At 39.3% G+C, this 288,358-nt stretch overlaps 8 protein-coding genes and 1 long non-coding RNA gene across 16 annotated transcripts; 4 read left to right on the top strand and 5 right to left on the bottom strand.

Moving 5' to 3' along the window:
• Nucleotides 1–39,578: 39,578 nt before the first annotated feature.
• Nucleotides 39,579–41,071, bottom strand: LOC142385795 (uncharacterized). Of its 2 annotated transcripts, XR_012770230.1 has the most exons (3): nt 40,568–41,071; nt 40,197–40,316; nt 39,579–40,077 (listed from the first exon to the last, which is right to left on the bottom strand). It is a non-coding gene; the product is annotated as an uncharacterized LOC142385795 (long non-coding RNA). The 2 variants fall into 2 exon arrangements; XR_012770229.1 differs by having other exon boundaries at nt 40,197–41,071.
• An 8,300-nt stretch (nt 41,072–49,371) lies between these two features.
• On the bottom strand, nt 49,372–51,375 carry LOC142385924 (P2X purinoceptor 7-like). Its single transcript, XM_075472603.1, has 4 exons — nt 51,251–51,375; nt 50,345–50,414; nt 50,117–50,271; nt 49,372–49,873 (listed from the first exon to the last, which is right to left on the bottom strand). The coding sequence occupies exons 1-4, from the start codon at nt 51,373–51,375 to the stop codon at nt 49,711–49,713; spliced, it is 513 nt and encodes a 170-aa protein (XP_075328718.1). The 3' UTR covers nt 49,372–49,710.
• A 24,292-nt stretch (nt 51,376–75,667) lies between these two features.
• On the bottom strand, nt 75,668–104,622 carry st8sia1 (ST8 alpha-N-acetyl-neuraminide alpha-2,8-sialyltransferase 1). Its single transcript, XM_075471725.1, has 5 exons — nt 103,875–104,622; nt 103,062–103,206; nt 96,833–96,942; nt 82,175–82,267; nt 75,668–81,945 (listed from the first exon to the last, which is right to left on the bottom strand). Exons 1-5 carry the CDS (start codon nt 104,051–104,053, stop codon nt 81,447–81,449), a joined length of 1,026 nt encoding a protein of 341 aa, XP_075327840.1. The 5' UTR covers nt 104,054–104,622; the 3' UTR covers nt 75,668–81,446.
• A 7,335-nt stretch (nt 104,623–111,957) lies between these two features.
• On the top strand, nt 111,958–114,920 carry LOC142385321 (troponin I, slow skeletal muscle-like). The gene is made up of 8 exons (XM_075471740.1): nt 111,958–112,037; nt 112,609–112,635; nt 112,742–112,783; nt 113,254–113,295; nt 113,695–113,826; nt 113,918–114,007; nt 114,246–114,428; nt 114,583–114,920. The coding sequence occupies exons 3-8, from the start codon at nt 112,763–112,765 to the stop codon at nt 114,682–114,684; spliced, it is 570 nt and encodes a 189-aa protein (XP_075327855.1). The 5' UTR covers nt 111,958–112,037; nt 112,609–112,635; nt 112,742–112,762; the 3' UTR covers nt 114,685–114,920.
• Nucleotides 114,921–130,361: 15,441 nt separating this feature from the next.
• Nucleotides 130,362–233,043, top strand: iqsec3a (IQ motif and Sec7 domain ArfGEF 3a). Of its 7 annotated transcripts, none has more exons than XR_012770157.1 (14): nt 130,362–131,169; nt 149,444–149,524; nt 175,748–176,390; nt 184,777–186,062; nt 196,683–196,844; nt 204,764–204,886; nt 209,524–209,690; nt 213,213–213,352; nt 218,139–218,264; nt 220,327–220,426; nt 220,925–221,083; nt 222,951–223,043; nt 223,137–226,058; nt 229,590–229,644. XR_012770157.1 is itself a non-coding variant. In XM_075471726.1 (14 exons), exons 1-14 carry the CDS (start codon nt 130,550–130,552, stop codon nt 230,131–230,133), a joined length of 4,305 nt encoding a protein of 1,434 aa, XP_075327841.1. In that variant the 5' UTR covers nt 130,362–130,549; the 3' UTR covers nt 230,134–233,043. The 7 variants fall into 7 exon arrangements, 5 of the variants coding, with proteins under 5 accessions (XP_075327841.1, XP_075327842.1, XP_075327843.1 ...); XR_012770158.1 differs by having other exon boundaries at nt 229,573–229,628; XM_075471726.1 differs by having other exon boundaries at nt 226,015–226,058; nt 229,573–233,043.
• A 1,721-nt stretch (nt 233,044–234,764) lies between these two features.
• Nucleotides 234,765–243,543, bottom strand: LOC142385315 (sodium- and chloride-dependent GABA transporter 1-like). Its single transcript, XM_075471724.1, has 14 exons — nt 243,306–243,543; nt 242,134–242,265; nt 241,704–241,804; nt 240,056–240,165; nt 239,829–239,961; nt 238,769–238,903; nt 238,578–238,681; nt 238,371–238,495; nt 238,014–238,126; nt 237,551–237,682; nt 237,229–237,331; nt 236,960–237,060; nt 235,651–235,818; nt 234,765–235,169 (listed from the first exon to the last, which is right to left on the bottom strand). Exons 1-14 carry the CDS (start codon nt 243,541–243,543, stop codon nt 235,074–235,076), a joined length of 1,791 nt encoding a protein of 596 aa, XP_075327839.1. The 3' UTR covers nt 234,765–235,073.
• Nucleotides 243,544–263,812: 20,269 nt separating this feature from the next.
• Nucleotides 263,813–278,194, bottom strand: LOC142385314 (sodium- and chloride-dependent GABA transporter 2-like). Its single transcript, XM_075471723.1, has 16 exons — nt 278,094–278,194; nt 277,597–277,803; nt 277,057–277,191; nt 276,597–276,737; nt 276,330–276,447; nt 275,224–275,271; nt 273,504–273,633; nt 271,904–272,038; nt 269,565–269,668; nt 269,370–269,494; nt 268,494–268,606; nt 268,280–268,417; nt 267,915–268,017; nt 265,216–265,316; nt 264,741–264,881; nt 263,813–264,579 (listed from the first exon to the last, which is right to left on the bottom strand). Exons 2-16 carry the CDS (start codon nt 277,784–277,786, stop codon nt 264,418–264,420), a joined length of 1,884 nt encoding a protein of 627 aa, XP_075327838.1. The 5' UTR covers nt 277,787–277,803; nt 278,094–278,194; the 3' UTR covers nt 263,813–264,417.
• Nucleotides 278,195–278,567: 373 nt separating this feature from the next.
• LOC142385319 (protein mono-ADP-ribosyltransferase PARP11-like) lies at nt 278,568–283,583 on the top strand. Its single transcript, XM_075471737.1, has 8 exons — nt 278,568–278,898; nt 279,004–279,128; nt 279,482–279,602; nt 279,698–279,773; nt 279,881–279,953; nt 280,894–281,021; nt 281,398–281,549; nt 281,649–283,583. The coding sequence occupies exons 1-8, from the start codon at nt 278,856–278,858 to the stop codon at nt 281,963–281,965; spliced, it is 1,035 nt and encodes a 344-aa protein (XP_075327852.1). The 5' UTR covers nt 278,568–278,855; the 3' UTR covers nt 281,966–283,583.
• A 53-nt stretch (nt 283,584–283,636) lies between these two features.
• parp11 (poly(ADP-ribose) polymerase family member 11) lies at nt 283,637–286,319 on the top strand. Its single transcript, XM_075471738.1, has 7 exons — nt 283,637–283,854; nt 283,960–284,074; nt 284,172–284,241; nt 284,355–284,418; nt 285,101–285,234; nt 285,329–285,480; nt 285,578–286,319. Exons 1-7 carry the CDS (start codon nt 283,759–283,761, stop codon nt 285,868–285,870), a joined length of 924 nt encoding a protein of 307 aa, XP_075327853.1. The 5' UTR covers nt 283,637–283,758; the 3' UTR covers nt 285,871–286,319.
• Nucleotides 286,320–288,358: the final 2,039 nt, after the last annotated feature.

Genomic DNA, 288,358 nt, shown 5'->3' with positions numbered 1-288,358 from the left:
AGATATATTTTACTATTCTATATTCTATACTAACTGGCTTGGTTGTAGTTCTACCATTATGACACATTCACAGATTTACATTTTAATTAAATGATTCATCTATTTTAAAATAGCTTTTAATTTTTCTGTCAGCTTAATCAATCCCACAAAAATAGTTTCACCATTATACTCCATTTACTTATCATTTCACTTGACATCTGTCACTTACATATATTATACACTGTAGTTACCACCTGATTTGCAAATAAGAAATTAACATTCACAAGCAAACTAACATAATTTAATTAAATTCAATTATGTTATTTTTACAACAAAATAAGTATAAAAGACAATCAAGTGCAAGTTGTCTTTTACATTAGAATGCTACACAGACCTCAATGCATCAGGAATGCTTAAAAGAACATGACTTAGAATCTTCTGACAGAGCCAAAAGAGATTTCATATTTTGTTGAAAAACAAAATTTTTAGCTGTGCATGTCTGCTTTTAAATGCAGCCCTTTACAAACGTCTGCATAAGTCCTCTAAACTGAACAGCAGAAATGAAAGCAACAAAGCTTGCAGACCAAGAATATACTTGGCTGAATCTGCATTCATTCAGCAGCCTGAGGGAGAACAGTAATATTAGCAGATTATTTATAGCCTTCAAAATGCTACAAATAATATGACACATACAAACACATGCACACTGGGACTGTAATGTGTGTCTGGTTGCCTCGGGAAGATCTTTCGCATTAGCCATGAATAAAATGACCCTGAATAAACTGCCTTAAATAAAGAGAACACGTTTTAGACCTTGTTCAAACCATTTTCCTTTCAAACTCCGTAGGTGGGGTGCTACTCACGTGTAATGAACTAATTTACAGTAGCCTAAAAAACTAACAGAAAGTGCGTCAGCAGTGATGATGCAGACTAATCCTATTGGACGCTGAAGCTACAGCTAACATCCATCTAAATGGAATTCTTAAGCAGAGCTTTGCAGCATCATTATTGTGTGACTGCAAAGATATCGATGACCTTCCAAGATATAAAATGTATTGATCTGATCTCAAAACCAATTTCAGGCCAGATAGTCTGTAACAGTGCCCTCATAATGCAATATGAAATGCATGTCCCTCATTTGTTATGCTAACCAGACTTATGAGTTAAATATAGAGTCTTCCGGTTTAGCAGAGGAGGGTTTTAAGGTCTATTCTTAGCATTCAGAGCAGCACATGCTAGCTTCCCTCAGTGTCAAAGCAGATGATGACATTTCAGCAAATCTGGGTTTCTTTTTCTGCGAAATTCACAGAAATAAGACATCACACTGTATAATTCAATAAAGACAGATTCAATATTAACATTCAAATAGTTGATAAATGTATAACATTAGCATGTCAGTCATGTGTGGGAAGAAGCTAAAATTACTATCATGCCTTCAAATGTGATAAGCAAAGAATCAGTCTGAGGTTTGGTATTCAAAATAACGTAACAGCTTGATATTATAACTACTTTATTTAGTTAACTTTACAAATATATAACAAGGGATACATGCATAGAAGAACATTAGTCAGAGCTTAAGTTAATTTATCAAACACTGATAAAATAAACAAATATTCCAATGGAGATATCATCAGCACCACAACAAATTTATTTTAGTATGCATACATTACAGTTATAACATACTGGTGATTAGGATTAAATGAGGGAAGCAAGCTCTGAGTAAATATTCCTGTAAATGAAAATGTTACATATGTATATCTTAATTGCTACATTAAGCAGAATTTAGAGATGGACTTTGTTGGGAAGATGACCAGAGCGGCATAAGTGGGAGGCTGATTCATGGCAGTTTGTCCAAAAAATTTACATGTGCCTTCTGCTTCACGTGTAGCAAAAAAATATATATATATACAACAAAAAATATAACTGAACAGTTAACTTAGTTGAACTAAATAAAACTCAACTTAGAACTAAACAAAAAAAAGAAATTACATCAAGTGTAAATTGCTACACCCGATCAGCACTATGGTTGCACTCTGTCCTCCTCGACAGACAAAAGGCTCCTGCTTAAATAGCCTCACCTCACTGGGCACTGCCTCCTTGGTTGTACCAACAGAGGAGGTGACTCCACTGGCTTCCAACTTAACCATTTCACTGTTTCACACGTCACCAATCATACGAATTACAGTAAAACACTCTTGCCTGTTTTACCTTTTAATCTACATGTTAACCATTGATGAATTAAATACCAAATAAACCTAAATAATATCTAAACCTAATGTGTCTCACCTTCCTGATGTGGACTAGTCCTATGACCTCCCCCAATCATGTTCCCCAGAGTATAAAAGCAGAAATATTGCAGCACTTCCTCCCTTTCTCTCTGAGCACATGGTGGGTATGGTGAGTAGCACACTTAAATGTTAATTAAAATTAATCTAACAAAATATAATTCAATAGGTTATAACTGAATTTAACAATACTTGTCAGTGTTTCTTTAAACAAAAGACGTTGAACTATGAAATATAACCAAACATAATACAAAACACAAACAAACCCGGGATAGTCTGTATCTGTAAAATGATGATAACTGATAGTAAAATGATTGAAAACAAGCAAGTATGGTGAACTAAAGATGGTATTAATAAATGAGACAAATGGTCTCACCAACTTTGTCACAGACTTCCTCTAACTTGAGCTTGAGTTGATGAACCATTCATCAGTACATTAAAAGGGGCAGTGTGTGAGGTTTATGACATCTAGAGGCAAAGTTGCGAATGTAACGATGTGAATACAATTCATCTCAACTTCTTCACAGCGTGCCAGAAACAGACACACCAAAAGTTGAAGCCTATGTTTCAGCTGCGTTTTCTGGGACACTGTACAAATATGGTGGACTTCAGTCACAATTATTCCACATTAATGAGAACAACACTTCTTTTGCATAACAGCTGTGGTCGGCTTATTGGCAAAGAAAATCAAAAAATAATTCCAATCTCATTGGTACATGTGCGGTGGCTCTGCCCCGTATCAATCGGTGGTCAGTGCCAGAATGAGCCAAGTAAGGACTGCATTGTTGGTTAGAGTGGCGTGTTCCACAATGCCAGCTGGCCCTCAAACATAGCGATCATCTACTCCCCTTTCCTACTCAGATCAGCAGCAGGTCCACTTTGACCCCACCCCATGCTGCCCCTGTACTTTTACAAAGGACATTATGGTGCCAACAAAAGTGCATCAGTCCCAGATTAAAAGGCAAATGTTAAAAAGCCAATGGTTACAGTAACAGGGTAATAACCCATTTGTTTTCTCTCCCACTACTACCTTAGACCCTCTAAGTTACATTTTTTCACAAAGTAGTATAAACTAATGCTGTGATATGAAATGAAAAAAAATGAAAAAATGATTTTTAAGTTATTTAAAATAAAATGGATAAATAAATAAAAACCTGAAATGTAGTGATTGTATTTACTTTGCTAAATTAAGATCTACTACTGAAAATTACTTCCAGAAGTCCATTGATTATCCTTCTGTGATGTAAATTTCTGTCATATGATCTCAGTGTATACACACCATTTGTAAAAGCCTCAAGATTCTACAACTCTAGAAATCAAGGGGTATACAGCCAAGAAAACAGAACACTAAAGACAAAACAGCTCCAAAAACAGGTCAGGGATTAAGTTCTGGAGAAGTACAGATCAGGGTTGGGTTTTGAGAAAAAAATGTGAACTCAGAAAATCCCATGGAAAACCATGAAATCAATTCTAAAAAAATTGGAAAGAATATGGCACCAAAACAAACCTACCAAGGGAGGCCAGACAACTGAATCTCACAAACCAGGCAAAGAGAAGCTAAAGGTAACCTGAAAGTACTGTAATGCTCCACAGCATTAGACCACAACAAACCATTCACTGCACAAGTCAGAACTTTATGGAGGAGTGACAAGAAAAAGCCATCAAGACTCCCAAAGTGTGTAATAAAAATCGGACCTTGACTCCCATCAAGGAAAACGTCCCCAACTCCAGAATATTCAAAAATTGGAAACTGGGAAACTGGTTTTAGTCCTCCCGAGCACTCACTATAGCCGCATTCGGACAGAGCAGTTCTAAGAACGCCGTTCTAAGAACGGTTCTCCTCGAATTTTCATTCTGATAACTGTCCTTCCCCAGTGGAACTGTTTCAGTCTGCATTCGCACATGAGGCGGTACCTGATAGAGACTGATGGGACACAACCGTCTGCGACAGTGACGTGTTCCTTTAGCACCACATTCAACAACAAAACAAAACAAAACCCGTGAAAAAGTAAGGAGAGAAGAAAAAACACCACCAAGAAGCTAATATGGAGAGCAGGGAGGCCACCGTGTTCATGGGCTGCATGATGGTTATATTAATCATGGACGATCACACCGGGCATCAAACATCGAGGCTGGAAGAGCACACAGAGAGAGTCAGGATCGAGCGCAGGCGATACTTCTTCGTTTCATGAAGGAAGAAAGGAGAGCAGAGCGACGCAGACAAAGGAGACGACGTGTAAGTTTAACTTATTAAACAGGCGCCGGTTGTGTCCGTGTCGTATGAGTAAACATTTCAGCCGTGACAACATGACATGGGGCGTAGCTACCGACCACCAAACACCTCCATCAGATGTGTTCCTATAGAACCCAGAAAAGACCCAGCCTCGGAGAAGGAGCTGAAATGGTTTTAGGAACTGAGGGCCGTGGTCCCCAGTTTCTGTATGTGCGAATGCGGGAAAAAACGGCCCCCCTTTGCCATTAAAAAATAAATAAAAAAATCTTAACACGTGTAAGGATTTTTTTATAATTTTTTTTTTATCAACCCAGAACTGCAGCAGAAAGTAATGCATTGAAGTGATCCGAACAGTACCTGCAAACAGGCAGATTTCTACAGAGGAGTTCCAACACAATGAACTGACAGGACTAATGATCAATTAGAGTGAACCTGGTAAGAAATGGCAAGATCAACCATCAACATCCAGTGACAGGTGTTGTGGTGAGGAGATCACCCTTCAACATGCGAACCCACCTACACATGCACAAACACATTTATGCACACAAAAACAGTGGGGCTCAGGTGTTTCTGGAACTTGCTTACACACTTGCCATGTGCCATGTGTCTCGCTGTCTCCCCTGCCAACAGCAACACACATACAAAACAAAGCACAAAAGCACACGCTCATGCAGCCAGGAGGCAGGTTTAGAGCACATGCAAACCCATATGCACGCATGCAAACCTTACACACAGTGACACTATTATCCCGTGGCCTTGAAAGCCAAAATGAGTACAAGGAGTGCATGTGTGTGTGTGTGAGTGACTGAAGCATGTGTGTGTGTTGACAGATGATATGCTTTAAACTGACACCACCCACACTCTCCCAGTGACAGCAGGTTTCATCACCATGCCCAGACCTTTGTGAACTTGGACAGAGTGCAGTAGATTGGGAACAAAACAATTTGTCATGGTCACCTTTTCACACAAAGCCACAGCACAGCCACTGTAAAGGGAAATTATTTTTTCCATGTCATACATAAATGATCAACTGTACAATTATAGTTGTAATATTTCATGCAAACAGTTTAGAGATTTTATTTGGGGTTTGAACGACCGTTGCACAGGGAAAACAAACTTTCTGTAATGAGTTGTACTTTCTGCATGTTCTGCTGCCCTGTCATTAAGTCAGCAACAATTTATATGTGTACAGATTACTTCTAACAAAGCCAATCTTAACTTGATCAAATTTTAACCTAGTGGCTGCCATAAAGCCACGGTGTTGATAAATGAATGGCAGAGGATGCAGAACGATTACTATGTCTGCCCTGATTCAATCTGCATACTGAAATAAATAATAACTTAAATAAATGCTGAATAAAGCAGATTTGAGTCTTGACATTGGGCATCAAGCAGCAAAGCTTGCTTGCTGGACCCTGGATATATCACATCAAGAATCTCTCCAAGTCCACTGCCGGTGGAGTGTTGCAAATGGCCGTTTCCTCCTGGCTCCAATTTGGAGGCCCTCATTGTTCCACTAATGCCTCCCATACACTAGACAACTTTGAACGAAGAAAAACAGAAAATGCTTGACACCCTCTCATATCTAAAGACAATGTCACTGAATTTTAAGTCGCAGACTAAAGAGTTTGTATAGTCTCGAGATCTTGTCGGGTCACCATTTCCAAGACCACAACTAGATTTTTCTGAGATTATTTCCCACTTTGCACCTGGTGGAAATTCTTAACAGCAATTAAGTTGACCGATAAGCAGCTTTTAGCCACAGCTGCATTTTTAAGTGCAGTGTCGTGTGCTGCAAAAAAACCACAAAGAATAAACCACACTGTAAAATGTGGACACGAGTACCAAAGGAATTTCTTCCCATTTTTTATTCTCTTCCCCTATTCTGTCATAATACAAAGTAGATGAAAGGTCGTAGAGACATTCTTGCTGCTACCATAATGCAATTAGTTCCATCTCCTTTTGCCCGGTCCAGATGACCTATATGTTTTGTTTTTTACCTCATCATCATGGTCACTCTCAGCCACCCTGCTTCTTGTTTGGAGGCGACAACGGTGCATGTAATGGTTGAAAATGCAGAGCGCATCAATGAACAACATCATTTGCATAAAACAAGACCAGACTTCCAATAACATTAAATATATTAGATTCTTTGGTTACCCCAAGATGTAAGAAAGACAGCCTAAAAACAGCCTGGATCAAGTTTTTTTTTGACTGTCATACACCGAACAACAGAAATCACAGGAGTGAGACACAGCTCTCCTGAGATTTTCGTTCCGATATAATTCTTACACTATAAGACTGTCTTCAACTTAAAAATCATGTATTGCATAGCCAGCTGAAAGTTTTAAAAACAGTTTGACCCAAATGATTATCTTTACTATTGGTATCCACTGGAGAAGTTACTCATGAGTAGTCAAATCATGAGTAGACCCCATCACCGCAACAGTTGGAGTCAACTCTTTACACGATAATCTAACATCGGCTTTACATCGGGAACATGGCGAGTACTTTGAATTTCTGTGTTACAGATGCAACAGATTCGTGTGTCAACACCATGTCCTCTCTGTTGCATACGCAGTAAATGCCTGCACAATTGGTTTTAAAACACGTGGATGTCTCCTGTAATGACGATGAATACAGTTATACTGTTGCAGTTATACTGTGCAATCCATGCTTAAAATGACTTGTAAAATGAAAAGATAAAGACTGCCCAGCTCAAACTTGAGAGCAGTCACATGAAACTGCCAAAATTGACTGAAAATCATTCATAATCCCATACGAGAACCAGATTTTTTTTCTGGTTATTACAGCTGAGAAAGATTTCTCATATGACTGGCAAAACATTAACTAGTAAAACTTAAAAGAATGACCTTAAAGAATTCTCCCTTAATGCAAATTTCTGTCTTTCAAACCAACATTATCAATTAAAGGTAGACTGTCGTGAAAATATACATTTTTAATTAAACCAAACAGGGTCATGTCAATTCGTATTTATTTTTTTGGTTGAATATTAAGGCACCAGATATGCCCAATGTGCATGTGTGAGTGTATGTACGCAATGGCTTTAGCGGTGGATTAAATAATTTAGGGAATCAAAGCAGCATTATGAGTGTCCCCAGTTTGATTTGATGAAATTGCATTTCATAATCATGGGTGGCAAGATAATAAATTTGAATCAAAGCAGCAACGTGAGTCAATGACCCCCTTTTACCTTGCTGCTTTATTTGCAGTATTATTTCAGAGAGAGAGATAGAGTGCTTCCTGGTTCCCACACACATCTATTACAGTATTACATAAGACAATCACTTCAGCCTCTACTCTCACTATGTCAGGAATTGTGACAAAGAAAAGGATGAGTTTTGACTCAATTGAATATCAGTCCATGAGACTGAATTCAACTCTAAGCTGTGTCTGAATGAGTGAGAGAGCCAATATTTTTCTTTCACATGTGCATGCTGACAGCATGTGACATGTCTTGTGCATTGTTCTGCAATAAAGGCAGGGAGTCACATTAGCCAGGGCAGTTTCTGTAGATAGCTAGAGATCTGACATGTTGGTAATTAGTTTTCCTGGGCATACTGAAGGTAGGAAGGGAGGGGTGACTTCATGTTGACAATACCCACTGTCATGGTGCCAAGCACTTCAGCTTCCGCTCTGTTCCTATCCTCTTGGTTTGTGTGAACTCCCCTGAGACAACCCTTTCACCTCCTTTCACATCCCTTTTTCTCTCCACTTTTTCTTGAGACAGATTGTAAGGGTTAAAACAAATTTGGATGAGTTAAATATAGATATGCTGGACCAGTGATTCAAGATGTACACCAGACTAATATCAGACATCATGAGGACAATTTCAATTGAGTTTTTTTTATCCTTTCTTTAAATAACATTAAAAGACTTGTAATTTCTGTCTTTATAAAAGATAAAGGGTGCTTCTTAACTGTCAATTAACCTCAATTGACATTCTCAGGGCAGAACAATTCATTGAGAATCTTCATTCCTTATGTTTTCTTTGCATTGTGGTTTAAGTGAAGATGTTATTTGTATGTTATACACTCACTCAACTGTCATTGACAATATACAGTATAAAATAAATATATGTAGAGTATATCAAGGTGTAAAATGTATTCAAGCTCCCAATGCAAGTTTTTATACTGTCAACCATACTACAGTTGATTTACATATTGCCAATTTATGCAAGTCAGCTAATAGAGTCCAATTCATTATATTTCTATTGAATTTAGCATAACTTTGAGAAATCAATAAAATAGTATTTAGTAGTAATATCAAGTTTAGCAGAGTAAACATGCAAAATATTGTCAATCCGATGTAAACTAGGAGTTACCATTACGATGTTTTATCATTGATTTATTCCTCTCTTTTTGCTATTAAAGCAACAAAAATGGACTAAATATTTAATTTTGGGGGGGGACTATTAAAGCAGCATATCTAATTCATTCAGACAGGATGCATTTTATGCATTCGGCTCCCTTTGAGAGAGAGAGATTGTTTTAATCATCCTGCCCTAGCATGAGGGGTAAAACCACACAAAGTTAGATAGAAGTTAAATGTCTAAATCTCTGAAGTCTTTTTCACATTTTCACTCGATCCATCGATAGACCAAACGGTCTATCTCTCAGCAGAAAGAAATGCGACAACAGCCAATGTTTCCGGCCATCACGTCGAAATACATTGTACACACTGTTTTAGTTACCATTGGGGAAAAAATGACTAAATACATGTGGGGAAGAATAAATTAACTTGAAAGGAGCCACAAAAACAGGGTAAGACATTTTTGGGGTAATTATTTATTGAGTAATGTTTTAACTACCCAAAATAGCAATGTCATCTTTTGCTGGAGAGCTGCGCTCAGCGCATGTATTCATCCTGTCCTTATCCGTCTTTGGTGAGCAGCCCACACAGAATCTACCTACACTGGACGCTCCGCTCTATGTATATGCACAATTACACTGAATCAATAAGCATGGAAGCAAGACTTCCTGAGATACACTGCTACTTGAATACTTCCGTTAAAACATTTGAACCTTTCAAATGACTTTTTCAAATGAAAGTACCTGGTAAAAAATTAAAACTTCAGGCTAGCCGTTTCTGCTGCAGGTAGAGATAAGGAAGAGCTTGCGTCATTGAAAGCCTGCTTCAAACATGTATATGGAGAAATATTAAGTTGGTTTTACTAAATAAAAACAACTTAACTGTATGTAGAGGGACTTAGCAGTCTGGTAGCTGACAAGGACATTAATGTAAGTAAGACAGGAAATATAGGCAAAATGTTGCTCATTTATAATGTAAGTATGAAAATAATTGTAAATACATAGAAATATAGCTAGAAAAAATAAGTTATACACATATATTGACAGCATAATCAAATTCTATAGAGGTCAAGAGCGAGATCCAAAGAAAATATTGTGTAACATTTTTTATTATAATCATCCTGCCCTACTTGAAGCTGAGCTTGTCATAATTTCAGACACACATGAAAAAAAGACTTTCTTTTCTTTTGTAATATTGATACATTTTTTCCCCATTCTTCAGAGAATTAAAAATCTGCTTTGAGACCAGGCTAATGTTTTAGTGCGATTTCTTAATCTCATCTTTTGAGTGATGCTAAAAATAAGGAAGTAACATGTATTGGAATTTTACGTTTTACACAAATTTTCTGTGATTAGAGGAGCAAGAATATTTAAGTCTGAGCCTGCATATAAAAAGTGTCAAAGGAGAGTTCATTGTTCGCTTTGGTCTTTCTATTGAAGATCAGAAAAATGCTATCAGACTTGTCCTTTAAAGGCGACAGCCTATAAAATCCCGAGCAAAATGTTGAACATACAAGACATATACACGAAGAGTCAAATACAAGCATGGATCAGATGCATCAAGACAGGGACAAATTTACTGTAATGTTCCTTTCACTCCCTTCGATGTTATCCATACAGACATCGAATATTGCATCTAATCCAAAGAAGACACAAGACACACTGTTGCAACCTTTGATACAAATCTGCAATTCCACACAATCCCATCCAGCACAACGGTAATCCATCTTATTTTGGTAGCAAAAACACTGACAGTAAGACAGTGATATAGATACAGAATATAAATGGGAACGAAGAGGTAACGGGGAGAGAAAGACAAAAAGGTTGATCTATTTCAGGACTGATAATCTGTCTAGAACACACAACGTCAGTGACGCCACATGTGCCTTTACATGTCACCATGACACTGAAGGATATAGCTGTGCACTCAGTGGTGGGGATGAGCAAGAAAGAGAAATAGATTGGAGCAATCAATGGATGCAGGAGCTTTCATAGCATGGACTCACTACACACACCTGCAGCACAGATCATGCGGTGAATCAAGTGAGACCGAGTACATGCATTTGTGTAAAACAGGCACAGTATGTATGGCACACTGTAAGTGCAAATAGGCACACTGTATGCGTAATGGCACAGTTTCTCTGAACGCGTGGCCAAGTTGTATGTGTGGAACTGCCATGTCTTTCTGTACATTAGGAAATTTCAGATCCACTGACATTAAAGGAGAGGTAGGGGAAGGATGGTGGGTGGTCTGCGGTCGATATGTGTGACAGATGAACCATGAACCTTTGGTATTCTCACATCAAGAACATCATTGGTGGGGCCTACAGAGAATACATTCTAAGAATAAAATGTGGAGCAACTCCCCTGATGGATGGTCTGTGAAGAAAATAGAGCAAATGAACACAGACAGTGACATTCAACAGAGTGCAACTTTGATAGGGCTATGATCACCAGACCTCATCACTCCTCAAAAGCTCTCCTTTTACTGACTTGTTCTGAGTTTAGATACTGAAAATGTTCAAGCTAATTACAAACACAGTACAGAAACTAATTAAATGTATGGAAATGTCCTGCCTAGTTACTGAAGAAAGTGGCAGGAAACTGGGGTTACAGGTAAACTCTGATTTCATAGGGTCACTGAAAACGTAAGGGATGAGAAGCAGCCCCAGATGGTTACACAGTTCAGGCTTCACTGGCCTGAACAGACTCTTCCGTACTGTCTCCACACAAACACAAAATTTTGATGTTTGGCTTTACTAAAATGAACGACTCCATTTAAAGCTCTTAAGCAGCTTTCAAATATCTGGCAAAAAAACATGTAGTATATCAACAATGGATGTTTTGAAAGGTGTCCTGTCCTAACCCTTTCCCTCAGAATGGAATGAATTGACATTCAAGCCGAAATGCAGCTTTATCCAAATGTTTTCTGCAATTAAAATAAGAAAGATGATGAGCAACAGACGCACAAGTGCTATAACAATTAATCAACGGATTTATCAGACAATGATTGAGCAATAAATGATCTGAGATTAACCAAGCAAAAAACAGAAGAAAAACTAAACTTTTTTTCTTCCAGCATTTCAAAATTTGAAGATAAACTTAGCAAAAATATTCCTAAAAGAAAATAACACTGATACCAAAATAATCACTCTTAATCATGTCTCATGACCCAACATAAGCGTATAATGGTGCATTTCTCCCCAGAGACACAGTGCTCTGATTGTTTCGCCCTCCCTTTTCGTAAATTGCAGCCAAATGTGTGCGTATGCGTGGCATTGCCAGGGTCACCAAAACAGCCATCAGTTCAAGCTGTATCCTTCCTCCTCTATATTTTGTGCGAAACACACTTTTCATTGGCAGAAATCAGATCTTAACATAAAACTGTTTGATGCAACATATTATTGTAGGTTTGTTTGGAGGTCTTCAAGATCATTTTATTTACAAGAATTAAAGATCAGTTTTCCCAAGGTACAGCTTGCAATTTCATCTCATAGGACATTGTGTACTAAGTCGTTGAACGTACATTACCAGCTTGTGAAAATAAAATGCCATCCCCGTTATGACATGGGCTGTATTACACACAACATATGGCTACATTTCTGTCGAAATGGGCTAAGTGGGGTATTGATATAAAATAACTGGGTCGAAAGCTGTCCAGTTCTATTTAAGTATTTAAAGACAGAAAGTTGCACTGTTTTCAGACTTCTTTCCTAACACATTCCACAGTCTCTGTACCAACGAGAACGCTAAGTATATACATAAAGACACAAAATATAGTTTTCACAATTATATAAACATTTCCTTAAAATTATATTTTGATATAAGATTGGCAGCCAAAAGTTTGAATAACATCGTTTTATATATATATATATATATATATATATATATATATACACATATACATACACACACACACACACATATATATATATATATATATATATATATATATATATATATATATATATGATAAATTAGATCATTAATGTGAGTACCATGAATGTATCTTAAAATACTGTAGTCTGGCTCAGTGTGGTGGATCAAGCAACTAGAAACTGAAAATCATTTTCATCCAAAACTACTAAAACAAGTTTTTCCTGACAATGCTCCTCCTGGGCTGCACTGACTGGGTTTCACTTCAGTCAAATCTTTCTAAAATAGCCCAACCTTCAGCCACCACAGATGTTTATACATGTTTTTTATGTGCATTTGGTAATCAGGGGATGATTAAAAAGTAAAATTAGATGTACATGCCAGCAGTAAGATTTTGTCGTCTCCTATGAGTTGAAACTACTAATTTTTTGTTTTCTTAAATAAATGTGGATCTCTTTGGGGCGACAAACCACCAGACTGCAAGTGCAGTCTCAACAATTAGTACAACAGTGTGTGTGTGTGTGTGTGTGTATACGTACTTTATTTGTACCTGTACACAAGAGAAACAACAGAGGATGTTTTCTTTGAGAGGCATTTTTGCATCGCTTACTTAAAAAAATCCGGGTTACTGTAATTTTGAATTTTAGCCGAATGAATTAATAGGCAGCAGGTCTGTGGGCTGTCTGTGGTAGTAGCACGACGATGACGTCAGTAACACCCACTTTACGACAAAAATTCAAAATTACAGTAACCCGGATTTTTTTAAGTAAGCGACGCACCTCCACGTTATCAGTGCTAGTGTAATTAATAAATTATAAACAGCATAGTTTGTGCCTGTATAACGTTGCCCATAGGAAACCGTTTCATGGCCGAATATCTCAAGAGAGCAGCCAGACGCCTCTCGAATATCTTCGGAACAGCTCCAAATTACCAACAACAAGCAGGGGTGAGTAGAACATCATGTTATAATGTGAAATCAAGGGCCCAATGTCAAAAAAACGGTCTTGTCCTTTAAATGGATTTGGGAGCTGGCTGGTGAGAACACAATACTGGTTCCGTTTAGGCTGCAATGGGTTTTATGCCATAAAAATAAATGTTGGCATATTAGCACATGGAAAAAACTCAACTTCAAAAGTAAAGCTTTTCTGTCAAGTCCTCAGCCGGGCTGGACGAGTTTATAATTATATTCCTTAGGGCAACAATTTGGGCTCATGAGCTAAATACATTTTGTGTCTTTTGAAAGTACCATATGCTTGAATTTAGAGCAGTAAATCAAGCTAGATGCAATTCAAACCACGTTCTATCCTGACCCTGGCATTCAGAGGGTGAATAAAAGCTATTTTACTAATACAGATTGAGCTGCATATTATCCCTGACTCTCTGGAGGGCATTCTGCTTCTCTTTGATGAAAAGATACTACCTTGGCAAATAAAAAGTGAATTTCTTTTTTAGAATCTGCTGCCGTCACTCGATTATGCACTGGCTTTTCAATGGAGGTTTTTGTAAGGCTTCAGCTCAAATGCAACACATTCATCCTCCTCTGAAGAAAATACAGCGTTTGCATTTATTTAATAATCTTCCAGAGTGAACCTAGATGACCATTACCAATGTACAAACAAACCAGACTTGACTTCTTTCTCTTTCAAGGGCATTTAGTCAGCAAGTTTAAATGCGTTGCCTTTAGGAAGGATTTTTATAATGCATCTCCTATCAACAACATGAAGTGGATATGCTGAATGACATTAATTAGACATTAATGACACTGTGATAAAATATAGCTTTGAGGCCATCGAACTAGCGTGAGCAAAAAAATTACCACCCATAAAGTGTCAGCTATAATATTCTAAGATCATCTTGATTGATATTTTATAAGACATCGGTGAGTTTCCTTGCTGATAAAGAAAAAAAGGAAACTGCTCCCACTGCTCAAATATTCACAAGTCAATATATTTACGGCCATATAAGCTTAGATGTAACTACTGCTGCTGCCCGTTTCTCTGCTTGACAGCACGAGAACAAGATAAATGTAAATCCACAGTTTTGCCTGCAATGATAATAACAACGCAGATCCTTTAATACAGTATGTGAAAAATGTCTTTGAAATCTGCCAGAACTCTTGTTTTCTTAATTGCCAATTGTTGAATTATCAGCGAGTATTATGGAAAGGTTTCTTTTAAGCGCATTTGGTGACATCAACACTGACGCCATTGAAGATCAGATTCTAAGCAAAAAATTAAAATAGAAATATTGCATCAGAAGAAATTTCAGGAGAGGGCCATTCAAATAAGCATACTGTTTCCATGGTAACAGCACCACTCTCAGTGGCATGGCATGGCAATGACTGACAGCTGCACACTCCCGGGTATGTGACGAATTATCATTGAAGAAGCTATATTTTCAGCCTCTGTCTTACTTTCTAGTAAACACAATCTCATCACTGATTATATGCTGTCATTGTTTTCTGTCATCAAGCAAACAATGAATCAGACAAGCACACACAGCCACGTATGGCGGCTTGTTCTGCTCAGCATGCATGTATTGGTGGTTCTATCAATAGCAATGTGCCTCATGCTTTCACCTCGAAACACTCATTTAAGCCCTCATTCTTGAGCTAAGGCCCCACACAGAGAACTCATATGGACCATCAGCCCCCTACTGATGGCCACATGCCTGTCTGTTGTACCAATAAGTGCATTTAACTAAAGACTGCATCTAAAGAGCAAAGAGAATCTGGATGGTTTCTTTTAAATCACTAAATATTTCATTTGAGACAATGCAATGTGTTCTCAAAGTTGGAGAGCCCACAAAACAAGCTTTTGATGTTACTGCAAAAAATTTCCCAGATGTAAATAATATGGCCGATGCTTCGTCTTATCAAAGTTTAATACTCTGAGTCAGGTATTCAGAAATAAATATTGTATGCATGTATGTATTGTATGTTTATTCACAATACAATATAATTAAAAAGATATCAAACTAAGAAAATGATTTATTTCAATGAAAATATGACCACATCTTGAATTTAAAGACTGGAACCAGGATAACCAGAGGTTGGAAAATAAGTAGTACTAAAAAGAATTATGTTACAACGCATGGGCTCAGGAACAACCCCAGGATTAGGGTTAGGGTTTCATTTAATTTCATTTCATTGTCTGCTCTATAATGAAGGAGTCCAGGTGCTGCACTGGCCTGCGTGCAGTCCAGACTTTTCACCAACTGACAATATTTGAAGCATCGCGACACTCAGAAAAGTAACACTTATGTCTAGCAATTAGAATCCCATAATCAGACAAGAATGATACAGCATTCCTCCCCCAAGGGTATAGCACCTATCTCCTCATGTTTATAGACAGTTGTGTTAAAATTGCAGCCATTAAATTCTAGACGAGCTACAATTTTTCATGGAATAGTAAAATGTCTCACTTTCAACATTTGATACGTTTTCTTTGTTCTATTGTGAACAAAATACTGGTTCAGCAGATTTGCAAACCACTATATTCTGTTTTTATTGATATTTTCTGCAGTATCCCAAACCTTTTTGGAATCAGGGTTGTCGTTTGATTCAAGTTATTTTGAAGTCAAACTGCTTCAAATCCTGATGTTAATCCAAAAAAAATAAAATGTTGCTTTACTGTATCAGTTTAGTCACACAATCCCTACAAAAAGGGTAGAGAAAAACATGTGAGATTGTCGCAGTGCAATTGTAATGCATCAAAATATTCTTCATCTCAGGTCAACAGTGACCCTAACTGAAATGATTTGTGTTTATATACGATTAATTTGTGAGCCAATTGTTTTTCGCAGGTTATTTATCCTGAGGTTTGCTGGATGGGGAATGTACAGAGTGCAGAACCTTGACACCAATGACCACAGATTAGTGGTTCAACTGAGGCAACAAAGCATGTTGGCTAAGATTAAGAAAGCTAATTTGTTTGGGTTCAATGTCAGTTGTTAATATTTAACAATCTTTCCCTGACCTTAACCAAGTAGAGTGACCAGAGTGATCAAAATAACCATGCTTAACTTTCTACAGTTTGATACACTAGGAAGGCACAAGGGGACATACGACAGTAAACATTTTAGAGAACATTTAATAGATAAAAGGCAAAACTTTGTGTCATACTTGGTTTAGCATTGAGAAAAGCTGGCACACTAGATTTTTTTTCCCCCTTGTTATTTCTTAATGCATCTATAACAGCTCATATAATGACAATAAATCGTCACTTATCACAAAAAAGACTATGATGAGCCTGTTACGTAAAACATTTTTTACATTAAACCGATGAGATAAGCCTAAATCTTGAGTGTAGATGTGTCAAACATAAATAACAATGGGAGAGACTCATTGCTGGAAAAACAATGGGGAAATTCTGGCTGGTTTTGTTAGATGGAGACAGAGAGCTTATCCAGTGCGTTACATTGCCTTCTAATAGAGTTCTAATATTTCTTCATTTTGGCATCGTAGTTAAGAGGTAAACAAAGGTCTGTTTACACAAATTCCCATAATGGTATGCGAACTAAAGATAAAATCATATTATGAGGCAGCCAAGCTCAACCCCTTCGAGAGCTCAAGATTGAATAGCAAATTTGATAGAATTTGCAATAATATTTCCTATGTCTCTGCAGCTCTTCCGCAACATCGTTTGTATAGCTATCATGTTTTGTTTAAATGCATTGTTTAAACACTCACTCAACCTTTGGCTAACCTCAAACACTGAGGTTTTAACAACTGCTGATGCGACCTTTGAGCTTTTCGTCAACAAATGTAGATCTGAAGCGACATCATCTGGCTACACATTCATAGCTACAGGATACAACCAATGGTTATTTTGGACAAATGTCACCCTCCCCAGCAGCCAGCCATGTCAAACTTCTCCAAACAGTCAGCTAGTGCGAGTTCACTGTGAGGTACTCCCATCCCTTCGATTCTCTCCCTGAACCCTGAAGCTTCAAACACCTCACACCTAGCATGTTTAGCTTCACACCCAGTAAATGCAGTAAACTTTCAATTAACACACACACACACATATTCGTTTCCATATGAATATGTGGCGCTGACATCTACACTGACATCACCCACCCTCTTGATGCACCATCTTCAAATGTCATATGTGAAGTGCTTGCGTCCTGGGGACAATGAGAGGTATAGTGTTTCCTGGCAAGACTTAGCAGCACCCAAACTTAGAACTGACTCCCTCAGGATGCCGGTATGTGTGTGTCGGTCCGTTGATAGGAAGGAGATATATACTAGACAGTAAAACAAGCTCCATGCCAGCAGGCTGTGACAGTATGTTACAGTTATATCCTTCGTGTAACTTGGAGGTTAAAGCACCAGACCACTATTAACACAGACAATTCATCCACACTGCTTGTATTGACCTAGATTGATGCCATGTTAGATAACATTTCTTCTGTAAAGCTGTGCTTGTGTTTGAATCTCCCCTCTATATTCATATATGTGTATACAGCCCTGTTGCGAGAGTACAAAGCTGTCACTTTTAGTTTGTAAGCACTAGCAAATAAGCATGGGCACATGCTTTATTAACCAACAAACATAAAGAGATTCAAAACTTAGAGTTGACAGGACCCTCACAAAAGACACCCGAGGCATTTTCATTTTCATCTAAATTTACCCTGGACACCACAGCTACAGTCTCTGGTGAGTCCTGTGAGAGAACTCTGTTTTTTTCTTACTTTTGTTCTTACTGTCTGACCAGATTAAGGCATTACAACCGCTCTAAGATCACTGCTAGTGCTAAAAGATCATGGTCTGGATTAAAAGAAAACTTCTCGAAAACACTGTTCTTTGGAAAGAAATATAATCAAGATAAAGATCCAATTTCAGCATATTTAATGTTTCAAATAAAAAGTAGCAAGTATGGAAACAATATTCGTGCGCTGCCAACTTTGACATTCCAGGACACTGTTTAACACAAAGATAGGAAGAGCCAACCGCCCCTAAACATCAGCAAGATAAACTGTGGGTTTGTTGTATGTCAGCTGGTTAGCTCAGAGGGTTAGAATGGCAATTGCAGTTAGAGTTGAGAGATAAAGCACAGCTCCAATCTCATCTTATTCTTACATTCAACTACAGGGAAAAATATATATACGTCTTAAAAACGGCTGTTGCAAAACGTGTACATTTTGTCCATATTCTGTCTTCAATGGAGTATTTTCAATAGAAAACAAACAAAAAAAAAAGACGTTTTGGGCAAATAGACAATAAATAATAAATGCTAATATCTGAGGCATAATTATCACATAAAATACTAATAGAAATGATGAGATGCACATTGTATACAAATATTCTGCCTAAAAATATCCAGATATGATTCTTGGTTCATATAGCAAGTTCTTGCTCATACACGCAGCCTAGGGACAAGTGATGCAGTGCACCAACAGTCAATAACCTTCACACAATACTCGCATTATTGACAGTACGAGTGTGTGTTTGCAGTTTGATAAGTTAATTACCTGACGCCTGCAGCAACACTGCACAATACATCATCAATATCCCACCCACAATGTGGAAAAACAAACGGAGCTGCGCCAAGGCAAACAGGCATGCAGTCTAACAGAAAATAGCAGAGCTCTAAAACATTTCCTTTATCAATGCAGTTCTCCTGGTCCTGCGACTGCCTCTATAAGACCACTCTCTTACTCCAGCTCTTCACTTTTACCAGTTTCCTGTGCTTACCAGGCCAATAAATGCACCCCACTCAAGTGAAATACATAAAGAAAAATCTCTGCAAAGAAATGGTGTATTTAAAGGTTGTTCTCCCCTTCAAGCTGGTGAACGCTGACAAAATTATTCTAAAGCATTATTCCCTGAAAGTTTACAGCTCACAGCCTATTGCAGCCCTGCAGGTAAAGTGGCACTCCTGTGATAAAAGCTGCTCTTCAAAGCAATGTGGTATTCCATAAGAAGATGTTAAAAGCAAATCAGCTTAAATATAGCACACTTACAGTCACCATTATTGAAAACCAGCTGCACTCACCTGAGGCCTCTTCCCTCTCTCTTATCTCATCTGTCCCATTGTCCCGTTGGTTTTTCTGATCCTATAAATGAATGTAACAATGTGGGACCAATCCAGAAATGCAACATTTTATTTAGTTAACAAAGCTTCAATTTTTTTTTTTTTCCTGCTTGGTAATTGGATTACTAACCTGCTCGTGACAAAGCGGAGTCCTTCCTCCATGGAATAACATAAAAAGTGTTTGGACGCGGTTCTGTAACTCACCTTATGTAGTAAAACTTCATAACATTTCACATGCAAACTTGGTCAGGACACTGGCAGCGTCTGCTAACAAAGTTGATACTATATGGACTTTTAGATAATAAAGTCAATTTCAGATTGACTTCTTTCAGTTAAACGCTAAAATAGCAATAGCAGGCCAACTTAAGCAGTATTTAAATTAATTTACCACGTTTAAGTCATAATTGACCCTGTGACGGGTGCAAGCGAAGTTTCTGCATTGAAAGGTAAGCAGGCGATAGATGAGAGCCAATTAACTGACTGAGCCGTGGGGTCTCTCAACTTGGTAAATTAAACACCGTCAGAAGTCATATCTCTTTCACTCTTTCTTCAATTAAATGTAATACATGTACATGTTATTTTAAGCTGTGTTATTTTTTCCTCACTTTGTGTGGGGAAAATTTGTAATTTTGAGTTCCGAGTTCTAACTTCCAAAGCACATAGGCACATTTTCCATTCCATTTATCCTTCTTGCTGTGAGGCAAGATTAGCCTACTAACAAGTTGATAAATATATTTTACAGATTTAAAAACATTAAGAAGGTAAGGTGGTGACTGGATTTTAATTTGGCCATATTACTGTCTTTTCAACTAGAGTTCAGTGGTAGAATATAAGAACGAGTTTACCGTCTGTGCAATTTTGAGGTACCTTACTTATTCTAATCCATATATTTAAAAAAAAAAAACATGTTCAAATACACAAATATAGTTAGCCCACTGTGAAAAGAAACAACCCAGTAATTTGATGTAGCACAAATATTTAGCTCGACCTGCAATGATCGTCTGTAGTACAACAATGAAAAAAGTAATTATTTACAATAAGTTTACCAATGATGCATGAAAAGGTTACACAATTTAAAATATGATTCCAAAGCACTTTAACTAGAAATACTAGAAATCAACCTTTGGCTTGCTAGGAAAATGCAACAGCCAAACCTAATCTTTATGCTAATGCTAAAATATACCACAGAACACAATACCTTGCTCTTATTCTTTACTTATATTTCCTAAAAGTGGAAACATATATAAAATATCCCAGAGGTAATATATAGAAGTCTTATTATTTTTGTATTCCTTTTTCCATGAGTTGTGTTTTCTGTGTAGAGAATTTATTTAGGTAATGTGTGTGGGGCTACAAAGACAGTCCTGACCTGTTCCTCTGCACATTCTCCAGTGTTTGTATGTGAAATGAGTTTATGTGTTGCTGAGGAGCTAAAGCTCGATATGCAAAATGTCAATCAGAAAAAGCCAGGGCAGAACTTCAGCAATCTGCGGAAAACTACGAGGATAAATTGGTGACACATTCCACCACTGGCTTGCAAGGACATCTGAAGTATTTTGCGAAAATTCAAGATGAGCTCATGTTTTTTATCAAATAGTTAAATGTAACATAAATACAACATTCTATATGTTTTCTATGCTCTGCTGTGAATGCAATTTTGGTTTATCAAGATTTGTCTACATTTTACAAAGCCTGCCAAACCTTTTTGTAATTGGGATTGCCCACAAATGGTCTACAACTGAAATGAATATTGAAAGCGAAGGACAGTTTTTCTTTGTGCAGTACATAGACTTTGCAACAATGTATGCTATTTGCTCGTGCCTGAGCATGTAAAGTGAGCCAAAACGTCAATAAACCTGTGGGACAAGTTAAATTTAGCAATACTGAGTCCCCAGTTGAATGCAGCACAAGAATATACCGTATTGATCTGAAAGAGACATGTCTAGATACTGCTTCTTATTTACAATCTACAATAATATTGGGAAACATGACACAATAACAAAAAAAGAAACTTTGGGGGATTTTCAGCAGTCGGGTGCTTTACAAACCAGTCGATCAATACTATTCAAGGTGAGAAGATGCAGATATTACAGTGTGTGTGGATGAAAATAACAACTGAGCTCTAAAATCTGTTGAAGATTCAGGAAAAATCTCCTAGAAAGTGACTTCATATCTGGTAGCTGCACTGTGGGAGAACAGATCTGTTACAAGTCTGGGATTGATTAAACCTAATGGTCACTGTTCAATAGTAATGTTCACTATAATGAGGGGTGCTTTGGAAGACACACATATCAATATCCCTGGTGTGTGTGTGTGTGTGTGTGTGTGTGTGTGTGTGTGTGTGTGTGTGTGTGTGTGTGTGTGTGTGTGTGTGTGTGAGAAAGAACATGTGTGTCAACCAACAGAATGATGCAAAGATTTAGAAGTGGGAGAGTGATGAATTGATGTTCTTCTGAGTGCAAAAAAGAAAAAAAATATCAGAAAGCCATTTTGACAGACCACTGTCTTTCTCCATTGCTTTGTGCACACAGGCAGGGGTTGGGCAAAGAGTGTGCGACAGTGGCTAAAAATAGCCCTCTGTGTGTAGCTTATCCATGCGTAAATGTGTTTGTGTATAGAGTTTAATCAAAGCCAAGCTACACTTCTTCTGTTCTAACTGCGCACATACAGACAAATCCCACACACACAAATCTCCCATTTGAATACCCTTATTAGAATCTCCTGCCCCTGACACAGGCATGTGAGTGCTGTTCACACTGACTTTCCAATGGTTGCTGCCCATGTGTCTCGTCCACAGGGCATTTCACTGCGCTCTCTGGAACTAGAAGAGACAAGCCCCCATGTTCTGACTGGGGGCTGAGGCTTCCAGCTCAGACAGAATTAACCAGCTCTCGCTCTGGCTTCTTTTTCTCCCTCCGCCCCCATCCCTTCCCCTCCCTCAGTTTGGCTAAACCAAAATGTAATTCATTCTGCTCGGCGTTCAGATTAGAATAATCGCCCTGTATCAACTCATATGTTCGTATTAAGTGATTTTATATGTGTGTTCCTGCATGTGCTGTGGACCAGTGCAGCCAGGCCAGGCCACGATCCATGCCAGGAGCAACGCTGATAAAACATTTCCTCTCATAAACTACAACACAGCAACATGCCGTGGCAGATTGTGTGACACTCAGCCTCTGTCAACAGAGACGAGAAAACAGAGAGAAGCACAAGAGGACATGAGAGATAGTGGAAGAGGAGAGACATGTGGAAGAGGAGGCAATCAGGTGAGAACAGGAGTAAGTGTCAAAGACATGAAAGATGTTGAGTCAGAGCGCCACCATGTGGGCCATGTGGCCTGCCTCTAGGCACTGCAGAGGAAGGCAGAGAAGGAGACATGGCATTGATTTTCCATTCAGTCAACAAAATAATTTTGCCATGCACAACCTCCCTTAGTAATTTCTCCAAAATGCACACATGCACGCACACGCACAAAACCAAATCCCTGTGGAGCTCTACCTGGCAACTGCATGCTAACAGGTTTTTTGGTCCTTCTGTCTTACACAAAGCAGCATGCATGCCTGACTCAACACCCACAACAACACTGTGTCTATTTATGCCTACATACACAATGTGAAAAATTTAAAAAAATTAAAATACCTAAAAATGTAACCTGATAAATGCTGCTGTTCTGCCATTTAGCAAATCAGGAGTCATGTGGAGAGATGTGCAGATTAATCAGCATGAATAAAGTCAGACACTCTCCACAACCACGTTGAACCACAATTTTTAGAGATGCCACTTTTTTTTTTTTTTTCTTTTCAGCCGTAATCCATGTGTGGGTGGCTGTGCTGGCTAAAGGCGCCTATCGTGTGGCTGTGACGTCCTCAGTTTGATTCCAGAACAGGACCTTTGTCACATGTAATTTGCATCTCTCTTTTTCTGTATGGCTCAGTGCTGCTTAAAAATGAGGAAAGATTGACATGCCCAGCAATATGAAGATTATAATTTATACCCTATTCCTCACCACAGGGTCGAAGGGGTGTCTGAATTAATCCAAATTGTAAATGAAGTTCTGGGTTTTGTGTTTTTATTTAAGGTGAAGAGGCAAACCGAGGACACGGCTTGACAGACAAAAAAGAGCATTATGTTCGCATGTGGTTATCTGGATTACAATATCAAGAGTTCAAGCTATGAACCAGGAGCCTCAGATGATCCCACTATAAATGCACTATAAATGGGAAATGCCTCTACATTAATAGAACCTTGGGAGACACTGCATATTTTCAGCTACTTTACTTCATATTCACATCCTAACTTCAATTTAAATGTTATCACCAGCATACACATAATGCTAAAGCCAGTATGTGCAACTTAGGCTGATGAGAATTTGTATTTCGGAATTCAATTCAAAAGTGAGGAATGTTTGATATGCTGACAGTATCAAATGAAAAGTTAAGGGGAGTTCATAATAAGTGGGGGAGAATGTTTATTTTCAATTTATTCCCTATCAATCCAGCTGTTTCTGGACGTTTCAGACAGAACCACAAGGTAAGTCCCTCCCCTTCTGCTTCCATCACACCTCTCAAACAAATGCTCTTAATTAGATTTTGATTGGAGCAATGTAATGTCTCAGATTACTATAACCTAAAGCAAAGTCTGTTCATCGATGTAAGCCAAGCTCAACATGAGGACTGTTATGCCCCCTAATGGGTGACAGTGAGGTGTGTGTTTCTGAGTGTGTGTGCGTTTTGTAATTGCGGTGAGCGGGCCTCATTAGCATTTTAGCAGCAAGGCTGGCAGGGAGGCAGACTCACAAGATTGGCTAATGACAGAGATGAGACACTTTACAGAGAGGGTGAGGGCGAAGCTTATGCAATGTGTGTGAGATCTATGTTACTACATCTTCCCTGCTATCATACATGCTGCACACTGCAAGTTAAAACAGACATTACACGTAAAAATCAACTCAAGGTGTTTAAAGAGAATTTCAGATTATCTGTCTGTATATTTACATCAGTTTTAAAAATGGTTGGCTTTGTTATGAATTGTGTTTTAGGAAGTACACCCATTTTTCTCTTTCTTCCTGTATGTCTACTGGAAAAACTGGGAGCTGTGACTGACAAGGCAAAGACCAGTAAAGGAAAAGATGGCTGAAGAAGAATGTAGAGACAAAGTAAAACAGCAGAGAGAGGACTGAAAACACTTTCAAGGCCAGCTCTGCTGAGCGAGGTGTCCTTGCTGCAGCTTAGAAATGTTTCTAGACAACAAATTACATCAACTGAATATCAGTTGAAAAACTGAATGAAAGGAGTAATTACTGGATGAAATTTGAGTGAGTCACAGCTGTCTCTGCAGTGAGACAACAACTTATTTTCCCCACAAGACCAATTTGTTGAAGTTTACAGAGTTGTGGACCACAAATACTTTCATAAGGTGAAATTCAAAAGTATAAAACAACTGTAACAATTTTTGGCACCCTTCACTTATACTTCTTGTCACTGTCTCATAGCTTCTTGCTCCTGTTTGCGGCTAGTTTCTCTCCCTCCTTCAAGACTAATGATAAATGAAAATAAGAAGAAAAAGAAGACGATTTAGAAAAGCCCAAACAAAATAAAAGCAAAGGATTTTAGGGAGAAATTAAACAAAATGTATTAAAATTAAAATGTAAAGTGTACAAAGTAGATAAATATATTTGTCCCCTCCCCCTTGTCAGTGCTTAGCTAATGTGGTCGATCTAAAAATGACGTGACATCCAGTGTAGGACCAGCTTGGGGTGACAGATAACAGAGGACAAGAACCAAGCTGCAACTTTCACATCTCAACAATACAAGTACCAACCAACCCAGGGCAGAAGTCACTCACATGCCATGCTTTTTGTCTTTTTAGATATTCATTAATTTATTTCTATAACTGTGGCATTCTCTGAGCCGTAGTTGGTTCGGTGAGCAATGTCTCCGCATATGGTGTGAGCTGAAACCACCAGATGTAAGCCTGAAGCTTTTGAGACATCTTGGGATTTTTTGCTATTCTTATTGTTTATTCACTACCTGCACCAGCCTTCACAGACCTCTTTAACTGAGTCCTCTAAATTAAAGAACAGAGATTCCCAAAAAAACACGTTTTTTTGTGTGAAATAACAGAACATTTTAGTGATATTTTTCTCTTACTTCAGAAGTACTTCGTTAGTTTGCATTTTAGTGTGAAGACATCCAAAAAAAAAACGATATCCAAAATTTCTGTGCTAAAAATTCAGGGCTGGCTACAATTCTGACCAGTACTTTAACTGTGATAAATGCATGATCAGAAAGAATAACTGGTGTGAAACAGTTTGGGTGTGAACAACAGACTATTCAGAGCAAACTCCAACTCCAGAGTGTTCGAATGGTGTTCCTGAAGGACACTTTAACCACTGGCTCTTTGACAGTCTGCGGCAGCTCTTTTCTATTCCTGGAAAGAGGGCAATTACACTGACGGACGAATGAGGGAAAAATGGATGGAAAGAAAGGACTGTTTGTTCTGCTTGGAAATGGAAGTTTGGAGTGGAAAAAAACAGTTTGGGTGCTTGGTTGATATATTGTATTTGCACTGACGGACCAGAAATGACTTCACTTACAGATGCTACAGAAATAGATTCTTCCAGAGTGCAGGAATGACTGTGTAGGGGGGAAGAAAATGTCAATCTATTTGCAGTTCTGCCCATTTCTGGATGAGTAGGAGGCTTAAATTTGAATTACACATGAATGTGTTCTTGTGTGCAACCATATGCATTTAAGAACTGACCCTTTTTCAAATGTGGAAAAAGAAACTTGTGTTATGACATTTTTTCAGACACTCACGGTGTCTGACCTCAGACTGTAATCACAGCCACTTCAGATATACAAACATGGGGTAGTTAAATAAGGCTTGTTGTTTATGAGTATCTATTTAGCCCAGAGATTCATATCAAGTGCATAATTATGAACAGAGGATATGGTTGTCAAGGGAAACTGACAAGTGGGACGTGAGATTGCTGCAACACTGGGCTATGAAGAAAAAGGCATGATAGCAGTAGTGGGAAAATGCACTTAAATTGTATTCTAAACAGTACAGAAAAAAATGTAAACTAAATTCAAACCGAAAGATAAAAACTGCAAACTATCATCACATTTTTTTATAGGATTAGATTCCTGACTCAAGTAAATGGATTTAATAATTTTACACTTATAAGAAGTGTCCAAGCTCTCAATGTGGACTAAACTACTTGCTGATAAATGAACTGTCTGAACCTTGCAAATGGCAAAGGACAAAGAGTATGTTAACGGCTAGAATTCAGCCAACATAACTCAACCTACTGTCAGCTGAGTAAGCTGAGAGTAAGCTGCACCAACTGGTGCTGCATGGGATGTATGTAGTTTCCGGAGCGGTATGCTACTGCTCTGTGGCATGCTGATTGTATTGATCCACTTTCCACACGCAGGAGCCATTATATTACATCAGAATTGATCATTGGTATATTGAATTAATGTCATGAGCATAATCTAAAAAAAAGTATGTCATAAATATATATATAATTCATCTTTAATGCGCCGACATTTAGAAAACCTGATCCCCCCACTACTGACGTTTTCTATATGCTTTTGTTTAAGCATTACAGTGGCCATTCAGACCTCTAATAAAAACGTTGATGTCATTTTTGTAGCACTGACACTAATATATAATCTAATTTATAAGCAAGACTATTTATTAGTTATTTAGTCATATTCTCTGACTTTCAATCGGATTCATGTAAATTTCAAGTGTCATACCATTTAAATCCATTGTCAACTGTTTTGCTTAACCACATTGCCTAATCAAATTTAGGGGGGCTGGAGCCTGTCCTCGCTATCATTGGGCAAGAGGAAGGGTACACCCTACATAGGTTGCCAGTCCATCACAGGGCCACACTCACTCCAAGTGACAATTTAGAGTCACCAATCAACCTAACATGCATGTTTTTGGACAGTGGGAGGAAGCTAGAGTACCTGGGGGAACCCCATGCATACGGGGAGAACAGCCAGGAACTCCCATCCAGGAATCAAACCTGGAACCTGCTTGCTGTGAGGCGACGGGGCTAAACACACCACCACTGTGCAGCCCAATATTAAAATAATTAAAACGATTTTCAAGTTTTGTGTCAAACTGTGTTTGACTGTATTCTTAATGAGGCAAGAAATCCTCAAGAGAAATTTTGTCAACATATGATTTGGAAAATTAATTACCAGCCTAATCAAAACAATTATACATGTGAATAAGAAGGCAGCATAGCCAAAGAAACATGGAAACTTCTTCGGATCCAGTGCTTTAAACCCTGTTGCTAATAACTGAGGCTACTGCATGAATGCCTGCACTGATAATTAGACCCATGGGCCTCTTTACACAGAACTGGCTGTATCTGTTTGCTGCACATGCTAGAAACCCAGCATACATTGTCTTAAATCATAAACAACAAACTTGTTTTAAGCCTCTAGCGGCTCTAATGTCTCATCTCTTGAAATATATGTTTTAATATTTTCTGTCTGCGAGAATAGCTGAAAACAGAGAAGGAAAAAAAAAAGGTTATTTTGCTTCTGATGCTTAAATGACTTTTTGTAAGTCAAGTTGGACAGTGTTATGCTGCCTGAAGAAAGTACTATATGCACATGAAGTGTATGGTGGCAGGCTGTTTGCCATGTAGTGCCCCCTTAGTTTTTTTCTGTCATGTATTGTTGTTGACAGCTCTTCAGTATTATTCTTCTGTCTGACAGGGCTTGCAATTGGTTGGATACATAATGTAATGTCACAATCGTAGTGTGGCTGCAGAGGCTTTCATGACTGACTTTGAGGCAGATGTGCATCGACAACCTGACACATTTCTTCTGGGAGGGTTTAGAGAACCACAAAGGTCTCAGGATAGAACAGAACAAATTTAGATCCAGGCATGGAGGATGGTTTTTGACAACAGCAGTGCTGAGAGCAAAAGTAGCACCAGGGGCTAAGATGCTAATAAACAGATGCACTGCTCCTGATAGACAAAGCATGGATAAATGACCCTTTTTTTATTTTATGGCAGAAAATCTTTTCGGCGATGAAGGTCCCTCTTCATTCACAAAGTGCAGGAGAATTGCTTGGACGCTGTTGTTTTGTCACTTTCCAATGTTTTACTCACACATCTTCTTGAGGTGGTAAGACAGGGTGAGTCATCCTTTACCGCACAGAATTTACTAAATCAATTTCGCTCCATTTTTTTCTTGGCACTGGCGGGGTGGAGTAAGTATGATCGATTCCACAGCTTTTGTCCTCAAGGCTCGCATCTTCTTCCTCATGTGTTTTTTATTTGTTTGGACAGATGTTAGTGCTCACAAATTCATAAGCTCATATTGATCGCACGTGCTATCGATGGCATTTACTGTTCAGTTTGATTTATGAATCCAGATGCATGTTTATTCCATGTACCTGATACACGAGCAAACCGCAACGCTGTATGCACTTTAATACAAAAGTTAGCTGTGTAGAAGGGTTGCCAGGGACAGAGTGTGGGGGTGGGACTCTGTGTCTCTATGATTGCACCACTGTGTTGTGAGTGTGGGCACTGGGAGACAAATAGCTGACAGGCAGCATGCCCTGTAGCAGGTGATGGGTGGGGGGGGGGAGCAGGCTTATATCATCCCTGGCTTTCTCATCCTATCGATCCCCCTCCATCTTATTTAGCTGGTGCCAACACTCACAGCTCTGTATTGACTCAAGCTTATTACACCTCATTTCTACCCAGCTGCACAACAAAGTCAGAATAAAGTGGCTGCTGGCAGGAGGAATCAGTTCAAATGCCTCCTACAAGAAGTGTATTGATCAAAACGTATTTACTGATCTCAGTAGAATGCTTGGTGCAGTTTCTTTCTTTTCTTTTTAAAGCACTGTGAAGTTTTCGGGCACCCATAAATGCACCCCCTCAAAAAAAAAACTAAAAGCCTATTGTTATGTTGTTATAGAACAACAGGATTGAAGTTGCAACACCAGATAATATGCACAAGTAAATATGCTTTATTATTTTCAAGTTTATTCTATGTTGCTATAAAGTCTTTATTTTAGTCCATTTGTCCATACAGAACAGCTTCCACTCTAGGATGTTGGTCAGTTTCCTCATGTGAACTCCACCATGTGACATTAACTTAAACCTCTTTTACATATCACTTGTGCCTTATGGGCAAACAAAAGATGTCCTTGTTGACCCCCTGCTGTTCTTCCTCGTAATTCACACAAGCCAAACAGAGGAGGTCAGCCCTGCACTGCTGAGTGACGACAGCACCAATGGTTAGAGTGGCAAAGTCCATGTTGATAGCTGAATGATTGCAAGGACACATGAGGCAGGCCTTTTTGGCTTCTGTTACTACCTCCCTGGCCAGCTCAGACATGCATCAGAGGCGGTTAAACTTCAAGCCCCCATTCCAACCCACCCACTTTCACACATGGCACGATAATCAATGAAGATGCATCAGCCCTCGCTTGAAAAAGCATATGTGGAAGAGACTTTAGTTTTTCTTTCACCATTTTTATGTAGAATTACTTTTGCATTTTGGGTTTTTATCTTGCTTGACCCACTTTTTATTAAGATTTGAAGCAACGTTCTTCTTGAAGAGAAGTGACTTTCTCTTTCCAAACTGCCATGCATGCTATTGTTGTTCTGTATTTTCCTTACGATGGACTCATGAACACTAGCAATACATTTCTTTCTCTTCACAGACTATTGCGCATTATGTCTGCATGTGCACAAGCATGTGCGCAAGATCCAACTATGATGGAACTCTGTTCTCAGAAGAAAAAGAGCACCAAGTCACGCTTGATTGTCATAACATTGTTTAAAACATCTGACACTCTTTACATTTTTATTTTATTTTATGTGTCGTATTATGTCATATTTTGTAAAAAAAACTTTTTTTTTCATTTTAAGAATTTAGCTGTATTGATGATTTAAAAAAAAAAAAAGAAAATGCATTACCTTCTTCCCCTCAAGTCATACATTAAAATAGAACTCAGACGCTGAGGCTCATCCATTAGGGAATACCCTACCCTTACCTGTCAAACACTCGGTGCAGTTCACACCGGAGCTTCCAGCAATAGGTCCATGTTTTAGCTGCTTTGTCCGTTCTTACGTGCTAAAAAAATCTGTAATGTTATGGGCATACATCTGTGTCCATGGCACAGCATTGATGTTGAAAAGTTTAAATTATCATAAGCTGTGGAACTCAATCATTTTACATTTATCATCCATCAAAGAAAATAATATTCTTTATAAACCATACTATGGTGCCAGTGGCAAAAAGTCTAAGCACCAGGCTCCAGTGCAAGATTGTCAAAGCAGATCCTGCTCTTCATACTGCATCCAGATATTAAGTTTCGCGTTCAGCCTGCTCCCCTCTCCCCGCTTCCTGTGATACAACTCACACTCTGATTAATATTCTTTGATCAGATCAGTCTGTAAAATGTTGAGGCTCAAAATTAAGATAACATAAAGATAACTTCAGTAGAATTGAACTGAACAGAAGATTAGATGCAGTCTGTTGGTTTCCTAAAATAGGTAATCTTTTATGAATTAGCACTTTATGAATTAAACTGATCTGGATTTTAATCATTTGATTTATTTGAATTATAATTGGGTTACAATGAATTGGATTATAATTGGATTGAATTGGACCATATGTTTAAAGTCCCTTGAGATGACTTGTTGAGAATTGGCACTATTGAAATAAACCTGAATTTAATTGAAAACTGAATGATGTTTTGTTTTAATACTCCCAATAGTTTTGTCATCCTGTATGGATTTCTAACTCAATAAAGATATGTTAGGCAGCAACATCATTGTGGTTCCATTCAGTTATTATGACTGTTAAACTCACAAACTCACAAAAGTTTATAACAAACACATCACTATATGCATCACTGTTAGATATTATTGCTACACAGTATGTATAAATGAAAGCTTCACCGCTAAAAACATTTTCAAAATGCTCGATTTTTAGTAAGTTTGTGAGAGAGTTGCATGGTTGGAGGAGAAGCTTCTTGGCTACAGGATGGTTGATTTGAATATGGGTTGGATTTTTTTTCTTTTTTTTTTAATCCACCCACATGTGGATTACAACAACATGGCCGAAAGAATTGAATGTGGGCAGAGCTGGATGGTTCAGTGCAGTCGTTCGGTGTCGTCTGCTTCAGCGTGTGTCCGCTAGGTCAGTTTGGGCACAACCAATGAAGAGTTCACTGAGGTGTTCACTTCACAATTGGCAGCTAAGAAGTCCTTCTTTCACTTCAAAATGCATTGAAAATATTAACACTGTGCAGGAACGTGCCCATTTGAACACATTCATGCACAACACTGGCACCTGTAGAAAGTAAACTTTATGTAATTTGAGCATTTCGTAACTACTCAGCTCCAAGCACAGATTTTGCATTTTCGTTCTTTTAAAATGTGTTTCTGTCTCATTGGATGCAGCAAAGATTGGAAGAAAGAACAGAGAGGTTCAAGCAGGCCACATGAGACACAAACTTTAATCCTTACACCAACCTTCAGAATCATGATCCCTTTGAGAAGCCAAGGTTATTTCATAGAAATTCTTGGCTGCTCAGATAGAGACTGTATTTACTGTACGGGCTGGGCTGAATGCTGATTGGTTGAAGTTGACATGTTGCTCAGGTGCTAACTGGACCATCTGTTGGTTACATTCTGCTGCCACCAGAAATCTCTGACAAAGACACAGCTGTCCCTGCCTCTGCAGCGACTGAAAACGCAGAGGCTCGCTGAGCGCTGTCACTGATCTCCTCTGCACCACTCAAACTAATTAGAAGATTCCCTTAGAATTGTGACAGCACAGAATGTGAAGACTGTGAAGACTATGTGGAAGAAACCACAATGTTGCCATTTAGTCAGCACATTGCATTGTAAAAATCACATGTTTGAGACATATTCTGATTCATTTACTTGTCTTTGCTGTAAAAAAATAAATAAATCAAAACAGTTAAACTGAATTCATGAATTCAGTTACAGGACACAGTAGGTCAGTTTAGACACCTGTTGTGGTAGTTTGGTTTTATAGTGTGTTGACAAAGATTGGCAGCTGTTAACCTTTGCTACATTAGTTTTTATGGTCAGCGAGGGAAAGCCAAAGGAAAGGCATTTGTTACATACCTAAAACTCATGGTATTGGCTCATCTGACATTTATGTGAACCAAACGAAACAAATCTCAAATTAAGAATATTCTAAAAGAATTAAATGTAATAATTATACATGATGCCAGATAAAAAGCTAAATCTTATGAGTCGAAGCGTCAGACAGGAGCGATTTTGAGGAATGGCACATCAACTTAGGTGGGCAAACACTGTTTGATTAGGTGTAATTTGTGACTAAAAGGGGAAACTTAATACAATCAAGAATTTGCAACTTTAACACACTGCTGCTGTTAGATAAGTAGAACTTAATTCTCTGCTTTTAAATACGTTAATAAAAATTCATGAATAAGACTTTGAGCTATGAAGAGTGAAAACAATGCAATGAAAGACATTGAATGTAAGATTTAGGACATTCTGAGTTATATTTTGCACTGCTTGAACTCCATCAAACTCCTTACTCCTTGCTATCAGCTCCCATACTTGTTGACTTATTTATTTGCACACAAAACCTAACTCAAGTAGGCCTACCGCTCTTGTGACTTTTCGCTCACTGCATTGCATTGCACATCATTACAATGACTTGAAACTCCCTTTTGCTGTTGTGGTGGCCCATCAATCCTTGAGCTCCTTCCAGAATTTGGCACAAAATAGGCTCAGCAAATCCCGATATAGAGCCTGGTGCACACAGCGTATCTTGGTGAATCACGGAGTAAATTCTTGCAAGAGCCTGCGAGCCAGACAGGCAGAAAATGACAGCTGACATGGATGAAAGCATGGCTGAACTACCTCTAGATAAACTATATTATCACGCCTCTACATGTGTATGTATCAATTGTAATTAAACAGCAGCTGTGGCTGACAATGACTCTGACCTGGCAGCCTCCTGCAAAACGAGGTTGGAAATAACAATCCAGAACTTAGGCGACAAAGCAGCTGTCCGAGTATCGAACAAGATATTGTGTGCCTAAGTATGGGGATACATGATTCACTCCTGGAAATGATGTCGTGCTCAAAAAATGGACACAGGATTGAACAAATTGGGGAAAGATGGCGGTTATGTGAATTTAGAGAGGGAAATAAAGAGTTGTGTGAATCCTGCTCTCTGCCTTGTGTTTTTTTCCCTCCTCTGTACACTGCTCTGTCTACAAAGCAGCTTAATATTTACCAAATACCCATGAAGAGGGCAGAGCTCTGCTTGTGCAGCAAATAGCAAAAGCTTATTTACTTTTTAGAGCAATGTGCACTCACTCTGGAGCGTGTGTGCTTGTGTATTTACAGTATTATTGAATCAGGTCTCCTCTCACTCTGGCCTCACCACTTTTATCTGTTCCTGTCCTTGACACAGTTAGAGCCCTGCCACTGCATGCAGAAAATCCTACCCCTGGACACAGCTTCTGTGTCATGCACCCTCTACCTGTCTGTTTCCCTGAAACTGCTGGGTCAACTGCCATTAATGTCCTCTGCTCAGTCTCTGCAGAGAAGTGAAGCAAAGAGAGAGCTGAGGACGGAAATAGAAGTGGCACAAACATCCCTCAGTTCCTCGCCTCAGACCATTTTAACTAATGAGCCAGTATTGCAGAGGGGTTAATTCCCAATGGGTGCACAGCATAACTTCAGTGCCCCCTTATCCTTGCCCTATTTTTTTCTCTTTGCAAGTGGGTGCTTGTTTGAGTGTAATTCAGTGTGTGTGTGTGTGTCTGGCTTTGAAGTGTTCGCCCTGTGCTAGACAGTTTCTTTCTTTCCAGGTCACAATTCAAACCTCTAACTGACAGCAAAAAGTGGGTCTTGTAGCGGCTCACTGTCTCATTTTAATCCCAGGGAGACGGAAACCAGAATCTGGAAACATCAGCACAAAAGTCAAGCTGCTGGCTTTCAACCTCAAGGCACAAGCTTGTAACCACAGGAGCATCGGTTCAATCTCCAGGAAAAGGATACATCTAACACTGCTGATGTGCCTTTGAGCATGACCCTTAATCTCACAGTGCTTAATAAAGGCTGATCAGTGGAGCACTAATCACACGCAGGGTAAACTTTCTGTTTTCCAAGAAGGAGTGGGTGCCACCATGTGATTCCATTGTTATGTTCGTGGAAGTGAGCAGTCGTGCCAAACAAATTCCTACCCTGGACATGAAAAGGAAGAAAAACAAAAAGGAAAACTCAAGCTGAAAGTAGACAAGCCATCAACCATAAGCTGTCAGCTAATCATTAAGCTGGTCAACATGAAGTCATTTGAAGAGACACATTCTCCTGAGTGCGGCAGGCATTCAGTGCAGGGTTAAGCTAACATTAGCCATCATTAGCTGCTGATTGCTCCCCAGCTTCAGCCACATCATCCCCTCCTCTATTCTTACATGTGCCAAGGTCAGAGTATGTGATATGGTGGTGTGGAGGCTTTAGAGTTCTTTAAAGCACTTTGGACAGGGCTCAGCTGACTAACAAAAGCAACACCTAACAAGTAATGTAATTCATTTTTAAAAGCTGTCCAATGCAGGGCAAAACCTAACATAAACTAACAAAATGCTACACAATTAAAAAAACAAAACAAAGCACAACTTAGGAAAGCACTTTACAAAAAACACAACAAAACATTTTATTCTACTTAATTTTTTGTTTTTTGTTGCTATATTTTGTGAAATTTTGCTCGGCCTGATGTTTCGTTGTTGTATTCTGTGACATTGTGTGCTAACTGGCGGGATGTTTTGCTCTTAGAGCACATTTCCATACACATTTAAGTCAAGCTTCAGTCATATTTCGGCCTGGCCAGTAAACTGTGACTTCTCTTTTTTGTCCCGGTGAACATACACTTGATATATTAGCCAAACTTTTCACTCTGGACTATGTGAGAGGCCATTCAAAACTTCTGTTGTTTGTAACTTTCTCCGTGGGAGATTGTCGTACACGTATATATTGTGAAATAAGGATTTCATCAGAGCAGAGCGACAGTCATGAGAGCCCAGAGGCTGGACCCTGGACAGGTCACCAGTTTATCACACGTAGACACTCACTTCTAAGATTTGTTCAAAATCCAAAATTAACACGCATGTTTTTGGGTGGTGAATGGAAGCCATAGTTCTTGGAGAGAACCAACACATGCAGTAAAACATGCAAACTCCACCCAGAAAAGTCTAGATTTGAACCAGAATCCTTATTGCTGTGAAGGGGCAGTGCTAACTACCCAATCACCATGTAGCCCACAGTTCAGCTTCCACCAGCATTGTCCAGGCGTGTTAATGCACATCGGAGCAGCTCAATTTTGTATAATTTTGGTTGTAGTAACTCAAAAAAAGTGTCATTTATAAGCACTGACTGGATGTAAGAAATGTTGAATAAGTGAGTCACACATTAACACCGACTTTTGCACTGATTGTCCTCGAAGAGATTATTGAACAAAGCAGAGTCAATGATAATAATCATATAGTCATCATATCAGTATAACATTTAATTTATTTAAAGAAGACTTACTTGTTAAATGAGTTTTTTTTTTCATTTACTGTGACTAAAGACCAAGAATGTGCAAAGAAAAAGGGGAAAAGGGTAGGCATTCAAAATTTCTAGCAAGCCTTTTAAGCCCCTGCTCAACATCATCATAGGAAATATTAAATCTGAAAGTGACTGTTACTCAATGAATAATTCTCCTATGGCTCCAATATTTGGAGCATTTTCTTTATCTTTAACCAGAAAGGAAATTAACGATAGGAAAATTTGAAAAATGGTCTGAACTGACACAGAACAGCTCAGCGATTATGTACATTTTGAAACTCGTACACAGTTAAGACCGTATTAAGACCAGAGCAGATTTCCATACATCTAGAATCAAGTTTTATTTTCTTCCTAATGATTTAGCTGTTTTTTCTTCTTTAAATCAATGCGATGATTATTCTGTTTTGATGAAACTCATTCCTATTATGAAGGCCTTTTTAAAGTCCTGCGTGACTCACAACAGCTTATGAAAGCAGTGGGTTCTTACATAATAAAAAAATGGCTTCCGTCTCATTTTCTGTCTTTGGTACACTGACAAAGCATGGACCTGTACCTATTTTGAGTTTAATGGTACTAAATTATCAGACCCAGATATAATAGGAAAAGAAAAAACATGATTTCTTTGCCTGTTAACCACATTATGGCTTAGATGACAGCTCTTGTGCTGCCACCTATTGCAGAGTGAAATGTTTCAAACACTCAAGGGAATTTTAGTGCTTCCTAAAGGAGCTCTTGACTGTATTTAAAATGACTCTACAATAGGTTAAGCTGTTAGTTAAATGGCAGTCACCGTCCTGGGCAAAGCTAAAGATATTCTAATTAAGATGTTTAAGCCAGGGAGCAAAGCCTACTGACGCCCATTCTCACCCAAGTGCTTAAGAGACAAGGATATGCTGTTAATGCAGATCATTCAGCATTCTGATTACTCACCTACACCCACCCCCACCAGTTCCCAGATTCCAGTTTGAAAACTCTTTGAAGTACCAGCCATGGGTAGAAAAAACAGGGAAATGTTTACACTTGAGTCACTTCTCTCAGCAAAGGATCTGAGCCAGAATTCCTTCTCATGGGAGCTTAAATTACTGCCGCTTCCTTTGCTTTTATTCATGTGTGGAACTTTTCTAATCTGATTTCTCTTGGGTGCATCCTGAAGTTCTCACCAGAGCATACGTCAGCACATGCAGATACTCATCTGTGTGAGCTTTGACTTCTTTTAGGGGGGCAGAGGACTCACGGATGAAGATTACCTTTTAATTCCCTCCCCACATACTGTAGAATGACATTTATCCATGATGCATTTTCACACCATAAGTAGGGCTCAAACTCACAGACGCAGAAACACATTCGCTTGCACACCAGTCTTATAACACCTCCAATTAAAGTGAGACTGTGTCCAAAGTGCCGTCAGAGCCAAATCTTAACTCCTGGCTTTTCTTCAAGAGAAGCCACGAGTACCAAAATCCTCCCTGGAGTGAGTATTTCTGTTGAAGTGGGGATAAATGATGCCTGAAAATTACCCTTGTTGGGATGAACATAATAAAACACTTAATGATCTCTTTGGGAAGCTTTCCTTTTCATACAGACCAGAAGAGGTGGGAGAAATTCAATCACATTACGCAAGTGCTCCTCAACGTGGCGGACGCCTACAGATGTAAGGGCTTGATATAACCTCACCAACTGGAATTTTGAAACACTGAAATCCAAAGTGCCCCAAACACAGCTTACAGCAGAGTCTTTTCATAGCACTGCACCAGTCGCAAGTGGATCGATGCTGCGACAGCCGGCATTAATCAGCCAGCAGCAGCAGCTCTGTCCAAGTCTCTGCCCACACACAATGCACCTTCAGGTGTAGCTGCTGACCATCAAACTCCACCACGCTGAGCTGTTCTGACTGACAGCTTCTGAACCCAGGGCCCAGGTCAATGCGTCACTCCACAGCAACGACTGTGGCCGTTTCTCAGAGCTATCAGCCTCTGCATCAGACAGGCGGAGTCGAAATAACTGCACTGCAACCCTTTTCCAGATGAGTTTTCTCCCTTAAAAAGACATGGAACTTTTCGTGTGCCGTTTTAAAAGAGCTTCAAAAGACAACCGGAATAGTTTCTCCATTACACCCCCTCATATCTGATTTAGATCAACTTAGCGACATACAGCAAAACACAGCAATTACAGCAGGGATTGTTTTTGGACTATGGAAGATTTTAATCTCATTCGGCCTCCCAACAAGTAACCCGAGTCATTTGTCCCTGCCGGCCTGCCGCCATTAAGACTTCCATCTGAAACGTGTCGCAATGTGCCCTCACTGAAACAAACGCCATGTGATGCGATCTAAAAGCAGACCAGCAATAATCAACACCTCTTCTGGCATCAACTTTAAGTGACCTGCATGAGCTCTCCTTAGTCTGCACATTTGTTGTCCACTACTGCCATCATGTGTTAGCTTTAAAAGATAACCTCCTGCCACGAGCAACACTGCAGGACAGAGGTTATTTTTATCTGCATGTTTTGCAGGAATGTCTTAATTTTTATAGACACACAGTACAACATATTCTTTATCGGCTGTCTTCTACAGTACTACCCATGTAATGTGATTGGTAAACAAGGATTTTGCTATTTAGAAATGACCAAACATATGGAGGGGACAGTCGGCACTACAGTCCTGAAATCGTTACACATTTTAAGGCTCTTCTGCACAGTCGAGATGAATGGAAGGCTGCACGGAGTAGTGTCGATGCTCCATGCCTCATAATGACATGTTACGCTCAACTTTGAACACTGGTGCATTCTTTTGTTTTAAATAAATAATTACCAATAGATCTTAAGAGAGATTTAAGATTCCAGTTTGGGTTAAAATACTGATATTTTCTCAGGGCTAAAAGAACACATGAGCTGTTATATTGTGTGTGTGTATATATATATATAAAAAAAAATTAAAACAAAACCTTAAATACCCAGATTTCCAGGAACACCCCCAAAAAAAGAAGTTTGAACAACCTTTCTTATAAAATAAAAAAAAGCTACATTTGCAAATTTAGATTTTAATAACACTGCACTTCCATACAGAAAGGCTTTAATTCTAAATATAAATCAGATTTAAAATCTAAAATTTTACAAATGAGTACAATAACCTTTTCTAGCATTCTGAAAGTATAAATTCATGTGCAACAAACAAGTCCTAAAAATGTGTTCAAATTTCAGAAAAAAAGACAACGCAGTAAGTTTCCATTGTAAATGAAAAGTATTTATTGAACAAAGTGGATCTCAAAACCCAATATTTACAGTATATCCCTTTAAACAAACCTCACAAGTTAACTTAATTTAAATGCATTTACGTCGTCGCCTGGATTCTCACTTCAGATTTTCAGCCTTCAGTCATACTGAGCAAAGTACCTCAGTAAATGTCACCTTGTGTCAGTCACATGAAGGCAGGCTTCCTTTGCTCTCCTCTCACAGCCAGTCATGTGTCCTGCTAGGGGAGACCTGGAAAACGCTCACACAACAGTGACTCTTGATATCACTTTCATGTTCACGTCCCAACATTGCATCACAATCGACTATTGCCATCAATGTCAATGCAGTGCAACAGAATACCTGCCCGGGTTTACCTGGATTTCACAATCCGTGGGCCCGACCCGAACAGACGACGGTGTTTCCTCCGAGGGACGCCAAGCAGGGCTCAGGAGCGCCCCCTACCGGGCGGGCAGCCTCCAAAGCGCCGCTGTAGGACAAATAAAGCCCAACCATGAATTATGCGACAACACATTATACATGACCTGGGCTACGAAACACCACATTTCAACGTTCATTTATATGTATACACAGTGCATCTATTCACACCTTTTCACATCTCCTCATGAAAAGTCATTACTGCAGAGGAGGCCAGACCAGTTTCAGCGGACCACGTAGACCAGTTTATTCCGGTTCCCAAGTATGGCCGAACGTTTCCTCAAAGTCCCTCTGTTGAAAGTCAAGACAACTCTCATAACCAGAGTCCAGAGCAGCGTACACATTGCTGGGTGACAGAGATTCACAATACATGTATGCCCATGTTTCATGTGACTGGACTAAGTCAGTTTTCATGTCTTCATACACATTACTCATCAGATACTGTGTTGTATTCTTGGGCGCCATTGCTCCGGTCGGTAGATGGTGCGTGCAGGCCACAGCGTCTCTTCCCTTGTTTACGGACTCCATTTCATCCTTCTTACCCGTGATTTCGAGAAGTTTTGCGAGTTGGGCCAGCTGTGTCCGCCTCGGTTCTCGACGGGCGCGTTTTCGGTTGGTCTTCCTCACGGTCGTGGCTTGACAGGGTTTGAGGGCCTCATCCTCCTCTGTAGACACACGAAGCAGCTTCCACCTCAGCTTAGATCCAAGTTTAGTTGTTTGCCGCAAATAGTCGGTTTTCATGAGCTCTGATGTGGTATCCATGGTCTCTCTACACATTTCCAAGTAAAAAGTTTCAGTAGAGAAAAAAAAAAAAATGTCGCCTTTTGTTGAGTGACTTGGCAAAATCGTCACTTCTCTAAAAGACAAACTTTCTGTTCTTTGAGTTTTAAAAAAATGAAACGTCTTTTAGAGCCTTTTTTCGTAAAATAACTCTTTAAGATACTAAAAAAAATCTCCTAACGTCCAAAAAACTCCCTTAGTATTCAGCGATCAAACTACACGTTGCACTCCTGGCTATGTTCACGAATAATATGTCGTTAGACGTCGAAGTCACGTTGCATTTGAAAGAAAGGAAAACCCCCACAATCCTTTGCTCTTATTGAGTTGAGTGACGTTGCTGCCCTCTACTGACGTGGAGTGAGACAAACGAAAGTCAAACTGATATATCTGAGCTCTGAATTCTTTCATAATTAATTGAATTTAAATTACTTTTAAACCTTATTTTTCGAAAGTATAGTTAAATTCCCAATTTCATAATGCAATGTTTAATTTTATTTGAGGACAGAATTTTTATGGGAGCACAGAATGTATATTATGTCCAGAAAACGCTCTTTATTTTCTTTTTTAAAATCTTATGAACCACAAATAGAAATTCATTTCACTATTGTTGTCAACCCTTTTATATAAGACATAATACAAATACAGAAAGATTCATTGACTTATTTTTCTATTCACCCCTGTATCAGAAATTAGGTTTGAGGTGAAAATCTTGAGCCTTTCATTCAGCAAGACAATAAGTGTAGATCTAACAGCACAAAAGAATGACTGAAAAGAAAATAATCATTAACTGTTACAGTAGGTTCAGGTACCAAATATAAAAGAAGATTATCATTTAAACGAAACTGAGCTACATTTTGTTTTTGCACCATATTCTGTTAAATTAACATCTAATTGTTAAATAATCCCCATGCACATGCAGATTTTGTGATAATAGCACCTGAAGCACCCCTTGACAGATAATACTGTACTGTGTGGCCAGTACAGTCTTTTGAAATAAAATCCAATGCTGTTTTACAACTCATCAAAGGCAGCAGGTGACTTGAGTGATTTGTCTAACCATGCATTCTTTTCCTTCTGCTTATTCAAAGTCGGGTTATGGAGACAACAGATCCAGCAGGAAAACCCAGAAATCTCTCTCTTTGAAAACACTCTGTAGCTCCTGCTGGGAGATCCTGAGGTGTTACCAGGGCATTTAATCCCCCCCAGCTTGTTCTGGGTCTGCCCAGGGGCCTCCTCCATGTTGGCCATGCATGACAAACCTCCAAAAAGGAGCTGACCAGGAGGCATCCTAATCAGATGCCTTAACCATCTCAGCTGACTCCTTTCGATGTGGAGGAGCAGAGCCCTCCCCCAGTGGCGGAGTCCAACATACAGTCTAAACAAGCTTGACTTTGTTCCAAGGATGTGGACACAGCACTTGCTTTGGTTACACAAGGACCTCTTGGTGACTCTGGAACCCCTTACTTCTGCAGCACCTCCCACAGAATCCTTCAGGGAACACAGTCGTAAGCCTGCTCCATGTACACAAAAAGACATGTAGACTAGATATTCATATAGATATATATAGATATAACTATAACAAGATATAACTCCCATGACCCCATCACCAGCTGCCCGAAGTTGCAGATCCACTGTTTGTTTTTTGTAGTAACTTAAAAATCGAATTTAAAAAAAAGCACTGTTCAGACATTTCATCAAACACACCGGGAGCAACTTTTTAAAATTTATTTGTGGAGCAAAGTGATTAAAAAAAAGGCAAAAAAATATTGTTTTGACAGATTCTATACTCTAAGGAAAATACAGCTCTTTGTATTTCAAAGGTTCAAACAACAGTTTTAACGCAGCTTAGTTTATATTTTTCTCATTGAGTTACTCTAACACGTTGTGTCAAAACCCAATAAGCTGTTATGTAATGCGATCAAAGTCTAAATAATGTCATCAGAATTCAAATCACTGAACATAATGGCAACATATTTAAATCCCAGAGTAATATGATATTGAAGAAGTTTCATTTTGATCAGCCCTTAGGCTAAAGCCCAGTATGAAACACACACACACACACCACAAATGAAGCAGAAATATTGAAGTGATTCTTCTTAAGTTGTCAGGCTGTCAGAAATCACATGCTTGTATACCACTAGATGGCAGAGTCTAACATGAAATGCATCCTGACTCAGATCTTTTTTCAAGTCTCTCAAGAGGGCAGCATATGAGTTAAATGAGCCCTTATTGTGTTACAAGTACAGATACTGTCTTGTGGACATCTGTTTCCCTCATGGTCTCATGAGCCCTGAATGTCTTTGTGTGTCACTGCATCCTCGTTTGTGGATTGTACTTAGACAAATGCATTGATTCTCCCTTTCAAAGCAGCTTCACTTCTTGACTTTGATTTAAAGTAAAAAAAAAAAGATGAGACAGTGGTGAGGAGACCGTGCAAGCAGAAGGTTGGATGCTCACTGTCAGTACAGAAATGAACAAGAAGGAGGGGGTTTTCGATAGATAATTTGACATTTTGACATTGCTTTATATATAATTTATGCATGTCCAACTGGATTAACATCAAGTCAGGGGGTGTTTCAGATGGTGTTTCACATGTGCCACATGCGTCCCAGACCACCCTCAAATGTGGTCTGGCTGATTGTATCCTAAATGCATCCTGATTTCATTTGTAAACAACAGTGTCCACGAGTGAACAGATCACCCAAGATGCATGTTAGCAGTTTCCCAAATTGCATAAATATGCATCTTGGATTATCACAAGTACACTGCTCTAAGAACAAAATTCATCCCTGGCAATAAAACACATCCATCCATCCATTTTCTAAACCCGCTTAATCCAATTCAGGGTTGGGGGTGGTGGGGGTGGAGCCTATGCCAGCTGTCATTGGGTGAGAGGCGGGGTACACCCTGGATGTTAATAAGATACATTGTTAGTGAAAACCTGAGCTCAGATCCCAGCATCTACATTAACAGTCAATTCTTCCAGCATCTCAGCTCTTCTTCAATTAAGAAAGCAGTAACTCAGATAAATGTCGTTAAGTAAAGATTACAATATTTTAATGGAATATGTAAAGTAGCAAAGGAAAATTACCTCAATGTTTTGTGGCTAATTCTAGAAATGCAATGGGATCCCTTCCCTCTGCCCTGAACATGTATTTCTACTTAGACGATACAGCTTTTATTGTTTTGAAGTTTTTCCAGGCCTTGGAAAAGTTTTACAAATATTAAGCATCCATGATTTTGGAATTCCTAAAATAGAATAACAAAGCTTGTTTTACTGTTACAGATGTCAAGTTTCACAAATGTCTCTTTAATAAAATGATCTAGTTCCAAGGGCTTTTTAAAGATTTACCAATCAAACCGATCAAGAGTTTTTAAAAATGGAGCGTTTTGACATCTTTTCATTCTTGAAGATGTGTCCCCTTAACTAAGAGGCCGGACAGACAGCCCTCCATCATCGTGTGCTTACAGACATAAGAGAGAATGTAGAAACAGCATCTTTGATTAGAGTTCTGAGTTCCACAATGGCAGCTTGCCCTTACACAGATTTAGCCATTTTGCCGCTGCTGCTACCTCCCTTCAACCCCCCCGCCATGCTGCCTTTGTACTTTCACACATAACACCAAAGCACAAAGAAGGCACATCAGTCCCAATTTAAAAGCATGTGTGAAAAAAGGCCTACAGCTAGTCCAGTGGGCAGTTCGGGGATCATCGACACCACTTATAATGCAGCTTCTTCGTCTCTCTCCTGGCGGTTTCACCATCATTTGCACCTTGATTCTTGTAACCACAGCATCTCCCACGAGAGTCAAATAGATAAACATGTCACAGTTGAGTGTAACCTTAGGACCCAGAGTATGGTCCTGCGAGTCAGTGACACACACGCAACCTCAACCACTCTCAAGGTGTGAAAGACCCCAAAAGACTATAAATACCTGCAACTCTCTACTTGTCAGTTGGAGGAGAAGAAGCCTCTTGTCTCTCCTTTTTCCATAAATAAGCATAACCTGGACATACTATGAACAGGGAGCACTCACAGCAAGAATCAGTGGCAGTGATGTATCCAGTTTTCTTAAAGTCAACATACTGTATCCTCTTTACTTTCTGCCAGGTATAAAATATTGGAGTGTCAGACTAAACACAGACTGGAATAATTGTGTAAAATGTGTAAGAGTAATTCATGTGAGTCAAATGATCAGTATATGGAATATGTATTGAATAGCAGCTTTCAAGCTTCTTTTTTTTACAACCTCACCTGCCATAATGTTTGAGTAAGGACACTATCATTTCTTCATGTACTGCCAGTTTAGAATACACCAAGAACACAGAGGAAGTCATGGTAACATGCTTGTTTCCATCTGTGTCACTCTCACACTAGACAGAAGGAAGGATTTTGGATATGCAACCATCACAGACTTTATTGTGTGAATGTCTTCAAAAAGCTAACAGTAGCCGTTAGAGATGAGGCTACCTGCTAGCTGCACGCTGATAGGTTGAAAGTTAATTGCGCCCAGATTTGTAGCCCAGAGTTCAACACCCTTAGTGAAAATTAGAGAATGTACCAAAGTAGTGTATTCCTATCAATGCCAAAATGCCACTGCATTTAAAAGCCAGATATCAGCAGGTACCAGTGGGCTTTTGACCGGTGTAGAAGAGGCTTTAGCCTCACCTCATTGTTATTTGTTGCTGTCTCCACAGAAGTTTTAATTCTCAATAGTGTTTACAGTTATAAGAGTGACAGATGTTTAATCAACTGAAATGGTCATATACTGCACTGCAGGTCATGTAAGATGTTGCCATTCAATGACAGTTATTAATAATCTGTTTACATTTGTTGTTTCATGGTTACTTTCATGATGCCATCATTACACAAAATGATGTTGTAAATAATCCAATGTTGACTCTATTTTATCAGTTTAATCAGTAAATCGTTTTCCTTCTTTGTGTCGTTACTGTATTTGTTCAGTTTGGTAGTCATGTTTATAGAGCCTGTCTCAACCTCCTTATATTCCACTTTATAATTTAATCAGCCAAAAAAAGGAGATTCAATGTTGTAGTTATTTTCTGTTTGCAATGATAATGATATCAAATACCATAAAAGCTACAGTATTCTCAAATATGTGCATGATGTCTTCACAACAAAGCATTCACAATCCTTCCTATGCTAAGTGGTATTCTTGCAGGCTAAGTTTCAAACCATTACACCTTGATCTTGTGTTTTGTATTTCATATAGGCAATAAAAATACACTGCATGCTTTTTTCATGTTACTTTTACCAGTACTTTACGCAGCTGTTTTGGTCTCAAAAGAATGGTTGTGCTTGGGAGATGACTTTAGTGAATTCCGTCATGATGTTTTTTTTTTTTAGCAATTGGTTAAATCTCCTAGGACATTGATCTGCAGCTGGTCCTTGTCACGTCTATTTTGCCACATTTTAAGTTCATTTTTAGTTCTTAGTCTTGCCATGTTTTAGTTTTCATGTCTTAGTTTCTTAGTTCAGTCTGGTATTTAGTTCAGCCATGTTTTCCCCTCAGTTTCTGTTGCTCATCCATCACCTTCATTCACTTCACCTGTAGTTTTCTCCTCAGCTGCACTCACTCACCGTTCACCCAGTCAGTATTTAATTTCCAGGTTTTCTTACACCCTTCACCGTCTTCACGCCAAGCTAAGTACTTTCATGTAATGCCAAGTCATGGTCTTTGTTTTGTTTTGTCTTGTCTTAGTCATGTTTTGTTTTCCCACAGTCTAGTTTTGTTTTCCCACAGTCTAGTTTTGTCATCCGGCTCAGCCGCACTTTATGTTAACCTTTTTTTTAAAAAATAATGAACCAAGTTTACTTTTTGAAAGTCCGCATCCATGTCCTTCCACACCTCGCATCCACCTATTTTATCAACCAAAACGCACAAAAATTTCCTGATCTTGTTAAATTGAACACTGCCGTAGTGATGTACAAGGCGTATAATCACATGCTCCCATCACCAGTCCAGGAGCTCTTTGAGCAGCGAGAGAGTCAGTATAAACTTAGAGGAACAGGTATATTCAAAAAGATTAAAACTAGAACGAATAAGAAAAGGTTTTGTATTTCGATTCAAGGTGTTAGTGTGTGGAATAAGCTAAATGAGAACTTAAAAAGTTCTAAAACAGTAGAACATTTAAAAAAAAAAAGGTATAAATCATTATTAATTGAAAATGATAAAACTATAGTATGATTGATGGACATTGTTTTGCTTTAAATCTTCTGCCATGTTCAGATGTTTTCTGTAAAGTTGTAAAATATCGGCTGCAGTTGTGCTTGCTAGTCTTGTTTTCTTGGAATCATATATAACGTGTGTAATAGGGCTAAAAAGAAATAAGTTTCTTTTTACTTCAGCCTAGACACTTCTGGTCATTACATAATCAAAGAAATTGATTGATGTTTATATTTTGTTATGTATTATAATGGCCAAATAAAATTACCTTACCTTACCTTACCTATCTGACAGTCCTTTGATGAGTGGAAGGCCAACAGAATATGAATACCTCTCTTGGGGATTTACAGATTATATATTTCTTTGAGTATCCACATCACACATGTTAACATTCATGTTAAAGGTCCCATGGCATGAAAATTTCACTTTCAGAGGTTTTTGAGCCTTAAAATGAGTTTCTCTAGCCTCCTTAAGTCACCCCAGTGAGTAGAAATTGCGAAATGTATTCACTGAGCAGTCCAGCATTTCCTCCGTGTTTTGAACAGAGTGCCTCCAAGTGTCTCGTTGACTCAAGGCTCCTGGTATGACGTCATGCCAGGATAGAGCTCATCAAAATTTCCCACCCCCTCTCTCCGCCACGCCCTCTGTCTCCACTGCTGGTAAACTACCTGTATCTTACCCGCCCAACTCATGTGGAGTAGACCGAGACTCGCCACGACTGAAGACAGTCACTATACAGCAATGGCTTCCAAACGACGTTACCATGCGAAATGTACTGTGCCAGGATGTGAAGATGAAGAGAAGAATATGTTTCCGCTTCCACCCTCTGTCCCTTTGAAAACGGAATGGCTAATTTCATTTAGAGGTACGGGTGCCCATGCATGTTCCAAAGAGCGTCAGTGTTTGCGCGACACATTTCAGAGGAATGCTTTCATAACTTGGGACAGTACAGGGCAGGTTTTGCCCTACACCTGAAGTTGAAGCCTGGATCAGTGCCAAGCCTTGCCGGTCCATCAGCTACCCACACCGATCAAGTAAGTCATAATTATTTGTAGCCGCTAGCACTTTATGGGTGACAGCTAACTAGCCAACATTAGCTGTGGAGGTATTTATCCATGAAACCTACACTGCGCTACAAAACCAATACTCTGTTAAACTGGTTAGATTTGGAAAATTGGTTGTAAAACAAGACATTTGTCTTTTGACCAAGTATCTTACGTGTAGGGGACTACATACAGCATGAATACTTAGGTGAGCAAGTCTAGTTATGTTCTGCGGCTAGATACGTCTGTTACACGGAAAATGACGCCCGACGATAACAATTCATATTTTGTAAGCCTTTCTTTAGATTGGTGACTTTATATTTTGAAAGCATTTGTTACGGTTTGGTGACCTTTTTTTTTTTTTTAAAACGTCGAGTCGTTTCTGCGTCTTTCGTGTGTGATACGCGATCGGGTGTTGTGGCTAGGTGAAGGGTAGGGATGTTTAGCAAACGTTTGCTGACTACCCTCGAACATACACCATTATGTATCTGTCAATTCGAACACAATTTTGACTTCAAATCTGTCGGGACACGTCAGTTTATCACGAGTGTAATGCTCGGCTTTCGAACCATGAGATGTGTGCTCTCTGTCTGCATCAGGTTCACTCTTCACTGGCCAGCACATCAAGTGCTCACGTCCAGACATCCCGGAGCAGGGATGCTGCCTGCCAGACTGACCCCATTGTCAATAGGACTGCAGCCACACCTAAGAATGTTGTCTTTCTCTATATTGGAATGCTTTGCAGGTGAGATGTTTTAGCTTGTAGTTGTTGAAAGTTTTTGTCTGAAATGTCATAATTGAGCCGGGTTTCTCCAGCACTATAAGGCACAAAACACCTAGACCAGGTCCCCTGAAAAGATTGTCTTGTGAATGTAATTTATATTTGATTTACCAAAAAATGTATACTTTTAGGGGGTTTTCAGATCATAGTTCCTATGAAACTTCACAATATATGAAAAGCTTTTTCCAAAATGTTTTATACCTTCTTTCAAAAATGTTGTTTTATTTGTTACTACCATTAAAAGCAGCATTTAAATGTTTCAACATGTTATGTAAATCTCAGCTAATAACACTTTTCCTGATGCTTAAAATCAGATTTAAAAAAAGTAATGAGAATAGCTTTTATAGCATTTTGGAAAAGAGCTTTTCATATGCTCTCCCATGATGATACATGTGTCTCTACCAGCTAACCCCCACCACCATGACAAATGAAAATTCTGTGGGAAACACCGTTTACACATTGTTTCTTGTACTTTCAGACTGTACTTGGCGGCGATCCACTTTAATGAAAATGCGAACCGACCACAGGCCCAGACTGCAGACGGTGTACCTCTCTTCAAAATCTCCTTTCCCAAATCCAAGAAGGGAGAGTGCACAGTCAAACGTCAAAAGACTAAGCCAACCTTTGGTAAGACCTCAAAAGTTCAAGAATTCAAGTCCAACTACTTTTGCCTTTATCAAATTTACTGAGGTTAATTCCAACAAATAGGAATACAAAAAATGTGAGAAATAGAAATCTAAACAAACATAAATATATATAGAACAAATATAAATATATAAATAAACATTGAAATGTACAAATGACTAACTGAAATATACAAATGTTGTGCGTGTACAGTGTGTATGAATGTTCTGTGTGAAAGGGTATGTGGATGTCCTGATGGACCTAATTTTTCACACGCGAGGCAGTCTAAACCCGGTGCAGTGTCCTTCATCATCGGGGTACTCGGCACGGATACGCAGGACCACACAGGCAGGAATGACCACTCTGATCCGGCGACCCAAAAAGCCCCAGCACCACGCCACAAACTGCCTGTAGGCCAAATACCTGAAGTGCCTGGAAGAACAGATAGAAAAAAACGACACTTGCAGAGAATGTTGTTGTTCTTCTGTTATTGCTATGTTGTACATATTTACATATTCCTATGGATTATTCTTGATTGTGTTTTAATAATGTCTTGTAAATAAATATACAAACACTCTTCATATTGTCTGCATAGTTGAATTATCAGGCTCTATTGGGTGGGTATACTGTAAACTCTATGTATGTGGCTATGAGTAATTATTTTACAACGCTTACCGATGCGTTCTTCTCAGGCGTAAACTGCCAAAATGGTGCCTGTAGACTCGCCCAGCGGTTTGTAGCGAATTTACATTGAGACAGACCGGCTCAAACCCTGGATGATCCAGCATACATGCTGGCTCTGCCGCCACTTCTCCTAGTAGTGCTGTGACCTAATAAAGATTAGAACTAGACATGGTAAGTGTCATTTCAGGAACAGGTGGATCGAAATGTTTACAGTGTTACCTGAGGGATCTCCATGCAGCATCTATTCTCCCTTTCTGTGGGCATTATCTCGCAAATTCCACATTGACACCTATTATTTAAAAAAAAAGACAGTGTAATGATATTCTGTTTTCAGGTAATGCCGGCAAATATAACAATGAAACATCTTTAGTGGCAAGTAAATGAGTTAACAGGTGAGCATGGAGAATAATTACATGCTGGTCAGAATACTATCATGTTTTTTGCATGCCATAGGCTACTGTATAACTACATGGGCAACGCACAGCTGGCTGTTTCCAGTGAAGACAGGCTACTAAAAAAGGTGTACACAGATATATGTGGCATAAGTTTCACTTCGTGTAGTTACACTTTGGATCCAGCACCTGGTCAGGATATGATGAGGTATGTTTTTTTTGTATATTATAGCATGTAAACCTTTTTGTCTAGAAAACTTGGTTATAAATCGCTCCCCTTATGTCAACACTGGGTGGAGAATCATTTGCCAAACAGGACAGTGTTTGTGGGGGTAATTGCAATTGCAATTTTCATGAAATTACCCACCGCCAGCGTTTATTACAGTTGTTTTTCATAACATGTTGGCAATGTGTACTATGGGAAATACTTTGGCAGTGTTACTGTTGTACAATGCAAGGCGACATTGAGAAAGTTACTTGGTGTAGAGACTGGAGATGCCAGCAGCCATACTCACTAATGTTAGCACTGCAAATACGTGCCCACATTGCAAAATAAGTTGGGAACTTATACGTTTTGTTAGCAAAAATAATATTTTAGGTAGTCCTGATGTAGTGACTACAATTTCTGCTCTAATTAGGCTACTGTAGGCTAAGCGACTGCTATATCTGCGCACCTCAGTGGTTCGGACCGACCTAACCATAAACGTTTACAGACAAAACATTTCAAACTCACCATTCTGAGACGTTTTGCTGAAGGCGCTGCTGATCTGCAGTTTGTTGCTGAACTGCCTGCGCCTCGGCTTCAGGGTCCGATTCCGGGTCGAAGGCGAACGGTACGATGGTTTGGTCACCTGCCATTTCTATTTTTTTTTTCCTATTAGCAGGCAGCTAACATGCGGAGAGCCAAAACAGAGAATCAGACACTCCCCCATTCAGCCATGACACACCCCTCGCGCTCCTCCTTGCTTCTCATTAGGAAAACAGGGCACTGGAGAAAGCGCTGAAATACGGCTTTCTTCTAAGAGGCCAAATCTGCGTTTTCCGGGTGAATTTTGAGAACGCCTGGGGGTACAACATCCTGAAGCCTCCGAAAGCCCATTTAAAGTGCCGCTACTATACCATGCCATGGGAACTTTAACAATTTTCCTGTATGAGCATGTAGGTTTACTTTGACTGCTTTTGTTCAAAGTATATTGAAGTACATTGACCTCTGTTTAGAATAGAGACAAGGAGCCCCATTGTCCTCAGTTTAAATACACCTAAAGGCTCAGCTGCTATGATGTACTATTTACATAAACTCTGATCTGTGCATTTATTTTGCAAATGTCTTCCTTTTAGGCATCTTTTAGGTGACCATTTTTTAGTTATTGAGTTATTTTTCTTGCATCTGCATGTCCTTTTGAAGTGTCTGTCTTCTCCACATCTGCTTTATTTGGTGAATTTACAAGATATAAAACCCTCAGGTGGAAGCTAAGGTACAGACCAACTCGAACAGATAGTTCTTTGCATACATTCATTATTTAGATTATTTACTTAAGTATTCCCTCAGTTTCAAAACCTTTTAAGTTTGGAGTTTGCTTTGAGCGACTTATTATTTTTTTTCAGGTGTTTGTTAACTAATCTCAGGGGAGTAATGTTGACAGTTCAGTTGGTTATGGGAAAATATTCAACTGTTTGATCAGCTACGTGGAGGATTTTCCTGTCTTCGTTGGGTGAAAAGAAGGGATCAGTCTGGCAGAAAACCTTTTGTAGTCCTGAAACTGTTGTCATTCCAACAGTACAAGGACAAGGTACTAGGGTTTGTTTACAGGAAGTGGGAACACACTAATCAATATCTCTGACGCAGAAACACAGTAATCTTGCATGGGAAAAGCATTGCGTTTACAAGTTGGTATAGAACCAATTGTGATATTCTCTGTTATTTTCTTTTTTTTCATTAGAGGCTGCTGCACAAAAAAATCTGTTACCATAGAGCTTTACTTTAGTTAACTTATATGTGTGATGTGTTCTTCTTACTTGAGCAGAAATTCTCCTTGATAACATTGGAGCTGATGAACGAAGGATTGGAATCAGATTCATTTATCATTATTAGAAGTGAAAAGGTTACTTCCTCAATCATAAGACACAAAAAATAATAGTTTGAAAGTAGTTCAGAATTGCTTTACTGCGTACTTTGTGCATTTACCTCCACCAAAGAGGCTAAGTGTTTGTTAGCAGAATACAAAAGAATTATAAATGGATAAGTTTCTGAACTGAAAACTTTCAGAGATGGGACTAGTTAAGAGGGAATTAAGTTTTGATTGACTGGTTGTCGTTTGCATCTGCATCCATGATTTTTGTTTATTAAAGGTGATAGAGAAAGTTTGAATGGGGCATTAATCCTTGTTCTGTGATGTGATAAGTAGCCCAAAAAAAATTGGTTGGGTCTGTAATGGCTCAGAACCTCCCTAAAAGGCTCTCTGAAACAGCTGTTACTATGCTGGGTTTAGAATGCGTCGTTTGCCCTTATTGGCGTCGTTTCAGAGCTTATCTGGCAACCTCATTATGAAATGCAGGTAGGTGTTGGCCTATTGGGTTGCCGTTGCTAGATTGGCTGCCCTTGCTCTCACTGAAAACAGAGCTATTGCTGAAAAAGTGACATCACTTTTTCACAAAAACGGATTAGCATTTTTTCTGGGGGATATTCAAAAAAGGGGGAGTACTTGAAACAGAGGTTCTGACACTTGCTGGCACTTCATGTGTACTCCCCACAGTGGGGAGACTCAGAACTAACACCAAAAACGTGAAAAAGATGATTTTGATTCTCTATCCCCTTTAAGCTTTGATGAATATATAGAGTTGTTAAAGGACTTATGAAACGAATTTTAATTGTTGGAATTTCACAGTTTTTGCTGCTGATTCTAAAGGTTCCAAGCCTTGCGATTAAAATGAGATATTGTCTGGATAATAATTTATTCGGGAAGTCATGTTAAAACGGGCTCAAAAGGAGCCACATTTTGTCTTTTTGTGCGAATTCATTTTTTTTATGCGTGACGTCATAGGGTTGACACAGAAGTTCTAGTAGTCTAACTGTAATGGCGGCATCTATGGCTAAGACATCAAAGCACGGTGGAAAATATTGTGTTGCTGGAGGGCCAAATGGTGTTAGTTGCAAAAATAGCAGCTTCACTTAAGGCATCTCTCTACACATGTTTCCCAAACTAAAAAATACTGGAACTGAGGCTGACAAGGAGAAGGCAAAGACAAGAGCACGGTGGATCGTATCACTGCCTGCTGCCGCCTGCCGCCTGCCGATAGCTGCACCTGTTATGGTGTTTGCTGTTCGGAAGCAGGGGACTGCTCGGTCTGCACTTCGGTCTACACACATATCCAGCTAGAATTTGGCGACGTTGTGAGTTGCCGGCCGTCTACCTCTGCTAGCTTTTTTTGTGTTTTGTCATGTTTTTATCGTTTTCATCACTACTGATGCATAATCGCCTGAGTCTCTTGAAAATCAGAGATTCTGTGGACATAATATCGATAACGTCAATGATGAGACAAAGCCACCGCCACCTGTTTTGGCGTCTGTACCCTCTTACCTATGGCATCTACCTGGTCGGTTGCCACGCAACAGCCGTCGCAGAAGACGTGGAAAGAGAGGTGGAGTAATATGCCGGCTGAAAGCCCACCTGGCTTTGCCCTCCACCAACAACGCTCGCCATCTGCTGTCTGGTCTCTCCGGTGATTGCGCCGGCTACGACATCCGAGGCTCCGTGGATCAGTCCTACCGATGGCTGCTGTCAGTCGTGCCGAGGCCGGGTGCCCATCTCCCTGCCGCCGACCCGTGAGGATCCGCAGATGGGGCCGCGCACTGGAGGATCTCCGACCCGTTAATCCACGCCATTGTTTATTAAGCTTAGGCTACATTAAAACCATGTTATTATCACATACGTTTTAAGTGGCTGGATTTCAAAGTGCCCCTTCGTTAGGTTTCAACGTGTCAAAGACAGCGCAGCAGAATGCCATATCTGCGAAACCGGCATGTTCAAATCTTTTCCAGTTTACCACAGCAAACATACACTATTGTGTCATTTGATTGATAACATCTTAATAATCAGCGTATAGTAGGAGCGATGGCTGTTTTGAGCCCGCCGATCCTGTACCAACAATGGTAACTTTCATTTCCATTACCCATACGGGAGGTGCAGAGAGCCTCTACAATATAGATACTAAATCGATTTGTGTGGCTTAAATTCAACGAAAGTTTTTCCACATAATGTTAGAGGTGTGTTCTTTCGACCTGCTGATGTTTGTATCAGAATTTTGTTTCCTTTATGAGATATAAGTCCATCAAATGTATGTTGTTTTCGCAGCCAGCCATACTAGCAAATAAGGGAGTCAACCCTATGACGTCACGGTCATGTGGCCAATTTCGCACCAAAGGCCACACAATTCACACTTTTATATGGCCGTTTTAACAAGTTATGCCCGGAAAATTTAGTTCAAGTTGGATTGATGGTTTTAGAAAAAGACAAAAATTTAATTTGAATGATAGATGAACATTCGTTTCAGTTCATCTTTAAGTTGATTTCAACCAACAGCACTTAGAACTTAAGCTTTTTTCCAGGAGCTAAAAGATCATTTCAGCCCTTTGTCTTTTGCATTTCCACTGAAGTCTAAGGTTTAGCATAGATTAGGCAAATTAAATTGCTTCACACAGACAGTGCTTGCCAGAGACTTTGAACTGCCACTTTGAGTAAAACCTGGAAGTGTGTAGGAACTCTGTATGAACTCAAAATCTGTCCATTTGAGACGACTTCATCTTTGTATCGCTTATTGGTGTGCCTTCTTAAGGTTTTTGGTGGGAGTGGCTTATCAGTTGCTCGCTGGAAACCCCTGGTTGTCCTGAGTTAAAGGGGTATTTAGACTATGCGGCAATTTACAGCGATCCATTGAAAGTGCATCTGCAACATGATAGAACTTTCTTTAAATTAATTTCCTGGCTGAAACGTATGTAGGTAGAGTGGTTGGGCAGCGATAGATCCATCCCATGCAGGAATAGGTGCAGGCTTTGGAAGAGCCAAAGACAAGGCGTTGATGTGTTTGCTTGGCATAGTTGGCCATTCCTGCAGCTTGTGGAATTTTTTTTCCCACCGTAGTTGCACCGCTGACAGTTTTTCTTCAGAGCTGTGGAAAACTTCTGTAGTTCTCTGACTGGTTTTAAATCCCAGGTGGATGTTAGCATGATTGGTGCTGGAGCAGTTTGGCTACAGGAAGACGACAATGGCACTGACAGACCTGTTTGCCACGTCTCAAGAAGATGTATTTCCTCCAGCTCAGTTAGTCAGTGATTGAGAAGAAGGATCTGGCTCTGACTTGAGCCTTGCAATATTCTGAAATAGCTCCAGGGGTAGACCAGATGAGAATCCCATGATCTTTTCAAACTCCTTACCTTGTTCCAATTATAGGTTGCTGCACTGGTCTGTTTGGCTTCAGGTTGAGCCTCTGTCAGTGGGTAGTCTTGTGGTGATGTTGGTTTTCTTTTGATTTGTTTCTTTTCAACTATACAACACTGACATATATAACTATCATTCCAGTGCACATCCTATAGCACTGACCCGCTTATTTTCAAATGCCACAATTTGCTGTTAGTAACAAATTGCAGTTTGTGGTTTGTTTTTTGTTTTTCAGTTTATGCCACAGAGCATATCTGTTGTCAAACAATCAGATTGATATTGAATTCCTCTGATTTAAAAGCTTTCACAAAATCACCTCTGTGTTCTCATTCATTCTGAACCTCCAGAAATTATCCAGTTAAAATGTTGCATTCCCAAATAGCAACGACTATACCTGTGGTACAATTTGAGCTATAATATACCTGAGATGAGAGAGACAGAAATGTGGAAATGAAACACTGGGAATACTTGACCATTCAGAAATGTTTAATGCTGGAAGCCCCACCACAAAGGTTCAGGGTAGTTTCAAAATTACTACCATCCTAAATTTCTCCTCTGGAACTCTGTTTAGCCCCTGGACCCTGTGGTCAAAACTTATGGTGCTGAGGAAAAGACCATCCAAAAGACTGGTCCCTGGAAAAGTTTTCTGTGGTGAGAATACAGCTTTAGATAATTTTTGATTTTCCTCAGTGAGTTTACTCAATTTATGATGACAACTCAATTTTTGATTGAGTTGTCATCATATTCATCATATTAGTGTGTTCTCACTAAAGACCCGTTTTCTAAAAATTGCCTAAAAATTCCCAGAATGTAGAGAAGAAAGAGTCTAAACCCCAGATGTCCCACCCAATACACCCCCCCATGTTCAAATTAAACCTTCCCCCATGAGGGTTGCATAAGATTCTCAACACTGTGTGGGCTGAATGCTACAACCAGAGAAGCATCTCCTAATAAGGAGCTTTAATTTAGCATAGAGATAATAGCAGCTGCAATTTCTCTAGCTTTGATGTGAAACACTTATATTGGAGGATGAAATAGCACTGATCTTGTAAGCAGGAAGTTGGGTGACTTCAGGTCTGTGGCGTACATCAGTAGTTTACTTGTGATGGAGTTTCGAAGTGCAGATTTCTCATCATACTGAAGTAGCGCATGTTTGTGTTCAAATGACAAATCCAGTGTGAAGATTTTTCAAAAGCATTATTGGTAATTGGTCATTTTTAGAATGAACCACCTAAAGTCATTAAATGGCAAAGTGAAATGGTTTGTTTTTACAGTGTAAGTCAAGTAGAAGGGTGGAAGTGATCTTATCTGTCGCATTAACAAAGATCCCTTTGTTTTACAGATGACGTGCTATCTTAAAACCTTATAGGAACTGTGAAATTCAAGCTGTTTTAGAATTATAAGCAGCTTGAAGGACGTGAACATCAATTTTTTTAATATAAAAAGAGAGACATGCCAAAGTATCTATTATTTGTTCAAATCAAATTTATCAGAAAAACACGTTACGGGGAGCTTTATTGCACAGTTTATAGGATGCATTTAGGTCTGTGTGTGTGTGTGTGCTTGTGCGAGTTGGTTTGTGTGCAATGATGTGTATGAGTGATATTCAGGGGAATTGGGCACAGTTCAAGTTTCCTCCACAGTGCAGTGGTTCTCTGGAGAAAGAAGCAGAGACAGGCTAACTGATAGAGAGGCAATGCTTAGCTAAATGGACCGACATCTCTTATTGCGTAGACACTCTCATATAAGCTAACAGCATGTATATGCCCACGGTTGATAGGTGATGCCCTGAATTTGACTCCATAATTAGGTGTTTATGTTTGATGTCCTTGAGTGAGCTACTCCCACACAAGAAAAGTGCCACAGCATAAATCTGATCCCCCCCGGTGTTCGTTTTCATTCAAGTAACAAGCGAGTTCAGCATGCAGATTTAGTTTCTATGCCCAGCTGAGCGTCCATCATGCCCACACTAATCTAATTTTCTCACTTTGACAATAAACCAGATAAATCTGCTCACTGCTCTCAAGTAGCCAAGAGATTCTGTTCATCTACACACACTAAAGGTCATCCGATAATCAAAATGACTGATTTAATGAATATGATATGGCTTGGCAGAATGGCTCAGCATTTTTTATCCCTCGCCATGGTAACTGACTGAATGATTTGTGGTGTGTAAGACCAGCATAAATAGCTCTTAAGAAATTATACACTGATAGAGAATGATAGTGGGCTTGGTTTTATGTATATTAATGTGTGTTTATACATTTACCGTATAGGGACACACTGATTTAGTCTTGATATTCAGAAGAACAATTCATCAGTATTTTCCATTTTGGATATTCCAACTTTGTTCCATAAAATGGAGTAAGTGACATAGCAAGGAAATGCAGAAGACCATAAATTGTGCTTTTGTATGTGCCTGTGTTTGTGACACAAGGAGAAACCTTAAAAGATGTTTACTTCAGCTGATGATTATTACCTCCGCCAGGGGCGTCTGTAGCTTGAGCAAACATTCGGGGCTGTAGCCCAGACATGAAAATAATTTTTAACGGGGGTCAGGGGGTTTTTCCCCCGGGATTTTTTTAAAAAAAAGGGGGTGTTAAAATGAAAATTTAACACAGTTCATGACCAGCTGCTTAAAGGTAGGGTAGGAGATCCTGGATTTTGAGTCCAGCGAAGCTGCATTTTAAAAATACACAGGTAAAAAGTCCCAACCCTTTTCTTCACTTTCCCCCCGAAGGCACGCCTCTAGAGTACATGAACGCGCACGAGCACGAAGGTGCACGAGCGCTGTTCTGACAGCAAGCATCGATCGTTGCCGTATTTAGTATTTAGTATTTAGTTTATGCTAACTATACGTTTAATAATGCTAGGTGCTAGCCAAGCTGGCTCTAGTTTAGCTTCCTGCCAAGCTTCTGGACGTTCACGGAGCAGGGTACGCGCACAGGGGGAAGGAGGGGGAGGGAGGAGCAGATTGCAGTTTGATAGACGGCATCAGTATCCAATCATTGTGAACGGTCCGTTCACAATGATTGGATACTGTTTTTCCCAGATTGTACGTTCTAGAGGCCACTAAAACTTTTCATATTTGTGTCAAAACTTTTAATTAATTGGTTGCAATGGGGGTGTGAAGAGTATTTCAAGCAATATGTAAAAAAATGTTCCAGAAAAAGATCCCCTACCCCGCCTTTAACATGTTGAATCCCGAGCTGTGAATGTTGGCATTCATGTTTTGATAAAATGCCGAGATCCATATATCCAAATGCTGACATTGTGTCTTTGTTAGCCTAATGCACAAGAGAGAGAGAGCGAGCGATTCTGTTGTCAAGAACCTGGGAGCTAATGTGCGCTGTTAGCACTTAAGCACTTCGTGGATACTACTGAAACGTGAAGATTGTGACGACGTGACAAATTTGTTTTGTTTAGATCAACCACTCTCAGAGATCGCATGAAACACCGATGACGGTGTCTTAGCTCTGTGTTTTGGTAACCCAGCTTGACCGTCGGAGCCCAGTCCACTGACTCAGTAGCTAACAACGCGCTGGGGCAGCCTTCAAAACAAAGCCCAAACGTAGCCCGTATTACATTACTGTTGATTGGCATTTAGCAACATAATACTTTACTGCACTACTACAAAACTGTTAGATTTACCACATACCTTTGAAAAGTGGTCACCGCAGACACGAGCATTTGCAAATTCAGCTCCTCCAGTCTGTAAACGTAGGTTAACTATCCACTTTTTGCGGCGTTGTTCTGTGAGTTTTTTTCCATTTCTCACCTCTATGGGCGATTACCTTTGGTACCCGATAGTAACCCTTTCCCTTCTCTCGGTTAGACCGATTGCTACATCCAAAAACGGCACAAAACTGAGGTATTTTGGGCAAAAAGTGGCAGACAAAACACAGTGTTTTCAATGGGCTCCAGCTCAGGCTGCCCACCACCTGGGTAGAAAAATACGGAAGTGACGTCAAGTGAAACCCTCCTATTAAAGGCACAATGTGCGATTTTTATGTCATTTTGAAGTGTATTGCATACAAAAAACACCTATACATACCATAAGAGTGTGCAGAAATGATCCTACTGGCATGTCCTAACCAAAGTTTATACGCAGCATTAGCTGAGTTTTACTGCAGAATTAGCAGGCTAACTGATAGCGCCGGACCGGCAGTTTTTCTGGCCAGGAGGTGGCGATATAGAGTAAAATCAACCTCCGTTCAACCCCAGGCAGGAGAAGAAATCGCTGGTCTGGCGCTGGCGCTGCCACCGCCCCCGCCGCCCCCACCCCACTCACTCCTCCTCAGAGCAGGTGGAGCCTGCGGTCTGAGCTGGTTACAAAGTTGCATGATGACAGCAGCGCCGCGGTAGTCTATCACCGCTCAAAGTGTGGTCCCGTGACGGAGCTCTCCTTCTTTTTCTTCTTCTTCGTTCTTCTTCTTCTTATTATTATACATATTTTTCTTTATGTCAGTCCAGAGAGATTCGGGGCTGAAGCCCGGAGATTCGGGGCTGAAGCCCCGAATGACCAGGTCTCTCGACGCGCATGACCTCCGCCAAGGAGTTTGTCTGTTGCTTTGTCTGGATGTTCGTCTGGATGTTCGTTCGTCTGTTCGTGCTGCAATCTTGCGACCTGCCACAAGGTGGCGCGACCTCCACAAGGTGGCGCGACCTCAAGGTGCCAAAGCCAAACAGAGCCAAAGCCAGACAGAATGCATAGTGCGCGGATTGAATGCATATTGCGCGGATTTGCTGTAATTAGCACAACAAAAGATTGCAACGGCAAGCCAGTGTGCATAACTGCATATAGCGTGCCCAAAGCCAGACAGAATGCATAGTGCGCGGATTTACTTGCACGGCAAGCCAGTGTGCATAACTGCATATAGCGTAATAATAACGGCGAACACTGCTTCCCGACAGAACACTGCTTCCCGACAAAACATTATAATAATAATAATATTAATAATAATAATTAATAACGGCGAACACTGCTGTTCAATAATGAATAGGTAGAAGGGAATGCCTCTTCTGCTGAAAGCGCCAAAGAACAAGTAGCCCACATCGTATGTCCATACATGGCTCGCTATCCACAGGTAGGTTGGCGGTTGGCAGAGGTCTGCACTCTCCGAGTGCATTTCTAGTTTGCACTTGTGTCACCTTTGGGTAACACTCATCACCCTATTAATATATAAGATTAGTAAAATATTTCATGTCTTGACAATGTGAGAAGAGATATTTTAAAGTGAGCCATTATATTTTCATGCCTCAACCAAACCAGTTAGTCTGAAATACCTGAACCTAAACAGGTGATTTTACTGCCTAAATTTAACAGAACAGTAAGAGAAAGATAGTGAAAACCAACGTGCTATGCAAACCAAAATACAATATTTACAATATAAATACAGTTATTTATACACATTTGAAGCTTTTTGTATGTGCTTTTATACCTTACAAATGACATGGTGAGGTTAGAAGTACAAAGCAGGGTGTCATCTTTTCACAGTTCATAGCTTTAAATGACACACAAAACAAAAAGAGTATGCAAAGTAATAACATACAGGGAGCCTTGTCGTATAACTATGCAATTCTTTATTAACTTGCACCGCTCAATCAGTCTTATGCCATGGGCTTTGTCACAGCTTAAAGCTTTAATTGGATGTGACATCATGTGATGCTGCCCTAAAAAAGATGTTTGATGTTTGTTTGAAAAAACTTAAATGTGGTGTACAAATGAGAATAACTGAATTTTCATTATATTATTATTACTTTGAAGTGCGCCTTTGGTTTCTTAAAACACTGTGTGCCTCTTTCACCACAATGTTACTACAGTAAGAGCAGAAGGAACAAGCCAGGCATTGGCTCTTGAATGGATCCTTTGTATTTTTGACTGAAGCTTAGGAGAGGTGGGTATTATTGTGGTCTGCAATACGCAATTTGTTCCACAAGATATCTTATTTAATTCATGTTGATTATTTTCTGTACTGTTTATAGTTCAACAACTTTTAAAATCCTCATCTTTAACTAGTGAAACCGCACATTTAGTTTTTTCTAATTATTTTTCTTTTTTTTTCAAATGTTTATAGCAAATACACCAAATTCTCCCTTAATTGCCAGTTTACCAATGAGCATTTGACGTTGGGAATGAAAAAACAGAGGAAGAAAAAGAAATAATTGTCATTATAGGCTTCAGGAAATTGTAATATCCATTCTTTTTTGTGTGTTTTGATATCTTATTAACTAAATTCTAGAATAAGGCCATAACCAACACCCATGAAAGATTCCTGTTCCAGCAGGTTCAACACTTGTTGCCATGCCAACAGAATGAACAGCAAAGAATATCTCCATCCTTCAGTCTAAAAGCAGGGGGGTCTCATCAGCCCCTTTTGTGTCAATTTCCCAGAGGATTGTCACCTCATGTGTGTGTTTTGTTCCATTCGTTTCACCATATCTTTTTGGTCTTAACAGGCTCCCGTCCCTTCGCCCACTGACCACCTGCCGCACCAGCGCATGCTGGAAACGATCACCCAGACAGATTGAACAGATGATAAGCTCAGAATGTGCCAATGTGTGCATGCTGACATGAAAAACAGGCTTAAAACAAATGTAACTTGGAAGTCTGAGATTTTTGGCTTTGAGATTGATGCTGACAGTGAGCTATGGTACATTCTTTTTCTGAGTCTGTCACAAATACACGCTCCAATTAAGTGCTTTTGAGTGTGCCAGGCAGTGCAGAGTGTGTGTCTAAAATGATACAAATATAGGCTCTTCCAGTGATCCCCTCACTGTACTGTGACCCTGGCTCTAGCGGGATGTGGCTAATGAGAACTATAAATATCCCAGAACACACACTCACACACACACACAAATGCATGAGTATGCTTTTATTCCCACAGCTCCTCCCACAGAAGCTGACAAGAGAGGAAGAAAGGAAGAAGGAGGAGGGAGGAAACCAGTAAATTATGAACAAAGCTTCTCAGCAGTCAGATGCAGACTCCCTGCTTGTACTCCCCCATACTCGCCTTTCCACCCACTATTCTCCAAACTCTGCCTGCATGCTATCCAGTTCTAGCATGAGTCACAGCAATGTGTGGGAGTCAGCCTTTCTCCCTCAATAACTTGTATTATCAACAACAGTAATTGAAAGAGGGCTGAATCAGCTTGGTGGTTGCAGGGGGGAAGAAACAAAAGAGCTGAAGCATTAATTAATGAGACAACCAACACACAGGCTGGTCATTTATGCAGTATAAAAAGCATACTTGGAAAGAGGGTCACTCTAACCAGAGTGAAGAGGTTTTGCTCTCTGCGTGTGTTTGTCGAGCAGAAGGCAAAGCAGCTGTAGTGTTTTGGATGCCCAGCTCTTCTTGAGTGTATTACTTCACACAGAATAAAGTATTATCTTCGTCACTGTGCTGTGAAACCCACATCTTGATGAATTCTGTCTTATTCTTTTTGAACAAGGAGAGCAAAAGATGTAGAACACATGAGCTAAAACAGAATCTTGAAACTATAAATCATTAACTCATGATGATCTGATGATGATGGGAAGTATTTTGAGTATCAAAATGTTTGTGCACTCAAACATTGATGAGCAGAAGGAACTGGAGTCTTGGCTCCAATATCTGTTATTTGGTTATCTGCTGATCACACCGGCGGCCCAAAAATCTTTGCAGTGGCTTCATAAGGCAAAGTCGTGAGATAACAGCAGATGGATCCCCAGATGAAACATCATTAGATATCACAGAGGTGACAGCACAAGCAAACAAGATAAAAAGTTGAACTTCAAATGAAAAACAGTCCCCAATCAGAGTTCCAAACCTTTCCACCAAACCTCACATGTGAACAAAAAAGCTGGTCATGATGTAACCATGGGAACAGTCATCAAACAGGTCCTCAACAACATGGGGACATGTTTTCAGTCACTGACAACATATTTTCCACCTATTTTTGTCTGGTTTATATCCACAGTAACAAACTGCATGCCAGAGATTGGGATGTTTCTCTGCTCCTTTGGGCTCATCCCAGTGTTATTAGATGTGGACAGCTTTGCACAGTTAGAATCACAAAACAACATTTTTGTTTCCTTGTTGGATATCCGGCTGTTCTGGAGCGTCACTACAATCACTCTCCAAACAGTCACCTTCCGATCCTTCTAAATATTACTGGCTTTATATCGTACAGCTGGAGGCACTCCACCAGTGACATGATTTAATTTTCCTCCTTAAGGCAGCGTTAAGTTACATGACCGGAGCGGCAAACCAATGAGTATTAAACTGTGTGGTCCATGACAATCTATTTTCTAACCCAAACCATGCAAATGGCTGGAAATGTTTGTACATAAATGTGTCATGGTCATTGGACTTTGGTTACTTCCCATTGAGCTTCCCCCTTCTTCATTCTGTTGAGTTTTCTTACCGTCTTGTTTTAAACCAGGTCTTTGGTTCTGATTGCCACACATGTTCCTCATTTGTTATCACCTTCCTCAGTATATATACTCCAGGTTTTCCTTTGTTCAGTGCCAGACCATTGTTTGTATGTATGTATGCAGGTTATTTTTGTTTGCCAAGTGTTTTGCACTTCTTTGTGTTTTTCCATGTCAGTTCATCTTTATTCAGTTCCTCTTTAGTTTGTTTAGTCGTCCTCGTTTCGGCCTTGGCAGCACTTTCCGTTTAGTCCTCATGACTCTTCACCGTCTGACCTCGACTCCTTCCTTGCAATCCTGTATTTGGGTCCTACACATCCTGCTCCACCTCAACTTGTGACAAAAATGTATGGAAGCCACATACACTTTAAACCACTTGAAAATTGGAAACCTGGAGAACTGTTACAAGACTCATAATTTTTTGTTTGTTTTTATCTTTGTCATGAAAAAATAATCCAGTTAAATGTAGAAAAGTGCAGTGAAAAGAAACATCAGCTGACATAAAAGCATGCAGTTACTCTGCACAAGGGAAACACAATGATTCATGGTGACTATATCTATTCAAGCCTATATCTTAATAAAACCTATTGCCCAATTGATTTCCCCAGACTTCTTCATTGTCTATTCTTGGTGGTGTGGGAGGTTCCCCCCCCCCCTGTAATGTCTGACCGGAATAAACGGACAAAGTCATGAGTTTCCATTCTCACTTTATTCAACCTCTTTGAATATTCTTAAATTCATGAAACTCATGAAGAAGTCAAGGGGATTTTTCTGTCACAAAGTTGAAGAAACCCTTATTTTCAGTCAAACACCATAGTAAATCTTGATTTCCACTAACTGACAGCCAGCAAAGACCAATATAAAACAAAGAATAATGCTGGTTACACGGTGGATACTTTTCCCAATTGACCCATCAGCTCTCTCCTGTGACCTATTTATCATTCATTCTTACATGGACATAAGAACTGGGATAGTTGGAAAAAATAATTTTCTTTGCACGTTAAATTCACATGAAAATAAATTTATGCAGTTTCCATTCTGCAGACATGCCAAGCAGAGAGAAATTGGATATTATCTAAAACCTATTCCAGGTTTTTGTTCTCCCAGAAACAAAACCACAAGATCATTTTCCTAAACTAAACATCAATGATAGTCTTGTAACTTAAAAGAGCTCCCTGAATTTGGCTAAAGTAAAATAGAAGAACTTCGCAATGAAGTGCATAAAACAATGTTATCACTATGTATGAAGGCGCTCATGACAGCGTGGTCTAAATTATTATGTGAGACTTCAGATATGTTGTGTTGGAGCCAAGGTAATTCAATGTCAGTAAATAAAAAATTATGCAGCTCTGCTTAAGGAAGCCTTGTTTAATCCAGCAGCCCCATTAGTTCATGCTCACCCTAAGTTCCCTTTGCCCTGTCAAGTTTCTGTAATGATAAAGCACAACTGTAGCTCATTCCTGGAATGCTTTTACAGTGGTGAGTAACACAGGAATATGTAGGATATCCTCCACAAAACTAGAACTAGGCTAGAACTTTATCCTACAATTGGCAGATAATCATTTTACTTTAATCTATCTGTAAATAGATACAAAATATTTTTCTTGGATGCATAGATTTAGCTTCTGTCTTATTATGAATCAGATACATGTCTATCTTTGCTTATTTAACAGTTTTTCATATTTGCTGATTTGACTGACTTAACTCCTGTCGGAATCAAACATCTCTGATAAATGTCTGGATTTATATGACAGCAGGTACATTTTGTAAGCCTCCTCCTAATTACCAAAGCTTTTAACTTCACTGGCAGTGCTCAGTTTGCCCAAGGGAAAACCATTCTGAACCTCAATCGAATAAGTACATCTTATGCTGTCTGTCTGGTGTCTGTCCACAAATGACACTGAGCCAATTACTTTACTCAGACACAATTTAGAAATGTGGAAATCTCATTGGCCCAATCTCGAAGCCCCAATAGATAGGTAGAAAGATAAATAGATAACTTTTTTAATCCCCTTGGAGAAATTCAGTTGCCCCGTAGCTTGTCCATACACACATCCACCCATAAAAACATTCAACATTAAAAGTGTAAATAGGATCAAAAGAATGAGTGGTTAAAACAGCATAAAAACGATGGACAGAGCAGATGCGGTAAGAACCCAAAATCAGTAAAAGTGTGTCATAGTGATAAATAAATGAGTAAATAAATACTGTAGTTAATAAAATTAACATAACCAGGTATTACTGGGGTTAGTAAGCTGTATTAATACATCCAGCAAATATTTAAAGAAACATCTTCATCTAGTTCATGAACATATGTCAGTATTTTTGGCGGGTTTTTCTCTCCATCTCACAAGACACATGGCTCTTTAGCTGCCAAATGTTCACATGCTGCTAAACTCTCATACAAGCTGATGATTTGGGGAAAAATGTCAATGAGAGCTATGAGACTCAATAAAAGCAGTGAAGTCAGAAGCCAGGAAATTATTTCTAACATGACGCAGATGTTGTAAGAAAGAATATTCCTCGGCCTAAACCTAACCAAGAGGAAGACTTTTCATGCCAGATGTTATTGGTGTGAGGCTGCAATAGAGAAATAGTGTCAACAGGAACTGTTGATTTCGCAAGTGATCTGCTGACACTGGGCTGATTTTTAGTAACAAATGCAGCCAGATCATTTTAATGATGTCAACCACATTTTGCCAAAAGCAGTGCGAAGAAGCATAGGATCACAAACAAGCAGACCTGTTCCTTTACTCTTTTTTATACCCTTCTAGGTTTTTAGGATTGCTATGTACCCTCTCATCCTTCCCATCAGTGACCTCACAACCAGATACAACCAAGGTGACAATATGAATGGTGACATCCTATGTATAGAAGCCACAATACCTTTAAAACACAGAATCAGAGAACATAGCATACAGGGTTGCAAGAAATTCGGGTGCAGCTTGTGGCGGAGACTCATTCTTCTATCATCTGAGAATAATGCATATGAGATTACAGTCACAGCATCTTGTGAACGCAAAACGAACGTTTACCAGTTTTAAGCCGAGAAAAGACTGCATAATCCTTGTCCATCTGCATGAATTTATTCTTACAATTTGACTAATTGATGATTTTCTACAACACCTTTCACATGCTATAGTTCTCTGAAGATATTTGTTACTGTAGCTCAAAATCATTTATTTGTGTATTTTGTATGTGTATAACCCTGTTTTTTTTTTTTTTTTCAAGGCCATGCAGAATTATTCTCCCACAGTTGCAATCTACTAAATAGGCAATTTCCAAAGTGGCTATAGTTGTACCGCAGCCCCTAAAACTCATCTCCTTATAGTCAATTCAGTTGGACCACATGGGCCATCTCCAAATTACCCTCCATCCTTTGGAAAGAATCCTAGAAATTTTCTGCTTCCCCCTCATGTTGGCTTGGCAATGTGATACATTATAGATTGGATGCTAGAAAAAAAATGGCACTTCACCAGGGAGAAAGGAAGAACACAGAGAGCGACAGATGATAGCTCTTCTCTCTGTTTACATTTCTTGTAATTTCCAAAAAATTTAATTTTGCCAAAAAAATGAAAAATAGTTTGTCAAGTTAAGTCATATTTATTTGTATAGCACATTTCATGTCAATTCAAAGTGCTTTACATAAAATAAAAGCATTACAGATAAAATAATTTAAATGAATTAGAATGATTAAAAACAAGCAACAGTCCAGATAAATTAAAAGATACCGTGCAGATTTCATGCATAGACACATGAGAAAATAAATGTTTTTAACCTGGATTTAAAAATGTATTTAAATGTATTTAAAAATCTCCACTGGCAGTTTGTTCCACTTGTTGGCAGCAAAACAGCTAAATGCTGCTTCTCCATGTTTAGTCTGGACTCTGGACTGGACCAGCTGACCTGAGTCCTTGGATCTAAGAGCTCTGCTGGGTTTATATTCTCTGAACATATCACGGATGTATTTTGGGCCTAAACCGTTCTGGGATTTGTAAACCATCAGCATGCTTTTAAAATATATTCTGTGACTGACTGGAAGCCAGAGTAAAGATTTTAAAGCTGCTGTGATGTGTTCAGATCTCTTAGTACGGGTTAAAACTCCAGCAGCAGCGTTCTGGATGAGCTGCAGATGTTTAATGCTCTTTTTGGGAAGTCCAGTTAAAAGAGCATTACAGTAATCGAGTCTACTGGAGATGAATGCATGGATGAGTTTCTCCGGGTCCTTTTGGGAGAGGAAACCTTTAATTCTGTTGATATTTCTGAGGTGGTAAAAAGCTGCCTTGGTGACAGCTTTGATGTGGCTGCTGAAAGTCAGATCTGAGTCTATCAACACTCCGAGGTTACCAACTTGGTCAGTGATTATAAGGTCCCGAGTCTCAAGATATTTCCCAATGCTGACCACCTTCTATTTGCTACCAAACAGAATGATCTCAGTTTTGTCTTCATCTAATTGTAGAAAATTCTCTCTCATCCAGGTGTTTACTTCCTCCAGACACTGACACAGTACGTCTGCTGGGCTGCAGTTGTCCGGTGACAGAGACACATAAAGTTGTGTATCGTCTGCATAACTGTGATAATTGATGTTAAAGTTCTGCAATATCTGAGCCAAAGGGAGCATATACAAGTTAAACAGAAGAAGTCCAAGAATTGACCCCTGGGGGACTCCACAAGTCATGGCCACTCGCTCAGATTCATAACTGCCAATTGTAACAATAACTCCAGTCTTCCAATTAGGACCTGAACCAGTTAAGGACCGCTCCAGAAAGTCCAACCCAGTTTTCCAGCCTGTGCAACAGGATTCTGTGATCTACAGTATCAAACGCAGCGCTGAGGTCCAACAGGACAAGGACTGAAACATTACCAGAATCAGTATTCAACCTAATGTCGTTTAACACTTTGACCAGAGCTGTTTCAGTGCTGTGATGATGTTGGGAGCCTGACTGAAAGTTATCAAGATTTCTACTGTCATTCAGAAAGTCATTGAGCTGGTTAAATACAACTTTCTGAATAATCATGGATATAGAAGAGAGGTTAGAGACAGGTCTGTATTTGTTCATCATAGAGGCGTCTAGAGTTCTCTTCTTTAGGAGTGGCTTAATGGCAGCTGTCTTTAGTGACTTGGGAAAAATGCCCGATGCCATTGAGCTGTTAACTATTTGTAGGAGATCACTTTCTACTGAGGTAAAAACAGTTTTTAAAAAGTCGGATGGTATTATGTCCAGAGTGCAAGTTGTTGATTTCAGATGCCGAACTGTTTCCTCTAGGAGGATTTGTGAGTTTTTCTCCATGTTTTCTGTTTGCTCAAGGTGCTCTTGATTCTTATCGGCGCAACAGCTTCTATTACATTCAAAATTTTCAAGTTGAAATGATCCAGCATTCCTTCAACCAACTCTGCGCTCGTTGTTGGTAACATAGCTATGGCCTCCCTAAACTGAGCACTTGTTTTCTCATTAATGTACCTCTTCTTAACTGAGAAGCTGGTTGTTTGAACATTCTGAGTAATATGTAAATCAATTAAAATACAAAAATTGTCAGACAAGGCACAATCAATAACCACAACAGAAGAAATATTAACACCTTCAAAAATGACATCAATCTTTAAAAAATTCATCAATAAAACTTACACAGTATCCTGGAGATCTGTAAATGATTAAGAACAGAATTTTAGGAACACCCTTTAAAAAAAAACAAGATATTCGAAAGAAGTGAAATTGCCAAATGAGATCTCTTTACACTGGAATGTATCTTTAAAAAAAGGCAGCTTCTCCCCCACCTCCCTTGTCATTGAAATGACCCCCACAGTATTAAGAAAAACATTGGGGAAAAAAGTAAAACCCGACTTAGGTACATTCAGTGTAATTTCAGCTTGAATGAACTTTCTCATTTTTCTTTTTTGTCTGCCAGCCCTTTGTATATAGTTGAACTATTCTCAAATTCTCCATTGCTTCATAGCTCAACTGCTTGTGCGTGTGCCTCAGAGGCTGTAGTCTTGACCTAGCCAGGCCGGGTTTGAGTCCCAGTTAAGTCTGAGGCCCTTTGCTGCATGTTTTCACCCACTCTCCCTGCCCCCTTTCTTGTTCACCTACTGTCAAGTAAAGGCCACTAATGCCCCAAAAAGATTTTCTCACTTTTATGTTATGTAAAGCTTGCTGCATGGCCCCATGCGGACGACTTAATACTTTTAACTTTCTTCTCTCTCTAATTGAAACTCCATCCATTTTCTATACCCACTTAATCCCTCTGTTGGGTCGCGGGGGGGCTGGAGCCTATCCCAGCGGTCATCGAGGCGGGGTACACCCTGGACAGGTCGCCAGTCCATCATAGGGCCATACAGAGACAAACAACCACACGCATGCGCACAATCACTCCTAAGGACAAAATTTAGAGACACCAATTAACCTAACATGCTTGTTTTTGGACAGTGGGAGGAAGCCGGAGTACCCGGAAAGAATCCGGGCATACACAGGGAGAACACGCAAACTCCATACAGAAAGGCCTCAGCTGGGAATTGAACCTGGAACCCTCTTGCTGGCAATGGTGCTAACCACCACACCACCGTGCAGCCCTAATAGAAATTCCATTCTCCCTTATTATTCGCCCATAATGTCTACATTGGGGAAGGAGTCACATGTGACAGCCATATCCTGCAGCTTCCAGCAGCGCAGGCCTGTGCCCTAATTGGCCGTTGGGGCCCCCCGTCAGATGTAATGAGAGCTGACATCAGGTGCCGGTGGGGAAGCGTGTTTGTGTTTGCATGTCCCAAAGGCCTCTTTGGGTTTGTGTCCCCCTGCTTCTTCTTCCCCTGTGCAATTAAAGGGAGCAGAGAACTCTGGCAAGGCCACTGTGCATGTGTGTGCAAAAGCGGGGCATGAGAGTAGTCCAATATCAACAAAGAAGATTAGATATAAATGAAGGAGCATTAAAAATAAGTAATAGTCAGAAAGATAATGTTTTGAAATGGGTGAAAATGATCAGCATTTATTAGCTCATGCTTGAAATGACAGCAGTCTTTGCTTATAAAGAATTTCTGTGGCTGTTTGAAAGTGTTTTTCAATTACACAGTAATGCTCAGCTTTTATTATTTTGGCTTTTAATTGTAGGTGTCACCATGTAACTGATGCTTTTTTATATACTACTTCAGTTCAGGTTCCAAGCAAGGCAAACTTATCAATTTATCTGCTTATACAATTCAGGGTGGCAGGGGGCTGGAGCCTATAACAGATGCCACTGTGCGAGAGACGGGGTACACCCTGGGCAGAGACAAACAATACATGCACATACTCAAAACTAGGGTCAATTCAGAGACACCAATAAACCTAACAGGAATGTTTTTGGAGGAAGATGTGTTTGGGAGAAAGCTGGAGTCCCTGAAGAGAACCCACGCATGTATGCAAACTCCACACAGAAAGAGTCCAGCAAACATGCTGCAAGGAAACAGTGCGAACCACCACACCATCGTGCAGCCCTCTTTCAATTGTATCTCAACTAAAAAGGTAATTTTACACACGTGTACTAGCTCTGACATTTTGAAAATATTATTCAGATAAGTGCCAAAGGTGCAAATTCAAATATTTGCAATAGACCCATCAGAAATAATGCAGTTTAACTATCTGACTCACTGGTGTTAAGTCCAGAAAATGACAAATTGAGCCCACAGGAGAATGCACGACAACTGACTATGGTTGCTGAATCTGATATGATTTGCTGCTTCATTTCCAGCATTTTTTCAGCTAGTCAGTCCTTTTGCTTTTCCATTTGTCTGTAGATATTGTGGATACATGTAGTATTACTCTCAATATAGCTCTCTTTATGGATAAGAAGCCTCAAATGCCATCCTAAACATGCTGTAAACAATGCACAGGAATTCCCATAGCATGTTTAATGTGTCATGCGCTGTGTCTGGGAACTCGTGCCCAGCACCACTCCAGATCATATCCAATTATTAGAATGCATATCAAATGGAGAATTTGCAGCTCCAACACACTGCTTCTGTTAGTGGCACAGAGACAAATGAGACTAATCAACCATGCATACTCACACTCACTCCTGGGGGCAGTTTAGAATAATAAATTAACCTAACATGCATGTTTTCTGGATGATGGAAGGAAGCTGGAATACCCGGAGAAAACACATGGGGAGAACAGCAATGTAAGCATACACTAGACTAGACCACTGGTTGAATAGAGAATCATTCAAGGTTATGTGCCAGGACCTAAAACAAAAAATGACTACATTTTGAAAATGAAAAGCAGTGTTTTTTTTTCTAGCAGCTATCATGTTTTTGAGAAAATTTTCCTCCTCACCATGTAACAAAACCACATACCAAGAACAGCATTCCATCCAAGTACATAATGTTGTGTTGTTACTGCTCTAGAAATTTAGAGACATCCTTGTATTAAAAAGCAGGTGATTGAATTTACATTGGGGAGAAAATTGAGGTGGCAGCAGAAACACTGCTTTAATTTGTCTTCCCTCACTCCAAATAAATATTTCTTTTTGAGAAGATAGAAGTGTGACAGCAGAGGTGTGTAATTGTATTTTTAGTCCTGGTGTGGTGAAATACTAGAATAGCAAGAGACAGAAATAACCAGCAAACAAGACACTATGCAAAATGGAATCAGATGTCATGAGTGCATGCAAATTCTACTGACTAAAAGAAATGGTCATTACTTAAACAATGTCTTACATTCCATCCCAGGCGCCATTTGGGGTTAAACAAGTGCTGGACTACAGCAACTATTAGAGCATTCCAGTTTTTTTTTTTTTTTTTTCCAACAGCTGCAGAAACACTGAAAGTTTAAATTTCATTGTTAATCAACTTGAAACTGTATAAAGTTTCATGCCAAGCCTGTTGAGTGGTTTAGAAAATCTTGGTGTCGTCTCTGAAGAGTATCGATTTAACTCAAGTCTTTTTATCTAACTAAAAAGCTCTGTCATCAAAAGTAAAGAAAAGGAGAGAAGAACAGCTGGATTGTGTTTAGAAGCCTGGAGAGGATTATAGGGAAGTGGACGACTGGTAAGTCAACCCACTTGGTATTCAGGGGAAATCCAGAGGCTGTTTTAGAGACTCCACTGTTTTAAGTATGTGCAGTTGGAAGCAGAAATAGAGTAATTATGTGTTTCTATGCATGTGCCTCTGACAGTGTGTTGATGCAACACATCACCACCCTGCACCTCTTTAGTGGCTGCCTTAAAATGGCTTTAAACTATCGATCAGTGCTTCAAATTGGGTTGAGCTGCTGGTTCCTAAGACCACCACACTAATAAGCACAATCTATATACACTGTATATATATATATATATAGTATGTATCTATCTAATGAATAATATTTAGTAATTAGGATAGCTTATGCATCATCATTAAAAGTTGTAATTCAACAAGACTGTCTCCCACCCCTCAATGTTTCCATCGGCTGTGTGTTTATGAAGGCAGAAACAACCTTTAATAATCACGTGCGAGAAATGTAACTGCTGGTAGTCTGGAGAGCAACTGGATGTTAAGTGTAAAAATAGCATCATGAGGATGACGGTGATGAAATCTATTTTAGCCCAAACCATGACTGTCTTTTCTAAAACTAAACAAGTGATATTATGGCACCCATGAAAGTGATAGTCATGCTGTAGAAAGAATGTATTTTAGCCCTTAACATGATCCTTTTCTAACCCTTAGTATGTAATTTTGATTACGAAACCCAAATGAGGATATGTATTGTCAAAACTAAAAAGTTTGGTATAGTATTGTCGCAGTTGTCATAAATTGGTCTCAATCTCACGGCACATGAAGATGATGTCTGCTCCGATGGGGAAATGCTCTTAAGAGGCGTGTGTCCCTCTTGCAGCTTATCGGGACGGTACTTTATAGGATGCACTATGGGGTTGTATTTAGAACACATGACCTATGTGTTGGTTTTAGTTGTACTTATTTGATTTAACATACATTAGAGGGACATCATGTTTAAAGTAGATTATTTCAGGCAAGGTCACAGACTACTAAAGCTAGAATTCTCACCGGATTCACACCTAAAAGCATTCTCCCTCTTTATGAAAATGGAACTCAAGGAGTAGAGTGACATCTGGCAAAGTGTCAGCCGTGGTGTAAGCACATAAAAGCTAGATTTAGCCAAGCAGCCTCTCAGTACTGTTTAGTCTTTCATTATAGACTTTAAGGAGGTGATCTGACCATCCAAAATAATGTTTACAGTTGGTCACCGCTTACACAGAGCTTCTGCTAGGCTGGAGCTCTATGAATAGATTTGTTTTGAGTTTAAAAGTGAGCTGCGAAAAATGAAAATAAAGCAAATAACTTATGAACATGTAAAATCCAAAGCTATGTAGAAATTCAAAGTATCTGAAAGAAACTACTAAGTCACTGAAGCTTTTATATGTTATCAGAAACAGACATTTGTTTGCACTTTTTGAGACAGTGTGCATGCAAGATAGTTATTTGAACCCACTCAAGGTTTTACATTTTATGCGTTTTATCAAAAGGCTTCCCGATCGTCGAAAATAGAAATAAGAAACAGACATAGCATTAGGAGAAAAAGTGAGACACGTATGTTTGGACTGCTGCACCGTTTACCCAGAATTAAACAATAACTGAAAAAAATAAAATAAAATGAAAAATGTAAACTGGCAAACAGCTATTGTAGGCATATTTCAGCAGATTCTGCCATGCATCCAATAATAGATAACATGCCCATGTAAACTATTGTGTTTGTTAGGTTAGCTCTCTTAAATGTTATTGGTGTATTTTTCAGCATTGATATGGCACAAATGGCTTTAGTTCTGTTTACATATTAGGCTTCCATGCATCCTAATATCATAACCAGATTAGCTGTTGTCCCAGTTCAGTTATCAAACATTTATTCAAAAGCTTCATCAAATGCAGTGAATCGATTTTTCTGTTTAAACAGTAAACAGTCCAGCAAGAAACATGGGCCTGAGACACAGGGGACATGTCTTTAAAAATTCATGGCCCATAAAAACAGGCCATTCAGACAAGGCTGCGGTAAGCAGTTTTTCCACTGATGCTAATCACCAGGAGCAAAAATGTTCAAAACCACTGTACAAACTGTATAGTCAGTCGAATTCCTGGGCCCCCCACACAAGCAAAAAAGCATATGAAAGAGAAGGAGATTCGTAAGAATATCAATGAAGAGAAAAATAGACTCTTTCCCTTTAATTTTTGCACATCTGCTCTGAATTTGTCTTTCATTTTAGAGTCAAGTGGGAGAACATGTATAAAGCAACAGTTGGCCCCATTCCAACATCAAAACAATTTTGAAGGTAACCACACATCTTAGGGTGTTTTATTATTTTTATTTTTTATTGGATTCCAGTGTTTGCCTTGTACATAGGTCTGGATGTTCTCAGATGAATCTACGTAGCACACACAACCGGCTAATTCCATTTTAAACAAGTTCTGGATTGTTTTTAACATGCTCAGGCAGGGTTGTTCACATCAGATGACTTGAATGGGCAAAAGGGAGTGAAAGTCAGCTTCTCAAAGAACAATGCCTTGAAAAAGTTTTGTTGTTCCTTCATCTTTTTGTATCAAATTGCGTCAGTCAAGGGAAATAAAGCACATTTACATTTTTTAAATAAAAAGCATTACATTGAATACTCAAATATGTTGGAAAATTGAAGCTTCTGCACTGGCTGATTACTTGGGTTAGACTGTATTTACATCAGTTTGTTTTAACATGTTTAAACATACAGCAGCACCATGACTAAAATTGTCCAAGTTATTACCATATTAATCACAGCATAGGTTAACATAAGTTAATTTACAATATACTGGATGATTAACTATTGGGATTTGCTTCAATTTCTTTATATGCCACCGTGCATACAATTTGAAAATTCACATCTTTGATGTTCCCAATGGCTGCATTAAAAAAAAAACAGTAATTTATAATACTATCGACCTTCCAACATCAGAGATGAAAAAGCTGAACACAAAGAAAAGAATGATTAGTTTGCACCAGGATCATCTCGTTTCTAAACCAAAACCTTAGAACAAAAATGTACACAGTCAGAGGAATTTGACATCATTTAAACTTAAAAAAAATTAAATAGAAATGATTAATCACACATGACTTTTCCATGACCAGATGGCTGCCACAGACTGTAGCTTAATAAATTTAAACAGTTGGCCTGAGGTAGAAAAAAATGGACAATACTGCAGTTGCCCTTGTATGCTCATACTAGACTGTCCCTTTCCACTAACTTCTGAAACCTCATGTTGTCAGCTTAAAAGTTATGGTTCGTCATTTTAGGAATCCCATGTACATACCGTAATCACTCCTAGGGTCAGGGATAGGGTCCTAGCCTTAATGTGAAGCTACAGCCTAGAAGCTTACCTTAGCATAAAGTAGCGATTCACAAAAATTAATCATGCCAAAAAAAAATAAAAAAAATAAATCTATTTTAAAAAAAAGGTGCTTTGCATTGAGGGCTTTTAAAGGCAGAGCGAAAGCACAGCAGACTGGAAGGTGGTGGGTATTTGAATTTATTCAATGTTAAAGATCATTCCACCTTTGTTCAGATTCACAGTTCTGCTCGCAAGAGCGAGAAGGTGAGACCAACAAAGATCAACTGGTTTGTGGATTCTGGAAGCCTCAAATTGAGTTTTTGTTTTGCTCCGACAAGTAGTTGAGAAATTCCAAGTCATGTCATCTCTTAGGAGTGCCATTGTAGTTAAGATACTATCAAAACTGGCAAATCACTGTTCTACAAACCCCAATGCAAACCATTGACCTGCTAACTTGCTAAATGCGAACAAATAAAAAGAGTTCCATCAAAGTGCATCAGGCCTCCCTGACCATATTTAGATTAAAAGTGGCCACTACATACAACGACCATGGCTTCACTACTGCATGGCTGCCAACACAATTACAGAACAAGTAATAAAAAAAAAACTAAAAAAAACACGCATGTTAGTAATTTATAGGCAACTATTCACAATAGAGTCAAAACCTGTAACTGGAATGTAAGCTGTGCAGGTTGCAGCATGAAGCTCATTGAATTAGCTTTTGAATATGTGTATTTTAACTAAAGATCTAAATCTAATATCACCTTGCCAACAGACCAATATTTACATCACAAATTCAATCAAATTTTCACCAAAGTGAAAAAAAAAAAGGATGAAATGATTGGGGGCACAGGTCAGAACATAATCAAAATAGATAATAATCTGTACCAAAAGCACATACATATTTAAAAATCATCATGCTTTTTTAAAATTCACTCTGCCATATCTCGTTCATTCACAATACTGAGCAGAAGACACAAAATAAAGGTGCATATAAGAAACGCAACAATAGAAAGCTGAATAAACAGCAGTCAAATCAATTTGTCAAACTGTGCACAAAGTTAATTTCCACCCGGTAATTCAGTGTAATTCACATTAAAGTTAATTTGACATCATTGACAAGAGTTATGAATGCAACACATATTTTCCAACTGATCCACCGAGCCAAGCTTTGCTAGGCAAATCAAAGACATGATCAGCATTGTAGATATCGCATTTGAATTAATCTTTTTATCTTCAAAGAAAATAGTTTTACTTCCCATTAATGTGGCTATTGAAGTTTTTCCAGTCATGCTAACTTTGGACTCTTTAGTTCTGTTGGAGATTTAAAAACAACAGATTTTTACACGATTGTTTTTTTTATATCTTACATCTTTCTGTTTAGCGGGTGTTCACTCTGGAGGTAACTGCACAGATGAATTTGTTAGCAGGTTAACAAAATGGAGCACCGTGCAATTTTAATCAGCTGCGTGATAAAAAGAGATGGAAATTGAGGCTTATCGTGCAGCATATTGACCTTTAAACAGGCAGATCCACCTAGCGCACTATAGCGTGGATGATTAGGAAAATTAAGTTGGATCATAATGCCCAAAACCCGACTTTCTTCTATAAAGAGCAATTACTCAAGTGGGGAGGCACTTGGATAGCAAAGGAAATGCTTCAGTGTGCCATTCGATAGGTTTAGTTTCAGTAGCTACACTCATAGCAAACACCAGCTCGCTATCAGGAAAATTCATGATCACAAGAAGAAAGTTTAATTGCTGTGTGTATGTAGCCGTCTAGACTTTTCCTGGGCTTGTATGCCATGAAATACAAAACCTGTGTCTGGTTAATTCATCAAAGGATGTCAGCTTTAGTGAAGTGGTTTCCAAATCAATTGTTCATGGAAAATAAGTCCCTCTCATTAACTCAATCGCGGAATAGCTCTTTTTGTTCTTCGGCTTGCCTCATCGGATGCAATGTGAAAGCTGCTTCACTTAATGACAGTGTGTTTCTGTTGACATTTGTTTAATGGGCTTTTGGCAGTAGCACTGTAGTCCCGTTTTCAAAACGGAACAATAGGAAAAATCCTCCACGTTTAAGCGAAAAGTTGAGATGCTTGGATGGTTTTTGCCTTTTTCAAAAGCAGCTGATGCACGACAGCGGTGGAAACACCTCTGAAAAAACTAATATTTTTCTGACTGATCACATGAACAAGCAGTTGTTTCTAGTTCTAGAGAATCTACATGGGCGACATTCACTGATGTGAAAGAAGAAACACGATGCCTGAATATCTGTTTTTCTTGCACATGGCCAAAACAACAGGTTTTGCATCCTCTTTCAAGAGATTTTCTTCATGGTTAGCCACCAAGTCATTGTTCATTACAGCCATGTGTAACATACCCTGAAAAGCCCTCTTACAATGATAGTACAAAGCCTAGTTTATTCACTTCAAACTAACTGATGGAAATCTGTTTATTTTAAGCAACATTGAAAGGAAATAGCTTCAGATTTGCTTAACAGCTGGATGGGAGCACAGTGCGAGTGGGGCTAAGTTGTGATATAGCTGTTAATGTTCTCTTCCATGATCAAGTCAAGATTTTCCAAGTCTGGCATCAATCCCTCTCTAAAGAGCGATGGTTCTCCTCCTTAGTTGACAGGAGAGCGGTGGTCGCAGGAACACCATCGGTTTCTAAAGGGATGTCGTCTTTCATGATGTCCTGTTGCATTTCAGTCAGTTTCCTTAGAGTCTCACTGAGCCACAAATATCACATTAATGGGAAATACACAAAATCAAAATGACCCAGAACTCTACTTGAGTTTATCTCAAAGGCACTGGACCTCGTTCAGTTTAAGAATGAGTAAGAACATGAAGCACTAACCCATGAATATGTTTCATACCTTGAGTCGGAGGATTGTGGTACAGTTCATGCATTCCCCATGCAGTTATCCTTTTGTTGAACTATCAACCGTATGACAAGATAACATTTCTCACTTTTAAATAACATTTTAAAGGAAGAAAGTCTAAAAATCAAACAAGCACATTGTTTCCCATTCAGAAGACTTGCAAGTCCAAAAAAAAAAAAAACATCTGTCAGCTGTGCTAACTTTTATATGAACGAGGCCGGACTCACACGTCCGCGTCTCAGGCGTCAACGGTTTCATTTCTCATTCACTTTAAGTGGAGTGACATCTTGCACTGCCAAATTAAAATGTAGGTTTTCTCTTTACTTTGCTAGCGTAGCTTTGCGGTGGAAAGCTAAGAACAGTTTACCTTTTTCATGTGGCAGTGGAGACGCCAACAAACATCGCCTAACCAAATGAAGTGTCTGATCTCACCGATTGTCACAACACTTCCAACAGCTCGCACGCATCTGTGTGAATCCTGCCTTGCTCCTCCCATGTGCAAACAAAAAGCAAAACCGCAGTATTAAAAAAGGAACACAGAGCAGAAGTTCGGATATTCCTACACTCTGATGTAAAGTGATATCTATAACTGCACAGGGGAAAAAAAAAAGTTCACCATCTACTCACAAAAGTATCGAACAACAAATGGAAAAATGGAATGGAAAAAAATGGAAAAACACAGAAAGTGACATAGAGTCCTTTTTGTCTGTCACTTTCTCTGTATATTAGTGATTCCTTGTTTCAGAGCACAACAAGCACAAACATTAGTTCAGACTGTATCAAAGAGTCTACTGTTCCCTTGGCTGGGCACTTGACAACTATAGTACAGTTACCAAGAGAAGACTTCCAGCAGGCTCTCTGAAGAAGTGGGTTAGTCTGTGTTTAACAGAAGAGTCTGCTTGCGTCCGAGTTGTACCAAAGAGTGAGTCAGTTATGATGAGCGTCACATAAAAGGTGAGGTGCCTATTTGTGGAATTTCATTTTTTTGTTTGCTTTTCAGAAAATATGAATTTCTGATTCTTTTTGGCCACAACGCTTTCTCCCTCGACGATGCACCAAAAGCAAAATTCACATTAAACCTGAAAAATCACATTTGGCAAACAAAAACAACATGTAGACACCGAAGTGTACTCTTTTTTTTTCCCTTTTTGGTAAAGGGTTCAAATGGAACTTGGCTGAACATTCTAGGGGATATAGTCCATAAGACTTCATTTCTAATAGCTGCTGCTTTGAACTTCAGCTCTATTTGGCACCACAGAGAATGCCAATCAAGCATTGTTGGGGAAAAAAAAAACAGAGAAAGATCTTTTCATACACATACCAGGCAACCTTCACTATTTCTACCCCCTGCCATTTTTTTTCTCTCTCCATTAAATTCCATTTCTATTCAACCACCTAGATACCAGGACACCATTATCTCTCCCTTGTTCCTCGTATTTTGCCAGGCTTTCAGTGCGTTTTATTATTCCCCCTTTGGTCCTCCACTCTCTGTGTCTCTGTTTGACAAAGACCTAGAGGGGGGTATGGTCCAGCTGCCCCCATATGTCAGATACAGTCTTCAAGTCCAAGCCCCACACCCATTCACAGCTGTTGCTTTCTGTGGAAATACACGCAAATCTTAGGGTATAGGTGAGGCAAATTTTGGGAATGTATGGATAGTTTATGTTCCGTGTATGTGTGTGCGTGTGTAAGCCTGCATGTGTCACTGTGTTTTGTGTGGAGGACATAACAAATTTTGAGGGATTAGTTTAGGCAGGAAAGTGTATGGATACAGATGCAGCACAGGAAATCCTCAGAGGAAAACTGCCTGCTGCTTTGCAACCCAAATGTCTTTATCTGCTTACTGAAACCGACTAAGCCTTAGCGAACCATTCTGTTTTCACTCCTCAAGGTGCTCAAACTCGGCCCCTTTGTGAGGGGGACAGTGCCCCACCCTCATGCGTAGTGTGCCGCTTTTGTGCAGGTGCCAAAGCTGGACAAACTCCTCAGGCATAGCGTGGAACCATTTATAGGGCAGGATGTTGTCATAGTAATGGTGGCTAACTGGTTGCTCGTCCAGGCCGACAGAGAACGGCCAGAAGCCGTAGGCCGTCACTTCGTCACATAGACCCAGGGCTAAGCTGATGAGGAAGAGCCCTGTGGAGAGGCGTTTTGCATGCACGCCACGGGTTTTCCAGAATTTACCCACTGTGCGCAAGAATTCTGGGTTGGCGAAGAGCATAGTGAGGTTGGAGGAGGTGTCTGCCAGTGCGTAATACGCCCGCAATGAAGGATCGGTGCCAGGCTTCATGGAAAACGCCGGCATGTAAATGTAGCTGGAACCGTAGACCTTCATGCCATCCACAAAAGCTTTTCTTGACCACAGAAGGTTCTGAAATCTGAAAGAAAAAGAGGGTATCAGAGAGTCTAACATGCTTTGAGGAATGCTCTGACATCTATGGAGTTGTCTGCTTAAATGTGTTAGTTATAACTGTCAAAAGAAAATTAGGATTTCAGTGTGAAACAATGATACAGAGATGCTCAAAAATAATTTGTGCCCTTTCACGATGTAAGCTATTAGTACTTATGACCAAGTGCATTTGCTAGATTTGAGAGTAAACATGTTACCTTTTCTCTATGATGCTGGGGTTGGCAGTGACCAGGTGTGTCCTGGTTCCCACATCTTCCACATATTCCTTTGAGAGTGGTGGAAGGTTACACCTAAAAGAGCAAAAAGCATGTGATATATCCTGTACATGTATAATTTCACATAGGTGTACACACTGAGGCATGCACACAAACTGATTCCTGAGAGCTACTTAAATAACGTTATCATTTTGGTATCAGAGTTGATTAAGATAGTGAGCAAAGACGCAGATGAATGGAATGCGTACTCATGATTTGTCTCTTGCTGTGACCAAGCAAGCTATTAATTATGCCTCCATCATTATCTATCCTTGCTTCCGTCATTTTGTTTGTTTCTTCAAAACTTAGCTCCTCCAAGTGAATATGTAAGAAAGAAATGGCAACTTCAAAAGACTGATACATCATGTCACTCAAAGAACATTGGAAACACCCGAGTTTCCTCACTCTGAGCTCATCCATAAATCTCCTATCATCTTACTCCTTAATGGGAAAGTGGAAAAACCCTGAGGATGGTGGAGGCGGGTTAATTTCCAGGGTTACCGGAGGAGAGTCCACACATGCAGCTGTAAGTTAGTGTAGTAAAAAGCACAGAGGGAAATCTTCCCCAATCTGTGATTATAGGGGATTTTCTGAACTGTAATTGCAACCTCAAGGAGGCAAGTGGAGGAGTGAGAAAACTAAGGCACACTATGTGGGAGAAGGATGTCATGACATGCTCATGACTTCTGGCCTAGTTACATCCTGGGCCTTGTTGACTGGTTCATATGAATATTGTTGATAGTTAGAAAGAGCGTGTTGATGATAAACTGCGAAAGCTAGGCGCCTCCAGAGAGGGCCACGTACACTTGTTATGATAAAACTGTATAAAAGGGTGTCACAAGATGAGCTCGTCGGACATTTTGTACATTCTGTATGCACATTTGCTGTGACGGTTTGTTCAATAAACTCCCCAATGGACGGCTGACCAACGCGGGATTCGACTCTAATTTCTCCACAACATAATGGTGACCCCGAATTCGTGAGAGTTTGCATCTGGATCCCGGCGGAGCGTGTCCTCTGTGCCCCGACAACCGACATCAGCTGTAACAAGCCGGCAGGTGGGATTTTGTTCCTACCATTACGCAGTTGATCTCGGTTAGTGGAGCACAGCTGACGGCTTCTTCCGGCTTCCCCAAATTTAAAAGAACACAGGAGAGAGATGGATCCTGCATTCGGTAAGCTCTTCCATTGCTTTCCTCTGCGCAGGGGGGCTGCTGAAATTGTTTGGGAAATTTTGGGCCAAGAGGAGCCATATGTTTGAATTGGGATACAATTGGGTAAACAGCAGCTGATGTGAGTTGTAAAGCAGACAGCTGTGAGCAGTTGGTCTGGCTTGTTGTTGTATTTTTGTGGTAATTAAGGAAGACTAGTCGCTGCGTTCCGGCAAATTGTGAATCGGATGAATTCAAACTGGATTAATTAATAGCTGTAAAGAAGCGGGTAGGTTGTTGAGCAATCGCCAATAGTACCTCTTGCGTCTTATCAGCCATCCTTCAATGCATTGGGGGGAGGAATACTGACGGGAGTACGGGGTACACTAGACTCATTAAACATACGTGAAAATTATTTTCACTAGTCAAGGAGTAAAACGAATATTGATAATTGATTGACTGGCGAACATTAAAGTTCAACGATTGAATCAATCAGGCTTTCAAAAAAAACTCTGAAATGAAAAAATCCAGTTCTATGAGGAGCACATTTTAAGTATATATGTTTATATCATTTTATATATCTGCTTAGAACTCTTTGGAGTTATCCGAGACCTCAGTATAAAGACATTTAGAAGAAAATTCAAATTCGTTTATGAAATTGGCCACAGGAGATTATTATTGAGAGGTCACAGCGAGGCTGGTAAAGTACACGTCAGCATCTGTTGCTTTGGTCAAGAAACCATATCACAAGGCTTGTAGGGAAAACACATTTTGTATTCCATATATTGCCGACACCAACATCTCCTGAAAAATTAAAAGTCTAAATGAAAGAAATTGATAATTTAAAAATGTGAAGATTTGAACGGTGACTGACAAAACTTTGATCGACTGACTTGGTGTGAGTGTGTGGGACCGGTCTCTGTCAATATGTGTGAAATCCTGCTATTTTATGTGAATGTAAAAAGAAGAAAAGAAAAAAGGTTCTGACTCATATCATCCCTTGACTTTTGAGTATTCGTAGTATTTTAAGTTAAACTCAGATTGGCTTCATTGTTATAATTGCCGCATTGATAGTTTGTTGAAATAAGGGGTTGTTACAGTGAAGAGCTGTGATTTTTAAACGCTGAGTGTTTATTTCTTTAAGATTCTGTATTTTCGTTGAGTGCATCTTGTTATTATTGAATTATTGAATACTGCTGTGATTGGTGTTAAGTTTCTAAAGTTCTATTCTCAACAGGCGAGTGAAGGTGTTTTGGCTTTCTGGGCTACAGAGGGTGCTGCGCGGGCACGCGGCTGGTGTGAAGGCGCGTGGTTTGTCCTTGACAGTTTTCTGCTGCTGCAAATGTTCGTGTGTGATCACACTTTCTGTCCTTGTGTCTTCCAGGGGCACTTTATAGTTGAACTGTAATAATTATTAGTTTTCTTTAGGTAATGTGCTAATTGCAGAGTTGTTATCAGTCGAGTAAATGTTGGTTTCGCAATTCCTAAGGGAGAGTTTCTGTCCTTAGGCCATTGATTCATCACGTCGTTCGACGTGAATGTGACATTCCTGATAAAGAAAGTTTTTCGCTTATGCATTGTTTCTGTATCTTTTGATTTGTAGTTTCCCTGTCCACAGCGTGTTAAATTGTATTTCTTTCTCTTTCTTAACAAATGCCATTTTGAGGTGAAGAATAGTGCAACTGTTATTTCTGTGTTGTTTGGTTTGTATTTTTTCTCTGTCCAGCTGGAAAGTTTGAATTTCCTCCTCTTTCTTAACTTGTAACAAAAAGTGTGACAAACGCCATTTTGAGTTGGGGTGAGGTTCAATTGTTATGTCTGGTTCAATTGTTATGTTTGGGAGGAGTTTGGAACAGTCTAGGAAGTAGATGTAATGGTGTGTTCATATTTGGTTGGTTAGAAATTCACGTGGTTCATTGGAGGAGGGCTTAGAGGTGTGTTCATATTTTATTGGTTAGAAGTTACGTGTCTCAGACGTGTTTCATTGGAGATAGATTTAGAGGTGTGTTTAGATTTCATTGGTCAAAAAAAATATATTTTTATTTCATTGGTCAGAATTGACGTAGCTGTGACGTACATTGGATCATCTGGTTTGGTGGAGGACATTGTGTGTGGATTGGATCGGAAGCATCCGGATGTGAGCAAAGGTTGGGGCAACGCCTTTAGCCTGAGTCACTTCAAACAGAGTAAGCATTAACTGAGCTTTCGATTAGCAATAAATTAACATTGGGTAGCATTAGTAATACAGATTAGCAATAATTAGTATTGATTAGCAATAACTAGCATTGATTAGCAATCACTAGCGTTGAATAGCATAATTAGCATTCAATTAGCATTGGTCAACAAGGAAGCTAGTATTGATTAGCAAAAAGTAGCATTGATTAGCAATAGTTAGCATTGGTTAGCATTAGTAGCATTTGTTAGCATTTCGTTAGCCATAATTAGCATTGATCAGAAATACAATTAGCATTGATTAGCATTGGTTAGCATTTGTTAGCATTTCGTTAGCCATAATTAGCATTGGTCAGAAAGACATTTAGCATTGATTAGCAATAGCAATAAGGCAAATAATGGTTTAAGTCTTAATTAGCAATAGGTTAGCATTTATTAGCAACAGCTAGGAAGCTAACAGCAATTGGCATTGGTTAGAAGTCAAAAAGCTAAATTAGCCTAACATTGAATTAACATTGGTTCAATTTAAAAAAACAAAAACAAAAAAACAACCAAGACCGTAAGCTTTCAAAGCTAACATAGGCTAACCTTAACATTAGCATTGACAATATCCAATCCAATAATTAGCTGCATCTAAGCTAAATTTAGCCGAGCATTAAATTAGCATGGATTAGAGTTAAATAATTAGTTAATTTAAATTGACTTTCAAAAAAAAAAAAAAAAAGGGGGAATACGAATAATAAATAAGGAAAATTTAGAAAATAGATAAGTAAATAAAAAAGGAAAAGTCAAAAGTCAATAGAAGGGAACTAACTAGGTGAAACAATGGATGTAACACCAACAATACCATTAGCGCCAAACATCCTGAACATTCCAAAGATATTAAAAAGATATCTCTAAAATGGGAAAAACTAACAAAAAATAACGTCTCACCCTGGCCAAAAGGTGGCACTTTCAATGTAACTACCTGTAAGATTATGGAACAAAGGATTAAAGCTTACAAACCAAAGGACAAAAGCAAAAAGAGACAGGAAAAGAGAGAGCTTGAATTAAAAGTTTTACATTTCTTTGAAAATGCAGAGCTATATCCAACACTGCCAGGAGCAGTAAACATACAAGGAGATTCTGAAATAAAAGATCACAAAATATCTCATGAACGTCCAGAACCACAAATAGCTACATCAAGCAGTCATGGAGCTCCTGAGCCAGACGCCGTCTGTAATTCAGATCAGGCAAGGGGACAGCTCCCACAATACCAAAGATCACCAGAACTGGCACCACCAGTTCAAAAGGCATCTTCTGAAGAACATAAGAGTCCAACAGCGTCAGCACCGAGTTTGATAGAAATGACGCAGGGACAGTATGTGCCGTGGCAGACGCTCGTCCTAGCGAGGCTGGTTGCTCGATTGCCGGACATTCACACAGCTGCAAGCAAATGGATAAGAGCTTTTGAACAAGAGACTGTGCATAAACTGTTGTCTGTTGGACACATTAAGGCAGTGTGGGCACTGTGTTTTGGAACTTCTACCATGGAGGGCATTTTGAGACACAGTGAGAATGACTGGATGTTGAGCCACCGAGCTGATGGAACTGACTTTAATGGATATCGAGCTGCACTCTGGAGAGCGTTACGAGCTGAGTTTCCTGTGGGAGTGGACCTCGAAGCATTAAAGGGGGAACCACTGTCAGGAACAGAGAGTCCAGCTGTGTACATTGCACAACAATTGAAGAAATGGAGACAAGAGTCTGAGGGAGAAATCGAGAAGTGCCCAGCTTGGGTGACATTGTTCAGAGTTTCCATCAAAGAGGCTCTGCCTGCCCCAGCTCAGGGGAGGCTGGAGGATGTGGTGGGGTTGAATTCAATGTCACATGGACAATTCCGAGACCATGTGGTGCATGCAGTAAACAAATACAGAAAAGAACTGAAACGGAAGGAGCAGGAGAAGGATATGCAAAGGGAACTTGCACGGTTGCAGTTAGAAGAACTGCAAGCGAAGCAAGAAGTACGAAATGAGGCCATGACAGCGGGGGCCGCTGAACAGCCATCACAGGGGCAAGTCCATCGTCGACCCTGTCAAAGGTCAAGAAGAGGTGCACCTGGAGGACAAAGGTCCTCGGGGGCATGTTGGGCCTGTGGCGAGAGGGGACACTTTGTTTACAGCTGTCCGAGAGCACCGAGAAACCCGAGTGTTCGGCAGGACCGTGGCCAGTCCCTGCGGGGCGGAGCAAGTGGCCCGGCAGGTCCAAGGCGTTCCTCTGGCAGAGGAATCCCAGTATTGGTTTACATTGACATATAGAGGTAAGAAGTACACTTACATCGGACGTACTCAAAAGGGTTTAAAAACCGCCCTCAGGTGTGTCATCATTACAAAACAAAAAAAAGTTTTTAAGTTAAATGTGTCACGACTACTAAGTTTCTAAACCTTGAATTTAAATAGGTCACTGTTACTAGGACACAACAAAACAAAGTTTCTGAATTTAAAATTTAAATGTGCCACTATTACGAAGTTCTAAAATTTGAACGGAACAAAGTTTCTAATTTAAATTTTAGCATTGATAGCCTGAATTAGAGTATCTATTTAGCCCATAGGGAATTACTGATATCTCTCCATCCCACTTGGAGGGAGTAAGAAAAGCGCCATGTCCAAAATAAATAAATGAACAACTAATGAATAAATAAGTAAAATTAAAATACAACAAGTATGATCTTCTTTTGGGAGGATTATGCAATAGAATGCGCTTCCTCTGGAAGGAATCATGAAAAATCCAAAGATCAAAGGTTGAAAGCACAACTGGGGGCTAAGTTAGCCTTTGAAAATTTGAAACGAAATGAGCAAAAGTCATCCAAAACGGGCAACATTAGTCTATGAGAAGCCATTTTTCTTATATGTCTCCAATAAAAACCATAAGATTTCAGAACTAATAAATCAGAGTAGGTATGTTGTGACTCGGACAGGATGTTTGCAGGTTGTGCATCTTTTGACACGTCCAGATGTGAATACAGAAGTGTGCTACATCGGATCCTGCGGATGTCATTCCATGTGAGTTTGAAGGAGAACCACATGAGCGTGTGTCAGAAGCTGTGAGATATATTAAACTGAGACCTGACTTAGAAGCAACTTCACTTGTGCAGGCTGACGTCACTTATGTTGTGCATGGTTCATGTTGTGAGATCATTTGGGTGATCATGAGGTTTTGCAGTTGTGAAACAGGATGATGGAGAACTTTGTGATGGTGAAAGCTGAGAAGTGTGAACGGCCATGTTCGGCACAGTTGGCTGAACTGAAGGCATTAACGGAAGCATGTCTACTGGTGAAAGGTAAGGTTACGAATGTATACACAGATTCTGCATAGACTCATGATATTTGCTATTTGTTTGTTAGTTACATCCTGGGCCTTGTTGACTGGTTCATATGAATATTGTTGATAGTTAGAATGAGCGTGTTGATGATAAACTGCGAAAGCTAGGCGCCTCCAGAGAGGGCCACGTACACTTGTTATGATAAAACTGTATAAAAGGGTGTCACAAGATGAGCTCGTCGGACATTTTGTACATTCTGTATGCACATTTGCTGTGACGGTTTGTTCAATAAACTCCCCAATGGACGGCTGACCAACGCGGGATTCGACTCTAATTTCTCCACAACATAATGGTGACCCCGAATTCGTGAGAGTTTGCATCTGGATCCCGGCGGAGCGTGTCCTCTGTGCCCCGACAACCGACATCAGCTGTAACAAGCCGGCAGGTGGGATTTTGTTCCTACCATTACGCAGTTGATCTCGGTTAGTGGAGCACAGCTGACGGCTTCTTCCGGCTTCCCCAAATTTAAAAGAACACAGGAGAGAGATGGATCCTGCATTCGGTAAGCTCTTCCATTGCTTTCCTCTGCGCAGGGGGGCTGCTGAAATTGTTTGGGAAATTTTGGGCCAAGAGGAGCCATATGTTTGAATTGGGATACAATTGGGTAAACAGCAGCTGATGTGAGTTGTAAAGCAGACAGCTGTGAGCAGTTGGTCTGGCTTGTTGTTGTATTTTTGTGGTAATTAAGGAAGACTAGTCGCTGCGTTCCGGCAAATTGTGAATCGGATGAATTCAAACTGGATTAATTAATAGCTGTAAAGAAGCGGGTAGGTTGTTGAGCAATCGCCAATAGTACCTCTTGCGTCTTATCAGCCATCCTTCAATGCATTGGGGGGAGGAATACTGACGGGAGTACGGGGTACACTAGACTCATTAAACATACGTGAAAATTATTTTCACTAGTCAAGGAGTAAAACGAATATTGATAATTGATTGACTGGCGAACATTAAAGTTCAACGATTGAATCAATCAGGCTTTCAAAAAAAACTCTGAAATGAAAAAATCCAGTTCTATGAGGAGCACATTTTAAGTATATATGTTTATATCATTTTATATATCTGCTTAGAACTCTTTGGAGTTATCCGAGACCTCAGTATAAAGACATTTAGAAGAAAATTCAAATTCGTTTATGAAATTGGCCACAGGAGATTATTATTGAGAGGTCACAGCGAGGCTGGTAAAGTACACGTCAGCATCTGTTGCTTTGGTCAAGAAACCATATCACAAGGCTTGTAGGGAAAACACATTTTGTATTCCATATATTGCCGACACCAACATCTCCTGAAAAATTAAAAGTCTAAATGAAAGAAATTGATAATTTAAAAATGTGAAGATTTGAACGGTGACTGACAAAACTTTGATCGACTGACTTGGTGTGAGTGTGTGGGACCGGTCTCTGTCAATATGTGTGAAATCCTGCTATTTTATGTGAATGTAAAAAGAAGAAAAGAAAAAAGGTTCTGACTCATATCATCCCTTGACTTTTGAGTATTCGTAGTATTTTAAGTTAAACTCAGATTGGCTTCATTGTTATAATTGCCGCATTGATAGTTTGTTGAAATAAGGGGTTGTTACAGTGAAGAGCTGTGATTTTTAAACGCTGAGTGTTTATTTCTTTAAGATTCTGTATTTTCGTTGAGTGCATCTTGTTATTATTGAATTATTGAATACTGCTGTGATTGGTGTTAAGTTTCTAAAGTTCTATTCTCAACAGGCGAGTGAAGGTGTTTTGGCTTTCTGGGCTACAGAGGGTGCTGCGCGGGCACGCGGCTGGTGTGAAGGCGCGTGGTTTGTCCTTGACAGTTTTCTGCTGCTGCAAATGTTCGTGTGTGATCACACTTTCTGTCCTTGTGTCTTCCAGGGGCACTTTATAGTTGAACTGTAATAATTATTAGTTTTCTTTAGGTAATGTGCTAATTGCAGAGTTGTTATCAGTCGAGTAAATGTTGGTTTCGCAATTCCTAAGGGAGAGTTTCTGTCCTTAGGCCATTGATTCATCACGTCGTTCGACGTGAATGTGACATTCCTGATAAAGAAAGTTTTTCGCTTATGCATTGTTTCTGTATCTTTTGATTTGTAGTTTCCCTGTCCACAGCGTGTTAAATTGTATTTCTTTCTCTTTCTTAACAAATGCCATTTTGAGGTGAAGAATAGTGCAACTGTTATTTCTGTGTTGTTTGGTTTGTATTTTTTCTCTGTCCAGCTGGAAAGTTTGAATTTCCTCCTCTTTCTTAACTTGTAACAAAAAGTGTGACAAACGCCATTTTGAGTTGGGGTGAGGTTCAATTGTTATGTCTGGTTCAATTGTTATGTTTGGGAGGAGTTTGGAACAGTCTAGGAAGTAGATGTAATGGTGTGTTCATATTTGGTTGGTTAGAAATTCACGTGGTTCATTGGAGGAGGGCTTAGAGGTGTGTTCATATTTTATTGGTTAGAAGTTACGTGTCTCAGACGTGTTTCATTGGAGATAGATTTAGAGGTGTGTTTAGATTTCATTGGTCAAAAAAAATATATTTTTATTTCATTGGTCAGAATTGACGTAGCTGTGACGTACATTGGATCATCTGGTTTGGTGGAGGACATTGTGTGTGGATTGGATCGGAAGCATCCGGATGTGAGCAAAGGTTGGGGCAACGCCTTTAGCCTGAGTCACTTCAAACAGAGTAAGCATTAACTGAGCTTTCGATTAGCAATAAATTAACATTGGGTAGCATTAGTAATACAGATTAGCAATAATTAGTATTGATTAGCAATAACTAGCATTGATTAGCAATCACTAGCGTTGAATAGCATAATTAGCATTCAATTAGCATTGGTCAACAAGGAAGCTAGTATTGATTAGCAAAAAGTAGCATTGATTAGCAATAGTTAGCATTGGTTAGCATTAGTAGCATTTGTTAGCATTTCGTTAGCCATAATTAGCATTGATCAGAAATACAATTAGCATTGATTAGCATTGGTTAGCATTTGTTAGCATTTCGTTAGCCATAATTAGCATTGGTCAGAAAGACATTTAGCATTGATTAGCAATAGCAATAAGGCAAATAATGGTTTAAGTCTTAATTAGCAATAGGTTAGCATTTATTAGCAACAGCTAGGAAGCTAACAGCAATTGGCATTGGTTAGAAGTCAAAAAGCTAAATTAGCCTAACATTGAATTAACATTGGTTCAATTTAAAAAAACAAAAACAAAAAAACAACCAAGACCGTAAGCTTTCAAAGCTAACATAGGCTAACCTTAACATTAGCATTGACAATATCCAATCCAATAATTAGCTGCATCTAAGCTAAATTTAGCCGAGCATTAAATTAGCATGGATTAGAGTTAAATAATTAGTTAATTTAAATTGACTTTCAAAAAAAAAAAAAAAAAGGGGGAATACGAATAATAAATAAGGAAAATTTAGAAAATAGATAAGTAAATAAAAAAGGAAAAGTCAAAAGTCAATAGAAGGGAACTAACTAGGTGAAACAATGGATGTAACACCAACAATACCATTAGCGCCAAACATCCTGAACATTCCAAAGATATTAAAAAGATATCTCTAAAATGGGAAAAACTAACAAAAAATAACGTCTCACCCTGGCCAAAAGGTGGCACTTTCAATGTAACTACCTGTAAGATTATGGAACAAAGGATTAAAGCTTACAAACCAAAGGACAAAAGCAAAAAGAGACAGGAAAAGAGAGAGCTTGAATTAAAAGTTTTACATTTCTTTGAAAATGCAGAGCTATATCCAACACTGCCAGGAGCAGTAAACATACAAGGAGATTCTGAAATAAAAGATCACAAAATATCTCATGAACGTCCAGAACCACAAATAGCTACATCAAGCAGTCATGGAGCTCCTGAGCCAGACGCCGTCTGTAATTCAGATCAGGCAAGGGGACAGCTCCCACAATACCAAAGATCACCAGAACTGGCACCACCAGTTCAAAAGGCATCTTCTGAAGAACATAAGAGTCCAACAGCGTCAGCACCGAGTTTGATAGAAATGACGCAGGGACAGTATGTGCCGTGGCAGACGCTCGTCCTAGCGAGGCTGGTTGCTCGATTGCCGGACATTCACACAGCTGCAAGCAAATGGATAAGAGCTTTTGAACAAGAGACTGTGCATAAACTGTTGTCTGTTGGACACATTAAGGCAGTGTGGGCACTGTGTTTTGGAACTTCTACCATGGAGGGCATTTTGAGACACAGTGAGAATGACTGGATGTTGAGCCACCGAGCTGATGGAACTGACTTTAATGGATATCGAGCTGCACTCTGGAGAGCGTTACGAGCTGAGTTTCCTGTGGGAGTGGACCTCGAAGCATTAAAGGGGGAACCACTGTCAGGAACAGAGAGTCCAGCTGTGTACATTGCACAACAATTGAAGAAATGGAGACAAGAGTCTGAGGGAGAAATCGAGAAGTGCCCAGCTTGGGTGACATTGTTCAGAGTTTCCATCAAAGAGGCTCTGCCTGCCCCAGCTCAGGGGAGGCTGGAGGATGTGGTGGGGTTGAATTCAATGTCACATGGACAATTCCGAGACCATGTGGTGCATGCAGTAAACAAATACAGAAAAGAACTGAAACGGAAGGAGCAGGAGAAGGATATGCAAAGGGAACTTGCACGGTTGCAGTTAGAAGAACTGCAAGCGAAGCAAGAAGTACGAAATGAGGCCATGACAGCGGGGGCCGCTGAACAGCCATCACAGGGGCAAGTCCATCGTCGACCCTGTCAAAGGTCAAGAAGAGGTGCACCTGGAGGACAAAGGTCCTCGGGGGCATGTTGGGCCTGTGGCGAGAGGGGACACTTTGTTTACAGCTGTCCGAGAGCACCGAGAAACCCGAGTGTTCGGCAGGACCGTGGCCAGTCCCTGCGGGGCGGAGCAAGTGGCCCGGCAGGTCCAAGGCGTTCCTCTGGCAGAGGAATCCCAGTATTGGTTTACATTGACATATAGAGGTAAGAAGTACACTTACATCGGACGTACTCAAAAGGGTTTAAAAACCGCCCTCAGGTGTGTCATCATTACAAAACAAAAAAAAGTTTTTAAGTTAAATGTGTCACGACTACTAAGTTTCTAAACCTTGAATTTAAATAGGTCACTGTTACTAGGACACAACAAAACAAAGTTTCTGAATTTAAAATTTAAATGTGCCACTATTACGAAGTTCTAAAATTTGAACGGAACAAAGTTTCTAATTTAAATTTTAGCATTGATAGCCTGAATTAGAGTATCTATTTAGCCCATAGGGAATTACTGATATCTCTCCATCCCACTTGGAGGGAGTAAGAAAAGCGCCATGTCCAAAATAAATAAATGAACAACTAATGAATAAATAAGTAAAATTAAAATACAACAAGTATGATCTTCTTTTGGGAGGATTATGCAATAGAATGCGCTTCCTCTGGAAGGAATCATGAAAAATCCAAAGATCAAAGGTTGAAAGCACAACTGGGGGCTAAGTTAGCCTTTGAAAATTTGAAACGAAATGAGCAAAAGTCATCCAAAACGGGCAACATTAGTCTATGAGAAGCCATTTTTCTTATATGTCTCCAATAAAAACCATAAGATTTCAGAACTAATAAATCAGAGTAGGTATGTTGTGACTCGGACAGGATGTTTGCAGGTTGTGCATCTTTTGACACGTCCAGATGTGAATACAGAAGTGTGCTACATCGGATCCTGCGGATGTCATTCCATGTGAGTTTGAAGGAGAACCACATGAGCGTGTGTCAGAAGCTGTGAGATATATTAAACTGAGACCTGACTTAGAAGCAACTTCACTTGTGCAGGCTGACGTCACTTATGTTGTGCATGGTTCATGTTGTGAGATCATTTGGGTGATCATGAGGTTTTGCAGTTGTGAAACAGGATGATGGAGAACTTTGTGATGGTGAAAGCTGAGAAGTGTGAACGGCCATGTTCGGCACAGTTGGCTGAACTGAAGGCATTAACGGAAGCATGTCTACTGGTGAAAGGTAAGGTTACGAATGTATACACAGATTCTGCATAGACTCATGATATTTGCTATTTGTTTGTTAGTTACATCCTGGGCCTTGTTGACTGGTTCATATGAATATTGTTGATAGTTAGAATGAGCGTGTTGATGATAAACTGCGAAAGCTAGGCGCCTCCAGAGAGGGCCACGTACACTTGTTATGATAAAACTGTATAAAAGGGTGTCACAAGATGAGCTCGTCGGACATTTTGTACATTCTGTATGCACATTTGCTGTGACGGTTTGTTCAATAAACTCCCCAATGGACGGCTGACCAACGCGGGATTCGACTCTAATTTCTCCACAACAACACTTGCATCCTTCGCCCACATCCTCACAGGTAGACTGCGAGTACGCACATTAGCATGATGAAAATAACTATATTATTACAACACAGGACACGAGGTTGTTGACCAAACATATTTTGCCCCATTGACCTAAAAATTGAATGCAGTGTTTTTAGAACACTTAAAATTACAGTACAAGGAGCTTGCTTGGTCAACTTACCCTTAAATCCACCCATCCCTTCCTGAATTACCATGTTTTAGAAGTTGCAGCCTACAAACATTGGGTGTGTGGACATTATCTTGCAAGGGTCATAAAGACTTTACAGTTAAACTGTATTTTTATTTTCTGGCAGACTGAAACCACTGCACCACAAAGAAATGTTTATTTTACGCATATCCAGAGTGGTATCTCCACATGAATCTGCAGATTTTGAGAAAGAGGTTACATTAAATGTATCCAAGTGTGCATTTTAGGAAGCCCCAGCCCCCAGAGATAGTGCTTCATGGTTAATCACATCAGCTCATCTTATTACCTCAGTGCAATGTGCCATATAACATTAAGGAGGGTTTAGTAATGATGCGGAGTGTCTAGGGCAGCTTACCCTGAAAAGGATCTATTGTTGTTGTTTTAAATGTGAAGAGACCGCAACACTGTTGGGGGCTGATAGCGTCTCTCCTCATTATCACGTGTAGCAGAGCTTTTTTTGCAACAACATCACCAGAACCAAACCGGAAATAAAATTAGTCTGTTTAAGCCAGAAAGGAGGCTTCTCGAACAGGTCAGAGATAACAGTCACAAAAAAGTTAAATGTGCGACAAACACAGGCGCACAATAACAAACAGACTTGGAGTTGGAGCTGTATTCCACAATTCCAATAATGAAATAATTCCTAGAATTCCTAAGCTATTCTTTACAAGGTCTTTAGATGTAGCTTTTTTTTATTGTTTGGAAATGACAGAGTTTCATACTGGAGGACTGTTTTCCAATCTTCATCCTAAATTCAGGGGCATATGCAACATGCTTCTGATGAAACTCATCCATAAACTTTAAAATTCCGCATTTTTGATTTGTATTGGCAGGCAGCGCCTGATCGGGCCAGAGGAGGAGACCAATTACTGTACACACGTCTGGGCTTTTTGTCGTGGACGATCCACACTCATGGGAAATGTAAGTATTTCAAAAGGAAAACTGCCCAAGTACTTTTCCATCTTCATAGTGAATGGATGTGTGAGAATCGGTTTGCTGTTTGCGCTGCTATTAGCTTTAGACTGGAATTGAACAACTGTGTCTTTAACATGAATTCTTCCTTCCTGTATGATTTCACCAAGATCTCTACCACTTTTTTTTTTAAACTAGTCTCCTTAATGTAAAGCATTTCTACGCCAAAGCAGATGGTTTCTTTCTACTCATCTAATACACCTCCTATTCTGCTTATTCACTCCTCCCCTGTTTTCCTTCTTGACCCTACTGTGACCCATTTTTCTGTGTCTTTGTCTCTTAGCTACGTCCGACACCGGCTCTCGGTATCATAGACGTGTATGGTTGCTCTCTTGGGCACGGCAGATTAAAATTTTCAAGGTGTTGCAAAGCAGTTCCGCCCATGCATTCCCTCACACACCCAAAGAGTCTCCATCTCTCACCGCAAGACGAAGTCGGCTTGGTCGATGTCTCGTCCACACTTGCTGTGTCTGAGGATGCCACCGTTGCCGACCACTGCACACTTCTTCAGGGGCAGCTGCAGAGGGTTGGCCTAGGCAGAAAAATAGAAAAAGGTGCAGTCTTGTTAGTATATAATTAGAGCCTGGACATAAAAACATTAATTAAGTTGCACAGATACACAGAAACAAGCAATTATTTCCACTTCTAGCATTGAGACCATCGCCTTGTGTGCCCCTTTTGTCTAGTGCTCCTTTCATCTCACAGCTTTGGGGGCTGATGGGTAAACCAGCAAAAAAAATATGGAGTTGTCTCTAAAAGCAAGCAGGGGTCATACAGCTTATGAATCTGCCCGTTTCTGGCATTTGATCTTCGAACAATGTACATATTACGTATGGTGACATTATCTAACAAGCCGAACCAAACAGGATCTACTTTTTACAGTATGTACTTTGTTTCCATGCCCATGAAAAAAAGAAAATTTAAAAAAATTATTTAAGGAATGTAAACTTTGAGCTAAATGTACCCAAATTATTTTGTTGCATAAAAAAATGGGAGAAAACCAATCTTCCATTATAATCAGATCTGTGTCCTGGTAAATTTTTAGGTCTCTGGACTGTGGTAGTCCTTGTGAAAACTACCCAAAACTACCTCATCTACAGCGGCAAGAGAAGAAATTTTTCTTAACTGAGCAAAAGGGAATAAATTAGGCTTAGTTTTCCACATTAAGACCACCCACAAACACAAATGCTAGCAAAACAAGTTCCGGGTGTATTGTTGTCTATAGCAACATGATGGATACATCCATCAGTTTTATTTACAGCCTATGTTTACAATAGCGCAGGTGAAAGATACCCACTGTGCCTAAAGTTGCTGTATTGTGTCTCTCTATTTACATTTACGAGTTGAGATCCAGGCATCTGCATAACTTTCACTGAATGTATCTCAATTTTAGTCTAGATTGCTAAGTAGCATTAAGATATCAGTTTCCCATAAAATTCCTCCGTGGAAACAGACAATTAGTAGACATCCACTTCCCGTCTTTTGAACGTCATAGCGCTCTTAAATCAGAGCAACCAAATGCGTGACACAGAGCTCAGCAACGACTGACTCAGGCTGAGTGATGTGGAAATCTTTTTAAAAAAGGAGAAGGGCAAGATGCAACCTCCAGATCAAACAAACGCACAAGCTCTCAGAATCATCATGGTTCGAAGCATCTCAACCAGATTACCGTGCACATCTTTGGTGGGTGTGATGGGAAGTCTTTTTTCCTATGTTGACTGAACTGGTCCTTCGGTTTTGTTATAATTGGCAAAATTCCAATGAAATTTAAGTCATATAAAAACCAGACATACGCAGGCTTTGGGTCAAGCTTTCATCTGTGCAGTTTTAAATTGCCATGCTTTGTATTACTTTTTATCCATCTCTATTGTCTACTTTGAAATGTTTAGACTTCTCTGCAGTGCATTTCTCCTACTAAACAGTAGGTCTTTCTTCATAACACAAGGTAATGGCCACAAACTCAAGACCAGAAGCCTTGGCTGTGAATAACAATCTTAATTTTTTTGTCTGTATCAAAACTGCTGCAGATAAAACTGAAACACCACACTTCAAAAGGAAAAGACCAAAAATGTCCTTTCTCTGTACCTCAACAGCATTTAAGTCTGAGGCATGGATTAAGTGAGACGACGGAAACAATTGTGCTCATTATTCCCCCTGAGTGTGCACGCATAAGAATGAATACACACACACACACACACACACACACACACACACACACACACACACACACACACACACACACACACACATACACACACAACTCTCTTTGCCTCAAGGTCTCTTTTGGACCATGACAGAAAGGGCTGAGTCAGCAGACAATGCTCTTGAAAACATCTCATCAACAAGGGGGAGGGGAATAACAAAGTTTGACTAAAACTGGACATTTCTTATAGTAGCACACAGTAGAGCAGAGCTAGAAAGTGTTTTCAAGTAATTTCTTTATTATCTAAATCATTCACCAATGATTGCAAATGTTACATTTGGGGAAATGAAACTAGCTAGTGTTTGACGGTCAGAGGTCCACAAACACCACAACGGCATTGTAGAAGTAAAGATAACAGGAAACTGCAGTTTAGTCCACAAAGCCTTATGTACATATGCTCTGTTTGAGCCACGGAACTAACCAGCAATTAACTGTCAAAGCCTTAATTGGCACATTCCCTGGCAGATGCCCAAGTTCTGTAGGTGCTGCCAGCTCGGTGTAGCATGGCTGGTTGCCTGTGCTCAGACCTACAATCACAGAAGTGGTAGTTCACAAGACAGGATATTCAACTTCATCTATCGTGTGCAACGAGCAGACACTTCTGAGAAACACACGACTAACCACAGGAAGGATAGCTTTGCACAGAAAGTGTGAGTGTTACTTGCACATAAGTTGTACAATGTGGCAGACTGCTGGAATAACCTTGGGCAGGGTGATGCACTGGGGTCAGAGACAGAGAAAAATAACCTACATATGAGGGGCATTCAGGGGTGATGCCAGAAACAGCATTTTAAACATTGTTATTTTTACATTTGGTTAGCAAGAAATGTCGATGTTGATGTTAAAAATGTAATGGATTTAGGGAACTGAAAGCTTGGTAACGGGGGCTAACTTCAGATTATTAACGTGATCATTTCAAAAACTTTTTACTGTCAGATGACATTATGTAAAGCTGTTTGGATTGTTAGGTTTTAAAACATTACCAAAATACTATATAGGCCTATAGTAATAATACATTTTTGATATTTCTGAAGTATTTTTTTCCAGGAAGTTGATGAAAGTTGGCCATTTTTTGGCATTGTGAGGCAGCCGTGGCCTAGTGGTTAGGGAGGTGGACTTAATATCAGAGGGTTGCAAGTTCAAGTTCAAGTCCCGCCATTACCTCTCCCTACACCTCTATTCATGGCTGAAGTGCCCTTGAGCAAGGCACCTAACCCCACAATGCTCCAGGGCCTGTAACCAATACCCTGTATCTAAATAGATGTAAGTCACTTTGGATAAAAAGCGTCAGCTAATGTAATTGACTGGTTTTAACCAGAAAAGAGTTTTTAGATTCATATTTTAATCAATTAATTAATACTTTACAATAGTTTTCTGGCTTGAAGCCCAATAAACAGGGTTACAGATACATGTAATCAGCATCAAATAATGAAATAATGAAATATAGAATAACTGTCTTCTACAGAAAAGAAGAATTCATCCCGACTCATCAGTCAAAGCATTTAGAGCCACATATTTCCCTTCAAGTCATTTAAATCTTCTTTAAAATAATTTAGTCAGCTCAGCTTTGCCATTCAGCTCATTTTCCATCTGACACCAGAGAGAACAGACAGACTGAATGACATCTTCTACAGATGGGCTGTTTGAGACAACAGGAGTAAATCCTGGGAACAGACAGTACTATCACTCTCTGTTGAAGGATGTATATCTGAAGGTAAGCTGGACCACTGGCATGTTTAAGTATAAAGGAGGATAAAGTATAGCAATACCCTCTACGATTTAACAGTGATAAATGGGTCTCTGCCGCTCCAAAAAAGAAAAACGTGGATAAAATACACATTATTGGTCAACATTTACTAAAAATTGTGTCGTAAATGTTAAAGTTGTTGTTTTGGTGCTCCTTCCCACTAAGACCCGTTCAAACTGGCTGACAGCACTACAACGTTTGGAACTATTGAGGCTTAACCTGGTTTCCGAGTATAAATCAGGCTTAAGGCTCGTGTATACTTCGCAGCAGTGTGTCGCAGTGAGCTTGTCGCAGACACGACGCAGTTATTTTTGATTTATGCCTTGAAGCGCTGTCTGCGCTATGTTAATTCCACGCCACAACGCAAGAGGGACAATCACGAACAAGCTAGGATTGTGGGTGTTACGGTTACGGAGGTCATTCAACAACAATGGCGACTGGACGAATGCGCACTTTGATTGAGATGCAGCTGATCGATCTAGAAATAGAAGAAATATTGCTACTACTGGAGCTGGCAGAGAGGCGAAAGAATCGTCACGGTTAGCACGATTAGCGTCAGCCGGTTAGCAAACCGGAAATACGCATAGTGTAGAGCGGAGGTAGAGTTGACCAATCAGAGGCCTCCTTTCTCTCCTCCCTGCGGCGATGTCTGCGGCACTGTCTGCGGTCAGTTACAATTTTGAGGAGGTGCACCAGAGTGTCTGCGTAGTGTCTGCGCTGCGTGGTGGTGGGGGGGGGGGCATGTCTGCGTTAACTGCGACACACACGCAGACGACCTGGTTTCCGAGTATAAATCAGGCTTTACGTTAACCATGTGACAGCTACTCTGTAGCTCTGGTGCTGACTAAAGGGTTTGGAAGCCTGTTTTTAAGGATCTCTCTGCTTCCAGTCTTTCTGAATAAACAGATTGGATAACATTTAGAGTGCAACCAACTCTCACACTCCGAGCATGAGAGTCATGCAGTTGACACTTTTCAGTCACGCCTTACATCTCTTACCGCATAAACAAACTCATAACTGATTTCATGCTACTCAGAAACGGTTATTCTATGCATGGACAGAAAATACTGAGAAGGCAGCTTCGTGCACCAGCGAGTTACTCAAATCCTTTAAGCACACCCTGTAAACTGCACTGTGCAGTTAAACTATCTACTGAGGTGAATTCTCAAAGTAGCCAGCCGGTGACGAGCCCCCAATCATTCCCAAAGCCTCCAGGAGCACACTGTCAAGACTTCAGCGCCATCCCGACTCAACACATACGAGCATTACAAACACACTTATCTGTCGGTAGGTGAGACTTTAATTGATTTAGTAAATATTTCTTCATCTCCATGGAAAAAAAATATATTATGCACAGCTGCTGTCTTCATGACACTGTTACGCTGCAGGTTCTTTTAAATAAATCTTCATGATACTTTCTGTTTACTTTCAAAACCATATATAAGTGAGCAAATGGCTGACGGCAGCATTACAGACAGTTATAGCGGCCTTTAAAATGTTTGAAAATTTCTTCAATCCCCACTGGAGCAAAATGATTTCAACAAATAAAAAGGCCAGGTACATAAAGGTGTGGGTTTAAATCCACTGCTATAATTTCAAACACCTCCACACATTCTGTCTTTGTCTTCACATTTCCTCCTTGAGTCACTCACTCCTCCCCCATCCATCATGAATGAACATACACAACAAGAGCTTGCAAATTAGGGTCAGATATTCATCACGGTCAGCAACCAGGATATCAGACTGCATACATGCAGCAACAAAGGCTGGACTTAGTCTTAATTAATATTGAGATCTGCTTTCCCTGGATACCATAACCACGGCAACGGCTCTTCCCCCACAGTTTCGCATTTGGTCCTGTATCCAGGCACAAATGCCCTCATCCAGATGTGCCAGCACACACCCACGCGCTCAGCAGTGGATGCTTGGAAAAACAGACCCATAGCTCTTATCTTGGGGGAGAATTATATGCAAAGAGACCATTTTTAACCTCTTGGCTCAGTACATTCTCCACGTGTAACGGAAAGAGGAAATTACGTTCAAGAGTACCCCCCTCCTGTTTGTAATTTTTGTACTAGGAAAAGGAACAGGACATCTCAAGTGATTCATTTTAAAATAAACAAATGACAGACTAACAATTCAAATCTGTCCTTATCTACACTCATATCATATTTCTGTAGAAACCCTGTTGTTTTCCATTCATTTTGTTACCTTTCTGTGAAAGTGAAGGGGACATGGAGATGAATAAATGATGAAAAAAGGGCAGCAGATTCCCATCACTGACGTTTGAACCATAAAGAAGCCCACCTCCCCTTCCTGAACCTGCTCCTCCTCATACTATTGGCATCTTAATATTGACTCACTTCACACCGAGCGCTGTACTGATAATCTTCTCCTCTCTCAGAGGATGACTGTCTCCTCCACTGCCCCTTCCCCACCTCCATTATAGATCACCAAAGATCCCGATTAGATCTCACCTTCCCCACAACAGTGTCATGCACGGGAGAGAAATCACTTTCTATCATCTGCTCTCGGTTATTTCACAGTATTGCAGCTGCCTGTCCTAAAGTCTTGTAAGTAACAAGTAAAAGCTTTGCAGCCTTTTGCATGGGAAGCCTGAACAGACTGTCGGCACAATGGACATTTACTGAAATCAATGTTTGAGCTCTCTTTCCAATGAAGTTCCACTATGTAGATGTACCTGTACAAAGAGCGGGTATGTCTCGTTGTTGACTGTGTGCGAGTGGTAAAACTCGCCATCGTACCACAGGACCTTGCCCATTGGCGAGTTCTGCTTGGTCACAGCAAACATCCGCCTGGGATCGCAGCATTCTGTCAGCAGCTTTCTGTTAGGAGAGAGATGAAAAAAAAAGTCATCCCTCAGACATTTTCTCATCCGACAGGACAAAAAGCGTACATGAAAAGTGCATTTATTTAGCAGACTGGGGTTGCAAACATTGGAATCTGGTCTAAGCATTTTCTTGAGAATCTATTAAGTCAATATTTAACCACACAAAAGGTCTTTAAAGCTCTCCAGAGAACCAGAGAAGCTCAGCTCAGAGTGAGCATCCTACAGTCGGCTTGACCGCTGCTCTGCAGGTGTCACTTTCTGTGATTATCTTAATCGGCTTTGCTTGTGAGAATTGCCACAACTGAAGGTTTAAATAAGACTGCCATAGTCTAACTAACATGCTCTGTTTATCTAGCTTGGGTTTAGAAACACTTTCACTGTCCAATAGGAGGACATATAGGGACTGTGATACAATATTCATGTGGGATATCTTGCAAAGTTGTAGCCTGAGAAATTGCAATTATTGAAAATTAATTCTTTAACTATCAAAAACCTTTACAAAAGAGTGTAAGGTGCAACTCTCGTTGTGACACCACAATAGCTCAAGGTACAGACAAAAGATGGCACATCCCAGAACGACAACAAGACTCTTAAAAGAAAACGGGCCTCGAATTTAGAAAAACAGTTTAACAGATAGACAGAAATCTGAGCCTTGAGTCGAACCTGTACAAATCGATGCCTGTCTGGTTCTTCCGCCACACGTCTCCCTGTCTCAGCACCTCTTCCACTATTTCTTTGTCACGGGGGATTCTGTAGTCGGGAAAGACGTAAAACCAGCAGAGCACCAGCACGCACAGAGCGGCCCACACCGACAGTTTGGCCCGGTAGCATCGCGCCAACATCTTTCCTCCGTCTTGTTTGTCCTCGGCCGTTGTTGTCAAAACAGCCGGCTCACGCACATGGAAACTGGTGCTGAAAAACGCTGGCTTGGTCCAAGGCTGGTCGACGCGCCCGTGGCAAATCCGTGTCGCATCCCGCGTGCGAGCTGGGAAATGAATGGGGTTGCAGGGTGGTCGGTTATACGGTTGTGTGGTTCAAGCATCGGTCTGGAACTCCGGTTTTGTGTTGGTGGGGGGTTGGCTGAGAGAAGCAGAGATGTATGTCCCTGCAGCGGCTCACACTCGCTTTCGGGGCTGTGGTGCAGTGTGTCGCTCTCTGCAGGAATGCGCTGCTCTGGGCGCAGAGCATCACCACCATCGTTACAGTATGCTTATTGTGAGGAATTAGCCGGACTCCCTCCAAGCCCAGTCTCATGCTGCATCACAGTCCCAATCATCACCACCAGCCCTAATTGATCCCTCCTTTCCCGCAGGAGCCTCTGGAGTCTTTCTGCAAGCTCTGCGCAGCAAAAGAACAGGGCCAGTCCAGTTCAGTGTCCCTCGACCTCCCCCTTCTTCCTCCTGTCACCACCCCCTACCGCAAAGACAAAGTGCTCCTTGCGCTCACGGAAGTGTCTTAAGGCATTTAAAACGGCAAAACGGAAGATATAGTCTTCAAAATAAAATACCACTTTTTCATATTTCCAGTCCTCTCGCTTTTCTGGTACAGCCGTCCAGCTTTCATGCAACAGCTATGGAGAAATTACTGAGAAGACCCAATTGGGCACAGGCTCAGGAGCCCAAAAAGTCAAGGGACCCTTGGTCTTGCAGAAAGAGGCTCAAAATGATACAGATAAGAGAAGTAAATCAGATGTGAAGTAACACACAAGAGACAAAATGAGCACAAAAACCCATAATAAGACATGGAACAGTCATAGAACCACTACAAAACAACAGGTGTTATTTAGAGTGATACAAGACAAGCATAAAAAGATCCTAAATGAACATTATCATATACAAAATGAACAATACAAGAGTTAGAATTGCCACATACAATACTAGACTTCCTTAAAACAAGGATGTTAAATGAACTGCATTAATTCAGCACTTTTTTAAAGGCTCATTAACTTGTTAAAGTGCTTTATCATACATTCTTTTTCATGCTATATACTGTCTGCAGCACTTTTTTATATAAAATTCTATTAAAGAAAAAGACAATGACCACAAAGTGATGCAGAATGATAGAGAGAGTCTGCATGGTAACTGGAGAGAAAAAACCCCCACACATCACCTGGTAACTATTTGTGGTTGCTTTGTTTCTGAAAGCTGTTGCCTTGTTTTATGATTGTCACTTCATGTACTTAATAAGAATGCAATTAAGTACAAAGAAAGAAAGAAATACCACAATACAGACTTTTGGCAAAGTGTTCATACTCTCAAACAATATACTCAACTTTTACAAGAAAAACTACTGAATAGATGTGCAAATCTAATTCAATATAATGCACACTTGAAGGTGCTGGTATGCAGATTTATGCAAAATCAAAGAGAGACCAGAGCTATCATAAAACAACTTTACAATCTGAGGTTCATTTGCTTATCCTCACATGCTGTAACTGACATTTCAGCAGACAGACAAGCTGACACTCCTCTGAGTTGGAGCAATGTTTCTCTTCATAACATGTGCAACTATTTTACCTGTGTGTTCTCTGGTTATGAACTTTACTCTTTTGTCTTTTTATTTTTGTTTCCCTCTGGTTTTGGGCTATTTCTACACCAGCATTTGAAACATCCCACCTACAAACTGTTGAGTAAATAACAATAGGATAATAATCTACAATTTAAAGAAGATGTTTTAAATCTGTTAACAGAAAACACTTCAAATCAATCCACATGCTCTAGTTTATTTTCTTCCATGTTAGTTTTGTTAGTTCTTTTGTTATTTTTTTAAAATGAATATGTGTTTTTTAAAACCAGGGTAACAGACATTTTCATGTTACTATCAAACCGTTTCTTATTGGTTGTTATTTTGAAATCCCTGCTTTTAAAATCCCGTTGAATTCATGCTGCCTTGTCAAAGGTGCTGCAGAGTACAAGCGCCTCTCCGTCTGCTCTCTGCTGGGACCTGTGAGATGGGCTGATGTCGCCCCTTGCTGGACGTTGTCTGCAACACTATACAAAAAAAACCCTCAAACGATTGAGACAATGATGCGGCTGCCACGCCCAAACTCCCTACTAAAGCCAATTTATTTTACAATTGGAAAAGTCCCACACGTTCATAGTCTGCCCCAAAAACCTTGAACATTTTTTTCTCTTCTGTCTTCTATAGTGTGCAAGCAAAAGCCTATTGTGTAAAAATAAAGCTCTGCTGACCTCCTGTGGACAAAGCCAGAGCTCATACATTATTTAGCTGCGTTTTTTCACATGAAATAAATCTGTGTGCGTGGAGGGATCCATAAAGGAAAACCTGAACCTTTTGACTCCAAGCAGTGCGTTGTTTCTGGATGTGCATATGACTTTGAGGAAAGTCGATACCTTCAGGATTGTCTTTCACCTGCTTGTAAGGTCACTCGGGGCCAAACACAACACGAGTGGGTAATACAACAGAAGACAGAGATTGAGGAGACCTCACAATGATCCCCATCCCTTTCTGTCAGTATAAATACACTGCAGGCTTATCAAAGGGAGGTGTTTAGAAATGTGGCCTACTCAGGGCACTCACTGCACCCTGCTGGGAATATTGGAGGGCAGAGTCAAGGTTGGAGCAGCAACCACAGGGAGGCCATGGTGGGCCACTTGGCTGAAGTCATGCGTCAGCTGTTCGCTGTGTGCAAACAAAGGTGTTACTATGGAGGTCTGTAATGTCCAAATCAGGCAAGCAGTAAAGGACAGGGAATATGGAAATAAGTAACTGCTATGAGACAAGTAACAACAAACATTGTGGATCAAATATTCAGACAATACCAAAGTTTAGAAAAAAGTTCAAAATCCTTTTTTTAAATACCACTGGTTTGCTTTTAGTGATATGTTTATTGTGCAGATGTGACTCAGATTCTATTTCTGTTTGGAAAGTTTATTCTTGGATGATTATCTCCAATATCTGCGTAAGATTTCATTGTTTGCTGGTAGAGATTCTTTAGATATTTATTCAACAATTCTGTTGTTTATCTATCAAAAATGCATCACATCTAATGGATAATGAATCATTTTAAATGCATAATTCAAATCTGAAAAAAAAAAACAGAACCCTCATAGACCCTTTCTCTAGTGCAGTAAATTTACAGCACAATGATTATACAATAAAACCTGCTTCTAAAAGTGCAAATTTCTTTTTTTAGTTTTGTTTGATTAATCAGTGATTCTGAAGTGTAAGAGGGAGCCTGAATAGCTGATCGTCCCTCTGTGCTGATGTGTGTTGGACTGGAAATCTTTCTAGGGTGTTATCGGATTCATTCTCAGTGACAGCTGGGATAGGCTCCAGCATTTGTAACAGCTACAGTTTGTTGTTCAACAGATATGCTCAAAACTGTCTACAGTTTCAAGGCTAAAAAAATATTACTTACCTACTTTTTCTTTTGGAAATCCTGACATGTCTAAATTTTTAAATATTTGAAAACTTTTAAAATATTTCTGAAGAAGCAGGGGATGGGGGGTGGCTAGTGACAGCAGTCTGCAGGCCCCCTTCAAGCAGCTGAGGGAAATATGACTCATATGAACATTTCCATATCCGAACGGAATTCATTCTAAATTTCCTTTAAGAAATCATCATTAGGAGGGGCATGAGGGGGTTGGATGGCGCAGTGACACACAGCGCTTTCAATCATTCATGTTCTCATGACACAAGTTCAGGACTAACAGATGGCAACAGCTCAGTCATCACTGAGCTTGGTGAGTTCACACAGCAACACCACTGAAAAGCACTTGTCACTTCCAGGTTGGGTTTTTGATAATTATATTGGTTGGTTTGAGTTACAATTAAAAACTACTCACTCATTTCAGCGACCATTTTGTTCTATGCCTTTGTTATATATAAACTCAACTCCTTACGCCAAAACTTTGTCACTTCCTAGTTGGGTTAGGGCTAAAATACATTTTTTTTACAAAGCGACCACAACCACCACCTTCCAGAACGCTATTTTTTACGATTCACACGCAGTTGCTCTCATAACAATGAGAAATCACATAGTCCTCAAATTTAGTTATGGTTAATTTTGGCTTGCATGAACCAACGCCCCATTGGGACATATTTGGGTGGGGGAAAGCTTCTGCAGATTGACAAACAGTATATCTCAGGTCAAGCTTAACCTGACCCATTTTGACCCAAGCATTTTCTAGATGTCTACTTTAAAAATGTAGAACCTAGTAAGACTTTGCTGTCTCCATTGTTTAACTCAACTTTGCAGTCCCGTGATCAGGTTTATGTATTAAGAGTATACGATTAAAGTTACTTTTTACCATTGGTACCATTACCGGAGCATTGAAAACGCATGGTAGGTATAGAATTTTATAAAATACATAGTCAGGGTTCACCATTATCGTGTGAATCCAGTCTCTTACACAAAAATGTGCAAATGATGCACAGTATTTAGCATGTTTGCTGCTGTATTTAGATTTCATAGACTTGACCTTTTTTTGCTCACCTCAGGTACAATACAATGTAGTTATAAGCTATAACAGACAACAAAGTCAATGTCTTCAAATAGCAGGTGAGCGTTAATAAAGATCTTCTGGCCACTGAAGATTCCTCATCACCTGCTTGCTTTACAGAAGAACATGGCAGCTCTTTCTTCTTATCCCCAAATGTTACCCACCTAAAGCAGCAACAGTAGAAAGCCCATTACAAGCAGCCCCCCCCTCAACACCAGAGCCTTCCTATTTTTTCTTTTTGTGTGTCTGTGTAGAGAGAGAAGGGAGTTGGGTTACATCAGAAATAGCACTCCCACCTGCTGAGGATCACTGAAAAGAAAAAAGAAAAAAAGACGGAACATTTGTTGTCCCCCGCGTCTTTCCTCCTTTTGTTGGATCTCATAGCTCACTGAGGTATTGTGTCTGTGTCTCCTGTTTTCTTTCTGTTGTAAAGAGCTTGAAATAAACAATGGATAGCACATCACCCTGTAGAATTAAAATAATGAGATCTTTGAGGGTGTATGTCAAAACAATATTCATCTGTTGCTGTATCATGCCAAAGAATTGAGATACAAATCTAAATCATAACATCTTAGAACACCTTCCACCAATGTCTTCATTCAAAAATAGCAAATAATTCAAATTAAGTGTTTTTTCTAAACTTATATCATGCAATGTTTTGGTGAGAGAACAAAAAGAAAACTTCATCCACATATGATATTCTTTCTCACTTTGGAGCCTTTTCCTCTTCAAATAATCTTCACACAATCTCCAACACTCATTTTGTGTGACGTAAGAAACACAATATCTAAAAAGAACTGAATCACTTATAAACCAGAGATGGAGAGAAGCAGACTCAAGAGACCTCATCTTTAACATGTCCATCTTGTAGCACATACATATCGCATTCATTCTCACTATTGTTTATAATCTCAGCGAAGCCCTAACAACTAAGGAGAGCAAAGGTTCCTCACAGGACCCCATGTGGCTCAAGCAAAGATGTCCTTGCAGCTAATGCTCTGTTTATCAAAAACATCTTAGCGCTTGCATCAGCTTTATTCTAGTATAAGCCAGTGGAAAGATGAGAAACTTGATGCTTAGGGGTTAAATGATTTGCAAGAAGTGCCAGAGCTCCGGTCAAGATTAGCACTCATGCTTTGAAATCTTTGAAAAGTCAAGGTAAGGAATTGTTGACAGCAGATGAAAATAGATAAACACACATAAGTGAACAAAGACGTTTATGTGTGTTGAGGGGGTCACAGAGAAACGCCGGTGTTCCTGGTCAGCCACCACAACTGTAAATAATGAAGATTAAGGTGAATCATGAAAAGATGTGTTACAGTAGAATGAAAACAGAAGAAATTTACGTTTCACCTGAGATTTGTTAACATCCGATAACATCAAACAAGACCAAATAAGTCTTAGCAGCAGATCCCCTGAGTGCATTGCATTATGCACTTTAATGCTTATCAGTGCAATGCCCATGAACACACTAGACCTGCAAATGCACAACAAGAGAATAGGTTATGCTTTGGCATCGATAAGCATGAAAAAAAATGATGTGGGAACTAGAAATAAAAAACATGAATGTTTGCAGAAACAGCAAGAAAAAATTGTATATTTACATACATGGGACTTTCACCATGGAGACTGGGCTTCATGTGCCATACGGGACCCTTGTTAATTGTTTTTACTTGCCTGAACAATAACATCAACAGCTGACTGAATATGGAATTCCACAGAATTTTGATTATTTTCCCTTTTGTTTTTAAATTGGAAATGCTCTTGCAGAGTTTTTTTTTTAAATCTGTGTGTATTTTAGAGGGCTCTTTTGACAGTAACAAAGCCAAAACCTTACCACACTGCTAATTCTGGGTTGCGTGTCAGTGCTGCATGAGTTTAGCATATGTGCTAAACTATATGCTGCTTTCTTTAAATGAGAATGTACTTGTAACTGATTAGTTGTCTCTGGTCAGTGCATCTGATCAAATGCCTCTACGATGGCTCATTCAGTTTTACATGTATGCTCTGCTTTTGATTAATTGTCACGTTTCACTAAATACACAAGAATGATCGGTAAATACACAGTTGTAAATGAGCTGAATAATTTCTTTCACTCTTAACCATATGCACTGATAGTGATACCAGTTAAAAGCAGGTTTTTATAGGAGAGGGGTCAGAACTATTCTTAGAATATGACTGTGAGCTTTTGTGATTCATGAGGGCTTTAGGTGTGCGTTATGCTCATCCACTCATTAGACAATGAGCTCTCTTTAGCTCCTACCAATGAATGTAATTGCTAAAATTACACATAAAGTTTAGAGCAGCTAAAAGTAATCATTGTCTAAGTTTGATACAGACACAGTTAAGTCTACAGTAACTTGAGGCAAAAGTGTTCATTTCAACACAACATTTGCCCAACTTTAACCTGCTTTTGATGCATGAACCCAACAATAAATGGGAATCTAGACTGGACACTTGGCATTGTGCACCCCATAAGTTTGATGTATTTTGTCATATGAAACATAAAACCATCTTCGATATTTTACACAGCTTTCAAATGTAGATGAAGAAACTGATCCATTCGTATGCAAGGCTCTAAAATAAGCATTTGACTGAACAGTGAATACAAGAATAATATGTTGCAGGGTTTTCTGCATTTCAGTAAATGTAATGATTAATAGACTCATGACAAAAAAAATGCCTTAGCTGTCATCGCAGCATTTTTATCCACCTAATAAAATGTTCCACTTGATAAGTACAAAAACTAAAAATGTAAAAATAGGAAGTCATAGCCATAGAATATGTGAAATAAACTCCGAAAAGCTAGGAATATAACCTATTTTGCGTTAGGAGAGAATGAAATGGAAACAATAGGTTCATGGTTGAGTTTACAATTTCTAAAAGCATTTACAGTTGCTGTTACATAGAGCAGGCCAGCAATTAGTTCCAGTTTTAAGTCTTCAAGCTCTGGTATACAAAGAGAAGCTAAACTATTGCTGGCTCCAGCTGCACATACTAACTAAGATTCCATAAGATCACAACCTTTTCTTGATGGGAAAATGGTGACAATGTTCACAGCTAATAGATGAGTTTGTGTATGTATTAATTCCAGGGTGGAATAAATATTGTTTTCATGCAACAAAGGACAATATCCTGAAAATACCATTAAAGTTATGCTCATGATGTATTATTACACTTCCCTGGTGTTGTCACAGTGTTGGGGGAGGTGATATCCAATGCTTGGTGTCATGCCAGCACATTCTTGGGACCAGACGTTATATTTGCTGTCCACTCACCACCCACCTCAAATAAAAAGCTCCACATTGTCTACAGCTGCTGGTGTTTGATTCTCTACACCTCTGCTGACACCCATTCACAGGTAAAACCGCTACTTAATATATCCAAGGCTTTCAGTAAATCTAAAACTTCTAATGTAGTGTTTAATGTTGAAAATCGTTCTTTTTTGTTCCACTTAATAGTGAATAATGGAGTAAATGAAATGAAATAATCCTATTTTTCTGGCAAACTCTGAGATCAAATGATATAAAATAACTACAGGATTGCTGAGGTTATCATCATTATAAATGTTTACATTTATGCATGTTTGTAAATTACTGTTAGCTTCTGAAAAGAACTGATCTGCCAACTCTGCTTGCATAATGTCTTCCATGTTAGTTCAAATGTTGTTGTAGATGTAATGTTTTGACAAAAATGACAAAAATCTAATGCCAAGCTCTTAGTTGTCATTAGTAGTACCGCAACAAAAACAGATGATTCTGAAAATACTGAAGGAAACTGTCCTTGTAGCATCCTTGCCTTAATCATCCTGTCAAAGGATGTCCAGGACTTTGTGCTATTCAGCACCACAGTGGGTCAGATTATATCATGGACTAGAGACATGATCCAAATTACTCTGCAATTTCACCAATAAGCACTTCCTTTTCTTGCAGGTGTTTGATTTTCTCATCATAGCTTAGGTGAGGAAATTCCCATAATCCTCATATTTGTGTCATTGTTAACAAGTAAACCTAACCGTTTGCTCATGGCATCATCAGTCAAATTTGTCTCTGTCTGCTGTTTCAGGAGCACCACAGACCCAGAGCAATGAATCCCAAAGGGGATAAGGTAAGCCAGCTATGTTCCACTGTGTTAATCCTCCATGCATGAAGAGGGGACACATTGTCCTTACAGACATGGCAAAGATGTGGCAGCGGTTATCTGTCAGAATTGTTATCAGCATCCCTGAGAGCTTTCCACTTGACTTCATACTAATAATAAAGCATTATCTATTCACGTGTAACTGCAGTAAGTGGCGTTGAGTTGGACACATACATTTACTGTACATGGAACAGATTATTGTCATGCTGGTCAGCTACTGATTCATTATGTGTAATTTTAGTTGAAAGACAAGGCTTGGTTATTTATTTATTTATGTATTTATTTTTTGGAAAGGATTATTTTGTATGCTGCACTCATTTTGTATCGTCAGGGGCCACTTTAAAAACCAACCTAACTACCTTTTGACTGAAGTTTTTTTAAATATTCTATCCTTTTGACAAGTAAAATTGTACTGACAAAGTTTGCTTTCCTCGCAGCCGAAGTCGAAGATTTCGGCTTCTCGCAAGCTTTCCCTCAAAGTGAGTCGTTATTTCTTTTTTTTTTTCATGACAAAGTCCCAGAGTTGTCTGAGTGTACCCAAGCACCCCCTGACAAGACCATGTCATGTTCCAAAAGTGCTAATTTCTTAATATTCTATATTGCATGTTGTTTAGCAGCTTTCAATAAAATAAAAACTTCAAACACTTGTTTAGATATGATTCCTAAGCATTTTTGCTTTGTTATTTACATCAAGTTTTAGAGTTTTATTAGGGTAAACAGTACATTGTTATACTCTAGAGGAGGATATGCCGTATATATGGGATTTCTGACATCTTGCACACTGATATAAGTAGAGTGTGACACATTGGAAGTCAGTTGAGGCCTTTTCAATGACCACACCCAGCAACCTATGATTGATATCTGTTGTGTCCAACCAGATGCTGCTCCTCACAAGAGCCTGTGAGGATTTGGAGAAGGAGAAGCAAGATCGAGAGGAGGAGAAAGTGCGCTATATCGGAGAAAAGTTGCCCCCATTGCAGGTGTCTGGATTGTCACTGGATGACCTACAAGTAAGACTTGGAGATGAAAAGAGAACAACCTGATTAACAGAAGAAAATGTATTCATGTATTCAAAGTAAATGTTAAAAACATTTCTTTTAGAAACTGTGCAAACAGCTTCATCATAAAATTGACATTGTGGATGAGGAGAGATATGACTGCGAACACAAAGTGATCAAACACAACAAAGATGTAAGTGTCTCTTGACCACATTTTACACATTTTCTAAACAGTTCTCTTGAAATCAGAGTTGAAATACATTATTATCTTGTTTGAAGTTTTATTACCTTTTCAACCAGCTGCAACTAAAGAAATAGAGCCTTGTGTATGCCAATATATCATAAAAGATCTCTTTAACATATTGGAAAGCCCAAAAGATATCTAAAAAAGCAGATGTTTTTTTTTCATATTTTCCTCCATAATACTGTAGATTCATGAGCTGAAACTGAAAGTACAGGACCTTGGAGGCAAGTTTAAAAAGCCTGCTCTTAGGAAGGTGAGGGTATCAGCAGATGAGATGATGAGAGCTCTTCTGGGCTCCAAACACAAGGGCTCCATGGACCTGAGAGCCAACCTCAAGTCTGTGAAGAAAGAGGATGTCAAACAAGACAAGGTAACAGAACCAAAATTCACAAATGTATCATCTTTCAGTCTCATGCATCTTCTATACGTCTGTGATGATTCCCTGAGACCGGCGATTGCAGCTACTCAATAAAATCCCGTCAACAAGTCTCTAAATTTGGATTTTTGATTCCCTTCGTTCCTAGGTGCTTACCAGTGAGGTGGGTGACTGGCGTAAGAATGTTGAAGCCATGTCAGGCATGGAGGGCCGCAAGAAGATGTTCGATACAGGTGGCGGAGGACAGTGAGATGCTGTAAACAATGAAGATGATCAAGTAAAAGCAGTGAAAACTAAACAGTTTCAACATAAGTGTGGAATACTTATCTGGAGGCTAGTTGACATTTGCTTACCGGCTATTTTCAGTGCAACGACTCAAAGCATGTTAAGTGTCGGATAAATAGAGCCCCGCTTTTTTTTTTTTTTTTTTTTTCTAATCAAAAAATATTAAGACAAGGAAAATGAAAATAAAATCTATTTTCCAGCTTTGTCGTTCCATTTCTGTACTTGACTTTATCATGTTTCACTTTATTGGCAACTGTTGGTTCATGTGTGGCATGTAAGAGAGAATAGCGAGCGGCTTAGCTGATGATGGATTAAAAAAAGAAAGATAAAAACTCAAGGGGGGGTGTGTGTGTGACAGGTGTTCCCTGCATATATTTCACTTCACACTGTCAAAGCAAACGAACAAACAAATGAAACAAGGTACTGGATTAAAAAATAAAAAAGTTCCTTTAAGTGGAGGAATCTTTGCTCGGCAAAGGAGATAAAGCTTTGGGAATACTGCACAATGAATTGCTTTTATGATGAGTCACAATCAACCCCACAACAGAAAAAACTTTCCAACACTTTGTTAACCTAAAACTTTGCAGCATTTCGAGCTCACAATGTTATCATCCAAAACTAAAAGCCTCAGAAGTTGATCAGGATGACACAAAACACTGACACTGAAGCCCCACACATGGCATGCATTCCTGTGCTTCCTGTATGTGTCACTGGGTTGACAGGCTGCTAACGCCAAGCCACTGTCATTTGAAGTATGACAGTAAGACCAACAATAGCTTCATGTTCTGTGTTAAGTGAACTTCAGAAGATGTTTTGCATGCTTTTTATGGGGTGGTTCTGGAAAAGTCTGTCTGTGTTGAAACAGCTGATGCTTGTCTTTAATAGGTTCACATCACACATGCTCACAAAGAACGCAAGAGAACATAGACCAAATACTATGTGGAAGATGAATTATTAAAACTTGTCTGCTCCCCTCCCTTTGTCATCAATCAGCGATTGCAAATTGAATGCATGTGTGTGTATCGCGCTCAGATTTGTGACCATACTGAAAAGCTCCTCTTGAACCGCTGCTGCCCTTGGACTCAGCCTTTGTGAGCTGATAATGAGAAGCAGTCCAGGTCTTGATATGCATTTTGTAACCAAAGATAGGCATAAATGGGAGTGGATTGATATAGAACAAATGTTCCAGGAATATCCAAAATGTTTTCATGTCAGCACCACATGATGGAGCCCGTTCAGTGACATTGGAATCATGACACTGGAGCCTTCAGTGAAACCTGCTGAGATAACAAACATTTAGTGACGCTCTATGTGCCCAAACCACCACAGTTAAGGTTAGCTATAGAGAACAAGATTTATTTCAGTGAATGGGCCACTCGGTGGCAGCACACATATGCAAAAGAATTGTCAAATAGAATTGTGATGATTATACATATCATATATGTACATGTATATATATATTTGTGTATATGTATATTTGTACATGTCATTACAGTATATAGTCATCTTCATTAGTCAAATTTAGCAAATTACACTTATTAAAACTCTGTCTCTCAAGTACAACAAATGGGTTTCTTGTACCTCAGTTGTGCATTCCTGTTTTTGATGATTTAGATGATTTAGATGATTCCTCTGCATAATTTCTTCATATTGAGGTTTGAGCTGTTGGTTGAACAAAGCAAGCATTATGATGGTGTCACTTTGATACAAAATCCTACATTTCTTTTACAGATTGACCAGTTAAAAATAATCATCTTGTAAAAGAAATGGTTAGGTAACTAACAGTTGACTAACTAAAGAATTAACAGAAGATTGATTCAGTGTTGGGCTTCTACTACAGCAATAAGAATGGTAAAATACTTATTTATACTATCGCATTAATCATAAAAAACAATTCTGGAGCAGTTTCTGGAGCAAGAGTCTCACTTGTGATTAAGTGTGTCAGGCCTCTGATTACTTTTTGTGTCCATTGTCTTTTGAACTTTTGAAATTCACATGACATTATGTAATAATTTGTCTCAAAGGTGCCACATGGAAAAATCATTGTTCTTGATTTTTTTGTTTTTGGGGATAATTTGTTTCTGTTCTTGGGAGAATATATTTGTGTTCTGAAGTCACATTCATTTATTTTTTTTGTTTGGCAGTAGCTAAAGCTAATGGCTTAGGTCACGAAGAAGATGTACACCAACTTCTAAGAAGTTTTTGCTGATACATTTGAAAGATTAACATTACAGTTGCAGCATTACCTTTTTAACGGAATGCTTTCTAGTTGGTTGGTGATGTCCAATGGTTGCGTTCTGTAATTCAGATAACCCGCATATGTGAGGATAACGCCGGTTCTCTCCTCACTCTTCTTGCTATGTTAAACACTGTGTACCACTACTGGTACAAAAGGGTGGGGGTTGAGCACTTGCTAAGTCTCCACCCTGAAAACAGTCAAAACAAGGCTAACAGAAGGGCCACTGTGCTCAAACCAACTGGTATTTTGACCAAAGCCTGTCTAATACGTCTCAAAAAGACCTCAGAAAAGAGTTTAAATTTTTTTTAAAAATGGCATATGTCACCTGTAAGTCTTAAAATGTTACATGTTACATGTGATCATCTCAATGATACAGTGGTTAACAAATAAGTAAAGCTTTAAATTCATCAAAATAATTTTAAATCTGAGCAAAACATAGATGTCAAGTATCATTACAAGACAGAGGATTTGTAGTTCAAGTCCTACTGCACCTGTTTTGGCTCAATGATTGATTTTATCTCTGATTTGGGGCTACACAAGTAAAAGTCTCACAAACTGTAAGACGGAAGTAGTGGCGCATGACGGTAAATGATTACTGCTGTGGTTCTAAGCAGAGGCAATTAATTTCACTCATCGAATAACCTCAAAGGAGAGGAAGAATAAGGTTTAGTCTGCAAAGAAAAGGCTGAGGCAGATTACAGTGTTTGCGGTGTGGCCTGATGAGGGAATGAGATTGATGTCATTAATCTTCAACATACAGCACAAGCAGTGCATTTATTGCCAGAGGGACTAACAACAGACGGTGGTCTGGTGATTATACAGACTGCCCAACCACTGGGAGCCCCAGCCTCTTATCTTAATGTTCTGTACATGTAAGCATTCGTGTGCCCTGTCAAAATGTCCTTAGGTTAGTGAGCACATGCAGGATATTCATGGAAGTTAAAGTTACAGTCACGTTATATAGAATAGAAAACAGAAACAAAATGCTGGCACTCAAATGTGATCAATTGTGAGCAACTTGGACCCAGAAGTAATCGGAAAAACAACTACAGCAAGACAATCTCACTCAAGCTGCAGGTTTTAAAACTAAAGTAGAAGAAAACCTTTGTCTAAATGTGCATTGGAGTGTTTTAAAGTTAAAACAGTCTTCACCCAGAGAAACATTTCTCATGACCTGTCTCAACATGCATATCGTATGACTGTTATTTTAGGTAACAAGGAAATATGGGGTCGTTGCTTAGTTTTGAAAGACATATGAAGCTCATTTATCTAATCATATATTTATGATTAGATAATATTTAAAAAGAGAAAATAAAAAGTCTCAATTCCGAAAATGCACCCAAAGCAGTGAGGGTCCAGAAGAGAGGAGCAGCTTGCTTGCTGGGGCAGCTATGAGTGAGGATACACCAGTGTATCCTTTCCTTTTCTATTATAGGCATTTCTGTGGTATGAGGGTGATGTGTTATGTGCACACAACAAATGATGTTAAGAGGAAATATATGTGTTGTCACAAATAGATGTAAGGCTCATTTGACAGCAATAACTAAATGAATCAGTAGGGTGCAAAAAAAACAAAACGTCTGCCAATACAACTGTGCCACACATCATATTTAGCAGATGTCAGTTCAAAATGGCAGCTCTGAAGCAAAGACGTCTCATTTTGTTAAATGGTTGTAACCTCGCCTCCTCTCTCCTCATGTCTTTACTCACATCTCTTGCTTTCATCTCTGGTGGCAGTAGGATTGAGGAGAGGAGTCCAGGGGAGGAATTGAGTGGCGCTATAATCAAGGTCAGACAGGGTCAGGTCAATGATTGATATACCAATCAGGCAGTGACTGGCTGTTTATGTCACGTTTTCTTAAGGTCTCAGCTTATTCCTGCACATCAAAACAGCAAACTGTCTGATTATCTTTAGCTGGGAGCGAGTTTTCTAAAATATTAATTTTTAGTGACCTAAAGCTGTCAGCTGTCAGGAAAAGCAGTTTTAGAACACAGACAAAGGTTCAAAAGGACAGACTGTACATACAACATTAGGCAAGACAAGGCAAGTTTATTTGTACAGCACAATTCAAACACAAGGTGATTCAAAGTGCTTTACAGAGACATTAAAACAGTAGAAATAAAAAGCATGATTTAAATCTTAAACAAAAAAGAAAGATATAAGAACAATAGATAAAATCAGATAAAATCAGTAGTTAAAATGTGATTAAGTTTTGAAACTCAAGCTTCAGATTTTGAGCATTATTCAAATGCAACTGAAAATAGGTGTGTCTTCAGCCTGGACTTAAATACACTGAGTGTTTCAGCTGATCAAAGGCTTTCTGGGAGTTTGTTCCAGACATGTGGAGCATATAAGCTGAATGCAGCTTCTCCATGTCTGGTTCTGACTCTGGGAACTGATAAAAGACCGGATCCAGATGACCTGAGGGGTCTGGAAGGTTCATACTGGGTCAGGAGGTCACTGATGTATTTTGGTCCTAGACCATTCAGAGCTTTATAGACCAGCATCAGAACTTTAAAGTCTATCCTCTGATGGACAGGCAGCCAGTGTAAAGACCTCAGAGCTGGACTGATGTGGTCCACTTCTTTTGGTCTTAGTGAGGACTCGAGCAGCAGAGTTCTGAATGAGCTGCAGTTGTCGAACTGACATATTAGGTAGACCTGTAAAGATGCTGTTACAGTAATCAAGCCTACTGAAGATGAATGCATGGACTAGTTTTTCCAGGTCCTGCTGACACATCAGATCTTTTAACCTTGATATATTCTTAAGGTGATAGTCGGCTGACTTTGTTATTGCCTTAATGTGTTTTTCCAAATTTAGGTCTGAGTCCATCACTACACCCAGATTTCTGGCCTGGTTGGTAGTTCCTAGGTGTATAGATTGAAGTTCTGTAGTGACCTGTAATCGTTTCTCTTTGGCTCCAAAGACAATTACCTCAGTTTTGTTTTTGTTTAGCTGGAGAAGGTTGTGGCACATCCAGTCATTAATCTCCTCAATGCATTTACCAAGAGCCTGTACAGGGCCTCGGTCTCATTAGACCACCAATAGACCTTGACAGTTGTGGTCTCCAAGTCTAAAAAAAAGACCACCCCTTTCTCACTCCCAACTCATCATATACAGACACTTGGAGCCCACTGTGTCAGTACTGACATCAGAGGGCACCCCCCTCTTTTTTTCAGCATAACATTTGTGACCTTTGTTCCCATTTTGAGTAAATAGTGTTATTCTTTAAGACAGGACTACCTTGTGTTTGACCGATCATAACCATATGACTGTGCATATTCTCCACAAATCTAAGGCAGATCCGTCACTTGCTTGTGAAGTTGAATTTCAGAGGAGCAGGATGGTGATGGCAAAAATGTTAAATCTGAGGCTTCAAAATTAGCATCCAATCATTTAGTGAGCTCATGGTGGCTATGTTCAACTTTTTAAATGCTCGAAACACATAGAAAAAGGTATTTTAAAAGAAAGGATTACTTTGTATGTGTAGACACGATATTATGCTAAGCAGGAGACAGGGGAGCACAAAATGCTGCATTCCATGTACCTGTGAAATGAGAAAATGAGAAGTGAGAAACATTTAAGGTCAAGGTTTGCTTCAATGGCTCATCTACAGACATGCAGTGAATTTAGCTTACAAAATAGAGGAGCCTAAAAGGCACAAAACAAACACTGTCCAATGTTATATTACATCAAGTATAACAGTAGATTTTGAGCTAACCGTGTTAGCCTCTATTTTGGACGAAAACATAACATGCAGAAGTTGGGGTGATAAACTTTTTGGGTGGTATTGTTGTATTGCTGTGGTATTTTCATAGACTCACTGAGTTGGAAACCAGCAGTTCTGACGTCAGGCTAATGCATAGTGAGCCACTTATGCCTGCCATTTCTACGCAGTTTGAGCTTTTTGGATGTCATTTGCCAAATTACAGTTATAAACAAAAGAATACCAAGTCAAGTATCATCACATGATAGTTAAATACGGTTTATATGGTTTAAATTCAGACTTTTACCTTTTTTTTTACATTAATATTTTAAAAGCATTTTAAATTTCTCTTTAAAGCAGGTCATCAGGTTCTGTTTTTAGAGGTGCTTGACAGGACACATTGGAGATGGAGCTGCTGTAAGTCACACTCAAGTGCAGTTACTATACTTTTTTTTTTAGCAAATAGCTAGTGAAGGCCTTTCCCATCTTTTGCAAAGGGTGGGGAACTCTGCAGAGTTAACATTTTTAACTAATATTACTGAGAAGGGTAATAACAATCATTTACATTCACGTTCCCATGTTGGTGTGGGGATATAACATTGTTACCTTTTTTTGTCAGCCTCATTTTTGTGACCTCTGGGCTCCAGCTGCTTCAGCTAAAGACTGTGTGAAATCCCAGCTTGTTGCCATGATGTGACAAATAAGCAGCTTGGGGCAAATCCTGTTTCTTTTCTAAATGATAGTCTATATTTGGTGGTAATGACACAGAAAAGGGTTTAAACAGACAGGAACCCCCTCCCGTACGCAGAGATACACACACATGCCGTCAAATGCTCCCCGAAGTCAAAGAGTTTTAATTCGATTTTACTGAGGGAAGAATATTTTCAACATGCACCAACAGCAGATAGAAGTGTCTGGAAATAAAAATGAATCTCTCCAGATGTACAGTGACTGAATGGACCATAAGAAAGCCTTTGATATCCCATACTCCCAGAGACCCTCCCACACCACAGCACAAGGAACATGATCAGAAGTCTTCTCCAAGACTGCAAAACCTTATAAGGCTGGTTGGATAATCTTCCAAGAATTCTCCAGTATCAATAGAAGGGTAAAGAACTAGTCCAGTGTTCAACAACCACATATATATTTCATTGATTGCCCGTGTGCTGCAATAAATAAATACAGAAGTCGATGGATTTCTCTTTGGGAGTACTTAGTTCAATATGGTAATCACTTGACAACTCGGCTCATCTCTATGTCTCAGACACAAAGTTACTAAGCTGTTAAAAGAAGACACCAGAATTGTCTGTTCAGATTGTCACTGTCTTGGACTGCTGTAGATTTACTTTACATTAAGATATCTAAATGTTTCTAACTTTTTTATTCGACAAGGTTTCACACCAACACCCACGCACACACAAAATGCAACAAATGTGACTGGAAGTCAGACTCGAGCAACAACATCTCAGACCAAAACAAATGGAACCCAGAAATGACATGGAGCAATGTTGACTCTGGTCTTATCCTTCTCAATGAAGGAGGCTTTGCAGAAGAATGTGGTTTATTCAGGAGAGGGAAATCTGGAAGGTTGCCTTGGCTGAGAATTGCTGACTACATAGGAGGGATTCATATTCACTAACATGCACACATGGCCAAACCTCAGATTAAAACATACAAAGATGGACAAAGACTTGGTTGTCTGGGAAGTTGTAATTGCTCCAACATATTCTTACATAAAAAAGAGATGCTCGCTGCTGTACTGACATATACAATTTTAGTGGGATTTTTTCTGAGTACTCTCTCTGTTTATGTTTGCATCTTCTAACACTGTTTCATGGCTGTTTCATCACTGTCAACTGTGGCAGGTAGATTTTCATCCTGTCCATCTGCGATGGGCTTTAATCTGTTTTTTTCACCAATGATGAGCTGCAGAATTTTCATTTAGATGCAACATGCAGTATTCATAAACCTATTAAACTGTTTGAATTGCTCGGCATAGCTTCTTTCAGGATTGCTCACAAACATGGAATAATAATGATAATGATGGGGGCCATTCCACGGTTTTTTCTGTGTTCAAGGTATTCTCAATCAAAACCCTCAAAAACATTTTTATCTCCTTGAAGAATCCACTTTTCATCCCATCACCTCTAATGGCTTAAATTGATCTACAATAGGTGCCCATGGCTTTGGTTCCCTTTCAGTATTTATCTCCCCTGAGCAAATAGGCAGGAAGGTAGGGCTGATGGGTATTGGTTTTAGACATCAGAGCTGGCCAGAAGTCAACTCGATGCAGCCATTAAAGTCCCTCCTTATTTTAATCAGATAGAAGCTTTCAAAAGGGCAGCATACACAGAATGGACTATACAGTTTAGGAGGTGACAGCTCTGTTTAACTTTTTTTGCTTTTTACATTATATTTGACTGTATTTAAAAAAAAAAATCTCTACTCAAATATGTGAACTAGTGGTAATTTCAGGGTAGACTGCTGAAATGAGTGACAACACAGAGAGAAACTTGTACAGCTATTCCTGCATTGCCTCAGGTCTCCTTGGAGCAACTGTGTGAGCAGCCTGTCTCAAATTATTAATAGTGATATTATCATGGGGATGTTGGAGAAGTGCACCCATGAAGGAGCAAGTTTGCTCAAACGCGTGCCTCCTTGTCTTCGTCTTGGCAGCAGCACCAAATGTTCTGCGAGCTATTGTTCCAAACTTCAAAAGTTCCCTGTGGGTTTGAAAAAGAGCTGTTCAATACTTCAGAAACTTCAGCATATGAGGGAACTGAATAAAAGTGCTGACTAAACTGAATGCATGAAGTATCATGGATAATAAAAAAACTGCTAATTTGTAAAACTCCCTCTGTTTTTCATCTGCCTCTCTCTTCTAAAGTTTCACCAACCAAATATTATCATAGGCTGCTAAAACTTTCAAGGATCCGTGTTTAATAAATAGCACAGTCAGCACTGGACTGCCATTCAATTTGTTACAAAAGTCCATAATCCCATCGAGATGAACTGAAATTGCATTGGTCACTGAGAACTAACAGGAGAGATCATATTTCTCCAGTTTTAGCTTCTCTCCATTGGCTCCCTGTTCAATTCCGAATAGAATTTAAGATTCTCTTAATGCTCTTAATGACCAAGCTCCATCATATCTTAAAGATCTCATTATAAGATATTTTCCTAACAGAGCACTTCGCTCCCAAACTGCAAGTTTACTTGAGGTTCCCAGAGTTTCTAAAAGTAGAATGGGAGGCAGAGCCTTCAGTTATCAGGCCCCTCTCTTGTGGAATAAGCTGCCAGTAAATGTCCGGGAAGCAGACACCCTTTCCACTTTTACAACGAGGCTTAAAACTTTCCTTTTTGATAAAGCTCATAGTTAAGGATGGCTCAGGTGATCCTGAAACATCCCATAGTTAAGCTGCTATAGGCCTAGACTGCTGGGGGGCCTCATCTGTCACACCTTTCCTCACTTTATTCTCTTTTTCCCCTGTTTAATTTCTCAAATTAAATTATGTACATGTGACATTTTTGTGGTCATTAACTCGTGTTTTCCTGTTCCAGCAGGTATCATTAGAATGGTGTTACAGTGGTTTTTTTCCCCTCTTTTCTGTCCTCTCTCACCCCAGCTGGTCGAGGCAGATGGCCACCCTTCCTGAGTCTGAGGTTTCTTCCTGTCAAAAGGGAGTCGTTCCTTTCCACCGTCGCCTCAGGCACGCTCAGGACGGGAGATTGGACTGAAGGCAAGTTTCAGTGCAATCTGTTGGTTTCCTTAGCTAGGAAATTGTTTTTGAATTGGCTCTATATGAATGAATTGGATTATTTTGAAAATAATTATGATTACAATGAATTGGGCTCCAATTGGCTTGAATTGGACTATACTATTTAAGTGCCTTGAGATGAAATTTTACTGTAATTTGGCGCTATATAAATAAACTGAATTAAATTGAAATCTGAATTGAAACTTGTCACACACCATCACAAGGTCCAGTACTTTTTGTTGTTCACTATTTTGAATCGTACCTGCCAAAAGAATGACATTTTCATTAGCTCAGTTGTACTTTTTACTGCTAAATAACAAATACAATTTCTGACAGGCGTCCCTGAATTTCAAGAAAATAATGCAGGATATCTTTGGAAATAAATACTTATCTTAGAATGCTAATGGCCCTTACAGACATAACGCACACATAGCGGTTCACTGTTAAAAGGTGAATCAGAGGGAACAGAAAAAAATGTGCAGAGGATTCAGAACTTCCAGGGCTATTGGGTAACCTTGTATCTGACACAGCAGTACATCCTCACAACATGCTGCCTCTTTGAATGCACATTACAAATGTGCTTCCAAGACAGGCCATCATTCAAAGGTTTCAATCCAAATGAAACATGACAAGCAGTTGACATACAACCATAACATGTCTTATTTCATTTTGCCATCTGTGGTTGGCTTGCTGGGTTCTAGTGCTCCAAATCACTGTTGTATGTCCTATGTCATTTATAACTAATGGGTATCTGAGCAAAGCAGTGCCACTGTCACATTGTGAAAGAGTCTTAATATGCCAAACTATAACTGCGTATAAGATGAACACTATGTCTTCCAAACATCAACATAAATCAACATATACATACATATGTATCATCTTTCTTAGATTAAGAGACCTTGTAAATGTTATATTGAGACAGCTGCTGTACTCTGTGTGAATATTACACAATACTATTGTCACTTGGCTTTTTCATCTAAACTGCAGTTCTGAACAGATGCTCATAGTGCCAGTGATTTGTCAACTTCCTTGTCTCAATTGGCACCACCTGTAAGTGTCATTAATGAAGTGTAGCATTGCAAGCAATTAGTCTCGCCCTGATGTTAATTGCTCCATCATGTTGTTTGCTCTTATCACATCTTTTGATGTTATTAATGCTCTACAGGTATTGGAATTAAATAAATTGGATTCTTTTCTCAGATCCTCCAGGATTTAACTTTCCCCACTTTGACTAAATGTATTTATATCATATTGATTCCTCCAGATTATTAAAGAGCCATTGGTGACAATGACATGCAGATCTTTAATTAAACTTCCCTACTTTAATGTTTTCTTCTGTTTTGCATTTCATGGTTAAGTGGTGACATACACCAGTCATAACCAATGAGTCATCAAAGGGCAGAATAATGTGTCATATTCTGAGTCAAATTTATTTTACACAAGTCATTTATCAATTTTTAATGAGAAAACGTTCCCAAAAAGAGACACTGAGTATAGCAAGTTTGAGAATTTAAGAGAAAGTAAGAAATCATTATAAATGCTGTAGCAATAGAATTAAAAGAGCCTTCAATTCAAGAAGAATTATGTAAGAAATGTGTACATTAAGTAGGTGCTGAGTACTCAAAACAAAGGCAAGAGTCCTGATTTGTTCCAGACACTTTCTTTTTTTCTAGACAGACAAGTTTCTGTTTCTTCAAATCCTGATTTGGGATCACAACAGGACACTCTGTATTTCTGTTAGACACAGCATCAGATGGCACTGAATAATGGGAGAGAATACAGCTGGTCTTCTTTCAACCCGAGATGCAACAGCACTCTGGGGAGTAAGCCCATACTGATATAACACACCTTTGAAATTAAAAGTTGTTGTGGAGGATCAGGGCAAAACTTTAACAGTGGTGGCAACCAACTTTCAAACTTTACTCTTTTAGGAAAGAGCAATTTGAAATGGGAATTACAATCTCAGTGATTCTACTAAAATATGTTAATCTGAAGGAGACTAAAAATGTTCCCATCTGCAGATGCAGGGTAATTTGATCATTCATATCACACTCTGTGCCTTGTCCTTGTTTCAGATTAAGGATGTATATCACTCTCGGACCTCAGACTCCCTTCTGAGGTAATTGCTGTTAAAGGTGAGTTGCCCCTTCTCCACCAGAGTCCATGTCAAGTAAGGTTAAACCTTGCAGATACCAGCCCAGCATCAAAGTCACTGCCTGCACCATTTCCATTTTTACAATCCTGCTGCAAAACTCATTTTTGGCTCCTTCCAGCCATGTGTCGCTGGTCGGGCACACAAGCCATTTTTCACTTAACGCAGCTTGTAAAGCAGCCATATGGAAGAAAGGACCTGGCTGCACCCTCACTGGCTCACCACTTTGGTCGTAATATTTCCCCGTTTCAAGGACACATGAGACCTAGAATTTCTCTGAGCTGTTTTGGGAATGTTTAATGAAACTTTAGATAATATCAAGAGAAAATGGACGTAAAGTTAAACAGATTTTTAAAATTTTTTTTGGGATCACATGATAATTCATTAATAATCACACTGTCATTACTCTCATTTCCTATTAGCGTTGATTTCTGCGCATTTTCAACACCACAACTGAACAAAAGCCAAGACCTCCTGCAGTGAAATCATAGAGGCATCAGGAGGGATCATCCGTGCAAGCCCCAAACCCATTTTTTCTCCTTCTATGTCTGCGTGCCAAGCGTGTAGTTGATTTTTATTTCCACTTTGGTAAACTCAGAGAGGCTAGGGTATAGACTGAAAAGCAACTTCTTTTGTTGGTCCAATTTGCCAAAAAAAATCATACTGCGATTTCCACAGAGCTGGGGACGAGCACGATTTGTTTGATTGGAAACCTCCCAGAAAATGAGACATGAATATGAAATAAATAAAGATCCAAGTTTCATCAGATCATTTTCATACTGAGCTGCTACTCCAAGCATCAAATGAGGAGCATTTGGAGGAAGCTATCATTTTATACACTAACCCTGCAAATGACCCCTCCCCAACACAACAGAAAAAAGAATAAAGGAATAAAAAGTAAATGAGCTACTATCTTCAATACAAAGATTACTGTGAGACAAAAATATGACCACAAGCGATACTGATTACATTTGCCAGGCGCGCTGGAACTAGCTGAGCTTTGTCTCATCTGATTTACAAGCTGAGGTGAATCGGCCTCCATCTTCCTGATTATACTGTCATAAAATAATGCTGGATTCTCTCACAATGCATGGAGCATGCATAGGTTAGAGATATTAATCCAAATTGGGGAAAAGGCTTACAAAGTACAGCTTATTAACATGTTGGGACATCTTTGACCTTCAGGTTCTCAGCTGGACAAATGAACATTAAAGCTGCAGTCTGCAAGATTTGTTGTTGTCATACGTAAAGTCCTACTTTTTGGCATTTTAAGAGTTCACATGATCTATCAGAACGCTTGAAGTTGAAAACGGTGACCTCCGTAGTCGCAAAATGCAAGAAATGCTTATTTTTTAACCGAAAAATAAAAAGTTATTCAACTTCCTGTCCCGCCCCTTCAAAACACATGAGAACTCGTGCACGTAGACGTGCACGCCAGATGCGCCTACACGACTCCTCATTCATCAACTCACCTGTCATTTGCGATCATGGAAGACACAGTAAGTAGACTAGCCCGTAATGAAGTTCAATAGTCCAGATAAATAAGCGTGGGGACGAGCCTACCTTGTATCGCGCGTGCACAATCGATGATTGACAGGCAGCAGAGCCCAGCTCGTAAACCTGATTGGTTACCTTTTACCGGTCCGGTCTGCAATTTTGTAAACAAACCTGCTGGCTTTGGAGGGACCTAGCGGGACATATAGGGGACCTAGAGAACTCTTTTTTTTTTGTATTGGGGTATTTAATGTACTACTTTCAGAATCCCCGGACAGTTCCAGGCATTATGCTTGAAAAAGAGTTGCAGACTGCAGCTTTAATCATAGACAAAAAGTTGTTGAGAATATTTTTTGAAACCCTTGGACATCACCAAATAATAGGTTTCCTCCTTGGTAATGCTTTCTCAGACTTTCAATCCAGCTGTCTTCACTATTTATTTTTGTGCCTTTAGTTTAATCCTCAGCAAGTGACATTATGACATCTGACTGTCTCGACCAGTGCAGAATGTTCGACCTCTTTACTTTTAAAACTTTCTTGGTTGCTTTTGCAGTGTTGTATTTTGTGGCTCATTGTCCATTCATACAGTGAAGTACCATCCAATTAACTTTCGTTTGGCTGCAACATTGCACAATGTCACTGTATATCCTGTTGTATAGCACCAAATCACAGCAAAAGTCATCTCAAGGCTTTTCAAAGATACAGTCAAATTCAAGCCAATTACAATCCAATTAATTGTAATCCAATCATAATCCAATCAAATCCAAATTATTCAGTTCTAGCTTTGCTAAGGGCTTTCTTAGATGTTATTAAACTATCTTTCCAGACTAATTGTTTTTCTTCTAAATTTATGGAACGCCATTTTCTTTCCAGCTTTCCAGCAGTCTGTTATAAAGCACGCAGCTCTTAATTAAACCAAGGAGCCATCTTCTTCCAACCAATTATTTTCTTTTTCAGAAGAGCAACATTGTCCAATGTTGTATGCATTAAAGCTGTCACTTCAGAATATTTGTTCTTACTTCTGACTTCTCTCATATGATCAGTAATAAGAATTAGTGCCCTAGTGCCACTGGATGCCAACGCATCATATTGTCTCCTTGTCTCTTACAGATGAAAGCGATATTTTGGCTCAAAAGTCATTCAAAGCCTTCTCCATATTTTTTTCTGGGAAAGGATGATCAGCCAAAAATGTTCTAATCGTGCCTCTCTAGCTTGTGCTGAACTCTGTTTCTATTCTCTTTATGCAAAACATGGTGAAATATAAATACTTCCTTGAGACTGTCCAGGACTTAGCTGATGTGAACACAGCTTCCATCTTTTCACACGATTTTTTTTTGTTTGTTCTTGAAATTGTCCATTGATCATGTACAGCTGTAGTCTTGCATGTACGTCCAAGTCTTTTTATGTTGTTGAATTCCCCGGTGTCAGAATGTAACCTACGAAACTGCTGATCTAGCCTCTCCTAATGTTCCTGCTACATCTCTGATGGATTTGCTTTAGTTTTGTGGCCTCGGGATGTATTGTTTAATTTGCAGTGAGAGCTCCTTTGAGTGCATGCTGTGGGTTCATAGCAACAACTTCCAAATACAAATGCCATACTGCGCACCTTTTGTCTGCAACAATGGTGAAAAAATAAAGAAGGAATTATCCATCTTTCCATGAAACAGCATTTCCAATTACGTTTGACTTTCTTTCTCTAATTAGTAGGCTATGTAAACACCTTGAAATGAAAACAGATATACTGCACTTCAGTACTATGAACATTATGGACCGAAACCGTTTAAATTAACTTTAGATTGAAGTTTACAGTTGCTCTGTGGGATTGTGGCCCAACACTGCTGAGATTTACATGGATGTTTCTCACCTGAAACTAAACTTAAGGATTCTGGTTATTTCTGAGTTTTTCAGGTTCTTTTTCTTGCCTATTTAAAAAAATTGGAGCACTCAGAAAAAAATATATATTGTTTGATGATATAGGAGAACTTTTAATAGTAAATCCATACTTTGAAATTAAGAGTGTATAGGCCTACATGTATGTAAGGAGGTATGTTTAGTTCAAATCCTTAAATGAAAACGATTTTGTAAGCATGTATAAACTTTGAGGGAGTAATTTCTAGTATAAATTGTGGAAAGCAATGTTAAAAAAATAGCCTATGACATGCAAAATCTGCAAAAATGAATTACAATTCTGCTTTGTTATTTGCGCTGCGTGTTGACATCACTGTTTCACTACGGCCCCGCCTCCGCACTCCGCTGATGCTCATCCCCTCTTGCATCAGCACCATTTCTGGTATCCTCATTAAGCACACAGAGAGAGGAAGAGAGACTACCCACCTGACAAGAGCGTAGAGGCGTCAGACTGCCGCCACAGCATCCCGGATACACAAGTGTCCAGAGGCCCCATCAACGGATCAGAGCGCCAGAAACAGCTGAGGAGGAAGCCAAAATAAGCGGGTACACGGCCAAAGCAACACTTAGTGATGGAGAGCCTGCTGGATAATCCCATGAAAGCCGTTCTTTACCTGAAGGAGCTCACCACCATCGTCCAGAACCAGCAAAGCCTGATCCAGACGCAGCGCCAACGCATCGACGAACTCGAGCGGAAGGTGGAGGACCTGATCGGAGAGAACCGACAGTTGCGGGACCCCCATCTCTACGTTCAGCAGCCCGCTCAGCATCATCATCACCACCACCACCCGACTCGCGCCAGTCCCCAGGCGCCGGCCCACCTCCATCAGCACCCGGGGAGTAGCAGCAAAGCTGCGGCTCACCTCAGCCAGCAGCCGCAGCAGCAGCAGCAGCAGCCTCCACAGCCTCAGCCTCAGCCTCAGCAACAGCAGCAGCCGCAGCCGCAACAACAGCAGCAGCAGCAGATTACCGGTCTAGCGGCCCAGCCTCAGCAGCACCCGACTCCCCCTGTGCCGTCTTCCCACCACCCGCAACAGCTGCAGCTCGTTCCCACCTCGCCGCAGTCGCCCAAAGTGAGCAAAGTCGGCTCCGATTCCGTCGAGGAGGACAAGAGGAACGCCTGCTGCAAGTCCCTTGTTCCGCAGACTCCCACCACTCTCTGCCGCTCAGTGGGACTGGCGAGGAAAGCGGAGTAAGTAGCTCTCATGTTGTGTGTTTTCAAATAACAACTGCTATTTTACGATGCATTTACAGTGCAATGCAAAGCCTCATCAGATATAATAATAAGTATATAATAATAATATAAATAATAATCGTAATAATGACGATACTTAATCCAGATTACTCAATTCTCTATCTAAACTATCTTCAATTGAAATTAAAAACTGCATTGTGTCAAACAAGTTATGTTGTTCTAATCCACCTATTTATCATACCAAAGAAAAATATCATATGACCCAAATAAGGTGTATTCCTGCAGAGCTCTGCCAGTTTTTCCAGTCTAAATATAGACATTGTTTTGGGCCATACAATGTGATGTCCGCCAGGACCATCAGATAGACATGTGGTGTCACAGACGGTTATCAACGCAGTCGGGGTGTCAGCTGAAAATTTGGGACATGTTTGATGAAAGCAGTTACACTGTCAAACATAACTACAGAAATACATTCAAGAATGAATGATGTAGCTAATAAGCAGATCCTGAGTACCTCTGTGCTGGACTGATTTGACTTTGATTAACTTCACATCCCCCTGACAAGCTGAGGTTTAATTTGCTTATAGGTTATTCAAACTTCTCTATTTTCACATTGTTGCCCGGCAATCAACTGAATGCAAAATATATATTGATTTTTAGGAATCAGACTGCATCTTTAAATTTAATTCTGCACTGACTGTGAATGCAGGAGGCAAAGTTTCACCAGTTTTTGATTTGCTAAAGTTGTTCCTTTTGTAATTTTGCACATCTCATAGAAGTTACTCTGTTTTCTTGTGCCCTCTTTTCCTTTGTTTGCCCACTTTGAATCAGAAGGGTATTAGAAGGAAAATGCATCTGCTTCTGGGCTCATCTGAGACAGCAGTTTTGCGGGTGCCAGGAGTGTGAGCTGACATTGTAAACGTACGTCTTAAAACAAAACTCCTGAAGGCACTTTGAGGGACGATTGTACCGTGAATAACGGCTTATTCGCAAGATTTGAAATGTAGCCTGAGAAAAAGAAAAACATTCACTGCTTTTTATGAATCACCTGACAGCCACTTCAGAGTTACCAACAAACCTTTGAGTTTGAATGTGCTCTTCTGAAGGCATGTTGTTATCATTCCAATTTTAGCGCACCAAATTAATTTAGAATGATTAAATAATCAGCAACTACTATTTTCACTCGATCAATTTTGCACGCAAAACAATCTCTCTTTCCATCCGTTTATTATCCATACCCGCTTGATCCAACTCAGAGTTGTTGGGGGGCTGGAGTCTGTCCCAGCTGTCACTGAGCAAGAGGCAGGGTATACCCTGGATGGGTCGCCATCAGTGATTAAGTAACTGGTATTAACTGTTAGTATTCCTACAATGTCATCACATAAACCAGTGGTGTATAAGGCTTATTTAAAAGCTACATATACTTCTACAGTGGAAGGAGTCTGATGTTTGTTATAATCCATGCATTTATGCTTCTACTGCGTCGTTAAAAAGCAGATTATATCAAACATGATTTTCAACATTTTGACAGCGTGATCTAAATCATACTTGCATATGGTCCTCTGACACCACTACTTCCCCCTCTCTTTCTAACAGAACTGCAAGTGCAATTCAAATTTTTGATCCAGCTAACACCTGGATTAAAGATATGTGATCAGAGTAACAATGTAAAAACATCCAGTCCTTATACACAGTGTATTTGCTTGAGAACTGTGCATGGTGCTGGATGTTCTTTGCCTCCATCAAGGTCAAATGAACTGCCTCTGCTGGAGCCACAAACAGACAGACACAACGCAGTGCGCTGAGCCCCATCTGTTCCAGTCGGCTGCGTTTGCATTGTTTCTGTTAATCCAGATTGATTCATCATGCCATCAAGTCATAATTCCTAAAGAGTGTGGGTCAGGAATAGTGTACATTAGCATGCATACCAGGAGAAAAAAAAAGAAGATGAAAATATATCAGCTTTCAAATGGATTCTCTCAGCGGCTGACACTCACACAATTACAAACCCACACAACATGAACAGTACAAAACAAATCTCAGAGGGGGATTCAGAAGGTGCATTAAGATTTATTTACCAAACATGCAACCTCACAGTTCTGTAGGATGATGAACAAAGAGACAGGGAGATGAAGAGTGAGAAACAGCTTGGGAGCATACACTCTTTTTTTTTTTCTTCATCCCTAATGTAAAAGTAGTGATACATGAAAGGCAGAAGACATGAAGCAGCATTATAATTTCCACTTAAGAGCATTGATCCTGGCCTGAGAAGATGGTATGACGCCACAGAAGAGAAGTCATGCATTTTTATTAATGGGAGAGGGACTGAGACATGTTGCAAACTCAGTAATAAGGCATGGGTGAATACTTTAGTTATGTAATTCAGAAGAAAATGACTTAACATTGTTTTCTATCACTGGAGTAAGTGTTAGTGCAACAAGCATCTCACGGAAACCTGGGGTCATACATATATATTTTTCTCAACAGATTTTGGGTTAATATATACATGTGAGGCAAGAGCAGATATTTCAGAGGAATGTATTCATTGACAGCTGGGAAAAATGAACCAAAACTGAGGCAAGGAGGCACAGAGGTAAACAAACTATCCCTGAACATTTGGATGTAAAGGATTTCAAGCTTAGTCACCAATTTTCCCATGCCAACTATGTTTTTTTATTTGATTAAAATGAGGCAGAAAATCCATTTTCAAAGCTCTAAATGAAAAATTAAATGCTTGCTCACTTGCATCACACATTCCTCATCTCTGGCATTGGCCTAATCTGAAGAATGCAAATCAAGGCTGGCTTTCGCTTCAAACAGTGAGCACTGTTGAAAAGTTGTTTTCTGGTTTGAGCTAAAACTTCTCAGATGGATAGTCTGAAGTGTCGCAACAGCGTTACTCAGTCTGAGAAGGATTCTAAAAGGATCGCTGTGATCTGAAGGAAGCCTTCAGCAATCCTGTCTAGTCCTCCTTCTTCCCTCTCTATCTGTCAGCTGCACATCCCATTCTCTATGCTTTCATTTTTCTCACACTGATTTTCTCACAATTTGGACAACTTGTTCTTCACCTACAAGTTACACCTTTCCCCACCTACTTCATTCTCCTTCCCTAACAATCCTTCCTTGTGTCTTGTTGCCCCTTCTTTCAAAGTCACTTTGCCTCCGATTTCCCCATTCTACGCATTCCTTCTAATCACCATTCCATTCCCCACCTCCCTTTTCTCCTTTCCTGTAACCAGCAGCTGATGCTATATGAACCACCTCTGCAGTCTGAATCAGTATTCAGACCCATTCTCTAACCATCCTCTCCACCACTTAACCCATCTACCGACTGGACTGGAGCCCTCAGTCTTTTTCTTTTCTCTGTAAACGCTTTGGAGCTGCCAAGTATTAAAATGAGTGTGTGAAAGCTGCACCATGTGTTCCAGAGTGACAATAATTGTAGAAGAGATGGAGGCACGACACACAAACCCTGACATGGCACATGCCACCTGGCAGAGAACATGTTTTTCCACATTGGTGGCGAGTCTGCACCCACAATGTCCTCATTTTCCTCCTGCTGGCCTTGCACCAACTGGAAAACAGAATGTTTGCCATCTCTCCTGCCATTTCCTGCATGCAACTATTTCCTTTAGGGGTACAAGGTGAGTTGTTCAGAACAAGATGGAGTATTAAGCAAAAACATCCCCTAATAGATATGATCATTTGAAAAGAAAGTACACCCTCTTTCAACTGTAAGGTTTACCCATCAGGACAATGAAAATCATTTGGTCCTCACCGGGTCTTGTGTGCAATTTTACACTATCCTTATTTAATTGATAAAAACTAAGGAAAAATGCAGAAACAGTTTGTAAAAACTAAATCCTTACTACTTCAATAGGAATTACGAAGGCAAGTAGCAGCCTGGTGCTGCTAATTAAATGCACTTTATTAAGTGCTCATCGGTGAGTGTGAACAACTCTTCAAATGCAGACACAATGCCAAGAAGGAAAGACATCATCAATGATCTTTGAGAAACAATTAGTCTGCCATTCAACAATGAGCAAGATTATTCACAAGTGGAAAACAGTCTTTTTGATCTTCCCAGAAGTGAATGTCCCAGCAAGTTCACCCCGAGATCAGAGAAATGAATAGTGCTCTGAGAAATTAGGAAGAAAAAGGCAAAAACAATTGTGCAGACTCTACAGGCCTCAGTTAGCATGCTACATTTTAAAGTTTGTTATAGTACAGCAAGAAAAAGACTGAACAAGTATGGCTTGTTTGGAAGGGCTGTGAGTAGAAAGCCTCTTCTTTTAAAGAAGAACATGTAAGTTAATCCTGGTTAGGTTTGCCAAGTTCCACCTGAAGAGACCAAAAGACTTCTGGAACAATGTATTTTAAACAGACAAGACTGAAGTGCAGATGTTTGGCTACAATGCACAGCATTATAACATTTGGTGAAAAAAAAAACACCTGCATATCAGCACAAACGGTTAATATAAACTGTCAGGCACGGTGGTGGAGGGCTGATGATTTGGGATTGTTTTACAGCCACAAGATCGAGGCTCCAGATAAAGTGTGGCCCAAATTAATATGTGCAGGACAATGACTCCAAACACAGCAGCTAATCTAAAGAAAAGAACAAGTTGGAACAAGGTGTTCCAGTGGTCCAATGCAGACTTCAATCAAATTGAATTGCTGACCATCAAATACTTTATTAGAGCCATGCATAGATGAATGTCTGCAATCCTAAATGAACTGAAGCAAAGTTTTAAGGAAAAGTGGGAAAAAGAATTATCTGAAAGACTAAGCATTACACTGAAAACAATTACTTCAAGTTATTGTTGTTGAAGGGGGTTCTACAAGCCGCTGAATTGTGAGTATACTCTGTTTTTTAAACACTGCTTGTGCAATGTTTGTAAGTTTTTGTGAAATAAATATTTGTACAGTGTTTTTAAAAAAAAATGTTTTGTTGCTTGTCTGAGGTCCTAACTACCCAGTTCTAAGACCAGATGATTTTTTTATTGTGTCGAGATATCAAAAACCTTAGAACTGAAAGAGTGTATTTTCTGTTTCACATGACATACACTGTAACATACACTCTGTAGAGTAGCCATGCTTGACTGTCTACTGGTTGCTGCAGTGTTTCCTTGTTCTAATGCTCTCAGATCAATGAGGCTGGAACTTTGCCAGCACAGGTTCCACCATCACACACATTGCAGAGTCTTTGGTATGTTGTCTCACCAACAGTTAGTGTGGTTTGTTTTAACCAAAGCCACAAAAACCATGAAAATAGTTTCTTATCTTTGCTCTCATAAATTAACAAACAAGCCCCAAGGAGGGGATTAGGAGATTTGGCAGTTTTAAATCAATGGACCCTCATCCAACAGTCCTGTGCTCTAAACCTGTAAGGGATCATTCTTTTTGTAACAAAAGCTCTCTGGCTTCTGTTTGCAGTTTGAGTTCTAATGGAGATTTGTGTGGTTTCTTTAAGGAAAGACTTGATTATGATGACAGATAGAATGAAGAAATGCTCATTCCAGGTGTAATTCCCCTCTATCTCTCTTTATCACCGTTTAGCTTCTTAAAGTTGTGAACAGAACAATACATCTTGAACAGTTATTCCTGTATTCACAGGCTACAAAGGAGCTCACAAATTATTAAATACTGCTCCCGAAGGCAACAGGACTGGGTTTACAGATTGATTAAATAGAACTTAAAGCAGTATTGATTGATTTCTTTGGTGAATGTGGAGCAAAACATAAAATTTAAAACCAACATTTTCCAACCTTATTATATGGAATGTATATATCTATGCACCATAGTTACAGAGAAACGTCAACATTCATCTATAGTTTTGCACCAGGTGTATGCTTCTCCAATATTTCCTCCATCTTTGCTCTGTTTTGATTCAGCCCTTTCTGAGAAATAATTTACTCTACCACAGCTAAGTTGCTACCTCTGCATTGTGCTGGCTGGTATTAGGAAACAAGTTTAAATCAGATTTATTAGGTTCTTTTAGCTCAAAACTGCAGTAATGGTGCAACTGGAAATTAAGTTAACAAGAATGGTGAGTCAACTGAATTGTGAAGTTGCAGCTAAAAGAACTAAAGGTTTAAGCTGTTGAAAAAAAGCTGGAGTCAGGAGAAAATTCTGTTCATCAGTATATAATCCTATTGGCATTAAAATCCCATTTTGGGTATTCAAAGCTTTGAGAACATACAATAAAAGGACTAGATGCTTTTAAAACAGCTTACTGATCACTGTTCACAGGTGCTGGTAACATCAGATGAGAGCTTCTTGTTTTTAATCATGAGTCGTGAACAGAATATTTTCTGTTATATTTATGTTGATATTGAAAAAAGTGCATTTGAATGCACATTTTGGACATCAGTTACTATGGAACCAGTTGAACTGTGGAGCCTTCAGAGCATTATTGTGTAGTACATGCTGTAATAAGAGAAACCGATAGACCATGTAAATTAAAAATGAAACAGGGAGAAGATGTTAGAATGCCGTCTTTCAATGCTTAGAATGGTAGGCTACCTATAACAGCATATGTTTAAGTGGCAAACGCATTAATTGTGATGATGACGTATGTCACGGTAACAGTTTTGTGTCTCTGGAGCCTGTAGGAAATGTTGCCTTGCTGTTTTTCTGTATGTTTGTTTCCCCAACGAAGACAGTGGCAAGGATTCAGACAGAATTAGATGGTTTGATGATGGATTTAAGAAATTTAAATGGACTCCTGGAGGTGGACTCTCTTGCAAGCCTGTGCTCTTTACTCAGCTTTCCCTCCCTCTGAATGGGAATCACGTCTGCTCGGGTTATGACTGGGTGGCTACTGCTGGAATCCAAAATCATGAATATCACATTTGGTGCATAGTGCTTTGAAATTGCTTCATTTCTCTTAGGATGTAGCTGCTGGGTGATTCCTGACTCCTTGGTAGAACATTAGCTGCTTTCATGCACAAGTTGAGCGAGGCAAAAGACAGTCCCAGGTGTCTGTTATACAACCGTGTGTGCTCATGCGTGTGGATGTATTCAGGATTGTGTTTATTTTTGTGTTAAAAGGACACAGAAATTCCTGTCATTGTGAAATCCAAGGGATAATTCTGGGGTTTTATATGTGTGCGTGTGTATAGGGGGTAATCTAGAGAGTAATTTGCGTTAAGGTTTTGGCTGACTGTACACCTCTGTTTGTTAGTGGTATTGGTTTGAATAAATCACGTTGTAAATGCAGCGTCCCTGTGACTTAAAACACTACAACACTAGACAATTTCAGAATGCACAGCAAGAAAAACTGCCATTGAAATTAATGATATAATGCAGAGTGCAACTAAACTGGGCTACATTGCTCAGTATCACTGCAAAAAGTGTAATCTTTCAATGAACAGAGTGGACCGCTCTAAGGAGTGTAGGAAAACGGTTCAGTTCTGTGCCTGCAATGTTGAATTCCATATCAAAATCAAAGGTTACACAACTCTTCTCGATTTTATTGGCAGTTCTGTTTCAAGCATCTCTATAGCCTACACCCTGAATCCTGTGGAAAATCTGTCTCCTTTGAAGTATAAGTGTAAAAATACAGACCTTAGAAAGCATGGATATCTGTTTATCTGTTTGTGTGAAGCTTGACAGGCGGGAATTGTGACGACTCTGTTGCATAGTTCTGCTGTTGCTAGATTCATTTATTTATCTTTTTTAATTTTCTGAGTTTGTAGTGTAGCACGAGGGTGCACAGCCACAAAAACAGAATGACTGACAGCTCATATAATTGTACAGATAAAAAAAAAAAAAAAAAAAAAAGAAAACGAAAAAAAAAAAGGCAGGGATAGGATACTGCACGGAACATCCCAAGAAGCCCCATGAGGCTGAGGGGCCCAAATGCTGTCCTACTTTTCTCATGGCTAAACTGCAAACAGCTTCTTTCCAGCATTCTCTGCTGCTATGATTTCAAGTCAATCAAAATTAAATACACAGCAACTCAGCCCTGATTTTTTTCTCTAAACATACCGTTACCTTGGTAACAAGCCGACTCACAGAAAAACAGACGTGTCGTCTTTATCCTTGACAAATCCAGATGACTCACATGACATCATCTTTTATATGCAAACACTGCACACCCATTTACATTCCAGCATAGAATTTTTATGTTTCTGTTGTTATTCATGTTACACTATCTGCACACAGAGTCATTTCCTTCATAGTTGGTGAATTATTCTTGCATCTGATGGGTGCATTTAATTTCTTCTCCATGCAAATTAACAGCATGCCTAATGAGCAATCAGCAGAGTGTGTCATTTATATGTAATCTACATATTTGAGAGTTGTGATTGCAAATAGAAATGCCATCATTGTTGTCGTGTGGTGTCACTCAGTTTGATCGCATTTTGTAAACAGATAATGTCATGAAATAAACAAGGCTTTCCTCTGTATCACTTCAATTACAACTCAGCACATACTGTTGGACTTTCTTTTAGCAACAACTACTCTTCTAGTCTACTCTGGTAATATTCATAATGGCCTAATTCAGTCTGATAGAAAAAAAGTTTTTGTTTAGCTTTGGCAAAAATACAGTATCTGAATTTAGCTGACTACATTAACATAAGTTTGCCACTTGTTGTACTGCATAGTTTTTCATGGTGGAAACAAGAAAAAAGGGATGTGTAGATGCATTTAGAGTATCATTTGCACGTCTCTCGCATCTTAATTGCTCTGTGACACATCGAAACCTGCTGCTTTTATCTTTAAGCACAATATGTGGCAGTTATCAGCAGCTGCTAATATATGCAGTGAGTTGACCACCGACTGACACATTTAAATATCTTGAGAATTACACTTAACTTAAAAGTGTGCCATTCCTCTGTTTGCCCACCACCAATGGTGCTTGGAGCTTGAATTCCCGAGGGGCAAACTGTTGTGTTGCATGTCGCTTCTGAAATAAAGGTTCTTGGGAAGAGCGAACACTGTGCAGTTATATAGAAACGGCTATCCATCTGTCGCACAGATTTCACCCCCTGAGAGCTTAGCGCTAAAAATCCCTCAGCATACAATTGTAATTTGTTTTGCACCATGTGTACCAGTGTACATCTGTGTATGTGTGTGAGTTATTGTCCAAAGAGGGTTAGGCTCTTTGGAGACACCGTGGACTTGTGTTAGAACCCAACAGCTTGAGCAAAATTTCTGATTACGGTAAAAAAAAATTCTTCCTTTTTTGAAGAGAAAATGTGATTTTTTTACCTGTTTTTTCCTCTGGATATGAAACTATAATTTGCAATCTACACAGCAGTGATGGATATGATTGTATTTCCATCACTGCTGGCTTTATGTGCATTGGTTGTTGGGAGTAAGACTCCAACACAATCAAATGTAAAATGGGGCTAAGACTTACTTCATATTCACATTTGTCAAGTTTGACAATGTAAACTTTAAATTATTTTTTGACATCATATTAACACTTCTGCATCAGAGCCCCTTAAAGCTATGGTAGGTAATCCTAGAGAGCTAGCAAGAGAGCTAGCAAGATTCGAAAGTGTCCCCTCCTCTAAGCTCCACCCCCCCCTCCCCATTCCGTCAGTGCGTCATCCAAAGCCGGTAGAACCGCATGCGCACACGGAGCAGGGAGCCGACAGAGGGGGGCGTAGGCAGAAAGCAGAGGCATCTGATTGGTTTTTGTAGGCGCTCCAATCCGAGATCAGCGTCGCTGATCTCGGATTGGTCAGCTTTTTCTCAGTCCTGCAGCTGCCACAGAGGTCTGATTATTTTCGTCCCTTTTTCTAAATACATCTTGTATAGATTTCTCTCAGGACAGACGGACCATTTCACCCAGTATTACAAAATGTGTTTCTGAACAGGATTACCAACCATGCCTTTAACTGTGATTGTACCATGTGATAGTGGTCTGAGGTGTTTTTAAAATGGAAAAGCCTAAAACTGTCACGCCCAGAGACTCTTGTTTTTAGTTTTCATGTTTAGGTTATGCTTTTGTTTTCAGTCCATCTTTAGTTTTTGTCATGCCTTAGTTTCCCTGCACTCTGTTTATTAGTTCACTCACTTCACCTGTGTTTTTTCCCTCAGCTGCACTCACTCCCCAATCACTCTCACTCCCTATTTAGTTTCCTGCCTCCCCTTTCAGTTTTGCTGGATCTTTGTTGCTGTTGTTGCTAGATGTCATGCCACGTTTCCACGACTAAGCTAAGTGTTTTTCATGTTTCATGTCAAGACTTTTGTTTTCGTTAGTCACAGTTATATTCATGGTTTGGTCTCAGTCTCATTTTTTATATCCGGCTCAGCCGCGCTTTGTTTTGACTTCTTTTGTTTTGTGAATTAATAAATCTACCTTTTTTTTTGGAAGTCCGCATCCGTGTCCACCCTTCCACACCCAAACCTGACAAAAACGTGATCAGTTTGACAAGTTATATGGGGGATTCAGACATGTCCCTCCATCAGCTGTCTGTCATTCACACTCAGTAACATCTTCAGAGCTACAGTAGGTGCTAAGCTTTATATTCAACAACAAACTCTGTTGGTCTTTTATGGATGCTGTAAACAAAGCAGTTTTCTCTTCATATTACAATAAATACAACTTAAGTGAATAGAGATTATAAACGAGAAATCTCTTGTGCTTTCATTAGTAGATCAGTATACTGATACTGCCAATGGTTAAAGTTGCCATTGCCAGTAAACCCAAAGGTGACCTGACACACTTTTAGGATGTGCTTCTTCTATGCGTTTTCCTCACATTATCTGGTCATAGAAAGATCTACATGGATGAGAAAAACAAACAAAACTGAGAATTAAAAAAATAGACCAAAAATGGTAATTTAAAAAAGACATGTTTCTTTTTATGAATTTAATCTTTTATTTTGTAAAAGTACATGTTGCTTTTCCTGTGCTAATTATGTAATGTACAGGATGTGTACAGTCTTGTGTTAGCCATTGCTCTCTGTCCCGCATGACCTTCATGTCCGCTGTGGTCTTGTATACTCCCACAAACTGAACGCACACGCTCTTACCTAAGGAAATGTCAGGTACGGTTAACTTTCAGCCCTAAGTATTATACAAAGCCATCTACCTAAGGCTGCAAGCCTCTGGAGAGCTGATCTGAGCAGGCACTGCATGTCCAAGCGGCTTTCCTGAGCTCCTCTGCAGATAATACAGTCTCTCTACTGAGTCTGAACCATTATTCATTGTACTATGCAACAGAAAAAGAAAAACGACACTCATTCGCCCAGATAATCTTTTATTTGCATTATTCACACCTGTGGGCAGAGATTTGTTAATCCGTTTGATTTGTCTTCATTTTCACACAAATCAGTTTTAGATTAATTGTTTGTGCGTGCTTGCATGCAATCTGCTGCTCAGAGCAGACTTTCTTATCACGCTTTAAAGGCTCATAGATTTTCAAATTATTCTTGAGCAAACAGATACAAACATCTAACCAGCCCAAGTCAGTTCGCTGAATTTTAGGGGCCTGTGCTCCTTGTAATATCATATACACAGATGGAAATGAACATGAAAGAACATCTCCTTCAACCACCTGATATCAGGATTACAACACAGGGTATGCTGTATGCCATATATGGGAGGAGCCAAAAGTTCTGGAAATGATGTCACTGGAGGTTTGAATGAAAACAAAAATTATCCTGAAACAAGCAAATTAGATATTCAGGGCATTAAGACTGAGTGAGTCACATGTGTGGGAACTGGGAGTATCATCAGTGTATTTGAGCAATATGGTCTCTTTTGTCATGTCTTGCCTACAATTTTGCATACATGCCTCATATCTGTTTTTTTGTATTTGCTATGACCAAAAAGAAATGTTTCCTTCATGTCCAGAAAACCCACAACAAAAGCAATATGTGAAGTATTCCAGGATACTAGAATATCTAAATGAAAATGATTTACTTTAGCGCAAAACATTTGGCCAATGTTGTTTATTTGGTTGATGGCATTTTCCTCATCAGCACTTGACTCAGGATGATTTGTGACATTTTGATGGTTTGAGCATTAACGTGAGGCATGCAAAAATACAAAAACATCTGACACACTGCCAAGTCTTCAGCAGATGGCTCTGCAGTAACACAGTGTAGCTTGATGTTCAAAATGAGCAGTTTAAGCTGCTCGATGGTATGGGCACCAGCTGGAGGTTAGTTGGAAATGATGGGAAAAAACTGCTGTTTTTATGAGAGAATGGGTGACTCATTTTTGTTTCAGTCTATTGGTGGTGATGTAGACTTGCATAATGGGGTAAATCTTTTTCACCTTTCTGTGCAAGATGACATTAATACACAATGCCTTTAATGCAAAAGCTCTCATTGACAGAGTAAGTAAATTGCCAAACCAGTTGTGTTGACATCTTTTGCTGTTCCTCCTTATATTAGTCGACCATTGGACACGACTGGAGCATTGGTGAATATCCGTCTCACATGTATCCAAGGATTTGCGACAGTGTCATGGCAGTTTGTAACAGAACTGCACCAGAGTCAGGACCAAAGCCTTCATGCTCAAGGCTGACCAAGATGGATCCCAAAAAAGACTGAAAAAATGTGTTCATGTTTCTTGTTTTCATCTGCTTTTTGGAGCTTGAGCAGCTGAGCTTTTACTTGTGACTAAAGTCAGACTCTGCGAATAATTGCTGATCCTTTCCCACTAGACAAAAGCCAGATGTTAGTGTCTGTTTTTGTGTTCATTGTAAAAGAAGCTCAAGCAACCCTCCTGACAAGCAACAACATGTTAGAGACAAGGAATGCATGCATGTCCAATTGTTCAAAAAAATTTGGCTGAGAAATTATATAATTCATTTCTCACACAACCTTGTCAAGTTGAAATAAATCCAACTCAACACAAGTCGTGAACCCTCCTCAGCTAACAGAGCTCTTTCCAACAAAATGAACAACACAAAGTGGTTCAGCCCTGCTCCTTCCCCAGATTTCTCATTCTCTACAGGTTTTGCTTCGATCAAAAGAATTTTCTTTTAAGATTTATGGAGGGGGGACGAACAGTTGGGAGTTGAGTTGAAAAGAGAGCCTTGAGAAAATATCTTTGATTTTTGGGGGTATTACCTAAGAACCTGCCATCTTCTGTTCATATTTCAGATTATGCATCATTTTTCTTGTACAGGTCTCATATAGCTGCTAAAGACAGTGACCAGTTGACAAAATATTGTTGATATTTACCTGGTATATTTCTATCAAACAAAGCAGGTCCAGTTCTCTTACAAACATGTTTGCCCCCAATTTCCATTTTTTATGATAGTGACTTGCCATGTTCTAACTGACACAATGCAGCATAAATGCAGTGAGTGAAGTCACTTCAAATGCACTGACAGATGCCAGAGTGGAAGCAAGTGGACCACAGTGAGACAGAGCATGTGTAAAGCTGAAATGTTGCATCTTTTCTGACTATAGCACAGCTGGGAGGTGTTTTGTAAAGGACAAAATGTTTATGCCTCCTCCTTTGTTGGCTTTCCCCTGGGAAAATTGGTCTTGCTCCCTGGTCCATCTCCAGCTCTCTCAGTTTCGCTTACAGAAGGAAAGCTAAGCCGCTTGGGACAGCCCAGGAGTCCGTGTTGATGTAAAGCTTTCAGGGAGGCTTATATCTTTCCCTTTTTTAATTCACTTTGTGTATGTGCAAAGGACTTGATACGACAGGCTTTTAGGACAGAAAATATGTGGTTCTAGTGAGACTGTAACATTGCTCTGAACAGATTCCGTTTACGGATATTTCTAGCTAATGATCCACAATCATGTTAAATACATCATCCTTACTTCACACAGTTGTGTGTGCCTGTGCTGAAATTTTCTCCCACCCATTTTCAGTCTGTAAAATATAGTTACAAGCTAACAGAAGTAGGAGTGCATCGACAAACACATTAGATGTTAAAGCAAAATACAACAAAAAGCATTGTGTGCAAATTATGCTCTTCCATTACACAGACCCAGAATATGGAAGGGCTTATAAAAGTTTATAGATTTTTTTTTATAGCTTGTATCAGAGAGCTTGGGCCATGAGGAGAACTGAGTCAGTGGTGTGGAAGATCAAAAAGCAGGTCATGCAAGTTCAGTTTTATCTCTAGCACCGGCACTGACAAAGCAGTGAACACTGTTTGAGGACAGTGTGTGTGTGTGTGTGAAACTCAAGGGAAGGATTTTGTAGTCCCTGATAATTTCTAATTCAAATGCAAGTAGAAATAATGTTGATATTTTGGGTAAAATATGTTCACATAAGCCTGAACACAGGAATGAGTAGACTGGAGTCTCAGAGAAAGAGTGAGGAACAAAAAGGGATTAGATGGGAAATTACAGCTCTTAGTCTTCTAATATATCGGTACAACTTGTCTCTTGCATTAACAGATTCATGACACACGAAAGCTGACTCCTCTACTGTTTTTTTTTCAGTGGCTCATTCGTTCCTCTAAAGGTCTGCGGATAAACTCGCCAGGTCATAAACCAAAATGGTTACAAATAGCTCGCAAGCTGTTTTTGAGTAAAGATTGAAGTGATTGTAAAACTGAGTGGAGCGATGGCAGATGTCGGAGAGAGACAACTGTTAGAAATCAGAGGTCAAATCAAAAAGAAATATTTGAGATGGATAAAAGGGCTTTTAAAGATAAAAAGAGTTCACTCTCTTTATAACACATCTCTCCACTGTGTGTGAGGTGTTTCTCCAAATCAAGAGAAGTGACTCATGTCCTCAAGGTATTGACACAGTTTGACACAGGGTGAATAAATGCCATCAAGGACTGTGTCTGTGCACCGCCTACTTGTATGTCATCACTGCTGGTCACTAAGCCCTCTGTTCAATGCACCACCTCGCAAGTAATGCCTTCTGATAAAATGCTGTGGCAGGTTTGATATTACATTCTCCTATATATGAATTTATATACACAAAGAGTTAGAACGTTTTACATAACAGTGAAATAAACGTTTTTGAAAAAAAAATGTGCAACATTGGTGTGATTCAGCCCAAATTTAGGATTTCTTTAGAAGTAATCAACAATTTAAAAGGAAATATAGTTGTATAGTGGTGACCTGTAAGCATTTTGCTGAGTAGATTTTGCTTGACTTCCTGGCAAGACTTGATAATAGGCATATGTGAGAGTTATATCAGTGTTTTTTTTTTACCTAACTCCTGGTGATAATCCAAAAATCGCATTAATACTGATGAGGAGCAATGTTACCCAAGACACTGATTGTATAATGATACAACCGTGTTCACAAATGAAGTAGAGATGTGGTGTAAAAGAGAAACAAAAGATGATGGAAATGATTTGCCATTTATACCCTACATTTCAGTAAAAAAGTGTACATCAAAAATTGATCAAAACAACACATCAACAAATTATATGATATAAAGAAGTTGCAACAGGGACAACAAATGACTGTAAATCAAGTTTTTTGTCATTAACAACAGGAATTAATTTGCTGTCATACCCTCCCTGTTAATCTCTGCTATTGTTGCTTTAAAATACTTAGCAAACTCCCTCTCAGGGTATTCTTTGCTTCAATTTTACAGCGTGAAAGCAACACAGCAAGGTACTATGCAATTTGTGCTTTTGTTGGTGAGACACTTGGGATCAACTTTGATAGTCTAAAAAATTAAAAAAGTCCATTTTCAAGGATGCTCTTCACCGTGAGATAAACTATTGCACTTCAAAACCAAGAGCAAGGTGGATAGAAGGAGGACATTTAAGAGCTCCTGAACTGAGTGGGCGGCCATCAAGTCTCCTTATTGTCCCGCCTCTATCCTGGTCCAAGGATAGAACAGCTCAGCTGGCCACCTTTTCTGACAGCAAGAGTAATAGAACAAATTCCTCTTTAGCACAACACACTCTGCTTGCAGGGCAATGCACAGGGAGATGGGGTGAATGATGGAAAATCAGTGTAAAAGGAACAGAGAAAGAGGAGATGAGTGATGGTTGGGAACGGAGTGATACTTATGTAAGAGATGGGTAAACTAAGGAAGAAAGGAAAGCTCTCTACCATACGCATGAAGATTTTATACTCATGCTCTTTCCATTTCAGCACCACCATCACCTGTTAGAGCTTGCAAGTCAAATAACAGTGTCTTTGAAGTAAAAAAAAAAAAATATTTTGAAGCATTAGTAGTAGATTTGTTGCAGCTACTCTATATATTTTTCATCATATCTCCTTATATCTCAATGCATTTCAGATGAGATGATTATGCAGTCAAATGAGAATGAGAAGCATGTGGAAGAAACTTTCCACATGTGAACAGTATGTTACTCAGTCCACGGTGCTGGTACAATAATATCCAATCTACAATATGTGTTCCCTTCAAGGGGTTTAAATATGCATTCTTGTGTCTTTTTCTGACTTTCTCTATGGTGACAGAGCACTAAAAGTCACACCATCTCTCTTCATGTATATATATTTATATATAAACATATACACTTTTTGCCAATATATTAAATTAACTGAACGAAGGGAAACATACACCAATATCAAAGCAGTACACATTAGATGTGACCCTTTGCTTCATCAGCTTCATCGATTCGTTTTCTCCCAAAATTCTACTTGTTTAAATTCTGTCACCCAAAGAGTTCCATAAATGCATGAGACTACAAAGATATTTCAATATTAAAACTAAACTACAGAGATTACTTTTGAATAAACCAAGCTTTTAACACATCCATTGGCTGGACTGGACCCCCTATAAGAAACTCAGTAGTACTGCTGTTATTGTTCATCTGAGTTTACTCATTCGAGCGTTTAATTCCAGGTTGTGTGGATCTGCCTGATTAAACTGTTCCATGAATGGTGCATATTTATGAAATCATTAGCATAATCAACACGCTTTCAAATGCCACATAAGCCCAGATTTATGTGGCAATTTGAAGTTTACAGATTTGTTTGTACAATGTGAAAAGACAAAAAATTTCACACAGCAAAGCCCCGCGTCTTAAACAGAGCAAGTTAGGCGTGGTGTCAAAGATGGAAACCTATGGAAAGTGTTGATGGTGCAAAAATGGATGTTAACAAAAATTGAAAAAAAGGTTGAACATTTTTTCTTAAGATTAGACACTATGATTTTATAGATGAGAGGTTTGTAAGGAAGAATCAGATGATGACTTGAAATTGTTATTAATTATTCACACACAGTTAAGAGGGACATGACAATGTACGTTGAACATATTCATAATATATAATAAATTGTATTATATTGATAATATATAGTATATATCCCGAACTACGGATGGAACCAACAATGCCCATCAAATCCTTTGTGTTTAGTGAACACTGATAACTGGGGTACATTTACCAGTTATTAGTAACTCAGTAACAATGAGTCATCAGATTCAGAAGTAGACACAAGCAGCTTCTGATTCGTGGCATGTGACCATCATGTGTGCTGTCTGTAACTGTGACCATAGCATATTTTATTAGCTGTAGCCAGCTTGTTTGCTAATTATACTGATTAATGCTTCATTTGTTGGTTAATGTTTCTTGGTGCCTCATAAAGTAAAATAAGAACCCTGTAAAATTATCTTTCTGAAAGGGCAGTGTGTCACAGTGGGGTGTAATAGAGTGTGAAAATGGTGAAGAGAACAGTAAAGTTTATTCAGGAAACAAAAGGGACTGCTGTGGCAGCATGCCCTAAAACAAAATGCTCAACTTAAAGAGGAGTGAGGTACAAAAACAGACTCGGCATAGAGGAAAACTAACGACCAGACAATAAAAGCCAACAAAGCCCAGGATCTGACACTGAACAAAGGAAACCTAGTTGCATAAATGCTGACGGAAGTGATGACTAATACACTGCAGGTGTGTAGCAGTCAGTAACTCAAGCTTGATGTGGAACAAAAGCAGGACGGAAAAAATCCACAGAAAACACAAGGGCAGAAAATAAAAAACAAAAAAATAAAATGGGAACTAAGGTTAAAACCGGAGCGATGAAATACAAAGATCAAAAACTACAACAGACAAATAAAGCAAAACCCATAGACCATGACAAAGCACAGCTAACAGCCTGTGCTCAGAGAAAGTATCCAACTTTGTGTCGATATGTTTTAAAACTGTCTATGAAGAAATTAAACTAGAGCTCCATGCGTGGGACTTCAACATATAAAAGATATCCAATGCTTTGCAAGCCCTGTAGTCTCTTGTTAAGGTTGCTCAGCCATGATTAGACAATATATGTGAGGTGTGGGAGTTTAGTGGACAGTTACTTCACGAAACAGACTCAAACATTTGTCAAATATACGTCCGTGAAGTGCATTATAACAGCCTTGTGATTCTTTTTTTCTATTTTTTCATCCCTCTTTACACAGTAACCAAACAGTGCTCCACCAGTTCTGCTGCCCGGCCCCAGAGGCCCCCGAGGGGGAGACCTCTACCGCCTGTGTCCCCAGGTAAGATGACTGCCTCCCAGTAACATCAGATGAAATATCTCCCTTTTGACTTAATTCTTTACTTTAAACAATGAATTTTTATTTTGTAAGTGCCAGCTGTAGCCACTTGTCACATGCATCTTGTTATTAGCTGCGCTGCAATAGCTACTCCTAGTCAACACAGCTACCTCAGCAGTGGTGTCTAAGTTTGAAGTGGTTGTAAAAGCTTCAGGGTCTTCCAAAGTCACACAGAAGGAGTCACACAGCACAATTTAGAATTTCTCACAGCAGCTTAGGTTTTGAGTCTGGTCGAGGCTTTGATATAAATACACTTGAACAGAGTAATATTATCTAAATAAAATAACTTCATTCCAATTGCTGCACTGTGGTCAAGCGCTGAGACACCGGGGAAAACATTATACTGAGTTTAGCAAATGAAGAAGGATCATTATGCCATTATCTTTTTGCTTAAGAGTTACACATGCTAGGGATAAAACTGATGGAGCCCGTTAGTACTGTTTCAAGTCAGTTATAAAGCTCTGATGTTTGCACCTAGCTTCCTGAGGACTATAAAAAAAAAATAGAACAACTAATAATTAGCTGCTATAATGAGTGTATGTCTGCATAATTACTAGCTATGGGCGATTTTGAGGGAGTAAAATAATTAATATTTAGTAACCCCCTAGCCCTAAACATAGACAGAAAAATAAATAATAATGACTGACAGGCTATTATGTTCCTCCTTTCAGGCAGAATTGAAAGCTTGTTTGCATCCTGCTTTTATTTACACAAGTGCTCTCTACCACCAGAGTTTCACTGAAAATTATAGCATTCATCCAGCCAAGGCGCATCAATAGCAATTAAGCCGTTCAGCCAAAAATGGTTTGTTTGTTGTGGGCTTCATAGGATTGCTTTGTGTGAGCTTGGCAGAGAACAGCAGATAAGCAAACGGCTATTGATAGGAAATCATAGCCCCCACAGAGTCGGACACAATAAATGGCAGGAAACTGCAGACCAACAACCACTGACACAGTTGCACTTTAAACACCTCTGATGTAAAATCAGCCACTGAGGTAGGCTGAAGGAGATTCAGAGAAAGGCTGAATAGAAAAAAAGGTTCACAAAGTCTTTTACCAGACAAAACTCATAACCCACGTCTCCCTCAATATCTGTTGTCACAAAATTCAATTAATTAATGTATAGAGATTCTATAGGAGGTGGTTAATAATGACACAGGAATGACTCTCAGAATATTAGAGAGGATGGGGAAAATGGCAAAGTAGAACACATACACCAAAAAAAAAAAAATCAGAGTTCAGCAACTTGAACTTTGCTTGATAGAAAGTGTCCGGGGCTGTTGTGTTTTGTGATTAATTTGTGCTTTGGAACCCTTGACAGAGGGTACAAACAAAGTACCAAGCAGAAAGTCCCTGCTAACTTGTCAACCCCTCGAACTCTTCAAAACTCCCCCTGCAAACCTCTGAAGCAAACCACTTCAAAGCAGGACCCCCTGGGGCCGACACAGAAAGCAGCTTGTGTTTTTTTTGTCCCTCCTTTTTGTTCTTGTTGCGTCGTATCTCTCTTAGAAAGCTGTATTCTGTTGTGATTAATTTCTGTATTTCCGCATTGTTGTCAGTGATTTGTTGATCATCCTCTCACGTGGCATCCCTACATCTCAGCAACATAACTCCACACAGCACCCGCACCTCATTGCAACCATCATCACTCATGCTCACTTCATTTGGGCTTGTCTCCACAATGTGGTCACATTGAGTTCAAAATGTGCAAATATTACCATGTGAGTAAAGTTCATTTATGTATGTAAAACTACCATAATGCTTCTATGTACACTGTAGGGTCTATCCCATGTTGGAAACTAGTGAGCCTTCTTGTTGACACATGTAATGCATCTGTGTTCATGTGAAAAAAAAAAAAGTTCTTATGTTGCATGCTTTGGCTTGGCAATGATCAGAACATACTGTAGCTCCCTGTCTTTGTATGTGTGCGTGTGTGCGCGCGTGTGTGTGCCAGTGTGTCACTGGGTACACGTGGCATATAAGATAATTTACATACTCCAAAAAAACAACACTTTGCAGGAGATCAGTTGGGATGAGTGTGATGCAGTATCTTTTCTGAACCAAGGGGTTTTTATTGACCTTTTTTCTAACCTAAATTACAACATAAACTGTTATTTTCACAATTAGGACCAGGTTTCTAGTACTCCAGCAATATAAAATTCATATTTATGAAAATTCTGAGCATAAAAATAGCAAAAATTTCTTTCGATATTGACATCCTTTTGTAGATGTAAAGTGATGTATAATGTTGCCACGTGGTGTAATATCGGTTAATTCTGGACTGAAGTAAGAGTCTGAGAAGAAGGGTTGCAAAGGCTGCAAAATTGAATTAAAAAATTGTACGAGATTGATGCTGATATGCGCAACTGAATGGTCGAGCACTATGCAAGGCCTCATTATCTTAAAAAAGACAGACCACCCCCCAGCGTAGAACAATGCCTTATTTCACTCACTGGATCTGTGCAATCATTGATATTTCATTTGCACTGCTTCTTTTAACAGAGTAATTCAAGTCTCTGCGTCAGAGAGGTCGGCTCAGAAAAGGGTACCGGCGTGAGCTTATACAAGAACAAGAACTCAGTGCACTCAGTGAAGATTTGCTTCCTCTTGGTTTGCATCTGTCAAAACCTGAAAAATTTCAGCAGATTTGTTGGGAAGCCGGTAACAAGCTGGCATCCTATGGTGTATGTGGAACCATTTAAATGTGGAGAAAGTTGTGAGCTGAAAAGAGAGGAGCGAGGATTTTTACTGTCACATATAATAAGGGTCCTGAGGATGCTGGAAACTCATCATGGTCACTCATGCCAGGCCTTAAAGAGGCACCAAAGGGTTTAGAGACTGTCGGGGATTCGTATGCTGGGTCACAAAGTCACATCTGTAATCACAGATGGAGCAGCCTGATTGTGCAGGATGTTGCCATCCTTTCAATTAATAGAGTGAGCCATCTCGTGCTGCAGTAAGCTACAATTGCACTCAGGAATTCTGTTGTTACCGTTATAGCTCCATAGGGGACCTTAGGTTTAACTTTTTGCCACGCTGCAAAACTGAGAAGTGCTGTAGTCAACACACCGAGCCACAGAAACCCAATAAACTAAGGGGGAATGTTATACATTGAAATGCAGAAAAAGGCTCTGTAGAAGAGTTATAAATGTCTCAGGAGGATACCTAGTGATAGGAGAGAGAAAAAATGATTGCCTTTTAAATAGCCACAGTGTGTTTTTCCATTTATACAAAACAAAGCCTCTCCATAGAACAATCAATACAATGGTCAAACATCATCGGTGCACCCATACTAAAGCGGCTTGACCTGAAATATAGCACAATAAATAACAGAAACATTGCAAGAGTCAGCTTCTACTTTGCATGTTCATAGTTGATGTCACTGTGTGAAGTTCACTCAAGTGTTTAACAAGACATCCAAATATCTTTTGGAGTGTTGGATGGAACCTGTAACACTGAACGCCTGGTTCTAACACTTTAATTCATCCTTTCATTTTTTTAAATTGCAAATTGTGGTAAAAATCTTGTTCTTATATGCAGAAGCCGAAGTGAACTGTAATGACTTGCACTCACAGAGAACAACGCAGCAGAAGAGCCTGAGAAAAAGTGACTGAACTTAAATCATGGACTCAATAGTGCAATAGTCCAAATATCAAGAAATCCCAGATAAGTCAATACTGGGCCATTCTGAACATCAGGAAGATAAATTGTCTAATACAGAAGCCTGGAGAAAAATAAATGTTTGCACTATCACACTCTTTCTCAAACAAAATGTCAAGCAGACTTTGAGATATGAGCCAGTCTTGTTAAATTTGGTGCTCTCCATGTGTTTTCGAGTTCTCAATGACCAATAGCAGCCAGTTTGACAGCACAGACCTTTGACAGGATGGATGGCTGGAGACTCTAAGAAACATGCAGACTGAAGTTGCAGCAGCAGAGAGGAAAGAATGTCAGATGTTATCTTGGCTGATAGTGTAGTTAGTTTCTGTAATTTTGAAACCTGTGTGGCTGAAGATAATGGGTATAAAGACAAATCTTATCAGTTCCTCATATAGAAGATGTGCAGCCTACTAAATGTAAGAAAAATGTATTTTGGAGTGAGTTTTTCAAATGGATGCTTCATATAGAAAAAAAAAACAAAGAAAGGAAAACTATAAGAATATGCTCTCCTATAAACAGGAGCACATTTCTAGAATGGCATTGCAGATGCAGAAGCTAGAACAACACAATGGCTTTAATCAGAGACATTTCACCCTCAAGTGAGTGCCAATATGTGTTGCAATTCATCACAAGCTGCATATTTGTGCTGAGTTTTCATACTCGCAGTGGAATTCTGCTCAGCTCAATACAATAAGTGTTGCAAAATATATTGCATGTGCATTCTTTCCCAGTATGTTGTTAAGGAAAAATTGACACACCTCGTGTAAAATGATCCCAGCCTCAAAGCTGTGTCACTCTGGAGCTATAATAAAATAACCTAAAAGTTGGTCAATACTCTTGGTCTTGATGTTAGAAGTCGGTCAGCCTTTGTCAGGTGATGACACTCATTTTTAGACATGATGCTTGATCCTGTATCTGATCCAGCTGCCAAACTACCTGATTTTCCCCTCCTCCCTTTCACAGATAGACTGACACATTGTTTACCTTCCAAAGCCCCTTTAAATTAGTTCTGCAGTGCGCATGACAAATGACTAGCACTCTCATTCACACAGCAGCACTTTAATTAGCTATCTTACATTAATGAGCTCAAACAATCTGCCATTTGCCTTGTCAGGAGGGAAATTAGTTAGCAACTTCAGGAAGTTTCATCTTGATGAACGCATGACCAACAGAATTTGTTTATTCTGTGTCATGGGAATTTTCTAGGCATCCATCCAAAAGTTGAAAGTCTGATTTGCAGGTGGAGTTAGAGCTGTCAAATCAGAGGAGTGGTGATGTACAACTAAACACAACAACGTTACAATGGACAATCTTATTTTTTAAGCCATACAGGTGCCAAAGTAGGACATTTACACAGAAGTTGGGTCACATTCTTAATCGTAAATACAAGTAAAAAAGTGATGTCACCTTTACAGAATAATTAGGAGAATGATGGTGTTTCTGCTGGCAGTTAATCCACCTCTGATCGTAGCACAAGTAGACAGCTGCGTCATCTTGCCAACATGCATTTTTTTTCTAATAAGTCATAAACTCTGGTAATTAGTGGAGTCATGCTGTTTTTTCAAATGGAAAGGTGAAGCAGGCTGAATGAAGGACACAGATAAAATGCTTTCTCTCAAGCTAAAAAACGAGACAAATGGAGGTTTCTCTGCAGCGAGAGACATCAATACCATACTGTATTGAGGCTGCTGGAACTGATGGAATGATAGATTTGTTTTGTTCAAGATTTTTCAGGGGCAAGTTGGAAAACTACAATTTGGACTTTCCTTTACTGCGGTTACTCAGGACCTGCTTTTGAGGTGTGCAGCGCCCACACAGGGCCTGCTTGTTAAAGTGTAAGATCACCGCTACTTTTGTCCTCGCATCAGCAGATGCACTGTCTCACCTGTGCAGCTGCAAATTAAATTTCACACCGGGTATCCTCAGTCACACTTTCCTTCACCTCTTTGCACCATAATTTAATATTTGTCTTCCTCTCCCCTGTCTGTGTCTCTCCGTGCAGCGTACTGTGGTTTGCACATCGTGCTGCCTCTGATGGAGGAAGTGACCTTGGTTGCTTGCTGTTCTGTTGTCAGGGGAACAGGGCACAGCAGAAACATACAACATAATATCCAGATACATTCTGAAATAAGAGCACCTAAGTGTTCCCATGCTTGTTTCTTCTGTTTTTTTTTATCTCCCTGATTGCAAAAAACTAGAGAGGGATCACTAACCCTTGTGTTTTGTTTTGTTGTCTTCTTCCTATTAGTTCAAAGGGTTTGTAGTTTAGCCAATGAGAAGAACACCATCAGAGTCATTATCTTCTGGGGACCATCCATTCAGCTGTTGATTTTTGTTCCTCTTTAAAAACATCCTCTGGGACATGAATAGCCTAAATTAAAAAAATTGAAAAACATCGCTTGGAATGAATGAAATAGCTTTAAATAGTGTGAAAGCATAGAGAAATTTCTAATTAAAGTGATGTTCCGACTAATTTATTTTCACCCTAAGGCCTGTTTATGCAAGACCGCCAAGAAAGAGGAACTACACCAGATCTGCAAATGCTCAGCTGCATCTTCACAAGCGTCTTTCACTGCTGTGAAGTACATTTCTTTTCATGCACATGGACAGTGAGCATTCAAGTCACAGTGTACACAAAGAAGACCATGAAGTGCATTTCTGCATGCCAGCCACCACTAAGCGTTCCTCTCCATCCTGAAGCTTATCTCAGCATGTTGAAGCAAGCACAGGGTTTTACTGCTGAGCAGATTTAGTAAAAGCACAACATTTTGATGAAGTTGCAGCAGCATCTATAATACGAAGAGCCATTATTGTGTGTGTGCCCTTTCACGTTTGACCATTTCAGTGACTCCTATCAGCAGTCTTTTAGGATTCAAATGGCAGAACCTGCTCCTTTACTTCTTCTTTGATACATGTAGTAATATACATTACATTACATTTACATTACTATTGGCATAAAACGAGGAATATTTATGCTAAAATGATCAAAGATTGAGCACATTAAAAGCCAATATATTAGTCAAGGTCAATGCTGTTGTATATGGTCATTTTAAGGATCTTGAGCATGTCAAGTAAACACTTAATGATGTCACTGTTATCTCATGAAGGTTGTCTTGGCTTGGGATAGAAGTTTCATTTACTACCCCACAGAGTGGGGACGATAGTTATTTTCACTCTACTGCATTTATTCTGTGTGAGTTACTGTATGCTACATATTGATATACCTCTTGAAAGTTTCTAAAATAGAACAGATTTAGTAGCTGCCCATGGGTGCCCACCTACCCAGTGGGTGGCAGACCAGTGTCTACTGGATGTCCTTTTCATGTTTCATGTATCTACAAGATTTTCCCTCTTTATACACATTCTTCTCCTAATCTCAGTTACTAACTGAGAACCACAGGACTACATCCCTAAACCCAGTTGACCTTTCTCAGACAACTACATCGGCTTTCTGACGTTCTTGTGAAGTGGCTCTCTTTTCCCTGGAGACAAAGCTAAGGCACTTTCACACTATTCTCAGAAACATGCACCACTATGGCTTATCATGCAGGAATAACATTCTCTGCTGACAGTAATGCTCTCCTGTTGCCCTCTTTTGTTTCTTTCTCCCACCATTTTAATACTCTGACATCTTATTAGTTTCCATCATCTGAGGAGTCCCTGAGTACCCATAGTCCCATTCTCTAGCCTGGTCAACGGCTCAACTCCTGCCTGTATGTGCCGCGATAAAACATCCCCTTTGTGTAAGTGTATTGGTAAATGCAAGAGACAGTATGAGCCAAGAGAAAAGAGAGAGCATATTATTCAGGGATGATTGTCCATTCTCTTTATGTAGCTGCCTTGCTATCTAAATTGCCTGCTGCTTTATTTATAAAATATTTTAAAAAATCTCTTTTCTTGACAGTAGGAGCCGCTAACGAGGACCAGAAGCTCTAGCAGTCGGAGACATCTGTCTGTCCACATGGCTGCACATTTTGTCCTGACCTTTTTTCCTTTTAGCCATCTGCCTATATTTTCACCCTTCATCTTCCATCATCTTAGTCATCTTTGCTCTTCCTATCAAACTGTAAAGAAATAAAAGACGGCAAGTTGAAAATTTGAAATAAATTTCAAACACACAGTTCTCCTCATCCCCTTGCGTTATTGTGCAAAACATAGAGCCTTATTCCCCTAATAAGGGCATCCGAAGGTAACAGACAGGATGAAGCAGGAGCTCTAGGCCATACAGTATGTCAGTTCAGATAGAGGACAGTTGTGGGCTATCATTTCTTTAAAAAATACAGTACATTGCCTCAGTAAACTGTAGAAATTTGGGGCAAAATGGAAGTTGCATTGGCCCAAAACAGTTAAATTTTCTTTCCTTTTCTTGCCTTGTGTTGACTATCCATCTCTATGCTTCACTTATTCCTAATGCTAACTGGTATTTATAAATGGTGATACAAACAGGGTTTATACACATTGTCTCCAGCTCGATCTATAAACACCAGCTGATGATATTAAAAGCTCCTTACGCACTTATTTGTTTCCTAAATTGTCTTCCCATTTGTCTAGGTACCTAACTTACCGCACTTACTCTAGCACTAGTTATGCTCTTAGCTGTTTGGTTTTGGAAGGAAATGCACTTATGATTTCTTGTGACTTGAAGTTCTTTTGCCTACCGATGTGGAACACACTTATTGTAAGTCGCTTTGGATAAAAGCGTCTGCAAAATGACCGTAATGTATTGTAATGTAATGTAATGTAATATTAAAACATCAGACAATATAAATAAACGTAGCTGCAAACAATGTTTAAAAATTCAGGTTCAAATGGTTGTTGTGAATTCCGCTCTGTATTGGCGTTGGCGAGTGTTCACGGACATGGCTGGTGATATTAAAACATTGAACAGCTGATTGTTCCTCTCAACAATGAGATAAATAATGAACTAATTCTCCTACACTGGTGCTTCAACTTCAAATCCATGTCAGTTTGTTATTGTTCTCTCTTGAATTAGGCAGTCTAAATGCTATATTGGCTTTGGATTTTTAAACATGAAGGTCACAACATGTTATTTGGCCTGCTTGGTGTCCATAACGGCACCCCCGGGCCCCCATGTATGTGGTTCTTTGCTAAGGCCCAAACACATTTATTCCTCTGTTCTTGCTATTAACAAATCCATGGAACGAGGCAGTGATCAAACGAGGTAAAGGTTGTTCCCACTGTTCCCTGTGAAGGGAAATTAGGTGTCCCATGTGTGGGTGACACTGTCAACTTCTTCATGCATCACTGGGTAGAGTCTTTGTCCTTTGCAGCTTCCTGACAGCCTGATGATGGAACATCAACATAGAAATGAGTGGTGAGGAGGAGGTGATGCAAGAAGAGGAGTAGAGGACATGGAAAACTGCTGGCAATGGCTACCTGCTTCACTGTCACCTCACTGAGTGTAAAGGGAGGCAGGCATGATGTGGATAAAAGAGAGTAAGAGTGAAGGATGTAAGGGGCAGGGGGAGTTAGATTGAGATGAGATGGTGGATAAGAGATGGAGGGAAAAGCGAGATTTAATAATGTTACTTGTTTCCCTACAGTAAACGAGCCACTCTTTAATGTAGTATGCTTTTCTGTAAAGAAATAAATAAAAGATAACATTTTGTCCTCTCTCTTCACAATATAATGAATGACCACCAAATGCTAATGAAAGGAAATGAAAAAAAGAGGTGGGTGAGGAGTATCCCTCCATACTCTTACAGTGCTTTGTGCACAAAGTACCCGTTACCATGACATCAACTGAGTTTTATTTAATTATTTTTTGGCATGGAGGGAGCGGTTGAGTCATCTTTGCAGGTTGTATGTCAAGCAGTGTGATATATTGTCAGTTCTGGCTTTGTTTTGAAGGGGTAATGGATGGTGATGAATAAAAGAAATGGTCAAAATACTTGCAGACAAACACAGATTTTAAATTTTTATCCTCTCCACTGCCTTTTAAGTCAAGATGCCTTAAGAAACCTGAAGTAATTAAGTAAATCAAGCTAAAATAGCTTCAGTGACTCATGCACATTCAAAGTTGACGTAGCCTCTCCTCTCAGGATGTCATTTTGACCTTTTAATCTGAGGGGTGTTGTTCGTACAAGTCAGACTTGCATTTGCACTGCTGTTTCCCATGAGCAATATCTTTTTCAAATAGCTTGGTAATCGTAAAACACACCATTAGTTTGCTTCAGTAGGAGCCCGATAAGCCCATTTTGACATTTACCCATAGTACTTTGACTTTACCAGCAGGTGTAGTCTCTTTTTTAACAGTTCACATAACTCCAAAGAAGACCATTGTCAGAGAAAAAAAATGATATGAAGGTTGGAAAAGGCATAGACAGACTTAGAGATAGAAACCCTTCACATTTCATCAAGATCTAATTGAATTCTCTCCTGTTCTTATCGGTCTGGCATGGGATGGCGCCTCTTCATTCACTGTAGTATCAATGGAAACACAACGATAGCCACAGACGCGCTTTAATTTTTTTGTTGCAGAAAGAGCAGAGTGAAACCTTTTCTTACCCTTCCCGTGAAAGCAATTTCACCGATGAGGGGAGATTGATTTGGAGTATAGGAATGTGTGTGTGTATGTGTTTCTGGAAGTAGCGACAGATAATGGAGAATGTTCTACAGAGTGTGTAGTGTGTCTGGTGCCAGGCCATGATCAGGCCTGCATGAGTTCTGTTGCAATAAAAATCCTCCTCACTCCATTTCTTTTCTTTCGTAACTCAAAGATGTGGTGAAAAATAAATGTATGGGAAAGGAGATAGATAACTTGACTTTGAAGGTTTGTGCACATAATCTGAAGACCGCTTTTCTCATAAAAGATTGTGTGAAGTGTTTCCTGAAACTGTTTGTAATGACCTGTTTACAGCGAGTCCAAGCAATGTGGAAGGATAACATTCTCATTAGTACTTCAAAATAAAGGTTTAGGAGGCTGGAGTGGTGGTTGGCCAGGGCAGACTGGGATTTGCATTATGTCACCACATCATCTTTTATTTTGGTAACCTTAAAGAAAGGGATTATGTAAATGCACACTCATTCTTGTGTCAACAGTTTGATGAAAAGATTTACCATTCTTATGCCAGTGCACTAAACACATCAGTAGTTGGTTGGCTTAGCTTAGCACAATGAGGGGAACAGCAATTAGGTCCAGTCTTATCCATGTAGTATATGTTGACATTCAGAATGGGTATTATGTGCGTTCAAGCCCAAAATGTGCACTTGAATTTAATCTGAGGCATGGTTATACAGCTCATTTAAAGGTTTAAAGTCAGTGGCTGTTTTTTTTTTTGCTTGGAGCTGTAACCTTTCAAAACTTAAAAAAAAATGATAATAAAACAATAAACATATTCAGCAGTGATCCTTAGATGTCCTTTTAGACACACACAGGCTCAGTGTTTGGTCTGTCATACTCCTTTTATCTCACCATTATTGATTAGTATCACATAATCATTCAACTTTATTCCATTGAGACCCACTTGAATACTAGTTACAAGGCAGTGATGGCATTGTGGGGGGGTGGCACTGAAAGTGAATAGTCAATCAAGATCACGTGATTATTAGTCAAGAAAGTACAAATTAAGTTCCTTAATTTTTTTTTTTTTTGTAGCAGTAGTGTGAATGTGAATGCAGTGTGTTTTCATACAGACATTTGGAGGTTTAATCCATTTGTTGGAACAATAACGTGCATTTTCTTTTGGCAGTGTTGCTCTGCTAATGTTTGGCTCCCTAACAAATCTTTGCATGCTTCAGAAAAACCTGCTCTGAGCTGAAAATTTCCCAACAGAGCCTTCAATATATAACATTCATGGTCATTTGGTGATGCTCAATTGCTGCGAGCAGACAGTGATGTAGCTTCCATATTCTTCACAAGGTTTTATTTGTCTTAGTTCTACAAGTTCACCCCACAATATACAAAGATAATCTAACACATCATGTCAGAACTGTTTCTAAATGTCTATTTTTGAAGCTGTGTATGCAATATAAGGCAGTGAACAATTACTGTACTTATCCGACGTGTGTGTTTGTTTCATGGTGCCCTTGTAGTATAGTTTGACAAGCTTAGAGTCCCTTCAGTGCTTGTCTGCATTAACTTTCCGTCTGTGCTGTGTTGAGTGTGTGTGTGTGTGTGTGTGTGTGTGTGTGTGTCACATTGTAGTGCACTTTCTGTGAATTAGGAGCCAGATTTTCTGTTTTATCCCTTTATCCTTTTTGCCAACATGTATCAGATGGATCAATGAGTGCCTGGTTATGCTTGCATGGAGGTATCCATGTGCGTGACACACATTGTGAAAGATTTTGGATATTAATCAATGCAGATGGACTCATATGCAGTCTTCCAAAAATTCTAACAGTGAGTACCCTCAGACATGATGCTGTGCGTATGTCAAATGCTAATTAGTTAGCTTGAGCTAAATTTCAACCAATCCCAAAGTGGGCAAAACGCAAAAAACAATATGAGCAGAGAAGCGCAGGTGAAAAAAACAATACAACAGCCACACTGGTTGAGCATTATGATTTCCAAACTTAGTCTCATACCATCACAGATCAGACCAAAAGATCAACAACAGCACCAACACAACCAGGAGCGGCCCACAGCTCAGACGTCCCACATATTTCTGACGATGACCTCATAGTGACAGTAAAACAATATAACATGTAGAGATGTGCTTACAAATCTCCCACACAGATAGATTACAGAAGCATTTTCAAAGCATAACATCAGCTTGACTATGTCATATGTACTTTAGTGCTTATAATTTACAGGAATTGCAGTAGTTGTCTTGTCAAATGTGTCACTATCTTTCCAAATTTCAAAGTGTAATCACTGCAGCAGCCCTTCTATTTCAACACCTCAGTGACACCTTTTATGTTTTAGGTTAGTTCATTCTATTCTCCATACTTGCCTCTGCAGCTGCACTCTCTTGGGCAATCAGTTTTAGAGTTGATAATCCCCTCAAAAGTCTTCATCGTCCAAACAGTAAAGTCTTTGCTCAGGTTTTACTCACTTCCAGGAACTGGGTGTGTATTGATATTTCAGCTGTCACCGTTCCGAGTCTAAATATTTTCATTTAGATTTTTTTCAGTCTCCCAGCCTTTCAGTGCAATTTGTAAATCTGTCTACATGTTGAGGGGCTTTACCTTTGCGCAGTCCCATTGTGCAACGCAGTGAGCTAAGCAATTCCTGGCTCCCAACATAAATTTTGCAATTAATTTCATCTCTCCCCCTGGATCAAATGTAAGTCTGGATTTATGTCTTCATCCGATTCCCCTGGATGATAAGGCAACTCCCTCTGTCATTTGTAGAATCAGTCTATTTGTATTTTTTCCCCCCATGAACTACATTATATTGTGTCCAGTTAATCTTTCTGTCCTCCTGTCTTTCCATCCACATTTTCCAGCTGTGTGTTCACTCCTTTTCCATTTTTATGTAATCTTGACAAAGAAAAAAGCTAAACAAAGCCCAACTGTCTTAAATAGAAAAATGGCGTCCTTTGATTTTTTTTCTTTAGCCTTTGATTTTTCAAGTTTCAACTTGTAGAGTTTGCAGCAATTTAAGTTGTTTTTTTTAAGTCAATCAAGATTATTACTGTAGTAGATGTGTTGTCACAAATTTGGAAGTTTGAAGTTCTAGTGCTACAGCCCAACAAGAGGAAAGAAGTAAGCAACACACAAGCAGAAAATAATCCAAAGCAGCAACCATTATCTGCTGGCATGCTTGCTAGTAATACATTCTACATAGAATTACCTGCTATATTCACACGTGGGGGTAATTCAGAGACTCCTTTTGGACTTAGTATTTGGCATCTGCTTGGATAAAATTGGCAAGAAATCCGATCTGTTGGATGATGGCATTTTTCGTTCTCTTATGCCGATCCTCCATAAAGTGTCTAGAAAATTCCTGGGTTGCAGCACATTAGATTTGAAATGATGCAAACTTACTTTAGAAGACAGTAATGTAGTCAGAAAAGGAGTGATTTGAAGTGCAACAATGAACTTGTGTCTTGTAGATCTGCTCTATTCCTATGTAATGCAACTGATCTCTAAAGGCCTTCATGCGTCACAATGAAAAAATCAAATGTTTCATGTCATGTTTTAGAAGATTTTACACTAAAAGAAAAACAGAGCAGAAGACAGAGAGAAAAAGTTTATTGTGTGGTCTACACTCCAGAGTTAGTACAGTATGTACCTGTTCTTTTTTGATGATGTAACACAAAGTCGTTGGGAGATTCAAGATCATGGAAGGCGCTGCTCCTTCCCCCATTCCTTTCCAGTCCAAAATCCCACAGAGTTAAATCCTTGTTTGTTGCGACATGGATTTAGTCTTGCTTGTTAATCAACAGTGACTGTGAGGAATGTAACAAGATACCAGAAAGAATTAATTTCTATAACCTTTAGTGGTATTTCTCATTTAGGTTAAATTCAGTTAAGGAATAACCGGCTAACCTATGGTATGTACTTAATTTCATCTTCCTCCATCCCTGCCGACAGTCTGATGTGTTGCTGATGCACAACAACAAATGCCACACTGCGTAGGCAATGATGCACAGTGTTCTCCTAACTCTTCATAAGAAATTCACTTTGTCATTTCACAGCAGTGGCTTTTGTGGTTCTTTTGTTTGACTTTCACATCAGCTTGCAGACAACATGTTGCAGGATTTTTCAAACTGGGGTTGACAACCAGCACTTTTATCATAACCAATGTGGAATGAGTGACAAAAACGTGAGTAGTGTTCTACCTGAATAATTTGACACATATAATATCATGTTACCCCTTTGCCCTGAGTAGATTAACATAGACGAGCTGTATCTGTGTTCCTGTGTCAGTTCTACCTTTATAGAATTAGGCAAAATTAAAGTAAGACTCTCTCTCAAGCATTTTTGTCAACATAGTTTTTTACTTCAGACTCAGACAAAAGGCAATGTGCCAGTATCTGAATTTATTTTATCCAAACCATCTTAAAACTTGCTGCACAAGCACAAAATATCAGAACAGAATGAAAAAGTTTCATTGATCATTACAGATTTTTCTTATCTCCTTCTTGTGGGTGTATTCACTGCTGCAGGTTGCTATATTGAGCAGTTGAATAAATACTTTCGGTGAGAACAATGCCTTGCTATGATGAAAAGTTATTTTTATATCTTTGAACAATAGTCAGACTTTCTTCAGATCTTGCCATTTTTTGACAACCCTGTATGATTTAACTTTGTATAACTGTTTTCATATGTTCCATTAAGTTATAAACTTAGTTATTCTGAGTTGCTACAGAACTCAATCTGAACAGTAATTTGTAAATGAAGAAACTGCCATAAGATATTTTTTGAATACTGTGGATGAAATAGGAAAAAAATCATAAAAATTATTAAAAAAGCACAGTTAATTTCCCCTGATGGGCCACATAATAGGCTAGTAGTTTTACAAATCATTAGGGTGGTGGGAATGGCTCAATTGTTTGTTCCTCTCACAGCAGAAGCTGAGTCCTTACTCCTGGCATTGTTGTTCTCGAACACACTCTTCTTTCCGCTTCTCTGCCAGCCATCCATAAAAAGCTGCCTTTGCCACGAGGTATGAAAATAGCTTTGTCATTCTTATGTATAACAAGATGCGAATAAGTAGCAGGAAGATAAACATCAGAAAAGACAAGGGTAGTTTAAGCAAACTTTATAGACTGGGTGCACTGCAAAGTAGCCCTTTATCTGAGAAAACAAAGTAAATAAAAATCAGACATGACAGAGATATTCATCTGAGACAGTTTGCACTAGAAAATGCATTTATATTTCCGTCAATACATGGAAAACAAATATGTTTTCATAGTTGCTGCATTTAATACGTCTCTGTGGTACAGTCAGCGATGCATGGTGTTGTTTTTCTTCTTACACCACTATGATGTTGACATTTGCATAATTAGTTGTGTTTTAAGTCTCCTTCTGCTAGAAATTTTAATTTTGACTTACTCTATCATGGTCGAAGTTTTCCCTCAACTCGTCAAAAACCTGGAAAACTATTCCCTCATCTGCAATTGTTGTTTTGTGCTCAGTGCTAATTATCAAATCTTAGAATTTTTCCATGCTAAGGTGCGTCATCATATTGCTTTCAGCACCGCTGTGCCTAATAATACAGACTTAGAGATCCTTTAGATGTTGCCTTGATATTGAAAAGCCAAATTTGTAGCACACAAATACATATTTCAGGAGTAAATGTTACACCAAATTTATAGATGACGCTGTGTGTCCTGAACGATGGTGTCATTTTCTGTCCTTGAAGTCCTGCTTATGAGTCCTGGGCTGTGCACTGTGTCAATCTTATACGACTGCAGTGTGCCAACCTTATATCTTTGGTGCAGTTTTTGCTCTCTCTCCTTTTCTCCATTTTATCCACAACCTGCGGATAAGGCTTTAGAAACGATTCTTTTTGAAAATCTGCATTGCATATTTTATGAGCCTAACCTGTTTTTATACCCCCTGGTCTGTTGCTGCCGTAAAGAGACTTCATTGTCATTTCATTGGAATGCCTGTGCTTGCATATTCTGTGTGTGTCTTTTGTACTGTACGGGCAAGAACTATGTTCCTTAACCAGGCTGAGTATGTGTAGTCAACACAAAAAAAAAAAAATTCAACACAATGGATGAAAGCTCACCATTTCACCTAGCAACAATTTCAGCTGGCAACAAGCTGAATCAACCTGCTCACCCATTGACACTCTTCACTGGACCTCTAGAAAAGAACCAGGTGTCTGTATTCAATTTTCTTCGAGAAAAAAATGCAGATTTTCTGATTTATAGTCTGGTCAACATTGATTCGAGTCCTCTTCACCATACTCCCATTGCTCAGAATATATGGATTATAAAAATACAAAATTACAAAAAGCTTCCCTTTTTTGGCCGTTTCTTCTTTTTGCCTTTTTTTTTGCTAAACAGAGTTATTTATGAACTATGTCCTCACACACCAATGAGCACAGTATGGATTAGTTCCTCCACAATCAATCCATCACTTCAAGATTGATCACTTGAGGCTAGCAGAAAGCGCAAAGATGATGACCCCAACCATGCATCACTGCATGTCTACTCGAGGTGAATTTGTTAGGGCAGATGAGATCTTGCTTGGTATTTAATATTTGTTTAATCAGCCATGAAATATATAGACCATTCTCCCAGTTTTTGGACAAGTGAAAGCTTCTTTACATTTTAAGACCATAAACTCCACTTGAAATAGTCTTTCCTGCAGCAGTCTTCAAGTCTAACCAAAGTGCTGAGGCTTTGACTTTTTATTGCAGAGAAAGAAAGAGAACTGTTAACCATGCAAACCTCTGCCTATCTCATGATTTATATATTCCGTGGCTATATTTGTTTACCATCCTACACTGAAGCTTCTACCAACGTGGCCAAGAATGTGCAGCCGGTTCTCTGGAGATTACATAAGTGACGCTTTCTCCAATCCATCTATTGTTTGCTTTTTTTCAGGGAGGCTCTTACACGAGCTTTCTGCATAAGTTGTGTGGGTGGCTGATATATGTTTCAGTTTGACCTGGATCCCCTGAAGATCACTGAAAAAAAGATTAAAAACAAAATGGATGTGTTTGAGAGATCATTTGATTTACATTCAAGGTATTTTATTCATCAGCTATCTCTGACATTTTAGTTATTACAGTTCTTTTTACACTAGTCTTCATAAATAATAGAGACAAATATTTTTTTTAGTGCAATGTCTATGCAGCTGGCGTTATCAAATTACATGAATGCAAATCATTCAAAACTGGCTTTCCTATTTGTAGAAGGAATCAATGCTGGCCTGTTTTTTGGCTGATTTTTATGCTGTCTAACAATTCTCAGCTCTTAGATGCTTTGCTATAAATGTTTTGTACCAACATTGATTTCCCCTTCAGGATAACTTTAAGAAACTTTGGTGGTTGAAATTCAAATTAATCAATAGCAGAGGTAAAACATGGCTGTGTCCTAGAAGACAGCAACAACCTTGAGATGGTCACAATTTACAACAGTGCATTGTGATACAAGTACATTTCAGACATGTAAAGATTACATTTTATGGGAATATTGGACTTTTCATCTATAGTCATTTCATCTCGTCTGTTTTTGTAGTTTCTAATTAGCAAATGAGCTATTTTCCTTTTAAACATTTAGTTTTGTAAGAGGTTAAATTGTTAGCTAAGCAAAGCAAGCATAGGGATGTTGTTACTTTTTACTCAACAAATATTGAATAAACAGAGAAAATAACAGGTAAATGAATCCATACTAACGGTATTCATTTGCTGCAGCCTCATTTGTAATAACTGGTTCCATTTTTCATAATAATTACAAAAGTATGAAATATAATTTGATACAATATACAGTCATTTTAGTCACAGTCGATTTTGATGCAGTGAGTGCAAGTTTGTTTCTTGTACTCACACATCCCGACTTTCAACACTTTCATTGCTTGTAATGCATTTTCAAAGTTTTTGTACAGACTTGTACTTTTATGAAGTCTCTAACACACTAAGATGATAAATATAGTACAAATTATAACAGCTTAATCGACAAGTGAGTGTCATCATTATTTTTACTTTAGCTAACCAGTACCATAAAGAAAACACCTCACATCAAGTCACATCAGGTTTGAACTAAAAATAGTGTTGGGGTCAACAATTCCCCTGATCCAACACTATTCCAGTACATCAGACTGCATCCTCTGTCTTTGTATTAGTTTGAGCAGTCAAGCAGCAAAACACATTTAAAAAGAGTTCTGGAGGTAGTTTTTTAACCTTGTTCTCCTGGGTAAAAAGTGTGAAAGTGTGCATCCTGTTCAGTAAACTGACATTCATCTACAGCTTTTATTAGATTAGTATTATTATCTGGTTGGTAGATTTTCATTTTGATTGCACTTTGTCATCTTCAAAACCTGCCCAATTTTCTCATTTCAAATGCAACACACATCTCCTAGCCACCCCGTCTTCCTCCAGCGGACAAATCATTTCTTACTCGCACTCAATTTCTCCCACTTATACCCCTGAGTAGTTAGCACCTCTTATGGTATTTCAAAAGGAACATAAACTCAGTTAAAACCAGTGGAGTGTGCCCTCCTGAACAACTGTGACTACATGTTCACCGGCTGGTTAGCAAGCATTAAGGCCATTGAACAATGGTGAGAAGGAGAGAATTTTGCAATCTTTAAGTGAAAAAGAAATGGCCAGACTTGACCTGGTGATGTGAGAAGGTTTTTTTTTATGCTAATCTGACATTTTACATTTTAATGGTTAACGGTTTTTTTTGTAGTTTAAGAGTATAGAGTCATTCTTGATGTATCAATCATTTATATTCCTTTGGTGTGAATATAAAACATAACAAAGTAAATCTTTGCTCTGGTTTTCCTCACTGCTTAAATTCTCTGTTGCCCATATGGTACTGCGTCATTTTGCTCCTGCTTGCAGTGACCGATAAATTCACACTTGGATGATGCATTTGGCAAATTTCCCCATACATTACCCTCTGCATGAATCAGAAGAAAGAAAAAATCTTATTAACACAGAAGCTTCTGCTCTTCAGTCTACCCTTGTGTTCCGCCTGGTGAACTGAATAATTCTCTGTGTGCAGTGGGAGCAACACACTAGGGAAGCAGGGAGTGAAGAGGAAATCAGTATTAGTGACAAGGCAACAGTCGTAAGACTGACAGAACATAGCAGCCTACATTTATCTTCAACATAAAACCATTCTTCCATTTTGGGTTAACATAAAATCCTTGTCTGAGACTGAAAGTGAACTACTGTCTCCGACAGGAAATCAGAGCAAGCAGCTTCTTCAGGGATCTCATTTGCTATGACTTCTGCTGATACGGTTTTCTTCACATAATGCCCTCTTCAGCATGCCTTTGGCTGTAGTCCACCAGAGGCTAGACCTTTTGATCCCCCCTGGTCACACAGTCCGATATCTCATCTCTGCTGCTCCAAACCTCTGTGGTGCTGATGCAGCAAAGGTGATCAAGGTTAAAGTCAAAGTAAACTGCAGTGACTTTGCTGATGCTTGATATATAACCATGGCACCTCATGTATAAAGATCATGTAGTGTTTTCCTGTTTGTTGCACACTGGCAGTATATTATCGACTGTATGTTTGTTCCTCCTCACGCAGCACAGTTTGTTCAAATAAAATTGGGCACTTTGCTAGTTGACCAATTCTTGATAAACTAAACATGCATTGCCCTGACATCCGTCTATGACTCCATGTATGTTTTTCTTGCTGTCCAAGAAAACAATGGAAAGTCAAAGATGTTCATGGACATCAGTTAAAAAAAGAAGTGTGCACTGTGTAGGGCATATTGCACAATGTCTGTCACCTAAGAGGAAGCTGACAAGCAAGATTAAATGCCTGCAGGAAACAGCGTTCCAAATGGTCATATTAACCAACACTGTGATTTAAGGGCTTATTTTATCTGAAAAATACTCAGAGAATCATTAAATTAAAATTCTCTAATACACTTGAGGAAGAAAGGTATGGTTGACTCATTAGCAAAAAAAGCTAAATCCACAGTGATGTGGCTAGCATAGAAATTACACCCAACAATAGATGTCAATGCTAAAATTACTAAAACAGCAGCAGTGGGTATCCAAGAGGATTATTAGTCCGACAGATATGTCAGCCTAGCATTGGTATTGTCTAATATTTAGATTTTTTACTGCAGTGAGCAATCAGGATAAAAACAATTCATGGCAGAGGTCAATACATATTTGCTGTGTCTCTGTTTTTTGCACCAAATTTGCCTTGAAATTTTGTTTTATTTTGTAGAGCACAGCAAGTTGTGTTGGAGCATGTAAGGACTGAAGGATCAATGCCTTAGCAGGCCAAAAGTCTTTTGAAATAGTTATCTATTTATGCTTTCACACAATTGATATTTTTTTTATGTTAAAGATGAATACAAAGGTTTTTTTTGTACATTTGTATCAAATATTTTGCTTCCATTCAAAGATAGTTTGATGGAGGGCTGAAATCCTTTAAAAGTGTTCAGTTAATTTTCATAATGCACATTGACATTGACAATGTTTCCTTGACATTTAAAGGAAAACAGATGACAAAAACAACGTGTGTTGTCAAATTATTAGCTTTGACATAGGTTTCATCCCAGAATTACACAGTAAGCACATCACAAATGATTATTGTCTGTCACCAGCATAATATCTGTGTTGGTGGCATTGCAGGTTAATCTGAATAAAACAGTTTTGTCATTGTAAGTTCCATTAAGTAAAATCCCTTGTGTATATGCATTTCCCAAAACATCTTAAGCTGCTGCATTTGAAAGTTCCTTATTTTTAAATAAACATACTGTAGGAAAGTGCAGAGTTATGGACCACCTTCCACCCCCCTCAAATAATTTTTCTAAATTAGATTGATTTCACAACTTATTTTTTGTGTGCTTTTGTTTTTGTGTTCACATCATTTCTTGGATCCAACACTCAACATTAACAGCAAAGCAGTACTGCAGGCTTTAAAACCTGAGATGCTGCTTCCCCGTTTTCCGCAGCTGATGATGCCTCATGTCCGACGAAAGTGAAAGACATTTTATCATATTTCTGTGCTATAGCCCTTTCACTCAGCATCAGAAGTAATGGATACCAGGGAAGAGAATGCTGCATCCTCATCTCCTTGATGTTCAATGCTGGGGCTCAAAAATGGAGCACAGCTGCTTTTCAGTCACTCAAGAGGATTTTTAGAGGAAAGCTTAGAGGGCTACAAAGCCGAAAGAACTTTTGATATACAGAGGCATCTATTTTGGTGTGTGATTGTATTGTATTTGTTGGCACCATTTTAGTATTTTGAACAATTCTACCAATTTGAGAGTCATGACATCAGGAGCCGGCCTGTCCAGGGTGTACCCCGCCTCTCGCCCATTGACCGCTGGGATAGGCTCCAGCCCCCCCGCGACCCGACCGACGGATTCAGCGGTATAGATAATGGATGGATAGATGGACATCAGGAGCCGGTTCTATTTTCTGACACTAAATATATGTGTGTGTGTATGTATTTATATATGTGTATATATATATATATATATATATATATATATATATATATATATACACATTTCTGCTTTTCCTAGCATCATAATCCAAATTAAGAAATTTAATTAAAATTATGAGCAAATAAGATTTTTTTCTTACCATCCTAATCCTTTCACCCGTGTCACTTTTCATATGGGAATGTTGGGAAGCACTAGACTAAAATGTTGAACTGCGAGTAAAGCGAGTAAAAGTAACTTCACCTCAACCAACTGCAACAAATGCTGCAGACACTCTGATCCATCTGTAGTAACAATCTAATGAGTTGGAGGAAGCAGTGAAGAGAGGGCCAAGCCACTCACAGGTGCTGATATGTCATGGCAACTTGATCTCTTCATTTTAGAAGTTCATTCAGGAAAAAATGCATTTCGTATACTGAAGTGCCCCCGATGGTCAAATGATCCAATGTTTTTTGGACAATATCTGGACGGGCTGTATCCATATTCTCAGATTTTTGTCATGTGTGAAAGAGCTACAAGGATATAACCTAATTTTCTGCTTGGCAGTTACCAATTTCTGTTGACTGTGGCAACAAAGGCTGCAGAAAAATCAAAATTCCACACCTCCTTCAAAGGTTCATCTGCGCCAGCTTTATAATGACTAGCTTGTGAAAAATATTAGACTTGCTTTGAACTGTGATCGAAGTGGTTGAACAGTAACTCATCTGTGGAAATTAGAGTTGTGGGCTGATTTAATGTTCTATATTCACTATACTCTTCCCATCTGTGTACCATCATTGGCAATAGGGTGTCAAATTTTCAATTTATGTTCAAGGGGCTGACAGAAGCAGATAAGGAAGAAAGAAGTATAAGAATACAATGTGTACCTATGATGGCTAATTTCTTTGGTCCCCAATAAAATATCAGTGACAGGGGTAATTTTCTGTGCATTTTCAACTTTTACTTTTCATACATTAGATACATGTTGCTGATAATACTTGTACTCTTTTCAGTAATTGCAATATACACAAAGACTAACAGGCTCAGAAATTACGCGCATTATTATAATTAATGTTTCTATACATAGAGATGGAACTTACGTGAGTCTTATGTAGCTATATTATGCAAAATTGCACAATTCATTAAGACTGTTTGCAGTCCCCGATTCATAAACACTAGTGTACATTTGCTTTCCATTGTAGGTATGCCTTTCTCAGTTGTTCTCCAGCTGAGAGACAACGTATATATAAACAGTCACTAACAGCTGAACCTGAATGCATACCAAACTACCTCACCAACTTATTAGCAGTCATGACAACAAGAGCAGGAGCGACAGCAGACACTGTGATTATATTCTGGATGGAAACCGTGGAGACCAATGCGTCCATCCATCTTCAACTGACGTACGGAAAAATGAGAGAGAGGCAGCATCTAGGGCTTGTCTTCGCCCCGTCAGTCACGTTGACACCTGGAACTGCTCAATCTCCTTACCTGGTGGAGGACAGAGCAGCCGAAAATCTGTATGTATGTGGGTGATTGGAAAGGGAGGAGGATATGAAGCTTTACTAAATGGATGAGAAATGGATGAGTGACAGACTTAGAGGTTGGACGAAAGTGAAGGTGTCATTGAAGCTGTTTAGGATAGCTCTGACTGATGCATACATGCTGCGTATAAATATGCATGAATGCATATACAGCACATTATGTTATCAGCAACTGCATTGTTTTCCTTTGTGTATCTCTACACAAATAATCCCTTTTGAACACCTGTACTCAGTGTGTGTATATTTCCTGTGCGTTCTAACTTTAACCTGCGAGCCACGTTATCGTTCAGCGCAGGTTCCTTCTACAAAATGCAAATGGGTAAGGCTACATTTAGATCCATAACAAAGCGTGCAAACATCACAAGCAGAGATGGTAGGCTACGAAGCACTCTCTTCCTAAAAAGAAGTGTTCCATTTTATCCAGTCAGGTCTATATTTCACACATGAAGAAGCTCACCTTCAGTTAAGTGTCAAAGCTGCAGATTTAATTTCTCTGTTTATTATTTATTACTCATACATGGCTCCACTCCACACAAAAGTAGCAAACATAGCTATATGCTCACTAAGGATACCTTCACTTCAAGCTTATGTGCTGCCAAGAGTGATGAAAATAAGTGAACTTCCCGCGCAGGAAGAGAAGACAGAGGGGATTTTTTTCTCTGCACTAATTTGTGTGAATATTTTATTCTGATTGAAGACTCTGTATACATTACACTTAAAGGGACAAAACGCCAGGTTGCATGTCTTCCATTTTCAGTTATCTCTCCAACTCTCTCTCTAACAAGCAATCTTCACAAATGGAAGCTAGAATGTCCTGATTTTATGCCTAGTAACTCTAGTCTTATCGTCATATCAAATCAGAAGAAAAACAACTCTTATCTTAATCTTGGCAATAACATGCACATCTGTTATCAAACTCACCATCAGTGTAAACTTGCCATGAATTCAAAGGATCTTTTAGGAACATTGGCTGAAATGTAACATGTTGACCTCACAGGGCCTGTGTAAAAGCAAATCAGAAAACATGTTTGTCAGTCGTTCAAGCAATAATTAGCTCATTTCAGCATGCTCATTCATCTTGCAAAGCTTCAAGCTATGCATTTGTGTCCAAAATACAATAATATGGACCGATCAGAAAACTATGCTGGCAGGTGTTTTAGGTGTGATAAAAGTCAACAATTATGGCTCCAAGTCTCTGACTGGCTTCACTTATTGATCTTAGTGTTTCAAGTTTGTGATAGAAATACCTTTATCCAGTCACCCGCCAAGCATTTTTCGACAGTGCCCGCAATTATCCAAACTGTTTCCAAACTACTCAAGTAGAAAAAAGAAAGGCATTTAGAAACAAATTGTGCCGGCAGGAATCTGAAACTTGTAGTGTAAAAAGGTTTAACAGCATCCACCAAACCTTCCTCCACCTTTAATTCTGTCCTTCAAAAGACCTAAGAACCCTAATTTTGTCTACTTGAGTAAGGACATTGGCTTTGTTTGTTTCTTATTTTTTCTCTGAGGTTTTGTTTCCAGTTAGCGACCACAGCTATGTGTAATGTAGGCTATACTGCCAACTACTGACAACACTAAAGGGTGTGTCCTCCACCCCCACTGCAATGTTAGCTTCACATTCACTTGACTATTATGTGTACACATAAATTGTTGTGTAGAGTAGTTTTACACTTACAAGGGTCTTGGATGAGCAAGTGTCTCAAGCTGCAGGCAAACAGCGGAGACAGGTGGTGACAAACGAGCACATTCGTAGGTCTACATGTACTCAATGAGGCAAAAATGTAAGTTGAATCAAATCTGTTCTACAAAATTATGGGACTATTTCAGGAAAAAAAACACATTTAACTTTGAATAACAGAGATGGGGAATTTCATCGATGTCTTTAGGGGCAATTTAACACCTACCCATAGGGTATGATGAGCCACTGGTGGGCATTTTAAAGCTGATTTTTCAGTCAGGCCTTCATATTTTTGTATTCATTTCATCTGCAAATAAAAGGTACAGAGATAACTGAACTGAAATGAACAATTTACCTTTCCGACCTTGCTATTTTAAGTGCGTTTTGAAGATCCCCCGTTTTAAAGTGTGCTTGCGGCGAGGGTTTCTGAAGCTTTTTGGAACGTCTGACAGACACTTCTGTTTAAGCATACTGGCAGTTCATGTGCAGCGTTACAGATCCACTAACATGACAGCTGCCTCGTCTTGTTCTTCTAGTCATGTGGGTATTAAAACCTGCTCAAAAGATGCTGTCACTTACATCAATATTCTCCCAAACAGATCAGATCGGATTCCATGGATGGCTGCTGATTTGATCTTTACGCATTTATACAGTCTCTTTTGCATTGTAGATATACGTGGTGAAATTATGCATTATACCTTTATATTTGTAATCGGAAAAAAAAAAAGTGGGGAGAGAGTGGGGGAGAAAAGGGACAAACCTAACTGGTCTTCAGACACACACCACCTCCCCAATGATTTTATCGGACCATTCATAGCCACTCTCTGCACAGACACAAATGCACAAAATTCATACATGAACAAGCACCCAATTTGTAATTGGCATAGATTAGCTGCATGACTTTCCCCTGTGTCTTTGTGTGTATGGTTGTGTGTCACTACTGGCTGTCAACTATTTTTTTTTCTTCCACATTTCTCTGCTTAAGATTTAATGTAATAAATCATTTCTCGATTTTTCTTTCCACTATTGTACTGTGGTTTTATTAGCTGTTCTGTGCTGTATACTTTCCTGGTTGTTACCGTCTGTCAGCGTCTAGACAAGAAAGACATTCACAACAGAGCAGCTAGACAGATGAACTGGCCCTGCACACAGTTGGTAGCAGAGTGAGTGATCATACACACAAACAAAAGGGTCCACTTCTTACCACTAACCCAGGCAGCCTGGAGAAGAGGTCAGAGCTCACCACGGATGCAGCAGCAACCTCACTCTGCGTTTTCTCCTCCTTTCTACAGCGATGAACTTTCTCCAGACTCGTCTATGGGGGAGGAAGGGAAGGGAGGTGAGGGGGAGCCGCAGAGTGAGGCCCAGTCACAGCCAGAACCAGAACCAGAACTACAACCAGAACCAGAACCAGAACCACAGCCCCAACAACCGCAGAAAGAGACTCAGCCACAGACTCAGCTACCACAGACTCAGCTACCACAGCCTCAGTCTGAGCCCCAACCACAGACTCCATCTCAGCCGCAGCCTGAAGACAAAGCTCAGTCAGAACCTGAACCCCAGCTTGCACCGGAACCCGAGCTAGAGCTTCAGCCCAAAGTCGAGCCTCTGAGTGAGGAGGCACAGCAAAATGCCCCTAAAGCTCCTTCACCGTGCAGAGAGGAGCAGACGGGAGTGGAGAATGAAAAGTCAGAAGAAGTTGTGGAGGCAGAGACAATGCAAGAGGGAGAGGAGGTCCAGGGTGAGCACCACGAGAGCGAGGCCGCACAGGAGGAGGAGGACGATGAGGAAGGCGGAGGAGCAAAAGGAGGCGGTGCAGGGAGGAGAGCCAGTCTGCATCACACAGCCTCGCCTTTGAGGGTGCAGCGCAACGGGGCCGGCTCGCACTCCACCACTTCTGACTATGAGCTCTCGCTTGACCTCAAAAATAAGCAGGTAGGGTTGTGTTGGGGATGTGGGAGGGGGGTGAGGATTGGTGTGTTGTTTGGGCGAGGGGAGGGGGAGGACAGAAGATGCAGTAAGCTGGCTTGTGTGTATTGTGCGTCTGTGGTGTTTGGCTTCTGTCTGAGGAGGAGGACATTAGGTTTGTGGACAAAGCTGGCTTCTTATAAGATCCTTATTTTTGTTTCTTTGTCATGTTTGTCTTTCTTGGCCCTGGCTGATTATCAAATCTATGTCGCATTACTTTTATTCATAATCATATACCAACATTATCATTACCATATCATCACTTCATCAACGTCCTCGCTTGGTTTTCTTTAAGAAGATTTGATTGGGGAGACTGTTATCTGAAAGTACTTTGTAATCAGGAAGGGCACTGTTTTCATGGACACATACATTTCAGGGTTATAAAAAAGGCAATGCACACTTGAGTTGAATCTGTATTTGTGTGAATCAAAAGACTTTCAATTTCTTTCTTTTTTTTTTTTAGCACTTTACATTACTCAATGGATGATGAAATTAGATTTTCTTCTCCATCTAAATATGGGCTATTTATATGGAGAATAAAAGCATGCAACTGTCATCTTTACTAATTTAATTATACAAAGTTAACTGATTTTGTCCTAAGCTGCTATGTCTGAAAAATGAATGTATTTGTTCAGGTATTTCCATGTTCACAAGTCTGTCTTCTTATCATACTTTTCATCAGGGACTCAGAAAGCATCTCCATGGCATAATCATCTCAATTTCAAGAGCCATTAAACATTCACCATCCATATCACTCATCATCCATCTAAACAACATCCTTCAGTCACTGCATCTTCAAGCAGGTAAGACAACAAAGCTTGGGTCCAATTTGCGGGACCCGGCAATCCTAACAGTTTCTAAAATGGGTTAATTAGAATACTGTGAAAAAGTTTCTGGCCACACTCTCATTTCTGTATGTATTGCCAGGAAAATGTGATTCCTTTTAAAGTGTAGATATGTGTTGATACGACAGTGGTTCATCCCTTGAGTTAGGTGCCTTTGTTGTGCTTGAAAGACTCATACGTCATATTTATGTTGCTTGACAAACTAAAAAGGCATTCTGCTGAAAATGGTTGGGCACAAGGCTGGACAGAAAATTGGTGAAGAAGCAACGTATGTCCAAAGAAAAAAACGTTGAAAGACCTTTAGAAGTCCTGGAAAACTTTTGCTCAAGACCACTTAAAAAGATTACAAGAAAGTCCTTTTTTTTTTTTTTACGTTTTCCATTTCTCAGCTTTATGAAGCTTTCCTACTAAATACCAGTGGAAGTGCCTCCTTAAGTCCTTAAGCAGAAATTCCAAAATTTTGTTGATTCCTCCTTTGCTGATGTATAGGTTTGTAGCTTTTCTCTTTTTAAAAACAGACATAGAAAAAAAGATATTAAGTAAAGCGTCTGTTCCGTTGACATCTGAAAAAGTCATTAGTGGTCTCATTTCAATTGTGTCTTTTGATGCCTATGTTGGACTGAATATTATGATAATTTGCTTTGATTGATACTAACTAATTATATTATGTTTGACTAAACATATATAACTGCAAGTTGAGCAAACAAAACACACTAGTGAGTGGTTATGAATGACTGTTGCCACTGAAACTGATGAGTTGAGTGGGGAGGTTTGTTAAATATCTCTCTTGATCACCTCCATTTTCATTCAGTTTTGACTTGATTTCCTCATTCATCACTAACCTAATCGAGGCTCAAGCATCTGTTAACCTCAGCTTTGGCTCTGTGTTGCCCTCTCACTTTTTTAATCTCACATCTGAGCGCTGTCCTTTTCTACTATCTGGCTGTCAGCGATGCTTGAGATACGCGATCAGCTGGATTGATCTTCTGTCTGTACAGGTGGAGGTGCAGGGAGCTGATAGATCCCCAGATCAATGTCAGAGTAATTGGATCTGCCCGGCGGTACCTTGATTGCTGGGGAAGAAACTCATGATGGATTATTTAATTCACTTAAACTCGGGTGTTCACCCTCCAAAAAACACACACCACATTTCCTGCTAAACTGAATTTCAATTACATTTAGAATATTTTTACATAACAAATTTGCATAAACACATTATTCTTGAACAACCAGTCAAATTTGATCATTGAGGAATCCTGTTTTTTTAATGCTGCCACCTCTGTTTAAGCAAAATGGCTCGCTTGAACAGAGTTGTATGTTTATAGGGGGGAAAAAGGACATTGTGTTGACTTCTGGAACTGTCAAATCAAAGTTCTCAAAGTGTACATATTTTTTTCATATTTACCATGTGAAAATATCAAAGTTATTCTGTTTCAACACGTGTCCAACATCCACAGTGTAGATGTGCACGTATTTTTGCTTGGGTGTGATATAAGATGCAAGTAATCATTGCTTGCATTGTAATCAGAACAAAAACTCTAAGCTCTATCCAAAATGACGAGCATGTTGTTGTGTCAAAGTAGAGAGCTGAAACACACAAGCCAAAAGTCATGTAGGTTTATTTTTTACCAACAAAAAGCAGCATAACTGCATTGACGACAATGATATCACAAAAGTCCCATTTCTGAAGTAAAGGTATTATTCAGTTTTGTTCAAGTGAACCAGTGTTTTTCCCTTAAGCTGTTTGCATTTTCAGTTTAGTTGAATTAAACTGCCTACCAAAGCCTTAAGAATACAGTGTGTGTGTTTGACTGAATTTGCACTTAGGGATAGGAGGTTTTTTAAATGCTGGTTCTTAACTCCATGTGGTTCCACAGCAGCAACCCTGAAATTAAAAAAGTATGTTTTTTTCTGGTTGGGACTGGGAGTTAGTCCTTCTAAGAGTTCCCAGTACTTTGGTACCCCTTCCCAGCTCTGTCTTTGTATTTTAGGGCAAATGTAACAGTCATACTGCCTACAGCTTTGACAACAGGGGAGAGATGGCACATATTCTGAAATTCTCAAGCAAAGTTAATGAGAAAAGAAAGCTGGATAATCTTGTAATGTTACTTTCTTCCGCAAATCTGAGCATCTCACGTGACACATTTTGAGATGTATAAGGCCCAAAACAGTGTACTTGTTGTTGAGCTGGTAAGAAAAAAAGTGATTTTTCCACAATATCTTCTTTAAAGAATATTTTTGAATTTATAAACAAGAGTTCCCTTGATAAGTATAAGTCATAGTAAATTTGTGTTTGTTCTGGGTGTCTGTCAATATATTTCTATTACTTCTTTAATGTCAAACCTTTCATGATTAAATTTAGAATTTAAATTTCCATAGACCTTTAAATGTCTCTTTTTGAGGCTGCACCAACTAAAATTACCCTCATTCTCTGTGGAAAATAATTTTCATTGTCATCCTCATTTTTTGAATGCATCAGCATTAGTTCTATCCCACTTTTGAGGTTATATAATCATCTCATTAATCATGCAAATGACTCCATGAGCTTGAAAGCTAATAAAAATGGATTTGCATTTCAGTCTAATTTCTGCAGCATGTGAGATCCAATCTTCTGCTGTTTTATTTACAGTTTCTTCTTATACATTGAAGAGTGAAACCATATGAATCTGTATTTCGACATTTACCAGTTTAAGTCAGATGAAGTATAAATTGAGAGGGCAGCATTAAATGTCAGCATGATCTGTCAGTCCACTGCAGGACAAGGTGTTGGTGTCTTCTTTGGTATGCTTAAGCGTGAAAAGGTTTGTGAACACGTGAGATGTCATACAGTACTGAGTGGTGGCCGAAATAGCAAGAAAAGTCCACATTTGGAAGTGGCAGGGTTGGCGACAGCATGACAGAGGTTAGAATTTTACCCAGGATCCTTAGATTCAAATATACATGCGTCATTACCAAAGATCACAGTTATGTTAAAAATGACCCTTTTCAGAGGTCGTCTACATAGCGTAAACAGTTTATCCTTCTTAAACAATTAAAAACTATTGTTCTTTCTCTGTGATTAAGTCAGACAACAATGTGTAGATTTCACGCTGAGGTGAGGTAAAACTTGACACCAACAAGCTTTACTGTGATGGGACGTCTTTTCCACACATCAGTATGACTGTAGGCTGCATCAGTGATTTGCTTGTGTCCTTTATTGTTCCTGTGTTCACTAAATCTACAACCAGAAAATGATTAGCTGAGATTAGACAAAAATAAATCTGCTCATATATAATTTGTCAATGTACTAACTATGGAGTAATCAACAAACAAACATGTTCAGAACGGTTTTAAAATGTAGTTTCTTCAAAGTGGCTGTATGCTTCTGAGTGTCGCTTACTTTATTGAAATAAAAAAAAAAGTATACAGACAAATAAGAGAAGGAGAGAGTAGTCCCAGTGCATGATGTCAATTTAACCCTGATTCATGCATGCAGTTGTTCAGAGGAGGAATCATATTGTGCATCATGCATAATTATTAGTTATTACAAGTTTAATTGTGTGGGGGATCTTGAATATTAGGGAGAAAATCATCTCTGAAGATTTTCCCAATGTGGGTGACTCAAGCCAATTTAGAGAAAAATTAAAAAAACTGTCAGGACTTAAAATTTGTAGTCTGAACCAGGCGTAACAAGGAAAATATGTCATTCAAAATGTGTTGAAAAATGAAATGCTGTGTATTCCTGTTTTGGCTGACCTTTTGTTATGAGCCACATTTTCAATTCAAGCACATTTTCTGACTGAAACGCATTCTTTCCCCAAAGCCCCTTGCTATTAATGTTCCATAAAAATAAAAAACATCCCAAAACTGCCTGTGCTCCCACTGTTCAAAAACATTCTAAATTTACAACTAATGTGTTAGGTACTCATAAAAAGCTCATTTTTATGTTACTTTGTGTTTTTGTTAGACCATTTGATTTCAGAAGGCTCAGGGACATGTCCCATTTATTCTCCTCTTCATCTACTCTTTTCCTCTTCATCATATGTGTATGTCTACTTTCCAGCCTTAAACTGAGTTAAATGCATGCATACATACATGATTACATATTCAAATGTCTTTCAGTTTCTACTCATTGGCATTGTCGTATTACTTTGCACTGAATTGTGCAGCAGTTCTTTTCCTGTTTCAAAGGGGAACATGAGGTCAGCATGGTGCTGATCTGCCTGTCAAAATAGATTTAGAGACAGTGGTGGAACACCATTCTCTGAAACCGCTATGTTTCTGGAATAATCTCCCTTTTCATCAGAGCTTAGTGAAGTGATCAGAGGTAGAACTGACAGGGAGCGAATGGGGGGAAATGCCATTCTCAGTGCGACCATCTCTCTCACCACCTCTTTCTGTATGTCACGTTCCCTTCAACACCGTTGTTTTTGCCCTTTTTTGATCTCTGTTCACCCATCTTCATTTTGTCTTTCTTTACATGCATTACACATGCTCAGTGGATGAATATTCTAGAACAAAATGTTCATACTATAATCACTGTGACCATGAATATTGCAGTGAATGGCAACTCAACACATTAATGAATGATTTCTAAGCTATTAATCCAGCTATTAATAATTAAAAAGTGAACAGAAATGCGGTGGACTTGGCAACACTCATCAAACCCAAAAAAAAGAGCTTTGATTTTTTTTTTACTTTCTGGACCACAACTCTGCTGTTTTGATTGACTCTCATTGGTCTCAGTACAATTAAAGCAGCAGTAGGCAACCGTTTTGAGTAACTATACATGGATGGAAAACAGAGCACACCGACTAAGTTTGTGACTTTCTGCAGACCAAAAGTGAGCATTTAGGTGGAAAAACCCACATATTTTCCTAATGAGTTGGTGGAGACCAAAAATTGCTAAAGGAGAATACAGAAGACACCAAATTAATGACCATATTGATTTAACATATAAATCATTAAATATTTATTTATTAGTATGAACACATATCAACCAAAGTTTTATATTTTGTTGGCTTGATAGTTGCATCATCCCAAATGTTTCTAAAAATGTTGAAATCCAGAGAAATGCAATACGTGCAGCGTTAGGTCACTAAGGCATGCTTCCATCTCAGCATGTATAACTGGCATCCGAGTTTTTGTAGCTCACAAGAAGCAGCATATCACATCTAGTAAAGACAACGGTTAAAAAACGGATCATTAGGACATAACCGTGATGCACAGCAATGCAGATATATGGACAAGACAGTAGCACTGCTTGACCCTAGGCCTGCCATATCCACGTCAATAACAAACATATAATGTAACCATGTAATAATGAAAGCTGTGTGCAGAAATTGGCGATTATCCCTTAGGAGTCATAAACTTTCTGCTTTTCAGAAGCTTAGCTGCTATTAGCATACCAAGTCAAGGACAAATAAGTCAAAGCTGGAATGACAGGAAGCCTTGTTCTGTTGTGCTGCTGTTCAGCTCCGTCTTTCTTTGGAACTCCTCTGTGGCTTAATAAAATGGGTGATAAATACAGCACCATTAAGAAAAAAAAGTGCATTAGGCAACAGAGCAGAAGTTGATGGCAGTGCTGTTGCCATGCTATCCTTCACAGCACTGTGGAGAAAATGGTGTACTAGCACATCTGTTGTTCTAACACAACCCTTGAAAGCTTGGCATAAACTACTTTCCTTGCTTTTTTCTTTCCTTAGTTTCTTTTCTACATCCATAATGTCCCCGCTCGTTCTGGTGGATGTTATTCCATCTGAACTGCAAAGTGTATAAGATGCACATTCTAATAAAGAAAGCAACATGACCCAAATACTTTATTCATCTTCCCCCATCCAGCTTATGAGGAGGGCAAAACAAACAAGCTCAACTGCTACATTTAATCAAACGGAGCCATGGTGATGGCTCTTTCTTGCATTCAAGGTCACCTCTGTAGTGTTTGTTGGCAGAATTTGTTTTGGTCAAGAATACCTTTTTGAATATGGAGGTCAGTCACATTTACAATGATTCATGTTTTTTTTTTTTTTTAAAGAAAAAAAGAGGAGCACAGTTATGGCGATAAAAGTGTTAACAGCACAGAACAATCCAATTTAAAAAGTGATGAATATTTAGGCAAAGGTCGACCAGTCTACAAGAGCTGACAGATACAGAGAAGCCGCCATCCGCAGATACAGTAGCTGTAAACTATTGTTCTATTCAGAAACCACCTTAATATTCTCAGTACGTTTCACGTTGCTTGCAGAGGCTCTGCAGAGGAATGTAAATGGAGTAGATAAGATGGATTTTCAGTGTCATTCCACTTTTCTAAAGAGCTTTGTCGGAGATTTCGTTCCTCCAATGACAAGGACAGAGGCTTGCATGTGGTTGAGCTTGCCACTTATCACAAATTGCAAACCCTCCAGCCATTATAGCCTATCAGTGTTTTTTTTCTTTACAACTCTGCATGAGGTGGTTTGGTGACTTTGTCCATGACTAAAGTGAAAGCAGATTTGCAGCTGAAAGTCACAACTTGATCCTCCTTGGTCATTCGATTGCATTTTAGTTGACCAAATTAATCCTCATGTATACATCATCCTGATGGAAGAGGTTGGCTTAAATCCTTAAGAAAACAGTCGAGAACCTAGAAAATTTCTGGTTCGTAAAATGAAATGCAATTCAACTTTGAAGATACACTCCAATACAGGATGTATAGAATGTATACTGGTTTGTGAGCTGGGACTGCTATTATTTCAGATTTCCAATCTCCTCCACACTCGTGCCCTTGATAGAATTAGAACAGAGACAGAATTATATTCATTGATTTCGACTGAATGAAAAAGATCTCAGAGTGACTTGAGAAGATAAGCGCTCATTCTGGGCACTTCCAAAGATATCCACACCATGATTGTTCTGGGAAACTCAAAGAGGTCTCATTTAGTGTATGTTCCAATGCCAGATGAGAATGGTCATATTACATCTCTATCTATTTCCCCACAGCATTCGAGCAATTTTTCACAGGCAAGATTAATTGCTTGTTCAGCCTCAGACAATTTAAAGTTGTGTGGAGGACTTCTCTATGGAATTTCTGCAGATTACAAGCTGTATTTGCGAAGGAAATGAACAGTTTCTCTAAATGGCCCAAGTCACCTGTTACTGTGCTCTCGCATGCAAACTACAAGTGTATGACTTTGTGCTATGGAAACGAATTCTTTTAAGGTTATTTATTTTGCACCCACACTGCAAATGTTTTTCAAACTGACTGTTTTAACTCTTACATTTAATTATCTTTCATTGCCAGCAGAGACAGACAAAAAACGTAGATGTCCAAGACAGAGAACACTCTATCCATGGCAATGTGGGTGTCTTTGTTCTGTTTATCTAAATTGACAGGCATCCATCACTGTCACGATTGATTGAGGACATATCCATTTCCATAAAAGCAGATTTGTTTTGTTGGATGTGAATTATTAAGTAGTTCAAAAAGAAAAAATTCTAAATCCATTAATTCAACATTTCTTGTCTGTATCTCTTTGTCTTTTCTTTTTCAGATCGAAATGCTAGAGCACAAATACGGCGGTCATCTCATCTCCCGCCGTGCTGCCTGCAAGATCCAGACTGCCTTCCGCCAGTACCAGCTCAGCAAAAACTTTGAAAAAATACGCAATTCACTTCTGGAGAGTCGTCTCCCTCGACGCATCTCCATGCGCAAGGTCCGTGTGCAAAATACGGAAGGTTTCTCTGCTGAACGGGCCCTGGCAGAAGGCTGTAGCCTGGCAGGCATCCCACTGGTGCGCTCACCATCTCTGCCTGCCACAGTCGGTGGCACCCTGACCGACCTGGAAGACTCATTCACTGAACAGGTCCAATCACTTGCAAAGTCCATAGATGATGCACTCAGCAACTGGAGCCTGAAGACCATGTGTTCACTGCAAGAAGGTGGCACCTATCAATTCAGTGCCGACTCTTTCAGTGCAGCACCAGCCACAGGGGTAGGAGGGAGTGGAGAAGGAGGTGGTGTGGGAGAATCAACAATCCAGCAAGGTGTAGTGGACCCAAGTGACTTGTCAAGAAGCGCGAGCAAGCTGATGATGGCATTTCGAGATGTGACTGTGCAGATTGACAGCCAGAACTTTAGAGTTTCATCTTCAGTCCTGGAATCATCCACTTCAGTCACTGTTGGCAGCTGCATCCAACAAGAAGGAGCTTCCACCACAACCACAACAACAAACTCCACACCAGCCGCCGTCCCACCCAGCCCCTCACAAGAACCCACACTTCTCTGTCAAGAGGCCTCAACTGAGCCCATAGATCCCCCACCACCACCACCACCACCACAAGAACCCCCATCACTCCCAGAATCAGAGACAGAAGGAGGAGAGCAGGATGTTGAATTCCCTGCCCCACCTCCACCTGAAGAAGACATAGGAGATGAGGAGCAACCTCCCATGACGCCTCTGGATAAGATGGCTGCCCCACAAAGCCTTGTGGAGATTTCAGTCATGGCACCACCACCACCTCCACCAACAGAATCCCCCCTTGCTCCTCCACCACAGGAGGCAGTACTGTTAGGGAGCTCTGCTTTGGTGGAGCCTCTTGACGTTAAGAGGTGCGGCTCTGAGACAGCAGACAACAGCTCAGAGCAGATGAGCAGCAGCAGCACATCGACAGAGGCGCGCTCAACATCTGAAGCCTCATCCAAGGAGGCGCTGCAGGCCATGATCCTCAGCCTGCCACGCTACCACTGTGAGAACCCTGCTAGCTGTAAATCACCCACACTGTCCACAGATGTCATGCGAAAACGCCTTTACCGCATCGGCCTCAACCTCTTCAATGTGTGAGTGGTTACTACAATTTCATTGATTCAAGTTTGAAATTATTCCGATCAATATTTAAAGAATTCAAGGTGAGTTTTTTGTGCTATCAGTTATAAATCACTGCTAACTGCTTATCCATAACTAACTCTACTGAAACAATTATTGGTACCTCAGATGTGTAAACAAGACAGAGCAGTGTAATTCATGTTTTTCAATTAAGTTTAAAACAATAATATAACTAAATTCACTTAATATTTCATTCTGTATTTCAAAATGTTGAAGGCAGGACACTTTATTTGCACACACAATGTTTAAGAAATTCAACAGAATTGTACTTATTGGGATGTTTTTCAACCGATTAAAAAGAAGAAAAAAAAAAGTGCTGGACGTGTAGGCCCAGTTTTCAAGTAATGTCTTTTATATTAATTCAAATTTATTTTCAAATGATGCTTGAAAATTAAGAAATATTTAAAAGAATGACGACAGTAGATATTACAGATAGAATACTCTATATAAAATGAGATTCATGAAACAATCCATACTTTCATCCCTTCTCCACATGTACCTAAAGTCTGATTGGAGCCTTTGGACTGAAAAGAGCAAAGAAAAGCATTTTTTTACTAACAGATCCCCATTGTGCTTAGAGAATAAATGCAGTGAAGCCAAAAGTACAAAGCTTAAAGGCGGGGTAGGGGATCTTTTTCTGGAACATTTTTTTACATATTGCTTGAAATACTCTTCACACCCCCATTGCAACCAATTAATTAAAAGTTTTGACATTAATATGAAAAGTTTTAGTGGCCTCTAGAACGTACAATCTAGGAAAAACAGTATCCAATCATTGTGAACGGTCCGTTCACAATGATTGGATTCTGATGCCGTCTATCAAACTGCAATCTGCTCCTCCCTCCCCCTCCTTCCCCCTGTGCGCGTACCCTGCTCCGTGAACGAATTACGCGTCCAGAAGCTTGGCAGGAAGCTAAACTAGAGCCAGCTTGGCTAGCACCTAGCATTATTAAACTTATAGTTATCATATACTAAATACTAAATACTAAATACGGCAACGATCGATGCTTGCTGTCAGAACAGCGCTCGTACACCTTCGTGCACGTTCATGTACTCTAGAGGCGTGCCTTCGGGGGGAAAGTGAAGAGAAGGGTTGGGACTTTTGACCTGTGTATTTTCAAAATGCAGCTTCGCTGGACTCAAAATCCAGGATCTCCTACCCTACCTTTAAGATCTTTCTTCTCAGTGAGACACACGGGCACAAGGGCTAAAAGAGAGGGGGTGAATTACTGAGACAGAAGTGTGGGATTGATTTGTTGGAGGAAAATGGAAGAAATTTGAGTATCAGGCTGACATGAGACAAGATAGGGATTTTAGTACAGATACATACCCAGACATGGTGGTGATGAAAGATGGTGGTAATGAGAACTATCTAAGCCCAGTGATTCTTAGCTGCTATGCATGTCAAACGCTCATTTTTTTTGCAAGGCACATACTGCATGGAAATTACATTGCCAACAGCGGCAGAAAATGGATCAGTTCTCAAACAAGAAACCTTTTAAGACATGGGACAAGAAACATGACCAGATTTGTCAGGGTGATGGAGGAAATGTTTTGTGCATTTTAAACATGAGTAAATGTGTCTGCTTGTGTTTCATATTCAAGAGAGGCGCTGTGTACCAGTAATACAAGTGGAACAGCAGCGTTATATGACCTTACAGTAGCCTTATTAATCTAAAACATTTTGTACAGAAATGATCATGATGGCTACGATTTATCTACCATGATTAATTGCAGACTTAATTGTTTTTTTTTGGATTTGCTTTTAAAGAGCAACAAGATAATTGTTACATTACAAAGACTGGACACATGATTCATTGTAAAGTGGTATTAGCAGCAGATCATTTCCTTTCTGAAAAGTGACTTTGGGGGTTTGCTGTTTTTCTTGTGGGCAGACTTAAATTATGTTCAATTATGTTAAAATATGTTAAATTAAATTATGTTTGTAATGAACTTAGCTGTGGCTGTAAAGTTAATCGTGACGGAGATCAAATTGCTGATCAGCCATAAAGAATAGACAGGTTCCACGTTAAAGCTTCAGACATTATTACGCGCATGTTTATGTGAAATAATCCAGGTTCGTGTTAAACTGATGAAAAAGTAACTCCTATCGTATTCCTATCGCGGCCCCTTATTTTCCTCTGCGGATTCATAGTGAGCAGAAGCAACAACATTGCCCTCCGTCTTGAGAAGTTTGTTTATGTTTGCTGCTTTTCAGTCATTCTGAATCGAAATGCACTGTCTAGTCAAGAGTGACAAAGTCAAAACCAGATAAGACATGCTCTAGACAGGTGCAAGTAGTGACATGGCAGCAGCAAGAGAACGGAAGAAAGAATGTTGCCATGGTGACAACAGAACATGGGCCCTGTACCAACTAAATCTGTTCTGTTTATCTCATTCAAAGACATTGAATAGTCGTGCTTTCATTGTCACTGTATATAGTTTCATGAGCTTGAACTAAATTCATATTAGAACTCATTCTTAATGAGTTAACAAATATTCTTCTTAATGGATTAATGTAGGTATGTGCTGTGAATGTGACCCATGGTCTGCTCCGTAACACAGGACGTCAAGAAGGGATGTACCCTAATCTTGCATGGCAAGCTAGAATGGTTACAGAAAAGGGTCTTTTCAATGGCAAGTTCATCTTCAAAACCATGCCAGAGGGTTCTCTAAACAAGACCAAAGTTGTCTGATTCTCTAACTGCTATACTAATTAAATGATGTCAAACAGCAAACTTGAACTTTATTTGTATAGAACCTTTCCTACATGCATGTCGATCAAAGTGCTTCAAGCAAAATCAACAGAAACAAAGGGAAACACAACCACGTATATTCAGACAGAGATGAAAATCAGGTGGAGTGACCTCTCACAACAGACCTTGTTGAATTTCTTAAGGATTTTGCATTCCCATTAAACCAATGTTTGGGCCACCTGGTTGCTGGAAATGTGCGAAGCATCCAACAGCACATTTGGAAGGAATATGAAATTTACCATATACCTCATTAGTTTTTCATTATCCTAAATTATACATATAAAATATCCTACTTATTCTGATAGAGTAATCTGACTCAGTCAACTTGCTTCAAGGAGAATACAACAGATAAAAAGTTAAAAATCCCAAACTCTGAAAGCTTGTGGTCATGGTTGTAAAGGCAAAAACTGTTTGCTCTCGGTGAGGAAGCAAAGACAATAATAAGTCTCCTAAATTTAAAGGAATGTGTTACAAAATGATAAATAAAACTAGAATGAACAACCAGCAAAAGTCAGCAATAATCATCAAACAGAATCAGAGATCAAGTCTCACTATTAGGGTGTAGCTTCTTTCAACCACGGGGGTTTCAAGAGTGGACAACCCACTGGTTCTAAGATCATTACTTTTATACAGTGTTGACCATGTAGACATATTTGTCCAGACAGTTCAAATTCTATCTTAAGTACAGAGCACGTTGGAAAATCAACCATATAACGTTAAGCATAATTTGCTCGAGCAGTTCTGCTGTATAACAGTTCAGGGAAAACCAAGTGTAACACATAAAAGAAAAAAAACAAAACTATTTTCCCATTACAATGGTCTGAGTGATAATCAGAGGAGCTAGCAGCAAAAGAGAGAAGCAGGCAAAAAGCAGATATCAGGGACAGGGCACAATCCAAAATCAAGCCAAGACTGCAGTGGGATTTTCTTATTTGGACAGTAGAAACAAAAGAATAAATATTAAAAAAAGAATAAATGATCAAATGAGTCAAATATGTCCATCCATCATCGATGATGGTACACAAGGGAGATAAAGATTTAAAAAATAAAACAGGAAGAAACTACACAGAGAACAGGTTATCACAAAGGAACAATGGAGGAAATAATCCAAGTTACATGACACATATAAAAAGTCGAGCTGATTGGTAAGAATTAATTCAACCGCTGAAAGTCATGCTTGTAATTAAAAGTTCCTTCCACGTTCTGGGAACTGAAATAAAAAAAAAGTTAACCTTTTTTTCCCCTCCCTTGAACCTCAGTCATTTCTGTAGGGGCTCTTAAATACCTTGCACTGAAAGAAAATATAATCTTTGACCTTGGCTGCAAAACCATTACCACACCAATATATTGACCCAGTTGAACCGTCTCACAAATTCACAAGATTGGACCTCATAAAAGATACATTATCTTCTTTTGCTTCCACTGCCAAGCTCTGCAGTGGCATAGAAGCCCACAATAAAGCCGATTAGTTTGACATTGAAAACAAAAGGAGGAACGATCTGTGCACTCAGTGAAGAGGGGGAGCAGAGGAAATAATTTGACTGTACAGTTCTGTCAAATTTTGTACTTTAGCACACACACTATAACTTTATACTGTGGCAGGTTTTAACCAGATAAATCTAAAACTGCAGCAGCAGAAAGGACAGTCCATTAGTGGTGTTGAAACCCCAGCTTGTTGACATGAGATTTATGTGTCCATACAATCACAAGTACATCTTAGAAATATACTTATTTTGAGTTTTTTTTTTTTGTTTTTTTTGTAAAACAGTGCCTGTCCACATTAGATCACAGTTCCATTTTTAGCCTAAACATCATTAAACCATATTCTCACCAACCCCATAAAACTGTCTCTGAAAAGTATATGTAGGAAATGTGTGGTTTTCACAAGACAGCAATGGAGAATCCATTATTTGTTTTATTAATGGTGGACCTTTGAGCACTATGCAGTGCAGTCTAACCCAGGACCCAAATGCACAGACAAATACACTGATAGAAGTCTTAAGTCACTTTAGAAAACAAACAAAGCTAACAGGATGACAAAACAGGAGCTTGATAAAATAGAAGCTTCAGAAAGGAGTGTGGGAAAAAAAACTGGAGGCCTACTTCTAAGTACTGCTGGGGATTATCAGGTAAATGGAGGCAGGTGTGCTGAGTGGGAACAAGGAGCAGCTGTGATGAGTGACAATCAAGAGAGAAAGTAACTTTAGATATCTGGTGTATGAAGAAGTTCAACATTAAAAATTAGCCACATACATGACTGAGACCAAGAATAAGAAGACCAGCAATTATGCTGCTTCAACCCTTTTACAAAGAAAGATAAAGTTATGTCATGTAGGAATTTGTGTGATTTTGCAGAATCTTGGAAGCATATTCAATATGAATACGTTGTAAAAGTGCCCTGTGAAATCAAATTTAACATGTGTGCTTAATACATCCCTATATGCCACTATCTTACCATCCAAAAATCAAAAAGTCTCTTCATAGATATTTTCAATGGTATTCTGGGGCTTGTAATTTCCTGAATGTAGATAGAATAAAATAAATGTGTGTGTGTATATATGTATGTGTATATATATATATATATATATATATATATGCTTATTGGTCCTTCTGCTTTTGGCAGAGTAAAGTAATTTACATCCAATGAAATGCTTTATGGCTTTATCATATTTATATGTTTTGTAACTATATATTCAAACAGGGCTGTTTTTTTTTAAATTGGGCCGTAATTTAAAGAAAATTAGCATGATGTCATTGTAACGGTAGACATGGAATTAGCAGCTCAGACCATAAACTTACTGGGAAACTGGTCACAAATCAAGTTTGAAGTTCTCCCAAATTTTTATACAAACTGCTGATTTTTTTTTAAATCACAGAAGTTGCCCCCTTGGCTCTCAGATACTTTTCAATTGTAAAGCACACCTGCACTGTCTTACTTTATCAGAACTGAAGGCTATGTCAACATATACTCGGTCAATGTGCATTTAATCGTTTTTCACAGATGTCCAGTTCAATCATTGTACTCTGAGAAGCAGCTGGAGTAGCAGACGAAAATTGGATGTAGCATTCATTTGTTCAGATGGTAATTCTCAAAAATCATTGGAGGGTATGACTATACACGATTCTGCTGAGTGTTTCACGAAAGCTCCCAGTTGAATTACAAGATTCTGTGACTATTTAGGTTTCTTTTTTCCTTTTTTTCTTAAATGACAGGTTCTATAGCCTGTTTGCAAACCCTCTTCTCATTACTTTGATCAAACACCTTTAAATTTAAGCTGACTTTGAATAAACTAAAAACTAAAAGGAAAGAGAGAGATAGAAAAAGAGAGTAAGAGAAAAGAAAAAAAAGGGACAGAGCAGGAAATCGGGCTTGAGGCTTATTAGTTCCACCAGTTCATATCATCTCTCTCATACCTGTGCTGTTGTATCCTTTGCATCTTAAACAGGGCTGTTTGCTTTAGGCTAAAACGTCGGCAATGCTTGATCATGCAGACAAAAAAGCGCACACACGCACACAGTTAAGCAATGTAAACTGTGGGTATGTGTGTGTGTTATGCCATCTCTGCAGGTTGTTGGAAAAAGGGAAGAGCAGAAAGTTCCCGAAAGAAAGAAACATCCGGTGTTTTGGCATGTGTGTACCACCCTGAACAAAGATGAAAAATGAACAGGAGAGGGATGGAAATGGAGTGTAGAAGCAAGAGAGATGAACTGAAAAGGCAGCGCGGGGAAAATGTTGAGACCACTTGATAAAGTTTTCACCTTGAAGGTGGCTGGAATGACAATGACTCCATTTTGAGCGGAGGGTGTGTGTCAAGGACACTAACATCAAACAAGGGAGCTGCAGTGCCAAACCCTTAACCAGTAATGGGCAAATACAGAGGTGAGGTTATATGGCATTAATTACAGATTCCTAAGTAGAATTCTCTTTTTGCATGCATGACTTTTCCCAACTAATACAGATCACTCAGACATCTCCATAATTCACTTTTTAATTCCATACAATTTAGAGTGGTGAACACATTGATTAGACATTAGCGCAGCTTGTGGAAGACTCAAATCGACTCCTCGTCATGCATTAAAATGGAGCGCCATCAGAGATTTATGAATTACATAAATGTAAGTGTGAAGAGTGAGCATGTGAAAGAGACATCTAAAAACATATGTCAAGTGGGGCTAATTAACACAGCAAAGTATGCTGAACTCCTCCAGGGGGATCTTGCCCATCAGGAGGCAAGAGCTCAACAGAAAGCTCAAAGTGTATGTGTGTGCGTATGTGTTTAGCAGTAAGTACTGGGTGCTTATTACAGGATACACAATCCTTTCCTATATTAACATTCTGCTGTTAGTGCTAATTCAACCAGCACATCATCACAAACTCTGAAATTCAGATGGCGGACAGAGGAAATATCTCCATTTCTCAGTGAACTTAAAATCGTTTTACCCTCATTTGCTCTGGATATTTAAATGTATACGAGCCTGTGTACTACTCCCGTTACCAGAGGAGTGCACTTGGACTTTCCATGAGGGGGCACTTGCGAACTCAGACCATCAAAAACTTCTAGATTGGCAGGATGTATACATTCAACATTGAAACAATAAACTAGGTTTGTGCACAGATGGATAAGCAACAGCTGCAGCAACGCAGATGTCATTTAAAGACATTAAATCAGGGAACTTGGATATTTGATCACATTTGTGCCCAACGTGACCTCTACAGCTCAGCTCTGTATTGCATCTGGGGTTCGGGTAATGAAAATTTATGAGGACAGGCACATCTAACGGTCGAAGAAAATGCAGGATATATTAAAACACAGTTCTGATGTGCGGCCACCGCACAAATCTCCATGAACAATGAAATATCGAGCCACTAAAATTTCAAATCAAGGTGGTGAATCAGGGATTTATTCATGACAGTCAATGAAGATGATGTACAAAAAAAAATGTGTGTGTGCCATTAGGAGGTAAGAAAAGTGCAGCGAGCTGCTAATGTTGGTTGGTGTTAATGCTCTTGTTCCCTTGTCATGCTCTGTAGTTCTTTACTGAAAAGGATTGAATTTTTTTTTGTTTTTGTCAATGTTTCCTGTTTTGTGTTCTGCTGTTTTATTTTGGTGTTGTAGTAGTTTCCGACATGTTGTTTTATTTATCACCATTGGGCTCCCAAAAGGAAAGCATTCGGTTCCTGGCTTTAGCTATGAATCACAAGCTCGACTTTTCTACTGAAATCCTCAAAAATAACAACAGTTAGCTATTTTGTGTGTCTGCCTCATGATGACCCGTGTGGAATTCACATATTTTTATATTTATTTTAGTGTTTTCTGAGCTGTGCTTGAAGTTTGAAGGAGGATGATGCTCATTTTTTGGTCAGTGAACAATCTATAAATGTTGAGCAACAATGATGATAATCGATATTGTTGCCACCATATTAGCTTTTGACAACTAAAGAGGAGATTAAAGAATTGCTAATTCAAAGCAGTTTTGTTATTCGAATCTAATCAAGGAAGAAAGTCCAGTTAACTTGGGGAGCAAAATAAAATAAAACCCTGCTTTCAGGCACAGATAAGAGATTACAAGCATTCTGTGCTCTCCTGAAAAGAATTACTTTCAGCATTTAAACAAAAAGTACAGGGACAGTCTCGTTCAATGAAATCACTACACAGTTTCCCAGCCTTCACCCCTCTATCCATTACTGATTGCAAATGATAATCACCATGTGCGATCCATCTGTTGTTGGGCAAACATCAGATGAGTGATATCTGCCAAATTCATTTGGCGAGACATCACCTTCAGCTGAGAGGTTGGGCTAACAGCTGAGAGAGTGCTGAGGCATTCGTGGTAAATGCTCTCCAGCAGTCCAGCCTGCGGTCATCTTTCCTCACTCTGCCATTCATGCACATCTGCTTTGTTTGGTCCTCTTCCAACCTCCTCCTTCTATCCTGCACTTTATCCTCTTCTCGCCTTACTAAACCCATTACCTCTGGTACACCCGTGGTACACACTCTTCGCTCTCTTACACTCTTCGCTCTCTTATGTAAAGGCTGTAATTTAAACACTGTATAAGGACTAGAGTGGCAAAGCTGAGAAAATAGTGCAAAAGTGATATCTGCATTTCATAGGATCATAAATTGTTGAAATATCAGTCCTCTTTCAGCCCACATGTGATTTCTGTCGTGCAGCTACGTGAAATACGGTCTTTCTGAAGGATAAGAGGCAGGGAGAAATATTTGGAAAACAATTGTTCGTGGAACCCAATGGGATGTTAAGGTCATCTTCTAAAGGTATGATCTCAGAAGTCAACCTCATCGCTCAGCAGATGTTCACATGGCCTACTCCTACATTTAACACGTGCAGTTTCAGAAGAGATTGTGTCCGTGTATGTAAGGGATCATGTTAGTGGTTTGTTTGGGTACACTGTGGACAGCTATGCTGTTAGGTAAACACACATCTCAGGAAGGTTGAAGACAGCAGTCGAGAAGTTTTCATGTGAGACAGTGAAATGGTGTAAGCTGTACTGACCGCAAGTTCAATACTATAAATCAAACAGATGACTTTAAACAATTCAGTCTAGTGCAAACTGTAAACTAGGTTATAAAAGTTGGTTTAAGATATCTTTTGATCCACTTAAAGACGTGGGAATTGACTTTCTTCTTTTAAAGAGAGTTGTGTCAAAGCTCTGCCCCATCACACAAGTGACATCAATGGTGTAAGACTCAGCATGGGGTTAAGTGTGGGCAAAGTAGAATACACACTGTAATTCTAGAGTATTAAAAGAAATAGAAACGCATTAAAATGGCTTTCAAAGTCATCCATCTTGGCAAATGGCATCCATATTCTTTCTTTTCCTCGGCTACCTGGCTTTTTTGGAAAAAGTGAAAAGATAAGATGCAAATATTCTGCTGGTATCACAAACTGAAAGAATATTTGCTCTTATTATGCTGTGGATTAGCCACAGCATAATTTGGGTGAAAGTGCAATATTGATAAAATGCTAAAAAAGCAGAAAAACATTAAATATCTGCAAGCGCCATCAGCACAAACACATCAGACAAACTCCTGCTCTGTTTACACACCGTCTCAATTGGACAATACCCACTGTTGTTGTTAGGGAGCTGGCGGGGTAAAGGCGTCAAAGCTATAGTGCAATTATACTGCCATCATTTTCAAGATCTTTAAACATTTCGTTAGGTAGTTACAATTTTCCAGTCATCCTGTGGTTTTGATTAACCTTGATGACCTTGTAAAATCACTCTGAAGAAACTTGAGATCTGTAGTATTTCAGAGTAAACTAATTAAAAGCAAAATGTGAACTTTGACTGAAGCATGTCTTGGATATCTCCCACTGCAGCAGCCTGGGAGAAGACAAACATCAGCCTGCACATACAAACAGTGATTTAAATCTCTTTCCCAATTCCAGAAATATCTTCTGAAGACGCAGGGTGTCTAGGTTTTCAGTTGCTGTTAATGAATGTTGTTACTCAGCATAGAGACTCATACAGATGAGACTCGAAAGTGTGAACAGCAAGCACCAAACCTACTGATGTTCATTTTTATTTTTTATCATCTCTAATGTTCTCTCAGAACAATAAATAAATGAACACACAAATGAAAGAGGTCTACATGTAGATTATATAGGTGCAAGTCACACAATAAACTGCTAACCTGAGATATTTGATTTATTATTGTTGCTTTCTGTTGTTCGGTATGTTATAGAACAAATCATGATACACTGTGACATTAGGATTTGAAATAGCATGTATAAAGCTTTAGACCACTACACCATTTATTTTCATTAATTCCTTTTGTCCTCTCTTATTCGTTGCAGAAACCCTGATAAGGGCCTTCAGTTCCTGATCTCACGCGGATTCATCCCAGACACGCCCATTGGTGTCGCCCACTTCCTACTACAGAGAAAGGGCCTGAGCCGACAGATGATTGGAGAATTTCTTGGAAACAGCAAAAAGCCCTTCAACAGAGATGTCTTAGAGTGAGTGCAACTCGATTGCATATGCTTTTTCCTGAAATTGTGTGGGGTAAATATACACTTGTTTCTGGGAGAGCAGGGGTGAACAACAAGCCAGGATTCAATAGGGGGTTAAGCAAAATTAACATCTTAACTTTATTAGTTACATGCTGTGCACGGGTTCTATATTTAGAACATTTCAACTATTCTTGGGGTTCGAATATTTCTTAAACTTTAGATCTAATCATGTTAAAAAGACATAAGACATCTTATTGTATTTTTGTTGCATAAACAAGCTAAAAGTTTCACAATTCAGTTATAATAGTAAACAACCATAAGCCCATATCTGATTTTTTTTTTTTATTTCCTTACTCATCCCTTTCAAGAGTTGCAAGTATGTTAAAAAAATATCTTGGCTGATTGCACGTGCATTATTTTTATGTATGAAGATATTGATGTGGCACTGCATACTCTACCCACTGGGACCATCACAAAGACCAATAAACTGAAGCACACTACAGCTGCAAAGATCCTAGAGATACTTATCTACAAGATGAACAACACAAGGAGGAGTAAGGGACAGTATCCATACCAGTAAATAAATAAACTGTCCATTTCTGAGCCACTGCAAACTAAACAAAGACTGATATCTCTGGTTACACAACTGAAATATACAATGGAGAAGCTAAAGCCAGGAGAATATATGGATGTTCTCCACCAAACCATTAAAAGTGTACTCTCTGTGAAATGGTAATAAGATTAGAATAGACCCACCCAGGGCTGAACAATACTGGAGGAGAATATGGGAGAAAGAGGTATCACATATAACAAATGCTCCATGGCTGATGGATCTGAGAGCTAATCATTGCAAACCCCCAGAACAAGAACCACTGACCATCACAATGGCAGACATACAAGAAAGGAGTATGAAGAGTATGAAGAGTTGGACTGCATCAGGCCCTGTTCGATAGACAACTACTAACTAAAGAAACTATCTCTACACTATAAATGCCTGGCATCACAAATGAACCTGCTGCTAATAGTGAGGACCTACCCAGAATGGTTAAGCTAAGGTCAGACAGTCCTAATCATGAAAATCAAACCTGAAAAGCTGGACCTGAAGGGAAATTAGGAGTAACCCTAAAGGAGCTCAACAGCAGTTACTGATCAACAGAACCGTCACCTGAGATTGTAGAATCCGACATACAAATACTGTACACATGGACACTGGGATGCTTAGAACTCTACAACATCAACACAACACTACGAGCCTTCAGTAAGAGGTCAATGGGACTTTGGAAAACAATCCTTGAAAGCAATACAAAGCCAATTAAAAAGGTTCCATAAAATGCAGCCTTTACCAAGGAGGTGCTCTGTCCTTGCAGCTGTTCTGCTTAGACCTAAACTCCCTCGACCACAAAGAGTGGCTATGGGAACTGGTTCCAAAGTGGCACTTTCATAAGCCACTTCCTTTACGTGGATGACATTGTCTGCCAGGACTGAGTAAGACATCGACTCAATGATCCACCTCACTATCTCATTTTGACTAGATAAATGCAACTAAATAGTATCAAAGAGAGCCAAGAAGATCACAAACGAAAGGACCGAAATGCCAAAAAGCAAAGTACTCCTTGTACTGCTCTTCGTTATAGACTGATACCTTGATTTAATTTAGCCAATCAATCATTTTTGCATAAAGCAGTGATGTCAGAGTTCTATCATTGGGAAGGAAAATGGTCACTCTGGGCCTACCAGAGTCCTGCCACAGGAACCATAGCCTTTTGAACACAAACCACACACATTAACTTTCCTAGGTCTTACCTGTCTTACAAACTGAAACACACATTTTTCTTGCCCTCGACTTGTTCCACAGACAAGCAAACAAGAATTAACCAGCGAAAAGGACACTGTTAACATTAGTTTGCAGACTCCATGCCTAATTAGCTGCTCAGCAGCTGTAGCACATAAACAGCATGTAAATGTATTTGCAAATGTCACTTTGGTCAGAGTAGATTCTGGTGTGGTTCCCTTTCTTTAAAATCACGTGTACACGCTGTCCTCCCATGACAAGGGAGGCTACAGCAGAAGTATGTTTACTTTGTCTCTCAGTCCCCACGGTGTACCAACACTCTGGCAGGCTGCCAGCTACTGTCAGTCAAACAACACGGCCCGCAGCTGAGAGAAAAGGAGCTCTTCTGATATCATCCCAAGGAACACTTTCACTTTAATTATAGAAAATTATTTATGGGGTTTCAGGCATACACTTCTGTAGCGTTGGTTGATTAGACCAACAAACAGTCAGATGTGGCCTTTCAGACTTTTTTAGATATTTGGAGCTGTATTGACAAATATTACAAGAATAGCCTCAAAAAGCAACTGACTTTGCCTGAAAAGTTCTGTAAAATGTCGTTGATCCCCGACACCCCTTTGCCATGTTTCTACTGTGGCCCCAAAGGGACAAATCAAACACTGGCTCCAGAGTGGCCTATTTTTTAGATACTGTCCTTCTCCCAAAATTAACCCATGGGTCATTTGTTTGTGAGAGGAATCATAATAATCACATTTCTAGAAGATGCACTTATGATGTGACACGTCCAGATAGTGACCATTCACATGATGTGGTGACGCAAGAAAAAAGCATTTACTCCGTAACAATGATCCTGTCTTAACAAGTAAGAAGTGCTGTGGTAACATCGTCTCTTTGTATTGTGTGAATGCGTCCCAGAAGTGAATAAACAGTTGTCATATTTTGCTCTTAAGCTGGGCTCTCATTGTTGAAAGTGCTGCATGTAATGCCACATCCACCCCCAGCGGACCCCAAAGGAGCCAGAGCAAACACTTGACCTTGACAGTGACTGGCACGCTTATTTAAATGATGGTTTCTCTGGACCAAAATGAGGGATATGACCAAACAGCCTATAACGTTGTATGAATTGGACGACTCATTAGTTTTTTTGCTGCCTCCATGAAATTTATGTCAGTAGATGGCGAGGATATATTTTCAAGAACTTAGGACCTTTTCTTTGCCAAGGTCTGGCCTTAACTTTATTCTGAAAATGTTCTTAGAATTGAACCCTTTTGGATCAAGTCCTCTGTTTACAAAGTTTTATTAAAAATAACCCCTGCATTGGGTGTAACTGAGGGTGCAAGCATTCACTGAATAAAAAAAATACAGTTATAACCTGGTGCAGATGTACTGCATTGCTATTCAAAGCTGTTTTTAACGAAGCACTCACTTTCTGTAGCTTTTGCCACAACATACGTTTTACACGGAAAACACAGAATAAGAACAAAGCAACAGTAGTGCACACAGATCAACCAGAGGCTTAAATGAATAAGGTCAGATCCTCATCAAAATAAATGTAAAGCTAGTGTAATGTGCGCACGTGTACACATGACTCGCATCACTCTGAATGTGTCACACCAAGTGATTAATGATTGCTGCTTTGTTCTTTCAGACCACAGTTGTCCTCCCCCTTTTTTCACATGAAAGTAATTTCCATTTCTTTAACAATATCCTCCCTTGATCTTGTAATTGTCCTTTTTATTCTATTACATTTCCATTTTTACCAATTACCTGTAAATTTGCAAATCAACTCGCGGAGGTTCTATTTTCCTATCTTATCCTTTGTGTTTCCAAACCAAGACCAACACTTTTGCTTTTAGCAAGGTCAGACATACACGACATAGCACTCTACCAAGATGTTCATGCCAGCTCAGCCTCATCTAATATCCATAGTTTCTTAGATGTACACAGTCATGGTTCTAAATACGTTTTATTAACAGGACTATGCTCTTAAAGCTTCTAACTCCAATTCACAGCACACATATATGCTTAGTTTGATATATCCTTATGGAGATATATAGACGTGTCGAGAATTTTCCCTTTATTTCTCTGCAGCCCTCAAAAGCAGCAGCACACGGGGGAGACGTGATGTTTGAAGGGGAACATGATAGGAGAGTGCAAAGTGAGTGTGTGAGCACTTTCAATAAAGTGTAGTCACAGGAGAGAGGATGATGAACTGCAGTTCAATGTGAAAATCCCTCACAGTGATTTACTGAGCGTGAATATGTGTGTGCAACCATGTGACCAGGCGTGTGTGTACAGGGAAGCTGTAAATGTGTCTATGTTTTTGTGCTACTCATCTTGTGGTAGGTACTCCTCTGAAAGCATCCCATTCTTTTCACATTTTCTTCAAACATAAACAACAGTAGTGAAAACGTCTCAGTCAATTTAATACAATGGTGGTTATAGATTTGGGCTCCAGGAAATGCCTGAAATTTACAGATTACACTGTGAACTTGTTTATCATGAAAAATTTGATCTGTTTGTGCCCGTCATCTACCTATTGGCTGCTCAAAATGGGGTTTGAAATGAGCTTCAACTTCTTTTTTTATTATGTATATGTCAGAGCACATGCCTGACATCACAGCTTTGTGCAGTTTAAGCTGCGCTATGCAAACAGATGTGTCTATTTCACCGCCAGGTAGTGCATACAAAAGAACTGTTAAGTGTTTGATGATTATTATGTGAGTTTGTTTCCATGTGTGCTCTCCCATGTTACCATGTTTGGGTGTGCATGAGGAGGAGGTGGGAGGAGGAGAGGGCTGATGTACTTCAGCTAGAAAGCATCTCATCTGACATCACATAAACAAGGAGTGACGGCCAGGAGAGAAGGCAGAGAGAGGGGGTGGAGGGGGAACTGAGTCATGAAGAGAGCTTTCTGAGAGCCTCGACCGACTAGAGAGTTGATCAAGACGACAGTCAGGTCTAGGCTGATGTAAACTACAGTGTGAGCTTTTTAACCTTTAAAAGTGTTGAAAACGATCATTTTTAATCCAAACATTTGTAGGCAATTAGTACAAGGTTTCACTCTCTAAGCTTAATGATTACTGTAGTTGCTGTTGATGATTTGCAAAAATCGAGAAGATGAAGATGATTGGGAGATTTATTTGCAGGTTCCATATATTGAATTCAAATCCAGAAGTGGAAACATAAGAACAATTACAGAGGCAGCAATAGTCAAGAAACTATAAAAGTACAACTCAGTTTCAAAAAGAGATGGAATCACATATAAAATGCTCATTTTGAACTGTGACAAATTGACACAGGTGATATTACAATAAAAAACGATGGGATCCTGTTGCAGAATTCTGTGTTCACTTTGTTGCTGCATATACAAATACATCCATAAACTCCTGTTTAAAAAAAAAGAATGATGCAACACTGCCATCTGAGTTCAACTGGAAAACTTCCCTGTGGTCTCACATCGTTCTTATAAGTGCACAGTTCAGTAGCCAACATCTGTGATGGTATTAGAGTGCGTTTCTGCACATGGCATGTATGACTTCCACTTCAGTGAGGCCATCATTAATGCTAAATGAGATATACAGTGGCTTTGGAACAACAGATGCTGCTATCCAGACAATGGATCTGGTTGAATCTGGTCTTTTACTCCCTCAGGTAACGGTTACGGTTTCTGTGCAAATGACCTGGAATTATCTCAGTGGCATAAGAGCTGGTTGAATTCTGTAATTGCTAAGGAAAGGAGCTTCAGTGCTCCCTTTCAGTCCCATAGCATAGAAAACAATAGACCATCCTAAATGAATTAAAATAGGATTCTGCACACTTCCTTGTGGCCACATTCAAAGCGATGCTCAGTTGTTGTCATATAGTTGTACTAACTGTAATTCATATACATTTATACATATATATATATATATATATATATATATATATATATATATATATATACATATATATACATATACATATACATATACATACATACATCAAAGACAGGAAAGTGAGTGTAAGCAGCCGGTGAAAACAATAAAAAATGGTATTTCATTTTTGTGACACTTTTTCTTTTCAAAATGAAATTAATAAGTAATATTCTGCATTATATCTTATAATACTAGGATGATATATGTTGCTAACATAGCTTCTGTGTAGTCAGCAAAAAAAAAAGTGAACATGCTTTTTGTGGATTAATTTTGTAACGGCTTTAGATTTAGTACTGCTGAGCCATATCACAGCTACGTGTAAAAAATGGTCAGATTCTCATTGCAGTGCAGTCTTTAGGAATTTCTCATACCACATTTCCTGAATTCCATAATGTTTTCCAACAAGGTCAAAGAGCTTTGGAAAAGACAGTAGAAGGAGTGTTTTCTGATTATTCAACTGTCTGTACCCAGAGTCTTTAACAGCGGAGGCCTTGCTTTCAGCATGACAATGAAAACTGCATTCGACACATCTTAAAACAGCACAAAGGAATTGTGATGATAAACTTGCCTGCCTGCAGTCCAGATCTGTCACGATTAAAAACATGTGTAGGAGAAGTAATATTAGTAACAACTGTGTTGGTAGCAGATGTGGTAATAACAGGACAGTTGTTAAGCAAGCAATAAAAAGCAAGACATAGTTTAGTATGTGAGTGCTTGTAGCACCAGCAGTATACAAGCAGTAGTAATACTCACAGAACTTGTATCAGTTGTTGTTAAAGTACTGACAGCAGTTATAATAGGTAATATTGCAGAAGTAACTCAAATATATGTAGCTGCAGTGGCGGTTACAGTATAACAGACATTGGTAATACATATAGGGTAAGTTGTGACACTAAAAGCTTAGCATAGCTGCAGAAATAGTTGTAATAAGAAAGTTCAATAAGAAATGATATATAGGAGGGACTAGAAGTGGACATGATATTACCTGCAAAGTAATTTCAGCTTTTACTGGTCAGTAGTAGAAGCGGTGACAGTATAGCAGTGTTAAAAGGTAAAGCAGTCGTAAAGCAGCAGTGGATTCATTGGTAATAAAATGGGACCAGCTGAAGGCATTAAAGTAGTAATAGTAGTGGAAGTTGATTTCAAAGTAAGCACATACTTCAGAAGTAACATAAGAGCTAGAGGTAGATTTTATTATATCAGTGACGGAAGTGGCAGTGAAGTACCAAATTGATTATCATACAGTTCTTACTCTGTGTGTAAGGCATTGTAGACTCAGCTGTCTAACGTTTCTGCTGGAGCAGCATGTGTCACACTCAAGTACTCACCTCATTAACTCTCTTTGTTCACAGCGATCCATCTAAATGTAGTGCGTATGTGTGTGTGCCTGTACGCCAGTGTTTCCTGCAGTACAACAAAACCAAAAAGATCAGAGGCAGAAGGCAAAGTGTTGACACAGCTTTGTGCTGTCAAGAACTTTGAAATCAACTCCATCATCTCTCCTATGAACATTCTGTCCCCATCACTAAAAGAAAACTCATGATGACAGAGGCAAAGATTAATGTATTTTTATCAAGCCAGTGTGGTTTGGCTTGAAGTAAACCACATGAAAGCCATACCAGAGACTTTAATTTCATAGTTTGATTCTCATTTCACTTTTTACTTCAACAGAACTCCTGGCATCAAGGCAAAGAAAAGCACCCATCCTGTTTTCAAAGTCACCCTTAACTTCAAACCTCATATCACCTCCAAAATGCCCACGTTGTATTTATCCTCCTGAACTCATTGGATGGGGTATTTTGCTTTTTTAATCAAAGTCATTAAGCCAGGGTTGTCAGGTAATAGGAAGATTTTCTGCTCAGAAGCGTAAATGTGTGTGTGTGTGTGTGTGTGTGTGCGTGTGTGTGTGTGTGTGTGTGTGTGTGTGCGTGTGTGTGTGTGTGTGTGTGTGTGTGTGTGTGTTGGTACAGAAAAGATAGCCAGGCCCAGTCTTATCCCTGGTGTCCGTGCGTGGCTAATACCTGCAGCAAGCAGTGATGCTGAGAGCAGGAAGCACAAAAATTGAGACTCCAGCGTCTGCTATCTTATCCGCAGGTTCACCTGGCCCAGAAGGGCCAGCTACTTTTATCATATTGATATGAATCTTGCTTTAAATTTCAATATTTCTTCCTCTCTTTTGTCCTCTTTCCTCATCCCATCCTCTTCATCCCTTACAGCTGTGTGGTCGATGAGATGGACTTCTCAGGCATGGAGCTGGACGAAGCCCTTCGGAAGTTTCAGGCCCACATACGTGTCCAGGGAGAAGCCCAGAAGGTGGAGCGTCTTATCGAGGCCTTCAGGTACTTAAAAAACAGACTATTACAGAAGCAATTGCTTTTTTTTTTTCTTTTTCTTGCAGTATTCTCACCGGTACATTAGCTGCCCTAAACTTAGAGAAGAAGCACAAATTAGTTACCAAGACAGGAATTAAAGTATTAAGTTGTTGATTGAATTTTGGTATGTGAGTTGGCTGTTTTTAGCTTTCTCAGAATTGTCAGATTCTAGTATACTGGATGCTTGGAAGCTGTGGCTGCCATCTGCCACAATTTTTTTTTATCTACACAGCCTGGCCTTTTTGATCAACCACGTCCAATATCCAAATGCTTCCAAATATTTCAAGTGGAGTATATTATAGAAAGAATTCGAATGTGAGTCAAATATTTTGTGAATGAGAAAAATAAAAGGGACCGAAATAGCTCCTCCCACTTTGCTTAAACCCTTCTCCAATTGGCAGCTGAGCTCCCCTGTCATACCTTAACTGCAACAAGGTCTAACATTGAGATAGAAGGGGTATTCAAACATTTAAGTGCAGATGTTAGTTTCCAGTTAGCTACACCAATCAGTCTTTACTGTCATGCTTAAAATAATGTAGCAGTTTGCTAAAGACAAAACAAGAACGCTCACAAATACAAGTAAAACATCATGATTACACACGAGTTACATAGAAAAGGTCTCTTGTGGAAAGAGTGCAAAAAAAGAGGTTCCGGATGAGCTCAAGCATTAATGAGTCGGACAGATGCAGGCACAAAAGCTTGACATGGCCGTCTTGGTTTTAAATGTCAGGGTCCTCTATCCACCACCTGGAGGTAAATAACTGTGGCACATTGGTTGTGTAGTTTGTGTGTGTAGATCTTTAGAGCTATTTATAAACCTTTCATTTCAGTTCATCTGCCATAAATGCTGCTTAATGGTTCTTGTTCCAGTCCAGTGATCTTGATTTTGATCATCCTATTCGAATGGTTAAGATGAGTGTTACTCAGAGTATTAACCAAGCTGTTAAATGTGATGATTCAATAAAACAACTGTAAAAATGCTGTTGAAACTGGCTGGTGGACCCTGACAACCGGTGTAGCTTTTCAATATACATGCTAGTTTGTTAGTTTAAGACTTTACTAGCATATTATTTTGAATATGTACAGTAACACATAAATAGTTTTTTCTTTAGCTTCCTTAAATTTGTGACTTAAGCTGGGTAAAATACTTAGTTTGAATTAATTTTCATCTACATGGATGGTTGGTGTTGTTGCCTGAAACATGCGAGATGTAGCAGTGTTTTTTGCGCAGTCGTCCATCAAATGCAAATTTAATGAATTATACGGGTGCAGGAAAGTTTCACTTAAGTAAAAAACAATTACGGGTGTTGACATTTACTTATAAAAGTGAGGGTAGCCATAACAGTATGTCGGTTAAAATGCAATAATTATCTGAATGAGAGAAAAGGGGAAAAAGTGACATGAAAAATGCACTTAATTTCAAAGTGAACTATTTAAATAACACATTCAGAAGTCTAAGTAAGAGGTATTGAAATACTGTATTTACTTGCAGAGCAACATCAATATGGTCCAGATAAACCACTAAATCCCAAACATAAGGGCTTATTAAACAACTTCACAGACACTATAATTTAAACTTCCAGAAGGGTAATGTCTGATTGCTAGTTCATCGCCTTAACACCAACATAAAATCATTAATGATTTTCTATTAATTCTGTCTGAATCAGCATCAGCAGAGTCAGTAGCTAATTGCCACTAATAGGTTTGTTGCACTTGTAGTTGAATCAGTTCTTTAAATAAGGCCAAGAGATTACTTTATGTCATTAAAAGTGAATGTGATCAAGATGAAGTCTTATGTAGGTTTGCATTCAGGTCTTTTATTTATTTTAAATTTCTGGTAAAATAAAACGCTTTTTAAAAAGCACACTTAATCTAAAGTTAGCATGTTTCTAGCCGAACAAGAAAAAGATTGTATGTAAGACCCCTCTTAAATGGTTCCTGTTTCTGTTAATAAGCCAGTCACAACATTAGAACCTAATTATTCAATTATTGTGTCACTGCCTGTTTTGTTGGACACCAAACTTGAAATGATCCTGATGAAATAAAGGTTGAAAAAGAACATTTTTCAAATTCAGCTAAGATATTGATAACTTCATGCCAGTATTTTTTATAACAGAGAAAAAATAGGAATTTGAATTGACTTAATTAATTTCCTTTTTTTATTAATTTTTTTTTGTTTTTTTTCCCTAACCTACTATTTGTCAACACCAAGCAACGCATTGAGTCCTGCGTACTTTTTGAAACACGGTTTATCTTTTCCGTCTTTACCATTATTATCAAACCCTTTTATGAACAGACAGCCAGCATTTATTTTCAGTTCATAATTTTCAGAGTGAAAATCTGCGGAGCAGCTGCGACACTGTGAGTTAATGCTAACTGTTTGTTGTAACCCTTCTGGAATAACAACCAGCTGTCACAGTTGTCAAGGTGCCCGATGAGGAGAAAAACGGCTGCACTGTCATAGTCAGTGAGCAGAGAGGCTGGCACTAATAATGTTTGGACATCAGGCTGGCTCTGCGTGTTATCAGGAGCAAGGGGGGTTGGGGAGGGGTTGAGACACGAACTGAGAGAGGAGGAAGCAAGGGGAGAAAAAGGAAAGAGGGAGGAAGGTTTATAAATAACCAGCGTTGCATAACTGCCACTGCCTCTCTGTGCCTGCCTCCCCTGCTCCTGGGCTTTGAAATGTCTCCAAACACACATACACACACACACAGAAACAGAGAAATCTCCAAAGTAAGTGAAGGGGATTTGAAGCAGCGGCAGTGAATTAGTGCGAGGAAGAAAAGTGAAAGTCAGCCAGCAGCCTCTGTATCATGCTGCGTCAGTGTACTAATGGATGAGCATATATGAACCAGCTCACAATGCTGCGGATATATTCAGTTACTATTTTAATTTCTGCATTACAGTGTACAATCCAGATATTTTCATTCATTTGTGTTTGGTCTATGCATATTTAGTTAAGATGGATGGAGATTATGCAGAGAGTATAATTTCGTGTTTAAATCCACCCCATGAGCACATGAAGCGTGATGTATCCTTAGCAATTCATAAGAAATGTCACACTTGTTTGGAAGATAAGTAGCAAAATTTTCCAATTTAAGAACTGACCAATTCTTCAGTGAGACGCGTCATGTGCATTTTACCATCATATTTTGTTTTTAGCAGCCACTTTTCATGTATTTCTGCACATGTAATGAGCACCATACTCAAAGGTTTTTCATCACTCGGGGGAAATAGTCCCTTTTTTAGACACTGAGAAATGAATACTCGTGGTGTACACAGTCATTATTGTACCTAAACAAAGATTATGTTAAAAATGTCATAATAATGCACAAATTAAAACTTTGTATTTACTTTTGAACATTTTCCTAGGTTTGAGCTGTGTTAAAAAGCTCATTGAAAATTCGATGAGAAGGTATCAAGCTAAGCATGCATATCCAGTTGTAAGCCTGCATTTATTCTGGAATATATTAAATTCCAATCATTTGACTCACTGGGCTTGCAAAACATTGTACAGCCTCAATGTGGAAGCGATGACTGATGAACGTTATGATTACAGTATACACTCCAGTGCAAAGCCAACAACCCCCCCTGTTTGCCTTAATCTGTTCATTATTATATGGCTTCTGCAATAGTTCAGACAGAGTAGATGCTGGGATTTGTTTTGTTATCCCCTCACCAAGAATTAACCTTGCCCAAGGAGTTAGGGAGCCCCAAACATCATTCAGAAGATATAAATCAATTTTAGAAAGATACTTAAAACGAGATGGAAGCGAGACATAGCAAAGTTTACAAATTGACTAGGTACTGCAAAGATGCGTAAAGATGACGCAGAAAATTATAACCTGCATAATTCCAGCAACAATGTCGTTAGTGAATAACCATGGTCTGTTTTTGAAAATTTGATTGTGAGTGCAAATGAATAAAGAGGATGGGATTTTTAAACTGATTATTTTAATCAGTTTATTTAAGGAATATGTTGCATTATCAAAGATACAGATGTCTGCTTTTGCACTCAACACCCTCAGTTTTCTGTGTGACGCACAGACCATCTAAGGACCGGATCTAGTTGGACAAATGTGCTCACACAGATAAGACGGTGTTTCAGCAGGGCAACCCCCAACCTCACCTACTGTGAAATTCATTGCTGCTAAGGGGTGGTGACAGCTTCAGATGAAGCTACAAGCAAAATTAAAGTCATAACTCAGATTTCAGCGTGACACTCTCATGCTCAGCTTGTTTAATGACTTTTCTGGGAGCATGTGGTTTGCTAAGAGAGTAGCCTTTCACTTCTGTTAACACATTCATGTCTTTTCTTTATCCTGCCTCTTCCTGTACTTAATATTTTTCTAATCGAACCTCTGTTTACTTTTCATCCTTTATAACCAGCCTCACCTTTTTTAATATCTCCCTCTTTTCCCCTCTCTGCCATTCCAATAATTATGTATCCATATAACTGTCTGTTAATACTCTCTCTAAACAGTATTACACCCCGCCCCTCCTTTTTTCTCTCGCCTCTTCTCACATTCAAAGTTTTTATTGTTTTTCTTAGCATTTTTTCTCTGAATCAACTGTTTGCTGTATGTGCTCATCTATACCCGCAGCCAGCGCTACTGCATGTGTAACCCCGACGTGGTGCAGCAATTTCACAATCCAGACACCATCTTCATCCTGGCCTTCGCCATCATTCTGCTCAACACCGACATGTACAGTCCCAACATCAAGCCCGACCGAAAGATGATGTTGGAGGACTTCATACGCAATCTACGGGGTAAGAGACACAGCACCACACAGAAGCTGCTTGCAAAGAGGCAAATAAAAGGAGAATTAAATAATTATTTGACGTAATCGGCTCAAACAGGTAGGTGAGTGTTGATGTGTGTGTGCACATCACTTAAATGGGTCAAATGGACTTTTTTTTTTTGCTGGATTTCACTCATTGTGATTAGGTTGTGGAGCTGTTGCCAAGATCAAACAGTACACTCAAAACACTTAATCCACAAGCATTTCTCCCGCTTAAGTGTCTATAGGCATGAAACTAAATCTCTTCAGCTTAAACTGTGTTATTCTGTGTCTAAAACTGACATTTTTACCATAAAGCAAAGAAAAGGAACACAATTTCTATTACTATCAGTTCTATGTAGATGAGAATGGTGGAGTTTGTTTCGAGAGGAATGAGACTGTTTTGCTAATAAGGCTGTTTTTATATGTAAATGTTCACAAAAGCATTTGTAGTAATGTATCGTCAGTGTTTGTGGTTTGTAACCATAAACATATGTTGCCTTTTTGTTCAAGCGTAGTTTATAAGTGGTCAGCAAACATGGCCAAAACTTGAAAACATAAAAGATAAAGTAGCCTCTATCTATTTGTCTTTTGTAAATGGCCCATTTGGTTGTGTATTCTTCCTCAAACTTTTGTTTCTACAAAGCCACAATGTTTCTGTTGCAGCCTTGAATAAGCCAACCCCACCTTCTATGCATACTATGCAGCCAAGTTTATTCACTCAAAGCAAGTTAATGGAAACAAGCTCAACACGCTATGCAGCAACATTTCAAAGTATGCTTCAAATTTATTTCACAGCTATTTTTTTACGGCGCTTTTCTCTACATTGTGGCTAAAATATAGCAAGACTTGGCTTTTGCAAGTTGAACCACAGTATGCATAACACACAAGTCACATGGTAAGTACTGGCTGCTACCACTGCACAAACTATTTAATGCATCCACCATTTTGTGAGACATATTGTGTGAAGTAACATGTCATAAAAGTGTATTTTTTATTGAGATGGACTGAAACATCTACTCAGTCTTTTAATATGCTCACTGAAGTTTCTTGGAAACAATGCATGTCCCATACGTGTTAAAGTTCTTTCATCTTCAGTTTTTTGCGCAGTTGACTCTCTTTTATTTATGAATGCACTTTCTGCAATCATCACGATGACGATTCATAGATCACTATGAAAATTTGTTCTTTTTTGAAAAAACATTTTAGCCTGTTATACTGTTCTGAGCCATTCTGCTACATGGTCCGCACAAACTGTCAGTGGTTTGACATAGGATTGGAATTGTTATCAGACTGATATTGACAGATATTGTAATCAGACTACAAATATAATACAGAATATACACACAAAGTGTTTGTATCAAGAACCCAAATGCAGACTCAAATAGATGCAGCTGAGGGGGAAATAAAAGGGAGTTTTACTAAAACTTACAGAAATAACAAATAGCACTTCAAAAAGAGAAAGGAAGTCGGGAAAGTCGAAATCAATGAAGACAGACAAGGAGCCCAGAATCATAATGAAAAAAAACAAGCTAGGACAACACACAAAATAAAGAACGGAAAAGTGACAAAACAAACTATACACACCAGTGCTGAGTTGGTAATAATAACCAAACAAACAGTGCTAGACACTGAAGGAAACTAACGTTCAAATAAAACAGAACACATGTGGACCAAACCTAATGACAGCAGTTTTTCATTTTTAATTGTTAAGAAAGTTTATATAATGCCAGAGGAAGATAGATCCCCATAATGCCCCCATAGATTTCTACCTGTTTGCGAGAGATCCTGTTGTGAACTCTTGTGGGGCGAGGCAGCATCCCCAGATAAAGCAGTAGAAAGGCAATGTCCTACAGTTTCTGGGTCTGCATTTAATCAAACAAGTCAGCATAAATTAGGGGGGATAAAGATAAGGTTATAGTTCTCTCCCTGAGCAGCTTGCTCTACACATTCACTCACAGTGACACAGACAAAAAACACCTGTAAATCTTGTCTCCAATATGGAGACAGATGCTCATTCGCTGAGCGTTGAGGGAAAGACACGAGCCTCACGGTTTTACTCTGCTTCTGCGAGATCAATCAGGGATTGCTGAGGTCGATGCAGAACAGCTTTAATAGATTCCAGACTGCTCCTGACAATTAAATTAAGTTGGAAAATCAATTTCAGCATCTTATGCAAATTAGAATATGCTACTCTCTTCTGGCTTCTTTATTTGTCTTCTGCTTATATTTTCCCTCTGTCTCTCCTTCCATTCTCTTGTCTTGTTTTGTCTTTTACGCGGTATTTTGCTGCCTGTTCATTCATGTCTCTTTCCTGGTTTGTAAGTTGCTTTTCTCACTTTCTCTTCACTTGTCTGTCTCACATACCGACAGAAGAATAGTTCACACAGCTAATTGGTTAAGGTGAAATGCAATTAAGCATCAATAATAATGAAGAACCATGGGACATTCATTATCTCAATTAAAACAAGCTGACATTGCCAACCTATTCTTTGATGAGGTTTCATAATGTAAACCAGTTTCTTCAATAAATTAATCCTGTGTGCCAGCTCGTTGAAAATCATGTTCGTTACAGGATCCTTTATTTGTTTTTCAGAGATAATAGCCCCAGAATCATTTCAACTCCCATTTTGTTTCAATGGTGTTTTTGGAACAACTCTGATTTACACTTTGAGGAGATGATAACAAGAAGATTTTGGAACAATAAATATTTGCATGCTTGGAGCCCAGCTGTTCCAGTGCTAAATCAACAGTGGATTTCTCAGGTGTCAAAGGACAGAAAACGAGCTGGTAAAAAAAGACAGTAAACAGACATTCAGCATCTCACATAATCTGACATTTATCACACATTTCTCTTTGGTCATCTCTTCTTCTCCCACTGACTCCATAATGTGCTCTGACGTCTCAGCTGTGTCCCAGGGTGCTTCCCTGACACCCACCTTCACCTGTGGCAGCTTCATTTTCTCCAGACACATCTTGCCCCATTGGAAACTCAATGTGCCAGACAGAGTGGTACAACTGTGTCGATATAATAGGGAGCATCTTGAGGGAAACCTTTTAGCCAAATGACATGCAGCTTTACCTGCCTCAAACTGCCCAGACTTTGAGCTGCACTGTGTTCCAGACAGAAAATTTTCCAGGAGCTTGGCCTAATTAACCTTTTGCTTGCAAATTAGCTTCCTCTCACACTGCCTTCACTGATTACTTTCTGGAGACAGTGAAAGACAAAAAGTCAAAGAAGGGAAGAGGACAGGACTGACAAGCGGAACTCTCTTTGCGCTGCCTCTGTTTAGTGTTGTATGAATACGGCCCTACACAGAGCAGAACTTACTGTTTTCAGCTTTTCTGAATATACTTATTAGTGTGCCACGCGGCCCCTTTCTCTGTTGTATTTGGTTTAGTTTAGATGCAGTTTGGCTCCTCTACAACTGTTAAAACAGCCTCCAGCTCGAAAGGCTGTCGCTCTGTGAAGTGAGTAAACTTGTGGGTAACCTGCTTGTTCTTGTCTTAGGTGTGGATGATGGAGCAGACATCCCCAGAGACATGGTGGTGGGCATCTATGAAAGAATACAACTGAGAGAGTTGCGCTCCAATGAAGACCATGTCACCTACGTCTCCAAGGTTGAGCAGTCCATCGTAGGCATGAAAACGGTAAGGACACACGCTAACATATCCTCACAAAGGAGATCATTTTCGAGGATATATACTGCACTGCACACAGTTGTTAACACCAAGTGTAACTGTCACATTATTCAAGTCGTCTTTACTATCACCTAGATTCATTTATTTGTCATTAAATATCTCATCAGCAGCTCAGTCATTACCTCAGGTCATTACTCCTGCTAAATATGTCTTTAACCACAGCTATCATTAGACTCCTTTTAACATTTCAAAGCAACAGTAACTTTTGCTATGCAGAGGCAACAGGGACCTCTATAGCAAACATCGGTCAGTACTATTCTATTTTTGGTCATGACAATTCTGTCCACAGTAATGCAAGATTTTGCATGTCTGAAATCCCCTAGCTATACTGGATCAGAACCGCAAACAGCAATGGCACAAAAAATGTCCCACAGCAAACTGCCTCCTCAACACAATTCACCAACTTGATATATAGTCAAAACCAGAGTTAGAAGCTGCATTTCAAGCTGGTGAGGCCAGATGCTTTTTCTTTTGACCAAGTTGTCTAATCAGTGATTAAAACTTTATGTCAAAGCCCGATGTTTAAATGGGCTTTTGATAAAAAAAACTAAAAAAAACAGTAAGGAGTCAGAAACTGCTTATAGAGCTTTCAGATACAACACAATGATAGAAATGCTGCACTCTGACACCAATTATTTTTACACCACTGCTAAGTAGCTTTGACGATCTACCTCTGTCATTCAGCCTGGCACACAGAGCTTATTATAGGTTTCATTTTCCTGCATTACATGACACTCAATTTCAGGAAAGCACTATCATGGAAAAGGGTTTCCATACAATAGGCATTTTAAGTATATTTAAACAGTCAAGTAGCTTGTTGAAGGTAGTATAATAAGTTAAAGGTGCTGACAGTGATGTTTTAAAAACTTTGCCTATTTTTTGTTGGTCCTCTGTACTCCCTCCAACAGTGCTCTGAAGCCAGTGGGGAAGACAGTGAAGATCACACTCAGATCACATAGCTAAGCCTTTGGCAAATGCAACAACAAAAGACATAACTAATATTACTTGCTCGTTGAATGGCAAGAAGGCCAGCAGTGACTGAGCATATCCCCCCTTCCATTCTGCATCAGCTCTACTGGGGCTTTTGTTTGGAATTGTAATAATCTGGGGACGAACCAAAGATATGAAATAGTGCAAAATTTGTATATGCCTCTGAATGCAAAATGAGTTATTGCCTGCTGGGTCAGCCAGTGGCGTGGAGGTAATGTCTAGAGCAAGAAATTGCATATAAAGATATTTAGTCGTAAAATTTTACTTTGTGAGGTCATGTCCTCTCTGAGAATACAGAGCTTGCTTCTTTTCATCATAGCATTTGACACTCATAAAGCCTAATACACTTCTTCAAGGACACCAATTTTCCAAGTCAACGTGCCACGAAAATGTTTTTGAATTTCCCTTTTTAATGGATAAGTGTGCAAGCGAGGGAAAAACATCAAAACAACTGTTGTATACATGTAGTTAAATTTGGTTTAGCTCTATATTGAAATGTCTTTAACAAACTCAGCTTTAGAAATTAAAACTTTCTTGTGATATTTGTGGTAATTTATGTACAAAGTTTCACAAAATCGAGGTTGAGGTAGATAGCTTCACAATTGACGGAGTACAGTAATTTATTCGGGAATGGATCGTCTGTGTTCCCTCATACAGTAACTGAACAGTTCAGGTAGTTATGCTGGAGTCTTCTGTGAGGAGGGTTTCCCAAGCTTTGACTCCTGAATTATAAACAATAATTGCAGAGATCTGTATTGTTTCTCCAGTAGACTCCAGGGTATTCAACAGTGCCAAAATATTACTGTGTCACAAACACAAATGCATTCAGGTCCATATAGATTCGCTGAAACAGAATTGTTGAAATTCCACCACTCCCGATTTGAGATTTTCATATCTCAAATGACAATTTTATTGACAACGCACATTTAAAACATCACAAGTTGAACCAAAGTGCTGAACAGTGAAATTCTCACAAACACAATAAAAACACAAAGGGTGTTAAGGCCCGTTTTGACACCTCAACTGATCTGTTTAAACAATTTAAAAGAGCTGTCAAAAATCACACCATCTGTCAGCTGTCACCGTGAGTAAAATGGTCTCAGTGTGTGAATGGCAGTGTTGTTCTATTTAATCTGTTCCCTGCTGTGGTTCAGACATGCTAGAACTAATGACATGATCATCAGTTGCAGCAGCACATTGTATCGCGCCAACTCTCCTTGTCTATCCATGTGTAGTCAGAAATGGATGAATGACATGAATTCATTTTTAATTAGTTTCAAAATTTAATCTCAGCTACATCATAACTTTCCAAATGACTTTGAAACTGATATATGAAGATTTAGCCCCCCCCCCCCCTTTGGCTTGTGCCTTTAGGTGTCTCAGTGATAGATGAGTAGCCATAGGATGACAGAGGGAGGGCTGTCATAGCCAAACAATGATGGATTATTGTGACAGGAAGTGACTATTCCTGCTGAAGAGTGCTGTCTGCCATAAAAAGAAAGAGACTTAAGTCAAGTTTCTTCATTCCTCATCAGGGGTCTGTCTCGTCACTGTGCACTAAAATCCTCTTATCTATCATAGTGCAAAGAAGTTGTTCACATGAAATTCATTTTCCATAACAACTGCCTGATAAATTTTTCCTTATATTTCTTTAAAATCCTTTTGTGATCGTGATGGCACAGCTTTTCATGCTAATATTTTCCAATCAAATGAACAGTTAACATATCTTTAATCATTTGACAAGGATAGTGGTGTTATTTTATTTGTTTGAATAATATATAGGCAAATGGTAGTCAGATTGTGTCTCAGTCATCCCGTCAGTACATTCTTTTTTTTCCCCCTTGAATGAGCAAGAGGCATTTCATGGTAATGATGTCTTCACGTGATTCTGACATTAGTGTAATGAAAGTCTGGCTGTGACAGGCCAGGATAGAGTCTGTGTACCCTGCAGTGATGAGATCTGAGGAAGCAGCGGGAAAAAGAGTCAGAGGCTTCAGCACGAGTGCACCTCATGCATTGAAAATTGTTCACAGAGGGAAAAAGAATTGGAAATGCACATTGAGCAGAACAGAGGCGGAGTTTACATGGATTACACATTCAATTCATATCTACTGACTACCATTCAGCTGCTGTTTGAATTTCAGCAGAAATCCAGACTGCTGGACAAGCCGAGCCAGCGACAAGAGGTCGAAGTTGATGAGAACATGATTAGATCAATCTCTGAAAGCATGGGCCAATTTTGCACCGAAATCTGCTTAAACTTAAAAAAGGGGTTCAAGCCCAAGAGGAGAAGCCAGGCTCCTGGGGGACAAAGGAAGCATTCTGAAGAAAAATAAATCTTTACATCAAACCTCATAGAAAAGCTCCTTACCACCAGCACCTTTAGTAATCTATTTTGTCTTGTGTCAAAGTCTGTAACTGCAATAAAATACAATTTGACAACAACTCATAAAGGGACTGTTTGACTGGCCTGTGGTCGAGCATCACTGTTGGAGCTACACCAAGCAAGAAGAAGGGATTACTTGCTGTAAAACATTAAGACTCGAGGCGGTCGTATAACTGCATTCAGAAATAGAAAAAGTGTTTGAAAGCAACTTTTTAAAACCTGAGGGAAAAACTTTGCAAAATCATTATTGTTCACTAAAACCTTTGTCTTTCAGCCTCTGAAGCAAAAAACTATTGCATCCCATAAAGCAGACTCATGTTTCATCAGGGTTGAAGGGGAGAAGCATGCAAATGCCAGACCTGGTCTGAAAGACATATACTTTTAACCAGTTAGTGATCAAATTGACCTTGAATTATTCAATTATTCCCTCTAAAATCTGAGAATAAAGTCCACTCATGTGGTACATAAACCAAATTAGAAGAGGGACTGAAGGGTTTCTTTTTGTGAGCAATTTTCTGTGTTTTTGTACTAAAAGAGACCCAATTTAAAATTTAAGACCTTTAGAACTAATGACAAAATTGATTATGAGATACGCATGTCTTTTTATCCATAACATATACACTAAAGGTGGTAGTTTAACTTGATATCAAAAGTTCTACTTTCATCCTGAAATGTCAAGTGTATTCTCGACTTTAAAGTGGGAAAAAAAACAAAATAAAAGGAATCTTTCTCATGAATTTTTTTTTTTTCGCCTGTTTCCTGAAATCAAAACTCAGAGTTCAATTGTCCAAATTGCAAATTAATTTAATTTATAAAACTTATTAATCTTGTTTCATAAAGTTTTCCTTATTTAACCGCAATACTCCAAAAGAGAACATATTTGTCCTTCAAATGTACTGTTATTTACTTTCTGTGATATGTCTTCATCTCATCCTGTCAAGTCAACATTTTACCTGTGGGAACCCTAAAGTTCAGAAAGACAAGTCTTGAAATATAAACCTCTACTTCTGGTCATACTTCTCATGAAGACAGACAATATTTGTTGAAGCCTTTGCTGAGATTAATGTCAGCTCTCACTCTTATCTGTTACTCTAATTCACGCTTTCCTAAAGATCGATTAAGTGTCTTTAGATCAGTGTTGTCACTAATTTGTTTTGCATACTGTCTTTAATGGATTTTGTCTTGATAAATGCCAGTCTTGCATCTGTTGCAGAGGCTTTTAACCCGAGCCAGGAGAGATTTATATTTCAAGTTTTTGTTAGGGGGAAAGCTTCTTTTAGAGTCTCTTAATCGGCTCGCCTGAATATTTTTAAAGTCTCTCATGCGTCACCTGATCAGATGCCTGCTTTATATCTTCAGGTTCTGTCTGTCCCTCATAGAAGACTGGTGTGCTGTAGTCGGCTTTTTGAGGTGACAGATGTCAACAAAGCCCAAAAGCAGGCAGCACATCAGAGAGAAGTCTTCCTCTTCAATGATCTTATTGTGGTAAGTATACAGTGGCAATGGAACCTTTTAAGACCTTTTCAAGCTTTTTGGCTTTTTAAGTTATGGACTGATCTTAAAGTGGAGTTGCATCATTCATTCTATGTCATCAGTCTACACACATCTACGCACAGCCTCCAAGTCTTCATGGGAATGATCCTTCAACTCTCTCTCATTTTTCTGAGCAGAATTATCCCAGTTAACTGTTTTAGATCGACACAGAGATGCTCTACTACAGTAGGTTTAGGCCTTGATTCTGGCTGATTACTCCAGAACTTTCACTGTTTTTGTCCTAAAGCATGGTAATATTAGGCAGGGGGGTAAGTTGTTTGAAAATGAATCTATATTTGTCTACATTTATCTTTCCGCTGTTCTGACTGGTCTCCTCGTACCTGTCCAAGTCAAAAAATCCCACACAATGATGCTGCCATCACCATGTTTGATTGTGGGGATGACATCAATTTTGTTGCTTTGTGGATGTTCCCTCCATTCATACTGTTTCAAATTAGTAGTTATATCTTTATTTCATTAGATCAGAGGATTTTTATACTTTTGGTTGGAGTGTTGTTAAGGTGCCTTTTGGAAAATGCACTTCCATCTCTCGAGTTCATTTCAGAAAGCAAGGGTTTCCGGCTCAGCACAACCCAAAAGGCCTAAACAGTGAAGTGCTGTACTTATGGTCATCCTTCTTTGAACTATTGTAAAATGTCTCTGATAAATAAAACAATGTGGATAGATGTTTTGAACCTCTGAACTTTCAGTCAACACTGTACAATATTCAAATCTTTATGCCTACCCCCACTATCCACTCTACATGTTGTAAATGTAACACTGGTGTCTAACACCTTTTGTACTAAATATTTGACAGCATTTTATGTAATCAACACATTTCATAATTTTTTTGTGGTTGTTGTCCCTTTTGTATGCTTGAATTGAAAGAATTCCAATTTCCTTTTTGGAAAAAAAGGTCATATCAGATCTTTGAAATGATCAATTTAAATCTGGAATCATAATGAGAGATTGTGGGGGAAAATTCACGTTATTTTTCAAGTTTGTACTTTTTCTTCCTTCTGCTTGTATCTAGTACACTCCGTCAAGCTTGAAAGCTGCTTACTCTGTTGTGAAAGCTGCAGTGCGCCATCACCTACTTTCAATGAGAGCCATTTCTCAAAGCTCCTCTTATTCTATGTTATTTCATAACACAGGCCTCTCCAGCCATTTCTTTTAATAATAGATGGGAGCAAATGCACTCTTGCAGTGCACCCATAAGCAAAGGTCTGTCCCCTACAGAGCAGCTCTAAATGCCAGTGGTGAAGTTGCGTTTCGCTTTATTCAAAGTTTTGTTTTGGATTATCAAATGTTTTATGTAGGGCATAATTAATGTGCTCATTAGGAGCCACATAGGGGTCATCCATCCCAAGAATTGAACTACACTCATAATTATATCAAAGGCTGATCTCAGTCCAGCAACACACAGCGGAGGAGAAGAGCAGTGCTGTCGTTTCTCTCCTCTTTCAACTACTGATGTAAAATAGTAATTGGTAGCTGCGGGCAAGGAGGTTAAAAGGCCAATTTGAAGTAAGCAGTCATTTGGCACAAAGAGCGAGCAGTGTCGTATACTCCAGAGACACGTTTTTCTTATTGTAGCTTTGAAATGGGACAGAAATTACCTTGAAAAATTTAACTATGGAATGAAAGTGACGGGTCCTTTTCTTTGAATTTGTCCCCTGTTCCAGTAGCTTGAACACGTCAAGAGGTGTTTGAAGTGCCAATTTGATGTATTGGCTTGATACACCTTGCCTGGAAGATTATGTCAAACCATAGCACCGCAAAACAGATTTACCTCATCTTTCTTTATCTGGAAGGTCATTCAGTGAAAAAGCTTCAGAACATTTCTAATATGTCCTGATATAAGCTTGCAATGTGTATTGGTTTCAGAGTATATACCTATTGACCGGCCGATCTTTAAATGCATTTTACATGATCAAATAGTTTTTTTTTTCTGAGAATTCTTTCAGATAGTTTAATGACATGGAAACAATGGTTTTGATGTTTTATTCCTTAGATCTTGAAGCTTTGCCCAAAGAAGAAGAGTTCTGCAGCCTACACTTTCTGCAAAGCTATGGGCTTACTTGGCATGCAGTTCCACCTTTTCGAAAATGAATGTAAGTTCCCATTTTGAAATTCCCTTTCAAAGGGAAGTATACTGATTTTATGAAAGCCACAAATTTAACCTTATGCCTTCATTTTGGCAGAGTACCAAATACCTCCATTAAGTCAGGACCCCTTTGCATATATGGGAGATACACACGAGGTGTCCTTTAGCATTGGTTCCATAATATTGCGTCAGCAATATTAGACTCTAATAACATGGTTTCCAACATCTTTCTGGGGTATTTACTTTTGAAAATGTTCTCATATCAAGGTTGAAAGGGGCATAGTGATACCAATTCCTTGTTTCCTCAACACTCACTGTTTACTTTTGGATGTTTGGTAAGAGTAGACATCAAACTTCTTGGATTAGACTTAGAAACCATGTGCATATTTTTTGACAGTAAGTGAGTATTTACAGTATTTCTCTTTATTCTAACTAAATGGAGACCGTTTACTGTTCATTTTTCATTAATTTTTGAGACAGCTCTGACATCCTCTGTACTCCACAGACTACCCTCATGGAATCACCATCCTCTCCCCATATGGTTCAGACAAGAAGCAGGTACTCCACTTCTGTGCCCAAAGCGCTGAGGAGCTGCTCAAGTTTCTAGAAGACCTGAAGGAATCGATCGCAGAGGTGTCAGAGATGGAGCAGATACGCATCGAGTGTGAGTATCGTTTTGTTGTGATGGAGACAGATTTTTTTGCCTTACTTAGAAACATTGAATGACTCAGATTAATTGAACATATCACTCATGTAATGCCCATCGATAACCATGTCTTTGGACACCCCTCCTACTATATGCTGTTCTTTAAAGGGGCCAGAAGAGATTAGGTTTTGAACTGGATGCTTTTGAATTATGTAGAGAAGAACTTGTGTTTGATTAGATATTATTATAGGAGCATAGAGTATGACCTGAAAATGAAACATTGAGTGTATATTTTACTCCCACAGCAGTGCACCATGTAAGTAAAGCAAGGGTCAACATCCAATCACATTTTTAACCAAATCAATCATTTTCTCTTTTGGAGCATGTAGACCATTCTCAAATATTCCTGTGTGAGAACTAACAGATCCTCAGATTGGAGTCAGAAGCCATCCTTTCCTTTGTATTATGCTCCAACTTTTACTGTTGCTTAAAGTGACTGCAGGGGGGCAGTAAACTGAAGGTGAAAACAGGCCAGTGTTCAAAGCAGCCAGGCATCTGAGTCGTTCGGGCTTGTGTGCATCTGAAATTCTGTAGACAGTAACACGATGCAACTTGCATCTACTTTGAGATACATAGAATACCATATCCACAGTCTGTCTCTTGTCAGTGGCCAGCAATGAGAGCATACCTGCTGGGGTTTGACGCAATTACCTTACCCTTCACAGAGAGGAATGGCCTGCAGCCTCGGGAGAAAGCGGGCAACAAGATAGGGTGGCAGGAGGGGTCGTTTCTCCCTGAAAAGCTAGAATAAACAGCTGTCTTGTACTAACATCACACACCAATGCACGAATGCAAATAAAACTACATGTTTTTATAGCTTGAGGTTTTCATCAAAATTGCAAAGACTTTTTTCCTTTGTCATGATGTGTAACATTTCTCAAGAGCGAAACATAGCTGGCACCGGCACAGACACACACCAGTCTTTTCTCCTCCGACGGCTTTTTCTTGTTGACTCTCGTAAACATGCCTGCAGCAATTGCTCACTTATGTTTGAGCTTCCCCATGTTTGAAATGGGAAAGAGTTTGTCTATCTGTACGGGGAATTTTCCAGCTTATAGCAAAGAATATTTAGAAAGAAGTTGATTTTACTAACTGAGTCCACAGCCCTTCCCATTATACAGTTCAGTGTTTCTGTTTCCTTTTGCACAGCCAATAACGCTGTACTTCACAGTATAATTGTAACATAAAGTAGACACTAGTTCATTGCTATCATTTTATAAAATTCCTGGACAAAAAAAATTTCTTTACACCTTGTTAACAGATGCCCAATTCTCCTTTGTATGCTGAATTGCTATTGATTTTCTGCTAGATTGAAAGTCTCTATACTCTTGTACCAGTTGAATACAGATTTACTCAAGGAAGCTGTTATTTTCTAAAAATAAAGAATATAAACTCGTATGGTACAGCCACCAGAAAACATATTAAAGTAAAATTTCATCTACTTCAAGCTAAAACCACAAAAAAAGGATTTGTTCTGTTTTTTTTTTTTTGCATAAAACACAACCCAGGATCAGGATTTTAATGCAGTGCACTTTTGGAAAAGACGTATTTTAGTCATGGTTGGAAATTACATGCAATCATCATCAAGTGTGAAGTTTAATTAGCGGGATAAAGAGTTGTGCTTTGAATTTTTTGAATCTCAGTGGGATGGAAAAGCAGCGAGAGAGTGTGAGTGTGTTTATTTTTGTATGCACACACCTCATAAACAGTTACATGCTGGTTAATGTTTTCTCTCTTACACATCACCATCGAACAGTCTATGTTGTTCCCTTGCTCCTTGTCACCGTATTGTAAGGGTGATATTTTTGTTTACCATTCTCTGAAGGGGAGCTGGAAAAGCAGCAAGGAGCCAAGACGCACCCCGTAAAGAACAACGGCACACAGCTAGAGCTGCGTGGCAAAGCGGGCTCTCCATCAGGTGTGTACGTGTGTGTGTTCAGCACTTCTTTTAAAAGAAAGCTTCATTAAATTGTCTTTCCATCCATATCTGTACCCACTTTATCCAATTCAGAGTCACGGGGAGCTGGAGCCTATCCCAGCTGCCATCAGGCGAGAGGTGGGGCACATCCTGGACAAATTGCCATTATTAATTTGTCCTGTTGCTGATTTTCATGAACTGATAAAGTAAAGATGTATTTAGGGAGGTGATACCAGCAGAATTATATCATGAAAAATCGATTCTCTAAGATGCACTATTAGTTACTGCTGCTACCTGCTGTTAGTCACTGTTGCTTAGTCTGCAGAGATCTCACTTCCTGATGGATAAATTGTGCATGCAGTTTGCCAAGATAAAATATAATTTGCCTCTAGAAATGTATTGCTGTTTTTTAAATATTGTGTTACTGAAAACTCCTCATGCCATAGTTTTTTTTTCAGATATATTTATAGCTTGTTATCCTGGAAAAACAATAGATTATTGATTATGCGTATGCTTCCACCATTTTGGGATCTGTGTTTAAAGCTCATGGTATGGTAGGAATGGTTTACTGCAAGGGTTGAAGTAGGGAGTAGTGATAAAGCTGGAGAGGGAGGGACTATGGCAGACAAGATGTGCAAGGGTTTAGCTGACTGAGAGACAAGAGTAGCAGAGCAAGTCAGACGAGCAGATGGACTGAGTTTTTAACCTGAAGTACAGGAGATGCGGGGTTAATCTAAAAGTCAGAAGGGACAAAGAGTCTCATGTCAGCACAGCACAACTGTAAAGGGCCGTAGTGTTGGTACCCCAGAGGCCGACTGAAAGACCTGACAAATAGGTGAAGATCCAGGGTTCAAACAGTGCAGCTTTGATTAGTATGCAATGTTTTCAACAGGAGGATGGTGAGGATCAGCATATTAGAATATGTACAGGTGCATTCATCAACAAGAAGAGAGACATACGTGGGGAAATAAAAAAGAAAAAGAAAAAAAGTGTAATCTAGAAAAATGCAGGAAGCAGAGCTAAGTCTGAGAAAGCAACCCAAGCTTTAGGTCAGAGACAGTCATTCTTATTGAAAGGTTTAAAACATGCCAATAATTATAATAATTGGTGATTAATAGTAATAATGATACCACCAATATTGTTTGTAACAGTTTTTACATTTTTTTTAAAAAAAGGGTGTATTTCTGTGTTGTAAGTGCATTTTCAGTGATGTAATTTTTTTACCTTTTGCAAGAGATCTTAACCTCATTAACTTTATTAATAAGGCTTAACTAACTACACGCATGGCATTGTCATTAAACTGTTGTTTGAATCAAAATGAGTTATTGACGTGGTAGTACAGATTTAGTGCTAGTTTTTGTCAAGGATAATCCGTATATTATTTAAAAATAGTAATATATGAGAATAGCCTATTTTTCATTCTGAAGATTTAGCATTGGATAATATTATCCTTTTCAAGCAGCAGAATTTTTTATCCTTTGTACATAATTTCACTTGTACAAGTGAAGAACTAACTGATGGGTTTGACTGAGAAATCCCAAGCTATGGCCCGCTGGGCCTGGTTTCCTATGTTTCGTCATGCAGCCATTGTTTGGGGTAAGGATTAACCAAATATTCAGTTGCAATGATAAATTTACTGCTTGTTGTAGACAAGATATAGAGTGGTGCTGGAGAGTTTCTGAGGCCTTTAGAATTTCTTAATTTCTGACAAAACATGATCTTTTCACACCATGTAACGCCTACATAAAGAAATGACGCCTATCTAAAGAAAACCCATTTAAATGAATTAAACTAAAATATTTTACTTGTTAATATCTGTTGGGGAAAAAGTCATCCAGTATTACATAGCTGTGACAGGTAAGTGCGCCTTTGCTTTTTGTATCTGGTGTGACCAGCTTGTGCAGCAGTAACATGAACTAAACTTCCACATATGATTCATTCTGGTTCTGGTCTATCTTCAACATTTGTATTTGATTAAAGTCAGAACTCTTACTTGGCCATTCCAACGCATTACCTGTTATTCTTTATTTACATGTATGATTTGGGTTGTTATTTTGGTTGTATCCAAATTATAGACAAAAACATTGTGTAATTTAAAATGAATTGTTCCATTAATGATCTTGGCCCAGATGCAACGAAACAGAAACAGGTCCAAATCATAAATCTTATGCTGGCTTGCAGTTTTTATTATTGCCAAACATAAAGCTTCTCATTACTGCAAAAATTGGTTCTAGTTTGGTCTCATATGTCAATGAAATTGGCTTGCCCTTGTGATCTATAGCAAACTACCGAAGATCACGGGCAAAAGTGTTATTTTTGACAAGCAGTGGCCATCTCCTTGCAGCCCTGCCATGTACACCATTATTCAGTTTTCCCCTGATGGTAGACTCATGAACATTTGCATTAGCCAATGCAAGAAAGGCTTTTAGCAGTTTAAAAGCTCAGAGTAGCTTTTAAACTGCTTCCATTTACATGCCATGCAGTTAGAATGCATTTTGCTCCATTTTTGCGCAGTCTGTATAGATTTGAATCGCAGGGGTTCAAAGTCTTTGGAGATGGATTTACAACCTTTTACAACCCAAATCTGATCAGCATCAACATCAATGAAGGAGGTCATCTCCTTATTTGGTGCCACGATACACTTCCACAATCAACTCAATCCAAGTTATTTGTTTGTCCTTATATTTTCAAACTAGATTTTGACCTGCTTAATTGGGTTCTCTTTTCTACATTTTGTAGTTATGTGAAAACCTGATGTTTTGCGCTGAAATACAGAAATTCTTCAAATGTTAGCAAACTTTTGAGCACCTTTTTAAGATATGAATTCTTTTTCAAATGCATTAGCAATTTCCTCAGGTGATATAAGACTATTTTGAAATCACATTTAAGATGCTGCAAAAGAATATTAGTGTTTAACGGACATTTTGCGGCCACTTTTGTCCCGTTCTCCCTCTGTTTTTCCAAACTCCAGGAAACCAGGAGGTTGATGAAAGAAGTGGACACAATGCAGTAGAGGTAAGCGCTTACAGACAGGATAAAGCCCCGACAACAGGTAAGTCAATCCAGTCAGCATAGTGGCAGGGTGAGGTAGGACGAAACCCCAGGATAAATCATGTCTTTAGGACAAAAGGCGGCAAGCAAGTGTGGATGAGGAGTGCATGAGCGAGCGAGTGCTTCTGGGTAAAGTGCTGCGGGCATGTGAGGTAACCCAATCAAACTAAATTTTAAGTAAAAGAATATTGTTGTCATACAAAAATAAAGATGATTGGTTTGGGTATCAGAAACTGTGTTCCACATAGTGGAAATGCATCAGTCTGGGAGGCTTAAACATGATCCGTATGACAAAAAAGGAGCAAGTTCGAAGTTGTTTCACAGGCAAAAACTATAACTCCTTTGGTGGCTTTCAAGAAAAAAAAGAAACACTAACTTCATGTGTGGTACCTTGTTTGTGCCTATCCACACAGAGCCAGGAAACCTTAATTCACATAGTAACATGCAAGCAGATAAATGTAATGCTCATTTGACCCAGAGCTCTCACCACCCCACCCTTTGCCAGAGCTCTAGGGGGAACTCGTCTAGCAAACATTTTGTGCAAGCATAAAAGCCAGCTGAACTGCAGCACCATTGGGGCGTCACAGTTACTCAAGGCTCCAAATGACCTTTCCTCGTCCTCCATGTTTCTGTGGAGTGTTTGGGTGGTGTTAAAAGCCAAATACACAAGATCAGCCTGACATTCAGTGGCTGATTTCAACTAATGCTTCAGGCAAGTATACATCCTTACTCAGATGCTGCTTTAAGCAGACGTAATTACATGTTACTTTACCAATGAAGGCTTAATTTTCATAACCATAAATGTCAGTCTACTGATTAATCACTGCAGGGAAATTGTGTATTCATGGCTCTAAAAAAAACATTTGTTTGCTATTATGTATACAGGGTCTGTTTAGGACTCTTTGGGTGCTGATAAGAAGAAACTATGATCCATATCACTCCATCTGCTAGTCTATCATATCCCATATTATGTCTTTGATTTTATCATAGTTAGATAATAAACAAACCAGTGACAGAACTATACTGTGATAATGATCAAAATTGTATAAGACAGAACTTGCAATAGAGCTTTGAAAAATTCCAATCCGAGTTACAGTTTAAGGATTTTATTTTCTTATACTGAGGTCGCTCCAGGTCTTTCCTTGGACTTGTTTTTTCCCAAGTTTGCACCTGAGGTCAATCTTCATGGTTGTTTGAGCTACCTTCACCAGCCTTCTCCCCCTCCACCATGCAGCCTGCAGTAAATGTCAGGGGCTGGTGGGGAGCCACTAACTGCCAAGACAGATTTGTCCTGGAAACCAGGAGGGTCCACTCAGAAAAAGCCTCAGGGGCATGAATCTAAGGGTACTGGGTCTCATGGCAAGCTTTTAATTTCAGAAGATTTGCTAAGTGCACAGCTGAGATACTGATGTTCCCATCTACCTCAAAATTATTGCAGCAAGATAAAGACAGTCAAGATAATTTACAGGCACCTGTTACCATGCAAAAAGCTATTCCCACCAATTTTACAGATTCAGCTTGTTTTATCAACAAGTCTACATGCTGCTTTCTGGTTGGTGAAGATTGCATGCCTTGAAGTGAGAGATACGAATCATTTAACTTCATTTGTATTGCTGTGGAGACTCAACATTTCAATAAAGTTGTCCTGTGATCATTTTTTTTTAAATCCCCCCCCCCAAAAAAAGCATCTTAAAACAGAGAACAAGGGTTGTTTTTTTCACATTAAAATATTAACAAATAAACAAAGAGGCTATTTTTACAGAGAGAAAAGGAGAACAAGAGGATATATTTGTTCTTTAGGTTCTTTCCGGATTCATCAATCCAGCTAATGACCCATTCAGGAAAAAGAAGTTAAAGCAGTATGGCTCATCTTTGCAAAGTGAGATAGAATTTATGTTCCCAGCCCACACTTATGTGCGTGATGTAAAAATCTAATTGAGTGCTACAGTTATTATGATTTTTATGATTTCCATGGAATAATCAAGCATATTAAGGCCATTGTAGGTTGATAGAACTACGAAGAAAATCACAAAATATCTGATATTAAAGTTGTTTATTTACATGAAAGAAAAAACATTTCTAAAAAAAAAAGGAAAAATAAAATCAATCATTAACTAAGATTACAATTTTAAGCAGTCATATATTTTTTGTTGGCAGAAATGCAATTTGCAATGATATTCGCAACTGTGTTTTAACTGTGTATTGATTGGAAATAGCAATTGTGCTTCTGTTTCCTTTTAAAGAGTAATTTATATCGACAGTTGGCCCTCCTCTGTTGCACCATCACGCCATAAATCTGAAGGTCACCTTAGGCTCTAGATCATTCTAATTGTAATTTCAATGAATTTCTGACTATTTATTTCCATCTGTGGAGCTCATTTCTTTGTCATACCTCTAAATTAAACTTTTGAAATCCAGCAGAAAGTCAGTAAAACCCTTCATTCTTTAAATTAAGTAACTCAAAGCTCAGTAATGCTGTACATTAAGTGTATGTGCTTAATCATAAAGAAGGAGTAGAAACCAGTGCACATGTTAATGGAGCATTTGCTGTAAGCCAGGTCTTACTTCAGATTCTTCATCATGGAAGGAGAAGAATTACCACTGCAGGAGAATTACCCCTCATCTTATTTGCACAATGCCCAGTCTGAAGACTTTTGGTGATAAACTATGTTCTGACCGACATGCTTTGATGTATAGTCGATCAAAAGTTGACTAAAAGCTAGGAACAACCATTTAAGTGTCAGAATCAGCAAGTGAGCAACATTACAGTACATTGTTAATACTGTCCAGTCTTCTATCTGGGAGATGTGACATTTTTAAAATAGGCAATACTCAAAGAATTTAAACAGAGATATAGTAAGAAGATAAATAAATTGAAATGCTAAGTAAGGGAAACTATCTAGATCGTAGGGAGAAAATGTGATATTTTAAATGAGTGTTTCCTGTTGACGCTTATAGTTGTCTGCTCACTTCCTCTCTTCCTCTTCTTTGACCTCTCCTTCTTCTTCGTGTGACCTCCGTCTATGTTCTGGTTACCTCTACCCCCAAGTCTCCTTGTGTCTGCTGTCACCATAGTGCCACACAGTGGTTTGGAAGGGAGACACAGGGGCCCTCAGTGTCCCCTTTGGAACCACCGGGCCCCTTCTGTAGCATCGTTCTCACCCCCCACTCCCCAACACTGTTCTCCTCTTGACCCCGGTCACACTCTGATGTTCCCAGCATCCAATCTACACTGTTCCCAGTGCACCTGTGGGGGTGGAGAGAGGGGAGTGTGCTGTAGTCACAGTGATTTTACACCTCCACCAGTCCTGAACACCTAAGACCCTACGCATGCCCTATGTGTGTGTGTGCGTGTGAGAGAGTGTGTGCTGAGCGTTCACCACCCCCACAAAAAAGAAAAAAAGGGCTTGACGAATTGTAGAGGAGGATCCAGTTTTATAACATTTGATGCTGTTCTCTTGGCTGTTTTCTAAACTAGGTGTCAATTCACAACAGGCTTCAGACGTACCAGCTCAGCAGCAGCAGCATGGCTCGGAGCCCAGAGAACGTGGTCCCTCTTAACAACAGAGGAGAGCTGCTTTTCCAGCAGGGGCTCCAGGGGTTACCCCAGGGGCCAGCAGCTCAACCTCTGTACCCGCAGCTGCAGTCGGCGGGAAGCACCCCCACCCATCATCTCCCCCTTCAGCAACAGCACCAACCCGCCGTCAGCATGACTGATCTGCGGCCCGAGACCCTCATCCAGTGCCAGCAGATAGTTAAAGTCATCATGCTCGACAACAGCAGCCATGGACGCATGGAAGCCTTCCTCAGCCAGACGCCCACCCACCACCACTACCAGCATCACCACCAAAGCCACCAGTTTAGTCAGTCTGCCACGTCCACCCCTGTCCGCTCACCGGACGTCTCCTACGACAGTGACGGCCACCCACCTCCATTGCCTCCTCCACCTCCACCTTACAACCACCCACACCAGTATATACCCCCAGACCCCCGCCTCAGTCTACACCGAACCCCGAGTGGCTCTCGGAGCATGGTGTAAAAAAGTCTATTCCCTTAAACACAGATCACGCTTTCACATAAACCCTCCCCCTTCGCTGCCTATTTAACAGTACATAATGTACATATATACATACAGATGAAAGAGCTCTAATGAAAAGAGAATTAATTCCACTTATATGCATATATTTAAGGAAAATATAAATAAAAAATAAAGGTTTTAAAAGAGATAAGGAGAAATAAAGTGCATATATAAAGTTTTACTTGACTCCTCATGTATTTTGAAATATTATGTAGTTTTAACAAATTTCTATATCTTTTTGTCAGTTTTAACTCTTGCTAGAGAAAAAAAAAACATAGATATTCAGTTTGTGGGTGGATCCCTTGTCGTTCCAGTATTCACTACCGACCACAAACAAATCCCTCAAACTTTTTGAATTTTTCCAGTAAAGGATGGAAACGCTCTAAGGACCCTGTGCTTTTTTTCTCTCGCTTTTATCATCCCAGACCTCATGCTTACTGTGCTGTATGTGCACATTCGTGCATAGCTGACACTTAACTGAAAACATGTGCCAAAATTCGTATGCCTCCACTAAACAATGGCTTCTTTGCACTTGACTGGACAGTGGGGTGGGAAGAAATGAAAAAATAAAAGATAAAATTCACCTTCGCTTTGAGAAAATAGTCTTTCCAGAACTCACCCTCAAGGGACTCAAAAAAATGAATAGCGAAACAAAGCTATCTACCCATTTGTGGTATTGCTGATTTATTTAAGTTCTGGAGAGCCTTCTCTCTTCCTCTCTGCTCCCCTGGATTTAAACAAAAAAAAAAAGACATCCTGTGATATGCTGTTTTTTTCATCTGCTCCTTTGTTGTGTTGTGTCTCTGTACAATTAGAGAACACTCTCATTCACTTGTCACTTAACATAGATCATTCTACAGAGAAGGATGACAGGAACGCGGGGCAACCATGTACACAGTTTGCTGCCAAACCAAAAAGTTATTCTAGGGTGGTTCTTTTGATTGTTGTTTGTCTCCATCTCTTCATATCCAGGAATTTATCCGCTGACTGAGGGGAAAGTGTTTCATATTTTAGAGTTGTTTAAAGATCAAAAACTGCTCTTGCTCTTGAACAGTTTTCACATGTAAAATATGTACAGCACTCTGTGCTGTCATCTGCAGTTTGTCACTTCGCTTTTTTGGGAAATACCCAGTGAATTCCCATGAAGATGCTTGTGCTCCAACTGTTAAATGTTAAGACCTGTGTCTATTTTAATTCATCACTGTGCCACCATTGTGTGTTTTCCTTAAGTGGATAAATATGAGCCCAATCACAAAACATCCAGACGTTCTCTATACTGTGTGTATGATTCCCAGGTTTTGTCTTGGATCTCTGTGACCGTTTTCCCTCCTAACCTTTAAGACTGACATTTTCAAAAAGGTAAAAACTGCACACAGCTTGTATTGCAAATACTGGCATTAATGGTTTTTCTTTGTGCTGTCGACTATCCTGCTTTAAATAAGAAAGAGACAAAAAGAACGCATTATCTAATCTCTTTTTGTTTCACCTCCGCCTAGATTGTAAATACCACATGCGAGCAAAGTCAGAGAGGACGAGCAAGCTACCTTTAGCCCTTTCATACTGCTACCGCTCCGTCACGCGTCCTTCTCTCTGAAATAGGTCATCGACTGCCCCAGCCTGAACTCGTCAATCTTTTAAACAGATGCCCCACCAGGTACTGTGGAACTGATGTTCAGTTAACTCTGCTTCCATCTGACCTCCACCAATCTGATTTGTTGCTTTACAAGCACAGAGCCAATGCAGGGAGTTTTCTATCCCATCTCTCTGTCCTTTCCACACTTTGGATTTGACCTTCCGCCACGTTCTCCACTTGTGAAAAGACAGAGGGTGCTGAAAAAAACAAAGCAGGCTGCCTTTCTGGTAGTTGACGAGTGCGTGTCCTTACTTTCCACGAAACAAATCCATTCTGTTTGTGGTGTTCATCCCGGTGATTGCTTTTGTTGTTTTTTTTCATCATGCGATGAGAAGAATTAGTGCTTTCAAAATGAATGAACTGCATTGATTATTTCTTTGATACTTTTACTGGCTAGAAACAAACTCCTGAAGGTAATGTAACGAATTTTAACTGATTAAAATAAGATCTGCTATTGTGGATTTTAAATTAATTGATGATGATTGTATGGTTGCTCATTTGTTTGTTTAAATCAGTTTTCAAATATAACGTGATTGATATTTTTTAATGCATGACATTTCTTTGAAGGCCTGTTGAACCCCGAATCCCAAAAGTCTTGAATTTATTGTGCATGAATGACTTGTCTGAGGAGATGAAGATTCTTATTTGTTTATATGCAAAAGAGGGTTCGCGTTGGAACTGAAACACATATATTAAATGATTTTTAAAATATTGCAAACACCCCTTCAAACACAAAACAGATAACAGGGCAAGTATGTTTCAGTGCCTCGTGACAAAGCAGTCGCCTCTTTCATGATCATAACTTTGTCTCTCTGTGTTTCACATCCATGTGTGTATAGATACACAGTTTTCCCAGTGAACAATAGGTTTAAGCATTTTGGAGGACAGATGCGCTGCGTGTGCAACAAACATGAACATGAGGCACACTGAGAGTGTAGGAAGGAATCAATGTAGCATTTTGGAGGTGTAGCAAATGATAAGGAATCTTTCATGAAGAAACTTACAAAAAAAGGGCTCTGCCACATCAGTGCACTGCTTCATGAATGACATGTGAATCTTGTTGGGCTCCTCAACACTGTGTTTGCTCATACTAGTAGAAAGAAATACAAATAGTGGACATATTTATGGATGAACAGGTGGAAACTGAGTGCAGCCATCTTCTTCCTCAGTTGGCTTTGAATCCCGCTCTACCTGTCTTTGCAGTATTTCAACATGCAATTAAAGATGATTTAAGTCAATTCATCAAAGTTGTTTGCTTCAGTTATTGGATTTAATAGTAAGATTTCCAAGCTAGTCGGTCACTTGACCACGTTTGACATCTCGGGCTCCGACAGAATTCCTACAAAAAGTATCAAGCCTAAATTTTCCGCATAAGTCATTGCCATTAGTTGTCTTTAGCTATTCACTCATTCTCATCATTGCAGTGATAATCGTTCTGAAAATAAGAAATTCTTCATATAAATTCCGTAAAATAATTGTCCTCAAAGCTACATACTTTTGTCCAATCAGCTTTCAAGTATCATTCTCTAGCTTGGCCGAAAACACTCACTTCTGAAGACCAAAACGGTCTCAGAAGAATCAAAATTCCAAGTTTCAAAACAACCCATCACTGCTGTAAGTCTATAGGTTCCTAAAATAATTTGGTCCACAGTCATTGAGACACCTAATTGTTTAAAACTGCCACCAAATAGAAAAGATTCTTAGAAAATTTCATATAAAAGACATTGCATTATTTCACCTTAGTAAATTCCTTGATACAAGGCTTCTTGATATGAAATGGTGGACAGTGGAGTAACCATGTGTTGTTTATTTTACGTTCTTATAGATGAGAAGCTGAGGTACAGTCAGAGCACAGTCTTCAATCCATCTTGTCACAGAAAACGATGCATCTCCAAGCTTGTCAAAAGAAAAACTGTCGTCCTCTAGCAGTTGTTGACTATACAACATTCAGAGCTAGTGGATGTTGAGCTATGCTTTTCACTAGACCTTTATACCACTTTTACAATGCAGTCACTCTCTAAAGTTACCTCCACACGTATCTTGTTTGGTCAGGACTTTCTGATGTTTTGGTGGGCACTAATATTACATGAGTGAAACATACCCTAGACTACAGTCTAGGTGTCTCAATCCAGATCAAAGTAAACCATGATGAGACTGTTTTTGTTGTAGGTAATATGGTGCAAACATGTCAAGGATGTGTTAGAGTTTTGAACCATTCATAGTGAAAGAGTCTGTCACATATTTGGTCTTATTCTTATAAGGTGCAATATGACTCCAAATCTAAACAGGGAATGTATACAGGCATCAGATGCATTCAGGGAAGTATAAGCATGAATCTTGCCTGGAAGCCTGGATTGCACCCCCTACAGTTAGACTGTGACTCCCTTCTAATCTTTACATAGCTACTGTATAGTTGTTTGCTTATACGTAAATGTTTAAAATCCTGCATGTAGAAACTGTTTATTTTTTATAGATGGGGAATATTCTAAACATTAGGCTAACTAGAACCTTTGGGAACCATTAAAATATTACTCCTGAGCTGATGAAACACTGCTTTGGAGATGCATGGGTTTTCTCTGTTGCTTTTAGCTCTTGAAAAGCAAATTAGTTTTCCTTGAAAATACAATTATATTCACAGTTTTCTTATATCTTAATGAAACATATTACCAAGAATATTCAATACGCATGTATTTCAAATCTCTGTTAAATGAGAAACACTGTGTGGTGAGGAGCATGTACACTTTCACATAAACATCATGCATTAAGACCCACTGACATTTACTGGAAGAAGTAACATTTATTTAGTGCTAAGAACATGCTGTATATCTCAGTGACTGGTTGGTTCTTTGAGCTGCAAGATAAGGAAATAATCTTTGATGCATTACAGATTTATGATTCAAATCAAGTTTTACCAAATTAATGAATCTGTACAACAACACTGAGTACATTTGTGGTCAATTTAAAAACAAAGAGGGTAAAGTAGTTATGATTTACAAGTAAGGTGAACATTACAGTCATACGAGCACACAGCTGGTTATGTACAAAAGTTCATTTTTAACTATGAAGTTCAACTTGTGTTCAAAGCTTTTACTACTAAAGGAGATGTTAAATCCAGTACATTTATCAAAAGTTTTACAGCACAGTTTGACATGGAGTCAAACAAGTAAAGTGCTTTTCTCTAGAGACAATACTCCTTCTGCCCATATGTCAAATTTCAGCGTTTACTAGATTCCTAGCAGTCACATCATTTCAACCTGAGCAATCCTGGCTAGACAGGAGCTTCGCCCACGCTCCCTGTGTGTGTGAATTCTTCATGCCTTGATGGCCTCTTATCCTCCTGAGAAGTTGTCATCCTCCGCCAACGCTGGACATGTAAGAGAGTTACGTGAGCCTCAGATTAAACGCTGAGCAGGTATTTTTGAAGGTCAGTTCATATTAGCTTCGTAATATGAACCAAAATAAATCAGAAGTACAACAGATGAAAAAGTTAACATTCAATGTCTTCAAATTGTACAATTTATGCACTGAGAGAAAAGCAGAGAGGGTAGAAAGTTGACAGATGGGTTGTTTTCAGTGTAATTGTTTTCTTAAAAAGCCACTTACAAACCACAAATACTTGATTTTGAAAAAGCACTGTTATCAATAAATTATTAGCTCAAATAAGCCATTTTGACCTTTAGTATTTTCTACCTTAAACCAGGATAATAATATTGGCTGTGAGCTAAACCCATATTTTCTATCCACCCCTGAAGTCTAAATAAGAGTGAGACACGATGCGACCTTCTTGCATTGCCGGATGTAATTATTAGCATCTGAAATATCAATGAGTCATAGGAAGTTTTTACCTGTTTGATGCTGCCCTTGCTGGTGCAGAACATGTAGACAACGTAACTAGGGATTAGTATCATAGAAGACAAAGACATGAACCATCCAATCACTTGACCCCACAGTGGGTACACATATTTCCCCAGAGTAAGAGGGGTCATCTCAATGGCACTGAAGGTGAACACCCCCTGCAAAACAAAAGACAATTATCTAGCTTCAGTTTTTAATATTACAATTCTACAATAACCCCAGCTCCTCCAACCAAGTGACGCATGTTTACATTCTTTCATTTGACTATCCCGCCTGCTAAAAAATTACATTTAACCCTAGCTTGAAATGTGACACCTAGAAGTCCTACCCAAGCACTCACAAGGGACAGAGTAAGAGTGAAACCGACCACAAACTAATCTTGTTGTCTGTAACAGTCTACAGGCATGCCGTTACTCAGACAACATTTGTTTGTCTGGCCTATGTGGGTTATAAATGATCTGAAAAATGGTGCCATATGGAATTATTATATTATTGGTTCCATGTTGGCCCCATGTGAATTGTTGACACTGGTTATTCTTGGCTACATGGGTGATGAATGGGCTTGGGCTCAAACTGGGCATCTTATATGACAACAACATAAGCAGCCAATATTCATATGGGACCAATTTGGAATTTATTTCCAAAAAGAGTTTAGAACTCACTGAAATAATTCAATATTTTGCATGATATCAAGCTGGAATAATCGATAAATTAATTTTTGAGACCTTATGGTATCCCAAACTTCTATGTTTAATCAAGTGCGTTGGCAGGCTATGTAACTCTTTCAAATTAAATATGAAGATCACTGAGCTAAATGTAAATCTTGAAGTTATGTTCTCTTAAACCAAACTGTCTTGAACAGAACCACGATAAGTTAGATGAATCATCTGGGAAGCTACAATCTGACAAGCTCAAATCACTGTCAACCCATTTTCAGCCATGTCTCTTGATGCTTTCCAATATGAAAATCATGAAAGTGTTGCTTACTTTGTCCTTTCAAATGGATGCACTTAATTTGACCTTTTGCAGTAGATTGCCTTTGTCACTACAAAAGCAGGGATGAAGATGCTGCCATGATTTCCCTAAGGCCCTGATTGCTTTTAGATGAAGTGCAAATCACCTCATGTGGCATGGCAACCATTTCAGCAACAACATAAATCGTTGACCCTATCGGCAGCCGCTGCAATTTGAAGGGTGCATCGATCTCCTTAAAGGGGGGGGGGGCTTTACCAAGTATAGTGTATTTCTTCAGCAGGTGAAGGGTTGGGGAGGTTAAATCAATAACCATTTTCCTCCTACCAGGCAGATCAGAGGAGTGAAGAACTTCCAACAAAGCTTCCACCAGACACATGGCCGATAGCCAATCATGTCCTCAATGTTCTTGTAAAATTTTTCAGCTCCTTTTGGACAAAGAGAGGGACAGACAAATGGACACAATATTATCACAGAAAGGACAGCAGATAGATGTGCTTGATTTATCCCAGTTATTTCAACTTAATGTGACTCTGCAATATTTGGTTTAATCATGTAATTGTTGACAGTATTTTATAGAAAACAAAGCTTCCTACCATAAAACCAGGATATCGAAATTGTTTCAAAGAAGACAAGGAAGAGAAGACACATCCCACTGGCAGAGTAGTAATCAAACATCTTGAACACGTACAGACCACCCTGAGAGATTTCAACACACATTTTAAGGCTGAATATCAATGCCTCCCTCTTTATTTAATCGATTATGAATGATCGTTGTACACCGCAAGTTGTAGCAAGATTGTTTTGTCATTATGTGTAATGCAGGAACGAGTTATCTCTCCCAGTGGTCAAAGAGGTTTTTTTTAACTTTATAAACAGGATAGATTAATTCAATATAAACAGACAACCATGAAACACCTGAGTGACGTTGGAGAAGCCAATGACATAGGAGATGAGGCAAACGATGAGGATGAAGACCTTCTTCCTCTTCCTCAACACCATGGGATATTCATCCATGAGAGCTGTGATGAATCCTTCAACTGTACAAAACTAACACATAACATTATGAAGAGACATGATTGAGAATGTTGCAACTCCAAATAAGACTTAATAGATGTAAAGAGACGCAGCTTTTGTTACCTACAACATAGCACACAGTGCCAACCTTGACTTAACATGGGTAACTGACTATTGATGATACTTAACACAACTTCACTTCAAATATGAACTATTCTTTTAAGAAGCTCCCCATGGGGCTGCTCAAGGTTTGCAACATGCAGCTGTACAATGAGAGACCTGAGGACAGACTTTGATGTGTACACTTCACATCCAAGTCACGTACCACTCTTAATCACAAACACTGTGAGTCCATTGTTTGTACCTGACTGTCGAGACCCAGCATCATGAGCATGGAGAAAAAGAGGATGGCCCATAGGGAGGACATGGGAAGCTGGGTGACTGCTTGAGGATAGGCTAAAAATGCCAGACCTGGACCTGAGACACATGTTTTGTATGAGAAAATGCTTTATCTCATGACAATTCAAGGTAGCCTACTGAAATGTATGCAAAATAACAAAAAAAATAAATAAATTGTAAGTACCCAACATCATCATTCTTTCCAAGGTTGAAATGAAAGTTTTTTGTATTCACTCTAACATTGAGACACATAGTAAGCAAAGGCAGCAATACATATTTACAAAAGATTCCTATTTCTTTCAGGCATTAACGTAAAATATACCTGATGCTGCCAGTTCCTGCACAGGTTTCTTAGTGATGTAAGACATGAAGCCTACAATGGAGAAGATGACAAGTCCAGCAAACATGCTGGTGAAGGAGTTGATGCAGCACACTATGATAGAGTCCCTTAAGAGAGGAGATCAAAAGCGACAATTTGAGGCAAAGAAATAATATAGCAGCGATCAAAGAATAAATTTCCTGTCCCTACTTGTAGACATCGTTGTTGTAACTGTTGTAGCTTCCCAGTGCAATGAGTGAGCCTAAACCCAATCCATAAGAAAAGAAGATCTGAGTTGCTGCATCCAGCCACACCTGTGAAACCACAGATACACAGATGTGCAGTAGTTTGAGTGTGAATATGAATGTGTGATGAGATGGAGATGTAAGGAGACTGTGTACCTCTGATCGCAAGAGCTTATTGAAGTCTGGAGTAATGTAGAAGCGGATCCCATCAATGGCTCCGGGAAGTGTGACTCCTCGGAAGAACAGGATGAAGAGCATGAAGTAGGGATAGGTGGCTGAGAAATAAACCACCTGAGAAAGAAATAAGGCCATTTTTCCACATTCACATAAACTTAAATATCATTGAAATTGAGTGAAAGACATGTTTATGGTCTAATTGTGGTGTCTTTTGATTGTTTTCAAACTAATCACCACCGCAAACATGTAATTTGCCTTAGATTATTAAGTCAAAAAGAGGAAGTTGTCAAAATATGCAGAAAGAGGCACCGACAAAAATATCTCCATACTTTTTCTTTGCCAGATGATCTGTAGAATGTAGCTCACGGTTCTGTAGTATAATGATTTTGCCTAATTGGTAATGTCCATCAAGTCCAGGGGCCCTGGGGAATTCATTTCTCTCACTGCTCTAAGATGCCTCACATTAAAATCCAATTATCCCTGGCAGTAAATGTGTTTCTGTTATCATACTTAGCTTCAACTTGATGTAATTTAAAAATCCCAGGCAACAAGCAGAGTGATGTTCTGCTTTTCTTTTTCACACTCTTTTTCTCGCACATTTAAATAGTTCCGGATATTATGAATAAAATTAAGCATTTTGTAATGTAATGTCAGTTTAAGAAAATCATCCAACTGAGGAATCAATGAGGCCCCTAACCCTGTCCCTCAAACCCAAGAAGACTTCTTCAAATTTCTTGTTTTGTCCACAACCCAAAAATATTTAGTTTACTGTTATGAATGAGTAAAAAGAACCAAAAAAACCCAGAAAATGCTAAATTTGAAGAAGATGTACGCCTCAGTAGAGCAAACAGGAGGCAGATCTCAACAAAAAAGTGTACCGTGGACATTGCAGTGTTTTATTTACAGCACGAAGAGTATGGCCAGTTAAACCTGTGTCGATAATATTGGTGAACAATTGGAAAGCACCCGCAACTGGTTAAATGAAAGGAGCAGCATATGGAGGGAGAGAGCACCGAGAGACTTTAACAGAGAGTCTGACCTTCCCCGTCCATTCCACTCCTTTCCAGATAGAAAAGTAGACCAGAACCCAAGCCAGAGCCAGGGTGCCCACTAAGGGCCATCGTAGCTCTCCTGGCTCCTCAAGACCACCAGACAGCTGGTGCATGTTACGCCTACAGAAAAACACTGAATCTTAACAAACAAAAAACCCAACAAGATACATATTCACACATGTGGCATGAACAGGTCTTCATCTAACTGACTTACTCCCAGAACTCTGTGACGGCGCTGGTCAGGTTGGTGGTGTCTGTCAGGCTGTAATTGGAAAAACAGCTGTCTGTGTTCCAGGAGTTGTCACAGCTTTGCCAAGGCAGCTCCTGGACACAGACAATTTGAATAAAGAAAAACAGGATAAAATAAGTTAGATTTGTATAAAATATTTTGGCAGAATCAATGTGGCGGGCTGAATCATTTTCCTTTAGAGAAAAATAAAATACTCAAGAGGACTGACACAAACTCTTTGCTTTTCTTCACTGAAAATAAAACCTAGCATGGGTCTCCTTGACACTTCAGTCACCTTTTATTTGACTCAACAGTCTCAAACCACAAAGACTGTTCAGAACAAAGGAATCAGAAAAAGAAAGGCAAATTATCCAACAGTGAAAACGACATCTAATGAGCCAACTATGTTTTTGACCTTCGGCAAAAAACATTAAACAACAATGAAAACATTTTTCTGGTGCTCTGCATGTTCCCCACAACAAGAACCACATGCCTGCAAAGTCTTTATGTTTGCCATCAGGCTTCTTTGAGGCAGGAGGTCCCGCAGAGAAATGCCAAAGCAGAGAAAGGAGAACCAAGACAGAAATAAAACTGCTGTAGGCTGAGAGAAGTGGTAAGCAAGTTCTGAAGACCCTCACTCTTAAATTAAGCAGTAAAAGCGACAGATTTGAAAATAAGGAGGGAGTTTATGCCCAACTTGTATTACTCTAACCTGATTTACCTGCAGTAACTAAACTTTTGCGGCCTTTTAAGGCAACAGAAACAAGCTCTAATGACAAAAACAAAATATTCCCAACTCCCTAGGTTGATATGGTGAACTCAAGGTTAAAATAGGGGTCACAGACACATTCCCCTGCAGAAATTAAATATTAGTATTCATTTGATCCTGGGTAGTGGAACAAATTTACAACGGTGATAAAATATGGCTCTGAAAAAATGATGTCAGGAAAATATACAGTATTCAAGATAAGTTGAAGTTCAATATTCGCTCCTAGTTTTAGTTTTACTTTGGTATCCTCCTGCTTAAAAGAAAGGCTCTTAGAAATTTGAAGTGAACCAAAACAAGTTTCAGATAACATAACCCTGCCACCATTTTAACTAATCCAGATATTTTGTTATCTGCGATTCTGATGATCAGTGTCATGGATGTCATTAGTTTTTTGAGTAATCAGGCAGATCTAGCAGTAAAATGACATTCAAAGTGTGCCCATAATCGCTGACTATATGTCAGTTTTTTGTTCACAACTTGTCTCTTCTGCTCCCGAATAGCAAGAAAAAACAGTTGCTGCAGGTTGTAAGATTTGTTCCTTAACATGATTTCTTATGACCCAGCTGGTTGGGCTGCAACATAAAATGGGGACTTGAAACGCAGGTTTTATAAAATATGGAATTCATCATAAAACAACCAAATCAATCAATTGTAAACCTTCGTAGAAACTGGTAGAAGGACCACAGAGAACAGAAGCAAGAGTCACAACCTCTCTGCAACTCACACAAGGCATGCTTTATCCACACCTTCACAGGTGCAGCTAATTACGCTAGTTGGAACAATGTACCACCCAAAGACTCTTGTGCTGCCACTGCAAGGCCAGTGAGGAGGCAGATGGATTATAACCAATTCTATAAAACCTACCGAACCAAAGGAATTGAATAAGTAGTAGAGAGCCCAGGAGATGATGACGATGTAGTAGATGTTGAGCCAGAATGACAGGACCACTGCAGCCAGACCAACACCTGAGTGAAGAAGAGGTGCTAACATGAATATTATACAATATATAAATTTTTTATGTAAAAAGACAAAATACAAGCATATACACTACATTCCAGCAAAAAAAAAAGCTCCGATTGGTATTTGGCTGCTACTGGGAAAGAAAAAGGACAACTGTTATCAAGAATTTTTTACTTTTTCAAAACTATTGTTATTTAATGAAAAAACAGAATGTACAATAAAGTGAAAATTTGAACAAAAGCTAGCTTATAGGATGTTCATGATGCTCTGTAGAGAAATCTGATTGCTTTCTTAAGTAAATTTTAAACATTATGTTAAAATATCTGAATGTTACCTTTCATCATGGGGATGAGTTTCCACACTCCCAGTCCCCCCACTGAGGTAAACTGTCCCAGAGATGTCTCCAAGAAGAAGAGAGGTATCCCAGCAAACACCAGCGTCAGAAAGTATGGAATCAGAAAGGCACCTGACACATCACCACATGACAGATAAACAAAATATGTTTGGTAGGTATTTATGATAAATCAACATCTAATTACAATTGAGATCAGGAATGAGACAGGAGTCTGGCCATACTAATGTAATGGGCTATTATTCAGCTTTGAGACTTTACTTTTACTTCATTTTAGAAGAAGAAGAAGGGATATTTTGTTATTATACCATGGTAAGAAAAACAAATTCCTATCTAGACGACTTTTCCAGACTTTCCCGTCATTCAGGAGTACAGTCCATCCTCAGTCTTAATATATTTAATTACAGGTGGGGGCTATTATTCTCCTGAGGGAATGCCCAAGTGGGCATTCACAGAGTTACCTGCGGGGCATGATGAGGGGAGTAGCCTAACAGTTCGGGGGTGTTCAGGAATAGTATTTTGTTATCGGACTTCTGTGTAAGTCATGAATTCTCCAAAACAAACACCATGTTCAAGCATGAGGTGGTTCATAATTTCGCCTAGTACTCGGGATGTGCGTTTCAAGTGAAGGTATCAAGATTTGAAATCCCAGCGGAAATTTTAGACCATATTTCAACAAGAAAAGAGTGGAGTTCTCCTACCAAGTATTTAACATATTAATACTTGCTGCACTCCTCACTTTATGCTGTGTTATATTTCTTTCAACAGTAATAAGGGGCATCTGTTCGTTGTGGTGAGCTTGTGCAACTATGAGGACTTCTGGAGTAGAGGGTTAGGGTTAGGACCATATTTCAACAGGAGAAGGGTTAGGCAGCGACCAAAAGAATGATATCATAGATAAGAGTGGCTGAAGTTACTTTACTTTAAAGGGTGGCTGGGCTCAGCCTTAGAGATAGGGGGAGGAGCTTATGCAACTATGAGGACTTCTGTAGTGGAGGGTTAGGGGGAAAAATCTATTTAATTGACAGGCTACATTAGATATAAATTAATCAGATAAACACTATAATAAAACACCGACATTATACTGGACTTCAAACCAACTGAACACACATTTCTTGCTTATATTTGTCTGATTTTAGAATTCAAGCACTCACCTCCACCATTCTTCCCACACAAATAAGGAAACCTCCAGACATTCCCTAATCCAATGGCATATCCAACACATGACAGCAGGAAATCAAACTTCCCCTTCCAGCTTCCCCTGTCAGGTGGTTCCTCTTTCTTATTTCCATCTGCAGAGGGTGCCATGGGGTCCAGTTCCTCAGAGGGGACTGCTTGTTTGACCTCTGATGGAGAATTTAAGTCCACTGTACTCTGCCCAGTCTTCCCCATCGTGGGACCACTTTGGTCCAGAGAGGTCAGAAAGCCACCTTGTCCTCACAGCCTGGGATGTATGTGTTACTGCCCGTCTGCGTGTCTCACGTTGCGTCTGGTTATACACTGGACAGATTCGGGGCTACAAATGAAGTCAGAAGAGAGCAACTTTTGGTTTAAACAGTTTTTATGTTTTTTTCTTTTTATGAACATAAGCAACTTGCTTCCAAAACTAAAACTGCCACACAAACCTGACATCATACAAAAATCTGGAGTTCCTGCACGGGAAACTATGATTTAGAAAGAGTGAAGCAGGATAAAGGTCCTCCTAACAGGACACGTGTAGTATGGTCTGGGGGTTCCCAGTGCAGCCAACAGAACTGAATTATGGATCTTGGATATCCAGGCTGCAATTGCCGAAGAATGGACATACATTTACCAAAAAAAGTGTAGAGAATACTAAATCATTTCCAGATGATTATGTCTGAAGACTTTTTTGGCCAATGCATTTTGCTCACCAAACACTGTGTATTGTTATGCACTCTAATTTGTCAGGACTTCTAAGACAACAAATGGAACCCATCACAGTTCTTGTATCAAAAATTAGTATTCTTTCCCATAAAACTCTGTATTTTCCAAAGCAGTTACATATTTTTAGAGAAAAGGCTTAAAGTGGCTGCAAATATTTCATAACAGGTCCTTGAAAAAAATTGCAAGTAAACTGTCTACAGACTCTACACTATGATGTCACCAGTAAATGATGTCCAAAAGTCAACTTTAATCTAACCACAGGCCTAAAGCCAAAGTTTTTTTTTACCTGTTTGTTCCTGAGATTGTTACAACAATTGATCACAGTTAACTAAATTGTCAGTTAATTGATCATTTAATCTCGATCTCATTGTGTTTTACACAGTTGCTTCTTCTTGCTTCCACTGTGCGTGTGTGCCACAAAAGTAGCACAGATATCTGATGCAACAATGACTGGATGAGCGGGCAGATGGTACAGTCACGATCATCCTTGAGAACACTGCACTACACATTGTTATCATCACTAACACACTTCATGCAGCATCTTCCTTCCTGGCCTGCTGCAGGCAACCTCATGGTGTGTCACAGATAAATAAATAAATAAATAAAACATGCGACCCTGATGATATGAGGATGTGTATCCACTGGAGTGTTTCGAGAAACAAAGCCCCTCTGGTGCTATTTTCAAGTACTTGTACTTTTCACACATTACAGTCAATAAATAATATAATCAGTGGCAGAACAAAGGAATGTCTTCAGTTCTGTTCCAAGATAAAGCTCTGGCAATTCACTTCCTGTGATATAATCCCACCTCTTACGTCGCAGAGGTTTGAGCATCAGGCGGATGTTCTTCTTGTTTGCAAACATCGATTGACCTTGAATTTCTACAGGTTGTTTCATGCAATCGAGGTTAATTAAGGATTGCGTCCTGATGTATGCCAAAAAGAACAAGATACTCTCTGCTGAACCCTGATTTTATTTTTCAAGCCAGAGGAGCTTTTAAGTTTGCCAAACGATCGACAAGGCAATGTTGACAATAAAAAGCTGCTGCACCAAATTTATAGTGTCAGTGAAATGTCACATTTGTGCCTTTTAGCTTTTGATGACGGTGACAAAAACAAGTATTGGTAGAGTGTACTGTATATATATGCATAAGCGGTGCATTCTTTTGTGTAATGAGTTGGAATCACATAGATCCTCACACATACATTCCCGCTGAGGAAGAAGTCATGTTCTATGCAAGTAATCGACCTCAGATGGGTACGATAACATGAAATGATCAGAAATCTCCTTTTGGATAGTTGCATAGAGAAATGTGGGCATCTGCTTCAAAAGTAAACATATCATGGATTCTTTTTGTGCATGTTATTCATTTAAATTCAAAGTAAATTGTGTCTTTTTTGACACTAAAGCATTTTTGCTATAGCTTTCATAACATATGCTATTATTTGTTGCCCACAATGACAGTAACTGCAAAATGAATAAAGCAATTTGTGGTGGCACTTTCCAGACATAATGTCAACTTGACATTGTCATGATAAAATGTCAGATGGTGTAAAGCCAAGTATGCAGTAGTGGAACTGAGGTCTGTCCTACCTGACAGGCTTCCAGGTCCTTCGTCAGGTCATCAGCTTTAGTTCTTCACCCTGGCAGCACAAAAATCCTAAATCTTCAATTTTACATCCAAAGGAAAACCTTAAAGCAAACTCCAAGTTGATCCTCTGAGCCCAGTTGTAGTCACAATGTATCTGGTGCCCTGTTTAGAAACTCGCTCTCTCCTGTCTGCTTTCTTTTGGAGGTGGCGGATCCTGTAGCTGGTATTGAGTGTTTGATAATAAAGTTCGACCTGTCTGCTTTGATTACAGCCGAGATCTGACTAGTGAGGCCCTGCGGCCATGGGGGATACAGTATGTCAATTGCCCAACTCTGGTGGGGAACTCTTGCAGCAATGGTTGTGTGTGTTTGTGCAGTTTGCATTATTGTTTGTTGTGATAGCTGTGAGCAGCTCTTGCCAGCTCTGTTACCATGGTGTTTCTTTATAGAGAAGGCCCTGGTCAGTGAAAGAGCTCATGGAGCTTGGGAAAATGAAACTAGTGATGACTGCTGGCAGAGACACTGGAAATGTATGAGACGAATGAGGTCCCCTGTATCACAATCTGACAAAATCAACACATAAGGTGACCTAATGATCACCAGCAGTGTCCATAAAACAAGTGAATGCAGACAATGAATAAGTAAAAGTGTAAAGAAAGTACAAAAGTTTTAATTTCTCTTGGCTCTTTGCACAGTGTGCTGATTGGAACCATCACAAGCAAAGGATATTCCAGATTTGATTTCTCCTGACTGAGTTTGTCTTTTGCCTGTCTTTTAGCTTGCACTTACAACCCCTAATTAGAGGAAATTAGGACAGTATTGAAAAAACTTAAGTTATTAAAAATGTTTAAAGAAATGTGTTTTATTTTGTTTTTTCCTTTCTTATCTCTATTAAACCTTTAAACAATACTGTGTGGCGCTGAAGAGATTCATTGTGATTCATGGTGATTTGTGTAGAATTTGTTTTATTTGTAATGGTTATGCAAGACTCCATAAACACAGGGAAGAACGGACAATAAAGTCTCCTAATTTTGAATATATGTATGACTGTGAACACAAGAAATATTTTTTTAAATATATCAATGTACATTGATTTCTCCATCTCAGACCTGCAACACAATCCAAAAAATATTGGGAATGTGAGGCTTTTACCACTTTTTAATGTTGCCATTCCGTCTCACAACACTTTCCAACCAATAAAGGGTTTGCAGACTATTTTCCTGTCTGGAAATCATGTCTAAAAGTATTAATAATAATCATTATCATAATTTCAATCATGCTTTTTCATTACAAATTAAAGATATTAGTATAAACCCGTCCATCTTAAAAAAGAAAGTCATTGTAGAGCTCTACCACCTTAATTTTGCTTAAGAATCCTTTGCTTTGAAATGCAACCGGACATCCAGACTTTTAAATATTTTCAGGATTTCCTTCGTCGATGCGTGTCCCATCTGGCCAGGTAACGCCTCGGGATCCCCCCAGAGGAGCTGGAGAGTGTTGCTGGAGAAAGGGATGTGTGGCTTTCTCTCCTGGACCATTTGTCACAGCACCCCCTGATCAAGGAAACATATTTTGTTGTCTATATTTACAATCGACCACAGAAAGAATTAAGCGGGCAATCATGGCGAATGAGTTTTTGTGCATGACCTTGTTTTTTGGTTTCTTGGTTAACTTTTTGGACTTTAATTTCGTTTTGATTTTATTTTGTAAAGTTAGCACCCATGTGTATTCAGTAAGATTTACCTCACGCCTGCTCCTCACTTACTGATTGCCACACCCGATCCTTGCATGTTATCACCTCTCAGTATATATCATGCAGGTTTTCTTTTGTTCAGTGACAGATCATCGTATGTCGTTTGTTGCTGTCACTTTCATACTCGCCCCACTCGTGGTTTTCTTGTTGGTTTGTAAGTCAGCCAGTTTGTCATTCCTTTGTTCCGCTTTTGTTTTATTTGTAGTTTATTATTCTTCCCTTAGTATCTCCTTTAGTTAAGTTTTCAATAAAGTCACCTGCCCTCACTGTCTCAGTCCTACATTTGGTTCCAGTCTCACCTTGGACCCCAACAAGCCTTATTGCATAATCAGCCACAGCCAAAAAAACTTAATAATAAAAACCCTTGTATACTTATCCATAGAGGTAGATATTTTCTGTTTGAAATGCAGCTTGTGGTAGCAGAGGAGAATGTCGCCAGTAACAAGTAGCCAATCAGCAGACTTGTTCAAGTTCTTGAAATCTAGTGAGTCAACTTGGTGATACCATCAAACCAATGGTTCATATGGATTAGAAATGATGCAAACGGATATAGTTCTTTGAAAATAATTCTCACTGTGACTTGCCAGAGCTTGTGAACAATGATTATCCAGCATTAGCAACATATTATTAACTGTATGGTAATAGAGTCAAACTGAAGAGTCAGGAATGTGAACAGCTGCAACCAAGCAAAGTGGAGTTTTGGCAACTTTGTATAATCCCACAATGAATTTGCACATATTGTCACGGCAGTCTGTATGATTAGACACACAAGTTCAGACACAAACCAAGAACTCAGAGGTGGTGGTGATAAACCGGTTTATTGCCAAGACACAGAAAACAGGTGGGAACAGAGGCGCAGGACGATGGAGATGGACCAGAAACCGGCTGGTGGGGAATCCAGGGAAAGCAGGGACAGATCTGCTGTGAGGGAGGCTGGCAGCCTGGTGGAGCAGAAAAAGGATTCCAGGGAGGCCACGGCGGAGCAGGTGAGTAGCTGGGACCAGGAGCTGAAGACAGGGAAACAACCATCAGTAAATGCTATGAAAACACTGAAGAAGAGACCAGAGCCAAGGCACTATACTGTAGGTAAGCAGACGATCTGGCGACGAGTGGAGGACTGAACCAGGACTTTATGGACGAGATGAGTACGTATAGACGAGGCTCCATTGATTGCAGGTGTGCAGGTAAGTGGTCCCAGCTCTACCCAGCTCCAGCCCAACCTCCAGTCAGAACACATACACTGGAAATCCTGACACATATTCAGCTATTTCAAGGTATGAAGGGATAATTTTCGAGAAAATTGATTCTAAATATGCATGGTGATTAACAAAGACAGGTTTTAAGATTTAAATTAAAAAAACAGGAGACTTCTGGAGACAAAAGAAACATTTCCAGCCATCTGTCCATACCTTCTTAATTCTATTCAAGGTCTAGGGGAAGGCTGGAGTTATACCAGCTACCATAGGGCAAGAGGCAGGGTACACCCTGAACAGATCTATCACAAAACCAAGAGTAGGGTTAGAGGTTTGGTTGAATTAGATTATCTTCTATTTATTTATTTTGAAAGATAACATAACATTACATAACATTGACTGCTGGTACACTATGTAGTATATGCATTTATTTCTTGAAAGCCAAGGCATACCAATGAGATACAATGAAAAATGTATTATCAGCCATTCCGGTAATGTAAAAACAAGTGCACATCCACAGAATGATACCAAAGAAGCAACATAGACATTATCTATGTTACCCCTTTAATTACACTAGTGACAACTAAACAATGTCTTCATTAACAATAATGGAATCAGATATGAGAGCCTCATTTCTCCTGGCAGGTAACCTCCAAACTTTAATATCTACTCATTACATTCTATCACCAGGCAATTAAAAAGACTAATGAGCATCCTCACAATAGAACACTGGTTTTCTGGTAAAAAGGGTATCGTTGGAAGGGTTTCAAAAGCGAAAGATTTAAATCATATTCAAGGCTTAATTACTCTTGTGGTGAGTCATTCCTTTCAGAAGTAGATTCAGTGTCATCTCTGGTGAGGTTTATTATCCATTTGAGTTGTCAAAGCTGGTTTTCATCAACCTGTTTACAGCATCCCACAATCAATGCGGTCTAATTATGCCTCCAGAACATCCATTGCCAATAATAACAGGGAGTGATTATGTGGGTGATAGAGGCTGGATAGAGGACTAAGTGTCATAAAAAAGAGAAAATTCTTGACTGAGTTATGAATATTATGTCAGAATGTAACATAATTTGGTCATATTTTCTCTTCAGAAGAAGCCGTATGCGAATTGTTTTCATGACAGAATGAAGAAAATGACATACAAGCCATATATTGATTGTGTTTTTGATCGTAATGTAACATAATGTAATGTGTATTTCAACACATATGGATATGTTATATACACTATAGAAACCCCTTGTAGACTTGATAAAAGAAGTTTAATTTGTGAGGGCTGCTACTAAGATTTGCTGAGTCTGAACACTTAGAGATAAACTTTAACAGTAAAGTTAATTGTATGCATGGATAGCAGTTCTGTCACTGTGTAATACGTGCCTGTAGCAACAGTTTGCAGGGTAATGGCTCATATTTGTCATAAATAAATCATGTGTTCAGGTTAGGACATTTTTTATTTAGAAACAAAAAGATATTCCTTGAACATATGTGGGATGCTGGGTTGTTTAAAAGAAGAAAAAAAGAAAAAGTAAAACGGTACTTCAGAGAATGCTTGAGAATGTTTTATATGTCAACTTTGAAGAGTTTCAAGCCATGCCAGGATCACAGCTGTGAATTGTAATGGCTGGTCTCTTAGTTCACAGATCCACTGCTTTGTTTCGGACTGAAATACCTCAGCTGTTGTTGAATAACCTTGAAATTTTTAATGTTTTCATAATGCACGGTGGAACTATACCCAATGAGCCAAACCTTTCTTCTTGCATCAAAAAGATTCATTCGTCAAAGTGTCTGCTGTGAAAAGGTCTGTGGTGTTGGGTGACTCTGCTTTGCCACTACCCAGAGCCAAGACTATGTTGGAACATTGAATTGTTCTAAAACACACACACAAATAGACCTGTAAAGCGATATTGACACAAATAGCTTTTGATAAGAAGTGTAGCCTATTGGATTACAGATTGAAGAATGTACTCCACCTCTACAGCCAAAAATCAGCTTTGCTGATTGCTTTTCTTGCCTCATTTTACTTAAAGTTTTAATATGGCCTAGTAGCAATTGTTAGAACCCAATGCTAACATTTGCTAAAACAGTGAGCATGATTATGCTCTCCTCCTTGTTAGCTTTATCATTGTTAATATACTCATGGTAGCATTTCTCTAAAAGCACTGCAGTGCTTAAGTGCCTCACAGTCAGCTCCTCTTCTTTATGAAGTAATAGAGACATTATTAGTGCTCAATACAGCATTAAATAATCTGTATACGCTGAAACTTAAACACTTTCTCCAGTTGCAAGTTTCATTTCACAGTCAATGCTTCATAAAAGCAATACATCTGCACATCTGAATTTAGTTTAACTATGTAAAAATATACCTCTAGCCTCAGTAACAAAAGTGGATAACAGCAAAATAAAAAATCACTGTCCTTTGAAGCCTTCTTGCAAGCTGCCTTTAACTCGTGGCACGTGTGTTGGTTCGTGAATCGATGCAAAGGCCATTATAAAGCAAGGAACTCCCTCAGGTGATTGGCATGCGTAGAGAGGAGGCTAATATTACTAACATTTTCATACCCTGCAGCAGTGGGATGACTCATGCTGCATACATTTCCAGAAGTTGAGGACAAACATGGTGTAGTTTAGATGAACATCAGAGTGAGGATGATTGTGTTGATGAGAGGAAAAGTGTGAAAAGATGAAAGATGTGGAAGCTAGGCATGGATTCTCTGCAACGAATTGGTAGGAAAGGTATATATATATATGGGTTGGGAGACAGAATTAAAAAGATAGTGATATGTTGCTCTAGTGCCTGGTTAGATAAGAGAAGAAATAGATCAAAAAGATACACAGAAATGGGAAAATGACTGTAATACCCAGCGGAAGACAGTTCCATTGCTGGAGATACGAAGAAAAATTGGAAGACAGAGAACATCAGATAAAAGAAGTGGCAGGGGGCATTGAAATGTCTGCATTTACACTTTACTTGAAACAGGAATCCAGTGCAGTTTCACCAGCTCCTCTGCTGATTGTGAAACAGCAACCTTGGATATCTATCAACAACCTCTTTCTGAATTTCATTCTACTCTCGCTCCATTATCCCCGTGTCATGTTCTATCATTGTCAGTGTCTCCAATCATCTACCTTGTTATATCCAAAGTCCTTGTCCTTTTTGTGCCCTGAAATGAGTAACATCAAAGTTTATTCACCATCAAAAGCCCACAAAGAAGCAATCACTCATTTATGGAACTTTTTGCTAGAAGTTGCTGTGATGCATTCAGTGTTGCCTTCTTTGGTGGAGCAATAGGTCAGAGATTTTTTCTTTTCTCTTTCAATATGGAAATGGTTGCTGAACAAAATCAACAGTATCATCAAATATTGACAAGGACATTGGCAGGTAGCCATTACTTCAAATGACACACCGGGTGATGCATTTCCATCTGAAAATGTCATACATTTTAAATAACATTTTAAATGTCTGCTTTGAGTGAGAGGGCAGGGCTCACTAATTGTGATAATCTGATAAAAATTGATTTACAATCTCAGTCTCAAGATTTAAAAAAAAATAAATGTTCACAATAAAAAAGATTTTCGTCTATGTTCAATGGACCTGAAACTTTGACTTTAACAGGTCAAAAATGTCTGACTGACCGGTGAATATATAAAACTGACTCAGGTCCAAATTAGTCCACACATACAGTACGTGAGTATTATTTAAAGTGACAACTATCTTTGTCCAGATGGATGTGTTCGCTATGATAAGTTCATGAGGATAAGTCATGCTGATGTAAACAATATGGCAGAGTTCATTGCTTGGTTGTTAGAGACATGTGGCAGAAACATGTCCAGTCAGGAAAGGTTGTGTATTGACTGATAACATCAGGCGTCTGCTTCATCGGATCACTCTGGAATATCTGTAATAAGTTTTTCTTTCAGGGACCAAAAGCTGTGTTTGATAAGTTGTCGACATTCCGTGTCATTAAAAAAATATCAGTACAAGTGTAGCTGAAAAGTTATTTTATTGAATACTGTGTGGTCCAGATGAAATGATTAACTTTATAGAAAATCTACTTAACTGTTTTGTGTACTTGTACATTTTCTGACTAGGGAATCTTTTGGCTCACAGTCACATTTATGAATATGATAAAGATGTTAAAAAAAAAAAAACAATGATCTCCCCTGACACAAGTACATGAAAAGCAACATCAGAATCTATTTGATTATAAATGGTATAAACAATAAAAGAAAATGTGGAGAAATGCTGAAACTGTGGAACTAACCTCCACCAACGTGCATTTAAAGCCACACTGGGGAAGTGTGTGAGCCTTCAAGGTCGGTGTTCTTCAAGATTAATCAGAAGTATATAGTTTTGTTATGCACGCTTCCGGGCCTGAAACTGACCTGCAGTGCCTGAGGCTGAGAGACTGCAGTTCATAACTTTGGTTTCCCGCACTGCACCCCTCTGCTTTACAGTAGCTTGACTTTTTTGTGGGCTTTTGATGCCGTCTTTGTGGCCTCTTCCACAATTTCATGCAATTTCCAGGTCGCAATTTCATGTGTATGATTATATATATGTGCAGGGCTCACAAGGAGATCAGTTTTAATGATAGTGGCGTTACGTCCCACAACCGTGGGGGAAGCCAAAGAGTAAGAAATGTGTTAAATTCAATATTTGTAGACACTCAATGTCACATTTTTTTTAACCAGCAGTTTTGCTTATGTTGACTGCACAATTTTTACTCGATTCAGAAATCCTGAAAGGCATATTCAGATGCCCATGATTAAAACAGCTACATAATTAAAATTGTTCCTGGTCTTTAGGTGATCTTGTTGTTTTTAAACAGATGCACTTCTTTAAGTACAGTTAAAAGTAAATTTGTGACAACCTTGAGGGAAAACTGGATATTGTTTTCATGCTTCCATGACATCTGTTGATGTCCTCTTTTTTTTTTTCTACGTAGTTTTCATTTTGTATTTACAGGACATTTTGATCTGTTAAGTTGTCGGTACTGATGCCACAGTTTGGGGATTTGCTGCTATGGTTTCATGGCTAGTTATGGGAAGGCTTAAGGGTAAATACACTAATTATAAATACAGGAAGTGCTGCAACACTTTAACCTATAGTTCTACACTCAGCCTCAGGCAACCCTTTGCCTCACATGTGAGCACAAATCTATCAATATACCAAGCAGGCATGACCTTACATATTACCATTGCTGTTCTCCAATAAAAGCTACCAATGAGGTTTCATCAGTTTCCTGTTCATTTTCATCTTTTTAATTTAGGTGTCACCAATTCACCTGATCAGTTGGGGCTCTTTCAGGACTAAAAATCCTATCATATCAGTGGGGTTGCAGCTGAGTGATCAAAAGGGAAGAGAGGTTGGAGACAACAGAGCGGAATTATCTGTTAATTGAATGCCGGTTTGAATCATACAGATGACTGCTCGGGATCGTGATGGAACAAGTTCATGTTTTCAAATCACAGGATTTTCTGTTTCTCTGAAAGCATCAGAAAAAAAGTCGACTCGTCTATTTAACTTACCTTCTTCATACATTTAATAACAACAAACTTTATGTGTGGGTACAAAAAGGCAGTACATCCATAATGATATTGGATTCACTGAACTGACAAGCTGATCAGCTGGTACTGAGTGATTATCCTCTCTGGTCAGACATCAATATGGACAGAATCAAAGAGACACACTGCTCTGGGATATTTAACACCGATTGTTTTACTGAAATGTATAAAGCTAATTAGCTATGTCCACATAAGGTATAAACACAGAAAAACACAAAATGGCATGAAGACAATGTACACACTCTCAACAGACTTGAATGCTATGGCAAAAGGTCATAGTTAGTGAAGTACAAGTTTGTAACACATGCTTACTGTAAAAAAGAAGAAACAAAAGTCATCAACTCTTAATCATCTCCAGCAGAAAATTGTGGGTACTCGCCCAGGAGTGGACATCCTGGGGGCCTCAGTTATTGTGGTCTAAACGCTCTTTAGAGGTGACCCAAGTCTCAAATAGAACATAGCAGATATCCCTAAAACATCTTGGTTTGCTCATTAAATTTCTGCAGTTAAATGTTCCTCACGTGACTTCAGGAGGACATCTTATTTTTTGTGGTTACTTCATGGTCATGCTGCAAAGTCCCCCGTTTGTCATATTAGAAATGTTTGTCGAGAACTTTATTGGGGACATTCACATAATTACATTTACATAAGTAAATTCACATTTACTTTATCAGACATTTATTAGAGGCAAGCTTGTATATGTAATTGTCATTGTTATTATCTTAACTTAGTGTTTTGCCTTGTTGTCGTGCCTTAAAACACAATCTTGAATGGAGAACACAAAGACGTGTGTCAGGTTGGGGTTGGGAAGGTGGTGAAGGTAGGACACGGATGCGGACTTCAAAAAAGAAAGCTTGGTTTATTAAAGCAAAAAATAACAATAACAAAGTTCAAACTAAAACCGCGGCTGAGCCGGATTCAAAAACATACCTGGGAAAAACAAACAAAAGACTTTCATGGCATGGAATAAATAAATATTTAGCTTGGTCAGGTCAGGACAGGTCGTGGCATGGCATGAAGGGCAAGAGACAAAGAACCGACACACTGACAGGGGAGGCAGGAAACTAAATAGGGAGTGAGTGATTGGAGAGGGAGTGCAGCTGGTGACAATGAGTGCAGGTGACGTGAATGAAAACCTAAAACTCAAAACCAAGACATGAACTGAACACAAAAACGTAACCTAAACATAAAACTAAAAACAAGAGTCCCATGGCGTGACAACGTGTGTATTTGCATGCAAGTAAACTAGCTGGAAATTGCCTTTGTAATTCCTGTAATCTCCAACAGATGTGCAAACCTCTGCCTTATGTTTTCTTCTTAACTGGAATGTGCCTTGAGTAAATAAAAAATCTCCAACTTTTGCAGTGTATTTTCGAAAGACTACTGTGTGCCAGTAAGTTGGATAAATGAAGTAATTAGCAGGCTGACAAACTTCCAGCTTGAGAGACAAATCACTGTTTTGAACATATCTAAGTAAAAACCTTTGAGTGGTATTTAGTCACCCTGTATTGTGTTCTAGAATGCGCCGCTGAGGGTGGCAGCACGTTGGAGTAGCTCTGTACCTCACATTGAGATTTTTTCTTTTTTCTAAATTTCATTCCTGTTTTTTCTTGGAAGAAATTGCATTTTTTGGACAACTGTTCCTTCCTGCCTTGGATGCTGTGCAGCTGGATTGATTTTTCCCAATACTTTTGTATATTTTGCTCTTTTGTTATGATGCATAACCATAGCAACAGGGTGGTTTACAACAGGGAGCAGCTGATTAACATTGGAAAAGCAGAAATAATTCGACAACTGAAGCCAGAAATGCCACTGGAATTGAAAAGGAGCAGGAGCAAAGAGGAGAGGAAGAAAGAAGAAGTTCAAACCATCTCTGCCATCCGTCATCATGGGCAATGTAAGATCGTTAGCTAACAAGTTGGATGAACTTCTACCCTTGACAAGGACTCAGCAAGAATATCGGAAATGTAGCATAATGTGTTTTACTGAGACATGGCTGCAGGATCATATCCCCAACTCCAGCGTCTCTCTGCCGGGCTTCCTGACTGTACGAGCAGATTGAGATTTAAAGAGTAGCAGGAAAAGGAAAGGGGGTGGATTGGCAGTGCTTGTCAACAACAGATGGTGTCACCCAGGACATGTTACTGTGAAGAGTCGTCTCTGCAGTCCTGACATTGAACTATTGGCAGTAAGTTTTCGTCCATATTATTTGCCAAGAGAGTTCACCAGTGTTGTTTTGGTGGCTGTTTACATTCCACCCTCAGCTGTTGCCGACACTGCATGTGATGTCATCAGTTCCGTTGTTGCTAAGATACAGACATAACACCCCAATTCTTTTGTGGCAATATCTGGTGATTTTAATCATGCCTCACTCTCTGCTACACTGCCAACTTTTCAACAGTTTGTCAGCTGCTCTACAAGAGAAAACAAGACATTGGATTTGTTTTACACAAATGTCCAGGATTCATACATTTCCAAATCAAGACCTCCCCTGGGTAAATCAGATCACAACCTTGTTTTTCTCTGTTCAGCATATAAACCCCTTGTCCAGAGACTACCTGTCACAAAAAAGACTGTTAGAAAGTGGTCACAGGAAGCTGAAGAAACCTTACAGGGTTGTTTTGATGCAACCGATTTGATTTCTCTTTGTAAGCCACATGGAGAGGACATTAATGCCATGCACTGCATGAAAAGAGGGATTTGTGGATGTATGTGGCCCCTTACATGTCCGCATACGTTAAGCCCCTGCATTTGCGGTGGTAAAAGTGAAAACTTGGCCCAAGTTGTCGCAAATTGACCTGGCAACTGCTCCCCCATGCCCCCCTCCCCTCCCCTACTTAGGAGAGCCTTTAATATGTAAATGCCAGTGATCAGGTCAGGAGCTGCCACAGTCATTTTCAAGTGGGGTGGGGTGAGGTGAGGGGGGGGGGGGGGGGGGGGGGGGGGGGGTGGGCAGGCCTGTTTCTACACGTTCACCACTATCACCTCCAACTCCAGCCAAGTTTGTTGCTGTGTTGTCTTGAAAAAGAAGAGGTGCACGCTGTCTGCTGGTGACAGGTGATGCATATCTGGGTTTTTTTCTCCCGAACACCTCTTTTGTAATGCCGCTTTTTGTGGGCAAAATTCAAGGATTCAAGGATTCAAAGGTTTATTGTCTCACATGTGCAGTTAGAAACGTGTTTCCCTGAACAATGAAATTCTTTTCTTTGTTGCCCGCACTGGATGTCCAAATGTATAATAATAAAGATAAGATAAAGATAAAATAAGCATGCAACAACAATATTCTAAAAGGTTTCTTAAATAAAATAGAAATATAGAAATAAAAATATAGAAATCTGGCCTGTATACATAATGTGCAGTAGTGCGCTCAGTGTTTTATTGTGTATGGCTTAATTCGGTGTCACAATAGTCACAATATCGCCGAGGTCTTTTCTTTGTCCTTGCAGAGTCCATTTTTGTGTCAAAACAGTGCAAATTGCCAGCTGTGGTCAGACAACATTAAATAGCAAAAGGACGGGAGGTTGTCTCGCGAGTATTCCGTGTAATGACGTATACGCATATGATTGGTGGAGCTTAACGGCTCGCATAAGCTCTCGTTCAATCACGTATGAGAAACATTGTGTCGTGCAGTGTAAACAAAAAGTTTAAAGAGCAGATCTGGCGGCAGAAAGGCAGACAGAAATCGCTGAGGTCCCGTGCTGTGAAAACTGCCCTGGTTTGCGGAATACAATGGCTGAAAGACGACTTGCTTTCAACTCCCCAGCAACTCTCTGCGGGTCTACAGGTTTGTGTGTTTTTTTCTACTTGCACATGACCATTTGATTGTTTAATTTTAGTCTTGTTGACACTGTACAGCACTTGGGACAGTTCTCGCTGATTTTAAATGTGCTGTATATTAAACTTACTTACTCACTTGCTTTCAGGCAGATCAAATGAAAGTCCTGTTGAATGCTATGACCGGGATGTCTCGTATGGTGGCCAGCACTGTGGATACGGTCGTGGAGAGGGTTCTGGAGGGAATCGACCAGAGATTCGCTAGGTTGGAGGCAAGATGGCCGTCGAGAACGGACTGAAGTTACATTCCAGAGAAGTTGAAGAGCGCACCCCCAAGAGAAGGCGGATACAGAATCCGAAAATCGCGGTAAGAGTAGGTTGTTGACTGTGGCTTTAGGCTAAACTCAACTTAATTGTGTCCATCACGTGAAAACCAGTGTGAGTTGCTTTATTTAAAAAAATGAATTTCGTGTTTTCAATTTATAGGAAGCAGTTCGCCGCCTGCATAACTCACCGTGGCATTATAATCCAGGTCAAGGGTAAGAATAAGTGAATGTTCTCCAATATCTAGTTGAGTTGGACCCGATGTTACGTTACGTCAATGCAGTTTTTTTTTATTAACCATAGGACTATTGTTTTTACAGGCTACTGTCACCTCACAATATGGATGTAACGAGTCGCTTGAAGGAGGCGGTGTCAAACAGTCCGAACTTCAGAGAGGTAGACGGGGACACTATCGAGGGTGAGCGGCGCTGACTTTTACCACGGCTGGCACTGATACTTTTAAGCACTGGTCTTTTCACTGGTTTATTCATTCCTCTTGTTTGTTTTTTTTAGCTGCGTGACGGACCTGTGTGCTGTGCTACAGGCGCGTCTTGAAGCCAACCCGAAATACTCACAGTCTCACCACAGAAGACTGAAAGAGAGTAAGAACATATACGCTGTCAATATGACTTTCTTTACTTTATAGACAAGTTGTCAATATGCTGTGCATGGATAGACTATGTTTTGATTATTTATTGGTTATTCCAACAGCTCCCAGAAGCCAGCTTCTGATCCAGGATGAGGACGTCTGACAACTCCCGCAGACCCTGCAGGGACCGGAGTAATGCGGATTCAAAACGGCGCCGTTTAGGCTTATTGTGTATATTGTAGGCTACAGCAGTGTGTGTATATAGTTTTCAATTCTTTATTATCAATATGGTTCTTATTACAATGTAAGCTATGTACATTGTGTGGTGTGGCAATAAAAGCGCTTTAAAAAAAAAAAGTTTCCTTTTTCATTTCCTCAATAGATTCACGTCATTCATGCCTGCATTCATAGCCTATCATAGTGCAGCTTATAAGAATGACGTGAATATATGAAGTACACAAACATCCCAGGAATATTAGTAATCATAATCACAATTATTAATCATAATTGCTGAATGATATGCCCATATAAAGTATGCATATATTAACCTTATTGGCCAATGGGCGGTCAGCTTTACAGGAGCGTTTTTATGTAATCACGTGCCTTTTTCGTCCAATACCAGCGAGGCCAGTGAGAGGTCCAGGCACTCTCACAGCGGGGTGCTAATCGCTGAGCCATTAGCACCCCGCTGTGAGAGCCCGCCGCGAGTCGGGTTCGTTTCCGACGATTTTCTCGCTCAACAAACTTAAAGTTTGTCTGCCTGCAAGCGACCAGGTGCGTCCGAAAATTAGGCAAATTCGCGGATGTTCACTGCCATCCACAGTGACACAAATCCCTCTTTTCGTGCAGTGATGACTGAGTGTGTGACTGACTATATAAACTTCTGTGTGGACAACACCATCCCCACCAGAACAGTGAGATGCTTCCCTAATAACAAACCCTGGATCACCAGTGAGCTAAAGGAACTATTGAACAAGAAAAAAAGAGCCTTTAGGGAGCGAGACAGGGAGTTACTGAGGAGTATACAGAAGCAGCTCAAAGTCAAGATCAGAGAGAGCAAGGAGGTGTATAGAAAGAAGCTTGAGAGTAAACTGCAGAGGAACAATATCAGAGATGTGTGGTCAGGAATGAAGAAGATCACAGGCCTCAAGCAGAGGGAGGATCGGATGCAGTGTTCGAATTACGGGGGGTACCGGGGGGTCTGACCCCCCCGATTGAGACTTGATACCTCCCAAATGGGACTAAATTACACTTTTGGGGGGTACTGAAAAAAATTGATCTATTATTAAAATCAGGTGTTGAAAATGTCTTGTTACTTAGTATTTTTCAATGTGTACTATGAATAACCAAATAAAATGCGTTTTGGAACACTCCTTCAATGGACTGTACCACCAGCGGGCGTTTCGCATGTTCGCAGGCAGCTCGCGCATAGTCCAAAACATCGGCAGCACCGAGATGCAGGGTTTTGATGCCCGTTAAAATGATGTTTGAGATGCGAGCGCGTGGATTTAAGGTGTCAAGGTGGAGGTTTCCCGTGATTTGTTAAATGAAACTAACAAATCAGACTAATATTATTTCAACTTTAAAGCACTGAACTTACAAACACTCAAGACAGGTGACCGCCCTTCCCTTTCTCCCATGAGAAAAAAGTTAGCCTAGGACTACATCAGAAGATTTCCATCGAGTCAACATGCACAAGTAGTCTCAGTTCAAAGACAGAGGCGGACTGCTCTAATCCAGAATACACCAACCAACATACTTGATGTCAGAAAATAAACAAGGCTTATCATGTGTTTAAAGCACACTTGGAATAATATCATTTAACTAAGTAAGAAGAAGGCAAATGGATAGTGTGACTCCACCAAGCAGGAAGCAAGGATAGCTGTGTCGAGCAAGGAGGCAAAAAGGATAGCATGCCCACAAAGAGGTAGGGAAAATGGGATTCCTTACCATATGTCCGCCGTGACAAATATAGGATTAATCATAATTTTGACTGTGTTTGAAGCCATTTCATGTAGCAGCTAGCAGTATACCATGACTACTAGCACCACGGGGCTGTCTGATAACACTTTTCAATCTCAAGAAAAGCGCACACTGTTTACAGCGGACATTACAAGCTATGTTGAATTTGGCAGTTGTAGTCTGATAATTTACAGCTTGATTCTGTATGCGTCATTGGGTTCACTTTGTTGATTGACATTTCTTTGATTGCGTCTCATGGGCACTACATAATGTAGGCTAGTTGCTAGTTTGCTAGTGGGCTTTTGGTAAGCCATACAGCTGTTTGAAGTTGGGTCGTTGCTAGGTTTAATATTTATGTATTATTCTGCATGTGTTGGTTCTGCTGCTGTGCTTGTTGCTAACTGGAAAGTTAGCAACGTCCTGCTGCAGCAACGTGTGTGAGACAAACTTTGGCTAGGTGGTTGAACTTGACAGTGCTGCGTGCAGATTTGAGCTGAATTCACCTGCGCAGCGCGGATTTTGCAGGGTTGCCAGATGATTTCCAAACATGCTCAAACCCCGCCTGGAGGCACTAAATCTAGACTAAACCAGTCTAAACTGAATTCTATTTATTTCTATGGCCATAGAGCCATATACAGATACAGAAAAACTCGCCCAATACCCATTTTTGCCCGCAGACGGTCATCCAAAACAGCCCAATCTGGCAACACGGAGTTTACGGAGACGAGTGCTTTGATGTGATCTTCCCGCGAACGTGGTCACTTGATTCATCTGAGGCTCTAGCAGGGAGTTTGCAAATGATAACGTATTGTTGTGTTTGCATATCATGATATTATCATGATTTTTTTCTTTTGGGGGGGGGGGGGGGGGGTGACGTCATCAATTGATCCGCAAAAAGTCCGACCCCCTCGAAGCCCGGTGGATAATTCGAACACTGATCGGATGGATGGAAGTCTGGACAGAGCAAATGAGCTGAACACATTCTTCAACAGGTTCAGTTCAGGAACAAGCTCACCATCCTCCCCTCCTGTTCCCAGCCAAAGAGACATCCCACCCTCCTCTGACCCACAGCTTTCCTGTAACATCTCCACCTCCACCTCAGTCATGGATTCTTCTGCTTCCACTAGTTTGTCTTCAACCCAATCAGGAGATGCTGCTGTCCCCTTTGCCTCCCCCTCCCACTTTTCTGTTTCTAGAAGTCAGGTGAAGAGGCAGTTGGAGAGACTGAACCGGAACAAGGCTGCAGGTCCAGATGGTGTCAGCCCCCGAGTCCTGAAGGCCTGTGCAGAGCAGCTCTGTGGGATTCTGCAACACCTTTTCAACCTTAGCTTGACCCAAGAGAGGGTACCACTGTTGTGGAAGACATCCTGTCTGGTTCCGGTACCAAACAAAACTCATCCTTCAGTCATCAATGACTACAGACCTGTTGCACTGACATCCCACATCATGAAGGTCCTGGAGAGACTCCTGTTGACCCACCTATGTAAGCAAACCAGCACATATCAGGACCCCCTGCAGTTTGCTTATCGCCATGGAGTTGGAGTTGAAGACGCTATCATACACCTGCTTCAACAAACCCACTGTCATCTGGACAAAGCAGGCAGCACTGTGAGGATCATGTTCTTTGATTTCTCCAGTGCATTTAACACAATCCAGCCTGATCTGCTTCGTCTGAAACTCCAGAAGACTCAGGTGGAGGCCTCAACAATCACCTGGATTAATGACTACCTGACAAACAGACCACAGTTTGTCAGACTGAAGAATTGTGTGTCTAACCAGGTGATCAGCAGCACAGGAGCACCACAGGGGACTGTACTCTCACCATTCCTTTTCACTCTGTACACTTCAGACTTCCAGTACAAGTCAGACTCCTGTCATCTACAGAAATATTCAGATGACTCTGCAGTTGTCGGGTGTATCAGAGATGGACATGAAGCTGAGTACAGACAGCTGGTGGACCGCTTTGTGGCATGGTGTGGGAACAATCATCTCATCTTGAATGTTAACAAAACAAAGGAGATGATTGTAGATTTCAGGAGAAACAGGATCAGATCAAACCCTGTTTCCATCATGGGAGAATAAGTGGAGGTGGTTGAGGAATATAAATACCTTGGTGTTCATCTGGACAACAGACTGGACTGGAGACACAACAGTGAAGCCATCCACAAGAAAGGACAGAGCAGACTGTACTTCTTGAGGAAGCTAAGGTCCTTCAAGGTTTGCAACAAGATGTTGCAGATATTCTACAAGTCTGTTGTTGAGAGCGTCATTTCCTCTTGCGTCATCTGTTGGGGCAGCAGCATCAGAACCAGGGACCTAAAAAGACTCAACAACCTGATAAAGAAGGCTGGTTCTGTTCTGGGGACGACTGTGGAACATCTGGAGACAATAATGCAAAGAAGGATTTTGCATAAAATCAAGAGAATTATGGACAACCCTGAACATCCTCTCCATGAGACTGTTATCGGAAAACAGAGTCTCTTCAGTCAAAGGCTTCTTCAGTTTGGATGCAAAATGGACCGCTACAGGAAATCTTTACTGCCCACAGCCATCAGCATCTATAATAACTCCTTGATTTAATTGAGTTACATCAACATTTAATTTCCCTCTGGGATAAATAAAGTATTTTTGAATTTGAATTTTTTTAATTTAAATAATGGGTGCCTGTCTAATGTACTGAATGCATGTATTGGCATTCAGATCTTAACAAAATCTTTAACAAAACTGAGCACTCAACAGACTGAGTAACCTCTCAACTTGCTTCTTTTCTGTAATATTGATATATTAATATTCATCAATAGTCTTGTTCAGTTGCCGTTATTCCATGTGCATTTTCCATAAAACTGGGCAGGAAACCTGCTAAAATTAGCCACTCTCATTGCTGCAGTGACGTAAAGGAATGTCCTTTATGTGAAACATGCCAGGGCATATATGAAGTCCATATGTGAAATGGAAGTACCACAAATGAAAATCACTTCTGAGTTTAATTGGACAAAAACACTCCTGTTCTTAGTAGGCCTTTTTAATGGGGATAAATGCAGACCATATACATACAATATATAACAGCATGAATAAATCAAACATGCAAATACTTGATAGAATACAACAAGTGCTCACTGTCTGGCCTGTATTAGGGTCCAGCCTTTGTTTGTTTTGACCACATCCTTGGTCATTATATTGTCAGTATTTTACCGTAATAAAATCCCCTTGTTGGTCACATGAGGACTTTAAGACTTATACATATGGATTTCAATGTACATTTTAGTCTATATGACTTTAGAAGCTGGTAATTCCACAGTCCCAACTTGATTGTAGGCAATGTATGCAATACGTGCCAAAGAACACGTGATATGGTTCAATTAATACAAGTAGGAATATATGTAAGCAGAGAAATGTGCAATGCACAAGTCTTTTACATTAGTATTCAAAAGTTTTTTTTGTTTGTTTGTTTTTTGCTAAAAAAGTAAGATAATTGTGCTGGCAAAAGAAAAAAAAAAAAAAAAACGAATATCTCCCTGAAGGCTAACGAAATATGTAAACATTTAAAAAACTTAGATTAAGTTTTTTGTTTATTTCCCAAAGAATTAAAGATAAAATGTCCCCAGAAACCATCAAACCCTGCTAGTTTCCTCCATAATTCTCTTATCGCTTCTTGCGTCTACACTCCTGTTTGGCTGCGCTTTAAAGATGACCAGGTTACAAATCGTGAGGACTGGCTTATGTGGTCGAATCTGTCGAAGGTCTTTGGATGGTGTTGTCATGTTGTTAGGATTCTTGTTGATGGAAGAGAAATGTAATTAAAATACTGTGTATTAAACATTAATAACGTTTAATTACAAATATGCAATAGAATTATAAAATGACTGTTGTGATTCAGTCTTATCCTATCAAACAATATCTGAAAACAATCTAAGAAAGTTTTGAGGTCACTTACCCTACACAGCGAGATCAAGATGAATGCTGGGATGCATAGCAGGGGAATGGCAACAAGTAGAGCACAAAATGCAGATACCCAGGAGCCAGATGAAAATGCACTGACATGGGTTTTTTGTGTCAGGTTAAGTAGTACTACAGACTAGGGGTTGAGAAACGGATGAGTTAGAAAGGCAGACAAGTACAGGTGTGGTATTGCAGTTTTGGTCATTATTATCCATTCGATTATCAACAGTTTTTCTCAAGCTTAATTACTGCTCTGGCAACATTAAATACTCAGCAAAGAGGAAAGGCCAGGAGAGTTGTGGAACAGAAGTAGCCAAAGCAAGGGATGGCAAGTCATATGTATTGAGAAATAGTATAAGACAGAACAGCGTGAAAATAAATGGCAACATGAGGGCTGGTGTGAAAGAAGAGCATAGACCCAAAGTAGATGAATCAGACAACAGGGATGTGACCCAGATGTTAAGACTCACCCCACAGATGAAAGGGGTGATGAACATCCAGCAGTACTTCAGCACGGAGTATGGAGCGTACCCGATCATGTCCTCAATGTTGTCATAGAAACGGTCTGCACCTGTGAGGATGGAAGATGTTTTCAGTTCATCGAAAGGAAGAAATTTATTTTGTTTTTATGGGAAATGACCAGAAAAAAAATGGAGCCCTGACATACATTGTGGTATAATCACAAAACAAGAATCATTTTATAGAGCAGTTTCAAAGTGATTTAGAGGGAAAGTTTTGTTATGCATGCACAATTATCAGTTTCTTTTGCAAAGTAATACCTGTTATCATGATAACCTAGAAAAAGGAAGATGTTGCAATAGCTTGGCATTGTGACAGCGCCTATATTAAGGGAAGCAGGCTGTCAACAGCCCAACCCTGATCAAGTGTTACTTGTGTGTGTAACCTTACTATGTTGTCCAGGTGCATAGACCTGGCAAAACAGCTTGTTAAAATGGCAAAGTTTAAAATTTCTTTTCTGGGTGGCAAAAACTTCTAGTTGAAAGTACTGGGTATTCCTGTCTTCTTCCTTTCGTCCAAGTCTATGAATCAGACGATTCTATTTCTTGAGCCTTTCCCAAATTGATGTGTTGATCTGCACTTCTTCATTAACAAAACCAAAGGAAATGAGTGACTTAAGTATCTCCAACCTTACATGAAAGACTTTATTTTTTTAATCAAAGCTATGTTTAAAAATATCCCAAAGTTAAGATTATTTCTCGTCCCTTCTGCAAAATATAATTTCTAAATATCAATCAATATAATATCAATATATCTGGACATCTGAAATGCAATGCAGAGGTAAATTCAAAAGTATAAACGCTTCCGTCCAAGGCCACTGACTTCAACTGATGCATTGAATTTACTAATCAAAGCAGCACAAACAAATCATCAACAAGGAAATCGACAAAGCAAATTAACATACAGCAACTGTAAATTGAAATGTAACCCAAAATGAGGAGAAACTGATTACTCAAAACAACAACCATAAACAAACCAGGAGTAAGGAAGAGGAGGTAAATGGAGATGAAGGTGAGAGAGCTGCACACCTCAGCTGCCATAGAGAGAAGACATTAAAAACAGGAGGAAACTGATATGAGAAACTGAGCGGAACAACATCTACAGAGTGATTTCTGCAAATGTGCAATAGCAGAAGAAGTTGCTGCTTGATAAATGACACAGTAATCAACCTCGAAATATGCAACTTTATGGAAGAGAGTGGCCTCATTACAATTATGGCGAGGGAAAATCTCAGCAAAGACTGAGCACCAACCAAACGCCTGCACAACTCATAACTGGGAAGAGGAAGGCCCCGTAGTAGCTAACCAATGTCTGACTCTGCAGCTCATCAGTTCAGTTTTCAGCTTCCAGAAAGCACATAGTAAGTGAAATGGAACAGCACTTCTCAGAGTCAAAGACGTTTAACATATAAACCAGGCATTCTGGAGATTTTTGAAAGCACCCTATAGGTAGATGCAACCAACAAAGCTTCAAACTCATTACAGAAAAAGATGTGAATCAATACCATACAGATGCTCTGAGAACTGTGAGAAGCAGAAAGTATGACAGAACAACTCTCCACCCACATGATCTCATTAAGCCAGAAATGCTGCTGGTAATGATGGTGTGGGAAGTGGCGAGAGCCCAGGAGCTCATTTATTTAAAACAACGTTAGAAGAAGACTGGGAAATATTTCACATGTTTAATATTTGAGATGCTTGTCAGTGCTCCAGTATTTCTGAGAGATGTGAAGAGAGAAATATGGCAGCAACAAGTAAATGAAATCTAGAAGAGAGAAATGTAAGGAGGTGACGAGCATTTAAAAAAAATCCCTCTCTTTGTTTTAGAGTGAGGCTGAAAAGGCCTCATTTCATAGGAGAAGCTGCTGGCGGCAGACCTGTGGGTATGGTGCTCATCTCTCTAGCCAGACATCCTTTGTGCAAACTCTAACTCCTCACTTTAACACCTCATTTTGTGTCCATTATAATCAGAATTTGAGAACAGACTGAATCATTCTAATGCATAGTATGAAGACAACTAGGTATTAATAGGATATAATCGACTTTTTAGACTGATGAGCGAAAACATCAAGACCACTGATGGCTGAAGGGAATAACAGCAGATATCTTGTTTCAAGAGCAGGTGCTCCAAAAGTTGGAATATATTAGGAACCAAGTGAACACTAGGGTTGGAAGCAGGAAAAATGGACAAACACAAGGATCCTAGTGACTTACGATGTCCGTATTACTGGGCTATCTCCAAACTGGCAAATATTTTATAAGCTCTACCTCCCCTTCACCTTGTCAGCTGCTAGGATTTCATCAGGATAAAAATTTTATTAGAAGCTGGTCTCTTAGAGATAATCTTGCAAAGACAAGGATAGAATGATTAGACTGATGAAACAAGTGCTGAATCTCTCCTTTTCAAGCCCCTATAAAGTTCATTGTAGCTACAAATCCTATTCTCTTCAAATTATCACTTCTGTCATGCTAATTTTCTGAATCAAAGTTCAATGCATACATCGTCATATCTAAAAGAGATTACATAAGACAACTGGAAGGTCACTGTGGTTTCTTTAAAAAAAAAAAAAAAAGTTATTAATTAGCAAATTAGTTTGCTGGTGCTCGCAGAGAATAAAAGGAAGCATTGATGCGAACGGCCAGTCACTTACCATATACCCAGGAAACAACAATGGTCTCTGCAATAGCAATTAGGAAGAGGTTGGTTCCACTGGGACCAAAGTAGTCAACCAGATAGAAGAGGTGTATCCCTCCCTGAAACATGAAACATGGGCATGGACAAAAAGAATAAAAACAAAGACATAAGTGTAGTTGTTAGAAGGACAGAAGGACAATTTGTATAACACAAGACCCCGTCATTGAATGATATTTGACACACACGTTGAAATAAATCGCTGGTAAGCAATGAACACATCTTATAAACTGAATATTCAACCATCATTTTTAGCAGCTCATCTTTTTTTTAGCATTAAAACACTCTCAGACAGCCAGTGCTCATACTCGGCATCCAGCTTACTTCAGTAATAAATGGCAGCCCCAACAGGAAGCAAACAACGGCAATGACCAGGACCAGTTTCTCTCTGGCGCCCGGCCTCCTCAGACGACTTGGGAACAGGTCTGTAATGGCTGTTGCCAGGCTCTCCACGCACACAAACTGCAGGAAAAACAGTTGCACATTATATGGCATTTAGGACATAATGCAGAGATGTACAGTGCATCTCATGTAATACCTGACTGTCTAGACCCAGGAAGAGGAGCATGAGGAAGAAGAGCACAGCCCAGAAGGATGAGCCGGGAAGTAACGACAAAGCTCTGGGGTAAGCTAAGAAGGCAAGATCAGCACCTGTCGGGAGCACATGAATACATATTCTTATGCATGCCACTATCCTGCAAGCTCAAAGGAAAATCCTAAGCTAGTTCTTTGTATTTTTGGGTTTTCTTTTGCACTTTATACCCTACTTACCGTTTTATTTTGTAGTATTTTGTTGTATTACTTCCTGTGTCGCACCTGGTTTCCATTACTTATTGTCTCACCTGCTGTTTCTTTATAATTCATTCCCCCCAGTATTATTTACCCCTGTTTTCCAGTTGTTCCTTGTTAGATCATTGCATGTTTTCTCATAGCCTGCATTTTGTCCCATTGATATCCTTCATCTTACTTTTTCCTCAGGTCTCATTTCAGTTTTATTAAAACCCTCAAGACCATCACTAGCCACACCTTGTTCTTCTCTCTTTTTGTTGCGCTTCTAACTTCCTTAGAGGCACCCTTAAAAGCACTGCTTTAGGGAAACTACTTATATCAAGCTTCTGCTCAGTATAGCTCAAACACTGATGAAGCCCTTCATTAAAACATGATTAAAATAAAGAAATAAAGTCAGAAAGTCAATAAAACACAGATAAAAGAAGAACTTCATAGACTATTAGGATATGTTCTAATGCCTTAAGTGTGATTTAGGACTGTGTCTAAACATAAGGTGCCATCTGGTGGATGTTGTTGGTTATTGTGAACATATTGGCATAAAAGCCCACTGCAAAGAAAATAAATACAAATGTTTCAAGATATTTGTTCCATGAAGCTGGTTGTAAATGCAGGGGGATCAACTCACCAGCAGTAGAAAGTTCAGTCAAGGGAACTTCAAGGTCATGAGCCATGAATCCCAGCACTGAGAAGACAGCAAAGCCAGCAAAGATACTGGTGGCACTGTTTAGAATGCACAGTGCAAAGCAATCCCTGTAACAGAACAAGAAGTCAAGCAAGTGCTGTTAGATAACGCAAGCGTGAAACTGGTGATGACGCTGACCTGTAAAGGTTGTTGTTGTAATTGTTGTAGCTTCCCAGAGCTGTCAGGACTCCCTGACACACAGCGTAGGAAAAGAACACATGAGTCCCTGCATCGCACCATACCTGGGGAAGATGAGAGAATGACTTCTGGGGGGGATCGCACACTAACACAGCTATGTGATAGCATGCAGTGTAAATTACACAGGGGCACAGCATTTGCGTCTTTTTTGTCTCTTTTTATGTCCTACTTCACAATCGAGTTTGTACATTCAGTTATGTGCGTTGTGGTCGGGCCTTCTTACAATCATCTATTTGCCGTCCTCAGCCCTGACAGCATCTGGTTAACATTAGAGGCACCCCAGTTCTTTCTTGCCCACAAAACGACAGACTTGGCAAGTTTCCAAAACAATATACAGGCCCCTTCTCTGGCCCCATGGCCGACTTGACTTTTTCCCTTCCTGAGGGCAAAAATCATGCTCTCAATATGTGCCAAAAAATCTTTACATCTTTTACTGGACAAGGAGGAAACTGTGGCAAAAAAATCTTTACATCTTTTACTGGACAAGGAGGAAACTGTGGCAAAAAAATATTTACATCTTTCACTGGACAAGGAGGAAACTGTGGTGCCATTAGAAGCAGCCCTTGTATTTGGAAATCCTGTAAGCCGCCCTGTGTGCAGATTCACACGAGCACTCTGACACAGAGATACAAGAGGACACATTCATACAAAAAACAGACACCAGACGCAGACCGGGACTCAATCAGCGTTTCCTCTGCAGATCAAGCCCAAAACAGACACTTGGATGATAAAGCAAGTCTAATAAACAAGATCCAGTTTGAAGAGCATCTGGAACGGCATAAATGTGCTCTGTCACACATAACTGCTTTCACCTGTTTTCTTAAAACTCCCTAAGGTTTTTATTGGGCTCTTACATGAACAGCCGCATTTTGTCTTCTTACTCAAACAGGCAAATGGGACATGGTGAAATATTTCAAGTGAGTTGCATAATCTATCCAAATGGAACTGGGATCCAAGACAAACAACAACAAAGCCAAATAAAACCAGTGCAGGCAAAAAACAAGCATCACTCTATAAATACACACATGTACAGTCCAACATTTCTACCATATGACTGTAACAAAACATTTCTGGCAATAGTTTGACATTCCTGCACATTCTTTTCAGGTCATAAGTACATGTGAGCCAACCTGGCTCAGATACAGCAAAACAGGACGAAACCTGGTGCTACCACAACAATATTTAACATATGGGATAAAGTTCTTATGAAGGAATATAAGGTATTTGTTTTTCAAAACTTAAAGCCTGTCTGTATCCTTGACAGAAAACTACAAAAAGGCAGCAAAGTTCTTTTTGCAGAGCTGTGGATTTCTCTTTGCAGCCCTGCCATGAACATCATTGCTTTTCAGTGTTCTCCCGATGGTGGACTCGTAAACATTAACAATAACTGATGTGAGGACTTCAGATCCTTTTGTGGCCTAGGGGAGAATTAGACTTTTTGCTTTTAGAGTGTTTTTTGTTGGTCAAACACTCCCTTGGATGGCATAAGGGTTTGAATTTCTTCTATTTGCACACAATCTGTCTGACTGTGTACTGTTGGAGGCAATGTTCTTCAGAGATGGCTTTGTTACATTTTACAGCCTGATGAAATCAACAACTCTTTTTTCCTGGAAACAAATCTCCTTAGTTTGTGAAATATCTTGTGCCATGAAGCTATTTCGGTTCAAGTTTAGGACTTGTCAGAGAATATGATGATGATTCATGGTGAATTTCTTCAAACAAATGCACCAACTTCTACCAGTGCGCATACCCTTATGTAAAGGGCAGGTATCCTCCTTTCTTGACAAGATAAATTTCATAAGTGAACCCTTCCATCCGACATCTGACCACTCAAGTTGAGATTTGTGATATAAAGAGAGTCAGGAGTACAATTGGGATGTGAGGGGTGGCAATTCAAGGGAAGAGCAAACTGTTAGTGTTACCCGTGGAGAGCAGGGTTTTCACTCCAGTGTTTACATTCGTGCATACAACAGGGAAAAAATTCTGCAGCCTTCTTAGTGAAGAGGATTTTGGTTTGCTTTTCTTGTAAAGACCAGGTCTTGGGAGCGGAAGAAGGGTGAAGAAATTGGAGCTGGGGCAAAGGATAACAGCATACTAAACTATCTAGTTGAATAGAGAGGAATCTAACAGCAGCCAGAAACGCACAGATCCACATTACACGGTCACTGTACACTGTGTATCTTCAACCTTCTGAATTTCACATGACAGCAAAGTGTAATTCTGCTTTTCAAAACCAAACATTCTACCAAAACAGTAAATGGGGATGGTTACTTCCTTACATGTGGATCTCCAAGCTTACTGATGTCTGGTCTGAGGTAGTATATCAGGCCATCGGCGGCTCCTGGGAGCGTCACTCCACGAATGAAAAGGATGAACAGCATCAGGTAAGGGAATGTAGCAGTGAAGTACACAACCTACAAACACATAAATGCATATAAACACATTGTGCTTTTTAAGGTTTTGTAGCAAACTCACAGTGGACTAAGTGATGCTTAATCTCTGGGAGACCCATTAACATTCCTTAGCTGGATTTGTTGACCCAAAAGCCAGCAGTTTAAACAGATGTCGGGACTTCACAACCTTGGAAGAGATAAACATTACTTCCCTTTAAATTTACTTTTATCTTTCTGAGATGGTTTGAATGCTACTAGATTCATCAGACTCTTCCCCCCTCCTGCCATAAAACCATTTTTTTCTGTCAACTTTAACACCCTGATGCCAACCAGACCAACAGACTTTGTAATTGTGTCATCAGATAAAATATGCAGAGACTGCTAATATGTAGGGGAGGATCTCAGACCAAAAGACTCACCAGATGCCCTCCCATGGAAGAAATTTGCAAATCACCAAATCTTTTGACAAGATGTCCACATCCTGCCGAAGCAAAGTCTTCTTCCTTCCTTGTTAATAGGGTTATGGTGATGTCTAGTTGCTGGTTGTTACCCCATACATAGCGTCTAGAATTAGGACCCCAAATTTAACTCAGCTCCTTGACTTTTCCCCATTGTCTTGCTCTTTTGAAGTCTTTCCATAACTCAGATCCATATAGTTGAATATCGATTTGTGACTCATCTCACTACACATAATCACAAGTTGCTTTCTACCTCCTAATACGTATTCCATGTGCAATCATGTTCTTACAACTGACACATTTCTGTTTGTAATTTAAGGTATGTGGTTTGTTTTAATCTTTCAATATTTTCCATCTATTTTAATGAGTCATCGGACGTTTCCTTGTGTGAAACTAGTCAATTCAAGCGAGAACTGCTTTGTGTGCAAAGTGGCACATATCACTGGTCTTGTATGTTTGTCATGCTCTCACACTGTCCTCATTGTTTATGGTTGCATTCACTGATTTGCTTTGGAGCAAAACAAGCTGTTGAAACATGTCTTATGTGTTAGCAAAGAGTTGTCTCTCCAACTCCTAAAGGCTAAATCTGGCTTCAAAACTGCTGAAATCTCCTCTGTGGAAACAGCTACTTAATCTTTCTGTAGCTCTGTCCTTAGATAGCCGTGCACAGTTGGTTCATCAGACCTATATTTTTCTTCAACTGAAAGCATCTGTCAGCGGCTGAAAAGCTATTTTGTTTGGGAAACCAAACCAGTAATATTCTAGTTTGTGGCTTTGTGGCATACAGAATGTTGACTTGAATAATTTTGAGGTCAAAATCTCTTTGGTTTCAAGGTTCACTCAAAATTTTTTTAGTGAATACAGTGAGTGATTGATGCTGAATAAATTCTTTGAATTTGTTTTTTAATACTGCTTTGGACCTTACAAATGAGAGCAAGGAAGAGTAAAAGGATAATTAAAGGAAATGTGTGTGCATTAAGAAACTCTGACCCAGGATCCTGCATTAAAAACATGAATCAAACACTTGCCTTTCCAGTGGTTTTGATTCCCTTCCAGATGCAGAAGTAACATATAACCCACGCAAAAAGGAGACAAAGAGCCAGGTCCCAGTGCACCTTACCCAGGGACATATCATCCGACATTCTTAATACACGGTTACTGCGGGGGAAAAGAGACATACAATCACAGTTTCTCTCATCCTCGGCCAGGAATGAAGCATGTGCTGATCTGCAAAGTATCAGAAAACACTTTCACAAAAGTTTTCTCCCACTAAAAATAAAAACCAGATTCCAGATTCAAGAGGAAAATGCGTGAGAAGCCATACATCCATATGATGCTTCCATTGATCTATCCATGACAGCGGAGATAAGTTCTAAATGTCTCATTATAAATGTAATGGTTCAAACCATTTCCAGTTTGTTTTGGATGACCTCGGTTTATGCAATAAACCTGCAGGGAAAAGAAGACATGTTTTTCTCATCATAGCTGAGGGATTTCCCAACATCTGTTCTCAAAGCAGCCAGAAGATCATCATGTGAAGAGCAGCAGACATATTTCAAAATATCTAAAAATGACATTAAAAAAATAGAAAAGTAAACCATTTTTAATCAAATTTACAAGCTGAATGAGGCAGCTTGAATAGTCTTTTGTGTCTTCTAAGGAATGCAACCGGCTCAATTTACATGTTGTGTTTGGATGGCTTAGCTGCACCTTTTGTTGGTTCATCAAGTCAATTCAGAACACAGAGTTGAGTCAAACTCTCAATATATGGGAAGTATTAAGACAGAGGAGGAATGTTCTACCAAAAGACCAGCTTAATGGTGGGGATGACATGATAAATCATAATTGAAAGAGATAAATGTGTTATAGTGGTTTGGTTGTACTTGCAAATACTGTGAAGTGTCACTTTGAGCTCTAAGACTATTTACAATAGCATTCTTATAAACCAAACAACAAATCAATGGCATCAGAAGACTTTAAAAATAATCAGAAGTTGAAAACTGATTTAATTTTTGTTCGATTGTAAGAGTAAAACACTGTTTTTGTATGCTCATGTACACAAGGTGATGTCATCGTGCAATTCTCTGTAAGTAGTTTAAGTGCTATAACAGTTAAAGCACTGAAACTAATCAGTTAAAGTTTAACTAGTTACATGTACTTCATTTTACTAAAGTAAAACTTTGATTTGCAGGACTTACTTGCAACGCCTGAATACTTCTTCTACCGCTGACAAATTAGGTACTGAAGACTGACTGGACTGTTATCGTTGTAAAACTGTTATTTTTCATCATAGCTCAGATATGGTGGGTACGTGAAGATTGGCTGACCACATTATTGTGTTGACTGACTGTGAAGCCTAAAGTTTACAAATGCAATCCCTCTCATCTGAAGGAGTACAATAATCTTTCACAACTTTAGTCCTAGACCCTCAGAATGTTGTGACAGTGATCAAGAAATGTGATTAATTAGTCCAACTATCAATAATTGCCACATAAATGTGGAAAATTGATTCAAAACAGGGCAACCATCTGGTGACCACAAGAGATTGGCCATAAGAAATTGAATCAACAAATCTAATTTTCACAGACATGATGCGCTTATAATTTAATTTTGAACTGTATTAAAACTGTCAATTGTTTTGAAATACTGTCCATTTGGCGATGAGATTGCCTGAAGAATGCTCAGCAACAATTAATCAGTGGAAGGAGAAATGCAGTTTAAGTGAAAGAGTCTGCGAGTAATTCTCACCTCCAGAACTCGCCCTCAGCTGTCCTGTCTGTTGGCATTGTATCATGGCTGGAAATAAGAAAAATAGAATGAATTGAAGCATGTTGAAACAAAATAGAAATGTTGAAAAATGTGTGGCCTTTATTATAGTTTCAGACAGACTAAAAACAGTTGATTTCACTGTTGGTCCGTTTTTAACACTGAACAAAATGCTAAAGAGTTGGTCAAAATGATCAACTCTGAGGGTAAAGAGGAATACGTGCAGAGGGGGAAGGAGAGAGCAAATAGACCTTTCTGGGAGAAATTGAACTGCGTTGCCATGGAATGTGAAATACAACACAGATCCCATCACTGGACTGGATTACTGATCCTGACCCTTCACTTGCATTCTTGCACATTGCAAACGATGTTTCTGGACTAATGGGGTAATTTATGGAAGTTTAAAAGCTACAAATCCAAGGGAGCTCATGAACAGCAAATTCACAAGCATGTGTTCTGCTCATGTCTGATCAATTGCAGAATCCCACCTCATTTTTTGGCATTAGAAAAAAAAAATAAAAGCCTTGGAACTTGTTGAAAACATATTTTTCTTACTTGTAGTGTGCATATAAGCATTCAGCACATAAAGCATGAATTTAGCAATTTAGCATGATTAAGTTAGTCTCATAGCTTGCCCCTCAAAACATGATCTTTGAAGTCAGTATGCAGGGTGCTTATGTGAAAAAGACAGCCTTAGTGCAAGCTGGCATGTAAGCAAATCGCAGAACCCAAATTACCCAAAATTCAACACATCAGATGTCAACTTCAAATTCTCTGCTTTTTTCAGAACACTTGTCAACCATTTGGCTATTGCTTTTTCCACAACAATTAAACTAAGTCCAGTCTTTTAGATTTATTAAGACAACTTCTCAGTCCCTAAGTAAAAATACTGATAATTTTATACCAACAGATCTTGATACTTCTCATATTTAACACCCAAAAGGAGGGGCGTGTCCCAAGGTTTTGAACACACAAACAATCCAATCGGTCTTGGAAGCCTTCATATGTATCACATCATCATGTTGAATTCCAGCTTTTCTGAATAAAGTGTGAAAATTCACCTGATGCAGCTCAAAGATGCAACTTACATGTAAGTGTAGTTCTCAAAGTCGTCGTTTGAAGTGATGTTGTTCAGGAAAGACCAGTTTGACTCACGCTGAAACAGGTCAGGGTTGGCAAAGAAGCCAGAGCGACTATGACAGGATTCTTATGGGTTAGGAAATGCAGGGTATAAATAAGATGAACGTTAGTCTCTTTGACAGTTGAAAAGGTTTGTGAGAACTTGTTCTGTCTAGCTAATTGAATACAGATGTGTTCAAACTCGCAGCACTTAATAATTACAACGTGGGACTTACCAGAATTCCAATAGTTGTCACATGTGGACCACGGCAGAGGGCTTTTAAAGGAGTTTATTAGGTAGAAGATAACCCAGGCCAAAATCACAGTGTAGTAAATGTTCATATAGATTACAATCACTTGGGATGCAATCCCCACTCCTGCGGAGGAAATGAGTTTTCACACAGTTAGTGAATGTTTTTGGCTGCCGTCTCATATTGCGCAATAGTTACATCTGTACAGTATGTTTTCACATGAGATAGACATGTGGTCTTACATTCCAAGTTGGTTTAACATCAGTATTTAATATGAATTATAAACCATCAGCACACAGCTCACGATAATTAAAATCCACATCACTTAATATCATTTCTATGCTCTCTTTCTATATATAAGGGGAAGAAGCCTGACAGTGGGTTCACAAAGCAGCTTTTGTTGAGGTCTGATCACTTCTACAGTATGTATGAGCCTTGTTTTTACCCTCGAACATGGGGCAAATCTTCCTCCAGGCAGTCACCCCACCCTGGCTGGTGTACTGGCCCAGCGCCGTCTCCAGGAAAAATACAGGGATGCCACAGAAGAAGAGGAACACAAAGTATGGCACTAAGAACACACCTAAAAGCACAGACATTCATTATAAATCTCACTAATTTGATTTCAAAAGCAAGGGATCAAACATACTCAAACACATATTACTGCAAGCCACAAGATTTATAACTTTAGAACTCGTATGGTGGGTTGACACTATTTTTTTTATTTTCAATGAATGGGGTAAGTTTAGGGACTTATATGACCAAGTAAAAAAAATGTTTATTTTGATACAATATAAAACTGAAAATTATTAATCAATCTCTGACCGTGTTAAAAGTAACTAAAACTTATTTTCCACTTTTTGACACGCTTGTGATCCACAGCTGTTCACTTTCATTGTCAACGTGCATATAACACAAGCAAATTTATATCACTGTGCAGTCAAACATTGTTAGACAACAAAAATCTCTAATGAGCGTGGTCACTCACCTCCTCCATTCTTATAACACAGATAGGGGAAGCTCAAAAGGTTTCCAAGGCCAATTATTTCTCCAGCCATAGAGAGAAGGAACTCTGCTTTGTTGGCCCATTTCTCCCTCGGCAGAGCCCCCTCCTCGGGAGTCTGTTTATCCTGCCCAGACTCTTCAGCAGAGGCCCTTCTCACTGTTTCTTCTGTCATGATCCTCGTATTACACTCTACTCATAATAAAGACAAATTAAATGTAATGTTACACTGTCTCCAGCTTCATACTCCACACATGCACAAATAAAATAAATGCCTTTATATCTTAAGCAATCTTTCATGGTTATTCTGATATTTTAAAGCCATTCTGTTCAAAAAAGAAAAAAAAGTGACAAAAGCATCAGACTCCCAAATAGGCTACCTTTAACTGGCAACGACTGCACTGTCACTACCCAATTTATTTGTGTAAGAATTACAAAGAAAATGAAAACATGCTTTCACAAAAGATCTGGACGCTACTCACCCGTGTGCTGTCAGTGGGAGCCGACAAAAAACCCTTCACCGACTGAGAAAAATTTGAAGAAAAGCTTTATTCTACAGAGGGTGTGTCCTGCAGGACTCATTCGGGATTGTCCCATGGAAAGGCTCACGGAAGCTGGATTAACTTGTGGAAACGCCACAGGATTGATTTAAAAGTCAACATTGCAGAAAAAGTGCAACCCATCATACAATAACAAACTATATTATTTTAGGAAAACTAATATGAGTGATAGGGAAAAAATATGAATATGAAAAAGGTTTAAAGTACATTTTAAAAGTTTAAATCAGTTATGTAGTAACTTTTATCTGTCGCTTGATCGTTCGACGTTGAAGGCTATAATTTGACGTTTTGCCAAGCCGCATGATCGCTACTTTTTTTCTGCCCACATTGTGTACCTGTCAGATCAAACTCCGGGTCTCAGTTCTCCGGGACCAGGGAGGAGTTAACGCCGGAGTTACGCAGTGACGTTTATTTTGTAGGAACCAGGAAATAAAAGTAAACAACGGTTTCCAAGAGGAAAATGATATTTAGTCATCCAAACGTCCACAAAGTCTTTGATTTCTCTAGTGTTTTATTAATTTTATACGAAGGTCTTATATTCCGAAAAATAAAACCCGTTTAAGGGGTTACTGAAAGTCAGTAATAAAACCATAGAGCTGAGAGGACGCGGGTGCGGCGGCAGCTAACGAGAGCTAGCTCGATATGGCACTTTTCTATTTTGTTTGAATTTGTTAACAGGATGAAATGCCCTCACGACAATGGCTTAAACACTGCTCCTCGACGTTAGGTTCGTCTGATGTGTAAAATAATCACCTATCATCTCTCTTTCTTTCTTTCCTGTATTTTGGTTTGGCTTTGCCTTTCAATGCCTTTTCACTTGTGTTGATTTCAGATTTAGCAATGTTAGCCATCAGATCTTCAGAGGAGGAGTCCACTGAGATTGAGGAGATGGACACCTCAGAGCCCAACTGGTGCTGGTTCTACCTGGCCGAGTGTGGCGTGTGGCATATGTTTGAGGTATTTCCAGCACATAGTCTAACCCTAATAAATGATCATCTTTGGTTTGCTCCAAGAATTGACCATTATATGCCAACTAAATATCAGTCTCAGTGAAATTACTTAATATTACAGCATATTTGTAAAACACTGACCTGTAACCGCAGTTTAGAGACTACAGACAGTTGTATGTCAAATGCTGACAGTTCCATAAGGAGGACTTCTTCAGATTACAGAGTAGTTTAAAAGCATGGTCATTTTCCAGTTTTTAAAACAAAATTAAAACATGATAAAAAAAGATTTTTAAAAAAACACTTGGGGACAAAAAAAACGTGTTACTCTTGTATGATTTATATGTTCATGTTCTCTATCAGATTGATCCCAGCGCAGCGTGTTCTGTGACCAGCGCTCAGATTGAGCAGTGCTACAACAGAAATCAACGTGGGGTTATGGAATTCTACACGGCCAAGTACACGTACAGGCTGGACTTCTCCGGTAAGACGACAGAAACTCTAACTAAAAGGTACATCAGACCGAATAGGAATAGGAACCTTTATTTAGCCCTCATCTATTTTTTAATTCCTCTCCAGTTATGCGACAGATAAATGTGACAACGGGGAAGCAGCGACCAATTAAACGCTCTCTGCACTCTGCCACCGGCTTCAGGTGAGATTTGGTAGTTAAAGTAAATATCTATTTTTCAAGCTTATTTTTTTTTAGTAATGACAAACTATTTTAACCGTCCTCTGTTCTTTCTTCATGTGTTCTGTCAGGTTTATTTGTGATAATCTGGCCTTGCCTGTTCCATGTCACTGGGAGAGAATCAATACAGATGAGCCCTATCAGGTGAATGACCTAAAGCTTTTTACTCAATTAATCTGATTCACACAAATTGTTGGTATTAAAGGGGACTTTCAGGGCTTCTTGAATCATTTCAACACATCGCTTTTTCAGTGAAGTTTGTCATCTGCAATGACGCAATGTAGTGTTGCGCTATTAAGTTTGTCTACCTAAATGAAGGGGGGGGGGGCTTATAATTTCGGAGTTCTGCTTGGTTTTGTTGTATTATCAGAAAAGTGGTGTCTGGCACAATGCTTTCTTTTAGTTTCATTTCTGGTTTGTCCAGTGTTGATGTGCTTTGCACTGTTGAACTACCAAAATATTACCTTTCAAACATACAACCATGTCATACTTGGGGTTACACATACCTACATGGGTGTATTAGAATACTCTAACCCTAACAATCGAGTTCACACAAAGCCGTCTCACGACAGTGATTATCAACCTGGTATGTCAGTCCATGTTTTCCAGCTCTGGGTGTGTGCCTTTGTGCAAACAAAAAGGAGCAACGTTGGCTTCAAATGTTTAATCGCAAACATCTGGAGCTTCACATTTCTGACAGCAAGGGCAACATGTAATCCTAAACTAATTAGTAAAAGAAAAGAATACTTCAGGTTGAAAGCAACAAAGTAGCTGCAACGAAAGGGTAGAAGGAAAACGAGCAAAAAACTTGCTTGGCATAATTAAGTCGATCAATGTCACGACTCCATTGTTAAGGCTAGTAAATTTGATTTAGACATTTATATTTCTTTAGATTTATATGTAGCAGGTCCGGTACATTTTTAAGTTCTTGTTCTTTCAGCCACAATAACAAAAACGGTTCAACATTGGCTTAGTTATGAAAGCATTCTTTTGTTGGTTACTTAGCGTCCATAATTTCTTGTATTTTGGTATGATTAGCTTCTTCTTGAACCGTTTCACTCCTGTTTGATTGTGTTTTTCGCAGCTTATCCAGCTCGGCAGAGACACATATGAGTTTAAAGAAGTAGCCAGACTGTACGAAAGGACAATGGATCATCCAATCAAATCCATCCAGAGGATTCAGAACTTGGACTTATGGGAGTTCTTCTGCAGGTAGAGAGTTGTTTTGTTTGTAATTCTGAGTGGACTCCACAATGTCCTCAGTTGTGCCTCGTGTGCGCAGAGGCTTCTGCTGTGACTGTAATTTGAATCTGGTAATTTTTCCCATTCCCTTTCATATACTGCTTAAATCATTTATTCTTGCTTGCAGTCTGTCAGACTCTTTGATATTCTGAGCTGCCCAATGGTATCGTCAAAGCCTTTTAGTTGGAGTTAAACAACAGCATTTGATTTTTGTGCAACATCTGAAACCACTCTGAGTTTGTCTTTGCTCGTAAAAGTCAGCCATACTGTGGTTTCTGGCATATATCTTCAAGTCTGTGCTATTTGTGAAATACAGGACATACTCTGTGTTGTGTTTTCATCTAAGGAAGAAAACACAGTTGCGAAAAGTCAAGCGAACACTGGATATTGAGGAGCGTATGCTGTTTCATGGCACAGGACACAGCAACATACAAGCTATATGTACATTTAACTTTGACTGGCGTCTGACAGGAAGTCATGGCGATGTTTATGGCAAAGGTACAACCCTTTGTGTTGTGGTGTAACATCATGAAAGAATTCACTGCGCTTTCTATTGCCTCTGATTTTTAACATTTCATTTAATCGCCTCTCCTGCAGGGAGCTACTTTGCCCGGGATGCCAAATATTCCAGTAAATTCTGCCACACCACGGGGAAACACAACACCACCTTACAGAGACACGGACTTGCACCGCCTATATTTGCCAGCGAGCCGCCGTATAAGACCATGTTCCTGGCCAGAGTGCTTGTTGGCGAGTACACCGTCGGTCACCCTATGTACTGCAGACCACCCTCTAAGGATGCCAGCTTCACCAACTTTTATGACAGCTGCGTGGACGATATGGCCAATCCAAAGATCTATGTGATTTTTGACAGCAATCAGATTTACCCAGAGTATCTGATCGAGTTCTACTGATGCCTCACTAGAGTCTACACTGTCTGCTTTTTAAATAAAGCTTGGATCTCTAACATGGAAGAGTGACTACACAGAATCAATGGTTGTTATGAAAGAGGAAAAGAGGGATATTTAGCTTTTTCTTTCAGTCAGATCCAGTGCCTGACTGGAGCATAGGTCATCCGAAGTGCCTTTGGAGAAGTTGAAAAAGCATGAAGACAGTAGCGACATTGTGTACAGTTTCTATACTGCACAGCATACCCTTGGGCAGGACCTTTTTGTTGGAATGTTGATGGGATGAAAAAGGCGGGTTTGTACTGAATGCGAAGTCTGTGCTTTCTTGTTCAATATGTGTGAAGAGTTGTGTCAAATAAGAGGGGCACCTGCAGCCTATAGATTATAGGTGATGTCCTGCCATAGGCCACACCCCTCTCCTTCCATATGTAGTGCTACACATATGCTTAACTTAAAAAAAAAAGAATCTTGTTAAAAGATGCTCTTATCACTTACTTTGTACAATTAGCTGTCAGCTATTGACTTCAAAATATGTATTTATCTAGTACAATGTACTGCAAATGGGTGAAGAATGAGAGAGTAAAAAAAGTGTTTCAGTGAAGGGTCGGGCCACCAGAACTGCTCCGATTCTTCAAGTGTGTATTACTCTGCAAGAGGGAGGGAGAACCGTACTCCTAAAAGTTACGCCATCATTTTAGAAGCACTCTCCAACACATCGGTCCAAAGATGTTTGGTTCGGTTGTATTGAACTCTGATCTTTGCATCCTTTTCATACTTTCAGTATGTTACAGTGGACCCAAGTCATGGCATCAAAAAAACCAAACTCAACAGCTGCCGAATCCCTTTACTGTAAAGGGTGAGTGGTTCTGTTTTTTTTCCTTTCGAGTTGCCAAGCTTCTGTATATAAGCCTTATTGATTTTATTTTATTTTATTGTCATAAAAACCTTCTACCTCTACATTCTTGAACCATGCATCAGTGCACTTTTGACTCTTTCTGTGAAAGGTCTTATAACTGTGTCATAATGACATAAAGTCGTGATGTGTTCACTTGTCGCCCGGAGTAGTAAGTGTATCTTCTCTGACTTCTGTCTGACCTTGACTGTTTATTTTTTGTTACGTGTGCGCAGCTTAAGTTAATTTCAAGTGAAAACACAGTTTGGCTTCACATTTGAAATCCAGTCATCTGAGTGTAACGTCCTCACCTGCTCTAGCCTCATTGTCCGAGGGATCAGCCAGCCGTCTTTGCACTTTGTGTCAACTTTTCTCATTAAGATAATAATGTCGCAATTACATCGAATGACAATCACACAATTAAGAAAGAGCGTTGTGCATTTGTTGGATTAACTGTATGACTGTTTGTTTTGAGATGGGTGGATAATGATTATTCAAAGGTGAGCGGCAAGTACGAGATTGGGGAAATTGGCTACTTCCTCAAAGTGAGCGACGGGGAAAAAGCCTGTTACCTTTAGTCAGAACTCAACAGCCGAGAGTGTGTGAGCTCAAGTGTGCTAAACCATGTGTGTGTTCGTGATTTGCACGTTATAAGTAATAAACTTTTAAACACAGCACTTTCAGTGGACTCTTTTTAGCTTGCAACATCTTTAAAGCAGGAAGAGTCATGGTAACATTTAGTCCTCTGTGTGAAACGCCAGCCTACCTCAGTGGGTGTGGTTTTGATTCATGAGAAAGGAGCACAAATGACAGCTTCAGTTACTATCTGTGCAACGTGGAGAAAGGTAGGTCACTTTCACTCATTTAGCTTTTTTTGGGACTCAAATAGTTTTTGTCTGTTGGAACAATGTTCAGAGATAATGGAGTGGAATACATGGACACATCAGACACCCCATGGTATTGGTATTATCTTGGGGACTGTGGGAGTTGGCATAGGTTTGAGGTGAGCTGCTTTATGTGTTTCTCTATATCAGAGTCAGTCTATTTCATAAATCATTCATGAGGTGTGATGTAGCTAACCTCTTGATAATTAATTTCAAATCTTCAGGATGACCCCGACAACACATTCAAGAGTGAGGATATTGAGAATTATTACCTGAGAGACTCAAAAGCTGTTCTGACATCAAATTCAGGCAACTGCAGAAGCCAAATTGAATTCTCTGGTATTGGAGCGCATTCTCATGTTTACAGTTCTGGTTGAATTAAAGGTGTAAGAAATTGCTGAAATGATTCACAGTTTTTTTTTTTTTTCCTGTGCAGTGATGTTGCAGACCGACCTCGCCACAAAAAAGCAAAGAAGAGTCATGCGGACCTACAAAATTGAAAGAATGTGAGTGTAAGGAGTAATTATCTCCAACGGCAGAGTGTTCAGTATAGTTTCGTCTAAAGTGAAAGTGAAACGGTCACAGCAACAGAAACTGATTTCTCTCCTCCCTCCCACAGCTGCTCCTGTTTCACTGAGGCGCCTGTTTTCTGGCAATTTGTTGATCCTAAACTACCATACCAGGTGATTATGAAAGGAAGCTTGTAAAAGACATGATATATACATAAGTTCAAATAATAAAACCCTGCCCTCTTTGATATAGTCAAAAGGCTGAACCATCACACAGCTGTCTGCAAACTAAGAGAAAGGCAGTTTACACAGGTGGTTGAGCATTACTTTTAGTCATTTAAAGTGACTTACAAAATTCAAGCCTCAGTATAAGTCTACTGAGTCTATTTGTCTACTGTATAAATCTATTCAAATGACAGGGTAAAAGATACAGGATTGCAAAGTAAGTTCAGGTTAGACATTAAAAAGGTGTTGAAAGAGGGAGGTAAGAGATGAGTCTTCTATGGATGCGTCTAAGTAGAAAAGGATGCCTTTGCTCTGATAGCAGATGTAATTCTGAGTATTTACTTCCTCTCATGTAGGTTTATAATCTCGATGCTTTTTCCACAATCATAAATCTGCTGCACAGATTTACTGTCACTGCAGGGAATGAATAAAGCTGCACTTTATTTCCGTTCAAAGTCCCTCTTTTTTACACCTCACAGCCGGTTGTGTGTAATAACCGCAGTTGTTTGATTACTGGAAGAATAGCCAGCTTTGTTCATTTAGCCTCTTTGCACCACTACAGTTGATATGAAATCAGTGAGTGTTTAAGTTGTTTAACTCAATGTGTGTGTATGTCTGATATGTTTTAAAGTTAATTCCTCTGAGTGAAGTCACCCCTGAGTATCGGACTGTGGTGAATTATGTGATGTGTGACGGGCTTCTGGGCAGGCCCATTGTTTCAGTTTGCAGGATACAGAATGTGGACCTCTGGGAAATATATTGCAGGTGAGAAAAGCCTTTTAAGTTGCATCGTCTCTGTTCTGATCATCATTTCCTTTCTGTGTATGCAAAAAAATGTTTTTCTTTACTTTTCTGTCAGGAAAAAGAAACAGTTAATGAGGTTTAAAGGAGTCAAAGATATTCAAGAGCGGAGACTTTTCCATGGGACTAAAATTGAAAATGTTGACAGCATTTGCAAGTTTAACTTTGATTTACGGATAGCTGGTAAACATGGAAACGTATATGGCAAAGGTGAGCTAACTGCGATGTTTGTCGTGGATATGTGATCATTTATAGAAAACAGTTGCTGTTTCCTCAACTGATTTGAGTTTCTTTGTTTTTGTTCCAGGAATATATTTTGCCAAACATGCAACATATGCAGACCAATACAGTCCCGCTAGCACAACGTCATTGCCACTGCATGGCGGATCATATGGTGGATCCTCTCAAACTAAAATACAAATTATAGCTCGGGTGATGGTTGGGAAATCAGTTGCTGGACAAAGGCATTTTCGAAAACCCGATCACGGAAGTCTTGAAAATTCCCACGACAGCTGTGTGGATGATGCCAATCACCCCAAAATATTCGTCATATTTGATCCAAATCAAATATATCCGGAATATGTGATTCAGTACACGTGACCCCTGCATATGTAGGATATCTACCTCAGAATTTTTACAGCAGTTTTTTTTTTTCAACTTATTTTTTTGGAACTATTATGTTTTGCTTGAAATTAGAAAGTCAGCGGGAAGTCAAAACCCATCTCACAAAAGCCAGAATAAATTCAAAGCTCTCTGTTGCTGTATAGTTTCACAGTTGGTGACGTCAACACCCACACCCAGTGCCAATTACCATAAAGTGACTGCTCCCTGAAGTCATTGGTTTTGTGTTACCAGCTGTACTTCATAGAAGCTGTCAGCAGGGGCCGCTGTTGTCTCAGGAAAGGGTTTATATGATGCACGGGTCATTTTGCTCTTCCACATTAAGGGGAATCTCAAATGGCAAAATATTGCCATAAATATTGCTGAAAAGATGTTCAGCGTGAGCTAATAGCTCATCATAATGAATAAAATAACTGTCAACCCTCTAACTTGCAGTCAGTTGTCTTGTTTACTAGTTTAGAGAATAAGTGAAATTTTGAGAATTTAGAGAATAACTTAGATTTTCACTTTCTTGAATTTCAAAGGAAATTAATTGAATTTACATTTATATGACAAATGAAATAAACAATTATTTTTAAATTGTTAACCATTGATTCATCCTGGAACATCCTTGGCTTGTGTTGTAGATCTCTGGTTTATCTGTAAGTTGTATCTTTATTTTTTTTTTGTTTTGTTTTTTCTTTATATACCACAAAATAAATGGAGCATCGCGTTAGTTCTGGCAGACCACGTAGTCAACGCGCCCTTTGCCTATTGGCTGACGCCGACCCAACCCTTATGGCCAGCTGCGCTCAATGGGTAATCAGCTGATGCTCGCTATTGGATGCTGGCATTTGGGGCACTTCATTTAAACTTGGTTTGCTGTCACTGCTTTTTTTTTGCTCTCTGCTTGCACCCACCACCTCCCCTGCTCCACCGACTTCTCATTGCCAAACAATGTCATACTGTTGTTCATTGTTGCTTGCTCTGTTCTAGGGGGTTTGTTGCCTTTACAGCAAATGGAAGGCACTCCACCTGAGGATGCTGCTGTTCCCTGTCTTGGCTTCCATGGAGCTCATGGAAAAGTCGGGAACTTCCTCCGAACAGAGCCATACCGCCAAACATAAATTGTATGCATTCAGAATAAGCTTCTGAAATTCTTCTCTGTTCTCGTCTCATTTTGACGAGAGTGGTTCTGACAGAAATAGTTTTTTTTTTCCACAGAAGTGAGAGTGTTCAAAACAGTCAAATTGCATAAAAGCAGATCCCTGTATATTCTTAAATATGACTGGATTGAACCAGGCATCATCTGTCAGTGAACTATTTGAGATGGAATTCTTTGGTCCTGTGGGTACAGTTGTAGTCTTTTCAATGGTATTCCAAACCAAGCTTTATTCTGTGTGTTGTTTTTTTATGATATATATAAAAATACCCTCACACATTTATACTGAACAGCAGTGCACACTTAAAAATACGTCAGAAACTAGGACTGTGACTTCTTGCAAGTCAGTAAGTGAGTCAAGTTTCATATCTTTTTAAATATTCACAAGCTTTGTGTGCTCCCAGTCAGGCATGTGATTGCGAACACTTTGATGTCAGCTTGATCGGATGATATCAACATGTTGAGATTGTGAGAATAGCAGCTCTAATTAGTGGTTTAGCATGCGTGTGTGTCACCGATGGAGAAAAGACTTGTTCTGTCTCTGATGAAATTTTGACAAGTATATGCTGGAGGGAAATCGTCTTATTATTTTTTTTACAGTATTGCTCTCAACCCCTCTCAAACATGTTTCAGAATTTTAAATGGAGCACAGCCTGCAAACTAGGACTACACGGTTCTCTTTGGGGTCTTGGATGGGCTTGTTATTTATTTCTCAGCATAATCTTTTAAAACTTCTAATGAATAGGATTTCCGTGATGTTTAAGTCCAACTGAATTTCATATTCTCCGTATAGGGGATTGAATCAAATTAAAGACTTGATCCAATCTGTTGGATTCCTTAGCCAGACGACTTTTTATAAATATGCATTTTATCATTAAACTGGATTATAATGATTTAGATTGAATTATCTCGGCTGAGGCCCTTCTGTGCACAGTCTGCATGTTCCCCCTGTGCCTGCATGGGTTCTCTCACGGTACTCCGGCTTCCTCCCACAGCCCAGAACCATATGTTAGGTCAACTGGTGATTCCGACTTGATTACAGGTATTATTGTGGGTGTGCATGACTGTCTTGTTTGTCTCTGTGTTGTCCCTGAAATGGATTAGTGACCTTTCAAGCGGGTACCTCGCCCCAAACCCAACGACACCTGGAACAGGCTCCATCGCCCCTGCGACCCCGGACAAGATGAAGCAGATATGGCGAATGGATGGATGGATTCAACTGGACTGTATCTGACTGAAGACCAAATGAATTAGTTTGCTTTCTTTAAAAGTACTCTGGGATTACTTTTGTTTTGAATAGGTACCGAACAAAATTAATTGACCCAA

The sequence above is a fragment of the Odontesthes bonariensis genome, chromosome 8 (assembly GCF_027942865.1).
Source record: "Odontesthes bonariensis isolate fOdoBon6 chromosome 8, fOdoBon6.hap1, whole genome shotgun sequence".
In the NCBI taxonomy this organism is placed as follows: Eukaryota; Metazoa; Chordata; class Actinopteri; order Atheriniformes; family Atherinopsidae; genus Odontesthes; species Odontesthes bonariensis.
This window is presented reverse-complemented; position numbering and strand designations above follow the sequence as displayed.

What these genes read in the sequence shown, in the direction of transcription:
- LOC142385924 (XM_075472603.1), bottom strand. Translation starts at nt 51,375, where the DNA reads ATGGCAGGTGACCAAACCATCGTACCGTTCGCCTTCGACCCGGAATCG. An exon ending in CAGCAAAACGTCTCAGAATG is followed by an intron (nt 50,415 to 51,250) that starts GTGAGTTTGAAA and finishes TTTAAATAATAG; the next exon opens with GTGTCAATGTGGAATTTGCG. An exon ending in GCTGCATGGAGATCCCTCAG is followed by an intron (nt 50,272 to 50,344) that starts GTAACACTGTAA and finishes AATCTTTATTAG; the next exon opens with GTCACAGCACTACTAGGAGA.
- st8sia1 (XM_075471725.1), bottom strand. Translation starts at nt 104,053, where the DNA reads ATGTTGGCGCGATGCTACCGGGCCAAACTGTCGGTGTGGGCCGCTCTG. An exon ending in ACAGGCATCGATTTGTACAG is followed by an intron (nt 103,207 to 103,874) that starts GTTCGACTCAAG and finishes CTCTCCTAACAG; the next exon opens with AAAGCTGCTGACAGAATGCT. An exon ending in CATACCCGCTCTTTGTACAG is followed by an intron (nt 96,943 to 103,061) that starts GTACATCTACAT and finishes TTTTCTGCCTAG; the next exon opens with GCCAACCCTCTGCAGCTGCC.
- LOC142385321 (XM_075471740.1), top strand. Translation starts at nt 112,763, where the DNA reads ATGAATCCCAAAGGGGATAAG. An exon ending in CTCGCAAGCTTTCCCTCAAA is followed by an intron (nt 113,296 to 113,694) that starts GTGAGTCGTTAT and finishes GTGTCCAACCAG; the next exon opens with ATGCTGCTCCTCACAAGAGC. An exon ending in AGGATGTCAAACAAGACAAG is followed by an intron (nt 114,429 to 114,582) that starts GTAACAGAACCA and finishes CTTCGTTCCTAG; the next exon opens with GTGCTTACCAGTGAGGTGGG.
- iqsec3a (XM_075471726.1), top strand. Translation starts at nt 130,550, where the DNA reads ATGGAGAGCCTGCTGGATAATCCCATGAAAGCCGTTCTTTACCTGAAG. An exon ending in TTGACCTCAAAAATAAGCAG is followed by an intron (nt 176,391 to 184,776) that starts GTAGGGTTGTGT and finishes TTTCTTTTTCAG; the next exon opens with ATCGAAATGCTAGAGCACAA. An exon ending in CCACCTTTTCGAAAATGAAT is followed by an intron (nt 220,427 to 220,924) that starts GTAAGTTCCCAT and finishes TGTACTCCACAG; the next exon opens with ACTACCCTCATGGAATCACC.
- LOC142385315 (XM_075471724.1), bottom strand. Translation starts at nt 243,543, where the DNA reads ATGGGGAAGACTGGGCAGAGTACAGTGGACTTAAATTCTCCATCAGAG. An exon ending in ATAAGCTCTTGCGATCAGAG is followed by an intron (nt 238,682 to 238,768) that starts GTACACAGTCTC and finishes GTGGTTTCACAG; the next exon opens with GTGTGGCTGGATGCAGCAAC. An exon ending in TACAACAACGATGTCTACAA is followed by an intron (nt 238,496 to 238,577) that starts GTAGGGACAGGA and finishes TCCTCTCTTAAG; the next exon opens with GGACTCTATCATAGTGTGCT.
- LOC142385314 (XM_075471723.1), bottom strand. Translation starts at nt 277,786, where the DNA reads ATGACAGAAGAAACAGTGAGAAGGGCCTCTGCTGAAGAGTCTGGGCAG. An exon ending in GGCTGCCATTTATTACTGAA is followed by an intron (nt 268,018 to 268,279) that starts GTAAGCTGGATG and finishes TTCATGTTTCAG; the next exon opens with GGAGGGATACACCTCTTCTA. An exon ending in TCACCCCTTTCATCTGTGGG is followed by an intron (nt 264,882 to 265,215) that starts GTGAGTCTTAAC and finishes CTCAACCCCTAG; the next exon opens with TCTGTAGTACTACTTAACCT.
- LOC142385319 (XM_075471737.1), top strand. Translation starts at nt 278,856, where the DNA reads ATGCCCTCACGACAATGGCTTAAACACTGCTCCTCGACGTTAG. An exon ending in GCGTGTGGCATATGTTTGAG is followed by an intron (nt 279,129 to 279,481) that starts GTATTTCCAGCA and finishes GTTCTCTATCAG; the next exon opens with ATTGATCCCAGCGCAGCGTG. An exon ending in TGGCGATGTTTATGGCAAAG is followed by an intron (nt 281,550 to 281,648) that starts GTACAACCCTTT and finishes CCTCTCCTGCAG; the next exon opens with GGAGCTACTTTGCCCGGGAT.
- parp11 (XM_075471738.1), top strand. Translation starts at nt 283,759, where the DNA reads ATGTTCAGAGATAATGGAGTGGAATACATGGACACATCAGACACCCCA. An exon ending in ATCCTAAACTACCATACCAG is followed by an intron (nt 284,419 to 285,100) that starts GTGATTATGAAA and finishes TATGTTTTAAAG; the next exon opens with TTAATTCCTCTGAGTGAAGT. An exon ending in TGGAAACGTATATGGCAAAG is followed by an intron (nt 285,481 to 285,577) that starts GTGAGCTAACTG and finishes TTTTTGTTCCAG; the next exon opens with GAATATATTTTGCCAAACAT.